Here is a 288,358-nt window from a genome sequence, read left to right as displayed (position 1 = left end):
TCAGAGGTCACTAGAAACTTTCTCGAATAAACAAGAAGGGATTACTCTCTTACAACCATATAACATGACAACATTGTTTCCCCAGAATGAAACTTATCTCTAGAGTCGCGGAAACAATAGACAGCTTTTTTACCAGAGTTGCTTAGAAATAGAGAGACAGGCGTTTTCAATAAAAGTATTTATTGAACAGTCTTATTTCTTAAGCATAAGAAATGCACTGCTACAATTGCAATGCTAGTTAAGAAGTACGAGGCATATAATACGAATAGTATTATAAAATAGTACTGTAAAAGCATGATATGGTTTCTTAGCCATAAACATAGAATACATAAAATGCATAAAATACATACATAATAGCTAAAAGTACTCAACTGGTGCTTCTATAATACGCCTACCTCGTTGTACCTAACCTAAGTCTAGTACGAGGGAGGAGTAAGTGTGCTGTAGCTTAAGTCTAGTAATTATTTGCCAAGAATCTGTTCCAAGAATTCTCTAAGGGTCTAATCAGCTCCGTACCTTGGTTTTAAAATGATAAAGGTCTTGTATTTCTCTCTCAGGACTCGATCTCCCAGCAACCCACAAAGGTAGCCTGGAAACACCGGAGCTGGATTTCTCGGCAACAGAAAAGACAGCATCTTCTCAGTGTGTCAGTTGGAGGGTCGGCTTCCTTCGGCACTTGCAGCAGCAGGGCGTCGGGCAAGTAGTTAGTCGATCTGCTCCTAAACCACCGTGTGTTTGACTGGGCAAATGTAGGCATATTTATACTTTGAAGGTGCCGAGTTTGACGTAAGATTGGACATAATATCTTCAATAGTGTCTCAGTTCCTTGAAAACTCCAGGGGCCTCATTTATGAAAAGTGACACATCGCTGCGTGAAAACAGCGATGCATCACTTTTCACTGCGCCCTCCTTGCACCACCAATGATGCGTCATATTTACAGTATGACGCATCATTGCGCAAGGAGTCACAGATACGTCAGTATTTCTGACGTGTCTGTATGTCGCAAAAGTGGCGCATTGCTGGAGTGTGTCACAAAAGTGACGCAACTCCAGCAATGTATCCTTTCACATGGGGCAAGCCCCATGTGAAAGGGCCTGCGTCAGTCTTATGCCTGCTGTGAGGCAGGCGTAAGAAATTGAGGCATATGTGTCCTAGAAGTGGCGCAGTGAAATCACATAGATTTCACTGCGTCACTTCTACGACCCTTTCTTGCGTCAATACGCCCACTTGCATACATTATGCCTGGTGCAGGTATAATGTGGCGCAGGGGTTTACAAAGTGACGCATCTACCTAGATGCGTCACTTTGTTAATATGGCACAACAAGGTGCATTTTTTACGCCACTGGTGCGTCACAAAAAGCGGCGTAAAAGTGACGCATAGCCTCATAAATGAGGCCCCAGGAGTTCTTGATTAAATTAGTATTCAAGCAAGGGGAGGTACCTGACTGCTGAAGGCTGGTTTTTCCAAGAAATCGTTGTGGATTCTCTGAGTTTAGTGGAAGTAGCCATGCCGTATTTGGGCTGCTCAGGCTAAGACTAAATAGAGGGATGAACGATGAAATCCCTTGGGGTTCTGTACTGAGAAGCTAACACATCCAAGCTATATTCAGCTGGAAGAAAACTCGGTCCTTTACAACACCAGTCTGCATATACTTTCCTATGTATGGAACACGGAGTAGTGTTTTCTTCCAATCAGCCAATTGTTTGTCTGCCAATGTACTGACATTATGCCAACCAGTGAACAATGTTTTCTAACAATCTACCCATAAGCACACCATTAGCCTGACAAACTCCAAATAATAATTCCTTCTATTAAGCTTAGTTTCTGTTAGAGTACAGCAAAAAAATCACAAAGTGAAAAATCATGTGTAGTAATTTTTACAAGGGATCATTTTTGGTCCATGCGGGTAACAGACTTCTGTACATAAAATAAGACTGTACTCTGATCGAAGTCCAAATTGAGTCTGGATTCCAATGTCAAACCAAGCTGAGGTATTTGTAGGCATACGATATCTTCAACATGGACTGCACAATATCAGCGCTGAATAAGGCTGTGCACTGACCGCTTTTTCCAGCTGAGGTTTTTTCCAAGGGGTTTTAATTTCTACCTGAAATGTAAAAATGTCAGCGCTGACTTAAACATGAATGCTAGAATAACTAGGGTTAAACACATTAAACATATGAGGGGATAGAGATTGCCCTTAGTATTGCTAATAAAGTTGGGCGCATTTGTTTTGATAGCAAAAGTACACGGCACCTTTAACAATAAGCGGAAGAAACATCGAACACGGAGTCATGTGTCCCTGTCACATGACCCTGATGTGACGCTATCTCCAACTACCGTGCCCAGGTTCAGCGTTCATTCGGGCCACGGTGGTGACAGGCTAGGTAGCCTGAGGGGAGCCGTCAGCGTATCAGTAAGTGGGAACCTAATCTAGCAGTATATTGGGTGGGTTAATAGACCGAGAAACCAAAGATTTTTCACGTTTGGGCATTCGTGAAAAAGATATTGACTTTGTCCTTATTTTCCAACAACTGCAGATAACGCGGCGTGAAGACAACCCCCTGCCGTGTCCGCCCATGTAGCGTGGTGACAAATGCCTCTTGTGAGTTAGTTGAGAAGCCTGTTTTATCTTCCATGTTTTTAAATACTTAACGGAGTCCAATGGAGGTTCCGGTTTTTATTAGTGCAATTGGCTTTAATACTCAATGTATTTTTTTTCTTCTTCCAGTTGGGTAATAGTTCGGTTTAAATAAAATAAACTGAACCCCATCCTATTCACCAGATAACCACTCTGGTGGAACATGATAATTGCGCCTGCTACATATCAGCCAAGTCAAGTCAAGTCAAGTCAAGTCAACATTTGTATAGCGCACTACTCACCCAGGGGGTCTTAAGGCACTTGAGGGAGGGGGGATTGCTACTTATCAAATATCCAAGTTTTGAGTTGTTTTCTGAAGGAAAGGTGGTTCTGTGTAAGGCGGAGGTGGGTGGGGAGAGAATTCCAGGTTTTGGCCGCTAAGTAGGAGAATGATCTTCCTCCCATGGTGGTTCTTCGGATGCATGGAATAGCGGCGAGGGCTTGATTGGACGAACGTAGTTGGTGGGTGGGGGTGTAAAAGGTCAGGCGCGTGTTGAGGTATCTGGGTCCTAGGTCGTAGAGGGCCATGTGTGCGTGGGTGAGAAGGCGGAATGCTATTCTCTTGTTGACGGGGAGCCAGTGAAGGTCTCTCAGGTGACCGGATATGTGATTGTGGCGGGGTATGTCTAGGATGAGTCGGGCGGAGGCGTTCTGAATGCGTTGTAGTTTTTTCTGTAATTTGGCTGTGGTTCCGGCATAGAGGGTGTTTCCGTAGTCCAGTCGGCTTGTGACAAGTGCATGGGTGACCGACTTTCTTGTTTCGGTGGGGATCCATCGGAAGATCTTTCGGAGCATGCGTAAGGTGTTAAAGTATGATGATGAGACAGCGTTGACTTGTCTGGTCATCGAGAGGGAGGAGTCTAGAATGAATCCCAGGTTGCGAGCATGGTCCGTTGGTTTTGGTGTGCTGCCTAGGGCCGGTGGCCACCATGAGTCGTCCCATGCAGAGGGGGATGATCCTAAGATGAGGACTTCCGTCTTGTCAGAATTCAGTTTTAAGCGGCTGTTCTTCATCCACTCGGCTACGTCTTTCATTCCTTCGTGTAGGTTGGTTTTGGCGGTGTTCGGGTCTTTGGTGAGGGAGAGGATCAGCTGTGTGTCGTCAGTGTAGGAGATGATGTTGAGGTTGTGCTGGCGTGCGATGGATGCGAGGGGGCTCATGTAGACGTTGAAGAGGGTGGGGCTGAGCGATAATCCTTGTGGTACGCCGCAGATGACTTCGATGGCCTCTGATCTGAAGGGGGGGAGGCGGACTCTCTGGGTTCTTCCGGCTAGGAACGAGATGATCCAATCCAATGCTTTTTCTTGTATCCCGACGGTGCTAAGGCGTTGTACAAGGGTGCTATGACAGACTGTGTCAAACACTGTGGAGAGGTCCAGGAGGATGAGGGCAGCTGTTTCCCCGTTGTCGAGTAGTGTTCGGATGTCGTCTGTGGCTGCGATGAGGGCGGTCTCGGTGCTGTGTTTGGCTCGGAAGCCGGACTGTGAGGGGTCGAGGGAGCCGTTAGACTCGAGGAAGGCAGCAAGTTGACTATTGACGGTCTTCTCTATGACTTTGGCAGGGAATGGGAGGAGCGAGATGGGGCGGTAGTTCTTAAGTTCAGTGGGGTCTGCTGTAGGTTTCTTCAGGAGGGTACTGAGTTTGGCATGTTTCCAGCTTTCTGGGAAGGTAGCGGTGTTGAAGGAGCAGTTGATGATATCCCGGAGCTGGGGTGCGATGATGGAGTCGGCCTTGTTGAAGATGTGGTGAGGGCATGGATCGGTTGGTGATCCGGAGTGGATGGAGTTCATCAAGCGGATGGTGTCTTCAGTGCTGATCGGGTTCCATGCGCAAAGGGTGGTGGTGGGCTTCAGTTCGGTGGTAAAGGGAGTGGGCTAGTCGCCGAAGCTGTTATGTATGTCAGCGATCTGGCTGTGGAAGAACGAGGCTAGAGAGTCACAGAGGTCTTGAGAGGGAGTGATGTCGTTGGTGTGGGCGCTGGGATTGGTAAGCTCTTTAACGATGCTGAAGAGTTCCTTGCTGTTGTGGGCATTGTTGTCAAGTCGATCCTTGAATGCTGATTTCTTGGTGGATCGGATCAGCTGGTGGTGTTTGCGAGTGGCGTTCTTGAGGGCGGTCATGTTGTCTGTGGTTGGGGTTCTTCGCCAGGCTTTCGCCAGGGTGCGGCAGCTCTTTTTGGAGTTCTTGAGGTCGTCATTGAACCAGGAGGCTTTTTTGCTTCCTGGCTTGTTGTGATGTTTTTCAAGGGTGCCAATTCGTCAGCGCAGTGGGTGATCCATTGTGCGAGATGGATGGCTGCTTCATTTGGGTCCGATGATCTGGCGGGAGGGTTTTGGTTTAGCGATGTGGTGAGCTGGTCGGTTGTAATTTTGTTCCAGTTTCTGCGGGGGACTTGTGTGTGGTGGTGGGTCGTGGTCTTTCTGAAGTTGAAGTGGACGCAGCTGTGGTCCGTCCAGTGGAATCCTGATGCGTGATTGAAGGAGATGTGCTTGCTGGAGGAGAAGATTGGGTCGAGAGAGTGTCCGGCGTAGTGGGTGGGGGTGTTTACCAGTTGTTTGAGTCCGAGATTGGCGAGGTTGTCCTGAAGGGTGGTGGTGTTGCTATCGTTGTTCTTTTCCAAGTGGAAGTTGAGGTCCCCTAGGAGAATGTAGTCCTCGGAGGGGAGGGCGTGTGGGCTGATAAAGTCAGTGATGTCGTCGCAGAATTGTGTGCGGGGTCCTGGTGGTCTGTAGATGAGGGTGCCTCTAAGTGTGGTCTTGGGGTTGGTGTGTATCTGGAAGTGAAGGTGTTCGGCGGCTGTGAGGGGGTCGTCGGAGCTGGCTTATGAGACAGATATTGCTACACGTTGCTTACAAATAGAAGCAGAATGTGCTTGACATGCATAGCACTACACACACCTGTTCCTTAATTTAGATCACTGGTACTGGTGTAACTTGGTGAAGGGGGTAATATGATATTGATTTGACTAATGGATCCCCAAGGGTGTAATCATTATCATAGAAATGATTTATCCTTGGCCTCTGTCTGATACATTTTCTCTTTACAGGTAACTGGCCCCAGCAAATAGCTGAGTGTGCCCAAACGGCGATAGCCGTGAGTATATGTAATAATTTTACTTTTTTCATACTAATATCCTCTCGGTCGGGTGCACCTTAGCGCGTGTATACCGCCGGAGGATCACACTACTGGCCCTGAAGAATGCTGAGCGACTCGAGCTCTCTAAGCAGAAACATGTCGACCAAATTTGATTAAATTTATTGAGGACTAGGGGTCTCTAATTAATGAGACCAATCCTATGAGTCCACTCATCACCTGTTTTTAACTAGTGCTGGTTGGACTAATAATAAAATAGTTGACAGTCACAACTATGCATTTTTTAACCCCCCCTTATTTTGCACTCACTTAGCACAATTGGGTTATTTTCACCACTTCATCACACACAAGAACCAGCTCCGCTGTAATCAGGCATTGTAGCACACTGGAAGGACGCTAGGTCCTTCCAGTGGGAACCCGATGATGAAGCACGTCACCACTAGGCTGGTGAGTGAGGGTTCTTAACCCCTTCCCTGCTGGCCCGTTTCCGCCCCCGTGCGGTAAACAAATGAACAGGGGCGGGCCATGACGAACCCCAGCCGTCATCAGCACACGAGCACCGTAGTGCATGACGGCTGGGGTTCGTCACCAGCATGGAAGGGGTTAAAACAACTATTTTGTGTGTTGTCTTCACAAATTTTAGTCTGTCCCTCACATGATCCTTTGAGGTGTCTTAGGGTTGTTTCACTCTTTTGTTGTTTATTAATACTAATATTAGGGGTTAGAGAGTAAACACTTATACCCTTACTCTCCTGTTGTTTGATTGTAAGACTAAATAAGGTAATGAATGATTCCTTATGCCTATATAAGGATTGGGTGAATTATACCTATATATGGGCATGAATCGGGAAAATTTCACTCGGGTCCTAGATTCCCACAAAACAGCGGCAGGTTAGGGGTAACTGGATCTCAGGTCAGGATTGCCAGTGAGACCTCCTCTTGGTGTTGGTCCACTCAAACTCAGGCCTTGGGAGTCGGTGCAGAGTGGTGCAGATTAGCGGATCCTCCAGAAGCTGGAGTCTGTTGGTGAACAAATCCAATGTTCACAGGAGACAGAGTCTTTTCTTTTGAAGGCTGGGCAGGTCCTCGGGGTTCTTGAGGATGCTGGCTGCAGGACACACTGGGGTTTTACTTCTGCAGGTTCGAGGTGGGCTTGTAGGGCTGGGGCCAAGTCAGTATCCGTCCTCCTCTTGTTAGCTTCGGAATGGCTGTTCAGTCCTTCTTCTTCTTTTGTTCTTCTGGTTTCTTGTCTCAGTAGCAAGGTTCAGGGGTGCCCCTAAACACTCGATTTAGGGACGTTACTGGTAGGTAAAAGGTTGGGACCAATGCATATCTTCCCTGGGGTGGGTACACCCCCTTTTATGCCACCCTCAAGTGGGAGGGGGCATAAGCCTCACCCTGGTTGGCTGGTTCCCCCTCTTCAAAATTGAGGGGACTGAGAGTTGTGCTTCACCTCGCCTCCCCACCTGAGAGATGGAGTTGGCTGAGGCGGGCACACCAATCTTCCACACATGTTTTTCCGCTGGTTCTCCCGCCCAAAGTGGGGGTCAGAACCAGTGGGGACCAGTTGCTTAAAGCAACAAGTGGCCTTGGGAAGCTCACAAAGGCGGCAAGCCTTTGAAGCTTCCCCTTGGTGGACCATGCCAATCCTGGGGGAGAAGGCTTGGCACCTCGTCCCAGGATGTGCATTGTTTCAGGCCCCCTAGAGCAGCAGGTTCTCGAACCAGGTGTCCATAAACGTGTCTGGTGGAGGTAGCTGAAAGCAGCAACTCAGCCTGGACACTAGTGGTAGGTAGTTTGTCAAGGGGCATCTCTGAGACCCTCTGTGTGCATTTTTCATTAAACCCTACTCTGGCATCATTGTGGGTTTCATGTGCTGAGAAGTTTGATACCAAACCTCTCAGTTTTCAGCATAGCCATTATGGTCCTGTGGAGTTCGTAATGATAAACTCCCAGCACCATATACTCTTAATGGCAGCACTGCACTTACAATGTCTAAGAATGGACTTAGACATGGTAGGGGTACAGGGCTCATGCACCTGCACCCTCACCACTGGTATAGGGCACCCAGCTAGAGGGGTGACTGATCTATGCCAAGGCAGTGGGATGTAGGCATGGCACACAGGGATATCTTAATTTAGACACCAAAGCAAACATGATCAGGTACATATAGCTGGAGTTATAGATTTTAGAAGAAAACATAAATCAGAGCAATTCAGTACTGCAGAACTTTTGTATTGCGGTCAATCGGAAAAAGTGGTAGTGACAATTGGTCACTTGCAGGTCGAGTTGTGTGGAACCCATGGAGGGTTAAGGTGATGCTGGTCCCTGGATCAAGCCACAACAGTCAGTTCAATTGTACCTGGTCCGTGGAGCCTGAGTGCAGAGTTGTCCTGCCTATCCCTGGTACTGAACGGTAGCTGAGAGCAAGCTGCTTTTTACCGCTTACTCAATGCTGCAGAGAATAAGATGGAAAAACACAACAACAGGGTGGGTGTTGATCTTGGTCGAAGGTCGGATGGTGTTCCCTCTAGGTGCAGCGACGAGTGCAGGGGTTAGTTGCCTGACTGGCGACCAACAAGCCTGGGCAGTGGTAAGCTTTGGAGAAAGGTACTTCGACGTCTGGTGGTAGCGGGGAACACAGTAGTTGCCTGTAACTTCTTAGAAGGCACAACTGCAGTTCCCACAATGTACTAGACCATCTGGATTTGATCGATAACCAGCGATTTTTCAAATCAAAGACATTGTTTTACCTTCATTTTGCAGGGCACTTGTGCCACTAGTCCAGGGGAGTCTGAGGGTGGTTCAGGCTCTCACAGTAGTCCCTCTGTCTGGTAGAACAGAGAGTTAGCCTGAGACGAGTCTTGATCAGGAGGTTCCAGGAGCATTGCCACAGGTGCACAGTATCTCTGTTTTGGTTTGTGCAAGTCCTGTTGTCGCAGATACATGTCTCTTCTTTGCCCTCTTTGATGCAGTTTGATTCCGATCTGAGGTTCTGGCATAAGGGGTGTCCCTTAAACCATAGATTTAGGAGATTTAGGGGTGTGATAGTGCGCAGCACAGCAGCATTCTAATAACCAAAGCAGAGCGTGTTACTATTTATACAACACACTATAATCAGTTTGCCTATTTGCCTGTATTTTCTCTCTCTAATTATAAAACTAGATTTTGGCCCCTGTTACTTCAGGAAAGGAGAATTTGACAGGGATTTGGCAAATGACATAGATTAAATATTCCCTTTATGAGGACCCAGAACAAAGAGAATATTTATATTTACACTCCTTTATATACATTTTTATACATCTCTTTATTATTATTATAATGAATAAAGACAAACTCAGTTTCTCTGTTAGTCTGCTTTTATCTATTTTCTTTTCATTCTTGTATGAATTGGTAAAACTGAAGTACAATATTAAATCTGAATATTCACTCAAGAACACATTACAGGAAATCACAGTAACATCTGAATTACAGAGCATGAGTTGAGTGGATAGTGTAAGAGACAAAAGAGCATGTTTCAATAAGATCAAATGCAAATACAGACTTTCATACGAACCTAGAAAGCTATAGCACAATGTGCTAGTAGCTGGAAATTCCAACCCACCGGCTGAGAGGGCACACTGGGGCTATCCTCATGAGGTATGAAAGCAATTACAGACAGCAGCAGCCAAATTCATCAAAGTACTAATGCCTCAGATAGATTTAACACCAATGTTCTCTTCACTCTCTCTGCCTTCATGTCTCTCCTACTCCTGCCTCCTCCCAAACTATCACTAATAATTATACCCTTATGACTATCAAATCTTATTCTTGTAACAAAATCCTTTTTTGGTTGGCTGTCAGGCATTGGGTGTTAAGTCACACCACTTCCATCACTCTTACCTCTCAAACGTCCATTGTTGAATTCTGTCATCATTGTCCTTCAGCAGAAGAAATCAAATCTTTCCCATACTCAGTGCACACATTTTCAGATGCATTTTCAGATGCATTTGGAAACATTTAGCAGTTCAGTTTAAGATAGGAAACACGCTTTTCTTTGCAATAGTAGGAAGCATCGCAGATACACTAGACACGTAGCAGCCACTCGAGAATAAAAACACAATACACTGCTTTGAAGAAATAAACTTGATCTCTGTATTTCTAATTTCTAAAGCTAAATAAACCCTAATGCAAATGCTGAGGCCTACTTGTAAAACTTGCAGTTTCTTGAAGAGAAATAAACAGGATTTTATTATTTATTCAGAAACAGAAGCTACATCATTTAATTTCATGTCAACCACCTTATTAGTATGATAGAGCCAAATCAATTTAGACTAATGTTTATAAATAATATTTGCTTAATTATGTTAACAAACAAAACACATCTTTTTGTATTCTTACTCATGGTATGGAAATTGTTTGTGGCATACTTAGTCACAGTGTCATTTTCCCATACCTTTCTAATTTCTTTCTCTCAATTGCGTGTTAATTATTTTGATTAATTTCAAACCTTGTTAATAACTCACACCATGCAAGGTTTAATTTGAGCAGGTTTTATTTACGCAGAACCCTGCTGCATCAATCCCCCTTTGATGGCTTCTTAAGCCATCAAAAATACAAAATCTGATTGCAATTTGATTGTATCAGAATATACTGGTTCTCATCAGTTTCAACCTAACCCCGTCTACATCTTTCATCACTTCATAATATTTTCTCTTTCTGTCCTCCATTTCTATTTCTTCTCTTTTCTTTTCTTTGCTCTTCTTTTAGTTTCTAACATTGTCCCTTTGAAATTGCAGCATTTATATATTAGGTACAGCATTAATATTCCACCAGCAATAGCAATAATAGGTATTAGTATCTATCCTAATAAGCTGTTACCAATTGTTAAAAAACAGTTTCCCACAGAAGAGAAACCCTTACCAAGTTTCTCCCAAGCACCATCAACCTTGATTTCGGTTAAATCTTCCCTCAAATGTGTAATGTTAGCACTATATCACTCTAGATTCTTACTTTTGTCAGGGATATATGTACAGCATTGTTGAATGTTCAACATACTACAGACGTCACCCTCTTTTTCCAATAATACATCAAGAGCAAGTCTATTTTGTAAAACTATAGATCTCATAGCCACCATTTCAGTGTCAATCATGAAAAATCCACTGGCATTATCAGTTGATAAACGATCAACCACCCTGGACAATTCTCAAATTTTACGCACATTTTAAATGACTCCAACTGTAGGTATCAATGCTCCCAAAATATCACCGACAATCTCAGCAGCACTAATTCCACTTTTATCAGGTATTAATCCATTCTTACTCTTTTCATTGGTTCCTGGATTCTTATCACTGTGGTAGACCTTTGGAAACACTCTCCCCATATACCAACGCCCACACCAACATACTGGTAACCTATAGTAGACATTCCTACCACACACATAATATATTCCAGGGTAAACAGGATCCGTACCACCTTTTAATCCCAAGCCCCAGTGATTAGGAAGGTATGATCACATTCATTAAAACCAATGAAATAATTATTATATTCTGTTTTCTGCCTTAACAAGCAAAGCTTCCCTTTACGATGCCACTCCAAGATCATTGCAGCATATGTTTCACACTTTTTGTAATTTCCCGCTCTATGAGCCCAAGGAGGAATATGGCTCTTTCCCTCTACAGATTTCTTTTGGAAATTCTATCTTCTATCTTCTACAATGTTAATAAATTCAATTTAATCTTTTCGTAAACTACAAGTTAAGTTATATCTATGGGCATGTACAGTATCTATTGTTTTAGTAGTATGAAAAAAATCCCCTATATACTCAGCATTCTTTGCACTGCTTGCTACATTCATATTCTTTCAAATAGGAAGTTCAGAAACACTAAATCTATATTTGAATATTAGATCTGAAGTTGCCTTTTTTCATAAAACAAACTAGTTAGTACACTACATGAAATAACATAGGATAAAGACAAGTAGTGATAAATCATCCCTTCTGACACAGAAGAAGGTAATTACATACACACATAACAATCTCTAGCGTCCATAGTGTCCACATACTCGTATTATAGCTTAGTAAAAACATATAACGAGAAATCATTAAAAGAGTTATCTTGGTGTAAATAATTTTCGGTTAATATCTTAATATTAGTATGTGAGTCTTCTGTAAGAGTTTGTCCCATATCCGTATTTATACTTACTAAACCATTAGTGGTATTATTTTTAGTATGAAACATAAAATAAGGCACCACAATACTTTTATTAACCAAACCATCATCATTAGTAAGCCACATATACAACAAACAGTAATACACCTATGCCTATTTGATCCTTGATTCTGATTACCAGTCTTTTGGATTCAAGCCATCTTCAGCAAAAATAAATAAATAAACGAAACCCTAAAACTTAACAAGAAAATATGTGTATCCGAGCACTTTTGAGCCTTAAGTTTTATAGATCTTTCTTTTTCTTCTTTCCTCACTTCTCGAAGACTCTTCTAAGACCTTCTCCAATCCCCTCTTTTTTATAGTCTTGTTTCAGTCTTTTAGCACAATTCCATCTTCAATTTCAACTTCTGTTTTTTTAGAATGATTTTTGACTTTCTGCATCCAATTTCAAACACAGTTCATTTATGGTGGCTTATAACAGTTCTTTGATTTAGCTCGACATTTTCTCCATTGTTGTCTTTTAGAACAACTGCTTCAGCAATCAGGTATGTCCACTCAGGTCCTGTGTATTTATTGTTTGGTACTCTTGCTCTTTTTTTTCAAAACTGTATCTTCTTCTGTATCACTTTGTTCAGAAATTTCAAGAATTGTGTTTCAACACTCTCATTCAAGGTATAATTCAGTTGTTCCACACCTCTTGGCCCTACATCTCATTTTCTTGATAATTTCTTTTGAACTTCTTCATTCAGTTCCATATTTGTTTCAATATTTCTTTTAATTGATTCATTTTTCCCTCTTGCACTGCTTTGTTCTGGAATAACGTTTTCTAATGTTTTGACATCTGCAGTTTCACAAGACCCAGTAGTTGGTACCCACTCTACTCGACTCACAGTCTGTTCTGGTTCTTTTTCGGCAACCTTCTTTATTGCCTTCAATTGATTCTTCACTTTCAAGTGGACTTGGGATTCTTCGTGTATGGCTGGCATTAATCCAATTCGGCAAGCCACCACACTTCACTGCTGTCCTTGTCACCAATGTCACTAATGTCACTGGATATGACCCATGCCTCATGTGTTTCTTGACAAGAACCGTCTCTCCAGGATTTAAATCATGTCCTTATTCTTGCTGTGTTGTGTTTGCAACTTCTCCAACCTGATGAGACACACAACGCACCACCTCAGCCAATACTGTGCAATAATCAAGTACCAAATCATCAGTTATATTCATTAGTCGATTTGCTGGAACTACTGGCTGTCTCATGGTTCTGCCCATGATTATGTCATGTGGAGACAATCCAGTCTTTCTGTCTGACTCACCAGATCTAGGGGTGATGCATCCGGCCATTTCAGTGCAGTGGACGCACACACCTTTGCAAGTCTTGTTTTTATTGTTCCGTTGACCTGTTCGACCATCACCTGAGGCTTCTTGTCGATAGGCACTCTGTAACTTTTGTTCAATTTGAAATGCATCCTGCCTTAATCTAAATCTCTTTTTCCTCTGAACTTGCCTCTTCTTGCAATTGTCTAAGCTACTCCCATGTTTCAAAAGATGAGAACATCAGATTGTATTTACTCTTATCAGATTTCTGTATGTTTTTTTATTGAAACAGAATTTTGCACACAAAAACACATGACGTTATCAACATACCTGTTTCCTGCAATGAAATAATCACTGCCAAATTTGTGTGCTGAACATTTCACCACTCCAGTTTCTATGGGCAATTGTAACACCAACAACACTATTTCAAATTGGTGAACCTGATGAGGTCAACCACTTACAAAGAAGGGGGCTCCTGAAACAAATAAAAGGCAGTTTGCCTGTCGTTCCAACTGAGATACCGCTGTGATTGCATCTGGAGCTATCATCCGATCCGAGGATTCACCGCCCATATTTTTAGTGCAAGTGTATTGGATTCTCTCACCACGCCTTGCATCGCTTAGAAAACTTTCTTGTGAGGAATCTCCCTCTATATTTGGAACAATAGACTGCTCCTACCACTTCTCTGGACTATAGATTTTTCCTACGTGTCGAGCCTTCATTCATCTTGAATCTCTTTATATTGTCCTTTCTTTCATTTTCTGGCCGCCATCCTGGCATCCTTATCCAGGCAATCTCTAACTCCTTTGCGTGCACACAAACTTGTCGCCCTGAGGAAGTTGTGACCCTAATGATGGTTTAACACCGAAACACGCGTTGGCGCAGGAGCCCCTGTGCTTCCTTTTGCTTGCAATTGTTTCTTGGAGTCAGAATCAGAATCAGAATTTGGACTGTATCAGTGTTATAGAATGTTAATTAATTCAATCTGGATCTTCCACAGCATCTGATATCACATTATGTCGTTGTATAATTCTATTTGTGTATTATAAGATTGTGTTTGGCACTATTTAATGTATTGTTTTCTGATGTAATGTATTGTTTTTAATGGAATGTCTGAGTATGTTTGAGTCAATGTTTGTTTCTTTGCAAGTGTGTGTGCAACTTAGGATGTGTGCAATAGTCTGTGAATCTCTTTTGTCAGTTATGTCTTTTTATCATGTTGATGACATTGTTTAAAATAAATATGATATCCCCAATCCATAAGCACCTTGTACTATTAATGTGAAAGGTACCCTTATCTCGGACTGTTTTGTATACATCTGTGAAGTACTACACTATATAAAAAAATCTTAGGCAGAGTATTTCCCTTGATTGCTCCCTGATGAGGTGTAGAAACCACTTTGGAACCACAATTGTCCAAAATCATGGACAACCCCCAAACCATATTGACTATCAGTAAATATGGTTTCTCTCCAATCTTTCAAGCATGAAGCTTCAATGACATTAACCACTGTACAGATTTCATAGGAAGCTTTCAATGTACCTGTTTCATCTCTTGACAAGACCCATCCACAAACATCACACAATCAGATTCAGACAGCAGAATGTCTTTTACGTCAAGTCTTGGTTTTATACAAAATTCAGTCACACCCAGACAATCATGATCTGCTTCATCCACCACTATTTTGCATTCTGGATTTGGCAACAAGGTAGCTGGTTTCAGATTTGTACATCTTGTCACTGTCACATTTTCATCCCCCAGTATCCCTCGCTCATATTTTGTTAACCGACTACTCGTAAGATGTTGTGTTCGAGTTTGTGTCAACAAAATCTCAACAGAATGTGGTACATACACTCTCAATGGATGTCCCATCACAATTGTTTCACTTTGTTCCATACTCACATAAGTAGCAGCAACTGCTTTTAAACAACCTGGTAAAGCTGCAGCTACACAATCCAGTGTCGTTGAAAAATATGCCACCGACGTCGTGGAGTTCCATGCATTTGCGTTAGAACTGAAAGTGGACAACCATCTTTTTCGTAACAGAACAATGCAAATTCTTTATTGAAATCTGGCATTCCTAGTGCTGGTGCATGACAAAGGCTGTCTCGCAACTCAACAAATGCCTTCATGCTTTCTTCATCAAACTGAATCGGATCTGACATATCTTTATGAGTCAGTTTCTGTAATGGCTTTGCTATCAATGAAAATCCATTAATCAACTGTCTGCAGTATCCAACAACACCCAAAAACATTAAAATTGCTTTCTGTGTTTTTGGAGGCTTCATTTGTAAGATTGCATTTATTCGATCTTGTGTCACTTTTCGGACTCCTTTTTCAATTTTATGCCCAAATAAATTACTTCTTTTTGTCTTTTTGACAAAATTGTAATTTGGCTGGTGACACTTTATGCCCACGTATTGCCAAATAGTTCAGTAGAGCAATAGTATCTGTCACACAAGCTTCTCTCATTTTTGATGCAACAAGTAAGTTATCTATATACTGAACTAGCACTGAGTTATAGGGCATTACTAGTGACTTCAAGCACCTTTTCAAAATTTGATTGAAAATTGAAGGGCTTTCAGTATACCCTTGAGGAAATCGGCCCCATGCCAAGGCATGGCCTCTCAACCGGAATGCAAATAAATATTGACTATCCGGATGTAAGGGTATTGAGAAAAATGCTTGACACAAATCGATCACTGTGAACCACTCTGCATTACATGGAATTTGACAAAGAATTACTGCTGGGTTTGGCACAATTGTACAACAAGGTACCACTATTTGATTTGTTTTTCCTAAATCTTGAAATTTTTTATATTTTCCGCTTGGTTTCTTAATACCCATATTAGGCGAATTACAAGGACTGCTTAGTATTTCTTTTGAAATAAATTTTCCAATCATCATTTCAATTACAGGCGTTACTCCTGCAATTGTTTCAGGACTCATTTTGTAAGGTGGCGTTTTTGGGAATTCTGCATCTTGTCTAACAGTAATTTGAATAGAGTCAACTCCTTTCATCAATCCAATGTCTTTCCCTGAGAAATCCCACACACCACTCAATACAACTTCTCTCAATTGAACAGGCAAATCCTTTGCTGTAAATAAAGGATACAAATCATTCACTTCTGTCCCTTGTCTTGCCATCTTAAAGACAACATCTTCCTCCTTAGTTTCAAAAACTATTCCATCTGGTGTGCAATAGATGGTACAATTCATCTTGCATAGTAAATCTATACCTAAAAGGTTAACGGGACTTGTATCACATACCACAAATCGGTGTAAATCTTTTAAGTGTCCTATCTGTACCGTAATTCATTTTGTATTACTGGTGTTTTGATCAATTGATTTGAAATGCCTACAAATTGAATATTTTCTCCTGAGAGTGGTAGGTTCGGAATTTCCACAGTTCTTACTGTGGAACGGGTAGCACCAGTGTCTAAAAGGAATGTAATCACATTACCTTCTACTTCTCCATCCACAAAAGGACCATACTGATCTAACTCTAGGGATGGAACGAAGACACACTCCTCCCCCATCAGGCACCATCATTGAGATGTATCTGAATCACTCTCTTGAGACTGCAACCAATATTGTGAAACCACTTGTACATTGTGTTCCATTGATTCATCTGTGTGAAAATCCATATTCGTACCTGACCTCTGTATGTGATCATTCATATTCTGATTTGGAATAGGAGCTTGAGGTATTTGATTTTGGGGTACTTGTAAACCCTGTCCTCTTCCATCTATTAGATTCTGATTTTGTATCTGACTCTGTATTTGATTAATCTGATTCTGATTCATATCATTAGCACCAGTACCACCACCTGTATTTGCCAACAAACTCCTACACTCGCGTTTCCAATGTCCAAATTTTCCACAAGCATGACAAGGATATTTCTTTTTCATTTCCTCTTTATTATTTTTTCCTCTTCCACTACCACTTCTCATAACAGCACCATTCTGATTTTCTTGGACACCCCGATCTTTACCTTGGAAATGTGATTGAGAAAAATCCACAAATCCACCTTTCTGTGCTGCCTTCATCTGAGCCCACATTAATTTTTCTTTCAACATTTTATATTGTGACTCATTATTCTCATCACAGTATTTGGCGTAACAAAATATTTTGTCTATTGACTTACTCTGCCAACAGATCAAATGCTGCTGAATCATCATGCTAATCTCCGGTCTCAATCCAAACACAAACCTATATATAAAATGACCCATGTCTTAGTCAGTGAAATTCTAATGCCACTATATTGTTTAAACACATGAAGAAGCCTTTCATAATAAGCATGCATCATTTCTTTTTTTTTCCTGTGTAGTTTTATCTATTTTCATCCAATCTGTTTCTTTTGGTGATAGTTTCCCTTTCAAATAAGTAATGACCTGAATGTATTTTTCATCACTTCATCTAGTGGTGCTCCTGTTTTTGCATCTCTTGGGTATTATTTTTTCGGCCAACCTACGGCAATCTTACACCTTCCCCGCAAATCAGCTGGCACCACAATATCAAACAAATCATCTAAGACTTTCTACAAAACTTTTAAAACTTTCACAATCCTCTCTACTAGTTTATACCACTCTACTGGTTTCTTTCGCAATCTGGGAAACTCATTCCAAAATGACAATACATCCTGTCTTGACAATGGAACATGAACATATCCACCTCCAGGTACCTCTCTCATGGGATATATCCTTTCAGGCATTTCTGGCTTTGCTTCTCCCAATGGATACATTGGTAAAACACTTGTATTTACAACTGTTTCTTCCTTCTTTTTAGCCCATTTTCCTTTTCAACGATCTAATTCACCCCATTGTCTCAATGTGCTGATCAACTCCTCAATTTGTAACTGTTTCCCTGAAGCATTCAAACTCTCTAAATCTTTGTCACTAAAATCCAACCTACACGTTTTCTGTAAAGCCTTTGACTTTTCTATGTCTACACCATACATCTGTGCAACTTTAGCAAATTTCTCATGAAGGTTTCTCGCTCTCATTGTTATATTTTTACACAAGAATAACAACTCTTCTTCCTGATATTTACTCAACCGTTCTGGACTAATCGTACATAATATCATTTCATTCAGATCCGCTTTTAATCTACCTACATCCATATCTACTTTATTAGAAGTCATCCCTCTAATACATTCCTCCAATTCTTCCGGTGTGGGTCCTAAAGACCCTCCTGATGTAGGTGTCACTGTCACTCCCTTTGTATTCTGTAACAATCTCCTTGGATTAATCTGCACACCTCGTCTTGGTGTTTCTACTGCTCCTTCTGAAAAATCAATCAAAGACTCTGACTCACTTGCACTATTACTAACTCTATCATTTCGAAATGTAGGAACTGTTAAGGCATGCACTTGTGAAACATTTTGTTCATTATTGTATAATGGAACTATAGGGCCAACTGTCACTGGAACTGACAAAGCATCTGCATTTAGATTTAATTCATTTATTCCTCTAGTGAAATCTCCCTTTGCTCTGTTGACTGCAGTTGCAGTTTTCTTTTGGGGATTTTCTATCTGAATTAATGGAGCACTTGGTGATGGTCTCTCTCTCTCTCTTTCTGATACTGGGAAGGTCTATTCATTAACAATTCATCAAAAAATTCATCATCTACCTCATTCGGATTTCATTCTGTCTCTGAAGTATTCTTTTTCTTTTCTTTAAATTTTCCTCTTTCATTATTCTCCTCTAATACAACTGGATACATTCCCTCACCTAATGCCACAACATCCCTTCTCCTATCTTTCTCTCTCTTGTAAGCCTCATGTTCCCACTCTTCAAGCCCTTCTTAATGCATAGGTTTCAGACTTGGTTTTAACTGATTCATTTGATATCACAAATTCTCTAAAATCCTAGTGTTGAAAGTACCGTGCTCTGGAAATGCCTAATCACCATTGCTCTCGGTATACTTCACCCAAATTTCTAACCATGTACATGTATGATAACCCCTTTCTAGCGACATAAAAGGAGCTACAGGAATTCCATCCCTGATAGGTATAGGTTCAACCTTTTTAAATAGAGGTTTCAAAAATGTTAACAATTTTATTTTCTCTCTTGATCGGTAAACCCCCTATTCAAGAACTTCTTCCATACTTCTATCAAATTCAATTGGCTCACACTGACCAGTACCAGTGTGATTCACAACAACCCACCAATAACAACACAATACTCCTGTGACAATGTACACTCATCAACCAATAGCAGCACAGCTTTCTGTGATTCACCCTAACTAACCAATTGCAGAGCAGCCTTCATGATGCCAGTATAACTCCTGCAACTGACCTTCCCTTTACATAATTTATCGGCAGCTATTTACAAACTTTTTAGACAAACAAGGTTAGAACACATAGACATTCCAGCTTGTCTGCTCCACTAAAAGAAGACAGATACACACTCTCCAATAATACTCTTTCTACTAGTAAAATCCTTGACCAGTGTGATTCAACTCTCATTCAAGTAAAACCTTTCGGGACTTCACAGATGTGCTTTCTAAAGGTACCCAAATAAGCTTCTACTATGCTAACTCCAAAGTTTCCTGTGCAATACTGACAATACGACTATTGCTCAATACTTGCATCAACAGCAGACAACACAATACTTAGTGTATGACACACCCTTGGGCTTATCCCGGAATCTTAGGCCTCTCTGAACCTGCCAACAAATTTCTTTTAAGGTCGAACTGGTGTGACCACTACATGTAACAAAAAGGTAGGTAAGGTTATTAACAAACTGTTATTCTCACCTTGATCAATTGGCAGTATAATCAATCTACACTAAAACCATCCTAGTCTGTCTACCAAAAACTGATAGCCCGCGGCACAGTGGAATTCTGATGACCAAAGCGGAGCATATAACTATTTATACCACGGGCTATAATCAGTTTGCCTATTTGCCTGTATTTTCTCTCTCTAATTATAAAACTAGATTTTGGCCCATATTACGTCAGGTCCACTGACGGACCAGAGAATTTGACAGGGATTTGGCAAATCACATAGATGAAATATTCCCTTCATGAGGACCCAGAACAAAGAGAATATTTATATTTACACTCCTTTATATACATCCTATATCATCATTTTAATGAATAAAGACACACTCAGTTTCTCTGTTAGTTTGCTTTTATCAATTTTCTTTTCATTAGAATATGTTTTGGTCAAACAGAAGTACAATATCAAATCTGAATATACACTCAAGAGTACATTACAGGAAATCACAGTAACAACTCAATTACAGAGCATTAGTTGAGTGGATAGTGTAAGAGACAAAAGAGCATTTTTCAATAAGTACAAATGAAAGTACAGAATTTCATACAAACCTAGAAAACTATAGCACAATGTGCTAATAGCTGGAAATGCCAACCCTTTGGGCGAGTGGGCAAGCTGGGGCTATCCTCATGAGATATGAGGAGCAAAGTTAGAAGTCAGCTTACAGGCAGCATCAGCCAAATTCATCAAAGTACAAACGCCTCAGATAGATAAAACACCAACGATCTCCTCACTCTGTTTGTCTTTGTCTCTCTCCTACTCCTTCCTCCGCCTAAACTACCACTAATAATTATACCCTACTGTTTATCAGTTCTGTCTTATTCTTGTAACAAAATCCAGGAAAATCCTTTTCTGGTTGGCTGTCAGGCATTGGATGTTAAGTCACACCACCTCAGTCGCTCTTACCTCTCAAGCGCCATTGCTTAATTCCATGCTGTCATCATCATCCTTCAGCAGACGAAATCAAATCTTTCCCTTTCTCAGCGCACACATTTTCAGATGCATTTGGAAACATTTGGTAAGTTCAGTGTATCATAGTAAACACGTTTTTCTCTGCAACAGTAGGAAGCATTGTAGATACACTGGACATGTAGCAGCCACTCGAGAATAAAAACACAATAGGCAGCTTTGAAGAAATAAACTCGATCTCTGTATTACTACATTCTAAAGCAAAATTAACCATAATGCCAATGCTGAGGCCTTCTTGTAAAACGTGCTGTTTCTCCAGGCAAAATAAACATGATTTTATTATTTATTCAAAACAGAAGCTTCATCATTTAATTTCATGTCAACCTCTTCATTAGTACGATAGAACTAATCCAATTTAATCTATTGTTCATAATTAATATTTGCTTAATTATGTTAACAAACAAAACACATCTTTTCATATTTTTACTCATGGTACAGAAATAGTTTATGGCCTACTTAGTCACAGTGTCATTTTCGTGCACCTTTCTAAATTTCTTTCTCTCAGCTGTATGTTAATTATGTTGATTAATTTCAAACCTTGTTAATAACTCACACCATGGAAGGTGTAATGCAAGCAAGTTTTATTTACACAAAGCTCTGCTCCGTCAGGTGTGTGAGCAAATAGCAATAGGCTGCTAGTCCCTGCAGCTAGTACTCCACTGAGGTGACCACATCCAGGGGTGTAGGTCATCTTTGCTACCACTTTTAAAAATGACAGAAGTCTTCCTTAGCTGTCCAGACCAGGCAGCCCACCCTAGAGGCGTTGCTAGCCTTCTGGGGGTGTACACCTCCTGCATGCCTAATTTCCTGCCTGCCCGTGCAATGGTGCTTGTGTCAGGGGGAGGGCTCTTTCCTCCTGTGAGAGTCGGCTCTGATGCATATCGGAGGCAATGTTGCCTCATAGCTGGAACACTATACTCGCAGACTTCCAGACAACTGCTCTGCTGCCAGATGATTCACAGTGATTTTTCCAACCAACACCTACAAACCCCAGGTTCCCTCCACACTGGCCTTTCACAGCATGCCCCCCTTGACTGAGCCACGACATTCCCAGGTATTTTCATTCCAATCCTCATACAACACATTTGGGGGTATATTTACAAGAACTGCAGTGTTGATGTTGCTTAGCACCAATTTTTTTACCGCTGTCGATCATCAAAATTCATCAGCATGTTTGCAATATATTTACAATATGTCATTACATGGAGCTAGGATCAGCTAGTGGTGGCAAAAATTGCCTCTAACTCAGCATCACAGGCATACAAATCTTAACGCTAAATAGAAAAAATGTGCCGGCCAGCCATTCAGTGGCAAAACAATTCATGTTGGTCAGCCCAAAGCCACTTTTCAGCCTCTAGACGCAAAAGAACTGACAAATACACCTATAAGGAAAAATTCAATAAAAACACCAGAATGCAGAATGGAGCAGTCAGGACCAAGTTCAGCACAGGTCACCAGCCCCCCAAACACCCCAACAGTCAGGATGACCAGCCAGAGTCCCAAGGGAAGAGGAAATGCAGAATCAGGGCCTCATTTATGGAAAGTGGTGCTGGGGAAAAACAAGGATGCAGCTCCTTTCATTGCACCATCCTTGCAACACCATGGCGGCTGATGCCTGGAAGCGCGGACAGTCCCCGGGACCTGGAGGCCTCGCTGGGTTTGCGTCTAAGACCCAAAGTAGGAGGCGCCAGTGCAGTTGAGATACTGCAGCCGGATGGTGGAGGCGGGTCGCTTTGGGCCTTAGCCTGTGGGCTGCAGCGGTATACATTGAGGCTTAGGGAATCGCCTTTACTTGGTGTCGAAGTCTGGCAGGTCACATGGAGACACATTGCTGACCTGTGTGGAGAAGATCTCCTGGTGCCCCTTGGAGCTGTGACCTTTATAGGTGCTCCTGTGCACCAATGAGGGATGGTCTGCACTGCATAACATGCACCACCACTACACCGGGGTGCACAGTGGAGATTGCCGATGGTGGGCCACGCCTCTCTGCATCACAGGCTGGAGGCGGTGACGGTGCCCGAATGCTGTGGAGGTTGAGGCCCCTGAGCTATGCCGAACATGTGTGGTGGGAGCTCCGCGACATCGAGCCTAAGAGGGCCCTGTTACATCTCCTGCATCAGGAGGTTCTCTAGCGGACTCGGTTGTGACTTCTGTACCACCGCTTGTAAAATCCAGCCTGGCTAAGGCTCCTTCTGGCTAAGTCACAAATGAATTCACAATAACAGATTAAAAAGACAATAAACACATTTGTGAGTGTTAAAAAAAGACACTTTTTTTAAGGGAAAGTTTTTAATTTTGTGAATTTTTATTAATAAATTGTCTTTACAAATTTGTAATTTATGTCCATGTGCTAGCACACAGATTTTTTGGTCAGAACAGTAATCCTCAAGATTGTATGTATGTTGCTTGGAGTCATTGAGTAGAGAAAATTAGTGGTCAAGTAATCTCCAAGGGACAATTCTTTGTTTTTCTCAACCTCAATGGTAGCCAAATGGGTTTATGCCACATCACCTGCAACACAAGACTCATATCAGGAGTGAGAAGGCACGTTGTTTGATACCAAACTCAACATATTTAGGTGGTACCATAAAGGAGCTGCCAACCTTGGATTTGCCTGGATGCCAGCCCATGTTATTTTATCAACCATCTATCCTTTAATGGTAAGATCCACTATGGGGACATATAAGCATTCACTTACATGCTCACACTTTTAATATAATGCAGCCTGCCCCCTGGGCTGTAGGAGGCCTTCATTAGGAGTGATTGGCATATATTAAAAGCAGTGCATTGGTTTTGCCACACATGGTGAGGTAAAGGTGATTCTCCAATTAAAATGAACAGATAATCAAGATTTAATTAAAGACACATAGGCTATCATTATGCATTAATCTTTTAATGGCAACTCCTGCAGCACTTTTAAAGAACTTTAGACCCACACAATACACTAGAACCAGAACCCATAGGCCATAAGTAGTCCATGCACATAACATTCCTCCTCTTTTAAATGCTGCTCCTGAGGAGATAAGTATTCTTTACTGAATAAATGTCTAGATTAATTTGGTTAAAAGCTTTGATTTGATATAGTTAGTATTTTTTTAATATATTGATGTAGGAAATGTTTATATCTATGTGTTAGTTAGTAGGTTTGAACAATCTTATCATTTACAGAACTGTATGTTCATTAACTAAATTAGTGGTTAAGTAGAAGAATATAGTTAAAAGTGGGATCAGTGGTATAGGTGATAGGTTATAGGCGCTACCGGGTATTTTCACTTAAAATTATTCATATGTACTCAAATATTAGTGACGGTGCTCTAGGGTTAGGGAGAACCACCTGCCTCCCTAGATCTCTGTGGTGACCAACAGACCAAAGCAAAACGAAACCGTAAATTCAAAAAAACATTATTTTCAGAGTTTAGTAAAAGCACAGAACGAAGTAGAACAATTGAGTGAACTTTTTTCTCTTTCTTTTTAATCAGTATTCCTGATGCTAGTTGTTCAGGTTTTCCAAGCCAACACGTGTTTCGTCGCCTCTTCAAATTTAGTACATGTGACTTGTTCACGGCTGCATGTATTCTCAGTAATACATTTTTTCATGTGGCGATAACATGGTCACGTGGCCTGAGGAGAAATCATCAAAATCCAATCACCAAAATATTTAAGTCTCCTCCGATGATCGGTATTCAAAATCTCTTCTGTGTCTTTCGGGCGCTTCCTCGCGTCTTGGCCCCTCATGCCGGTAACTCTTGTGCGAAGAAGAAGAATATAGGCAAGTTTGTTTTTAGTAGGGGCGTTTTGTATGTACTCGTTTTACTGAGATGTTATCTTGTTGTCCCTTGAATGTATCTCCTTTCTGCGCGTTCGCACGAGCTGGACGATCTTTGTGCGAGGCTCCCCCCTGGTCTTGAAATGAAATTGGAGCAGTTTACACTGTTCCTGTGGTCTGCAACGGCAGGCCGACTGTTAATAAATTATTTGGTCACGCAGAGTGGCACAACCAGTGCTGCAAGCCCTGGGGACCCCTTTACCACCTAGAGTACCACTGCTACCATATACTGTGGACTTATAAGGGGTTAAGTCCTTGTGAATTGGGGATACCAATTTACATATAGCAGTTTTAGAGTGACAGCACTGGCACTGAGGCCTGGGCAGCAGGCTACAGTGCACATTCAGAGTCATAGCCATCAACATTGGAGCAAAAAAGGGAGCAGTGACTATACAAAAAGGTCACTTTCCTTTACTCTTCAACCCCAGCATGGCAGGCATCGTACAAGAGTGGGTAGGTTTCTCAGTGAGAGCTTCCTCCAGAGGGCACTGCTCCTCTGAGAAGGGAAGAGGCAGCACAGAACAAACTGCGACAGAGGTAAGCAAGGTTGCTACCATTCCCAAGGAAAAATACTGGCCCTCTATTGGCCTGGCACATTTCTTAAGTAGAACTGTATATGAAATTGTCTGTATTTATTTTAACGTGGAATTTCTATCTATTTATGCATGTTTGATATTCTTGCATATTACTGATTTGTACAATAAACTTAGAGTATATGCCCCAAAAAAGTGTTAAATGATATATATATATATATATATATATATATATATATATATATATATATATATATATATATATATATATATATATATATGAATTCCCCTTTTTTGCACACTGTGTTATGCTCGGTGGTGATGGGGTAACTTAATTTCCCCTTTTTTATCCTTGATGTTAGGCTTATTGATAAAATTAGTTTCAGGCATCGGGTTGTGTTTTAATTGGCAGTGATGTTTTCCCCTGTTCCCCTGCCTTGGTATCTGTTCAGGGACCCCCTTCTGTGTGATTTTCTAATGTGAAGCGCCACCAGTGGCAGCACCTCTGCAATGGCATAGGAGCGTCACCCCATAGCCCGGCTCAGAGCCAGCAAGTAAAATATAAACTGATGTTCTATCATCATTTTATTTTTCATTTGCCGGCTCTGAGCCAGCATGTGCATGGAGGGGTGGGGCCCGGGCATGGGAGGGGGAGGAGGAGTGCTATATGCACTTATAACTGCTCATGTGTTTTTGGTTGGCCGTCTCAGACCGGCCAAACACACTTGGGAACTTAGGTTCCTCCACCCCAGCTACATCAAACAGCAAAGCTGGAGAAACCCCACAGACTCCCTCACCTGAGCGGAGCATCTTTTCACCCCACTCAGGCTAATCCCTGTGCTGCTCTCAGCGCAGGAGGTGCAACTTGATGGGGGCGGGCAACCGGCAGCTTACGGTAATTTCTTTAATTTCTATATTATTATTAACACTGCTTGCTTCCCCACGCACTCCCCCTCCTGCATTTCCCCCACCTGCCCCACTATCTTTGTTGTGGCGGTCACCAGTGACCGGCACTGCTCCCGCTGATCACCCACGAAGGCATGCGCTGACTGCTGCAAAGAAATCTGAACACAGATACAGAGATACTGTGCACACAGAGGGAAAGGGATCTGATTGATCAGAGCATGGGAGGGGGAAAGGGGAACACACATTGGCAATGTTTAAGGCTGAGCTAGCCCCACAGATACAGACTACCTAAGAATCCTCAGAGGTTATTTCAGATGAGTTACCTTCAGGCAGGCAGCGCCCATTGAGCTAAGAGGCCCTCTGGCCCCATCAGTATTCGTGGGCAGGGCTGGCTAGGTTGGAAGGTCAGCAAGTATTCTACATGTCCTGGTATGACATTCACATGCTTAATCAAGCCTGCAGCCATTTTTGTTTAAATGCTTTCTGTTAGACTTGGCATCTTTTGGCGTGTTTCCCCTGAGTTTTGCTTTCTGACCTCCCGGTTTTGACTCTGTTTTTTCTGGCATAGTGGTTCTGCACACTTTTCTTGCTGCTGATCAGTGGTAAAGTGCAAGTGCTCCTGTAGAAAAATGTGTTATGGTTTGGTGTTTGCATGATTGGCCTATTTGATTTATGTGGGCTGCAGCACTGGATTGTACCACCCACGCAAACAGCCCGTAAAGTGTAACTCTGGTCTGCCATTGCAGAGCCTGTGTGCAGTCTGGGACTGCCATGTCGACTTGGCAAGTGCACCCACATTCCAGTTTCTAAACCTCCCCTTTTCTACATGGTAGGCCCAAGGTACCCCTGTTGGCATGGTGTATTGTATGTGAAAGGTAGGACATGCCCTGGTATGCATACTCACATACAACCCAAAGGCAAACAGAGTAAAAAATATTATTTTAAATAACTGGAGGACGGTAAGCCATCTAGGATTTCTCAAACCACTCTTTGCATTCCGTAAGGGTAAGAACCTGAGGCAACAGCTTATGAGAGCTGGACAACAAGTCAAAAAAAGACACAATTTGAGAGGAATGCTTGGCCTCCTTCCGGTGGTGGGATACTTTAGGTGTCAAAACTGTGTGGCATATACACTAACAGTAGATTCAAAAGAAGTCACGATCAATGTACAACATGTTCAAAAAACGTTCTCTAATTGCAACACAAAGAATGTTATTTATTGTGTTGCATATCCATGCAATAAGCACTATATAGGTCAGACAACTCAACCGATAAAGAGTCAGATTCTCCAACACAAATCGCATATAAAATGTAAGATCATGGGGGCGCCACTTGTTAAGCACTATCATAGTCAAGGACATACCGAAAACAATATCCAATGGTCAGTGTTGATTACACTACAAAATGTTACCCACGCAAATATGCAGGCAAGACTGAACAGGCTCAAAGCAAGATTAATTGAGAAAAATCATACAGCAACGACAGGCCTAAGCGATAGGGATGAACTTTGGGCATTCATACACAAATAAATAATCATCCCTTGTACAATTAATTATTGATAAGAGTATCCCTTAGAAATACGAGTATTATTTCACTAATGTTTTAGCTTGGGATGGATGTCTGCATAAGAGAATCGTATATATACACTCCACCAAATAGTACTGACAGGGAGCCATTCCAGAGATGTCTAGACATGTTGCTATTGCTGTGTATGATACAATCTCTGTATATAATAGAATGCATTCTAGTATTTTTTGTTCCAATGTTTTTTCAACTTGGTGTTTGATATTTGAATTTCCGACAAATATTGTGAGGGACAACAGAGAGCTAACACATTATCGGTTGCTCATATAGCTTTGTCTTGGTGATGGGACTTTTATTTTCTTATTTTTAATTTTTTCAATTTTAATATATATATTTTTTAGTATGCTAAAGTGTTCATGTGATTACAAACACATAAAAAATAATATATTTGTTGATAAAGATTTTTTGTCCATGACAGTATAGTTATGCGTGTATGTTGGCTAGTCTCTATCAGTGAGTCTTGTTTATACACATGCATTGGGAACATACGCTTTAGCTTGCTTTCTCCTTTAAATATTACACGGAAGGACTCCATTCAAGAGAGCCGCCCGTAGTCTGTTCTTTATCTCTATTATGAGAGTCAGTTTATTACGCCGTGACGCCTCAAACCTGAAACATTCTGTTTGGCGCCATCAGTATACTCTCAGAGAGGACCCAGTAACTTAGAATCCGGACATTAGGTAAGCCCGCACTGCGCATATTATGATTTGTATGCAGAGAGAGGGCTTAGCAGTACAACTCCGGTTTTACATGCTGGCATATACCCATCTCTTTTTATAGATTCTCTCGAAACATTGACGGCCATGGATGAGGAGTATCAGATTATTTAGCCTAAGGACCACATAGAAAAAAAGGACTGAGGAGCCCTGCTATCTGACATCATGTATGTGCATTTCATTAATCAGTACACGCATAAAGACCATCTATATAGAGAGACACCCATATATTTATTCAAGTTGTTTGTATGTGTTCTTGCAGATTGTCAGCTTGTATACAGTTGAGGTGTAGTCCAGAGGTGTCTGTGCCCATATTAAAACACCGGTACCGGCGAGGTATGAATTCTTGGATTGATTGACTAAACACATGAGCGGTCGGTTAGACTAAGTCACGTGTGGTGGTGTTTTATAAATGTTCGATTTGACTCGAGCTACCTATTTTTTCGGTAGTTCCCATCATAATTAGAGGTTTAGAATTGATCAGCGACTACTTTTTTGTCTTTCTCCTATTGGTCACTTGTTTATTCACGCACTCTGTAAGACTGTAGGGACTTATTAAAATAGAGATAGGGTAGGTTTTCCCTCTTTCATTTTTACTTTCAGCTCTACTGTTGTCCACAGAGCACATTTATTTAAGATACCCACATCTTTGTGAGACTCTTTTTTGAGTAGCCAGGTAATTCCCCTATCTGTAAAAAGTTGTATATGTGTATATATGTGTATATATGTTCAATGTAAATAAGAGAGATCATATTTACTTGTGTTTCAGGTTTCCTTAAGTCCCTAGTCCTGCAGAGGCCCAGAATAAATGGGCTGAAACGTGTCAACTTCACATTGAAAAGGAGCCCATATCATTGTGATTTGTATTTATAAAGAAAACTTATAACACTAGCCTGTAATATAAATAGGGTTAATATATATGTGTCCCCTGGCAAGTGCTGATGAGAGGGTTATCTTTCTTGATTGGCTGCGATTTATAGTTGTTTGTGAAATAATCAGTCACCGGCAACCACACAAATATTTGGGCAGCAAGGACTCCATATTGTGAGATAGAAATGTATGGATTTTGTTTGTATCAATATTTGTGTTTGTATTAATGTATTTGATGTAAATGTTTGCAATTGATATGTTTCTAAAAACAAATATGTGTGTATATATATAAAAAACAGATGTAGAGCGATATGCATCTGATGTAAAAAAACAGTGTGAGTGCCATTACAAATAAAATGATTGCTTTCTCCAAAAAGTGTACTTTTTCCGATGGATTAATTTAGGCTTCCGTCAGGTTGAGAATTAAGTTTGTTGGATCTATTCCTCCGCATCATACCTTTTTGTCCTCAAGGTACCCCTGTGGGCAGGGTGCATTGTATGTGAAAGGTAGGACATGCCCTGGGGTGTGTGACATGTCTTGATAGTGAATTACATCCAATTTTGTTTCTCACTATTGCAAGGCTACCAGTTCCTAAAGGCCAGAATGGGTAGTTTGATTATAACATCTTATAATACTAACTGACCAAGGGAACATGGTAGAAAAACAAATTTAGTTGCCTGAACTCAGAATGATAAAATGCATCTTTTAGTGAAGTAGGCTTTAATATTCTGTGTTTGAAAATACCACTTTTAGAAAGTAGGTATTTACTTGCCTAACCATCCGGCCTGCCTCTGCTAGGTTGTGTATTGCATGTCTGGTTTGTGAGTGAGCGGGGCTGAGGTGAGTCAGCACCAGGCTGAATACACCTATCTGCATGGGAGTGATGGGAGGAGTAGCACCTGGACCTGAATTGGGCTGTGCCTGCCTTCCACAATGCCGGCTCCACCTCCTGTGGTGCATCTGATGACCCTGGCCCACACTGACAAAGGAAGAAGTTGTGCACTGGCAGCTTGCACCCAGAACTGGTTTGGACTAGGTACAGACACACTCTGCCCATCAGAGAACAAAGGATGTGGTGGTATAAATATTGGGGCCCAAACCCCAGAACGTTAGAACTCTTTTAGAACAAGAAGACCGCCAAGAAGAAGAGCTGAAGAAGCTGTGAGGAGGGACTACCACTTTGCTGTGTGCTTTGCTGTGTTGGCCTGCAGTGGCTGCTTCTGTCTTGGGAAATGAAAGGACTGGGCTGAACGTTCTGTAATCTACTTTTGTGAGTTTCTCCAAGGGCTTGAGGTAGAGCTTGCACCCTGTTCAAGAAGTCTCAGGAATAGCAAAGATTTCTGCTCTCAGCACTGGGGACTGTGTGTTTTGTGCTGCAACAGAAGAAAATCAACTCAACGACGTCTACGCTGCCGCTGCTGACTCTGATCAAGAATACCTAGACCACATGCTAGTTGGGTTGAAACACATTTTCATATACCTCACACTGTGTTTAAATGTCTGTCTTGAAAATATGTTTATTTGTTATGTATATATTGTGTTGTGTTATGTAAATATACTTCCTTTATATCATTAATCTGATAATAAGTGTGATTGTACATTATATATCTGTGTGTGCATTTGTATGCTTTTTCTCATTTTTTTCTCATTTATGAGTACATAACTTTCACTAATTTACTATAAAATCATATACTTATTCAGAAGTACATGAGTTTATTTTGCTTGGACTTGATTTGGACATTCTTCATCAAATGATAGTCTCATCTTAGTAGACGCTGTCATTCATGCTGAGACCCACCGGTCTGAAACATATACTGTCATCATACTTACCTTGTCTTGAGAAAGACCCGCCGCGACCACCCATTGGGGCGCATGAGGGTCGAAACATCGACGCACATCATAGGTCCAGAGCCACCAGGATCCTGATAGGAACACTTGGAAATCCTTGGTTGAATATCGCCATCTGCCGAATGAAACACTTGTATATATTTGTACATAGGAAATCTCTTTTCACTGTAAAAATTGTTTCACCCATTGAGCACAACTCACCAAAAAGTCACATTATTTCACTTTTGCTGACGGTCATATCATGCATTGTATGTTATCCTTTTATGAAACAATTCAGATACAAAAATGAATGAATTCTGTTATGAATTGCACAATCCAATCCCTTGATCGCACAACTTTGTATTTTGAGCATTTATTTCTCAATCTAGCTGTGTACCAGAGAGCACGTGTTGTTTGCATTAGTACGCATTGTCAAAGTAATGTGTCTTACCCAACAGAACCACTTTTTTTCTTAATCATTAAATACCCAGGTTCTGAGGGACACAGGGTTACCCCTTTTTTCTTGAATTCCAATGGAAAACAGAGCAGATAACTGCTCTTAAACAAAAGCCATATATAGTTAGTAGTACAATTCAAATCCCACAGATCAAGCTATCTAGTCACAATTGATTTTCCTGGAAGATCTTTAAACCTTTGGGATTCCACAAAGTTAGGAAATGTGTTAGCCACACTCTTCTTGCTTCGACTGACACATCTAGAAGGATCTGAGGTTCCCGATTCACAGAATGAACTTAAGACTCAATCCTAAACTTACTACTATTTTGGCATTCACAGAATGCACTTACTAATTTTGACATTCACAGAATGAACTTACTACTTTTGGTATTCACAGAAGTTAGGATTTTGTCTTAAGTTTGTCTTAAGACAAACTTAAGACAGACTTAAGTTAGGATTTTGGCTTACGTCCGTCTTAAGTCTGTCTTAAGTCTGTCTTAAGTCTGTCTTAAGTTTGTCTTAAGTCTGCCTTAAGTCTGTCTTAAGTCTGTCTTAAGACAAACTTAAGACAAAATCCTAACTTCTGTGAATACCAAAAGTAGTACGTTCATTCTGTGAATGCCAAAATAGTGGTAAGTTTAGGATTGAGTCTTAAATTCATTCTGTGAATCGGGCCCTGAGAAAATAGAATATTTCTCTATTTGGCAATATACCATTTTGGCATAGGAAATCTAGGGATTTGTAGCCCCTAGTCCAAGGAGAGGCAGCCCAGTATTTTCTCTTTGCTTAAAACAGCCTCAGGGTTTTTCCAGATCGACAGCCAAAGCAACGCCGGTCGTGCCTGGATCAAGATAAGTCAGCCCAAGTTCCTAGTGGCATATGGAATGGGCAGCAGGCATAGGCAGAGATAACACCCTCCTGAGAACTGCATTTTCTTCTTGTTGGATTGCCTTACAATGAGAAATTCCCCATATCTCGGTGCCATACATAGCAATGAGAAGGCACTCGGATTTGTAAATTTGTAGGAGGGAAATAAAAGATCCGCCACCCAGTGGTTGTGGAAAGCTTCATAGGGACCAATTAGCACTAGAAAATGTTAACGTGTGATATGCAATATTGGTGGGCCAAGTTCACTGGGTATTGAAAAGAATGCCTAAATAGGGAAAAGTGCTGGTGCTAGTGACATAATTTGGAGTAAATTGACAAGGTTGACATAGGTCTACACTTTGGGCCACAAGACTTGACATGAGACTTGGTGAAGTTAGTCCGGAGGTCAAGAAAAGCCATTGAGTTAAGAAAACATTTTTATAGCTCATGCAGTGCCCTGGGGGTATGTGCCATGAGTACTGCGTCATCTGCATACAAAAGGGCTGGAAGTGGTTTCCCCTTTATTAACGGCACATCTTGTGTAGCACATAAAAGTAAGGGGTGGAGTTCATTTACCTATAAAAGAAATAGAAGGGGGGCCAGTACACAGCCCTGCCTAACTCCACGGTGAATCCCTATGTCTCCTGATACCTCCCTGTTGTAATGAAGTAGATCCAGTCCAAGTAGTTACAAGTAGGTTTATTGAAGATGGATGTTACATCTTAAAGAGAGCCCCACCAGGAGCAGCCTCACTGCTGCTCAGCCCATCATCAACTGACACTCACACACATGAACATACCATTCACCAACATTCTCTCACACAGACACCCAGGCTGAGCAGCAGTATAACACATCTCCTTCCTTTAAGGGAATACAAAAACCCTCAGATAAATATCAGAACAAATGCGAGAAATAAATAACATGACATAGTTCTGAAAAGTAGCTCGAAAAATTAAAGGTGACAAATTCATGCAGAAAAAATAAAGAAGGTAGGAAGAGACACAGGATTATACCATCTCCCTTCTTATCACAACACAACCCACACTCCCACACCATAACTACCAACCAACCAAAGTACAAGAATCATGTAAGCTGGCCAGGCAAACACAAGAAAAGTACAAGGGTGCCAACAACAAACGTGCGAGAAGAGCCATCTTGTAAAGAAAAAAACAATATGTACGCGTGGAAGATATCCACACGGAACTTAATAGCATATCAACACCAAAGTAATTGCAAAACTTCACCCAACGACAAGTTAGGGTATGATATGTGAAAGGGACTCCACACAGAACCAAAAACAATCCCCACTTAAACCTTGACGTGCGAGAAATGTATGAAAAAATGGACTCCCACCAACAACAAATTGGGGTGTGATGTGTGGAAGGGACTCCACACAGAACTAAAAACACTCCCAATCCAAACCCTGATGTGTGAGGGAAAAACACACTACCAAAGTAAAACTTGACGTCCAAGGGAAAGCACTCCCAACACAAACCTTGATGTGTGAGGGATGTATGAAAAAAGGACCAAACAGAAGAAAGGCACTTCCCCCAACAATAAGTTGGGGTGTGATGTGTAGTAGACACTCTACACGGAATCTAAGCAGGCGCACAACACTTCACTTAACAAGGTAAAGAACTCCCCAAACACAAAGTGGGGTGTGATGTGTGTAAGGGACTCCACATGGAACAACAACACTCCTAACACACACCTTGCACATAAGGTAAGTACATGCACAACTGAATGTCAAGCAGCAACATAAATTAAATGGAAAAACCATTCACTCTAGGAAACCCATACTATAATGGATGGTAATACACCACCAACCCATAACCACATAATAGTGGGAGAAAACACTGCAACACTACAAACTTCACAAGCTGAAATACAGAAAACTGGCATTCTAATGGACATTCAGTAAAAAAAATGAACAGTAAATACATCCACAATATCCTCTATTTATATAAGCTAACAAAGATACTACCTATTAAGCTTCATTGACATGCAAAATTTGCGGATAAAACGTTAGAAATACTTTAAACAAAAATAGCAGCAGAAATGAACTTAAAATAAAGTATAAAGAAAATGCTCTACCCCGGTGAGAGATCTCTCACCCGAAGTACAAAACAGTCACATTGCTGACAAAAGTAACTCTGGCAAGAAGACTTGAATATTTGAGAGATGCACCCCCTCTGTAATGACTCCATGGTAACACTTGCTGAGGCAGAAGACAGGGAAGGTAAAAAAAACAGTACCTTCATTTTGAAGATTTACCTTTAAGAACTTGACAAAGTCCAGAGTCTCACAAGCAACTAGAAGCAGGATAAGAGTCTCAAGCAGAAGGTATGGAATCGCCAACTCCTCCATACGAGGATCAAAGAACTGGGAAACCAATCAGGGAACTGAAGAACTGGCAGACTGGTGAGGAAACTGTGCTTCACGTGCACTGTAAAAAACACCAAACTCGTGGCTTCTGCCACAGCAAATCTCTCGAGGTGGAGCAGGTGTCACCCTCTTGCGCCGAATCAAAACAAACTCAGAATGTGGTTGGCAAAATGAAAGCAGAGCAGCAAAATATTGAGTGAGCCACAGCCAACCTAAAGAAGGCAGCACGCTGTCAATGTGGATCCAGGGTGGCTTTCGGTGCGCTTGTGCACCAAAACGTCCCAGAGCAGGCTGAGAGATGAACAGGCGTCACAAAAATGTTCCACGGATCTGTGCACATCTTCATGCAGGTAGGACTGCACATGCTGTTGACAGCTCGTGCTTAGGATTTTGAACGGCAACACAGCAGTTAAGAAACACCCACTAACTTGAAGTCTCAGTGGACACCAGAAATAATAGTGAAAAAGTGTTTCATCTCTATTGACTCCCACGCGCTGCCAAATCAAACTGCCACTGCACTGTACCGCAGCCTGACGAAGGTGCATACACACAATTTTATCACAGACATGAACACACTCGTAGAAGCTGATTTCCATTCCACTTGGCAGTTGCAAATTGCAGTTCCCCATTTTGTAGCAACAACAACAACAATCCTTGTGTAAAGCTGTGCTGGTGCAGTTTGCAGTAGGTCTCTGGGTAACTTGGCAGTACCAAACACAAGGAGGCAGGAATCAGTTACTCCGCTGGGAAATTCCACTTATGGGAGGCACTCTCCCAATGTAGCAGGACAGGGAGAAGGACGGGAACTGGCACACAGGGTTGTGGGCCATAGCAGGTAGTCTCCAAAATATATGGAAATGAAGTAGATCCCTTCCCAGTAGTTTCTAGTAGGTTTATTGAAGTTGGATGTTACATCTTAAAGAGAGCCCCACCATGAGCAGCCTCACTGCTGCTCAACCCATTACCAACTGACACTCACACACATGAACATTCCATTCGCCATCATTCTCTCACATAGACACCCAGGCTGAGCAGCATTATAACACTCCCCTTGCTGGTTAATGCAGACTCTGGCCCTCATTCCCTCCTGCAAATGAGCAAGAAAGCGGACCAATACAATATCAAGACCACAGGTGATGAGAATACGCCGTAATTTGGCCCTATATATGCAATTGAATGCCAACGTGAGATCCATAAATGCTAAGTAAAGAGGAGATGGTTTGGCCACTGTGTACCATGCACTAGGGTAACATTAAGGCATTGTTCAGTAGTTCCTAATTTGTGTCAGAACCCATATTGGCATCCATAAAATATAGACTCAGCATTAACTCACTCCATAATCCTGTTGAAGATTAATTGGCCCAGTAGTATCTATAAGAGAAATAGGCCTGTAACAGTATGGTGCTGAGAGGTCCCTCTTTTTAAATATGGGAACTATGATTTATGAGCTCCATATACTGGGCAAGGATGAGTGAACAAAACCATTAAAAATGTTTGTAAGAAGAGGGGCCCAGAATTGTACACTGAATTTTATCATATCAATAGGAACCCCATCCTGGCCAGGTGCCTTGCAGCCAGTACTTTTGGTGATTGCAAGCTCGACTTCTAACAAAGTTGTGTGAAAGTGGCCATTAACCATGGATCAATTAGGAAGGTGTCTACGGAGGTTAGTGGAGCATAGATTTCCCCAACGTGCTCCTTCCACTTGCTGCTGATAATATGGCAGGAAATAGTTGTAGATACAATGTGGCAGGATTTAAGTTCTGAAACATTCGACCAAAATATCCTGCTATTACCCTGCTGCGATGTCTGTAACACTATTTTCCAGCAGGATATTACAACTTTCGGTATGTAGTAGTTATTTGTTTATATTGCACCAAACTGGGGTCCCTGGGTTTGCCCATTAGTGCTGTGCTAAGGGCCCTGTTTGCTACTGAACACTCAGGGACCGATTACAATCTAGTTAGGAAACTGTCCTGAATGCATTGGTTCCTGAATTGTTTCCAAACAAATTGGCTCCTGCGAGTCCTGCGAGTCCGGATGACCAATTACGATGCTTCCCAACATCTTTCAGTCGGACTCGCATTGACTTCAATCGGACTCGGTATTCCAAACGCGAACACAGACTCCCATTGAAAAAAGGGGTGTTGGGAAGAGGGGTCCCTTTGGAACCCCCACAGGCTACCTTTGTATGCCTCCGGGTGAAGGGGGCCCACAATGGTCCCCCCAAGGACCAATTCTGACAGCCATTTTGTCTCGGGCAAACCAAATCGGAACAGCTGTCCGAATCAGTCATCATAATTGGTCGTCCGGAAACTGTGTCCATAAAGCTGTACGATTCGGCTCCGAAAGACTAGGACTGTCCCTATCCCAATGCTTTTTGGAACCGATTCAGACTGCCCGTATGGTTTTGGGGCATCTTAATCGGTTGTTGGGAAATCTGTACGATTGGGTCGGAATCAAGGGTTCTGAATCGGATTCTGAAATACCAGCTCCCATCCGGAACCTTTCCTAACGACATCTTAATTGGCGCATCAGTATAAAACCACCTTGGTCTATTAAGTACAGGTTTAGCAGGTTAAAGTAGACCCTCCCTAGTAATATGGCACAGTTTTGTTAATGCTCCCACCACCAATGAGCCATAATATGGATATTAATAAAACTGAGTTGACAAAACTTGCCAATTACTGAATTTTGAAAGTGCAGATTTTATAGTGGCAAGTGCTCAGTCATATATTTGTTAACTGAATAATCCTCAAAGTTCAAGGTTAAAATGGCTATGGAATACAGCACCAAATAAAAGTCTAAAAAGTACAAAATCACATCAGTTTAAGTAATTTTACTACACAAATTAAATCAAAGCATTATAACTCTTCTTAAATATTGCAGAGCCACAGTGTACCAAGTAATACAGGGGCCGTATTACAAAAAGTTCCCTGGGTGTGCAAAGGGCATTTGTGCCCACTTTGCATTCCCTGGGGCACTTTGTTATTATGTAAGGGGCCACTGATGCTTGTGCTGCCACTTCTGTAATACAGACAGCGCTAAGGTGCATGTAGCGCCAGCGATATCAAGAGAGAGCGTCTCTCATTTAGATGGGGTCGTGGCCCCATGTAAATGTGTGAATCACTTTGCCTCTGCGCCGCCTCGTATTACCACAGTGGGCTCAGCGCAAACATGCCCTAAGGAGGCACACTGAAAGTGTGTCACAAAATGGTGGCACATTCAGTGTTCACCTAGAGGTGAGCCTTCTTGAGAGATGAAAGGGTTTCCCATGGAACCCCAAAACATCCCCTGAAGGTGTGTGCAGTCACTCACTGCCCCCGCCTGCAAGAACATCTCTAATCTCTTTTGAATGTGCAGGTGGGTTGCAGCCTGCCCAGAGAAAAACAGAGCTGCTTTTAAACAGCTGCTCTCTATTTCTCTTACTCCAGCTGTCCTAAAGGCAGTGCATTCTTCATAACAGGGCACACTTTCCCTGTTTGCACCCATCACACCTGCCTAAATGTGCGCTGTGGTGCAAATAGGGAAAGTGTGCCCTTTCAGTAAGACTGCCCCTGGTGGTCAATCAGAAATAAAGGTTTTGTATAGTAATAGAATGTAGTTTATTAAAAAGCACCTTAGCTGATGTACTGCAATACTTTTGTGAAATATTTTTTGTGTTATAGTCTACACCGAATGGGCTCTTAATACCTGTTCTATAGTGGGTAAAGCATCTGCAGCATCTACCTAAACCTATGGCATTTGATTCTCACCTGTAGCAGGAGCAACTGCTTCCACATGCCTACCAAGGATGCAGGACAATGTCATTGGGGACTGCATATATGATCTTTTGTGAGTTACTGACCTGATTTCAGGATTTTGTTTTTCACTTTCAGACACCATTCACGGAGCCACAGGACAGACAGAAGCGGGTTCAGGTGCAAATTGCATTTATCACAGGTTCAAATTCACAATCAATTTGCTTCGTTCTTAACCCTGTAATACCTGCAGGTGGAAATAGTGTTCTGTCCTTGCTCTCTTATCAGTATGTTGCAGTTCCTCTATCCTGATTGAAGGTGATAGCGCAGAAAGGGTCCAATATTTCAATTTCAAGTACCAGTTCAACCTGTTACGTACAAGAATGGGCTCCAACTCTGAGCCAAATTCTTCTTCTAGGCGACAGATCTTTTCCATCATTTTTTTATGGAAGCTAAATCAAACCATCAAATCATATCAATTGACATCAAAATTAATCAGTCAATAATGAGAGTTTTGGTTTAATTTGGTTTGGTTGTGAAAACCTTTATTCTCATAAAGAGATTAGAAAAATTCTTTGCTCTTTTTATACAATTAGTGAGTCAGATAATATCCGTTTACTTAAATTTATTAAGAGAAATATGGTTAAAGTAATTATTAATACAACAATGACAAGTGTGCTCCATAGAAGAATGTATCCCTATTCTAAATAAATGTCCAGAATTAAAAGCTAATAGAAACCATAAAGAGTTTGAGAAGAGTAAGTTCAAAGGAGCATGAAGTTCAAAATTAAATTATGTAGTTGAACTCCCCATAAAGAGCAGTTCTTAAAACTGAGCCGAGTCTCAACATCCAAAGAGTTTCAGCAAACAGTTGCAGTAGCAAGACATACAAATAAAACCTCTTCAAGGGAATATGGAACAATAGATGCAGCAGTAGTAAGAAGGATGGTTAGAAGTCTCCAAGAGAGTCTAGGAGCATCTCCTCAGAAAGGAATCTCGCAGCAAGCCTAAATCTCATCTCTAACTAGAAACACACACTAATTTAAAAGAAAAGAACACATGTAAAAGATAGATTCTACTCAATCTCAGTGCTGCCTTCGATACTGTGTTCTATGACATGCTCATAGGGAGACTGACACAATTGGGGATCCAGGGAAAGGCTTTGACTTGGCTATTCTCCTTCCTGAAGGGTCAATTCTTCCAGGTTTTCTCAAGCAGCACCTCGTCCAAGTGTCATGCTTTGACCTCTGGGGTCCCTCAGGGATCAGCACTAAGCCCAGCACCTTTTAATATATAAGTGCACCCCTGAGCTGGTAGAGTGCTGTGGCCTCACCCTTTTGTCCTATGCTGATGATACACAAATCATCTTCTTATTATCATCTGCTGAGCACACAGTTCCAGGTCTTTGAGCTCCTGTCTGGCTCAAGTAGCCTCATGGATGAATAGCAACTCGCTGCAACTGAATGGTGAAAAAATGGAGGTGTTGATCCTTGGAAAGAAACTGAGCCTCTGGGGACCACATCATTGGCTAGCGGTGCTGGGTGATATCCCTATACTTCTAAAACCAAAAACTTAGGCTTCTTGGTAGACAATAAGCTCTCCATGAAGCCACAGGTGTCAAAGGTATCTTGAACCTGCTTTGACACTTTGAAATGACTATGGAAATTCATCTGGTTTCTCCCCATATCTGCCCAAAGAATTGTCATCCATGCTCTCATTCTATCTTGCCTGGACTATGATAACATCCTCTACCTGGGGGCTGGCAAAGCCTCCTGGAGATGCATGCAGGTGGTACAGAATGTAGCCCGCAAGGCTGATCTATCGATTGGCATTATTTATTTATTATTCCTCGGTTACATCTCTCTGCCACAAGCTTCACTGGCCAGGGGTTGAAAAACATGTCCAATTTAAGAATTTGTGTTAAGTCTTTAAAGCAAGGGCAGGGATCACCTCCACCATAATAATGGTCTGATAAAACTGCACCAGCCCACTCACTATCTGCATTTCAGCAACCTTTCCTTGTGCACTATTCCTAAGAGTAAACTTACTTGCATGGAGGTACCTCTTTTACGTTCCTTGACCCTAAGCCTTGGAACGCTCTGCCACAACACCTGAGATCTTGCACTTCACTGCCTACGTTTTGCAGAAAACTAAAGATGTTGCTGATTTAAATCACCTGAGACAGGAGAAACTTTATCTGTTGCTAAAAGCGCAGGGAAACCCAGAGAGGGTAGCTATCTGTTCTATGTAAGCATTTTAACATAATATAACACTGTTGGGGTTTAGATCACTTCGGACCAATGAAAATACATCTTTTTATGATGAGCAGGCTTCATTCTTCCTTTCTCATGGAATACACATGAAGTCAATGGTCTACTATGAAATATGTAACAGACATCACTAAACATTTGTGTTTCTAGAAGTGTTAAACTTGGCTCCCAGGAAAGATTAATTCAGAGTATATTTTATAATGTATTCAATGTTTCACTACATGACAATGAACTTTATTAAAGACAAAAACATGTATTTTCAGATTTCTAGTTAGGTAATGCTTTTCTTATTTCATGTCAGTGAGAGTTATTGTTAAAATATGCAAATCTCAATTCAATATTACATGAAGATGAGCTACATAGTAAGTTCAAGCTTGGTGCCAATGAGAACATGCAGCTTAAGGAAGATAATATATATTTTTTTAAATTGGAACATTCTGCAGTTATGACAAATATTCTAAGCAAGTCACATTAAGGTCAAGCTATCAAGTACATTTGTGCATAGTTTAGCAATTTCTAAAGTTTCTATTTGTTAAAGAGAAATATAACAGCGGCCCACCAGTGAATAGGACTGCCTAATGTATTTTGCACATTTTGAGTACGTGTCACTTTACAGTGTGGTTGCACGTTAATATCCAAGTCAAATTGTCAGCTTTGTTAATTAATTGCCATTTAAAATTTGACCTTTCATTCAGGCAGTGCCACCGTAATTGCATGTTGCTCCTGAAGCCATTGCAGAGGAGGTTAGTCAAAGGTTGCTTCTTCAAAGTGTGTGGCCTCCTTGGAACAGACCAGTGGACCTTAATGGGGCCTTTTTGCAGTGATCTAGTTTCTTCAGCAGTCCTAGCCCACTTCTTGGCTGGTTCAGTGTGCTCCGATGACAAGGCAGCTGGAACCTACTTACAGGCTGGTGCAGGCGGGTCCCATTGCAAGGTAGTTACAGCACACTTCTGGGCCAATATAGACCAATCCCAGAGGCAAGGCAATTGCGGCTCATTGCAAGTGGGTCCCACAGCAAGGTAGTTGCAGCCCAGCTCCAGACAAGCGCAGAGCTATGTATGTTCCTGGCAGTTGCAACCTTCCTTGGCCTATCGGCTCTCCATCAGCAGCATAGCATCTTCTCATGCCATAGGTGATTGTACCTGATTGTGACCCACAGCAGCAGAGGAAGTGGAAACTTCAGTAGTCTTTTAGTGCAGTTCTTTATGGTGAGCACAGAGACAGACCAGGAGACTAATTGCAGAAAGGGTCGCTCCTGGCTTTTCTCTCTCAGGCAGTGCCCTTTCTCTGGGTGTTCCTCAGCCCAAGAAAATTCTGAGTTTCTTCTCCTGGACAGTGACTCCTCCATCAGGGCCAGGGATATTCCTTTACTTTTCTATCTCAGGAGGCAGGTAGGCTTCTAGGCACCAGGGAGCAGTAGCGGCCCGTGGAGGGAGTTTCGTGGGGTGGTGAGGCAGGGCGGGGAGGGGCAGAGTGGGCGGAAGTAAACACTGGAATATGGATGAATGAGGTAAGTATACATTTAAATAAATAAAACGAATTTCATTGCGCACGCTGCATCGCAAAATGCAATGCAGCACGTGCAAAGAAAACCGTTTTATTTATTTAAATGTTTACTTACCTCCGTTCATCCATATTCCAGTGTTTACTACCCCCACCCTGCCCTCCCCTACCCCGCCTCACTGCCCCATGGCACTCCCTCCACGGGCCGCTACTGCTAGGGAGACTACCAACACCTCCAGCAGAAAGGGCGGACATCTGGTAACATCCAGCACCTCAGGTAGATGGGCTGTCAGGCAGACACCAGACCTGGTCACACAGCAGTCCTTCAAGTAATCTGAAGTGCATTCCCTTCCTTCGTCATGAAGTGCTTGGAACTGGAGCAAGGTGGGGTGGTTTGGTTCCCACTTATATGCACATCTTCCAGACAGGAGATGTGGATCCACTGGCTCATCCTTCAGAACAGGTTTGGCTTGGCTCTCTTTGAAGGTTCCATTGTCTTGCTGCACTCTAGATACAGTGTTTGTGTAAAGTTATGTTTCCCAAACCAAGTGGTAATGGGGCTGGCTTCATGCAGAAGCACCCACAACATGAACACAGTGAGGTGTGAAGTTTCTCATTTGTCTGTCACCAGACTTTCTGACCACTAGTCAGGTGTAGACAAAAAAGCCGGTCTGAACTAGAACCTTCTTCATCTTGCACAATGGAAAATGCAATCCCTCCCTTCAATTCTACTATCAACCAAACACCAGTGCTCAAGGAGAACTGATCAGCAGTCCTTTGCTTATAAAGTGTTCACTGAATTTATATAAATAGCACCTTAACCATCCTCCTCACTTAAATGTCCAGATGCCCTTTATTAGAAATTGGTTACTGGTTGTTGGGGGTAAAACCCGACTCCAGCAGCAAGCAATTCTTTGGCAGAGTAAAGACTCAAGCAAACCCCAAAGTGCCTGAGCTCAACCCTCAGGTAGCTTGGCACAGAACAGTCAGGTTTAACTTATGTACAAAGTATTTGTGTAACAATTCAAACAGTAATAACGTGGAAACAAACCCCAAGAAGAATCCCACACCAAATTAGAAACATAGAGCGGAGCATAATAAATAAAACAAAAGCTAAAGGATTAAAATCCAATCAGCAGATTCAGAGATATATAGGTTTAAAGATTTCAGGGGAAAACTGTCTACAGGCACAACGCTCCAACTGTGAATATCTATTTGCCCCGGACCAGGACAAAGTCACAAATTCCGGTCAACCGCGAGGGAGCGTGGGCCAGCTACCAGGACCCAGTTAGGCCCATTGAACAAGAGTACCTTAAATCCTAGAAGTAGAGGTTTGTGAGGTCCTGTGTCAAGGATGGGTTGTGCAGCAGAGGCGATTTGAGGTCCAGGTCGGAGATGTGTCTCACAACTTTGGTTCTAGAGAGCTGCGAGGCTGTGATGCAAGGTCCTGCATCATCATTGAGGAGACTGTTGAGGAGGGAAGCTTGTGTTGCGAAGTCCTGCATTGAGCATGCATCACTTACTGGCTGGTTATGAAGGGGCTGTGAGGCTTGCAATACGAAGTCCCGCATCATTATTGAGGCGGCCGTCGACGAGAGGCTCGCGGTGCAAGGGCCTGTATTAGGTATGTGTTGCGCAGCAGTGGTTATGATGAGGCTGCAGGTTGTGAGGTCGATGCAGAGTCCTTGACCAGGAAGAATCCTCAAGAAAAAGGCCACACTTTGATTTTTGTTCAAAGTTGTGTCACGCTGCAGAGAAGAAGCGTCAGTTCTGTTGGATCCACAGATGTAGCTGCCTATCACCAACATAGGCCCTCTTGCACCATTGTGTAAGGGTGCCTGCGTTACAGGGAAAGATTGTTAATTTGCAGGAAGGTGTCCCTTCCTGCACATAAACAATCAGTAATGGTGATTTCTAACTTCTATGTGTGCTGCATTCTGAGGCACAGACAGAAGTTGCATCTCACCATTTTTCTAATGATTGTTTATGTGCAGGAAAAGCCACCTTCCTGCACATAAGCAATCATTAATGGCGCTTTGCTGTTTCTATGTGTGCTGCACAATGCAGCACAAATAGAAACAGCAAAAACGAGGAGAAACAAAGCATTTCTTCTCATTTTGCCATGTTAAGATCAGGTTTTCCCTGGTCTTAATTTTGCGCTACCCCATATTTACTCCACACTTATGAATATGGGGCAGCATCAAAATCAATTGGTGTTGCGGTGAAATGCCCACCGCAACACCCCTTGCCCACCCCTTTTATGCTAAGTGTAGCATGAAAGGGTACCTATTTACAAGGCAGCGTTAAGCCACGTTAAGTGGCTTAAGCGGCATTGTGAATAAGGCAAAGTCCCTATCGCCGTAGGAATGTCGGAAAAAGGGACATTCCCATGGTGATAGGGGCTTTAAATAAGCCCCTTAATTTGTGCAAGGGAGTAAGTTCTGTTTAAATTCAACTGGTTCATCACACCCATTTTCTGTTTCTCTGTGGATTTGAGCATCATTTCACTTGTCTTTGCTTTCTCTTTTTCTTAACTATGACATGTTATCTATCAATTCTGCACTACTTACTTATATACTGCCTTCATGCAATTTTGGGAAGTGATGTGGATAAAAGTGTTTTAGCAAATGTACTAAAATGATACATAAACAAATGCGCGAGGAGTTTGCTTAAATCTGCTGAAAACATTTTTGAAAATTGTGCTTTAATGAGTTCTACAAAGACATTCACATTATAGTAGTGCTCAAACACTGAATGAAAAGAACATATTTAAATTATGAAATCCTTCATCAATGTTTGCTAAACTTCACACCTGTATACAAGGACATTTTATTTTACAATGATTTTAGAAAATGCAACTATAATATTTACTTGTTTGCATACCTGTGTCTAACTGTTGTCTAATGCCAGTAGGGGTTCTGGAGGCCGGATCATCATCCTTGAGTTTTGCAATGTTACAAGGACATGAGATATTAAGACAGAACAGATAGCCCGATTGAGGCAGGAGACTGCCCAACTTCTCAATGAGCCTACTCTTAAAAGGGAAGGGGGGAAGAGGAGCTGGGATAATGGAAAGAGGCTGTAAGAGTTACAAAATGGCCGGGTTTTAGCAACGGTTTAAGGTGGAGTGAAACAAAGAGCTAGGTTAGCTGGAGGGGCATTTACCTGTTTTAGATTAATGGCTTCTTGTTCAGAAGAGACAATACTCTCAATACTCTACCAATGAAAATCAAACATGGTTGGTGTTAAGCCTGAAACACCTATCTATCAAAGCCAAGTTTAAGTTGCTTTAACACATTAGGCAGTTGTATGTCTACAACTCAGTCCTTTTATCACACTAGCCTAGTTTATCAAAAAAGTTTTTTTGTGTTCTGGTTTAGCCCATCATTCCTGTTAGAAACCAGTCAGTTTGAATGCATTTACCATTGTTTTTGGATGGTCTCTATTATGCTAATACTGAGCATTTCCCCAAGAAATTCTATTACATTATCCCTTTTCCTCAAACAAGAATTCCATTTAAACATACTCAAGAAGCCATCTATAAAAACATCAACAAAATAAGAGTTACAGAGCACAACCACTGTTAAATTAGTTTACTGACCTTGTTGTCAGTGGGTTTTAATAAACACAACACCATGTAATATATACAATACAACAAATATTCATAGAAGGTACAAAAGGCAAAAGGACCTCTCAACGTGTAGCGGGAAGCGTTCTTTCACATTTGACTGTTACAGCTATTACTGTTGATGCTGCATTACTAAATATACCAACACAAATTTGAGTGCCCGATCTACCACAATTCGGGCGCTCATGATCTTTATCTTTTCTCACTTATGAGAGCATTTAAACTAGAGATCTATGTACATACAGTACCCTACTATTATTCTTCTATGCGCCATCTACATAACCATTTATACATTTGGAAAGTACTTTTTAATGACTTATTTTGGACTTAAGAATTCAGATTCTGTATCGTCACTCTTGCTGCTGTGCATTCTGAAAAAATTTAGGGAAATACAGAACTTATTTACTATCTACTATTAAAGTCTTCAAGCCTTGAAAAAGTTGTATAAATGATGAAACACGTATCGGCTGTCGGCATCCATAATATACACCTTGTGTCAACATCATCAAAACTAAATGATTTTTTGCCTTTTGTACCTTCTATGAATATTTTTTGTATTTTATATATCACATGGTATTGTGTTTATGAAAACCTACTGAAAACAAGGTTGGTAAACTAACTTAACAGTGGTTGTGCTCTGCAACTCTTGTTTTGTTAATAAATGTATGGGGAAATATTCTCCATATAGGTAACACTGGGTAAGTGGCACAGTGTTGTACATTGAGCACACCTATATACATATATATTTCTGACATACTTTGGGAGATAATACGGAGGTGCTGACCTGAGCTTTTTACCACTGTCACTTGTCTTGTAATTATCATCTATGAAAACATATATGCAAATTTCAGACATAAGTGGTAGTAATTCTTCTTGCACAATTGCTACATATTTTCATGGATTAAATTCCTTTTGAACATTATTCTACTGCTAGTATTCATTGGCATAGTAGAAGTTTGAGTATCAGTTCTGTTCTGTCATGGATATCAATTCACTAAATTGCCAGGGCAGTGGTAATGATATCATCCACACTTTGCCCACCAATAGTTTTATATGGTTGAACTCTAGATTTACCCCTAGCTTCTAAAGACCTTCCTCATTACTACAAAGTTAATAGCTAAAGGCAAATAATGCTTAGAGCTATATTAATTTCTTATCAGGACTCTGCCTCCATGTCCCCGGAGTCCAGAGGACACAAGGGCAGTGGCAGGGATCCCAAATGTTAAGCCTGCTGTAGCAGCTGCCAACACTGTTTACTTCTAATTGTGGTCTGCCTCTCCTGCGGGGACACCATGGATAATCATTCATGTATTATCATTGCTACAGTTTTTTTTAAACTTGAGTGGCACTACAGACTACAGGCATTCTAAATCATATCAAAATTATGGATATTTATTGGTAGCAGAAACTCCAGCTCACCATGTAATACCATGTAAGCTTCAACATTCAATGTATTATAGAGCCTGAACATGATGCACCCTTCCCCCAGAAAGGAAGAAAGTTGTCCTGCTCTGCAAAGAATGTAACCATATTGTTTACCCTGAAATGCAGTAGCAACAGAATACTCACTTAAGAAATGTTCCTGATCTGTATTTTTTTCTATTAATATTCCTAAACATACACTGGGGAAGGAAGCCCAAATATAATGTAAATGTTGGGTGTAATACGTTGAGACTGATGCAATTTGCACACCGTGTTTATGACTGCACCCTGATACCTAACTTATTGGCCCAGTGTGCTTAAAAATGTACCACTGGACTGTGTCCAAAAAAGGCTCTACAGTGTATGTAGTTTACAATAAAACAAATGAAGCCCCCCCTCCACAAGTAAAGTTGACTCAGGTTTTCAAGATGCCTCTGCCATCAGTAGTAGCGCCCGCCCCCTCAAAGTTTGAGCCTAGATGCGCCCCTTATCACACTTGTTTTGGACAAAGAGTTCCAATGGGAACCATCCCAATTTTCAAATTTCTGAATGGCTCTGCCCTCCTTTTACTACTAGTACACCCCCTCCTCCTCTTTTGCTTTGGATGATTTATTTTTAAATCTTTAGAGAGGTGAGATACAGGTACCCACCTTGCTTTATAGTTTTATCTGTTTGCGTCCACTGTTTGTGGAATGGGTTAGAGTCCCCCATTCAACACGTGTTAGAATGAATTTAGCTTGGAACAGCCCTTAATGACAATAATATTACCATCTCTGTGAATATTGCAGGCTTGCACTTTAAATACCACACCAGAACATTACTTACAAACTATTTGGTTCGAGTATTTAACATGTAGCGGTACGCGACGGGTGGGTTGCTATGACAACACTCCGGAGGTACTACAGCTCCCTGCAGCCCCATACGCGATGACGCACTGACACGCACACGCTCCAGAGCGAGTACGCGGGGGCATATGTGGAAGAGACTCTCAGATATTGACTGTGCCGGTTCGTGTCCGTTATCCTACGCGGTGGTCCAGGATCAGGCATGACTAGTGTGGATGTCCTTCGGAACAGTAAGGAGTATTTGGGGGGCATAACTTGGATAACATGTTAAGTAAACTTTGAGAGTATAATACACGTTGATTGTTGGAAAGGAAAGTAGTCCTTGGCGTCCTTCGGCTACATAACTAGTGGGTTCCCTCTTTTCTTCTCCCGAACACAGGTTGTGTTCTTTGGAAACCTACCTGCCAGGTGCCCTTTTGAGTTTTATCCATTGATAAACTCAGTAAGTTCGCCGCAAGATATGGGTGCAGACAGTTTATACTCTCTTGTATAAACGTCACTTTTTTAAATCACAATAACAGCTGGTTGTGCTGTAGGAGAGTGTGGTGCCTCTTATGCAGCAGTATATTTTAATCTCTTTCTGTTGATACCGTAGTATGGCATGAAGGGCGGTGGGTGTATCTACGAGCCGCACAAATGGTCTGTTTAATGTAACAGTTCCAGATACTTTGAAGCTGATGGGGATATATTAAAATAAATCTAGACTTGAGTGGAGGATTGTAACAACATGCACAATATATTAAAGCATATGATTAGATTTGCTTTGTTTTCAGTATCTGTATCCTGTGATGGCGGGACTTTCCTCCACACGTTTTTGATCGATTACAATCCATTTGCCTGACTAAGGTAAGGTGGACAATTGGGCTGAGACAGATAGACGTCCTGAAGAAGACCTGGGTGACCAGCTTATTAAGGGCACAATAAGTCGGTCGAAACATGTTGGCACTAGCAGTTTAAGGAGGGGTGTTTTGGGAACTTAACATTCTCTTCAAACACTGCCCATCTTTCACTATTTTAATCCTGATCGTGGAACCTATGAATAAAGGTCCTGATGGTATCCATGAGCCAGTTTTAAAGCACTTTCTTATGCTGCACTTTGTTCTATCACGATACCCAGTCATAGGGTGATACTCACTGTGTTATCACTGTTCTGTCATGTTTGTGCTGTTTTGTGTATGTTTTTGTTTCCCTCCCCTATGCTCCATCCTGTGCGTGGCTATGCCAGGGCGTTTTGTAACCAGACCCAATGATGAAGCATGTCACACATATTTGTGTGTAAGTGAGGGCAGTTTTCAAAACATATCAGTTTTGTTACTTTACATTTATATTGTTTCTGCGTCGGGTGTTTTCTTTCTCTCTACCCCTCTATGTGTTTAAAACCATCCCAGTAGAACCACAGTTTATTTTCCCAAGAATCCCTGATAGTGGTCGCTATCTGATACCATGATCTGTGTGAATGAAGAAAAACTGCTACTTTCTCAAGGACCTCCTAGAGTCACAGGGTGCATTTTACGGATCACTGACACAATATCATTTCAAAAACATCGTTTACCACAATATCATGCTCCTATACATATAATGGTTAGTGCAAAAATATTGGAAAAAATATATATCTTTGACACTAAGATCGTCCAAAAATAGACAAAAATATAAATCATTTTTAATATGAATAGAGTTTAAAGTAGTAAATGTTAAATATTTTAATATATAAATAATATATAGTGTAAATTAAATATATTCCACTCAAAGATAATATTATATATAAATTACCAATGCTTCTGAAATTGTTTTATTGTGAATATTAATTTGTGCTTTTAATTAGTCATATTTGATGTGCTTTTATGGATATGGTCCTGTCCGAATAAAATATTTTTTAATTGAATTTGAATTGATATAAATGAATATTTATATAAACACACAAATATGTGTTTGTATTTATATATATATTACCTACTGGCGGTCGCCAGTAGGTAGTTATAGTTAGGATTATTTTCAATACAAAATCTCAACATTCTATTGTGAATAACTTTGGCGCCGGTTGAGGAATCTGCCTGAAAATTTCCTCAAATGTGCCTCGCGGCGCCCCGGTCCTTCCCTGAAAGTTTTGGGGGGGGATTTGTCAAGCGGGGGCCGAGATAAAAGGGGGGTTCTAAAACGTATTTTCCCCATGTTAATTTCCATAGGGCGGTCGACCTCACTTTTAGCCCGAACGGCTGAATGGATTTCCACCAAACTTCGCAAAATTGTGGGGACTGGTAGCCCGATGTGCCTTTGCTATGTCTCAAGATATGTGCTCCAGTGAATTTTTAGTAATTTAGGTTAAAAAAAAATATATATATCTATAAGCGCTCCCCGGTACGCGCACCGGGGCGCTAACCAGCGCGCTACGCGAGTTCGTGCGCGGAAAGCTGATTGGCTCTCGGGTGTCTGTCAACATTCCAAACAGTCCGGAGCGGCCGCCATCTTGTGTCTCGGTAGGATCGAGACACAAGAGGTGGCAAAAACAAAGGGGGAAATGACCATAAGGGGGCAGAGTAGACCCCCCCTGACCCCCTAGGTTTGATGTGGGGGCTATAAAAGGGCCCCGCGGGGCAAAAAATATATAAAAACATTTTTGATTTGCGCGGGGGGAGCGCCCAGTACGCGCACCGCGGAGCGTACCGGGAAACGTTCCATGGGAAAAAAGAATGATACAGTTTTTAAAAAATTTAGCCTTTTTTTAAAAAATTGGAGGTAGTTCTAAAAAGAACTGTTTTTTTCTTCTTTTTGTTGTTTTATATTTTTTTATGTTTTTTGAACATTTTGTACTTTTTTTGGCTTTTATGAACTATTTTATATATTTTTTGTTATTTTTATGGGGAGAAACAAAAAACAGGGAATTGAAAATGGCTCAACTGGAGCAAAAAAAAATCAGGAAAAAATTAGGTTTTTTTGGGGCAATTGTGTTTGTCACCAGCAAGGAGGATGAGCTTTATGCTCTGTTCACCATAGGAGATGGTCTTACCACAAAAAATACATGTAATTCTGAATTCCCCAAACCGTGGTTGTATGCAAGGGATCGTCTCCCTTGTCTCTGGTCCCGATGGAGTGGGTTGCTTTCTTTTGGAGGTTGTGGTTGAAGATTGGGGAGGGTTACTGGCCAGTTCTCTTACCTCTGCGGCAGAATAGTTGTTCGGATGCTTGCGCTGCATGTGTCTAATCATGGTATTATTACCAAAAGAATATTTTTTGTTAGGGTTCCCCCTTGAAAGTTCCATGCCACAGATTAGGCAAGTCACCTTGGGCACATTGACTTTCTTCTTGCCCTCTGGGATAGAAAAAACTCCCATACAATGTGCTGCCTTGGTTTGTATGGGGTATTGTCTTCTTGTAGCCACCTTCTCCCCTCCTCCTCCTCCTCCCCCTCCTCCTCCTCCTCTTCTTGACCACCAATGTAATGTTGTGGTGGTCCTCTTGGTGGTGGTGGTGGTGGTGATGCAGATGCTCCAGCTGCTGCTGCTACTGTAGCCATTTTAAAGTACAAAATATTTCTGATTGATTTCCAAACAGGTCTTCCTCAGTCAAAGGACAAAGTCAGAATAAGGAAAAAAGGCGGGGTCTTTCATCATTTGGAAAAAAAAACTGTCCTGAACCAATGAAAAGTGTTATTTTCAGGTCACATGACCCGGGCTTTCATTATTTAGAAACCAAAACTGTTCTGCACCAATAAAAAGTGTTATTTTTAGGTCACATGACCCGATGCGCTTACGCGACGCGGGCCACGGGGCGCGTCGCGTAAGCGCGTCAGATGATTACGTTGCGCGATCGTATTTGCTCGAGTATTTCCGGGTGCGCTTATGCCGTGCGTATCACGCGGACGCGGCTACGCGATACGTCATGATGTTTTCGTTAGCGGCAATAGCGCTAATGGGACGCTCAAAGGTGCGCGACCCGGGGCGTTCTGAAAAAATGCGCTTTCCAGTGCGCACACCGGGGAGCGCCACGGGAGCGCACCAGGGCAAAAAAAAAAAAGTATTATATAAATATACAATATAGGATTCATTATAAAAAATATTACATTTCATAGGTTTTAGGCCCTATATATAGTTAGGAATTAGCATTTAAAAAACCTTTGAAATTCACTGAAAAAACCATAAATTTCACACCAGTTATAGTTAGGAGTTAGCATTTAAAAAACCTATTAAATTCACTGAAAAAACCATAGGTTTCACACCAGTTATAGTTAGCTGGAAATTTTACTGACATAAAACCATAGAAATTCCAACGTTATAGTTAGTTGGACTCACTGCTGATGACGTCACATATTACATCACTCATGACATCGTCAGTGACATCACTCATAATATCACTTATGACACCATCCTTGTGACAGAGTGACAGACCTCCTTTTAGTGTAATGTAACCCTTGAAATAGATATTCGACAATAGAAACTAACATTTTCAAAAAAATGGAGATACCCATACCAGTTACAACAACCAATTCAGTAATTCCACCATCTATATACACATCCACTCATTTACAAACAGTTCTATATAGTCACTCATACATATACTCACTCATCATATGTAGTGATACATCTATACATCCTGTTATACACCAAAAGTCATCCAAAAGTTACTCACACACATACTCACACATGCAAATAAATTATTGAACATCCATTTATTTGCATATAAAACTATACACACACTACCTCTTTACTTCTAAGGAAACTTACACATACTTACTCTCTTAAACAATCACTTATATAAACATATACTTATTTAAACAGAAACTCTTACAATCTCTTACTCTCACATATACTCACTTATATACATCAAAACTCACATACACTAGATTAAAATATATGTTGTTACTAAAAAACACAATAGTGAGACAGTCATTCACTCACTAACACACACATATACACACTCATCCACCCATACAGTCCTGCACATATGCTGTCTTCAAAACACATACAAACAGTGAGTCAGTCACCAACCCATGCAGCTACTTATACACAAAGTGAAACACTGATACATATATTTCAATATTTAAAAGTTACTCGCCAATATATGTATTCAATAAAAAACACTTAATAAGGCAGTTAAACAATCATTTTTTTTAAAAAACAAACATCCATTTACACACTTATTTAACCATTTATTCTTCCATCAACCTTTACAAATACAAATATTAAACATATTAATTTTTAAGAAAGACACACATTCACTGGCTGGTGTCATCAGTGATGTCATGAGTGATGTCACTGACGATGTCATGAGTGATGTAATATGTGACATCATCAGCAGTGCATTGCAGGCGCGCTTGTTATAGTGAGTCCAACTAACTATAACGTTGGAATTTCTATGGTTTTATGTCAGTAAAATTTCCAGCTAACTATAACTGGTGTGAAACCTATTGTTTTTTTCAGTGAATTTAATAGGTTTTTTAAATGCTAATTCCTAACTATAACTAGTGTGAAACCTATGGTTTTTTCAGTGAATATATATATATGTTCGTATATATAGTGTAACATAATTAATAAAAACATTAATTTTACGGTATATTGTTTTTTATATATAAATCTATTACTATTGAAATATATATGTATAATATAATTAATAAAAAAAATTCTTTTAAATTATACATTTTTCAATAAGAGAAAATATTTTAATTATTGTAGACATTAAGGAAATATAAAAAATTGAAAAAAAACGTTTACAAAAGTACAATAAACATTAAAGTATATTTAAAAACAGAAAATAGACAAAATAAATCAATTTGTGCTATCACATCTATTTACCCATATTATGGAAACTATTGGAGTCTAAAAACATTAAATATACTATTTCCACTCTAGCCTATGCAACAGTAGGGAAAGCGTTGGACTTCAGAGGAGTTAGATTTATCATTCCAATTACAGACACCGCAATAATAGTGAAAGTGTTGGATATGGGTTGGAGGTCGAAGGGGTAAAATTTACTATTCCCACTCCAGTCCAATAAACAGTAGGGAAAGCAATATATTTTGACAGGGTAACAATTACTATTACCACATCCGTCTGTGCAAGACTAGGAAAAGTTTTGTGTAACATTTACTTTTCCCACTCCCTTCTCTGCAAAAGGAGAGAAAGCACTGGATTTCGGAGTGGTGACATTTATTATTCCCACTCCGAACAGCCCAACAGTAGGGAAAGTGTTGAACTGCAAAGAGGTGAATTTTACCAGGAACAGACAGTAAAGAACTTCAACTCCTGGATCACCAGTACTGCTAAACAGGTTGCTTTCACCAAACCAGTCAAATTGCAAAGAACCACAAAATGAGCCTGCTGGTACACTCCAGAACTCAGCATGACGAAGCACAGACACAAACAACAGGAAAGAATATAGCACACCAGCAGGAACCACACCGATTGAGCCACCTACAAATCATCCCTCAACGACTACCAACACAAGCTCAAAACCACAAAAAAAGGAGGCCCTGACTGACCAGATTAAGACCAGCACCAGCCAAACCATGGAACTCTTCACCATCGTCAGATAGTTCACCTGCCCGTTAACCACGGAGAACTCGATTCCCTCCTCACAGGCACTCTGTGACACCCTCGATGACCACTTCCACAACTAAATAGCAACTATCTATAGAAACTTCAATCCCCAAACCTCTGACCTCTTCAGCACCCCCATTGACCACCACCACCGACCACCCGCTCACAGAACACAACCACTCTTATGAATTCCATCCACTCAGGAGAACTCACTGACCCATGGAAGACCATGGAAGAAAAGAGATCAACCACCACCTCACCACCATCCTCAGTGCCTCCATAACCACAGCCACCTTTCCAGATGCATGGAAACACTTGGATGGCAGACCCTTCCTCAAGAAACTTTCGGTAGACCCCAGCAAGCTCTAGAACTATCACCCCATCTCCGTGCTCCCGTCCCCTGCCTTAGTCCTGGAGAAGGACATCAACCTCCACCTCACCTAACACCTAGGGAGAAACAACCTACTGGACCCTTCCCAATCAGGTTTCAGAGCCAACCACAGCACCAAGATAACCCTAATTGCAGCAACAGACAACATTCATACACTACTCGACAGAGGACATTCAGCCGCCCTGATCCTCCTGGACCTCTCCATAACTTTCAGCCCCATCCCCCCCTACACAGTTATCAATGTATTATGCCAGGTTGGAATCACAGACGTTGCGTTCAGATGGATGGCATCCTTCCTCACGGGACACACCCAGAGAGTCCACCTCCCTCCCTTTACCTTGTAACCCAAACACACCATCTGCGGCATCCCTCAAGGCTCATCCCTCAGTCCAACCCTCTTTAAAATCAACATGATCCCACTCACAGACATTGTCAGATCACTCAACATCATCTTCTACACTGAAGAAACTCAGCTCGTCCTCTCACTCTCAGCAGTTCACACCTCGACAAAGACCAACTTCCACAACTGTATGAGGAACGTCTTGGCCTGGATGAAGGACAGCTGCCTAAACTTCAACACGGACAAAACTGCAGTTCTGATCTTTGACAGACACACTGCCTGTTGGAACGACTCCTGGTGGTGCTCGGACCCACCCCCACACCGAAGGATCATGCCTGTAACCTCAGCATTATCCTGGACAGCCAACTCTCCATGAAACTTCAGGTCAACGCCATTTCCTCAGCTTGCTTGCACATGCTCCACATGCTTCACAAAGTCTTCACATGGCTCCCTATCAACACCAAGAATACAGTGACACTGCCCCTCATCACAGGCTGGCTAGAATATGGCAATGCAATCTATGCAGGCACCACCACCGAACTCATGCAAAGACTCCAGACGATCCAGAATGCAGCTGCCAGACTGATCCCACCCTACCCAAAAGGGCACTAATCACCCAGCCCATGAAGGACCTCTACTGGCTCCCCATCCAGAAGAGATTTCATTTCAAGCATCTAACCCACTCCTACAAAACCTTCCATGACCAAGGACCCGCGTACATGAACCACAACCTACATTTCCTCCAACCCACCAGGAATCACCTATCCGCACACTTCGCCATTGCACAGATACCACGTATCCGCCGCTGCAGCTCCAGCGGAGGCTACTTCTTCCCCCTCACCGCCAAAGCCAGGAATGCCCCCCCCCACTCTCGCTGTACAAGCACTAATTGATAAATGGATTGATTAATTTTACTATTCCTAATGAAGGCCAAGCAAGTACAGGGACAAAACTTCACTTCGAACACATTACTTCTATGAGTAACCCTGAATTTAGAATAAAAATTAAATTCAATAAAAATATGAATAATATGCATTCTACTGAGGAGACCCAGGAGAAGGAGTCAGCCAAAACGCGTCAATCTGAGAGATTGTAGGATACTGTGTATCACTCCTTGGACATGGATTAATGGAATAGAGATTGAATAGAGAACTCACAGTTTGAATGTTGTCTTCCCTGGATTGTGCAGCTGCATGAGGTGTTGGTGAGAGAGAACGCTGCATATATATTTTGCAAAAACGAATGCCCCTTCCATGACCCAGGGCCCATGAGAGGTGGCACGCTGCACCGGCGGGACAACACGCCGGACAATCAATCCACTAATTCCAATTCAATGAAGAGCATTCTCAGGAGAATTGCAGATGCAGCGAAAGTATAATCGGTTCTGTAATGCGTTTCAACTGTTTGAACAGTCTTGTTCACACACAGAATGGCTACTGAAGCAAGACATACATATCCGGATTTGACATCAAAAGGGGACTACACCACGTAGTATGTCCAAAGTAGAGTCATAGTGGTGGCTATTTTGTAATGTGCATACAAATGTGTATACATATGTAAACCATTGAACACAGTCGATGGTTACACACACCAATGAATTATTGATGCAAATGATTTGCTGTTGCATGTTGTGCTCCCTGACTTTGGGGACAATAACCTGGGTTTAATTGCAATTGTATATATTATGAATAAAGTATTCATTGCAAATTCTGAATCCCAGTCACGATATACATAAAAGAAAACTAATAGTAAAGACATGAAAGCATCATCATTATATATATATATATATATATATATATATATATATATAACTAAAACAATTAATCAATTTACATAATTAATTGCTAATCAATAAAAAATAATTATCATTTAATGAATAATTATTATTCAAATAATAATTAACTTCCCACCCTGCACCAATGCAAACCTGGTAAACTGCATCTAAAATATAATGTAAAAAATAACTATGCCATACCTTAAATGTTTTAAACAATTGAAATAATGATTTAACAATTAATCATTTACTGCTAATCAAATATTACTTTATAAACTTTTCATTCTACACAGCTAGAAACCTAGCATCCCGCAACTAAACTAAAATGGAAATCAATAATTATTCCTTTATCTACATAATAAACTTCAATTAAATATTTAATTTTGCAAATAATAATGCAAAGTGAATTAATTGTTACTTAATTAACTTCCTACCCTACACCCCTACACACCTATCATCCCACAGCTAAAATAAAAGTAAAATTAATCAGTATTACATACTTTTCATATTTAAAAATCAATGAAATAATGAATTCACAATTAATCATACATTTTAAAATAAATCTTACTTAATTAGCTTCCTACCCTACACATCTACAAACCTAGCAACCTGCAACTCAAATATACATAAATAAATGTGTATTCCACAAATTACATAATTAATTCCATTCACTAATTAATTACCAATTAATAATCAACTGTTAATTAATTATCACATAAACACCTACAAATCACATGGAACAAAATAAATCAGTATTTTATAAATTATCTAATACATTTCAATCATATAATTGAATAAACTCTATTAAATAATTCTTAAATAATTATTACCTAATTAACTTCCCACCCTATCCCCCTACAAACCCAACAACCAGCTACAACACTATAAATTACTAATAAATATTAATAAACAATTCAAGATCACTTTAAATTACAAACTATATTTTGAAAACAATAACAGTTATATAAAAAATAGTAACCCATAATATTGATATATCAACTAAAACACATTAAAATAACAGAAAAACAATATTCTTAACCACAATGTTAGTGAAAATGATATTAACAAATTCAATATTATTTACAATGATATTACTTACCTCAAAAATGGATATTCTTGTCAATGATATTTGTGCATTACAATAGTTGTGTGTCACAATATTTAAATTCTGATATTTCTGTCCCCCAATATATTTCATTTGATATTTTGTTCCATTTTTCTGAACACCTGGCACTAAGGATTCACTCAATGTGCCACCCTGAATCAGAAATCAAGTTAGACTACAACCAATACACAACGCACTGAGCAATGTTTGCGTAATAAGTTTTTCTGATAGTGATCAGTCCCATAAGATGGGTCAGGGACAATTAGAGCTCACCCAACCTCTCTTTCATAAAGGAATACCACACTCAAAAAGCACTAGGAAACAAAATAGTCATTTTAAATATTAATTTGAAATCCTAACCGCGTGTAACAACAGAAAAAAACAAACAGTAATGCAGCAAAGCAATTTATAGGTAAAGAGAACAGGAGGAAACATTCAAAGATGGTTATTCCACTTTTTAGTCATAACAACCTTTTTTCGCGATTTCTAGGTGCTAAGCTGGCTCTAGTAGATTAGTAAAATACACTGTCCAATTTTGAATTTCGAAGGTGGTTTACCTTCTATACCTGTCTTCAGTACAATATGCATATTGCTCTCTCTGAATAGCAAGCCTACTATATCGGTCAAAAGCCATGGATAAGCGCAACGTCCACATGTCGCCCTCCACAAGGCAACCTTTGTTTGAAGTCAGAGCTGGGGTTTTATGAGGTGTGGCTAGAGAACGTCTTGAAAACTGTTAAAATAAACATTAAACAATGGCTACACACATACCTTTGTGAGCCTTCCAACTTGCAAGTTAAATATTATCATTTGCTTTGGTGTAGTATAGGATTTGGTTTTAGGGATCATGTATGACATGGCTTCGGCTTTATGGGGCTTTCCATTTGGGTGCTCCAGTGAACAACTGGCATTTTGGTACTCTTTTGCTGCCTGGATGAAGAATGAACCTGGTGGGGGGCCTGCTCCCCGGCACTTCTCCTTTGAAGTGCTGTCTTAAGCATGTCCAGACAAGGCAAGCACAACCTTAGGGTTTTGTCCTCCCCCTCCCTGGTTATTAACAGCCTCCCGCCTTATTAGAATGGGATACCAAATCTATATTTCAGTCATTTTCTCTTGGATCTTTGAAGCCAATAGTGAGGCCATTCCCAAAAAACAGGTGGTGTGTCTTCTTGGTTTGACTGTTTGCTGCATTGGAAACTGTTGTTGAAGCAGCTAAAGACAAGTGGAGATCGAATTATGAGTCTTTGCACAAGCTTTAAACAGATGTCAACTCAGGTTGTGCAAGCCTGCACTTTGATTAGCATGTACCACTTTTTACTCAGAGTACAACTCGTCAACTTCTTATACACAAAAGGAATGTTTCACATGGCACACTAGTCATCGAGTCCAGCTGCTCTCACTGCCAGTATTTCACTCTAAATTCCACTGTGTTAAGTTTTCAGAGTTCCTTAGTAGTAAACTAATCTAAATCATAAAGTAAATCCAGTCATCTTCTTTCCCTTCTTGCTCACCACTTTCTATTCTTCGGATCTTGTCATTTCACCCTTATCTTAATTGGAATTTCCGGGTTGAATTTGGGCTCAGCCCTGGCTGATCGACCCAACAGGATCTGAAGGCCAGCTACTCTGCGGTGATATTGGTCCATTTTGTCTACTGACCTGACTTTTTCTGCTTTCAGGCTTAAAAATAATTTGTCACATCAATGAGTTGTGACATGTGCTGACAGCCTTTGCAGATCTTCTGGAGAATTTTGTGTCCATGCTGTGGTATATCTGGAATGAAGTATTGCTTGGGCAGCTTCCATGAAGGGCTCTATATCCATCTGATTAGGCTTCTGGCAACTCTGCTCAATGAGCCTGGGGCACCTATGTCATAGCCTTCTACCTAATTGATTTGCCTGTTTATATTTGTACTATAAATCACACTGTTTTAGTCAGCTGCCTCCAAGAGTTTAAATACACTCCACAACACTTGCTTGGTTCTGCTAACTTCATTTTCACATTTCCTAAGGTGCACTTTAGATGTTGCCATTCCATTTCTTTATTTTGAATGTTTATGTCAAGATACTGCCTCACCTCATACGGTCCCATTGTTGCCACTTTTATGAGTATGCTGACAACACCTTGAACCTTCATAAACTGCTTTAAGAAGCCTTATTCAATTTATGATAGCTCCCTGGAGAATGTTTCAAATAATGTACACAATTTTAAACATTCTGAGCTAGGGGAAATTCTGAATTCCTTTCTGCATTATTTTAAAGTATCATTCACAATTAATTTGTGGGAAAAATATACCCCAATCATGATACCCCGATATTTACAGGTAGGTGTTGTTCATCAGGTGTTGATTGCATCTGGTGTCAGCTTGTAACAGATGTTAAGATTCTACGGAATGTACATAATGATCAAAATCCACTAACTGTATCGCTTGCTTGGAGCTTTGAATCCAACACTATTACACATCCCTTGAAGAGAGTGGAGACTCATTACCATGCATGTTCTAGAGCACACTGAGAAATGATCAGGGTCTCAAAACATAAACCTAGAGATAGGTTGGAGGTAGCTGCCTTTTGTCAAACATATAAGCAAGTGGTTAAATTGAGAAAAACGACCCTTGCAACAAGAGGCTTGGGATTAATTAATATATGCCAGTGCTCTCCGGAATATCAGTGAGATTGTGTATCCATGTTATCACATATCTCACCGGATAGGTGGGTTAGTTATTTTGAAAGGATACCTGATTCCCCAATTCCTGCATTTTTTTTACGTCTGATCCCTGCATCAGAAGTATAGGAGTATAGGAAATGTGTATTTCTCCGGAGAAATTAGGGACACTATAATTGTGACCACAACAAATAAAGCCCTGGCCATGCTGATGGGGTACCTTCTGATTTCTACAAATCAGATGTCACACTGTGGGCATCATTACTTCCCTTGATTGTTAATGCTGCAGTTCGCCACAGCATTCCTAAGTCCAGGTCACAGTCAATAACTGTGCCTGTGTTCAAAAAGGGAAAGACAGATGATCCCTGTTAGGACAGGCACATCTCTTTAATTGACACAATGATCAAGGTCATAGGGCTTTTTGTATTAAACAGGTTGACTTTTGGGTCAAGGATAATAATTTAATTTCAGATTTACAACATGGGTGCAGGCCTTGTTTTGGGATGATTGTTCAATGTATGAATCTTGATTTGATCATCAACAAATACATAATGGCCAAGCAAGGTTCTCAATCTATGGCCATCATGGACCTCAGTTCGACCTTTCATAGGGAAAACCAAGACAAACTCTGGAGAAATGCTTTCCTAAGCAGAAGGTCCAAAATTGTTTATTTTTTATGTGATCTTCATTTGAATTTGCTGGCTTTTGTAAGTCACGGTTTAGGGGGGTAAATGCACAGAGCCTTTGAAATTATAATGAGGGATACAACAGGGGTGTATTCTTCCTCCTGTTTTATTCATGTTGTATATAAATCCTAAGGAAAGCACTTTCGTGCAGGAGGGACAAGACAGGCTTCGATTGGGAATTTGCCTAGTTCCGGCTTTATTTTATGCAGATGACCCTGTTTTACTTGGCAGAACGGCAGTAGGGCTGTGATGATTATTAGGCTGCTGTGTGATATTCATGGACACTCTAGATCTTAGTGCCAATTTAAAAAAAGTCCCAATTTATTCTACTAGGTCCTTGTTCTTTTAAATCCCAAGTGTTCTGAATAAAGGATGCTATTATAAGTAGAGTCAATTTTCTTTACTACCTAGGGTTAAGACTGTGACCATCATCAATCCGTTGTGTTATCATGATTATGTCGACACTGACATATTTACTAATAAATCTCTTTAGATTAATCCATCCAACGCGACCTACACAGCAAGGAGCGTTTGAATGAGTAATATCTAGGAGGACGTTCGTTGTCCCCAATAAGGTAATTTAAAGAAAGTGTTTTTCAATATCTCCCTAACTGATATGAAATGTGCACACTGAATACACGAATAATGCAGGCTGGAAGTGTACATGGGAGAAGATACAAACACAATGCTATATCCAAGATCTATTTTTAATAGGCGGAATGATGAAGTCCAACTTGGCTATACTATGTCCCAAGAACTGACTTGGTCAAGGCTAGTTGCCTGAATTATAAAATGGATAAATAAAGTGTATGAAAGGTTAATTTATAGAATGTTTAAATGTTAGAGCCTATAGAAGCATGTAGCCTGCAGGAGCATTGTACTGTAGCATGATGTAGATATTATTTCAATTGACTGTATGTGTATCTTATATTATATGTTTCTATTTGCAGACTTTCGTTATATGTGGGAAAATATATTTTAATCCTGAGGGGCTGGCTTTAAATGAAGTTGCCAAAACCGAAACGCGTCGATGCTTTGCTAGAATTGTGACACATAAAGTTATTGGACAAAACAACTTCTCCATCTAAGATATCTGTATAATTTGGAGCCTGTTTTCAATTATGTCTAACTATTGTGTCCTTTTCCCTTTTAATTAGAAACATTTTCTATATTTTGTTCCCACGATGCTTGAATTTTTAATGTGATTATTTTATTGTATTGGTTAGAAACACATAATTAATGTACTGTACTGGTTTTTTAACGGTTGTTGAAATAAATTGTATACATTTTTAATTTTAATCACCTGCATCATCTTTGCTCTTGCTGGACTGTATGAATCTAGTTAATCATGTATGTCGTTTTGAGTTTGTAATTAGAGTGTCCGATACATAAGTTTACCCAAAGGGGACACTTTATTTGAATAACAGTCTTTTTGGAACCCTACCCCTTTGGTTGCTGGGGTCCCTCTCTTTTATTAGAGGTATTTCATCAACAGCCAAGGCAACCAATTTATCCATTTATCATGTTGTTGTGTTTGCTATGTTCACCCTAAGTGGCCAAGGGTATGCCCAGGCATGGTTTCCTTGCAATGCTGTACCACTGGATTCAAGCTATCCTGGCTGATGAAGGGTGATAGCCCAACACCTTTCCCTTTATGCTTGTTTCCAGTCCAGGGAGGACATGGCCTGGCAGTTCGGACTGGACTAATCCCATGGGGAGAAGGATAAAGATTGATTTGCATATGGCTGGGTCCAAACTGGGGTGGCACGGTGCGCAAAAGAACAAGAGATATAACCCAGATCTCTTGACTGGGGGTGATTAGGAGAGTGTTTGAAAAGTTTCAGCACTCCATCCATCATCTTGTTGCCTTTTCAAAAATACATTGTCACATTATGTCCATTTTACAAACAACTACTGAAGGATTTTATAATTTCCGTACTTTTAGGAAAATATTTTACTTAAATAAGACCTACTTTAATGTATTTACAGTTATTACCTAATGCTTGTTTTTATGTTGCTTGTTTTTTAGCAGGGGCTGTTAAATGAAGGATGGTGTTTGATTTTTTAATGATGTAATGATTTTATATCCTTGTTTCTTTATAGTTTACATTGTAAAAACCAAATAAAGATTTTCATGATGATGATCTCCAATGTCTGGCAATTTCAACAAAGCCTGTTTAGAATCAGATTTGGCATCCATTGAAAATCATCTGACAATGATTATGGTTTTGGGAGGCAGTGCAGACCTGTAATCTCTCATCTCACAGACTGGATTAAATGGAATTTGGCTAGTGGATCTGAAGTCATGGCTCCAAGAATGAACTAATTGAAAAATCTTAGTTCGTAAAATTGATTGCAAACTCGAATTAGGGCCTAAGCTGATGGCTATTCCATCTATCTGCATTCTGCATCAGTTGGTGCTCAATAAAATAATGCGTTGTCTTTCTCTTGAAGTCTGCAAGTCTACAGTCTGTTGGCATTGGGTCTTTCTCTCTTTAGGTAAAGTTGTCCAAGTGGCTCTTACTCTGACTTCAAGTTGTCTAGATGGAAATTTCAAAGACCATATACAGAGATCATAACTTTAACTCGATCTCTGATGTGTTGAACATTTTCCACTGGCTCTGCCACGTGTATAAACTGTTCAAAGTCCATTCAATATATTATTGGTCACTAAAGATATTTCTTGTCTTAAAGGAGAAGCTAGTTCAGTAATTATGTAGCAACAAGTTGCAAGGTTTGCATTCCTCATTTTATGAGACCAGAGATGTGAGGCTGCTCTGTTTCTTTTATGGCTCCCCTGCTTTTGGACAGGCTACTTCCCTAACCATTTGACTAACAACCAGCCACTTTTCAGCTTAAAACCTGTTTTTCCTCAAGCTCAGAATGGTTTGTACTCCATATTCTTTGTCACAAATACACTTGTTGTTATTTGTGAGTCTAATGTATGCTCATCAACATTATGTGAACTGATTATGAGGAACCACTTGCCTACAGACTACTCCTTGAAGCCATATAAGATAATGGAGGACAATTGTGCTGAGGATAATGATATATTGACGGTTTGGATGAACTTTCAGAAGGGAATGCATGTATGTAGTGGTTATTGAATGATTTAGTGACCATACCGTAAAGCTGTGGTTAAAACCAAATTCACTCAAAAAAAGGTGGCTTAATGAGGTTATTATACTGCATGGAGTCTGTTGTCCAATCACAAGATTAAAAGCAACACAAAAGTTTGTCAAAAACTTTGGAAGAAACAGCAGTGACCACGAGTACTTCAAATAAAAAAAGAGAAAAGAAGTGTTACTAAAGTTCGATGATCACCAGTAAATTTGAGATGTACCCATGATTCTGCATTGTTTAAAAAGAGTTTGGTAGTGCCAGAGGAGGTATTAGAAGGTAAAGGTCACACAAGAATTGAGCTACCAATTAAATGCCATTGAAAGTAGCAGTCAAATAGACACTTTCCATTATGCCGTTGACCTGATGATTGCAGTTGGAATGTATATATATTTTTTCTTTTATTTTGAATTGGATGCAAAACAGAAAGAAATCCAGTAAGCATTATTAGCTTATTGAATCAATTCACTCTAAGACATTTATGTGTAAATATTCTGTCTAAGAGAAACACACACTTACAGGTGCCTCCTGAGACTTACTTCCAATTTTGTGTAATTATAGACCAAGCGCCACCAAAGTTGATATGGATATCAATTGCTCTTGGACTTGGCAAATCACAAGTCAAAATAATGATTCCCAACCTCACAATTACAAAATTCAAATTTTCAAAACTTTAAGATACTAATTTTCTAATTTCATAATTGTTTTATTCAAATTTCGAAATTTCAAATTCAGAGCCTCTGGGGAAGCTTCAAGCTTAATCACACAGAGCTGAAAATTACTAGCAATTTGCTCTGAAAGGTGGCACATATAGCTACATTTCCCTAACTTTGACAATCTTACATGGATGTTCTTGGATGGAAAAACTTGCTTTATGTTTGGCTTTTACTTTACGTTTAACTTTATGTCGAACAGTACCCTCCTTTAAGAGAAACAAGGTTGACCATAGATCAAATGGGGTGAACCCAACTCCTTTCTTTGGTACTTCCCTGTATGTATAAAGCAGGCATAGTAGCAATGCTTCTCCGTGGGATCAGGTAGACCCATAAATATGCCTTTCGGGATCTTGAGGGTGATAGGGTATGGAGGACCTTGCAGATTATCATACACTATCTCCGCATGGACTTTGTATAGACATTCATGAAGTTGGTGCCCTTGTCAGACACCACTTTCTTGGGGGACCCAGCTCAGGTCAAAATTACCATCAGGAACCTAGCCACTGCAGGAGCAGTCACACATCTCAGAAGTATGGCCTCTGGGTCCGTAGTGGCATGGTCCACCAAAACCAGGATAACCCTGTTGCCTAAGGCCCAACAATGTTGATGCCGACCCTTTCAAAGGAGGTTCAAATGACAGGTGGCCAAGTATAGGAACCAGTTCAACCTTGAGCTTTTTCCCTCTTTTCCCATTTGCCTGGCAGGTGGGACATAACCTAAAGAATACATCTGAGGATTTCTTCCTCCGGCACCAATAAAAGTGTGTGACAAGCTTGGCCAAGGTCTTGTACCGCCCCAGATGACCTGTCAAAGGTATGTCAAGAGCCAGGCCCAGTAGGAAGGCCTTGTAGACCTGGGTGACCACCAACATGTTGTAATTTGGCAGCGATTGGGTTAGCATTAGCAGAAGCCATCCTGTATTTAGAGGCTATCTTGTCCGTTTTGTGGAATCCATCTTGTATTTCTGGCAGCCATTTTGTTTGCCATGTGCTAACACATGCATGCCATGTGCTCTCTCCTACCTTGCTGTTATCTGCTCTTGAAATCTGCCTTGAGACAGGTTATATTTAGCCTCTTCCACTTTGCACATGCCCAGTTGAGCTTGCAGCTGTCCATGCAGCTGCTGTTAGTCTGTAAATGTCAGGATGTGTTCAACGGAATTAGCAACTGTTAGCTCCTCCCACTAGTTGACTGTGCATTTTCTGTATGACCTTATATGTGACTAAAACCTACTTCTTGTACTTGTACCGCCTTCTTTTGAGCCCCTGTGTGCTACTTCATACATTGCCGAAGGGTGTTGTGTGAATGTAGTTCCACCTCATGAGGTTAATAAACTTTGTATTATCTATTCCAGTTTCTGTGCCAACTTCTATCCTATTGGTCTGAGGACTTGTGCAGAGAAGGGCGAACCACTTGCTCTGGTAGGCCTTGCTTAGGCTCACCACCACAAATTGGCACCCCACACGTGGGGCTCATCGGCGACTCAGATGCCCGAAGGAGTGGTCAAAATGAAAGATTGGAATCTCGCTTTGGACGGTCATTGCCCAAGGAGACCCGCGTCTTGGCAACCACTGCATTTTTCCTCTCTTTCTGATCTGACCCTCCAGGTGGTGCCGGTCCTCGACTGGAATCTCTTCTGTTGATTCACTGTGCAGTGACCATTTGGTCGATTTGAGAACTTGGCAGTTGGAACCTGGACACTAAGTGATTGGTAAGAGTCGTTATGTGGCACTTGCTGTTGGTTTTTGATGCCTGGGATTGGTAAGGTAGTTTAGTAACGCTTACTGTGGCTTTGGAAATTTGGAATTTGTGTTGGCCAACTTTGGATTTGTGTGGGATTGATATATGATTTGCAATTTATATAGGCAGGTAATGAGGAGACTTTTCCCTATTTGAATTGATTTGAACGGCACAACGTACTACAGTACCTTAAGTGCTACTTTGGTTATAATACTGCATATTCTGCACTATTTCTGGCATGCCTGTTTCTAGCACACTTCGTGGGATGTGTTGCTTTTGTAGTGGTACCAATTTGAGACTCGATGAAGCACAACCGGCTCCCCCGGAGGGGACGCCTACTAGGGACATGTATATTAAATATGGTATTTCTTTTATAATGTACAGCACATTATGGAATAAATATGCTCGTAAGGATACTGAGTTGCGTTGGCCTATGCATGGGTCATTTGGTTTGCAAAAGATTCAGTATGTGGAACAACGAATGTTTAAGCAAAAGGCTAGGCAAGACTTGTTTGACTGTGTACGAATGTGGGAGAAAAAAGTGCGTGAGCAAGCCTTGATTGAAAAAGAACAGCGTAAGACCATTCATGCGAAAGTATTGGAAATGAAAAATAAAGAAATGAAAGAACTTAAAGAGAGAGAAGATAGGGAGCGTTATTTACAGGTAAATGGCCAATACGCTGTTCGTAGACCTCTCAACCCTATCCTTAATAAACCGCAATATGATTTCTTGTTATTAGATTGTTTTCCGCCTCCATATATTTTTCCTTCTGCTCCTCATGAGTCAGATGAGAATTCTCGCACAGACCAGGACAAAGCACGAGACACTCGTTCTATGTTGTTCGCTGAGCGTGCGTCTGAGATTAGAGCTGCTGCTCGTAAAACCGTTTGTAGTGTTGCTACTGCTTCTGACCTATTAGATAGCATAAAGGATTGGCTTGAAAGGGAGCAAATATATTTTACTGGGGTTTTTTCTGCAGAAGTCTTGAGCGGTTTAGAAAATATTCAGAAGAATTTGAGCCCGTTGATATAGCAAATGATTATAAGCAACTGCGTGATGGTCTTTTTGTTTTCTCTCAGGTGGCTGATACAATCAGACGTTTGGTTAAACTGCGTGCTGATGCAGTCCGTTTGCGAGAGGAGAAAAAGGCAGCAGAAGCAGCTGCACAAACATCCCGGATTAACATGGCAAAAGCTTCTCCTCCCGAAACAGATAAGAATGTTGTAGTTCATGGGAGACCTATGCGGGAGGCCGCACCTTTGTATGTTCCTCCTAGTGGTACAGGAACTAGCGACGATAAAAATTGTACTGATGCAAAGGGTTATTTTGTTTATAATTTGGTGTATACTCCTTGGAATAGAGCGGATGGTATGGCTCTTAAAACTACATTACCTGATCCGCTGAAAAATCCAGCAGCTTTTTATGAGGAAGCTGAGGGTGCTATTAGCTCTTGTACTATGACTCTGCCTGATATTGACCTGTTTTTCCGATTGATATTACCCCCAATATGTGGAGAACTGTGCATGAAGTTGATGATGTTGCAACTTTTGGGGCATTATGGAAAGATTTAGAACAATTAGATGAAGAAAGAGAACCTGCGCAGAAACTGTTTCAGTTAATTCTAGATCGTCCCGCAGCTATAATAGTAAAGTTAAAAACGGTTAATCACCCTAAAAAATAGATTTGACTGTATTAGCTTCTTGTAAGCAAAAGGCAGATGAATCGGTTTCCTACTTCTTTACGTGCTTTGAAGAGGCAATCCACAATTTTAGTGGCCAGTCATTGACCGATGACACGGGCAGGCATCTGTTTGTTGATAAATATGTCGCAAACCTGTTGCCAGGAATAGCTAGTCAATCAATCAATCAATCAATCATATCATTTGTAAAGCGCACTACTCACCCGTGAGGGTCTCAAAGCGCTGGGGTGGGGAATTCTGCTACTGCTCAAAAAGCCAGGTCTTGAGGAGTTTTCTGAAGGTCAGCAGGTCTTGGGTCTGCCGTAGGTGGATGGGGAGGGTGTTCCAGGTCTTTGCGGCGAGGTGGGAGAACGATCTGCCGCCTGAAGTCGCTCTTAGGCAGTGGGGGACTGTAGCGAGGGTGAGGGCGAGGTCAGCGGAGCGGAGCTGGCGGGTGGGGGTGTAGTCGTCTGTTGAGATACGTTGGTCCGGTGTTGTGAAGTGCCTTGTGTGCGTGGGTGAGGAGCTTCAAGGTTAAACTCTTGTTGACCGGGAGCCAGTGCAGGTCTCTCAGGTGGGGTGTGATGTGGCTGAGGCAAAGGATGTCGAGGATCAGGCATGCAGAGGCGTTCTGGATGCGTTGGAGCCATCTCATGAGTTTGGCCGAGGCTCCTGCGCAGAGGGCGTTTCCATAGTCCAACCTACTGCTGACAAGGGCCTGGGTGACTGTTCTTCTCGTTTCAGTGGGGATCCACTTGTAGATCCTACGGAGCATGCGGAGGGTGTTGAAGCAGGTGGAGGAGACGGCGTTGACCAGTTTAGTCATGAAGAGGGTGGAGTCGAGGATGACCCCTAGGTTGCGTGCATGGTCGGTGGGTGTTGGAGCGGTTCCCAATGCGGTCTGCCACCAGGAGTCGTCCCAGGCCGAAGGGTTGGATCCGAGGATGAGGACCTCCGTCTTGTCCGAGTTCAGCTTCAGTCGGCTGTTCCTCATCCATTCAGCAATGGCCTTCATTCCTTTGTGAAGGTTGGTTTTGGCGGTGTGGGGGTCCTTGGTGAGGGAGCTTATCAGCTGGGTGTCATCGGCGTAGGAGAGGATGTTGAGGTTGTGCCTATGGGCGACGTGGGCGAGCGGTGCCATGTAGATGTTAAACAGAGTTGGGCTGAGGGATGAGCCCTGTGGCACGCCGCAGATAATCTCGGTGGCTTCGGAGCAGAAGGGGAGAAGGCGGACGTTCTGTGTTCTGCCGGAGAGGAAGGAGGTGGTCCAGTCCAGGGCCTTCCCTTGGATCCCAGTGTTGTGGAGGCGTGTTCGTAGTGTGTGGTGACAGACCGTGTCAAAGGCGGATGACAGGGACAGGTCCTGGAGGATGAGGGCCGCCATTTCTCCGTTGTCCAGCAGGGACTTGATGTCATCGGTGGCGGCGATGAGGGCAGTCTTGGTGCTGTGGTTGCTGCGGAACCCGGACTGGGAAAGGTCCAGGATGTTGTCCTCCTCGAGGTAGCGGGTCAGTTGTTCGTTAACGGTCTTCTCGATGACCTTTGCCCGGAACGGGAGCAGGGAGATGGGACGGAAGTTCTTGAGGTCCTTGGGGTCCGCCTTGGGTTTCGTGAGTAAGGCGTTGATCTCGGCGTGCTTCCAGCTCTCCGGGAAGGTTGCTGTCTCGAAGGAGGTGTTGATGACTTTCCGGAGATGGGGTGCAATGGATGTGCTGGCTTTCTTGAAGATGTGGTGTGGGCATGGATCTGATGGAGATCCGGAGTGGATGGTGTTCATGATTTTGATGGTGTCATCGTCGTTGATGCTGGTCCAGTAGAGCAGGGGGTTGGTGCAGATGGTGGTCGTGGGGGCGGAGGTCTCAGTGGTTGTCGGGGCGATCGTGGCGTTGAAACTGTCGTGGATGTCTGTGGTCTTGCGGTGGAAGAAGGTGGCCTGGGAGTCGCACAGGTCTTGCGAGGGTGGGACATCGTTGGTGTTGGAGCTGGGGTTGGAGAGTTCCTTCACGATGTTGAAGAGCTGTTGTGCGCATTGTTGTCTAGGCGGTCTTTGAAGGAGGCCCTTTTGATGGATCTGATGAAGTGATGGTGTCTGCGGGTGGCATTCTTGTGGGCGGCGTGGCTGTCCGGTGTTCGTTCACAGAGCCAGATCTTCTCCAGCTTTCGGCAGGTTTGCTTGGAGGCCCGGAGGTCTTCAGTGAACCAGCTGGCTTTCTTGTTGGTATGATTGTTGGAGGGTTACTTGATCGGGCGAGGGTGTTGGTGCAGTTGTTGATCCACTGTCTGAGGTTGCGGGCGGCAGTGTCAGGGTCGGGATGGTCGGCGGGTGGGCTCGGGGCAAGGGTGGTGGTTAGCTGGTCTTCGGTGACTTTGCTCCAGCAGCGGTGAGGCATCTGTTGGGTGCGGTGGTGCGTGATGGGTTTCTTGAAGGTGAAGTGGATGCAGCGGTGGTCGGTCCAGTGGAGTTCGGTGGAATGGTTGAAGGAGACGTGTGGGCTTGCGGAGAAGATGGGGGTCAAGCATGTGACCAGCGGAGTGGGTGGGTGTTGTGATGAGTTGTCTGAGCCAAGGTTGGCTAGGTTGTCGATCAGGGTGGTGGAGTTGGTGTCATCATTGTTCTCGAGGTGGAAGTTCAGGTCCCCTGAGGAGGATATAGTCCGTGGAGGCAAGGGCGTGTGTCCTGACGAAGTCGGCGATAGAGTCGCTGAACTTTGGTCGGGGTTGAGGCGGTCTGTAGATGAGGGTTCCTGTGAGGGTGGTGTTGGGGTCGGTGTGGATCTAGAAGTGCAGGTGTTCGGCGGTGCTGAGGGTGTCGTCGGTGTTGGTCGAGACTCTCAGAGTGTTCCTGTGGACGATGGCAATTCCTCCTCCCGCTCTGTTGGTGCGGTCCTTGTAGCCTTCCGGGACGGCTATGGCTATGTCAGGTGGTGAGGCGGGGTTAAGCCAGGTCTCCGTCAGGAAGACGACGTCTGGGGAGGTTGAGTTGAGTAGGTCCCAGAGTTCAACAGCATTTTTTCAGGCGGAGCGGGTGTTGAGAAGGATGCATCTGAGGTGGTTGGGTTCTTTCCTGGTCGGCAGCGTGGTGGGATGGATTCTTGTGAAGCTTAAGTTCCGGCAGGTGAAAGCTCAGTGGGTGCGCTTCGGGCGGCTGGGAAGCAGGTGTGTGATTGTCCGGTTTGAGTGCGTGGAGGGTTCTGGCATCGTCGCGGTGTCAGGCGTCATGGCATTCATGGTGTCCAGGGGTCCCCTGGCGCTGGGAGCGGTCCAGGCACGGACGGGCACAGACTGGCTTGCCTTAGGTGCGCCAGCGGTGCACCAGCGGCGCGCCCGCTGAGCACGGCCACTGTGTGGACGCGTAGCGGCTTCCATTTGAGGGGATGTGGGAGGGAGGAGCATCTGGGAGGCGGGAGCGGGGCAGCGAATGGGATTGCAGGTGGGCGGGTTCACAGGGACGCAGCGGTGGGAAAAATGGGCGGGCCGCGGGAGAACTGGGCACAGGAAGGAAAAACAAGTTTAGGCAAGAAAATAAGTACAGGCACAGAGGAATAAAAACAAGTCTGGGCAAGAAAGCAAGTCAGGCACAGGGGAATAAAAACAAGTCTGGGCAAGAAAGCAAGTACAGGGGAATAATAACAAGTCTGGGCAAGAAAGCAAGTACAGGCACAGGGGAATAAAAACAAGTCTGGGCAAGAAAGCAAGTACAGGCACAAGGGAATAAAAACAAGTCTGGGCAAGAAAGAAAGTTAGGCTCAGGGGAAAAATACAAGATTAGGCAAAAACAATGCAGGCAGAGCCGTGCAGCAGCGTGGGGAGCGATCTGCTTGCGAGCAGGGTCATAGGTCTCACCTAAAGGCCAGTGAGAGTTCATGGACTACCTTTTCTCCGGTTTCTCTTTTAGCTATAACTCAGTATTACGAACGACAGGAATTAGAAGCGAAAGATAATGAGGATAAAAAGACTAAAGAATTAAAAATGAAGGTTATGTTGGCTCAGGCTTATGGTCCACCTTCTAGAGGCAATGATAGAGGTGGACTTGGATCTTATGCTTTTCCTCTTATACTCGTTCGAATTTGACTGTTGATCAGTGTGCGTATTGCAAGAAATTTGGACATTGGGCTTCTGATTGTCCGGCACTACGTGCTCAGCAATATCCACGTGGTCGGGGACAAATGCAAAATCGTTCAGGATATTCAGGGCCTAGAGGAAGCACGGATGATCGTGCTAGGTTTGATGCTAATATACGTGTACAGGGTGGGTTTAACACTTTTGATGGACAAAATCAATATCAAATGTCTGATTGTGTGCAGTCTGATTTGAAAGATTCTGTTTATGCATAGGATTGCCTAGGATGGGGTAAGGAATCAGATGAAGTTCCAGTAGATCAGAATGGTCCCTATGTTACAGCACATGTTTTGGGTTCTACTGATCAGTTTCTGGTTGATACAGGAGCTACTTGTAGCACCTTATCTAAACACTTGGTTCACTATTGCTCCCCAGTTTGAGTTTATCATTACATCGATAGGTTTCGATGGAACACCTTCCCTTAGCCCGTTAACACAACCACTTGCATTCCATGTTAAGTTTACCGCTCCATGTCCGTTCTTGCTTTCTCCGAATACACCAGACAATATTGTGGGACTTGATATGCTCAAGCATTTCAGGGCTACGATACGATGTTCTCCAGAAGGAGTACGGGTTATTTTGAATGACAACTACCCTGTGATGGAGAGATCCTGTATTGTTAAAGAGAACATTGCATTGGCTTCACTCCCTAGTACTCTGTGGGCTACTTCGAACACTGATGTAGGGCAAATGGTTATTCCGCCAGTGCATATTAATGTCAAGGAGGGTGCTTCATTGCCATGATTACCTCAATATAACATTTCTCAAGAAGGAGAAGAAACACTTATACGTATTGTTCATGATTTGATTAAAATGGGGGTTGTAGAAGAAGTTCCCTATAATGTCTGTAACAGTCCATCCTTCCCATTTTGAAAAAAGATACTGACACTAGGATTTACAGATTCATCATTGATTTGCGAGAAGTCAACAAGATTGTAGTACCGCAGTACCCTGTGGTTTCGGACATAACAACACTGCTTACCTTAGTTCCTCCAACAGCAACTACATTTTCTGTGATTGACTTGAAGAATGCTTTCTTCTCGATTCCTATTCATCCTGCTAACTGATAATTGTTTGGTTTCACTTTGAATAATAGATCAAACAAATTTTGTAGAATTCCTCAAGGGTACACTGAGAGTCCGAGCATTTATAGTCAAGCGTTGAAATGACAACTTGATTCCTTGACTTTGTCTGAAGGAGTGGCTCTCATACAATAAGTCGATGGCATCTTGTTGGCCATTACATGTAATGGGGTAACCCTATAACCCTCAGAACCTGGGCGGGTAATGAACTTAATAATGATGGTTCTGTCGGACAGAAATACCTATTGATTTAGTATTTCAATATTGTTATTTGTTTACTTCGTCCCTAATCAGGATACAAAGTTGGCACTATTTATGGCACAAACAATTAAATACACTGACCATATGATAAGAATGAACGCAAATTTTTACTCAAATACTTTAATATTTTAAATTTGAAACATAAATGACTACAGTAGCTGTCCCTAAAACATACTTAAAACATAATTAACACATACATTTTGTGCAAATAATTGATACACAATTAAAACAACAACTAAAATTGTTAGTTCATGTACTCATTGACGAAGACAACTATATACACAATAATCTGATAGGTGCAATAATTCGATGTTGGTTCCTAAGAGATTTTGAATAGTTGGTTCAAACAAAGAAAGGGATTGCGTTGACGTTTCGACCCTGAGGACAATGCGGTGATTTAACGCATCAAGGGCGGGTCTTCATCAGGACTGTATATATGTAGGACAGCCTCTTGTGAACCTGCTCCACATGGAGTCCTGGTCACTTTCTGAAACGTACTGCCGGTCAGCCAACTCAGATGCTCCTCTTACCTCTGTAGTGATTTATTTGTACAGGAGGCAGAGCGAGGCGAATATTCTCTGTTTAGCTTGTGATACACGCCGATCGTGTGTGTAACCCGAGGCAAATATTCTCTGTTTAGCTTGTGATACACGCCGATCGTGTGTGTAACCTAACAATCGGAAGGTTACACACACGATCAGCGTGTATCACAAGCTAAACAGAGAATATTCACCTCGCTCTGCCTCCTGTACAAATAAAGATAAGGTAAGAGGAGCATCTACGCTGTCTGAGTCGGCTGACCGGCATTACGTTTTAGAAAGTGACCAGGACTCCATGTGGAGCAGGTTCACAAGAGGCTGTCCTACATTTATACAGTCCTGATGAAGACCTCCCCTTGATGCGTTAAATCACCGCATGGTGCTCAGGGTTGAAACGTCGACGCAATCCCTTTCTTTGTTTGAACCAACTATTCAAAATCTCTTAGGACCCAACATCGAATTATTGCACCTATCAGATCATTGTGTTTATAGTTGTCTTCGTCAATGAGTACATGAACTAACAATTTTACTTGTTGTTTTAATTGTGTATCAATTATTTGCACAAAATGTATGTGTTAATTATGTTTTAAGTATGTTTTAGGGACAGTTACTGTAGTCATTTATGTTTCAAATTTAAAATATGAAAGTATTTGAGTAAAAATTTGCTTTCTTTCTTATCATATGGTCAGTGTATTTAATTGTTTGTGCCATAAATAGGGCCAACTTTGTATCCTGATTAGGGACGAAGTAAACAAATAACAATATTGAAATACTAATAGACCGAAGGTAACCTATTTAGGTCACCTTCTGTCTAAGGATGGTCGTGCACTTACACCAGATCGCATACAAGCAATTTTCGACCCACCAGTACCTTCTACTCAGAAAGATGTCAGTGTATTCATTGGTTTGACTTCGTTTTGCAGGCAATGGATATTAGGATTTTCACACATTGTTAAACCCCTGCTAGTGCTTTTGACTAAAGACACTCCAATGCCCCTTCCATGGATAGATGAATGTAGGAATCCTTTTCATCAGTTACATCAAGCACTTTGTTCTGCACCAGTAATAGGTACTCCAGATTACACAAAGCCTTTTACACTCTATATACATGAGAAAGATGGGTGTGCATTCTCAGTTTTAGTGAAGGCACACGGTGACAAGCAGCGTCCCTGTGCATATTTTTCAGCGGTTCTTGATCCTGTTGCTCGAGTATTGCCTGGGTGCTTCCCTTCAGTTGCAGCAACAGCTGTGTCCATATGTCAGAGTGAAGGGATAGTTTTGTCACATAAACTGTTGGTGCTAGTACCCCATGCAGTAGATGCGCTTTTGAATCAGACCAAGACGCAACACTTGACTAGTGCTCGGTTAACAGGATACAAGTTGACACTGTTGGCCACTCACATTACTTTGAAGAGATGAGCGACACTGAACCCAGCTACTTCGTTGCATTATCCAGCTACTCAGGCTCAGTTACAGGAATCTCACGATTGTATCTTCCTTACTGAGGAACAGACAAAGGGTCACGTCGACGGGCAAGATACGCCCCTTTCAGATGTAGATGGGGAACTGTGGGTTAATGGGTCCGGTTTGAAGTTACCAGATGGTACGACCTCAGCTGCGTATGCAATTACGACACTTAAGACAGTAGTGGAGGAGGAGCTTTGCGCGGATCCAAGATGGACGCGTGAGCACAGGGCTCCTGAGACCCTCTTCGCCTCCCGCATCTATCCTGCCACAAATCCTGATTTGATCGATGGGTACTAGTTGACTATGCCCTGCTGATTCTGAGGACTTTTTCGGAACTTAAATCGGACGCCGCAAACCGGACTTGCTGCATCCTGAAATTTGTGGCCTACATCGTAGACCATCCCAGGCCTTGAGTCCCCGAGGTACCCAGGTGGCAACTCAACAACAACGGCCAGTTGGGCACGCCCACAGCCCCTGTGGTACTTTCAGTTTCGTTTTGGGCCATTGTTGACGACGCTCTACGGCTGCTCCATTCGTCTTCTCGTCCCAGCTACGGATCCTGAGTCTGCTCTAGTTCTTAGCCCTCTTGCCCTTGAGGTCCATCGAGAGCGTGATCATTTTGACCAGATCACAACGACTCCGTGGGAGTTCAAAGCCCACTATGGCGGGCAAGGCGGATGCCGAGAAGCGGAACACCAAGGGCACGCATCGTGGGGTTTCATCCAAACCCAGACTATAGAGTGCTACACTCTCCCGAAAGGGTCCCCATGTGGAGCGAGCAAGGCTCTTGAAGGGACTGTAGATGATACTCCCTCATCGGAGGAGCCGACACTAAAGGACATCATGGGCGCCATTACTAGTGTTCGGACGGACATGGGCCAACAATATGAGACTCTTGCTGCAAAGATCGACACGGTGGCGATCGAGGTTAATCTTATCAGGGCGGACCTGGGTAAGACAAATGAACGGGTCAAGTCTCTGGACATTAAAACTGCGAGCTTGATCACTGATGTCTCGGACCTTCAGGCTGAGGTTCGCACTCTCCGTACCTCCAACGACCAGTTTGCCCGCCGGCTTGGAGGATTTCGAGAGCCGGGCCAGGCGCAACAACGTCCGCATCGTGGGGGTTCCGGAGAACTCATCGGACGTCTCCACGGACCTTCTGGTGGAGGATCTGGTCCTTAAACATCCTGCACCTAAGGGCCTCAGTAACTTTTTTACCGTGGAACGAGCACATAGAGTTCCCGGCGGGAAGCCGAAGCTGGGGCCACACCGAGACCCATCATCTCCAGGATTTTTAATTTCCGGGACCGGGACGCTATCCTGCAAGCTTCACGAACCACGGGTCCCACTAAATTTGACAATGCCTCGGTCAGTTTCTATCCAGACTTCACCCAGGCGGTGCAGAAACAGCGCATGGGTTTCACCGGGGTGAAGAGACGGCTCAGAGATATTTGTCTGAAATATGCCATGCTTTTTCCTTCCCGACTGAGGATCGAGTATGAGGAACGGGCGTTTTTCTTTGATCGCCCCGACGTGGCCAGTGACTGGTTGGACACATTGCCATCAAATCGTATGAGCGGCGAGAGCTCGAGAGGTGATGAGGGTGGCCTGGCTGAACAGGAGTAGTGAGTCTGCAGCGGCGAACTGGTTACTTTGGACTTCTAGCAGTGGCTTTTTCATAGACTCGCTTATACTGTGGGTACCCAGGGGTGGGGAGAATCGGGCCTACTCTTCCTCCTCTGGGGGCTTTCTCTCTCTTCTTGTAGGTTAGTTTCATGGGGCGACAGGCACACTGCAAGTTGTGGTGGCTTTCTGGTCTAATGCAGGGCGTGCAGGGTAGGGGGGGTTGTTTTTCAGGGTTCCTTGGGGGTGGTGGGGGGGTCTTTTCCTTTTTGTTTTGTTCGAGGCTGCTTCATTTCCTGTTGTCTGTTCTGTGTGCTTATTCCTGGGCGAGGGGGGCTGGGTGCTCATTGCCAGGATGGGGGGGAGCTTAGGATGCTGAGTTGGAACGTTAACGGTCTTGGAGATAGAATAAAGCGGGGTATTGTATTGCAATATTTGAAACATTGTACCCCAGATGTGATTTTGCTTCAAGAGACGCACTTGGTTGGAAATGCATGCCGTGCACTAAACAGACGTGGCTACCGTATTGTGGCACACTCGGGGTTCACTTCTGGTTCGAGAGGGGTGGGGGTCATGGTACGTACTTCCCTCCCCTTGGAGATAGATGATGTAGTGTTGGACGACAGGGGCCGCTATGTGGCTATTACGGGTCGGTGGGAAGGGAAAACGGTCTCCTTCTTGTCTGTGTATGTCCCCCCTGGCCTACAGTCTACCACATTTGCTGATCTGGGTGATGTGATCCTGGGGCTTCCTGACGGCGTGTTGGTAGTGGGTGGCGATTTTAACTCTGTAGTTAGTGGGGATGAGGATCGTAGCCCCCCCAGGACTCTGCCTGCGGCACAGCTCTGGCTCGGGAAGCTCCTGGACACGCTTGGGTTGGCTGACTGTTGGAGGCAGCTACACCCTGGTCAGCTCCAATATACTTTCTACTCAGGTGCACACAGGAGTCTATCGAGATTAGATTATATTCTTATGCCAGCAGCACAGATGGTCTCTGTGCGGGATGTTAGCGATTTGGCCAGGGGGATCTCTGATCACTCTCCGCTTTGGCTTACAGCATGCAATTGGGTGCCGAGGGCCGTGTCGCTCCGATCAACCCGTGGCACCTTCGTAACCCTAAGATCAGGTCGGAGATAGTGAAATGTATGGACTATTATTTCGCTGAGAATGAGGGATCGGTTCCCTCCCCGGTTACATTGTGGGAGGCCTATAAACCAGTGATTCGTGGTCAAGTCTTGTCCCTCATTGCCAGCGAAAGGAGGCGTAAGAATGCCGCGGTGGTGGATCTGGAAAATGAGATCACTGCCTTGGAGGGGCAGATGGAGTCCGGGGTCACTCCGGAGGTTCTGCATTCTCTGGCCCTGAAACAATTTGATTATAAGGCGCTGGTCACTGATGCAGCCAAGGCGATGCACCGTGAGCAACAGGGGCGCTTGCATGATGTTGGTGATAAGGCGGGAAAGTTGATTGCATGGCTGGACAAAAGGGATAGATTGAACCGAGTGGTGCCTGTTGTTGAGCGTGTGGATGGTGAGCGAGTCGTGGACCCGATTGACATAGTCCAAACATTTGCCCGTCACTTTCAGGCGGTTTATGCACCGGTCTCTGATAGACCGGAAGAGGACTCGCATCTTTTGCTTCGAGATATCGCCCTGCCTGGCCTGTTGGATTCGGACACGGAGCTTATGGAGGCGGATTTCTCCCCAGATGAAGTAGCGCTCGCTATCTGTTCACTTCGATCCGGGAAGGCCTCGGGCCCCAACGGTATACCGGTGGAACTGTATAAACTATGCCCAGACAAAATGGCACAGTATCTTTGTAAGATGTTTCTGTCATCGCGAGATCTCGGCTCTCTTCCTCGGGATCAGAGACTGGCGTCCATTGTTGTCATCCATAAAGATGGCAAGCCCCGTGATCATTGCTCATCATTTCGGCCGATTTCGCTCTTGAATGTTGAGCCCAAAATTCTCGCTAAACTTCTGGCGAATCGGCTGGTTACGGTGATCGCAGACTTGATCCATCCAGACCAATCTGGATTTATACCCCACCGAAACACCGCCCTTAATTTACGTCGCCTCCATGGCATCTTAGCAAGGGCGGGGTCTCTCCGAGAACCGGCCATTTTGGTTTCTCTTGATGCCTCGATGGCCTTCGACACAGTTGAGTGGCCGTATTTGTGGGCTGTCCTCGCTAAGTTTGGGTTCGGCCCTAAATTCATTGGGTGGATCAGGCTTTTGTATGAGCAGCCGCTGGCACAGGTGGTGGTTAATGGTAGGGCTTCGGAGCCCTTCACCCTCGGGCGGGGAACAAGACAGGGGTGCCCCTTGTCGCCGCTCCTCTTTGCGCTTGCCCTTGAGCCCCTGGCTGCTTGGTTGCAGTGGGAACCATCGCTTAAGGGCATCCGGTGGTCGCCTGATTTCGAGGACCGTATATCACTCTATGCCGATGATATATTGTTGTACCTTACCTCTCCTCGTAAGTCGTTGGGCGTCCTGTTTGATGTGCTACGCTCCTTTGGGAGGAATTCCGGTCTGGTCATTAATTGAGCCAAGTCCTGTATTTATCCACTCACGGACGATGAGCCCCTTCTTCCCCGCCATTGTCCGATACCGGTTTCCAGAGATGGTTTTAAATACTTGGGGATCTACATTTCACTGGACCCCAAAGCCCGCTATGAGCGGAATTTGTTGCCTCCGCTCTCCTGGCTTCGTTCGGATGTTGCGGCGTGGTGCGGCTTGCCACTATCACCTTTGGGAAGGGCGGCACTGTTCAAAATGATGTCTCTCCCCCGCTTTTTATATGCCATTCAAAACACACTTGATTTGGTACCTGCCAGCTATTTCCGAGAGATCGAGGGCTTGCAGAGGCGGTTGGTATGGGGTGGGCGACCACGTATCGCACTGGCGAAATTGACTTTACCTTGGTACGATGGAGGTATCGCGTTGCCTGACATCAAGCTCTACTATTGGGCCTCCCAGTTGAGTGCTGTGAACCATGCTATGTACGGCCCTGTCCCAAACCCCGCGTTTGAGATGGACAGAGGGCAACTCCCCGGGGGAAATTACAATCGAGCGCTCTATTCCAGAGCCGACCGGAAGCACCTCACAGGCCCTACTGCAGTGGCGGTGCGAGTTTGGGGAAGCGCGACCGCCGCCATGGGCTGGACGGATAAATTGACGAAATCTACCCCATTGTATGCTGCGGAAGCGCTAGGTGGCCTGTGGACGTCGAAGGGTTTTGACAGATGGGATCTCATCGGTATCAGCAGGGTGGGCGACCTCTGGGCCAAGGGCACAGTTAAGACCGTCGAGGCATTCCAGCGAGAATATAAACTGAGTGACAGGGAATATTTCCGGTACCTCCAAGTCAGCCATGCTATTAACTCGGTTTTCCCGGCTGACACTTCTATCCCGGAGGCCTCCCCTCTTGAGGATAGAGTGCTTGATGGATACGTCCCTGACAGCACTATATCTCTCATTTATAAGAAACTTATCAACGATCGCTCGGATCTCCTTCTGCAACTGCGGACTGTTTGGACCAGTGACGGATTAGAACTGGACGATGAAGACTGGCAGGCGGCAATATCCTCCCCTAAGGAGGTTGCGATTCCGGCACATCTTAGGCTGGTGCAACTCAAAATACTGCATCGGGTATATGTCACGGGCCTACGACTGATACATATGGGTTTCTCTGTGGATGGATTGTGTAGGCGCGGATGTGGTATTCTGGCTACTTTTTTGCATATCCTCTGGGAATGTCCGGAGGTGGCGACGTTTTGGCGCAGAGTGCATGCGGTTATGGGTGAAGTGATGGGGTTTGTGTTGTTGCCAGACGCTGTCTATTGAATGTCTGGGAACCAAATGACTGTACTGTTGCTCAAACTCAATGGGTAATATGGTTGTTAAATGGGACATAGCCCAGTTATGGGGTTCCCCAAGGCCACCGACGCTCCTAAAGTGGAAAGAAAATATGGACTGGTCCATGTTCAGAGAGAAAGTTGTGTATGTTTCCAGCGGCAGACCCAAGAAATGGGGTAGGATCTGGGGTCAATGGAACGCATACCGTGGAGAGATTTGCACCCCCCATTCACCGACCTTCCGTATCCGCTTCTTCTCCCTTGACCGTGCGTTCCCTGTACTCAGTTCTTGTTGACTACACTGTATTGGTTTGCTACCGGGTTTCCCCCCCCTACCTTCCCAGATATTTCTCCTCCTTTCTATTGAAATACGTCTTTCACCCGTCTCCCACTGCCATAAGGGACAGCCAGTTTATACACAGCAATGCCTCGATCTCTTTTTTGTATTTTTGTTTGTGGTTTTATTTTAATAAAAGATAAAATGTGAAACCTTTCACTGATCCTAGCTATACCACCTGCTTCTACATAATCACGAAACATCGCTGCCGTACCCCCGGGTTGTCGGCTGATGAGCTATGTATTTTGATGTTGATGTTGTTGTGTTTGACTGACCAGCCTCCGTGGTTGTAGGTCTGTAACTGTCTTTTTCTTTACATAATAAGACAGTAGTGGAGACAGCTCGCATACCACAGAAGTCGTCTCAATCAATCAATCAATCAATCAATCAGAGTACTTTTAAAGCACGCTACTTATACGTGAGGGTTCCAAGACGCTGAGGGGGGGGGGGGTGCTGCTACTGCTCGAAGAGCCAGGTCTTGAGGAGTCTTCTGAAGGCGAGTAGGTCTTGGATTTGCCGTATGTGGGTAGGGAGGGTGTTCCAGGTCTTGGCAGCGAGGTATGAGAAAGATCTGCATCCGGAGGTCATTCGTTGGGTGCGGGGGACAGCGGCAAGGGTGAGGCTGGCGGTGCGTAGCTGGCGGGTGGGGGTATGGAAGTTGAGTCTGCTGTTCAGGTAGGCTAGTCTGGTGTTGTGGAGTGCTTTGTGTGCATGGGTGAGGAGCTTGAAGGTGATCCTCTTGTCAACGGGGAGTCAATGTAGGTCTCTCAAATGGGGGTTGATTTGGCTGCGGCGGGGGACGTTGACGATCAGTCGGGTGGAGGCGTTTTGGATGCGTTGTAGTCGTCGTAGGTGTTTGGCTGGGATTCCTGCGTAGAGTACGTTGCCGTAGTCCAGTCTGCTGCTGAAGAGGGCCTGTGTCACCGTTCTTCTTGTTTAGGTCGGGATCCACTTGTAGATACTGCGGAGCATGCGGAGGGTGTTGTAGCAGAAGGAGGAGACGGCGTTGACCTGCTTAGACATGGAGAGGGAGGAGTCGAGGATGAATCCTAGATTGCGTGCATGGTTGGTGGGTGTTGGTGCTGTTCCCAGTGTGGTCGGCCACCAGGAGTAGTCCCAGGCTGAGAGGGTGGGTCCGAGGATGAGGACTTCCGTCTTGTCTGAGTTCAGCTTCAGACGGCTGCTCCTCATCCAATCGGTGATGGCCTTCATTCCTTTGTGGAGGTTGGTTTTGGAGGTGTGTGGGTCCTTGGTGAGGAAGAGGATGAGCTGGGTGTCGTCAGCGTAGGAGATGATATTGAGGTTGTGGTGGCGGGCCACTTGTGCGAGGGGGGCCATGTAGACATTGGGCTGAGCGATGAGCCCTTGGGGACACCGCAGATGATGTCGGTGGCTTTGGATCGGAAGGGTGGGAGACAGACGCTCTGGGTTCTGCCGGAGAGGAAGGAGGTGGTCCAGTCAAGAGCCTTCTCTTGGATTTCGGCTTCTAGGAGGCATGTCTTTAGAGTGCGATGGCAGATCGTGTCGAAGGCGGCTGACAGGTCCAGGAGGATGAGGGCTGATGTTTTGCCGTTGTCTAGTTGGAGCCTGATGTCGTCTGCGGCGGCGATGAGAGCTGTCTCAGTGCTGTGGATTTGTCTGAATCCGGACTGGGACGGGTCCAAGATGTTGTTGTCTTCGAAGTGGCAGGCCAGTTGCATGTTGACAATTTTCTCGATGATCTTTTCCGGGAACGGGAACAGGGAGATGGGCAGGAAGTTCTTGAGGTCCTTGGGGTCCGCTTTGGGCTTCCTGAGGAGGGCGTTGATTTCGGCATGCTCCCAGCTTTCCGGGAATGTCACTGTTTCGAAGGAGATGTTGATGACCTTCCGTAGTTGGGGTGCAATGGCTGCGTCTGCTTTGTTGAATACGTGGTGTGCTGAGTTGAGCTAATAGCTTTAACACGAGCGTGTGACCTTAGCACTGACTTGCGTGTGAACATCTATACAGACAGCCACTATGCTTTTGGAGTGGCCCATGATTTTGGCCTACTTTGGAAGGAAAGAGGCTTCCTTACGTCCCACGGGATGCAGATAATGCACAGAGAATTAGTGCATAATCTCTTGACTGCACTAATATATCCAAAGAAGATAGCTATTGTGAACTGTAGCGATCACAAGAAAGTCATTGATAAGATAGAACAAGGCAACGCCTTTGCAGATCGCGTAGCTCGTGAGACTGCATTCCAACGAAGCACTACTTCCATGTACGTAGTGAAGTCACAAGCTGAGCAATGGCATGATGCTAGACAGGAAGTGCTAGATGTACAGAGATCTGCTTCGGTAGCAGAACTTGAGCAATGGGCCAAAAATTGAATATTGGACGATGAGGGTTATTGGCGCAACAAAGACATGGATAAGTGGGAACTACCTGCAGCCTATTTACAACCTATGGTTCAAATGGCACATGGGCTGGCACATGTTGGAGCTCTAGCAATAACAAAATTGCTTACGCAAGTTTGGGAGCATCCTGAAATTGCTAGCACAGCTAAGAGAGTAGTACCATCCTGTTTGATCTGTTGGCAGTATAATCCTGGTCAAGGGACACGAACTCCTACAGGAGGGTTTGCTACTTCGACTGCACCTTTTGAAGTTTTGCAGATGGATTACATCCAACTTGAATACTGCAATAACTTAAAGTATGTCCTAGTGGTGGTATGTGCCTTCAGTAAATGGATAGAGGCATACCCTACAAAGGATAATACAGCTCTCACTACATTGAAGGTGCTTCTAAATGAGTTTTTGCCTAGATATGATGTTAGTAAACTTTTGTGGAGTGACAACGGACCTCATTTTATTGGGCAAGTTGTTGAGCATGTCCTGAAAGGATTAGGAATCAAACAGAAATTCCATACAGTCTTCCACCCGCAATCAGCAGGATTAGTGGAGAGGTGCAACACTACACTGAATCTGAAATTAGCGAAAATACTGGCTTCCACATCTTTGAAGTGGGCAGATGCACTACCTTTGGCATTGCTGTCCATAAGATCGGTGTCACATTCCCGATCTGGCCTTACACCATATGAAGTGGTATTTGGGAGACCGATGAACATTTGGGGAGTTCCTAAGCCACGCCCTGTACATGATGTACCATGTGTTCTGATGAATGATTATTTGGCACAGTTAACCAACAGTTTGATTTCTATTGGGGCGGGTCTCGCTTCCCGCTCCACTCCGCTGGTTCGAGGCAGCCGTGGAGCTGCGAAAAAGTCGAAGGGCGGCTGCTCGCAGCGCATTCTCAAGGACTGGGACTGGGAGCTCTTTGAAATGGTGCAGTAAGGGGGTTTCTCAGGAGGATGGCATGTCAGTAACACTTGATACAGGAAAAATCAAAAAAGTAAATGTAAATGTAAATTCCAAAGCAGCAGCTGATAGCACTGATAGCACTAAATGTAACCTTAATTACACAGCATTAGAGATAGATGCAGACAAGAGTACTCTGACACGTCCAGATCAAGAAATAAATGGTGGGCCTGCAAAAGATCCCTGTCCCATAACAGCTCCAGCCCCGAATTTGAGTAATATTAAGAATAAATTACATGCCCTTTCTACTGTAGTCTTAAGTCAGAATAAAACACTGACTAAACAACGGATTAAGAGGAGGGATTCTGAAGGGAAGAAGGGATCCATCAACGACAATCTGGGGAAACGAAAGGGAAAGGGGAAGAGCAAAAAGAAGGTCACAGCTCCAGGGTGTAAAACTGCGGAGCCGGACTCTGAGCGGGAACTTTTGACGGAAAAGACCCCTGGGAAAGGCTCTGATACAGAAACTGAGACGGAGTTAGAGTCAATACAAATAGCGCAAGATAGAGCATCTATCAAGGCAGGAGCTCATTTGCCATTTAACACTACTAAACTAGGGGTTGACGGTCGGGGTAATAGCGCGAAAGAGTCGCCTCAAAGCAAACCTAGAAAGGGTAAAGCTACGCTGATTACGCCTTCTTTGAGGTCGTACTTCAAGACCCTACCTCAGATCTTAAATATTAATCAAGAATCTCTGGGCCCTCAAAACTTGACGTCCGAACAAAGTATATCTACCCCAGATGAACCCTCCTGTATACTAAGCCCGTCAGTTATATTTAACCACACCAAGCTTCCAGAAGTGGGTGAAATGGAACAGGCTAACAAGACAGACATGGCTGTTGCTACAAGAGATCTGAGCACTGACTTGAACACAGTCACAGAGATCCTATTAGACCCCTTCAGGTTAACGTAGAAAGCCCAGAAGCCTCAAGTGGAGCAGGAGACACGATTCTACTTCCCGGGGCCAACAACGGAGATGGTGAGAGCACTCTCCAACACTTCTTAACATGAGAGAAGAGATCAAAACTGGTTTTGCAGAAGCCAAGAAGAGCTTTGCCGAATCTAGGCACAATCAATCAGAGATTCGTGCTATGTGCGAAAACCTACAGACGAAAGTAGATGGGCTTTCTGAGAGGACCGGGAGTTTAGAGAGCACCGTATGCGAACTCAAAGCCAAACTAGACCATGCAGAAACCAGAATTCAGTCTCTACGCAGAGAAGGAGACGCTGTAAAAGACCGAGTCGAGTCCTTGGAAAATTATTCTAGTAGGAACAATATCAGACTACTAAAAATTCCGGAAGGAAAAGAAGGAAGTGAAATAAAGAAATACGTTGTCTCTTTGTTAAAGGAGACTCTCAATCTAGAGGAGTCAGCTGAAGAATTGGAATCAAACATACAAAGGATCCATCAAGACCCCTTCCGATTGAATTCTGGGAGGAGCAAACCCAGAAAGATCCTTGTCAATTTTCTAACATATGCGATAAAAGAAAAGATACTCAATTTAGCACTAAAAGCCAAGTCACTGAAGACTTCTGACTTCTCCTTCGATGTGAGATCAGATTTATCTAAGACCACATTGGAAAGGCAGTGGGAACTAGGACAACGAATGGAAAAGTTCAGAGCTTTAGGAGCCACTGTACAGATGCGATTCCCAGCATTTCTGAAGATCATGTATAACAACAAAATGTACAATATTAAGACTCCTCTAGAGGCAGATGAACTACTGGTAACCATCAGCGAGTTTTCTCGAACCAACTGAGATAGTATGCCAATTCAACCAAGCCTCAGATTAAAAAAAAAGAAAAACATAAACAAGGGAGAGTAAAAAATAAATTACAAAAAATGCGTTCAATTAATAAAATATATCCCCCCCCCCAAAAAGCAAAAAAAAAAAAAAAAAGGGGGAACAATGACTCAACTTTGCATGAAAACAGAAAGAGTAGAAACAAAGGGAGTTATCAATAATCAACTTGAGAGGGAAAAAAAACAGATAAATAAAGAAATAAATAAAATAAAATGGGAAAAATATATACAACAAAATAAAAGAGGTATAATATTAAATAGTACAGGGTCACGGGATACATTTTTTTAAAGGTTTCTCCCTTCTTTTTCCCCTACCACCTCTCTTTCCCTTTCTATTTTCCGTTAAGAGATTGGGTTCATCTCCCAAAGAACAACAACTATGACATTTACCTAAATAAATTGTGTCGATCATTTAACGAATAAGAGCATCAGAGAGGGCTATGTCGGTGACATCAACCTGGCAAGTCAACAGGCCAGAGTAAGTAGGGGGGGGGTTTCTAAGGGAGGGAGGGGGGTGAAAGCACAAAAAAATCCTCATAAGCAAAAGACCAATTCACTAAATTTTATCGAGTCCGGGGAGAGACACAGAGTTAAGCTGGCTGACACAAATCATAATAGACAGATAGCAGCAGAGATAATATCATGGGAGAGGCAGAACAGCCAAATGATAAAGCAAAATGAGGAACATTACATTTTTATCATGGAATGTTAATGGCCTGCGTGTGCGAGGAAGGAGACATCAAATTATGCAATATCTTAGAGACTCCCCCGCGCAGGTCATAACATTACAGGAGACTCACCTAAACAAACAAGAGTTTACGGACATAATGAAAAAACTAAAATGGGCGGATAAATTTATAAGTACGGATCACAACGCTAATATCCGTGGAATAGCTGTTATTTTCAAAAAGGGAGTTAGGGATCAGATAGCGGATTGGAGGACGGATTCGAGTGGAAGATGGCTGATAGCCAATGTTCAGCTTGATGAGAGGCGATTTACCCTGGTGGGATATTATGGTCCTAACCAAGACGATCCTTCCTACTTAAACACACTACAAAACCATTTGATCACAGTTACAGATCCAATAATATGGATGGGCGATTTTAATTTAGTGTTAGATCCTAAATTAGATAAATCCTCTAGTTCGAGAGCTGTAGTAAACAATAAAATGAGAGATACTCTTTTACATTCTATGTTTAACATGGGGATGGTTGATTTGTGGAGACAAAGAGCCGAGAAAACTTTGGGTGTTTCTTTCCACAATCATAAATATAAACATAAATCATGCATCGACTATGCCTTATTTAGCTTCTCCATAAAAGACTCCATAGAAAACTCAACATATTTACCCCAGCACATTTCTGAACATTCCGCATTACGTTTTCTATAACGTTAGATAAGTGGCCCATCCATGCTTCTTGGTCTTTTGACCGCTCCATTCTATTGGAAGAAGAAGAAAGAGAACTTCTTATATCTGAAGCCATCTCCTTTTTGGAGTGGAATATAGAGTTCGCCTCCCTGGTTAATGTGTGGGAGTCTTGGAAAGCATATATAAGGGGACATATCACCAACCGGGCATCCTATAGAAAAAAGAAATATAAAGAGGGGATATCAAAAATAGAGCAAGACTTGACCCTCTTAGAGTCAGCAGACCCAGAACCACCGGGGAACCTAGAAAAGAAAAGGGAGCTAAGAGACAAACTAAATATATTATTGCAGGAGAGACTGAGTAAACGATGGCAGGCCAGTAAGCTCTCTCATTTTGAATACGGCGAATCGGCAAGGAAGCTCCTGGCCTGGAAAATAAAAGCCGACCAGTCTAGGAACCATATTAAAGAAGTGAGGCTAGTAGGGGTGGTCAATAGCAGAAAAACAGATCTTGAAATAGGCGAAGCCTTCAGCGTCTTCTTTCAAAATATATATACAGACGCGACCAACGTCAATATTAGGGAAAGAACGGAGTGGCTGGATAAGGTGAATCTTCCTAAGCTGTCTATGGCACAGAGTGAAAACCTAGAGAAAGAAATTACTGAGGCGGAGGTTGAAAAAGTCATTAAACATCTAAAATTGGGAAAGGCTGCAGGACCAGATGGTATTCCGGGCGAGGTATATCGAGTGCTTAATCGAACTCTTACCCCGACACTAACTAACCTCTTTAATAACATCTTACTTAGGGGGGAGGCACCACCCAGTTCCTGGGGAGAGGCAAATATCACCTTAATCCTAAAAACAGGTAAAGACCCTGCTGACTGTGGATCATACCGTCCAATCTCGCTTCCCAATAATGAGTATAAGATCTTTTCAACTGTTTTGGCTGCACGTTTGGGAAGCGAGATTGGTACAATTATCCACCAGGATCAAAAGGGGTTTATCAGAGGTCGACAACTGGCGGATTTAACCTACGATCTAGTCGGAGCGATAGATATCGCGCCAACCTTTGCTTTGCCTCTCGCCACGATGACACTGGATGCAACAAAAGCATTCAACAGGGTCAATTGGTCCTACCTAACTGCAGTTATGGAGAAGTTCCAATTTGGTCCTAAATTTTGCAGAGCAGTAGGACTACTTTACAAAAACCCGAGAGCCAGCCTACTAATAAATGGCACGCGTACAAACTCATTTGAAATAAGTAGAGGGACAAAACAGGGGTGTCCTCTCTCCCCTCTTCTATTCAACATTTATGTTGAACCATTCGCCCAGACTATCAGAGAGGACACCAATATCCGGCCTTTTGCCTTCTCCGGATGGGAGAAGAAAATCGGATTATATGCCGATGATATTCTCATCTATACAACGAACCCGGCCCAGGCATTCCCCATAGTAATCAAAAAAGCTGAGGAATTTGGAAAATTTTCCGGCTATGAAATAAATGCCGGAAAAACAGATATAATGGCCTGGAACATCATAAATCTTCAGCTTCCGGTCAGACCTTCAATCCGCTATCTGGGTATAACAATCACACATGACATAAATCTCCTGTCCCAGTCTAATCTGGACAGGATCTCCAGTGAATCTAAAGCACTTATGAAGTCCTGGTCTTTCCTCCCTCTCTCCATCTACGGGAGAACCAGTCTGGTGAAAATGACCATCCTCCCTAAATACTCATTTATTTTTAACTGTATTCCACTAACATTCGATACCAAATCACTTTTCAAATGCCAACAAAATATTAATTTATTCATCTGGTGCTTTAAGTCAACTAGGCTGGCTTGGAAGAAGTTAAGAAGGAGGAGAGAAAAGGGAGGTCTTGCTTTACCAGACCTTGAATATTATGCATGGGCGTTCCATCTGACCTACTCTAGAATGCTATTAAAGACCCCGTTAGATAACCCAAACGGCCGCATGTTCAAAGCAATGATTTCGGGTTCCACTCTCCCATTGGACGGTTTTTTATTTAAGTTTGGCCATCAGAGATTCTTCAAGAAAGTTAGGTTAAAGACTTTACATAGTTCTCTGAAGGAATGGATGCAAATTAGGTCTAGAGCAGGGATAGCGTATTTTTCCAATTGCGCACCAATCTGGGACTTTTCAGGATTCTCCACGCAATACACTGACACGGTCAAAGCCGCACTGTCGGAAGCAGGAATAATACGTTGGGGAGACTTAGTGGCAGAAGGATCCTTATTGGATTGGGAATTTTTCTCAGAAAAGGTAACCTCACCATTATTCTGGTATGTATATCTACAATTGACCAGCTGGTTGCGTACCCAAGTAAAGAAAAAGGCCAAATTCGGCGGAGCTAGTATATTAGAAAAAAACCTAGTTGAGAAACCCTATGGAGGGAAAGAAGTAGCTTTTTTCTACTGGAACATTATGGAAGAAGCAGACGGAGAATTTAGCCTCCCGTTAAAACTGTGGGCTGGAGAGGGAGAATCTCAGGCAGAAGAGAAATGGATAGAATCTTTTAGCCTTCTCTATAAAATCATTAAACCCGCCTGGTTGAGGCGTAACCAACTATTTACACTACATCGAGCGTATTATTCCCCTAAAAAGCTTTCCAAGTTTCAACCAGGGAAGTGCTGCAGCAAATGCTCCCTCCCAGCTGCCTCAGACTTACATATGTTCTGGGAGTGCCCGAATGTCACGACATTCTGCCAAGAAATTAAGACTTCACTTGATTCAATGCTTCAAATTCCTATTCCTCTCTCCTGGTCGTTAGTCATTTTTGGGCTAACCAGTAACATCAAGGGGTTAAAAAGAGAATTTTTATATTATGCTATCCTAATAGCAAGAAGAGACCTATGCAAAAACTGGGTTAATGTAAATCCGCCAACCAATGCAGAGTGGCTGTCGTCACTTTACGAAATATCGAAAGTAGATCTAGCTAGAGCTTGCAGCCCCCGAACTCTGAGATTTTGGAACTTTTTAATAGATTGGAGACGGGATAACTGAAACGCCCGGGTCTTTTAAATGTTTTTTACATTTTTTTTCTTTTTTTTCCCCGGGTCCGATGATTAAGCCTAAGTTTCCATGTCCAATGGGAGGCACCCCATGCCATAAGGCTACTGGACTATCGGCCAATAATGGGTTTGAATGGAGATAGTTCGTGCGGGGCTCTTCCTCACCAAGACATCAGATCTGCTCTGTAGGATGTCGTGAAGCCAATTTCGGGTTTCGTGATGGCACAGTAGCGATCGTCTTCCTGCAGCTAGAGTATCCCTGAAACGATATAGTGGCTAATGAGGACAAAAAAAAACAAACAGTTTGATTTCTATTCATCAACAGGTTCGAGAAGCTCTTCCAGACAGATCTACAGGTGAGGCCCACGAACTCCCTCCTGGAGACCATGTGATGGTTAAGGTCTTCGAGCGGTCGAACAGTTTGGAGCAGAGGTGGCGAGGTGGCGAGGACCAGAGCAAGTGGTCCTTGCGATGAGGACAGCAGTTCGAGTGACGAACAGGAAGAACTGGGTCCATACACTGACTGTAAGCGAGTGTCACCTGCCTTGGTGGAACCTGTTGTGCTGACGGATCATTGAGAGATCTTGGAAACGGAGAAGGGCCACGCTATCTCACCTGACGAATCTGAGGGAGTCTTCCCGGACCACACGATTTCTGGAGCATCGCGATACCAACTGAGACCAAGGAAAGAACCTGCATTGTCGAAAAGGATTGGTTGAGCTACCGCCCTTGGTTGGTGAAACAGAGTGCCGATGTGGCAAGGGGGGAGGATTTGTCCTGCGAAGTGACACCTGTCTTGATCCACAGTGAAGAAATCAACGGCTGTCCAGGGATAAGAGCTCCAACAAATGTTTTTTTTGACGATGAAATAATCATGTCTGCTGAAAGATCAAAAGTTGCTAAGATCTGCAATAAGAAAATCATTTGTGCTGTAGGGTTTGTTGGTGCTATGTTGGTTATGGCAGCAATTACATGGGATGTTGAGAAAGTGGCTCCTGTTTGAGAGCTTTTGATCGCCACTACTCCAGTACCAGTTGAGCACCACTACTTTACGCTTCCCTACCATGAGCAGAAGCATTGACAATCCTACCTAAACAATACGTTCATCCAGATGTTGCATCATACTCATAATGCCACGAATACTACCAACTGTTGGGGGTGTGGGATGATACCTGCGCACCAAAAGAAAGGAGGAACACCTTTAATCCTCTTCCGTTCTCTCATAACGGTTCTTGACAAGCCTGGTTTGCGCTTTGGTTTGCCTCTGAAAGGGCCAACATTACAGAGATGACAGTGGGACAAATCAATTATCACCTTAATAAAGAATGTTATCCTGATGAGAATGGTTACCCTCAAGCTAGAGGAACAAAATGGGAATGGGAGGAGTACCAACCTGACAATATTTCTATGCTGCATGTCTTCACAAATACAAGGACTATGAAGAACAATGGACCGTTTGTGATTACTGTGACAAGAACTAAAGCAGACTTATGTATTAGTAGTGTTGGGAGAATTCCAGTGGGGAGAAGTGGTTGTACTGTAATTCTGACAATTGAAGGTACCAATAACAGCAGTTTTACGTCTTCGCATAATACATACTTTGTTTGTGGTAATAAGGGATACTACCAACTACCTGTGGGGTGGTCTGGGGTCTGCTACGTGTCCTTTCTGTTGCCCCCCTGTGTTTCTGGTAACTGCATCGTATCATCTCAGGGGCCGATACCGCTCCAAAATCTCTTTTCCTGGTACTGCGCTGCCAGACCTTTAAGATCCTCCTCCGCGTTTCTAGTGATGGTCCCTAGGATCAATAGAGTGAGGATGGGTGGCCGTGCTTTTAGTTTCACGGCCGCTACTCTTTGGAACACCCTCCGGTTGACGCTGAGGTGTAGACAAGAATTCACCTCATTTAAAAAGGACCTCAAGATCTTTTTGTTCCCCAGAGCAATGTAATGGTAGTCTGCCTGCAGGATAAACACAGTCTCAGCGCCAGGATACCCTTTGGGTGGCAGTCGCGCTTAAGAAGTAAATAAATAATAATAATATTCTCAACTTCAAGCTATACAATGACATTTCCAAGAACAGAAATAGGAGGACAATAAGTATGGATGAAGTTGACCAAATGGACACTGCTTTGCAACAGTATGTAGACTTTAACTTGGGTTTATTCTTTTTTGTGGCTGCTGCATTGAACAGGAGAAAGATAAGGCAATTGACTCGTGTTGTGAAAGCTGTTACTAATCAGACAACAATGGCACTTGGGAACATTACAGAAGAGCTAAAAGTTGCGAGGATTGTAGCACTCCAGAATGGTATGGTACTTGATGTGATTTTGGCTGATTGAGGTGGTGCATGTCGTATCATCGGCAGCAGCTGCTGTGTTTTCATTTCGGATCACTCGTCTTCAGTATATGATGCAATCTCTAAACTACATAAGATTGCTGCGGAGATTCACCCAGAGACGGGTACATGGACTTTTTCGAACTGGTTGTGGACACTCTTTATTACTTGGGGCTGGAAGCTTCTGACTATGCAATGTATACTATTGGTGATACTTTTACATGCTGTATATGTATGCATTGTGGTCCCATGCTTTGCTCTATTTGCATCACTGCTTGTACACCTGCTAAAAGAAATGTTGCAGAAATGAAAGTACATCAAATGCTAAATAAAGAGGTCACTGAACTGATGGACATCGATGTACAGGATGCATATCTAGAGTACCCCAGATGAATGAATGTCTTCAGCTAATGCTAAAAGGGTCTTCTGTTGTAATTTGGCAGTGATTGGGTTAGCATTAGAAGAAGCCATCCTGTATTTAGAGGCTATCTTGTCCGTTTTGTGGAATCCATCTTGTATTTCTGGCAGCCTTTTTGTTTGCCATGTGCTACCACGTGCATGCCATGTGCTCTGTCCTACCTTGCTGTTGTCTGCTCTTGAAATCTACCTAGAGGCAGGTTATATTTAGCCTCTTCCACTTTGCACATGCCCAGTTGAGCTTGCAGCTGTCCATGCAGCTTCTGTTAGTCTGTAAATGTCAGGATGTGTTCACCAGAATCAGCAACTGTTAGCTCCTCCCAAGTGTTGACTGTGCATTTTCTGTATGACCTTATATGTGCCTAAAACCTACTTCTTGTACTTGTACCGCCATCTTTTGAGCCCCTGTGTGGGAATAAAATGACCAAGCTCCTTCCATTCAGTGTGCTACTTCATACATTGCCGAAGGGTGTTGTGTGAATCTAGTTCCAGCTCATGAGGTTAATAAACTTTGTATTTTCTATTCCAGTTTCTGTGCCAACTTCTATCCTATTGGTCTGAGGACTTGTGCAGAGAAGGGCAAACCCCTTGCACTGGTAGGACTTGCTGAGGCTCACCACCACAAATACACTGGTAACCCTGGACTCAAGAACCTTAGGCTGAATATATAGGAGGTCATTCTTCTAGAGGTGCCACCAGTTGCCTGGTCCTAAGCTTGCTGCCTCAAGCTCTCCAGGGTTGGGCATAATTTTTGTGCTTTGTAGAATATTTCCCTGGTGGACCCATTCTCAACTTGCCATCCAGCAACCTCAGGCAGGTCTCCTGGGGTGGCAATGCCCTCCCTAGTAGGTTCCAGGGCATCCTCTTCCTCTGGTGCCCCATTTACCCTGGACCATGGGAGTTTAAGGCCTGGGTTTCCATGACCCCTATCCTTCCCTTTCTTGGCAACTGCCTGGCCCATTTTTCCAGGCTCCATGCTTCCTTGACTCCCCTTCTGGACAGCCATGGGCCATGTCATCAAGTACACGTATTCAGTCAACCCTAACATCACCAAATGAGGGTTAAGCTCCAGTTCTTTCCAGATAGTGAGCACCAGATCATTGTCTAACAGACAGCATACAGGCATGGCCGGGCTCACAGCTACCGTTACAGACCTGAGATATCTCCACTCAAAGAGAACCAGAGCTACTGGGTAGTGGCTCTCCTGATTTCCTGCCACTACAACCCAGTAGAATGCAATGCATACCTGCTCTGAGGACACAAGATGACACCTTACGCTAGTAATACTGGCTCCAGCGTTCCTCAGAGACTCCGTTCTCTACCCATTAATGGCGATTCACTGCCTATACTTGGAAGTATTGGAAGACATGTGGGCTCTGAGCACCATCTCTTTGTCACCAAGGGACACTAGGGTAACCCCTGTTCTTTTATCGACACTAACCGGTGCAATCTACTTCCCAGTCTCAATATTGGCCAACACTGCATTAGTAGGGGCTGTGCCCTCTTGGGACACTTGGAATTCCCTTTCACATGCCCATATTGGTAGAACTCCTGGCACTAGGGGACACACTTACCTGTCTTTTTATCAAAGAAGCAATTGTTATTTTGTCATATTGGGTCTGGGTTCCCTCCTTATGTGAATTATTCTGGGGTCTTGAAAGGCACATCGTTCTTATTTTTCTCTCTTTTTCTTTCTTCTGGTGGGGACTCTGACAACCCTTTTAGGTATCCCCACCAGAGGCCTTTTCGACACCGTGATGTTGATCCAGATGCCCGCCACCTTCACAAGCTCTTTGAGATCAGTGAGCTTTCTATCAACGAGGTGTTGGCTCAGCTCTATAAAACAGATATTGGGTATGTGATCTCTCAAAATCAGATTGTGTAGCCAGTAAAATCATTGCCTTTGCTGCCCCTCACCCAACCACTCAGTATCTTTCTGGAGTAGTCCAAGAAATCTACCCAAGACTGGTTTATGACTGTCCCTTAATCTGAGGTGGTACCTCTCATGTGGCAGCAAAAACATGGCAATTAAAATAGCTTTCATAGAGCATTCTTCATCTGAATCTCCACCTCTAGTGTCAAAAGGATGTCCTGACACACTGTGGGTATCTGTTTTCACAAGCTGCCTCTTGATCTCCATTGCAGCAAAAAGAATGCAGCGTAACCTATATTTGGAAAAAGGAAAAAAAAGTCAAATCAAAAACTAAGGAGAATTTCAAAAGAGATCAAATCAGATGTCAATGTAGTTATCTGGGATTTTAGTGTGAAGCAAATATGGTACTACAGAAACAGAATTAGTGAATCTTCCAATGAGCACCAATGTGAGAAATTAGGTTGTTGGTTGAGGGAGGTGTGAGCCGTTCTCAAGCAGCAGACACATTGTCAGGGTGAACTAGAAAGAGTCGCTAAATTTACATATGCCTAACCCTCTGGTAGCTGGTACAAAAGCAGTCAGACTCAACTTAGAGAAAATGTGTAAAGTATTTATGCAGCACTTAAACAGTAATAATGTGAAAACACAACAAAAGATGATTCCCACTCCAAATTAGAAAAATCGAGTAACATTAAAAAAAATTATTTAACACCAAAACAAAAATCTAATCAGTAGAACCGGACTTATGCATGTTTAAAGTTTAAAATGAAAAAAAGCGCCAAAAATATCAAAGCACCATCTGCGGACATCTAGTCCTGCAAGACTTTGGCAATGTCGAAAGCTTTGCCAACCTGCTTCAACTCTCTGAGATCTGCCTGCTGCTTGTGCTATAGCTACTAGGGATTGAGCAGTGATTTTCTCAGGACAGTGTTTTGACCTAACCGAGTGGGTTTATTTATTTGGCAGGAGTTCCCCCTCCAAAATAAATAACCCCACTTATGACATGTGCTGAGATATGCCGTGTTTCATTTCCAGGTCAGCTAACAAGTAGTAAGTGGGTGCCTTGAGTACTTGTGTGAGGCTGTCTGCATTACTGCTACATAGCTGTGCATCACGAGATATACATCCTGGGGAAAGAAAATAATTTCCCCAGTCCTTGCATGCTGAATCTGCTGATTTCCTATGCCCAAGAAAGAGAGAAACAAAATTAGGTAACATCTTCAGATCTTGTCCATACTCAGGGGCGCAACTTAGGCAGTAAGATTTGAGTGGGGGGTGAATCTTACATCTCTTAAATACAATTGAGAATAGGTGAGATGACCAACGTCCATTCTGGACTATTCCTATGAGGAGCAGGGTCAGTATTGGTTTGCTTTAGGTGTGCTTCAGGGGACGATTTAGAGTTAGGCGTACTGATACTGCAGTGCATCGGTGACGAGGCACCCTGTCCGAGAGACTCCAGGTCTGCCCACCCAATTTTGAGCTAAGTGGACAGTAAGTTTTATTCCAATGTAGTAGAGTTTCCTGCCTCATCATAAAACTTCCTCTGAAGGCTCAAATGAGTAGGCACCATCGAAGGTAAGCCATCTGACCTTCCACCCTATTTATAGGGGATGATCAAGTGGTCTTTGTTTACTGTCCATCACTACTCTAGGTAATTTCCCAAATAAAAATAAAAATGGGTGAGATTACCAAGGTTCATTATGGACTATTCCTATGAGGAGCAGGGTCAGTATTGATTTGCTTAAGGTGAGCCTCTGGAGATGATTAAGAGTTAGGAGGACTGATTCTCCACTACATCAGTGACAAGGTTCCCTGTCCGTAAAACTCCAGGTCTGCCCACCCAATTTTGTGTTAGGCAGCCTACAAGTTTTATGCCAATGTATTAGAATTTACTGCATCATCATAAAACTCTGATGTCCTGCATGAGTAGTCACCATCAGAGGTAAGCCATCTGATCATCCGCCCTATTTAAAGGGGATGGTCAGATGGCCTTTCTTTACTGTCCATCACTGTCAGGTATATCATGGATGTGAGGGACAGTAAAAAAACAAAAATGACCCCAAAATTCCCATGGTGTGGAGGTTGTTATTTTTGTTATTTTTCAAAAACAAACTACCAATTTGGGAAAGTTTGATAGTCAGCTATTATGTTTTTTGTTTTGTTTTTTGTTTCTATTATTTTATTCTGTATCTCCCTCTTGCTGCAGTGCATGGACAAGATTTTTCCAGTCTGAAAGCAGGCAATTTTTGTATTGTTTTTATTTTCTTTATTCGTTTTTCAGTTAACACAACATAAACACAATTATACATTCACAATGTACCAGTACTATTCAGACTGTTATTACCAAGTGCATCATATCTGTTGTTTTTAGATCACATTGAGGTAGGATTATCCATACATATTGCTACAATAAACTTCGTAAGGTTACACATGTCCACGCGGTGTACAGTAATTACACTCTCCCAATCATTCTGGGGTTGCCCCCCCATTCCCGCTTCCGGCTTGATTTGACAGCCCTTCCCTATCTCCTACTCCCTCAGTTCTCCGGTTTCTTTACTCACCAGGTATTGCTGAAATATACTCCAGTACGCCTTTGGCCTAGCTTGCGGAGGTAGAAAATCACTGACTGAGTATTTCTAATAAATCATGTCTCTTGTCCATTCCTCGATAGTTGGGAATGAGCCTCTGCCTCATCGTATTGCAACCCGCCTTTTAGCCAGCAACAACCCCAACACTACTAACTGTCAGACCTCTTTTATTAATTTCCTTGTCATACTCCAGCAGTATGAGGAAAGGATCCAGGGCAAGGGGCAGACCAGTTATTTAATTTACCCTGTGAAATATTTTCCTCCAGAATTCTAATATTACTGGGCAGCTCCAGACTACATGCATACAATTGACCTCTGTCTCTGTGCAGCAACAACAGGATTCTGATTCTCGTGGACCATATCTGAACAATCGTTCTGGAGTGTAGTACGCTCTATTGATATATTTAAAATGTAGAAGGCGGTGCCTGCCATTCAGTGATATATGTCTGGTCACCTTGCAGCAATATTACAATTGCTTGTCTCCAATTATGTGACCCAAGTCCCTCTGCCAGTCCTGACTTGCTTTCAAATGTGTTGACCTTCTGTTTTCTTGTGTGATATTATAGATCCTAGAGACTAACTTAGCGGGGAGGAGGATCAAATTATGTGAGTGAGGGCTACATCTCAGATTGTTCCTGGAGAGTGTCCCTTCATAGCGGCCTCAAAGCGTGCTGTACTCTGAAGTGCTGGTAGCGTACTAGAGGAGAAGGAGTATGCCCCTAGGTAATATATGCTACCATTTATGGAATTCACCCTCCTTGAACATGTCACCTACTTCGGTAATGTTTACCCTGTGCAAAGCTTTGGATACTTCCATCTCTTTACCAATTGGAAGCCAGGTACACCATTCTAGGGGAATCAAGGGTGAGTACAACAACGCCCCCGCCTGACAATCAAGTTGGTTATGCCAGGCGTGCGTGGATGAGTTAAGGGAAACCAGTAGGCTGTGTTTTCTAGTCGGCGTCTTAAAAAGCACCTGTGGGACAGTGTCTGAGTCAGCTGCTATTTTCTCTATATTAAAGTGCGGAAGGAACTCTGAGCCGTGTATTCATGCATAAGCATATGAACACTGAGCTGCTCTATAATATAAATCTAGATCTGGGACGTTAAGACTCCCCATGGAATATGACAAGATGAGAGTTTACCGTTTGACACAAGGTTGTTTACCCACCCAGGCTAGCTTAATTAGGAGGGATCTCATCTTGGAAATATGTGCGTTGGGAGCACCATGGGGATGTTTTGAAATTAGAATAACAATCTCGGCAAGACGACCATCTTCATTAGTGAGATCCGCCTCAACAGCAAGATGGGTAATCGTATCAATCTCGCCACATTGTCCTCAAGCTTCCCCAAAGCTTTCCTATAGTTATCAATGAAGACTACCTCAGAGTCTGTGTGCGCCTGTATACCTAGATAACGGACCGACTCTGTAGTCCATTGCAGTGGGAATTCTATATGAATTGGCTGTGTAGATGAGGTCAGTGACAAAATTTGAGACTTGGTCCAGTTAATATTTAAGTCGGACAGCTGTCTGAAGCGGAGCACCTCAGTCAGCACTGGGGTAAGGGGGTTGCAGGTTCTCTTACATATAAAAGCATGTCATCTGCATATGCTGAGGCTATCAATTAGTATCTTGGGAAGTGCACCCCCTGTGGCTATGGTACTCCATAAGAGCACAAAGTAGTGGTTCAGCAACTAGTCAATACAATAGGGGGGGATAGGGGGCACCCTTGTCGTGTGCGTCAAGAGATAAGTATAGGCAACATCACCCTGTTCCCCAGTCTGACTCTGGCCACCGGGACCTCATACAGCACCTTTGCTAGCTGGAGAAAGACTTCCCATCTCCAATCCATCTCAGCATCGCTTCCATAAAGGGCCATTCTACAGTCAAACACTTCCTCAGCGTCTAAGAAGACTGCAGCTGCGCTGATTTTTGGGTTTATATGCTGAATCGGAGCAAAGACTGTTCTGAGATTGGATGTTAAATTACGCCCAGGAACAAAGCCCGCATGCTCTGCCCACACCAGTCCAAAGATCAGAGGAGATATTCGGTTGGCCAGTATTTTAGCAAAATGTTTTATATCTACATTGAGCAGGGACAGGGGTGTGTATGATGAACACTCATTAGGGGGTTTACCTGGCTTGAGAAGGGTGACTATTGTAGCCTCTCTCATCATGGTGGGCATCAGTTTACTCTCTGCCATTTCCTCAATTGGAGAGATGAGGTGCAGGAAAAGCACGTCCTGAAAAGCTTTATAAGAAGCGACAGTCAGCCCATCCTATCCCGGAGCCGTTCCACTATCCATAGACGATAATGCTACCCTTACCTCCCTGGGGTCCAGGGGTACCATGAGATACTCTCTGTGGGAGTCTGTGAGCCACACCATCTGTATATGCGCTAAGTATTCCTCTGTGGCTTTACCATCCTGGGTTATGCAGGATCTATAGCGCTCTGCATAATATCTACGGACTCTGTCTGCAATCCCTGATGAATGGTATATAGCATTCTACCATCTTCCCCCAGAATCTCTGCTATGGTCTTTGTGTCCCTAGGAGGATGTTGCAGGTTGGCCAGAAGCCCCCAGGGCACTCACCTTCCCCATAAACACTCCCTGCTGCATATTTGCCCAGATGCTTAACTTTGCTTTCTGCTATATCTTAATATTCTTCTAGAGTTTTTTTATGCTATCTAACCATTTAGTGTCTCCAGTACTTTGGTGCTCCCGCTCCAGACATGCAATTTCTGCCTCCAATCTAGTAAGGCTATTCTGGATAGAGCACAACACACCTGCATGTTTTCATATTGCCCCCCCTGATGAAAACATTGAAGGCTTCCCAGACCGTTGAGAAGGAGGATTACAAACCAATGTTTTTGCTAAAAATGATTTCAATGGCTGTAGCAATTTTCGCATGGAACACCTGCTCAAGTAAAGAATAAGGGGGGAACCTCCATGCAAACGGTGCATAGCGTTCCACTGGAACTTCCAATTCCAGCTGAACCGTTGAGTCATCTGAATAGGACCTGGTAAGGAGCTCTCAATTCGTGACCTGGGGAAAAAGACTTCTAGATACTAGCCAATAGTCAATACTTTTGTGATTATCATGTGAAGCTGAGTAGTGTGTATACCCCTGGGATGCGGTCGGGCACTGCCTCCAGACATCTGCCAGGCCCAGTTGTTCCATCAACTCCTTAATAGCGCTTGCAGAGGCTGCCGGTCTCCTAGTTGGACCCCTCGACCCATCACTGCTGGGATCTAGTATACAATTAAAATCCCCCCCACACATTTGCAGGAGGTCATCTGCTTTAAGCAGACGCGCCACCATTGCATGGAAGAATTGCAGTCTTCCTAATTTGGGCCATATATGTTCACGAGTATGGCCCCAAATCCCTCCGCTTGGCACCTGACCACCACAAACCTGCCCTTGGGGTCGACCTCATCCTCATGTAAGGTTAGGCCTTATCTAGGGTTAGCCCAGGTGAGTACACCTCTTGCATGTAATGTGAAGCCTGCAGCATGGAATTGGCCCTGTAGCATATTCGGGGACAACATCTTATTTTGGGGTGCTAAATGTGTCTCCTGTATCATAGCAACATCCACATAGTGCCTCTTCAGGGGGGCTACTACCCTAAATAAGTTCTCATAGTCATAGTGGAGAAGCGTGGCTCAGTGGTTAGAGGCGGCAGACCCAGAAGATGAGATCGGCCGTGGACCGGGGTTCGATTCCCCGCCTCGGCGGGTCTCGGGCTCAAAAATTCCACGGAGTCGACAATTCTCGCTCTGGTGCCTACTCGACTCACGGGGTCACACTCTGCGACTCTGGGCAATAGCTTGCATAATCTCCACTACGGCCCCTCGCGGCGGGATGCCTGGCTTTCACCTTGTGGATACCCGGCCGGGGTATCTCACAGGGGAATACCAGGACGGGTTCCCTAAGCAAGCGCCTTGAGGCCCCTGGGTTAAAGTGCGCTATATAAATTGAAACACATTTACATTTACACATTTACATTCAAGCCTCGGACGTTACATACTCACAGCTTAATTTTCCTCGTCATCTTATGTGAGTCTTCAATGCAAAATCATATACAAATACATTCGGAATGCTATACTCAGGAATGTTGTGTCTTGCCAACTTGGTTTTCCAAGAACATACCCCCTGCAGATGAATAAGATTCTTAAACTTAGACCCTACCCCTCCCACGCTATGCCAACCTAGACTGTGCATAGTCGACCCCATAATCACCACCCACCCAAACTTGCATCATTACAAATACCTTAAAACAATCACTAACAAATACAAACCAAAATGCTTCGAGTGGGTAACACAGTGGGGCAGATGTTGCCTGCATAGCGTCTAGAACTGAGTTTTTTGAGCCCACTTCACTTGTTGCTTCTCTAGATCTACGTCAACCGTGATGCTCCAATAGCCCCCGTAATTGTAAAACTGCCCACAACCTTTTGTTACCCCATTATGGGATTGGTGCCAGAACTGGGGCATCAAACCCCGAGAGTAGCAACACCAATTAGGTCTCTGGCCCCAGTCAAAGTTCTTGAAAGGTATAGTTCATTGTTCCAGCAATCATGTTTTTATGGTGCTATCTTTCAAACTTTCTCCACATTTACAGGAACCGCCATGACAACATTTCCTGCCGATGTAAAGAGGAATTCGTAGGGCAGGCAGACAGCTCTAAATTTGGTGGCTGCATTATAGGCAGGGTGGCTGAAACAAAGTCCTCTGCCACCCTGTCTGCCAATCCCTAGTAAGCAAAAAACAGTGTTTTGGAATACTAAAGTGAGTGATTGCAAATTTTAGAATATTTGCAAATATTTGTCCCATCACCTTTTGGGTATCTGATTGCTAGTAGTATGTCTGGAAACCTTAGACTGGTGCAGCTTTCCGAGCCAACTACTGTCAATATCTGTGTGTTTGGACAAAATATAGGATTAAAAATTCCAGGAAATTGAAATATCGGGAAATAAATATCGTGACACACAAATATCATGATGCACAGACATTGTTGGCAAGAATATCATTTTTTATGGTAAGTAATATCAATGTTTTTAATATCATTTAATTAAGTGTAAAAAATAATATTTTTTAATTATTTGAATGTGTTTTAGTTGTTATACTAATTGTAAGTGTTTCTATTAGTTACGTAAAGGTTATTATTTTTAAAAACGAATATAGTTTGTTATTTTAAGTGAATAAGACATTTTTATTAAATTTTTATAGCAATTTCTAGTTTTGCAGCAAGTTGTTCAGTTTGTAGGGGGATAGTGTGAGAAGTAAATTAAGTACAAATTAATTAACATTTAATTATTCTTTGTGAAATATTTCTGTAATTGATTTCAATTATTTGATTTATGTAAAATGTATTTATTGTGCTTATATTTTACTTGCGGGCTGTTAGGTTTGTAGGGGTCCAGGGTGGGAAGTTAATTTAGTAATAATTAACAATGAATCCTTAATTGATAATGTATTACTTAATTAATTTTAAATATGCACATAATGGTATAATTATTGTTTTCAGTTATATTTTAGATGTCAATGATTAACTTCATACTCATTTTTGTTTAATTAGTTAATTAATGTTCAATTATGTAAAATATGGAATAGTGGATTTTTGTACTAATATTCAGTTGCAGGATGATAGGGGTTTAGGATAGAACGTTATTTAATTAATAATTAATGTATTACTTTTTTTAAATTGATTTTAAAGACATTTAAATTATGGAATATTTAATTATTTAACCATATTTAATTGCTTTTAAAATGTTTCACAAAGTGATGGGGCTTTTACACTTTGAGAAAGGCTGCAGGTAGCCGAAATGAGTCAGGGTTTGGACCAGTTGCTGTAAATAATGGAATTATGGGCACAACATGCCATCTGGAGTACCCTCTTTGTCTTGCTTCGGCAAGAAGGATTACATATATTTATGTATGTATATATATATATATATATATATATATATATATATATATATATATATATATATATATATATATATATATATATATATATATATATATATATATATATATATATATATTACCTACTGGCTATCGCCAGTAGGTATATATAGTTAGGATTAATTCTCTATGGAACTTTTGAAAATTCTATGTCTAATAAGTTTGGCGTTTGTGGACGGAATCGGCTGAAATTTTCAGGAAAATGGCACATTTTGTTTCTGAGCAGCCCTTGAAAATTGGGGGGGGTTTTGTCAAGGGGGGGCCGAGAAAAAAGGGGGGTCCCAAAACGCGTTTTTCCCATGTTAATTTCCATAGGGCGGTTGGCCTCACTTTTAGCTCGAACGGCTGAATGGATTTGCACGAAACTTGGCAAAATTGTAGGGACTGTTAGCCCGATGTGCCTTTGCTAGGTCTCAATATATGTGCTCCAGTAGTTTTTGAGAAATTAACGTTCAAAACAAGATATATATCTGTAACAGCGCTCCGGGCTGCGCTCCGGTCCGCTTACTTTTCGCGAAACGGAACTTTGCGCGCAGAAAGCTGATTGGCTCTCCGGTGTCTGTCAACATTCTAAACAGTCCGGAGCGGCCGCCATCTTATCTCTCGGTAGGATCGAGAGAGAAGAAGAGGTGAAAAACGAAGGGGGAATTTAATGAAAGGGGGCAAGGTATACCTCTCTTGACCCCCTAGGAATGATGTTGGGGTTATTAAAGGGTCTCGTGGGGAAAATAAAAAAATATATATTTTTCACGGTCGAAGCGCTTCCCGAGCCGCGAACTGGGCCGCAAACTGGTAGCGAAATGGGAATTCGCCATTTTGTGTTTCGTTTTAATTAAATTACTAGGTATAAGGGGGTGCTAGAGACGTATCCTGACCCCTTATGTTTTCTGAGGGTGGCTGAGGAGGCTCATATATGTTGATACATGTCTTCCAGCGGCTGTGCGTGAGCTTTTTTTTTTTTTTTGCTGTGTGACGTCTGTTAACGTTCGATTCGATGGAAATCAGGAAGTGTTGACCACCATTTTGTCACTGCGAGTAAATATTTTGTTATAAATGAATCCTTATTGATAAACATTGTCTGCGCCATCTTGCCTTTTTGTCCAATGCCACAATTTTGTCGTGCACGGCAGCCATTTTAGATGCCTTGACCAGACCCACTCTCTGCACGCCGTCGATTCTCAGCACGGCTCCCCACCCTCGCAAGCATCTCCCCCACGCACTGGTCACCCCCGCTCTCTCTCTCATGCATGGGCCATATACTTCCCCCCATCTGCGCTGCTGTTCCCTGAGAATCACACCCTGTGCCCGCCCGACAGCTCCCTTTCACCCTATTCACTACCGCACCCTCTGACACTCCTCTTCCTCTGTGTCCGATTGTCCAGGCCGGACCCAGGCTATCACCTAGCCCTGCGGATGTAGTTTATGGCCCCAGCTGTAGAGAATCCAGACATACCAATCCTCCCGATTCAGGCGTGAGACTACTGATTTCAGTGCTAGTCTTCCGCCTCCCGATTCCTGCAAGGAAAAACCCGGGGGCATATTACCAACAACTAGCGATAATTTTTGTCTCTAACTTGTTTAGAGACAAAAATTATCGCCGCACATCGGCGAATTTTATCGCAGATAAACCTTGCTATTAGCAAGGTTTATCGCAAATGCGATAAAAAACGGCCGGAATGCATGAATATCGCTGAAAAGTCAGCGATATTCATGCATTATCCAGCAAATGCTCTTAGCCATGTTATCCACCTTCCATTGGATAACATGGCTAAAAACTGCTCTGTGCGTGAGCTTTTTTTTTTTTTTTTTGCTGCGTGACGTCTGTTAACGTTCGATTCGATGGAAATCAGGAAGTGTTGACCACCATTTTGTCACTGCGAGTAAATATTTTGTTATAAATGAATCCTTATTGATAAACATTGTCTGCGCCATCTTCCCTTTTTGTCCAATGCCACAATTTTGTCGTGCACGGCAGCCATTTTAGATGCCTTGACCAGACCCACTCTCTGCACGCCGTCGATTCTCAGCACGGCTCCCCACCCTCGCAAGCATCTACCCCACGCACTGGTCACCCCCGCTCTCTCTCTCATGCATCGGCCATATACTTCCCCCCATCTGCACTGCTCTTCCCTGAGAATCACACTCTGTGCCCGCCCGACACCTCCCTTTCACCCTATTCACTACCGCACCCTCTGACACTCCTCTTCCTCTGTGTCCGATTGTCCAGGCCGGACCCAGGCTATCACCTAGCCCTGCGGATGTAGTTTATGGCCCCAGCTGTAGAGAATCCAGACATGCCAACCCTCCCGATTCAGGCGTGAGACTACTGATTTCAGTGCTAGTCTTCCGCCTCCCGATTCCTGCAAGGAAAAATCCGGGGGCATATTACCAACAACTAGCGATAATTTTTGTCTCTAACTTGTTTAGAGACAAAAATTATCGCCGCACATCGGCGAATTTTATCGCAGATAAACCTTGCTATTAGCAAGGTTTATCGCAAATGCGATAAAAAGAGGCCGCAATGCATGAATATCGCTGAAAAGTCAGCGATATTCATGCATTATCCAGCAAATGCTCTTAGCCATGTTATCCACCTTCCATTGGATAACATGGCTAAAAACTGCTCAGGGCAGGTGTTAGCTTTTGGAGATATTCGCGCTTAGCGCGAATATCTCCAAAAGTTGGTAATAGGAGCTAGCGATGGTTAGGGACTGTTTCCAGTCGCTAACATCTTGGCACGCCCACTTTGCATGTCATTAGTGATAAATATCACTGACATGCAAAGCGGGGCCCAAGATGGTCGCTATCTCCTTTTAGCTGTCACTAACTGGTGTTAGCGACAGCTTGGTAATAGGGAGATAATTTTATCTCCTTTTTTTTGGCTTTTAAAGCCAAAAAAGCGGAAATAAACCCCCTTGATAATATGCCCCACGATTCCTCGGGGGTTTCAGCTGACAGGGTTTGGTATTGTGTTACGTGCTAATTCTTCCAGGAAACGTCAGAGGGTCGATGCAGGGGTTCTAGAAGGGGTGATAAACCATTTAAGCCTCATGAACAAGCGCATGGTCTTTTAAAGATTTGTGAAGTACTCGGGGCGGCGGTGTGTGTGTGCCCTCTTTCAGGAGCGGGCGGGGGGGCACTGCCAGCAACTTGCCAGGCCAGGCAGTGTTCAACACGTGCATCACCCTTTCTCTGCCTGCTATTGCGCTCCATGCTTCGGAAAGGTAAGAAAAAGAACGTGCATTTGAGTTTGAAATGTCCGATCCTGTAGCAGTACACTTGCAAAGCCCACACATGACAATAACCCGATTCAAGGCCCCATTCACCCGATTTTAAAAAAAAATATAGTACTCCAAGAAAGTTGGATTATAAAACTTTATTAACTTTTAAATATAACGAACGCAACAAAAACTGTAAATATATTTAAACATTTTTTGATAAAAAAAACAACAATGGTCAGAAGCTGTCTTTTGTGCGAATAGTCCCAAGGCAGCACAACGTGCTGAGTTGTGGAAGGCACCCAGGTGAAGAACCATCCCTTCTTTAAACCCCATGGTGACCAACTATAGTTTCAATGAGTGCTATGTCCCAGGTTTTACATAAAGTAGTGTTTACCTAGAGTGGTGCTGTGTAGGACACTCTGAATGGAAATTAACTAGAACTATAACGATAACAACAACAACAACAATAATATAACTTTTATGCCTAAATTACGCAAACATTTAGCTAATCTGCTAAAGGGGGGAGTCGCCATTTCTTTACAATAATCAATAATGAAAAATCAACATCAATAGGGTTGTCCGTATTCCCGATGCAGCACTATAGTGCAACATACACAGCACCTGGGGTGTCAAGAGTGAACAGGTCCTAGCTGCTTAACCAATGACTGACAAATGCTATATTAAACACTTACTATGTATAAAACTTGCGTTCACAATAGTTTTACTTTACAAAACAGAACAAAAGATGTCCCCTGTAAGTAAACTCATATTAGCTGTTTCAGTTATTGAACATCCTAAGGTTTTATGACATGGGGAACAGTGGTGATATCCTGGGCGGGTGATGGAACTGGGATTGTTAATGGGAAAACATCTACAAAGAAAACTATTGGTGAATTATACTTCTCCGGAAACTATAACGATAACAACAACAACAACAACAACAATAATATAACTTTTATGCCCAAATTACGCAAAGATTTAGCTAATCTGCTAAAGGGGGGAGTAGCCATTTCTTTTGATAATTTATTTATCCATCCGTAGCCTCTCTAATCTCCATTACAATATGTTTCTTGCTGTCGCTAGCTGATGAAAAAACTAAAGTGATAACTTCCTCATCCTTATTTTGTCTTTCTTTGTTCCTTAAGATGTTATCTGTGTCAACCTCTTCTGAGAATGCTGATGCGTTAGGGATTTCCTTGTGTTTCTTAATAGCATTGGTGTCTGCACACTTCTTTGTCAATTCTGTGAACATGATAACTGCTTCATAAACAGACGATATCTTTGTTTAGTCATTAGTGTTAAGTGTGTCTGAAACTACAGTGCCCTTTTGTTTTTCTTTCTTCAGGCTCTATAGAGTTTTGTGTGTTGTTCTTTTGAGCGACAATTATTCCAGAGGTTTCAGGTTCACTTGTTTTGTCCTGCAGTGAGTTAACAGCTTTAGAGACTTCATGTTTATTTGCTATGTCCTGCTGTGCGTCAACTGCTTCAGAGACGTCAGCCTCATTTGTTATGTTTGACTAGATCCTGGACCTGCCCGGCCGCGCCCAAAATGGCGCCGGTGTAAATGGGACTCGTAACTGCTTGTTGTGTACTGATTGCCCAACCTTGATATCACGAGATACGTATGCAGTTTTGAAGCACATGGCGGAGGCTCGTCTGCTGTAGTGGGGCGCCCCTTTATCGTTTCAGTCGCCATTCCGCCCGCTATTGCTACACTGTGCCTTTTACGCCATTCAGTTGTTTACCGCCCGCTTTTACGGCTACAGCGTCTCGCTCACCATGTAGTTGAGTTGCTCCCACTCTTGCGGTGCAGCGATAGGCGGCTGCCACAGGACTCTTAAAATGGCGGCCGGCTCTTCGGATTTGGGCCTGGTCCAGTAAAATGGCCCTGGGACACCTTGGAACTCGGACGCTTGTCTGCCAGGGCTTGGGTCCCATTCTCGAAAGCGTCCCCTCAGCCTTGAAGATTGTACAAAAGTCTTGGGGGCCCTCGACTCCCGCAGGCTTCCGGTGGGGAGCGGCTGCCATGATTGCTTGCGGAATGGCCACGACGGAGCTACGAGATGGTGGTGCTCTCATGGTGACGCCAGCTTCAGTCTGAAACATCCAGAAACAAGGTGGGGCTTTCATCGTTTGGGAAAAAAAATGTTTTAATCCAATGAAAAGTGTTATTTTTAGGTCACATGACCTAGTCTTACATCATTAGGAAAACAAAAGTAAAATGAACCAATGAAAAGTTTTATTAACAAGTCACATGACCTGTTATGCTTACGTTACGCGCTGCGCGGCGCGCTCTGGATCGTTTCCGGGAAGCTGTGCCTTGCGCACCGGAGCACTTCCGGGTGCGCTAACGCGGCGCGTCATATGACGCATTACGCGAGAACGCAGGTCCAGAATATAGTCAAAATGTCTCCACCAACCAGCGGTCGGAATACAACCGCTTTCAGCAGTCCAAAAAGTTCGGTTAAATTTTAAGAGCGGGAGCAACTCAACTACATGGTGAGCGAGACGCTGTAGTCGCAAGAGCGGGCGGTAAACAGCTGAATGGCGGAAGAGGCACAGAGTACCAAAAGCGGGCGGAATGGCAACTAAAACGGTAAAGGGGCGCCCCACTACAGCGTGTCTTCAGGTCAAACGGATTGTGGGACAAGGTCCAGAATGGAAGAGTCATCAAAAGGGAAAAAATTCCGCCGGACCCCGGGAGCCGGCCGCCTATGTCGGGGGCGATCTCAGGCCACACCAGGGCAACACGACTTGGGGAGGGGGCAGGAGCCAAGCGCCCCCTCTCAGTCCGCGCCATCTCACCGCCCCTCGGGGGCCTCCGTCAAGCGGTTTAGGGAGGCACCGTATCACATTGTTTTCCAATGCAGTCAGGTCCACAAACGGACCCCACTTACTTTGAATAGTGAAGCTGCAGCAGGTGCAAATAAGGTTTAAACAGTGTTACAAGCGCTGCTTAGAACTCTGAAGTATGGCACTCAACATCCAGGACTTATGCCATTTGTGTAAGGCAGTGACATCGAAGCAACTCAGGGACAAAAAGCATGAACGAACATTCACGTATGAAAATCTTATTTGGGGAAGGGGCAGGATCCAAACGCCCCCTCCCAGTTCGCGCTACTACACCGTATGTGGAAAATCTGAAGCCATCGTTCTACAAACTCTCAACGCTTGCTATCAGTGCATGAGTTTCATGCTCGATCGATTGAGCTAGCCGGATCGGGCAATAAAAAGTATAAAATAGTTATGTAAATAGTTATTTAATAAAATGTTTTACCCTGTTTCTTTGCTGGTGTGTTGTCTATATTTATAATATTTGCATAGGGTTTGTCGTTATTTTGGGCGGGGTGGGTGGCGGAGTCGAGCTGTCTTGCAGCCCTCATGGTGTGGAGCTCAGTTCATTTCACTATTTTCGTATTTCTCATGAAGGGTTGTTCCTAATGTTTGTATTTTACCGAGGTCAAAAAGAGATCGAATTAGTGGTCTACTGATTTTGCTCGATTACTTTTATTTTTTTACACGATTTTTCACTATCTGCAAAGACTAAACAGAGTATTGCGACTTTGTGCTTGTTTGTAAATAGAGAATGATCCAAAGAGAACCAATATTAAAACAGTAAATGCTTGGATAACAATCAATCAAATGGAGAGACAAGCAGGTACGACGGATTACAACGGGGGTAAAGGTCTGCGTTAACTACCGTTCACTATCTGCAAAGAGAGAGTACTACTAAGAGAAAAGAAGGGAGGGGGGGGCAGCGTTCAAAGCACATCAGCGTGCATAAACACAAAAACGTTTTTACCTATCACGTACTTCACATTTGACAGCTTTTGATATTTGCTATTAAAAAACCATTGAAATTCACAGAAAAAAACATAGGTTATAGTCCATATATAGTTAGGAATTTGCATTTACAAAACCTTGAAAATTCAATGAAAAAACCATTGGTTATAGAACATATATAGTTAGGAATTTGCATTTACAAAACCTTATTTTACTCGCATAAAACCATTGAAATTCCATATATAGTTAGATGCGCTAACTATATATCGCGCACCCGCAATCCACTGCTGATGATGTCACATATTACATCATTCATGACATGGTCAGTGACATCACTGATGACATCACTGATGACATCTCAAATGACATCACTGATGACATCACTGATGACATATCAAATGACATCACTGATGACATCACTGATGACATCTCAAATGACATCACTGGTGACATCACTCATGATATCATTCATGTGATAATACAATGAACCTCTTCAGACTCTAATATAACCTTAGATACAATCAGTGTAAACAGACACTCACAGACTGTCACTCATCCATGGAGTTACTCACACAACTAGTCAGTCATGCAAACAATCAATCACACCTCCATTTCCTGAACTATACAGTTATACAAACTTTACTTATTCAAATATATACTAACACATATTTTCTCTCTTATACAATCCCTGATACAAGTTCACAATGATCCATACAGCCACTCACACATTCACTGGCTCTTATGCACAGTTATTTATATATGTCAACTCTCACATGTACTGTCTTTTACATATGTACTTACTTTGACATGTAGCACTGAGATATCCATTCACTCACCAATACACTCATACACACAGTCAACCACCCATACAGTTGTTTCCACATGCAGTTTTGAACCCATACATCTAGTGAATCAGCTGTTCACACATCTATGCACAGAGTCACACACCTCCCAGCCACTCACACACATACTCAGTCTCCCATACAAATACTCGGGCAACCAATCAATAACCCATATAGTTACTCATATAGCTACTGATCAACACATGCAGCAGTTTACAGAACAACAGATATAATGATGCACAAATTAATACAGTTTAATCACTAACCCATGCACTCAGTGAGACACATTTAATCACTCCCTCATACAATCAGTCATGCACCTACTAAATCCTTCATCCAGACATTTATACATCCACTCATTCTTCAATATGTGAGACATATTTTAACTTTACAGAAACATACAGTCACTGGGTGTTGTCATCAGTGATGTCATCAGTGATGTCATTTGAGATGTCATCAGTGATGTCATCAGTGATGTCACTGACCATGTCATGAATGATGTAATATGTGACATCATCAGCAGTGGATTGCGGGTGCGCGATATATAGTTAGCGCATCTAACTATATATGGAATTTCAATGGTTTTATGCGAGTAAAATAAGGTTTTGTAAATGCAAATTCCTAACTATATATGTTCTATAACCAATGGTTTTTTCATTGAATATATATATATATATATATATATATATATATATATATATATATATATATATATATATATATATATATATATATATATATATATATATATATATATATATTACCTACTGGCGGTCGCCAGTAGGTATATATAGTTAGGATTTTTTCCCTATGGGATTTCTGAAAATTCTATGCCTAATAACTTTTGCGTTTGTGGACGGAATTGGCTGAAATTTTCAGGAAAATGGCACATTTTGTTTCTGAGCAGACCTTGAAAATTTGGGGGGGTTTTGTGGAGGGGGGGCCGAGAAAAAAGGGGGGTCCCAAAACGCCTTTTTCCCATGTTAATTTCCATAGGGCGGTTGGACTCACTTTTAGCCCGAACGGCTGAATGGATTTTCACGAAACTTGGCAAAATTGTAGGGACTGTTAGCCTGATGTGCCTTTGCTAGGTCTCAATATATGTGCTTCAGTGGATTTTGAGAAATTAACGTTTAAATCAAGATATATATCTGTAACAGCGCTCCGGGCAGCTATCCGGTTAGCGAACCTTTCGCGTAACGGAACTTTGCGATGAGAAGCTGATTGGCCCTCCGGTGTCTGTCAACATTCTAAACAGTCCGGAGCGGCCGCCATCTTGTCTCTCGGTAGGATCGAGAGACAAGAGGAGGCCAAAACAAAGGGGGAAATTACCATAAGGGGGCATAGTAGATCCTCGTTGACCCCCTAGGTTTTATGTGGAGGTTTTAAAAGGGCCTAGGAGGGTCCAAAAAAAAAAATTTTTTTTTGCGTGGTAAGCGCCAAGTTCGCGAACCGGATAGCTTTCTGGGCAGCGAACTTTATGGATAAAAGAATGAAAGACTTTTCTAATACTGTATGTTAATTGTTTGTTGTTTTTCTTGTTTTTTTTTGTTTTCTTTATTTATTTATTTTTTTTATTATGATTGTGTTTCATACTTTATTAAATTTTCTAACATTTCATTGTCAGAAATGTCATAATTTATTATAGGGTGTAATTGTTTTTCATTTTGAAGCAAGTTGTCTACTGCTTCAACACATTGTAGAAGTTCGTGGTCTCTACTGTCATCCATAAAGTCATCAAGTTTGTCTTGGCTGCTCTCCTTCAGTTCAATCGAAAATGAAACTTGCTGCTCGCCTTCCATTTTGCCTGAAATTTGGATTAAAAAAATATATATTAGTAGAGATAGGGCACTGTTGGGATTAATTTTAGATAAGCAGTTTTTATCAGTGAATTTATCTTTTGGCAGTGTATAGTATGAGAGTGGAAATAGGACTAAAAAAAAGTGTATGTGATTTAACCAAGACAAGCCTTACTCCATTGATAACTATAACAGAGAAGTCTATCTAAATACATTACTACTACAGAGGGATAGTGTATATGTAGCAGAAAAAGTCTACTATATTAAGTCATAGTGCACAATATATTAAATTATAACTTACCTTCACAAAGAAGTTGAAGTTTTTTGAAGCTATTGAAATAGGAGGTACAACAAGAAGTAGTAGTCAAAATGGCTGTGTTTCCTTCTCACCCTTTATATATATACAGGTATATAACCAATTAAATGTCAGGTAATAAAAGTAGAAAATGAAAGTAACATTTTCATTGGTTGTCAATTCCAACAATTCAGATGTGTTTTGTGAAGTAATTTACCTCACGGTACTTGGAGAGGTCTACAGGCTAAATGGCTAAATGGAATTTCAATGAAATTTGTGAGAATGGAAGGGATTGTTATGTAGTATGAGCTAATCTATATTTGGTGAGAGTGTCTCTAGTCGTTTTTCTGTAAATTACTTTCCCGCCTTTTTTTAGGACCGCTTTCCGGGAAGCTGCCCGGTTAGCGAACCTTAAGCGTCACGGGAGTCCACCATTTTGTGTTTCGTTCGCATTAAGATACAAGATGGAGGGCAAATAATGTTTAGAATGGGTAGAAGGGGTCATGGTAGACTTATCTTGACCCCCTAGGTTTTCTGAGCGTGGCTGAGGAGGCTTATATGTGCGGAAAATTATTTTTTTTTTTTAAAAATTCCGCGAGGTTAGCTTTCGGTTAGCGAACCGGGTAGCGCTCCGGGGAGCGAATTTTGTGGAAAATTAGTGAAAAAAGTTAGAGAAAAATAATAATTGTGAGTGATCAGATGTAGGGTAGCTCTGAGAAGAGCTTTTGGGTTTATGGTACATTTAGGTACTTATAAGTAGGTACCAATGCACAGTCTTAAATTCAGAATGAAAATTCTGTTGCCCTCATCTGAGAAGTGAACTCCATCTCCTCTGTAGATATCTTGCATGTAGTAACGCAAGTTATTGTTGTACAGAGAGCCCATTCCATGGTCTCTCATGTAAGCTGAAACAGATTTGTTTACATGCTTCCTCGCTTTCTCAATTTGTGGACAAAATTGGTTGGACCACCTCCATTTCTGTCTTTGGCATATATTGGAATATACCAAGGCAGTTTGAGGAAAAAGTGCCATTAATTGCTCCAAGGTGTCTTTTAAAAGCATTTCCAGACCTACCCCTGTCAAAGTGCCCAAATCATTACCTCCACAGTGCACTATTAACAGGTCAGGTTTTGGCAAATGCATAAAGGTTTTCACCAATGGTATCAATTGGTGACATTTTAATCCTCTTTGGCCCAACCACTTAATTTCCACATCTTGTAAATTGAGGTTGTGTAAATTTCTGCTCTCAGCATACCTTTGAGCCCAGTGGATGTAACTATGTCCAACAATCCAGACGTTAAACATGGTGGAAGAAGGTTGTTCTGCAGTCAGATGAAGTGTGGTAATGAAAGGGCAGTTGAAACAGTAGGAGTTTCTAAAGAAAAAAAACTGTGGATTTACAATGCTAATGATTCATTAGCAGTGATTGGTGCATTTCCATTTCTGAAAACAGAAAGTTAGGGTGCATGGATGTGTTCTTTGAAAGATGTAATTTGAATGGTCAAGGAAGAAACATTTAATGAAAGATTGCACTGGATACGCAGGTGCACTGAGAGTTCAGAGTTCAATTGAAACATTGTTGTGTGAATTTGCAAACATGAGAGGTCTTCCAGGAGGTGGTTGCTATGGAAACAAGGCAGACAGGGCAGAGGGGGGAAGGGTTTTGATTTGAAAAAAGTGAGGGAAGAGGTATGATTGGCTAATATGAGAGATATGTGAAAAGAATATCTGTATTTCTGTGCTTTCAATAGCTGCAGCCTTTGGAGTGCATCCTTTTTCTTCTGCTGAAGACAATTTGGTGTATTTCTGAGACTGTTTTCAAAACTCAAAAAATATTTGCTAAGGTGAGAAAAGATTTATTTAATTTAGATAGAGAATAGTATGATTTAAGGAGAAAATGATGAAGAAAGCTGTGTTTTTAAAATGTGGTTTTGTCTCTAGTGATATACTAATAGAATTAGTTTCAAAGAGAAATTATAATTGCATATTTGGTGTAACATTCTGGCATGCAGTTACACAAGATATTGTAATACATGGAGGCCATTTCATGGTCTGTTATGTAAGCTGAAACAGATATGTTGCTTTTAAAAACGATTTAAGAAATCAATTACATTTCTGGATATGTACTGCTAGAGCTTCATAGGTTGTTTTGGGCCATATTTATAAGGTATTTGAGTGTCTAAGATGTTGTGTTCGCCTTTTAAAATGTAAAGTGTTCCTCATGGGACAAGTGTCTTGTAAATACGCTCCCACTTGTGCTTGGCAAATTTAGATTTTGATTATGGGAGTTACCTAGCCATGTTAATAGTGTCCCAAAAATGGTGCTAGGGCATTCCAGAAAACACTTTCATGTGTCTCAAGGACATTTTTAGTCATTTCTTCATGAATGCAGGTATACAATTGATTTATATGCTGTGTTTAAAAACGAATTTTGAAATGAATTAAATTTCAGGATATGTACTGTTAGAGCTTCATAGGTTGTTTGGGGTCATATTTAGAAGGCATTTTAGTGTCTTTGAAGTTATTTTTCCCTTTTTAAATGGAAAGCGTTCCTCATGGGGCCCTGAGCAGTTCTTAGCCATGTTATTTAATAGGAAGTGGATAACATGGCTAAGAGCATTTGCTGGAAAATGCATGAATATCGCTGATTTTTCTGCTATATTCATGCATTGTGGCCGTTTTTTTTCACATTGCTTCATAGGTTGTTTGGGTTCATATTTAGAAGGCATTTTAGTGTCTTTGATGTTATTTTTCCCTTTTTAAATGGAAAGCGTTCATCATGGGGCCCTGAGCAGTTCTTAGCCATGTTATTTAATAGGAAGTGGATAACATGGTTAAGAGCATTTGCTGGGAAATGCATGAATATCGCTGATTTTTTTGCTATATTCATGCATTGTGGCCGTTTTTTTTCACATTGTTTCATAGGTTGTTTGGGTTCATATTTAGAAGGCATTTTAGTGTCTTCGATGTTATTTTTCCCTTTTTAAATGGAAAGCGTTCCTCATGGGGCCCTGAGCAGTTCTTAGCCATGTTATTTAATAGGAAGTGGATCACATGGCTAAGAGCATTTGCTGGAAAATGCATGAATATCGCTGATTTTTCTGCTATATTCATGCATTGTGGCCGTTTTTTTTCACATTGCTTCATAGGTTGTTTGGGTTCATATTTAGAAGGCATTTTAGTGTCTTTGATGTTATTTTTCCCTTTTTAAATGGAAAGCGTTCCTCATGGGGCCCTGAGCAGTTCTTAGCCATGTTATTTAATTGGAAGTGGATAACATGGCTAAGAGCATTTGCTGGAAAATGCATGAATATCGCTGATTTTTCTGCTATATTCATGCATTGCGGCAGTTTTTTCCACATTGCTTCATAGGTTGTTTGGGTTCATATTTAGAAGGCATTTTAGTGTCTTTGATGTTATTTTTCCCTTTTTAAATGGAAAGCGTTCCTCATGGTGCCCTGAGCAGTTCTTAGCCATGTTATTTAATAGGAAGTGGATAACATGGCTAAGAGCATTTGTTGGAAAATGCATGAATATCGCTGATTTTTCTGCGTTATTCATGCATTGCAGGCCTTTTTTTATCACATTTGCAAGCACTTCTTAGCCATGTTATCCAATGGGAGGTGGATAACATGGCTAAGAGCATTTGCTTCAAAGGTTGTTTGGGGTTATATACCATTTTTGGGAAATTATTAACATGCCTATCTAACTCCCATAATCAAAATCTAAATTTGCCAACCGCAGGTGGGAGCGTATTTACAATAAATTTGCACCATGAAGAATGTAAAATAGCATACTAGATACTCAAATAACTTATAAATATGATCCAAAACATCTTATGAAGCACTAGTAGTGCATATTTCCAGAAATGTATTGGGTTTCATTTAATGATTTACTTCATTGGTAGGCCTTCACATGTTTTTTTACCTTGGTTTTTTTTCAGTGAAAATCTTATCTGCAACCATGTGTTGGCCTCACCTCAAATAAACAAAACAGGTGATGGACTGAATGTGGATCAATGACACACATTCACCCCAGTCCAAAGATCTGGGCCTAAACAAACCTTTAGATAGGCTACATCTTATCGTCATCCTGAATTAATGATTTAAAATATTAGGGAGTGATTTATGAGTGTTGTATGCCTGTTTTGTACCATTGAGTGTCATTTTTGTGATGCAGTGCTGGTGGAAAATATTTGCTATGTTAAATAATTAGTACGGCATTAAGTTTTAGATGACTGTTATTTATTTACTGTTTGGTAATAGTGGTTAATAACATTTTATATTATATTTTTTCACAGATTCAACTGCAGATTCTTTCATAGTTTGGAAAATGCCTTCCAGAAGTCGAATACGAAAGGCTAGAAAACGTCAAAGACAGCAGGATGATGTTTTATTGCAGCAGTCCTCTTCCCCAAATACTTGTCAAAACACCAAGAAAGGTCCGGGTAAGAGCACGAAATCATTCTTAAGAAATATTTGTAGTAAAAAAAATTTTGCTCAAAAAAATGTGTCTGTTCACAAAAAGAGAAGTAATTTAAATGGAAAGGAGAGACCCATCACAAATGTTACTGGTAGAGGAAGAGATAACTCTGTGCATGATAGTAGAAGGAAACAACAGTTTAGGGACATTCGACAACGAATGTTCCGTAATAGGATATTAGTTAATTTATTGAAAAATATTAAAAAGAAAGGCCAACAGAAAGCGGCATTTTATAGGAAGAAGAAAAATGTAGAGAAAATTATTGATCATGCTTTTGAAATCAAGCGAAAGTTGTTTATTTTGGTAATCAATAGAATTAGGAAACTAAGCAAGGTAATTTCTGATTTCAAAACAAAAAGTAGATGGAAGAGAGTAGTAAATCGTACTAACTTTTGTGAAGTTTTTTCTGGAGAATGGATGCATAGTTCAAGTTCTGAGGCATTTTTTAATGAGGAGACTTATTTTCAGGATAATGATTTGGTGCATGCAGTTGACATCAGTGGTCGAGCTTATGAAGTGAAGGATGGTTGTCCAGTTGAAAAAGAACAACTTGTGACAACAGAGACAGAAGAGGCGCTAAGTGATGAGGTTTTAGGAAGACGTCCTAAGGGTCCTGTGTACATTTGGAAGTGTAGTTCTATTTGCAGTGTGCGACAGGTTTCCATCAATTTGCTTTGTGACTTTATACGGACATTTAATAAGAAAAGTTTGAAGCAGAAAATGAAGTTGTTGCAAGATTTAGATCCTTGCAGAGTGAGACAAATGACAGGTTTGCGTGGTCATTCACTGGCTTGTCTTTCCAGGAGAGTATGACAGAGTGTTTTTCATCATTTCAGGATGCTAGCAGTGCATCATAATAAAGTGAGAAAATTAGTGAGAATGTTGTATTATGCTAAGAGTCCAGCAATTATGCTTAAACAGTTATGTGCTGCTCTTTTGCATGGTTCTGAAATAGATGTGAAGAATCTTTGTGAAGAAATTGAGTTTTGTTACTTTGGTAGTAAAGATGAGAATGTTCAAATTGACCCTGAAGTAGAGGGTAATGTGGAAGATAATGTACAGGTTTCCAGTACAGATAATTTTCAGAAGGAAATTGCCACGTTTCAGATGAAATCAAGTGAGAGGCCTAATTTCACTTGTGTATGTTGTCGACGCACTTATTATAAGAATCAGACTAAGGTAGTGGATTTATATGCAAAAAGTGAAAGGGAAAATAATAGTGAATGGAAGGATTTAGCCACATACTTGATGGTAGAAAATTATTTTGATTTGGGATCGGATCAACGTGTGTGTACTTATTGTTGTAATAAATTAAACCAAAACCAGATGCCTGCTAGGGCAGTTCATAATAATCTGGAATTGGTTGAGATTCCTTCTGAATTGAAGGATTTAAATACTTATGAATCTATTTTGATTCAAAGTATCCATCCCTTTCAGGCTATTGTAAGAATGGAGCCAAAGACAGGGAAGTTGCCTCCAGCAGATTTACAGAGAGGATTAAAGGGAAGAGTTGTTTATTTGCCTCTAGATTTGAACAAAAACATTAACACAATTGGAATAGAAAAAGTGGAAGAGGAACCTCTGGTTATCTTGGTTAATGGGGTTCCGACAAAGAATAAGAAAATATGGCAAGATTTAGTGGATGTTAGGAAAGTCAAAAAGGCAACAGTGTATTTGAAGAAAAATAATAAGTACTATAAGAATGTATATGTTGCAGAAGAGGAAGTAAGTGATGAAGAGGATAGCGATTTGTGTGCTGGCCAAATTGAGAAAGTAGAGGCCTCTAAAAGTGAAGAAATATATGAACATTATAGTGTTCATCCTTTGCATTCCAAGGAAGTGATGGGGAATGCTATTGAGTTGTTTCAAATGAAACAAGCCAAAGGGAGTCCCATTAGTGTTTGGGAGGAAAGTTTGGAAGCTCGGTGTTTCCCACAGCTATTTCCCACAGGTCAAGGAGGAAGATATGATGAGCGACCTCGTGAAATTCCTGCGTCTGAATACCGGACTTTACGATTGTATGCAGAAGATCCTAGGTTTCGGCAATGCATTCCCTATTTGTTTCATCTCCTGTTTGAAAGCGATCTGTCTGGACTGTCATATGCAGTGAACCACATCTTAAAAAGTGGTATACAGATGCGAAACAGCTCGGCAAGTGACTTTATGCATAAAGTCAATGTCCAAGACAGTATTTTGGATTCTCACTTAATTAATCTCATGGCGTGTCAGCGTGGTACTAATGAGTACTGGTACCGTCGTCATGGTGACTTAAAATGTATGCTGAGGAACTTAGGAACTCCGACATGGTTCCTCACTCTGAGCTGTGCCGAGTATGGCTGGGATGACTTACTTGAATTTCTACGAGAGGCAAATGGAAATATTGAAAACATTGAATTCAAGACACCTGGAGAACTGTGTTCTTTGGATCCTGTGAATGTATGCAGGTACTTCAATCATAGATTTGAAGCTATGATGTCTTTCATCACAAATAAAAAGAATCCACCTCTTGGAGAGGTGTTGGATTTCTTCTGGAGAAAGGAGTACCAAGCAAGAGGTGCCCCTCATATACATATGTTGCTGTGGATCAAGGATGCACCTAAATTTGGAACAGATCCGCATGACTTAGTGATGAATTTCATCGAACAGTATTCTACGTGTGCTGTTCCAAACGCAACGGAGAAGAAAAGTCTAAGAGAACAAGTTCTACGTTTCCAAAGCCATCGTTGTGGAAAGTACTGTCGTCGTAAATTCAGAAACAAGGACAAGTTCTACACCAAATGTCGTTTCAACTTTCCACGACCGGTGATTTCTAAAGGAAGAGTGAACAGTTTGATGTCTTCGCTGCGACATAATGTGACGAAGAAATCACCCAAGAATACATACAATTTGAAAAGGAACGAAGAGTCCAAGTACATCAATGACTACAACCCAGTGATTTTGTCCATGTGGAATGCCAACATGGATATACAGTTTGTGGCTGACAACTGTATGGCTGTGGCTCGGTATGTGACATCTTACATCACCAAAAAAGAAAAGACCGAACTGAAGGATATGTGGGAGGACATTTCCCATGAAAAGAGCCTCAGCAAGAAGTTGTACAGTTTCAGTCTGAAGATGTTGTCGCATCGAGAAATCGGAGCTTACGAATGTTCTGATCGATTGTCTTCAGCAAGTCTCTATGCCAAATCCAGGAGTCTCGTTTGGGCGAGTCTTGGTCTTGCTGCAACGCGAAATCGAGTTCTAAAACCTGTTCGGGAAATTGAGTATTTGGCAGAAAAGGAACCAAACAGTACCGACATTTTGAAGACCAACATGTTGGATACATATTATCCAAATCGAAGCAGTCACCTTGAGAATGTTTGTCTATATGAGGTTCTCCAAAATTATATATTCAAGAGGAACATCAAAGAAGATATTGAGAAAGGAGTGTATGCTGTAATTGGAAGTGAGGGATGCCTGGTCAAGCAAAGAAAATGCCAATTAGTAAACCATCGAAAATTAAGTGGCGAATCTCCAGAAAAAAAGGAGTTTTTCTATTTAGCACTTTTGCAACTTTTCAAGCCTTGGCGTGCAGAAGAGGAACTGCTTGGAGATTTCCTCTGTTACGAAGACTCTTTCAATGCAGCCAAGGAGTCCATAGAATGTCCTGCTTTTTCTAAATATCAAGAAATGCTAACTTTGGAAATTGAGCAGGAAGAAACGATTGCAGCCGAGATTGCCAGAGACAGTTCTCAGGACAGTCAGAGTTCTGTTTCATTGAGTCAAGATCCACTTGGAGGACCTATTATCGAAAATGAAGCTGCCACTGCTATGAATGAAGTAGAAAGAGCCATGGCACATGCTCAGGAGGATTCAGTTAACTTACAAGACTTGGAAAAACAACTCAACGTTGAGCAGAGGAAAATATATGATGAAGTTACCAAGGAAATTGAGCACGGATTAAGTCATGAGAAGAAAGAGTGCTCGTGTACGTCGTTGAAGCCTGTCCGACTGTACGTGAGTGGAGAAGCGGGAACTGGAAAAAGTTTCCTCATTAAAGCAATCTCTTGTTATTTGCAGGAAAGGACTGAGTCATCGCTGTCTTGTGTTGTCACCGCTCCTACTGGACTGGCAGCACATAATATTAAAGGTATTACTTTGCATCGTCTATTGATGCTGCCGGTGGAGCATGACAACAAATTACAATACAACAAGTTATCTGGAGATGCTTGCTGTGAAGTTTCAAGAGTTTTGAGGAAAATGAAACTACTTATCATTGACGAAGTAAGCATGGTTTCCAATGTCATGCTTGCCTTTGTGCATTTGAGAATGCAAGAAGTACTTAAAACTGAATATGATGTCTTATTTGGTGGGAAACACATTATTGTTTTCGGAGATCTTCTACAGCTGACACCAGTAAAAGGTCAACCTGTGTTCAAAATACTCACGCATGAAGATACCAGGAAGTGCCTAGGGAGCATTGGCAACGTCAATATATGGTTAAACTTCAATTATGCAGAACTGCATCAAAATATGCGTCAGGCAAAGGATGAAGATTATAAGAATATTCTACAAGATATTAGAATTGGAAAAGTGACCGAGCATGGGAAAGAAGCTTTAAATGCACGGTTACTGTCAAATTTGTATCCCAAACAAGATATTGTGCCTGAGAATATTTTTCAGAAAATTACTGAGAAGAAATCCGGGATATGTCTCATGCCAACTCTTGCAGAATGTGCCATCTTCAACAACAAAATGTTGAATTTAGAAAAGCAAGAGATTGTGAAACTTGAAGCTATCGACAAATTAGAGCATATGGGATCAACAATTATTTTGTCAGACAATTTGAAATCAAAATTGGATTCATTAGAGAAGACTATATCTAAAACAGCGGGTTTTGAAAAGACTTTGAATGTGTGTTTAAATTGCCGAATTATTTTGAGAAGGAATTTACATGTAGAAAGAGGTCTGGTAAATGGATCAATGGGTAATGTTGTTGATTTTGAGAAATACAGAAATAGAGATGGAATAGAATTTTTAAAAATTAAATTTGATGGCATTGAGGAAGTACAGCAAATTGGTCGTTGTTCTGCTAGGTTTTTGCTTGTTAAAGATTTATATGTTCGCCGTAAACAGTTTCCTGTTTGCTTGGCATATGCGGTGACAATCCATAAATCGCAAGGTTTAAGTGTAGACTGTGCATTGGTGAATATTGGCAGTTCTGTGTTCAAGGAGGGTATGGCATATGTGGCATTGTCACGAGTTAGAACTTTATCGGGATTGTACTTGATTGACTGTGATGTCACAAACATTTGTGCGGATCTAGATTGTGTTAAGGAATACAATAGGTTAAGAAGAGAGTATGCGCCACATTTGCCTCAATATCCTTTGTTTGAGAAACGTGTGGTAGGCCGCAAACGTAGAAATAGCAGTAATAGTAGGGAGGTTGTTGCAAAAAGACTAAAAGTCAATGAACCGAAAATTGTTAGCAGAAAGAAAGTGGATTCTGTTGAAGATGTTGTCGGTTTTCAATTTGAAAACAGTTCTGGTGTCAACTGCTATGCAAATGTAGTGGTTAATGTTCTCTTTTCACTAGAGAGTTTAAAAGAACAGATTCTGTTGAATTCTGAACAAATTTTATGCTGTTTGTTGAATTCTGTTTTCGAGAAATGTAGCACTGATCGAACAAAAGTAGAAAGTGTGTCTGAAGTTCGTTATCTGTTAGATGAATGTTCAGGTCAAACAGACTTCTCTGAAAATAATCAGCAAGATTGTCAGGAGTTTTTAATGTATATGCTTGATATATTGCAAGTTGAGGGTGTAGATGTAGATCACCTGTTTGGGCTTTCTTATCAATGGCAGCATGACTGCGAGAACTGTATGGTATCAAGTACTACTAGTGTAGACTCAGAAAGATTTATATATTTAACTTTGCCAGACAGTAAATCAGTCTCCTTTAATAAGCTAGTAAATGCAGCGGATCACAACATGGAGTGTAGCCAATGTAAATGTGATATGATGTCAACATTATTTATACGTAGATATGGCCAGTATGTCATTTTAATGATGCAACGATGTAGGCCTGATGGAACAAAATTGTCAACTTTAATAAAAAATTTTGTGGCTTCTCAGCTGTCAATATCAGGGAGGACTTTTGTTACTGTAGCAATTATCTATCACGATGGTCCATCAACAACATCAGGACATTATACAGCTTACTTAAAGTCTGGAAACGGCTGGTCATTCTGTAATGATTCTGTTGTAACGTTCAAAAAAAAATTGCCGTTTGACCTTAAAAATTCTTACCTGGTGTTTTTAAAACCAAAATTTTAAGTAGAGGGAATGTAAGTCTGCAATGCTGTCTCGATTAAAAATTCAACTATATAAACCTAATGCAAGTAAGTCTGCTTCATAGTAAGCAGTATCAGTGTCATAGGAAAAGGAGAACATGAGTGACAAAGAAGAGTAAGATATTAGTAGTCCAGGATTGTGAAAATAATCTCAAATATTTTATTTTTGAAAGTTGCGAAAATAGAAAATGTCGGGATTTGATTGGAAGAATTACAAGATTTGCGAATCGCGGCAACATGATTTGGCCTAGTGGAAACATGTGATATAATGAGAGAAGTTTTTTTTCTATGTAACATATTTCACGTATCGATGGAGGTTTTCTTTCAGAAAGTGGCGGGCTGAAAATATTTAAAGCACAACAGAGTGGATGCTGTTTATAGGAGATCCTTCGACGTCATTGAAAGTAAGATAATTTTAAGAAGTTTTGAAATCAGATTTCTTAGGTTGTATGGGTTTTTTAAACACAGTCATTTTGATTGTGTTTTTTTTCCCCGCTGTTACATGATGAATACCTTCAAGTCACTGATTTAAGTGAAATTTGATACATTCTGAGAACAGCAAAAATAAACCATTTAACATGTATAATTAATGTTATGCTTTTTGTCCTTATGATATACATTTAGAAATGTGTGGTACATATGGGTAAGGTGAGTTCTGTAAATATCAATTTTAATGCTTAGAGTGCTGTACTTCTGGGTAGTGTTTTTTTTTTTAAAAAAAAAAGAGGCCTCACCTCAAAGAAAGCTCTTGAAAGCACACATCTTATTTGCATCCTAAAACAATCATTTACAATGTTAGACACAATTTTATTATGGCTTTACATCTTTTTTGCGCTGCTATTGCATCACTATTGTGAGACATTAGCAGTGCAAGAAAAACATCATGTTCCAAAATAGGCCTCAGTTCAGCAATATCAAGATACAGTTTCTTTCGAATATATATCTTTAGGATTGTGTAGGGGACGTAGAGAAGCAGAGACTTCTGTAAATGTCAAAGTTGTTGAAAAACTGTTTGTTTTTGAACCTTTTCCCTTGTCTTTTCTAATTTTTAAATACATGTTTTAATATTTTTTGAAATGTTTGTTCTTTGTTTTACAGATTGAAAGTATGAAAAAATATTTAAAAAAGGTAACAAGAATTATAAGGTAAATGTTTTCCACTCTTTTTACCCGCAATGCACTGCTGATGATGTCATTGACACTATCTCTCATTTACTCTCTCTAGCTGTCTTTCTTTTTACATTATTCTCTGTTTACTTCCCTTATATTAACTCTTCTTTTTTTTAAAAAAATATTTTTTTAGTTCGCTTAAAGTTCGCGAACCGGTCAGCGAACTTGAAGCGAACCAAAAGAAATAGAGCTTGCCAGAGTGATAAACATTCTAGCAATTTTGTTTGAAAGGGGAGGTAGTTCTGAAAAGAACTGTTTTTTTTTGTTTTTGTTGTTTTATATTTTTTTTTTATTTTTTGAACATTTTTTGATTTTTTTGTATTTTTAGAACTGTTTTATGTTTTTTTTGTGTTTTTTAAGGAGGGGAGACAACAAAAAACAGGCTTTCAAAACGGCTCAACTGGAGCAAAAAAAAGAAAATTACTTTTTGGGTGCATTAGGGCATTTATGATTTTCATATGCAATGTTCATGAGGTTGACACTCATGTTGCCATATGACAGCATAGCACCACAGTAAATACAAGACAACTTCATGTGCTGGAAGTTAGGTTGGATGTTTGGCACAGTCTCTTGTGCCTCTCTTCCCGTCAAAGACAATGTGGATGTAGATCTTGCCACAGGAGTTGCCGTCGGATTGTCTTCAAGATCCCTCAACTCAGCCCGGCTGTAGTTCAAGGGATGCCACCTGCTCATGTGACAATGCATTGTATAGTTCCCCATACTGTACTTCTTTTCTGTGCCTCTCGGCAATCTGTAGTCACAGATGAGGCAGGTGGCATATTTTGCATTCACTTTCTTGGTTCCAGGAGGGATGGTGAAAAACTGCCAGATGAAACTGGTTTTTCGTTTAGAAACCCGGGGCAACTCATCAACAAATTGTTGTCCCTCTCTCTCCTCTTCTTCCTCATCTTCCTCCTCTCTGTTAGTCATAATTTGACTGGGTGGTCCTCTCTTCTTATGGGGAGGTGGAGGTGGTGGTGGGGGTGCACCAGCTGCAGCAAGAATGGAAGCCATTGTGGAACTTCTGAAAAATGGTCTTTCTCTCACCAAGATGAAAGTCAGAGTGAGGAAATAAGGAGGAGTTTACTTGATTTGGGGAAAACAAAAGTTCTGAGCCAATGAAAAGTGTTATTGTTAGGTCACATGACCTAGTCATACATCATTTGGAAACCAAAAGTGAAATGAACCAATGAGAAGTTTGATAAACAAGTCACATGACCTGTTCCGCTTACGTTACGCGGCGCGCGCCGCGTCCCAGATCGCTTCCGGTTCGCTGTCCGGAGCACTTCCGGGAGCGCTAACGCGACGCGTCATTAGACGCATTACGCGATAACGTGATACGTTGCGCTTCCGCGGCGCGTCACTGTTCCGCTAACGTAACGTTGACCGGTTCGCGTACTAGATCGCGGCATCAAGATGAGCTAACGGAAAGCTTCCCGGTTCGCGAACTAGAAGCGAAGAAAAAAATATTAAAAAAAAATTATCAATAAATATCTATATATATTTTGGGATTTAAAGAATAATACATTTTACAGCTACAGATGTTAGCTTTTAAAAAACCAATGAAATTCACTGAAAAAACCATAGGTTATAGACCATATATAGTTAGAAATTTGCATTTAAAAAACCATTGATATTCAATGAAAAAACCATAGGTTATAGACCATATATAGTTAGGAATTTGCATTTACAAAACCTTATTTTACTCGCATAAAACCATTGAAATTCCATATATAGTTAGTTGCGCTAACTATATATCGCGCACCCGCAATCCACTGCTGATGATGTCACATATTACATCATTCATGACATGGTCAGTGACATCACTGATGACATCACTGATGACATCTCAAATGACATCACTGATGACATCACTGATGACAACATCCAGTGACTGTATGTTTCTGTAAAGTTAAAATATGTCTTACATTTTGAAGAATGAGTGGATGTATAAGTGTCTGGATGAAGGATTTAGTAGGTGCATGACTGACTGTATGAGTGAGTGATTAAATGTGTCTCACTAAGTGCATGGGTTAGTGACTGGGTTTTAATTTGTGCATCATTATATCTGTTGTTCTACAAACTGCTGCATATGTTGATCAGTAGCTATATGAGTAACTGTATGGGTTATTCATTGGTTGTCCAAGTATTTGTATGGGAAACTGACTGTGTGTGTATGGGTGGCTGGGAGGTGTGTGACTCTGTACATAGATGTGTGAGTAGTTGATTCACTATATGTATGGGTTCAAAAGTGCATGTGGAAACAGCTGTATGGGCGGTTGACTGTGCATGAGAGTATTAGTGAGTGAATGGATATCTCAGTGCTACATGTCAAAGTAAGTACATATGTAAAACACAGTACATGTGAGAGTTGACATATATAAATAACTGTACATAAGAGCCAGTGAATGTGTGAGTGGCTGTATGGATCATTGTGAATAAGTATCAGGGATTGTATAAGAGAGTAAATATGTGTTATTATATGTTTGAATTAGTAAGGTGTGTATAACTGTATAGTTGAGAAAATGGAGGTGTGATTGATTTTTTGCATAACTGACTAGGTGTGTGAGTAACTCCATGGATGAGTGACAGTCTGTGACTGTCTGTTTACACTGATTGTATCTAAGGTTATATTAGAGTCTGAAGAGGTTCGTGGTATTATCACATGAATGATATCATCAGAGATATGATCAGTCATGTCAAACGAGATGAGTGATGTCATCAGTGATGTCACTGACCATGTCATGAATGATGTAATATGTGACATCATCAGCAGTGGATTGCGGGTGCGCGATATATAGTTAGCGCAACTAACTATATATGGAATTTCAATGGTTTTATGCGAGTAAAATAAGGTTTTGTAAATGCAAATTCCTAACTATATATGGTCTATAACCTATGGTTTTTTCATTGAATATATATATATATATATTCACTGAAAAAACCATAGGTTTCACACCAGTTATAGTTAGGAATTAGCATTTAAAAAACCTATTAAATCCACTGAAAAAACCATAGGTTTCACACCAGTTATAGTTACCTGGAAATTTTACTGACATAAAACCATTGAAATTCCCACGTTATAGTTAGTTGGACTCACTATAACTTGCGCGTGTAATGCACTGCTGATGACATCACATATTACATCACTCATGACATGGTCAGTGACATCACTCATGACATCACTGATGACACCATCCAGTGAATGTGTGTCTTTCTGAAAAATAAACATGTTTTATATATGTATATGTAAAGGTCGATGGAAGAATAAATGTTTCAATAAGTGTCTTAATGGATGTTTTAAAAAAAAATTGATTGGTTAACTGGCTTATTAAGTGTATCATAGTGAATACATATATTAGCGAGTATTGTTTAAATATTTAAATGTTTGTATCAGTGTTTCACTTTGTGTATAAGTGGCTGCATGGGTTGGTGAGTAGCTACATGTGTGTGTATATGGGTCATTAGATGTTTTTTTTAGTATCAGTATAAGTGTCTGTATGATTTGGTGGGGGTGTTACTTAGCACACAGATGCATCAATGACTGACTCACTGTTTGTATGTGTTTTGAAGACAGCATATGTGCCGGACTGTATGGGTGAATGAGTGTGTATATGTATGTGTTAGTAAGTGAATGACTGTCTTACTAGTGTCTTTATCAGTAACTACATATGTTTTAATCTAGTATATGCGAGTATTGATGTATATAAGTGAGTATATGTGAGAGTGAGAGATTGAAAGAGTTCTTGTTTTAATAAGTATGTGTTTCTATAAGTGATTGTTTAAGAGAGTAAGTATGTGTAAGTTTCCTTAGAAGTAAGGTGGTAGTGTGTGTATAGCTGTATATGCAAAAAAATGGATGTTCAATAGTTTATTTGCATGTGTGAGTATGTGTGTGAGCAACTTTTGGAAGACTGTCGGTGTGTTAACGGATGTATAGGTGTCTCACTACATATGATGAGTGAGTATATGTATGACTGACTATATAGAACTGTTGGTGAATGAGTGGATGTGTATATAAATGGTGGAATTACTGAATTGATTGTTGTAACTGGTATAGGTATCTCCACTTTTTTGAAAATGTTAGTTTCTATTTTTGAATATGTGTTTCAAGGGTTACTTTACAGTGAAAGGAGGTCAGTCACTCTGTCACAAGGATGGTGTCATCAGTGATGTCATGAGTGATGTCACTGACCATGTCATGAGTGATGTAATATGTGATGTCATCAGCAGTGCATTACATGCGCAAGTTATAGTGAGTCCAACTAACTATAATGTGGGAATGTCAATGGTTTTATGTCAGTAAAATTTCCAGGTAACTATAACTGGGGTGAAATCTATGTTTTTTTCAGTGAATTTAATAGGTTTTTTAAATGCTAATTCCTAACTATAATTGGTGTGAAACCTATGGTTTTTTCAGTGAATTTCATAGGTTTTTTAAATGCTAATTCCTAACTATAACTGCTGTGAAACCTATGGTTTTTCTGGGAATTTCATAGGTTTTTTAACTGCTAATTCCTAACTTTTTATAGGGCCTCATACCTATGTGTTTTTTAGTGAATTTCTAAGGTTATTTTTTCGCAAATGCCTATAGCTTAGAAAGGTATGTTTTTCTAAAAATGAATCCTATATTGTATAATAATATAATATATATTTTTTTAAGTGAATTCACTTTTTTTTTAATATTTCCCTCTGGTGCGCTCCCGGTGCGCGTACCGGTGAGCGCCCCGGTGCGTGTACCGGGGAGCGTCCCGTCAGCGCACCAAAAAAAAAAAGAAAAGAGTGGTGTAAAGAGAAAGAGAGCTAGAGGGAGAAACACAGAGGGACTGTGTAATAGATAGTAAAACAGAGAAAAGGTATAAGAGGAAGTAACTGAGAAAAGGAAAATGAATAAGGGAGCAAAAGAAGAGAAGAAAGAGGAAGAAGACTAAAGCAGAGGTTCTGGGAGAATGTGAATGGGTGATGAAAGTGAAAGGAAGGGGAGTAAAGGATGGGAAATGACAGGTAGTGACGGAACCAGAGAAAAGGAACAGTGGTGACGGAGGGAAAGAAAATAGCAGTGAGTGTAAGTAAAGAGGAGTGAAAAAGGGTGGATAAAAGTGAATAAGGGTAAGACATGGGGAGTGACAGAGAGAAAGAACAGAGAGAGTAAAGGAAGGGGTGTCAGAAAGGGACTAAGTGAACCAGAAAAAAAGGTAAGTGAGGGAGTGTGGATGAGCAGGGGCACTGAAAGAAGTTGAATGTGGTAGGAAAGTAAGGAAAAGAGAAGTAAACATGGAGGATAAGAATAAGTGAGGGAAGCAGAGTAAGGAAACAGGGGTGAGGTAGGGTGAGAGAAAAGTAGTGAGGTTAAAGCAAAGGGTGATGATAAACTACATTTTGTAGTCACACTTACCATATAATTAATGAAAACTTACTTGCATGTTTAAACTACACTTTGTATCTGTGAAAGACAAAAGAAAAAACAAGTTATAATTAGTAAAATATATATTTTAAAATAAAAGAAACAGGTCAAGAGGTAAAAAATCAAAAAAAGTGTACTAAGAAATAAAGCAAGAGTGAAGGATACAAAAACAGAAATAAAGTAATGTAGAAAGACAAAAAAGAGGGAAAAAGAAATAGAAGGAGAACAAATTACTGAAGATAAGTAATATACTAAAAGAATGTGAGATACCAAAACGAAATCAGGAAAGAGAAGAAAGTAAAAGGAAAATGAGTGAAAAGGAAAGGAGTCTAAATGAGGATCCATTAATAAGAAAGAGGAATGGAAGATGACTGAGAGTGAGTGAAGGGGAGTCACAGAGTGAAGGGATGAAAGGAATGAGGTTAATATAGAACGATAGGGGAAAAAGGAGTGAGAAAGTAAGTACACAGAAAGACAAAGGGAAGGACTGAGTGAACTGCAGTACAATGAGTGAAGAAAGGAAAAAGAGTAAAGGAGCAAAAGAAGGAAAGAGAGGGGAAGAGAACTAAAGCAGTGGTACTGAGAGAATGTGAGAAAGCTGAAAAGTGGTGCAAGGGAGATAGGAAATGCAGACAGTTGAAATTAGATTGAGGAGTTGTGAAAGAAGTGGAGTAAAGGAACAGCGATGAAACAAAGTGAAAGAAATGCAGTGTAAGTGAGTAAAGAAAGCTAAATAAGGGTGGAAAAAGGAAAATGAGTTTGAGACAATGGGAATACAATATAAATTACGCAATGCAAACTATAGAATGACTTATACAATATGTTACATTGTTTATTTTTGCTGTTCTCAGAATATATTGAATTTCACTTAAATTAGTGAGTTCAAACTCTTCATCATATAACAGCGGGAAAAAAAACACAATCTAAAAAATTGTGTTTAAAAAAACCCATAAAAACTTACAAATCATATATGCACACTAATCTTATACATAGCAAGCATTATCAAAAAGCAAGACAGAAACAGCAAAGAAACTCAGGGCCTTATTTATGAAGGCCTTGCACCACCGGTGCGTCACTTTTTTCCCATGTTAAAAGTGACGCACCGGCGCCACAAGGCAATCATAAATAACACCCAAATGTAAATACCATTGATTTGCCCCCAAAATCGTTTTTTTGAATAACATTTTACAAACACAGCACAGGTCCTATGTACAAGCATTTCATTTCACTACTGAAACCTCACTGTTTCACAAAAGACAATTCCTCTATCTTGCATATTTTAATATCAAGCATTTCCAAAAAACATGCCACAAACCAACAAGAAAAAATCTCAATCTGCTTCCTAATTTGAGGTAACGCAGGTGACATAATTCTAAAACATTCAAATATATTTCTTTACAGAGGCAGACACTATTAATTGCTTCTCAAAAAAATAAAAGCCATTCTTTTACCCCCAAATCGTTTTTTAAATAACTTTTTACAAACACAGCACAAGTCCTATGCACAAGCATTTAATTTTACTACTGAAACTTCACTATCTGCTTCCAAATCTTCTCCATAGAGCAAATAAGTCTCTATCTAAATTAAATGAATCATTACTTACCATTACAAATGATTTGGGAGATTAAGAACAGTGTCAGACACACACACCAATTTTTCTTTAGCAGAGCAAAAGGTGTGCACTCAATACACTGAAACTAAGACTGGCAGAGAAAACCTCTAATTCTACACACATATGCCTCATTTCAACCAATCAAAACTCTTCCCTCACTTTTTTCAAACCAACACCCTTCCCCCTCTCAGACCTTTCTATCTGTTACCATAGCAACTCCCTCCTCACTGAACTCTTAGGTTCAAAAGTTTATTCTACAATGTTGCAAATTAAGTCAGCAAGGATGTTTGACCTCTCAATACACCAGCTTATCCAGGGCATTATTACTTTTAGTGACTTTTTCTTAACATTTCAAATTGCTTCTTTGAAACAAGACAACCATGCACCCTAACTTTTAGTTTTCAACTATCTGAATCCACCAATCATTGCTTGTGATTCAAGAGCAGAGAAACTCCACAATTATTTTTTGTAAACTCCTACTGTTCCAACTGCCATTTCATTCCCACACTTCATCTGACTGCACCAGAACCTTCTCTCATCATGTATTCTGTGTGGATTATTGGACATAGCTACATCCACTGGGCTCAAAGGTATGCAGCTAGCACACATTTTCACAACCTTGATTTATCAAATATGGAAATCAAGTGGATTGGCCAGAGAGGATTGAGATGTCACCAATTGATACCATTGGTGAAAACCTTTTTGCATCTGCCAAACCCTGACCTCTTACTAGTGCACTGTGGTGGAAATGACTTGGGCACTATGACTGGGATTGGTCTGGAACTGCTTTTAAAGGACACCTTTGATTAATTGATGACACTTTTTCCACAAACTGCCTTGGTATATTCCAATATATGCCAAAGACAGAAATGGAACTGGTCCAACCAATTTTGTCCACAATTTGAGAAAGCACGGAAACATGTGAATAAATCTGTTTCTGCTTACATGAGAGACTATGGAATGGGTTCAATATACAACAATAACTTGCGTTACAACGTGCAAGACATCTACAGAAGAGATGGTGTGCACTTCTCAGATGGGGGGAATAGAATATTCCTCCTGAATTTAAGACTGTGCATTGGAACCTACTTGTAGGTACTTAAATCAGCCACAGAACCCAAAAGCTCTTTTCAGGGCTACCCTACCTCTGATCACTCATAATGATTTTCTTTTTCTAACTTTTTTCACTATTTTTCACCAAAGTACGCTCCCCGGTACGCTCCCCGGTACGCTTCCCGGTGCGCGTACCGGGCGCTCCCCCCGTGAAAAATTAAAAAATGTTTTTTTGGGGGGGACATAAATGGGCCTTCTAAACCCCCCTCAGAAAACCTAGAGGGTCAGGAAGTGTCTACCGTGCCCCCTTCTACCCATTCCCAACGTTGTTTGTCCTCCATCTTGTGTCTCAATTCTACCGAAACACAAAATGGAGGACTCCCGTAACGCTGCCGGTGCGCGTACAGGGGAGCGCACCGGTAAGCGCTCCCAAAAAAAATGTGGAAAAGTAATTTACATAAAAACCACTGGAGACACTTACACCAAATATAGAATAGGCCCTACTACATAGCAGTCCCTACCATTTACCCAAATTTGGTGGTATTCCATTGAGCCATTTGGGCTGTAGCCCTGTCTAAATATCCTGAGGTAAATTACATGACAAAAACACATATGAAACTGTTTGAATTTTCAACCAATTAAAATGTTACTTACATTTTGTACTTTTATGTGCTGACATTGGATTGGTTAAGTACATGAATATATATGAAAAATGAGAGGGAAACACAGCCATTTTGACTAACACTACCTAAGGTACATTTGGAAAGAATTTTGACAGAAAACTTCAACTACTTTCAAATAGGTAAGTTGTTAATTTGAAAGGAGAACTATGTTATGCACTTTAAATTTATTTTTGAGAACGTTTTCAGATAGTTATATACTGTCCCTCTGTAAGAGTTAGAGATTGAGATAGGCTTCTCTGTTATAATTATGGATTGAGTTAGGCTTCTCTGGTGTGATTATGAATTTACTTAGGCTTCATCACAGGCACTTTTTAATAGTTCTACTTCCTGCCTGAAACCATACACTGCCCAAAGATAACTTCACTGTTAAAAACTCACAAGTACCTGTCTAAACTTAAACCCAACAGTGCCCTATCTCTACTGATATATTTATTTTTATGCAATTTACAGCAACAAAATAGAAGGAGAACAGAATATTTCTTTCGAAATTGTTTTGGACAACAACCCTGAAGAAAAAATTGCTGAGAATGATAACTTTGATTTTATGGATGAGTCTCTGGACCATCAATTATTTCAGTGTGTAGAATCAATAGAATCACAGAATGAAAATGAGGACATTCCAGACAATATATTGTTAGAAGTTTTATTAAATTTTGAAAAAGAATCAGAAAAATAAATTTATATTTAATAATCAAAACTTGTACGAGACATTATTCATTTTTATATGTAATTCATCAAGTAGTTCCAAATGTTTATAATATTAAGTGAGACTTATAGTATACTGTGCAACTTTCATTGTGTTACATAGTAAGTTTGCTCATAGTTACTTCCTTTCACCCACTATATTATCTCCAATGTGTATTTAACATCTCTTTATCATCTCCTGCCTCCATGTTGTTTCTGCTTTCCTGACAGACTATGGTATGAATTCCATATACCACAATAACTTCTGTAACAACATGCAAGATAGCTACAAAGGAGACGGTGTATATTAAACTTTAGACTCTGCATTGGTACCTACATACTGGTACTTAATACAAAAAAATAACAACATTAAGAACAATTAATAAACATACAATTTTTGAAAAGTCTGTCATTCTTTTTCCCCCATGGTACGCTCCCCGGTACGCTCCCCAGTCCGCTCCCCGGTGCGCGTACCGGGCGCTCCCCCCGCGCAAAACGAAAAAAAAAACCAACAAGAAAAAATCTCAATCTGCTTCCTAATTTGAGGTAACGCAGGTGACATAATTCTAAAACATTCAAATATAATTCTTTACAGATGCAGACACTATTAATTGCTTCTCAAAAAAATAAAAGCCGTTCTTTTACCCCAAAATCGTTTTTTAAATAACTTTTTACAAACACAGCACAAGTCCTATGTACAAGCATTCAATTTTACTACTGAAACTTCACTATCTGCTTCCAAATCTTCTCCATAGATCAAATAAGTCTCTATCTAAATTAAATGAATCATTACTTACCTTTACAAATGCTTTGGGAGATTAAGAACAGTGTCAGACACACACACCAATTTTTCTTTAGCAGAGCAAAAGGTGTGCACTCAATACACTGAAACCAAGACTGGCAGAGAAAACCTCTAATTCTACACACATATGCCTCATTTCAACCAATCAAAACTCTTCCCTCACTTTTTTCAAACCAACACCCTTCCCCCTCTCAGACCTTTCTATCTGTTACCATAGCAACTCCCTCCTCACTGAACTCTTAGGTTCAAAAGTTTATTCTACAATGTTGCAAATTAAGTCAGCAAGGATGTTTGACCTCTCAATACACCAGCTTATCCAGGGCATTATTGCTTTTAGTGACTTTTTTTAACCTTTCAAATTGCTTCTTTCACACAACACAACCATGCACCCTAACGTTTAGTTTTCAACTATCTGAATCCACCAATCATTGCTTGTGATTCAAGAGCAGAGAAACTCCACAATTATTTTTTTGTAAACTCCTACTGTTCCAACTGCCATTTCATTCCCACACTTCATCTGACTGCACCAGAACCTTCTCTCATCATGTATTCTGTGTGGATTATTGGACATAGCTACATCCACTGGGCTCAAAGGTATGCAGCTAGCACAAATTTTCATAACCTTGATTTATCAAATGTGGAAATCAAGTGGATTGGCCAGAGAGGATTGAGATGTCACCAATTGATACCATTGGTGAAAACCTTTTTGCATCTGCCAAACCCTGACCTCTTACTAGTGCACTGTGGTGGAAATGACTTGGGCACTATGACTGGGATTGGTCTGGAAATGCTTTTAAAGGACACCTTTGATTAATTGATGACACTTTTTCCACAAACTGCCTTGGTATATTCCAATATATGCCAAAGACAGAAATGGAACTGGTCCAACCAATTTTGTCCACAATTTGAGAAAGCACGGAAACATGTGAATAAATCTGTTTCTGCTTACATGAGAGACTATGGAATGGGTTCAATATACAACAATAACTTGCGTTACAACATGCAAGACATCTACAGAAGAGATGGTGTGCACTTCTCAGATGGGGGGAATAGAATATTCCTCCTGAATTTAAGACTGTGCATTGGAACCTACTTGTAGGTACTTAAATCAGCCACAGAACCCAAAAGCTCTTTTCAGGGCTACCCTACCTCTGATCACTCATAATGATTTTATTTTTCTAACTTTTTTCACTATTTTTCACCAAAGTACGCTCCCCGGTACGCTCCCCGGTACGCTTCCCGGTGCGCGGGGGGACATAAATGGGCCTTCTAAACCCCCCTCAGAAAACCTAGAGGGTCAGGAAGTGTCTACCGTGCCCCCTTCTACCCATTCCCAACGTTGTTTGTCCTCCATCTTGTGTCTCAATTCTACCGAAACACAAAATGGAGGACTCCCGTAACGCTGCCGGTGCGCGTACCGGGGAGCGCACCGGTAAGCGCTCCCAAAAAAACATGTGGAAAAGTAATTTACATAAAAACCACTGGAGACACTTACACCAAATATAGAATAGGCCCTACTACATAGCAGTCCCTACCATTTACCCAAATTTGGTGGTATTCCATTGAGCCATTTGGGCTGTAGCCCTGTCTAAATATCCTGAGGTAAATTACACGACAAAAACACATATGAAACTGTTTGAATTTTCAACCAATTAAAATGTTACTTAAATTTTGTACTTTTATGTGCTGACATTTGATTGGTTAAGTACATGAATATATATGAAAAATGAGAGGGAAACACAGCCATTTTGACTAACACTACCTAAGGTACATTTGGAAAGAATTTTGACAGAAAACTTCAACTACTTCCAAATAGGTAAGTTGTTCATTTGAAAGGAGAACTATGTTATGCACTTTAAATTAATTTTTGAAAACGTTTTCAGATAGTTATATACTGTCCCTCTGTAAGAGTTAGAGATTGAGATAGGCTTCTCTGTTATAATTATGGATTGAGTTCGGCTTCTCTGGTGGAATTATGAATTTACTTAGGCTTCATCACAGGCACTTTTTAATAGTTCTACTTCCTGCCTGAAACCATACACTGCCCAAAGATAACTTCACTGTTAAAAACTCACAAGTACCTGTCTAAACTTAAACCCAACAGTGCCCTATCTCTACTGATATATTTATTTTTATGCAATTTACAGCAAGAAAATAGAAGGAGAACAGAATATTTCTTTCGAAATTGTTTTGGACAACAACCCTGAAGAAATAATTGCTGAGAATGATAACTTTGATTTTATGGATGAGTCTCTGGACCATCAATTAGTTCAGTGTGTGGAATCAATAGAATCACAGAATGAAAATGAGGACATTCCAGACAATATATTGTTAGAAGTTTTATTAAATTTTGAAAAAGAATCAGAAAAATACATTTATATTTAATAATCAAAACTTGTACGAGACATTATTCATTTTTATATGTAATTCATCAAGTAGATCCAAATGTTTATAATATTAAGTGAGACTTATAGTATACTGTGCAACTTTCATTGTGTTACATAGTAAGATTGCTCATAGTTACTTCCTTTCACCCACTATATTATTTCCAATGTGTATTTAACATCTCTTTATCATCTCCTGCCTCCATGTTGTTTCTGCTTTCCTGACAGACTTTGGTATGAATTCCATATACCACAATAACTTCTGTAACAACATGCAAGATAGCTACAAAGGAGACGGTGTATATTAAATTTTAGACTCTGCATTGGTACCTACATGTTGGTACGTAATAAAAAAAAAAAAAACAACAAAAAGAACAATTAATAAACATACAATTTTTGAAAAGTCTGTCATTCTTTTTCCCCAATGGCACGCTCCCCGGTACGCTCCCCAGTCCGCTCCCCGGTGCGCGTACCGGGCGCTCCCCCCGCGCAAAACGAAAAAAAAATAATAATTTTGCCCCGCGGGCCCTTTTATAGCCCCCACATCAAACCTAGGGGGTCAGGGGGGTTCTACCCTGCCCCCTTATGGTCATTTCCCCCTTTGTTTTGGCCACCTCTTGTGTCTCGATCCTACCGAGACACAAGATGGCGGCCGCTCCGGACTGTTTCGAATGTTTACAGACACCCAAGAGCCAATCAGCTTTCCGTGCGCAAGTCGCGTGGCGCGCCCGGTGCGCTCCCCGGTGCGCGTACCGGGGCGCTGCCATAGATATATATATTTTTTTGAACCTAAATTACTCAAAATCCACTGGAGCCCATATCTTGAGACATAGCAAAGGCACATCGGGCTACCAGTCCCTACAATTTTGCCAAGTTTGGTGGAAATCCATTCAGCCGTTCGGGCTAAAAGTGAGTTCACCGCCCTATGGAAATTGACATGGGGAAAGCACGTTTTGGGACCCCCCTTTTATCTTGGACCCCGCTTGACGAATCCCCCCCAAACTTTCAGGGAAGGACCAGAGCTTGACGAGGCAAATTTGAGGAAATTTTCAGGCAGATTCGTCAACCGGCGCCAAAGCTTGAGTTGGCATTTTACCATTTCAAAGCTGTAATACTGTGCCTGGAGTGATACATGGATTTTGTCATTTTGCAGCTCGGCAAGGACAGCACTGTGTTAGTCCTATGCTTAAAGACTTTGCTGTAGAAATGACAAAAGACTTTGTCCTTTTCTATCTCGGCAGGGATGGCACTTTGCTAAAACTATGCTTAAAGACTTTGATAGAAAAACAGACATTTGAGGTGAGCAGATCTAGAGTGTCGCTGGTGTTGAGAATGCTCTAACAGGGGCCGCTTTCCACCTAAACTTGAGGACTACCCAGAGATCTCGCCTTCTTTTTTGCATAATGTATGCGTCACTCTATGCCTGAAAGGGTTTTGTTTTGACTTATAGTGGGTGCTCCCTTGTGTCTGGACAAAGCTATACCTCTCTGAAGAGCTCTAATTAGAGCAAAACACTGTGTCAGGGGTTGCTTTTATTCGTTTCAGGTTGGCTTGAGTTGGTATTTTACCATTTCAAATCTGTAATACTGTGCCTGGAGTGATGAATGGGTTTTGTCATTTTACAGCTCGGCAAGGACAGCACTGTGCTAGTCCTATGCTTAAAGACTATGCTCTAGAAATGGCAAAAGACTTTGTCCTTTCCTATCTCGGCGTGGATGGCACTTTGCTAATCCTATTCTTAAAGACTTTTATAGAAAAACAGACATTTGAGGTGAGCAGATCTAGAATGTCGCTGGTGTTGAGAGTGCTCTAACAGGAGCTGATTTTCACCTAAACTTGAGAACTACCCAGAGTTCTCTCCTTCATTTTTGCATAATGTATGCGTCACTCTATGTCTGAAAGGGTTTTGTTTTGACTTATACTGGGTGCTCCCTTTTGTCTGGACAAAGCTATACCTCTCTGAAAGCTGTAATTAGAGTGAAACACTGTGTCAGGGGTTGCTTTTATTCATTTCAGCTTGGCTTGAGTTGGTATTTTACCATTTCAAATCTGTAATACAGTGCCTGGAGTGATAAATGGCTTTTGTCATTTTACAGCTCGGCAAGGACAGCTTTGTGCTAGTCCTATGCTTAAAGACTTTGCTCTAGAAATGGCAAAAGACTTTGTCCTTTTCTATCTCGGCGTGGATGGCACTTTTCTAATCCTATGCTTAAAGACTTTGAAGGAAAAACAGACATTTGAGGTGAGCAGATCAAGATTGTCGCTGGTGTTGAGAGTGCTCTAACAGGAGCTGCTTTCCACCTAAACTTGAGAATTACCCAGAGTTCTCTCCTTCTTTTTTGCATAATTTATGCATCACTTTATGCCTGAAAGGGTTTTGTTTTGATCTGTATATGTATGCATATGTATATATATATATATATATATATATATTCACTGAAAAAACCATAGGTTATAGACCATATATAGTTAGGAATTCGCATTTACAAAACCTTATTTTACTCACACAAAACCATTGAAATTCCATATATAGTTAGTTGCACTAACTATATATCGCGCACCCGCAATCCACTGCTGATGATGTCACATATTACATCATTCATGACATGGTCAGTGACATCACTGATGACATCACTGATGACATCTCAAATGACATCACTGATGACATCACTGATGACATCTCATTTGACATTACTGATCACATCACTGATGATATCATTCATGTGATAATACGATGAACCTCTTCAGACTCTAATATAACCTTAGATACAATCAGTGTAAACAGACACTCACAGACTGTCACTCATCCATGGAGTTACTCACACACCTAGTCAGTCATGCAAAGAATCAATCACACCTCCATTTCCTCAACTATACAGTTATACAAACTTTACTTATTCAAACATATACTAACACATATTTACTCTCTTATACAATCCCTGATACAAGTTCACAATGATCCATACAGCCACTCACACATTCACTGGCTCTTATGCACAGTTATTTATATATGTCAACTCTCACATGTACTGTGTTTTACATATGTACTTACTTTGACATGTAGCACTGAGATATCCATTCACTCACTAATACACTCATGCACACAGTCAACCGCCCATACAGCTGTTTCCACATGCACTTTTGAAACCATACATCTAGTGAATCAACTGCTCACACATCTATGCACAGAGTCATACACCTCCCAGCCACCCACACACACACTCAGTCTCCTATACAAATACTTGGGCAACCAATCAATAACCCATATAGTTACTCATATAGCTACTTATCAACACATGCAACAGTTTACAGAACAACAGACATAATGATGCACAAATTAAGACAGTTTAGTCACTAACCCATGCACTCAGTGAGACACATTTAATCACTCACTCATACAGTCAGTCATGCACCTACTAAATCCTTCATCCAGACACTTATACATCCACTCATTCTTCAATATGTAAGACATATTTTAACTTTACAGAAACATACAGTCACTGGATGTTGTCATCTGTGATGTCATCAGTGATGTCATTTGAGATGTCATCAGTGATGTCATCAGTGATGTCACTGACCATGTCATGAATGATGTAATATGTGACATCATCAGCAGTGGATTGCGGGTGCGCGATATATAGTTAGTGCAACTAACTATATATGGAATTTCAATGGTTTTGTGTGAGTAAAATAAGGTTTTGTAAATGCGAATTCCTAACTATATATGGTCTATAACCTATGGTTTTTCAGTGAATTTTCAAGGTTTTGTAAATGCTAATTCCTAACTATATATGGTCTATAACCTATGGTTTTTTCTGTGAATTTTCAAGGTTTTGTAAATGCTAATTCCTAACTATATATGGTCTATAGCCTATGGTTTTTTCAGTGAATATATATATATACATACATATATAAACATATATCATTTGTATATCTATATAAATACAAACATAAATGCATGCATACATATACTTATATGCATACAGATGCATGTTATTTACATGAAAGTTGAAAAAACACTAATAAAAGCAAAGCTAAAAAGCCACCTCATTACAAACAGAATGGCTTTAACTTAAACGAGGGCGAGATCTATTGCATTTTCAATGCTTGTTTACTTTGGTTCCATCAAGAAGGCATTCAGATGTGTCACACATTTGCCATAAATTCTGAATGTTAGCACTCTAGTTGCACATTAGATCACTGTAGTAAAGCTACTGCTCACCAGGGACGTCTGCTGCTGGTATTCAAAGTGCATGTTTCAGTCTGCATGTCAGAATTTTTTTAATGAAATAGAAGAGGATTTGAGAAGTCACTCAAAATGATCCCTAATTTTTCTTTCTGAAGCACTAATCATACTTTCTATGGCAAAATTAACCCCCTCATGTTGTTCCTTTTTAAATTGAGTGTTTTCAGACTTACCACTTCATTCCAATCAAGATGGCTTCTGGTGTGCCATACTTTTGTCATAAGTAAGACTGTTAGCGCTCTAGTTGTTCTTTAGAACACTCTGGGACATTCTGTCATTGGGCTATACTTGGGGTACATCTGGGTGATATTTGGGCTACATTTAGGCTCTTTTGTCTCTGGTGGCCATCTTGGGAGACTGTATGTCAGAATTTTTTAATGAAATTGAAGAGGGTTTGAGAAGTCACTCAAAATGTGCCCTAATTTTTCTTTCTGCAGCACTAATCATAATTCATATGGCAAAATATACCCCCTCATTTTGTTCCTTTTTAAATTAAATGTTTTAAGAGTTACCACTTTATTCCAATCAAGATGGCTTCAGGTGTGCCATACCTTTGTAATAAGTAGGACTGTTAGCGCTCTAGTTGTTCTTTAGAACACTCTGGGACATTCTGTCATTGGGCTATACTTGGGCTACATCTGGGTGATATTTGGGCTACATTTGGGCTCTTTTGTCTCTGGTGGCCATTTTGGGAGACTGCATGTCAGAATTTTTTAATGAAATAGAAGAGGATTTGAAAAGTCACTCAAAATGTGCCCTAATTTTTCTTCCTGCAGCACTAATAATACCTTCTATTGCATAATATACCCCCTCATTTTGTTCCTTTTTAAATTAAATGTTTTAAGAGTTACCACTTTATTCCCATCACGATGGCTCCAGGTGTGCTATACCTTTGTAATAAGTAGGACTGTTAGCGCTCTAGTTGTTCTTTAGAACACTCTGGGACATTCTGTCATTGGGCTATACTTGGGCTACATCTGGGTGATATTTGGGCTACATTTGGGCTCTTTTGTCTCTGGTGGCCATTTTGGGAGACTGCATGTCAGAATGTTTTAATGAAATAGAAAAGGATTTGAGAAGTCACTCAAAATGTGCCCTAATTTTTCATTCTGCAGCACTAATCATACTTTCTATGGCAAAATATACCCCCTCATGTTGTTTCTTTTTAAATTAAATGTTTTAAGAGTTACCACTTTATTCCAATCAAGATGGCTTCAGGTGTGCCATACCTTTGTAATAAGTAGGACTGTTAGCGCTCTAGTTGTTCTTTAGAACACTCTGGGACATTCTGTCATTGGGCTATACTTGGGCTACATCTGGGTGATATTTGGGCTACATTTGGGCTCTTTTGTCTCTGGTGGCCATTTTGGGAGACTGCATGTCAGAATGTTTTAATGAAATAGAAAAGGATTTGAGAAGTCACTCAAAATGTGCCCTAATTTTTCATTATGCAGCACTAATCATACTTTCTATGGCAAAATATACCCCCTCATGTTGTTTCTTTTTAAATTAAATGTTTTAAGAGTTACCACTTTATTCCAATCAAGATGGCTTCAGGTGTGCCATACCTTTGTAATAAGTAGGACTGTTAGCGCTCTAGTTGTTCTTTAGAACACTCTAGGAGGCGGCAGTAGAACACAAAGGAATCAACTGACAGTCTCTGTCCTTGTTGGATGTACATGTTTTACTGAGAATGTCAGACTTCATTTTCACATGACTGAGAAAGATAATGTGAATTTACAGAAAATATGCTTTCAGTTTAGCTTATAGATCCCCTTCCAAACCACTGTGGGAAAATCATGAGATATTAGTTTTCTTTCAAACAATATTCATGATATCACAGCAGAAGGTTTTTTCACATGGTAAAATCACCTTAGAACCCACCACAATTCCTAAAACGAGTATGGTACCATCAACAAATGATTTATAATGTAACTAAAGTCCTAAAACCCTCTATTAACTACAATGCTTTTTAATGAGGTGCTATCATGTATATTGGTCCCAAGATGGCTGCCAACACTTCTTGGATGAAGTGCTGACAGCCAATCAGATCAGATGTGTGGTTAGGCTCCGCCCAGATATATATCTTTTTTTGAACCTAAATTACTCAAAATCCACTAGAGCACATATATTGAGACCTAGCAAAGGCACATCGGGCTAACAGTCCCTACAATTTTGCCAAGTTTCGTGCAAATCCATTCAGCCGTTCGAGCTAAAAGTGAGGCCAACCGCCCTATGGAAATTAACATGGGAAAAACGCGTTTTGGGACCCCCCTTTTTTCTCGGACCCCCCTTGATGAAACCCCCCCAAATTGTCAGGGGATGCTCAGAAACAAAATGTTCCATTTTCCTGAAAATTTCAGCCAATTCCGTCCACAAACGCCAAAGTTATTAGACATAGAATTTTCAAAAATCCCATAGAGAAAAAATCCTAACTATATATACCTACTGGCGACCGCCAGTAGGTAATATATATATATATATATATATATATATATATATATATATATATATATATATATATATATATATATATATATATATATATATATATATATATATATATATATATATATATATATATATATATATATATATATATATATATATATATATATTCACTGAAAAAACCATAGGTTATAGACCATATATAGTTAGGAATTCGCATTTACAAAACCTTATTTTACTCACACAAAACCATTGAAATTCCATATATAGTTAGTTGCACTAACTATATATTGCGCACCCGCAATCCACTGCTGATGATGTCACATATTACATCTTTCATGACATGGTCAGTGACATCACTGATGACATCACTGATGACATCTCAAATGACATCACTGATGACATCACTGATGACAACATCCAGTGACTGTATGTTTCTGTAAAGTTAAAATATGTCTTACATATTGAAGAATGAGTGGATGTATAAGTGTCTGGATGAAGGATTTAGTAGGTGCATGACTGACTGTATGAGTGAGTGATTAAATGTGTCTCACTGAGTGCATGGGTTAGTGACTAAACTGTCTTAATTTGTGCATCATTATGTCTGTTGTTCTGTAAACTGTTGCATGTGTTGATAAGTAGCTATATGAGTAACTATATGGGTTATTGATTGGTTGCCCAAGTATTTGTATGGGAGACTGAGTGTGTGTGTGGGTGGCTGGGAGGTGTATGACTCTGTGCATAGATGTGTGAGCAGTTGATTCACTAGATGTATGGTTTAAAAAGTGCATGTGGAAACAGCTGTATGGGCGGTTTACTGTGTGCATGAGTGTATTGGTGAGTGAATGGATATCTCAGTGCTACATGTCAAAGTAAGTACATATGTAAAACACAGTACATGTGAGAGTTGACATATATAAATAACTGTGCATAAGAGCCAGTGAATGTGTGAGTGGCTGTATGGATCATTGTGAACTTGTATCAGGGATTGTATAAGAGAGTAAATATGTGTTAGTATATGTTTGAATAAGTAAAGTTTGTATAACTGTATAGTTGAGGAAATGGAGGTGTGATTGATTCTTTGCATGACTGACTAGGTGTGTGAGTAACTCCATGGATGAGTGACAGTCTGTGAGTGTCTGTTTACACTGATTGTATCTAAGGTTATATTAGAGTCTGAAGAGGTTCATCGTATTATCACATGAATGATATCATCAGTGATGTGATCAGTAATGTCAAATGAGATGTCATCAGTGATGTCATTTGAGATGTCATCAGTGATGTCATTTGAGATGTCATCAGTGATGTCATTTGAGATGTCATCAGTGATGTCATCAGTGATGTCACTGACCATGTCATGAATGATGTAATATGTGACATCATCATATACATATATACATATATATGTATACATATATATACATATATATGTATGTATACATTATATATATATTCACTTTAAAAAACCATAGGTTTCAGGCCTTATAACCTTGCAAATTCACTGAAATAACCATAGGTTACAGGCCATATATAGTTAGGAATTAGCTTTTAAAAAACCTTTGAAATTCACTCAAAAAACTATAAGTTTTAGGGGTGTTATAGTTAGCTGGACATTTCACTCATACACAACCATTGAAATTGCTCCTATATAGTGAGTTGTACTAACTATATTTCGCGCACCCGCAATCCACTGCGGATGATGTCACATATTAGATCATTCATGACATGGTCAGTGACATCACTGATGACATCTCAAATGACACCACTTTACCAATACACGGAAGGCTAAGATACATCGATGATTTATTTTTGATTTGGGACGGCAGTGTAGAACTGGCAGAGTCATTTGTAAAGATCTTAAATAATAATGACTGGAATTTAAAGTTTGAAGGTACAATGAGCAGAACCAATGCCAAATTTCTAGATCTGGAGGTAACAGTATCAGGTGACAAATTAGTGACTACCTTGTTTAGGAAAGTAACTGCAGGTAACACACTCCTGCACGCAGAAAGCAGCCACCCCCCAATGCTTATTCGCAGTATCCCGTACGGGGAGTTACTTCGGGCTCGAAGGAACTGCAAAACACAGGTAGACTTTGAAAAAGAATGTGATCTTATGACCAACAGATTTATTGAGAGAGGCTATAGCAAAGATGTTGTGATACTCTCTAGATAAAAGGCAAGTAAATTTACCCAGAGTGAACTGCTGGACTCTTCTAGCGCAAAACAAGATACCACCAATATCAGGTATATTTCCACCTACAATTCTGGGTCTATCAGGGTCAGACAATGCTTAGCTAAGCACTGGAAAGTATTAAAAACAGAAGTAACCCTTGATGAAGTTGTACAAAATTTTCCAAGCATCACATTCAGAAAGGGACAGTCCCTTAAAGATAAGTTATGCAGCAATGACATTGTTAGAAAGAAGGAATCCTCATTGGACATTAAGGGATTCTATACCTGCATGGCCTGTAAGGCCTGTAAATTTAGCTGCAATATCAAGAAAGTGTTTTACCCTGTTGAAAATGTGGAAAATTTGATCGATAAACATCTGACCTGCCTCTCAGACCATTGCATTTATGTACTAACATGTCCGTGTTCCAAGAAATATGTGGGCAGTACGATGTTTGCTGACAAGAAACGGGTGTTAGAACATATGAGAGCGATCCAAAACAAAGACAAACAATCACCCCTTGCACGCCATTTCGAAGAATTTCACCACAGCAATCGGGATATGTTACGCTTCTTTGTTGTTGACAGGATACCACCCAGCAATAGAGGAGGCGATAGAATTTGCAAACTACGGCATTTGGAATCACAATATATCCTTAATTTAGATTCCAAGATCCCTAAAGGGTTGAATTCTGAGGAAGAGATGGCATGGTTTCTGGGAGAATAATTGTATATCAGTGAGGTCCTAACTACAACTTTCTTTAGATAATCTGGGATATATGCCAATCTCATCCCATTATGACAAATGTTACTATTCTTTTTTTATGGGCTCACAACTGTGATCCTTGGCTGTTTTCGTTTGCTCTGCTCTGTTTTGAGATGATTATGAATTACACTGAGTCTAAAATGTCTTCTGTAATGTTTTTAACGTTCACTTTGATACACTTGTTTTTAATGTAACAAAAAATGGAGTCGCATCTATTTACAGGGTTTGAGGTGTAATCTTTGTCTGGTTAATAATGAGCCATGGGTATTTTCTTTTTAGATTGGGATATTACACATCAAGTGGATTTGGAAATTGAAAAAGGATCATACTCAAATGAATAAGAAATTTGGAAGAATGAACTGTACGAACAGTAAACACAATTAACCGGGTTGGACTATAGGAACCATGGGACTTGAGAAGAACCACTACTTAACCCACTTGGGTATTGATTGTCTAGCTTTATGATGAATTCCTTATTTGTGATTAGACATGTTGCATCACCTTCAATTTGCTTTAGGTTGGGCTTCTTCCCTTTTGAAATGCCACTGGGCAGTTGCACAAATAACCATGGCACTTCCGTGTATTGGTAAAGTGGGTTTCCTTATACGTACAGTTCTGGATTACATAGGGTTAATGTGGATTAGATATTGTCTAGTCTCCCTAATTATTGTTTACATAACTTTGATGTCCTTCCAATTGTTAAGTTCTGCCACTAGGCACAATGTACTAAGTGTTAAAGTCCCATCCTCTTGATGACCTACTTTGAGCTCTTTTATATGTCAGACCCATAGGCTCAGAACAGGGAGGCTTACCATTAATTTCTGGCAATTTTTGTATGTCCAACGACAGAACGATACAGCAATTATATAACATTTGCTTGGGTGGCCAATAGACACAATGTATCATGAACGCCATACACGTAAAAAGTAAATGCCTGAATCATAAAGTTTAATATAATTTTTATTCTTTCAGTCGATGGGCAGGTTGATTAATTATCACAATAATCATGCATCAATCTGTCTATAAGGAGAATGGGATGCTTCACGCTAGACGCACAATGTGTACTGGTTTAATTTGCAGTAATCGATATGTTTTCATTGTGTAGTTGATGCAATGAACCTTGACTAAAAATGTGTACTAACTGTTAATAATGAGATGCCACCCAACAATCTAATTCAGATTTTGGTCTGTTTGTCTCCCATGTTATAATCTTGAAATGATTTAAGACACCATGTACCATCGATAAAACAGCTACTCTAACCCTTTGTAAGATGGCCGACTCAGAAAACTGTGAAAGTCAGCTTACTTTGGTGTTTGTTTATGTCTGGGATCACGTGCACAAAATATAAGCAATGGCCGTTTAGAAACACTTTACCCGTGAACAAGGCGGTTGTCCGCCGAAACGCGTAGGGTTTTTGAAGGCTTAGGTTTAGAAATAAACCGTGATTTTGACCACACAGACGGAGTACTAATCTTTATTTCCTGTGCGGAGTGCGTGGTACTTTGGAAGTACGTGAAACTGTATTGATATTGGGAACCTCCGGCCCGAGTCGCACCGCCGGCTAAGTGTCCCGGTCCTTTTGGAGGAAGGAGGATTCAGCATATATATATATATAAAAAAAAATATATATATATATATATATATATATATATATATATATATATATATATATATATATATATATATATATATATATTCACTGAAAAAAACGTAGGATTTAGGCACGTTATAGTTAGGAATTAGTGTTTACAAACCTTGTAAATTCACTGAAAAAACCATAGGTTTTAGCCACGTTATAGTTTGGAATTAGCATTTAAAAAACCTTAGGAATTCAGTGAAAAAACCATAGGTTTCACACATGTTATAGTTAGCTGGATGTTTCTCTCATACAAAACCATTGAAATTCCTCCGTTTTAGTTAGTTCAGCTAACTGTAACTCGCGCACCCGCAATGCACTGCTGATAATATCACATATTACATCACTCATGACATGGTCAGTGACATCACTGATGACATCACTGATGACATCTCAAATGAAATCACTGATGACATCACCAATTACATCATCCTTGTGAAAGAGTGGCAGACCTCCTCTCAGTGTAATATAACCTTTGATACACACCTTCAAAAATAGAAACTAAAATTTACAAAACAATTGAGATACGAATACCAGTTAGAAGAACATATTCAGTAATTCCAAAATCTACATACACATCCACTCATTCACCAACAGTTCTTTTTAGTCACTCATACATGTACTCACTCATCATATGTACTCATACACCTGTACATCCTGTTACACACCAACACTCATCTATAGAGTTACTCACACACATACTCACACATGCAAATAAACAATCAAGCATCCATTTATTTGCATAGACAGCTATACACATACCACTACAGTTACTTTTACAGAAACGTACACATTCTTACTCTCTTAAACAATCACTTATAGAAACACATACTTATTTATACAGGAGCTCTTCTAATCTCTCACTCTCACATATCACCTATATACATCAATACTCACATATACTAGATTAAAACATATGTAGTTACTCAAAAAGATACTATTGAGACAGTCATTCACTCACTAACACACCCATACACACACTCATCCAACCATACAGTCCTACATATATGGTGTCTTGAAAACACATACAGTGAGTCACTCATTCATGCATCTATCCACTAAGTAATACCCCCCATCGAACCATACAGACACTGATACTGATACTCAAAAAAACAACTAATAACCCATATACACACTCATGTAGCTACTCACCAACCCATGCAGCCACTTATACACAAAGTGAGACACTGATACAAATATTTAAATATTTAAACATTACTCGCTAATACATGTATTCACTAAGATATACTTAATAAGTCAGTTATACAATCGATTTTACTAAAATAAACATTTAGACACTTATTTACCCATTTATTCTTCCATCAACCTTTAGATATACATATATTTTTCACTGAATGTATATATATATTCACTGAAAAAACCACAGGTTTCACACCAGTTATAGTTAGGAATTAGCATTTAAAAAACCTTTGAAATTCACTGAAAAAACCATAGGTTTCACACCAGTTATAGTTAGGAATTAGCATTTAAAAAACCTATTAAATTCACTGACAAAACCAGTTATAGTTAGCTGGAAATTTTACTGACATAAAACCATTGAAATTCACACGTTATAGTTAGTTGGACTCACTATAACTTGCGCGCCTGCAATGCACTGCTGATGACGTCACATATTACATCACTCATGACATGGTCAGTGACATCACTCATGACATCACTGATGACACCATCCAGTGAATGTGTGTCTTTCTGAAAAATACATTTGTTTTATATATGTATTTGTAAAGGTCGATGGAAGAATAAATGTTTAAATAGGTGTGTAAATGGATGTTTTTTAAAAAAAAAATTGGTTGGTTAACTGGCTTATTAAGTGTATCTTAGTGAATACATATATTAGCGAGTATTGTTTAAATATTTAAATGTTTGTATCAGTGTTTCTCTTTGTGTATAAGTGGCTGCAGGGGTTGGTGACTGACTCACTGTTTGTATGTGTTTTGAAGACAGCATATGTGCAGGACTGTATGGGTGGACGAGTGTGTATATGTGTGTGTTAGTGAGTGAATGACTGTCTCACTAGTGTCTTCATTAGTAACGACATATGTTTTAATCTAGTATATGTGAGTATTGATGTATATAAGTGAGTATAGTATATATAGTGAGAGATTGTAGGAGTTCCTGTTTAAATAAGTATGTGTTTCTATAAGTGATTGTTTAAGAGAGTAAGTATGTGTAAGTTTCCTTAGAAGTAAGGTGGTAGTGTGTGTATAAATGTATATGCAAATAAATGGATGTTCAATAGTTTATGTGCATGTGTGAGTATGTGTGTGAGTAACTTTTGGATGACTGCTGATGTGTAACAGGATGTATAGGTGTATCACTACATATGATGAGAGAGTATATATATGAGTGACTATATAGAACTGTTGGTGAATGAGTGGATGAGTATATAGATGGTGGAATTACTGAATTGGTTGTTGTTACTGGTTTGGGTATCTCCATTTTTTTGAAAATGTTTGTTTCTATTTTTGAATATGTGTTTCAAGCGTTACATTACACTGAAATTAGGTCTGTCACTCTGTCACAAGGATGGTGTCATCAGTGATGTCATGAGTGATGTCACTGACCATGTCATGAGTGATGTAATATGTGCCGTCATCAGCAGTGCATTGCAGGCGCGCAAGTTATAGTGAGTCCAACTAACTATAACGTGTGAATTTCAATGGTTTTATGTCAGTAAAATTTCCAGCTAACTATAACTGGTTTTGTCAGTGAATTTAATAGGTTTTTTAAATGCTAATTCCTAACTATAACTGGTGTGAAACCTATGGTTTTTTCAGTGAATTTCAAAGGTTTTTTAAATGCTAATTCCTAACTATAACTGGTGTGAAACCTGTGGTTTTTTCAGTGAATTTCAAAGGTTTTTTTAATGCTAATTCCTAACTATATAAGACCTGAAAGCCCACCAGGAATCTCCAGTATGCGCCAGGGGACTGCATTGCAGAGAGGTGTAATGAAGCCACAACCCTTTTTACACCTCTCTGCAACGCAGCCCCCGTGCATGTTTGAAGAGGGGAAACTAATTCCCCTTGCATACTGGGGGCCCCTGGGGGCCAATTAGCCCACCTGGAACCTCCAGTATGCGCCTGGGGCTGCATTGCAGAGGTGTAATGAGACTATTCCCCTTGTTACACCTCTCTGCAACGCAGCCCACTGCCGCGTTTGCAGAGGGGGAACTAATTCCCCTTGCATACTGGGGGTCCCTGGGGTCAACTAGTCCACCAGGAGCCTCCAGTATGCACGAGGGAGCTGCATTGCAGAGAAGTGTAATGAGGCCACACCCTTGTTACACCTCTCTGCAATGCAGGCCACTGGCGCCTTTGCAGAGGGGGGACTAATTCCCCTTGCATACTGGGGGTCCCTGGATCATATCTGCCCAAACACCGATATTCCGAACGATTGTAAATGACTTTTCTTGAGAAACATTTGGATTTGGATTATCATGTCCTATACTTTGGAATTTTTGAAAGACTGACTTTGAGGATGCTATAAATTACTCAAGTCTGCCCGAATTGTGTGGGTAAAATTGATACCTAGTCACTTTTAATAAGAATATACTTATGTCTCGTCTAACATTTGAAAGAAATATCTAGTTATATGACAACGGGATACCGACATAACTTGAAGGAAATAAGAACGCCCTGAAGAAGTTCTGTTGTACAGAACGAAACGTTTCGGCTGGCTGTGGTACATAAACTTAAGGAAAATAAAAGCATTTGAATATACACCAAGATTCAGCGCTTCAATAAGTACTCTAAGTGATATGATTTGATTGGACTCATTGTGAAAGTGGTGCTGTGCCAAACTATGGAATATTCTCCACTACTCTCTACTACTTACTCTCTCCTACTCTCTACTACTCACTCTCTACTGCTCTCTACTACTCACTCTACTACTTACTCTCTACTACTCTCTACTATTCACTCTCTACTACTCACTCTCTACTACTCTCTACTACTCACTCTACTATTCACTCTACTACTCTCTACTACTCACTCTGCTACTCTCTCTACTGCTCTCTACTATTCTCTACTACTCACTCTCTACTCTCTATTACTCACTCTCTACTCTCTACCTCTCTACCTCTCTCTTCTCTCTCTACTAATCTCTACCTCTCCACCGCTACCTCTCTACCTCTCTACCTCTACACCTCTACCTCTCTACCTCTCTCTACACGCACACATATAGACATATATGCATATATATATGTGCATATGCATTTATATATATGTATGTGTATGTATAAAAAAAAACAACTAAACATTTTTTTTTCTAATCAGCTACTTTTAAAACTGTCATTCTTTTTCCCCAAGGTACGCTCCCCGGTACGCTCCCCGGTGCGCGTACCGGGCGCTCCCCCCGCGAAAATCAAAAAAATAATAATTTTTTTTTTGCCCCGTGGGGCCCTTTTATGGCCCCCACATCAAACCTAGGGGGTCAAGGGGGGGTCTACTCTGCCCCCTTATGGTCATTTCCCCCTTTGTTTTGGCCACCTCTTGTGTCTCGATCCTACCGAGACACAAGATGGCGGCCGCTCCGGACTGTTTAGAATGTTTACAGACACCCCAGAGCCAATCAGCTTTCTGCGCGCATGTCGCGTGGCGCGCCTGGAGCGCTCACCGGTGCGCGTACCGGGCGCTCCCCCCCGCGAAAAACGCAAAAAAAAAAATTTTTTGAGGCCCCGCGGGGCCCTTTAATGGCCCCCATATCAAACCTAGGGGGTCAGGGGGGGTCTACCCTGCCCCCTTATGGTCAATTCCCCCCTTTGTTTTTGCCACCTCTTATGACTAGATTTTACCGATAGACAAGATGGCGGCCGCTCCGGACTGTTTAGAATGTTTACAGACAACTGAGAGCCAATCAGCTTTCTGCGCGCAAGTCGCGTGGCGCGCCCGGTGCGCGTACCGGTGCGCTTACCGGAGCGCTGCTATAGATATATATATATTTTTTGAACCTTAATTACTCAAAATCCACTGGAGCACATATCTTGAGACATAGCAAAGGCACATCGGGCTACCAGTCCCTACAATTTTGCCAAGTTTGGTGGAAATCCATTCAGCCGTTCGGGCTAAAAGTGAAATCGACCGCCCTATGGAAATTAACATGGGGAAAATGCGTTTTGGGACCCCCCTTTTATCTCGGCCCCCGCTTGACGAATCCCCCCCCAAACTTTCAGGGAAGGACCGGAACGCCGCGAGGCCATTTTGAGGAAATTTTCAGGCAGATTCGTCAACCGGCGCCAAAGTTATTCCAAATAGAATTTTGAGATTTAACATTGAAAAAAATCCTAACTATAACTACCTACTGGCGACCGCCAGTAGGTAATATATATATATATATATATATATATATATATATATATATATATATATATATATATATATATATATATATATATATATATATATATATATATATATATATATATATATATATATTACCTACTGGCGGTCGCCAGTAGGTAGTTATAGTTAGGACCTAGTTTCCATAGGAAATCCTCAACATTCTATTTGGAATAACTTTGGCCCTGGTTGAAGAATCTTAGCGAATTTCTCAAAGAAGATGGCTCGGTCCGCTGCGCTTCTTCCCTGAAAGTTTGGGGGGGATTGGTCAAGTGGGGGCTGAGATAAAAGGGGGGTCCCAAAACGTGTTTTCTCCATGTTATTTTCCATAGGACCTTTAGACTCGGCTACAGGTCGAACGGCTGAATGGATTTATAAGAAATTTGGCAAAACTGTACAGTCCGGCTCGCAGATTACGCTTTTTTTGGAATGGTGTAAATCCGTTCAGTAGTTGCTGAGGAAATTAAAGTTAAAGTCAATTATATATCTATAGGCGCGCACACGTGCGTGCACTCAAGCGGCTGCGCGCGCGAGCGGAATTTTGCTGCGTGACGTCTGTTAACGTTCGATTCGAAGGAAATCAGGAAGTGTTGACCGCCATTTTGTCATTGCGAGTAAATATATTGTTGATTTCAAAGCGTTGGAACATGGAAAGGGGAGAAGGTAGAGATTGTTTTGCTGCGTAGGTTTTCTCAGGGTGTGCAGTAAGGCCCTTAAAGGCGAAAATATATATATATTTTTTTTTTTAAAGTTGCGTGGTGCGCTCACTCGGTCGCGCACACCTATTTACAAGAGTGTGAAAATGGAGATAAATCAGAAGTTTGAGTGCTTTGATATAAGGTGGCTCTGAAAAGAGCCCTTGTGTTAATTGAGTTTTTTCTGCATTTATAAGTAAGTACCGATGCAGAGCCTGATGTTGCAGAGGAAGATTCTGTTTCCCTCATCCTTGAAATGAACACCATCTCTCCTATAGATGTCTTGCATGTGGTAACGCAAGTCGTTGTGGTAAATAGAACCCATGCTATAATCTCTGAGGAATGCAGAAACAGATTTATTTACATGTCTCCTTGCTTTCTCAATTTGTGCACAATGTTGATTGGACCAATTCCATTTCTGTCTTTAGCATATATTGGAATATACCAAGGCAGTTCGAGGAAAAAGTGTCATCAATTGTTGAAAGGTGTCTTTTAGAAGCATTTCCAGACCTACCCCTGTCAATGTGCCTAGATCGTTCCCACCACAGTGCACAATTATAAGGTCTGGTTCTGGGAGATGCATAAAAGTTTTCACCAATGGGATTAATTGGTGACATCTCAATCCTCTTTGGCCAATCCACGTTATTTGCACATTTGGTAAATCAAGGTTGGAAATTCGTGTGCTTGTTGCATATTTTCCAGTCCAGTGAATATAGCTGTGTCCTAAAAGCCAAAGCTTCATTTTCAAGGCAGATGCACTCGTACTCCGATGGGTTCTGGAAGTGGAATGGCAGTTAGAAGCTGAAAGTCAGGATAAAAAAATGGATGAGGCTTGGTGTGGTTGAAAAACAAAAAATGATTGGTTGATTCTAATACGTGAAGATTGAAGACTACGTTGCATGTTAATGTTATGTAAAACTAAAAGTACTATTGGGTGTGAAAAAAATGACATGTAACAGAGCTGTGGATAGGCAGGTGTTTCTGGAGGGAAAACAGTGTTGTTACTTTGCTGTAGGACGTTGAGATATGAACTTTTGACCTGTGCCTTCAGCTAGGTGCAGAATGAGGTGTTACCATGGAAACAGCCAGAGATGGCAGTGGGTGATGGGTGACTTTTATGTGACATTGAAAATATTGTGAGGGAGAACCAACTGAAATGTAAATGCTTACGTTACACGCTCCGCGCCGCGCCCCGGATTGCTTCCGGGAAGCTGCGCTTCGCGCCTCGCGCACCGGAGCACTTCCGGGTGCGCTAACGCGGCGCGTCATATGACGCATTACGCAACAACGCGATACGTCGTTGGGGCTCCACCGGAACTGATCGAATTGGTAGTCTACAGTGTTTCTGGATGTTTCAGACTGAAGCTGGCGTCAGCATGAGAGCACCCCGTGGCTACGTCGTGGCCATTCCGCGAGCAATCATGGCAGTCACTCCCCACCGGAAGTCTGCAGGAGTCGGGGGCCTCAGTGACTCTTGTAGAATCTTCAAGGCTGAGGGGACGCTTTTGGGAATGGGGCCCATGCCCTAGCAGTCAAGCGTCCGAGTTCCAGGGTTGCCCAGAGCCATCCTTGCAGGCCAGGCCCAAGTCTGTGGAGCCGACCGCCATTTCCTGAGCTCCGTGGCAGCCGCCTGTCGCTGTATCGGAAGAGTGGGTGCAATTCAGCCGGATGGCGTGTGAGACGCTGTAATAGCAAGAGCAGGCATAATTCAGCTGGCCGAGCGAGGCAATGTGCTGCAGGAGCGGGCGCAACTCAGCTTGTCGAGTGAAGCGCTGGGGTGTAGCTGAGAAACCTCCACCTTGGGAGGTGGGGAGGCTCGTTCGCGCCGCCTCTCCCTTCCAGTGCACCCCACGCCGTCTCCTGGCGCAGGTATATGTGATGGTTGGACCAGGGCACCGCAGGACGTGTCTTTAGGTCAAACGGATTGTGGGACAAGGTCCAGAATGGAAGAGGCATCAAAAGGCAACAAGTTCCGCCTGACCCCGGGAGCCGGCCGCCTATGTCGTGGGCGATCTCAGGCCATACCAGGGCAACAAGACTTGGGGAGGGGGCAGGAGCCAAGCGCCCCCTCCGAGTCCGTGCCACCACACCGCCCCTCGGGGGCCTCCGTCAAGCGGCTCAGGGAGGCACCGCAGGCAGCCGTTCTTCAGATCAGTTGTTCTCACCGGCAAGCAAGAGTGGGTGCAATTCAGCTGGCCGAGCGAGGCAATGTGCTGCAGGAGCGGGCGCAACTCAGCTTGTCGAGTGAAGCGCTGGGGTGTAGCTAAGAAACCTCCACCTGGGGAGGTGGGAGAGGCTCGTTCGCGCTGCCTCTCCTTTCTAGTGCACCCCACGCCGTTTCTTGGACCCTGAAGTATGGCACTCAACATCCAGAACTTATGACATTTGTGCAAGGCAGGGACATCGAAGCCTCTCAGGGACCAATCATATCCAGAGTCCTTCCTACAGAAGGTGGTGGGGGTGGCGGCATTAGCAAGGCATCCCCCCACACAACTTGTCGGACATCTCCTCTGGATGTACTGGGTGTTCAATTCCAGAATTGAAACTACTAAGAAGCAATTAGAAGTGTTGTTTTCATGTTGCAGCAGGCTGCCATGTAAATAGTTATTTAATAAATCGTTTTACCCTGTTACTTTGCTGGTGTGTTGTATATATTTATAATATTTGCATAGTGTTTGTCGTTATTTTGGGCGGGGTGGGCGGCGGAGCCGAGCTGTCTTGCAGCCATCATGGCGTCGAGCTCGGTTCCTCTCACTAGTTTCATGTTTTTTCGAACGATTTATATGTTATAGTTTGCTAGCACGATACAGCGGATAGTCCGCATTTTATATATATGTCCTTTTTATTAGGGGGGTCCTCCGGTGGAGTCGGACGATCTACCTCTAATAAACGGTCCGGGTTGAACCAACTACCAACAAACGGGGCAGAGATAGGCATGACGGGTTACAAAGGGGACAAAAGTGTGCACTACCTATCCTTCACTATCTGCAAAAACTAAACAGAGTATTGCGACTCTGTGCTTATTTGTGAACAGAGAATGACCCAAAGAGAACCAATTTCGAACAATCATAGGCTATTGGCAGTAGGCAGAGAGGCCATGACACAGAAAATGGCTGTTACTTATGTGCATGATGGGGCCTAAAAGGGACTAGATGGCGTGGCCACTGTTTCGCGACTTTCACTTTACTTTTAACAGTGGCTGTGGTGAACATAAATGAACGCCGCTTATGTATACCTAATTTTAGTCATTTTCCACAAAAACACTTTTGATATTTGCTATTAAAAAACCAAAGAAATTCACTGAAAAAACCATAGGTTATAGACCATATATAGTTAGGAATTAGCATTTACAAAACCTTGAAAAATCACTGAAAAAACCATAGGTTATAGACCATATATAGTTAAATATCTCAAGTCCATCTCTGCACTCGATGGAGATACAGGTCGTCGATCAGAAGATGTGCTGGCCACCTCTAATGGTAATAGCGTGGCCAGGGCTCTTGTCGTTGCGTCTGCAAATTGCACAGGGTGCAGTTGTTTGACATGCCGCACCATGGTATGTATGGAAAAGGAATATTTTTTTGCTGGATTTCTTCTTGAGAGAACCAAGTCACATATCGTGCAGGTTACTTTTGGTGCATTCACTTTCTTTTGATCTTCAGGATAAGTGAAAAATTGCCAGATGAAAGATTTATTTTTTCTTATTAAAGGTAGTCGATCATTTTGGTCAGATTCGGAAGATGAATGAGATACGGTAGCCATTTCACCAAAGTCTTCCGAAAGACTCTTGAAAGTAGAAAAGATAGTGAGGGAAGTGGGTGGAGTGCTGCGTGTAAATTCCAGAATTGAAACTATTAAGAACCAATTGAAAGTGTTGTTTTCATGTTGCAGCAGGCTGCCATGTAAATAGTTATTTAATAAAACGTTTTACCCTGTTACTTTGCTGGTGTGTTGTATATATTTATAATATTTGCATAGTGTTTGTCGTTATTTTGGGTGGGGTGGGCGGCGGAGCCGAGCTGTCTTGCAGCCATCATGGCGTCGAGCTCGGTTCTTCTCACTAGTTTCATATTTCTCATGAGGGGTTGTTCCTAATTTTTCTATTTTAGCGAGGTCAAAAAGAGATCCCATCAGTGGCCTACTGATTTTGCTCGATTCCTTTTGTTTTTTCTAACGATTTATATGTTATAGTTTGCTAGCACGATACAGCGGCTAGTCCTTATTTTATATATATGTCCTTTTTATTAGGGGTGTCCTCCGGTGGAGTCGGACGATCTACCTTTAATAAACGGTCCCGGTTGAACCAACTACCATCCTGATTTTGTATATCTTCTGAGCTGGATTTAAGCACACAATTGTTAAAGTATGAAACGTTTTATATTTCTAAAAAAAATACCAAGGTGTGTACATCCGGTAACGCACGAAAGTTTAAAAAGACATTCGGCTCCATTTACTGAAAAGTTTCATAAGAATAAAAAAGAAGTCTAGGTACAGTCTCTTTGACGTACTATAAGTTCTTTGAGGGGTGTATGAAGAAATTCAATAAGTTCAAATTGCAAAGTTTTCACGAAATATATAGGCAGGTGCGCGCACTGGGTCGCGCACGAAAGCCTGGAAATGCGATATCCATTTTATTGACAACTGTTGCCTAGAGTTCGCACACCGGGTCGCGCACGAAAGTTTAGTAAGGCTATTTTTATTTACAGACAAATTTTAATGCGTTCAAAAAAAGGCAAGGTACAGACTTTCAAATTCTGTATCGCTTTACAAGGAGTCTCTATGCAACTTGAACAGTGAAGAAAACGGCTTGTTTTCGAAAAAAATATTGCCAGAACTTTATTGACAAAAGTATAGGTTGCATACACGACATATTTCTGAATTAGCATTTTAAAAACCAATGAAATTCACAGAAAAAACCATAGGTTTTACACACATTATAGTTAGGAAGTAGCATTTAAAAAACCTATGAAATTCACTGAAAAAACCATAGGTTTGACACATGTTATAGTTAGCTGGAAAGTTTACTGATATAAAACCAATGAAATTCCACGTTATAGTTAGTTGGACTCACTATAACTTGCGCGTGCAATGCACTGCTGATGACGTCACATATTACATCACTCATGACATGGTCAGTGACATCACTCATGACATCACTGATGACACCATCCTTGTGACATAGTGACAGACCTCCTTTCACTGTAATGTAACCCTTGAAACATATGTTCAAAAATAGAAACTGAAATTTAAAAAAAATGGAGATACCCATATCAGTTACAACAAGCAATTCAGTAATTCCACCATCTATATACACATCCAGTCATTCACCAACAGTTCTATATAGTCACTCATACATATACTCACTCATCATATGAAGTGATACACCTATACATCCTGTTACACACCGACAGTCATCCAAAAGTTACTCACACACATACTCACACGTGCAAATAAACTATTGAACATCCATTTATTTGAATATAGAGTTATACACACACTTCCACCTTACTTCTATTGAAAATTACACATATTAATTCTCTTAAACAATCACTTATAGAAACATATACTTATTTAAACAAGAACTCTTACAATCTCTTACTCTCACATATACTCACTTATATACATCAATATTCACATATACTAGATTAAAACATATGTAGTTACTGATAAAGACACTAGTGAGACAGTCATTCACTCACTAACAAACACATATACACACTCATCCACCCATACAGTCCTGCACATATGCTGTCTTCAAAACACATACAAACAGAGAGTCAGTCACTCATGCATCTATGTGCTAAGTAATACCCCCACCAAACCATATAGACACTCATACTGATACTAAGAGAAACATCTAATAACCCATATACATACGCATGTAGCTACTTACCAACACATGTAGCCACTTATACACAAAGTGAAACACTAATATATATATTTAAATATTTAAACATTACTCACTAATATTTATTTTTCAAAAAGACACATATTCACTGGATGGTGTCATCAGTGATGTCATGAGTGATGTCACTGACCATGTCATGAGTGATGTAATATGTGACGTTATCAGCAGTGCATTGCACGCGCAAGTTATAGTGAGTCCAACTAACTATAATGTGGAATTTCATTGGTTTTATATCAGTAAAATTTCCAGCTAACTATAACATGTGTCAAACCTATGGTTTTTTCAGTGAATTTCATAGGTTTTTTAAATCCTACTTCCTAACTATAACGTGTGTAAAACCTATGGTTTTTTCTGTGAATATATATATATATATTACCTATTGGCGGTCGCCAGTAGGTATATATAGTTAGGACCTATTTACCATAGGAAATCCCCAACATTCTATTGGGAATAACTTTCGCGCCGATTGAGGAATCTGTGTGTAATATTCCTTAAAGTTGCTCATCTACGCTCCGCTCCTTCCCTGAAAGTTTCGGGGGGATTCGTCAAGCGGGGGCCGGGAAAAAAGGGGGGTTCCAAAACGTGTTTTCCCCATGTTAATTTCCATAGGGACCTTTAGACACGGCTACAGCCCGAACGGCTGAATGTAATTACACCAAACTTGGCAAAATGGTAGGGCCTGGTATGCAGATGTGCCTTTGCTATGTTTTGTGAAAATCCCTCCAGTAGTTCTTGAGAAAATTGAATTTGAAATTTTTGAAATGGCATTTTCTATGGGACATTTAGACACGGCTACAGCCCGAACGGCTGAACGGAATTACACCAAACTTGGCAAAATGGTAGGGACAGGTATACAGTAGTGCCTTTTCTTTATTTGGTGAAAATCCCTCCAGTAGTTGTTGAGAAAATTGAATTTGAGCAAATTATATATCTATATGCGCTCAACATTCTATTGGGAATAACTTTGATGCCGATTGAGGAATCTGTGTGTAATTTTCTAGAATTTTGGCCAGCTCCACTCTGCTCTTTCCCTGAAAGTTTTGGGGGGGATTTGTCAAGCGGGGGCCGAAAGGGGGGTTCCAAAACGTGTTTTCCCATGTTAATTTCCATAGGGACCTTTAGACACGGCTACAGCCCGAACGGCTGAATGGAATTACACCAAACTTGGCAATATTATATATCTATATGCGCTCACCATACGCTCACCATACGTGCACCGTAGGCATACCGTACGCGTACATGCGCGTACCCTTACGTGCACGAGCGAGTATCTGATTGGCTGGAAGTCGACTGTCAACATTCCAAACTGTCCAAACCAGGAAGTGTTGGCCACCATCTTGTTTTTCAGGAGAACTGAGGCACAAGAGAGCCCAAAACAAGAGTGGAAAACACAAAAAGAGGGCAGGGTAGAGACCCCCCAACCCTCTAGCCCTTCTAAGGGGGTCGCAAAAGGACCCCCAAGGGCAACAAAAAAAAGAAAATTAAAAAAATTCACGGGGTACGCATACCGTGCGCGTACCCCGCGATTTAAAAATAATAATAAATATTTTTTGCACTTGGTGGTCCTTCTGGGACCCCCTGAGAAGGGTTAAGGGTTATATGCACTCATACACCTATACAGACACTCACACACTGTCACTCATCCATGGAGTTACTCAGACGCCTAGTCAGTCATGCAAAGAATCAATCACACTTCCATTTCCTCAACTATACAGTTATACACACAACACCTTACTTATTCAAACATATACTAACACATACTTACTCTCTTATACAATCGCTGATACAAGTACACAATGATCCATACAGCCACTCGCACATTCACTGGCTCTCATGTATAGTCATTTATATATGCCAACTCTCACATGCACTGTGTTTTACATATGTACTTACTTGGACATGTAGCACTGAGATATCCATTCACTCACCAACACACCCAAGCACACAGTCAACCGCCCATATAGCTGTTTCCACATGCACTCTTGAACTCATACACCTAGTGAATCAACTGCTCACACATCTATGCACAGAGTCACACACCTCCCAGCCACCCACACACACACTCAGTCTCCCATTCAAATACTTGGGCAACCAATCAATAACCCATATAGCCACTCATATAGCTACTGATCTACACATGCAGCAGTTTACACAACAACAGACATACTGATGCACACATTCAGACAGTTTAGTCACTAACCCATGCATTTAGTAAGACACATTTAATCACTCACTCATACTGTCAGTCACGCACCTACTAAATCCTTCATCCAGACACTTATACATCCACTCATTCTTCAATATGTAAAACATATTTAAACTTTACAGAAATACACAGTTACTGCATGATGTCATCAGTGATGTCATCAGTGATGTCAAATGAGATGTCATCAGTGATATCATTAGTGATGTCATTTGAGATGTCATCAGTGATGGCATCAGTGATGTCTCTGACCATGTCATGAATGATGTAATATGTGACATCATCAGCAGTGGATTGCGGGTGCGCGAAATATAGTTAGTACAACTAACTATATGGGAGCAATTTTAATGGTTTTTTAAATGCTAATTCCTAACTATATAAGGCCTGAAACCTATGGTTTTTCAGTGAATTTGCAAGGTTTTTTAAATGCTAATTCCTGACTATAGAAGGCCTGAAACTTATTGTTTTTAATAGAATTTTCAAGCTTTTTTAAATGCTAATTCCTAACTATATAAGGCCTGAAACCAATGTTTTTTTTATTGAATTTCGACGGTTTTTTAAATGACAATTTTTAAATGTATTAATTTTTTTATATACTGATTTACTACATTTTTGCAGGCAGGTGTTCAGAGGGCATGCCCCCTTTTTACAACACTCTGCAGCGCAACCCCTGGCACGTTTGCAGAGGAGGAACTAATTCCCCTTGCATACTGGGGGTCCCTGTGGGGCAACTTGCCCACCAGGTGCCTCCAGTATAAGCCAGGGGGCTGCATTGCAGAGAGGTGTAATGAGGCCACACCCTTTTTTACACCTCTCTACAGCGCAACCCTTGGCGTGTTTGCAGAGTAGGAACTAATTCCCCTTCATTACTGGGGGTCCCTGGGGGCCAACTAGCCCACCAGGAGCCTCCAGTATGCGCCAAGGGGCTGCGTTGCTTTGCCCTGGGGGCAGCAGTCCCCGGGAAAGTGTGGGGGGGATTGTGGACCCCCCCACACTTCTTTTTCATTATGCCCCCACAGTTTGGTCCCCCGGGGGGTAATTTTTTTAAAAACAGACCAGGTTTTTTTAATAAAAAATTTGGGCCTTCTTTGTCCTTGTGGGACCACCTGGGCAGGCCTAGGGGGTCAGGGTGTATCTACCCTGCCCCCTTTTTGTGTTCTCCACATTTGTTTTTCTGCTTTCTTGTGCCTCGGTCTATGTAGCACAAGATGGATGCCAACACTTCCTGGTTAGAAGTGTTGACAGCCAATGAGCTGCAGCTTTATCGGGGAGGCATGCTGATTGGCTGCCACTGTCTGTCAACACTAGTACAAGATGGATGCCAACACTTCCTGGTTAGAAGTGTTGACAGCCAATGAGCATGCAGCTTTCTCGGGAAGGCATGCTGATTGACTGCCACTGTCAGTCAACACTCCAAACCAGGAAGTGTTGGCAGCCATCTTGTGCCTCGGTAGAACCAAGGCACAAGGAAGCAGTGAAACAAAGGTGCAAAACATGCAAAGGGAGCAGGGTAGAAGCACCCTGACCCCCTAGGCCTGCTCAGGGGGTCCCACAAGGACCCCCAGGCCCCCCAAATTCTTATTTTTTTTTTAAATCGCGGGGTACGCGCACGGTACGCGTACATACGCGCACGGTACATGTATGGTACGCGTACAGTGCGCGTACCACGTGATTTTTAATATAAAAAAAGAATTGGGGGCCTGGGGGGGTCCTTGTGGGACCCCCTGAGCAGGCCCAGTGGGTCTGAGTGCTTCTACCCTGCTCCCTTTTTGAGTTCTACATGTTTGTTTTTCTGCTTTCCTGTGCCTCAGTCTACCGAGGCACAAGATGGCTGCCAACACTTTCTGGTTTGGACCTAGTTACCATAGGAAAATAGCAACATTCTATTCCCAATAACTTTAGTGCCGATTGACGAATCTTCGCGAAAATGTATAAATGTACAGCCCGCTTCGGTCCGCTCCTATTTTAAAAGTTTTGGGGTGATTCGGCAAGCGGGGGCCAAGAAAAAAGAGGGGTCCCAAAACGTGTATTCTCCATGCAATTTTCCATAGGAAACTTTAGAAACAGCTACAGCCCGAACTGCTGAACGGAATTACACCAAATTTGGCAGAAAGGTAGCTCTTGGTTCAGAAAGAGCCCTTTTTGTTAAATGGTGTAAATCCGTTCAGTAGTTTTTAAAATATCAATGGAAAAAGAAATATATATATCTGGGCGAAGTCTAACCACACATCTCTTTTTAAAAAAAAATATTTTTATTGGATTTTATGTTATAGCACAGCAAGAATCCAATTACCATACATTGAAATACATAAATGATCCCCCATCTGGGATGTACACAGGTAGCATAAAAATGACACCTTATATAACAATGAGATTCCAAAGAAGGAAAAAAGAGGAACAAGTATAAGGTAAGAAAGAGAGAGAAAAAAAAAGGGACAAGAAAAACAAGAAGAACCCGTTAGAGATTCTCCCTCCACCTTTGGATGGGTTCCCAGATTCAATTCCCGAGAGATCTGCCCTTTCTACCCTTCCTTGTGTAGATCCCCTTCTCAAGATTATACACAGAGAGCAGCCTGGCGAACCACTGACGCAGTGTTGGAGGCACCTATCTATCCACGCTTTCGCAATACATATTCATAGGGCCGACTTAGGCATAATTAGGAAATGATATGAGGGACAATGTTCAGGTTCACTGCTTATCCGAAGTATGATCCAAATCGGCGTAAGGGAAATCTTAATCCCCAAGGATCTATCAATGAAGGGTTCGATGGCTCTATTGAACGTGTGTAACTGAGGGCAAGATGCAAAGATATGGATTATATCTGCCTCTAAACTATCACATGGTGGACAAGTAACACCTACGGTCCCCCCCCACTGAGCTATCCTTCCGGGTGTGCAATTCAGGGAGTATATCGTCTTCTACTGCTGGGCCTGTAGCCCTGCAGAACATAGAGTAGTCTGCCCTAATTCCCAGGTCATCACCCTTAATTCAAGATAGCTCTGAGTAAAACCTACGGATAGTGCAATCTACCCCTCCCTCTATGACATCCAAAATCTTATTTTTACTAAACACAGCAGTTCCTCCCTGCTTATTGGCAAAGAAACTCAGAACTTGTAAATATTTAAAGAAGCTCCTTCTGTCAATACCATACCCAGCCTGCAATTCTGAGAACTGGAAAACCCCATTGGTCCCTATCTAATCCCCTAATTTCTGAATTCCCCGCCTTCCCCATTCAGCCATGACTGCGTCCACAAATATTTCCCCTGGTAGAGACACGTTCCTAGCCATATGGGTGTACGCGTTGAACCTGCCAAATCCACATTTCTTACAGAAGGATGCCCATATCTTATAGGCTACCAGCAGCGTTCCTTTGAAGTAGCTGGGATCAGTGTACTTAAGAAAGCAATTCTCCGCTTCCTTGCCCATGAGTATCTCATATATATCAGTAGACCCAGATTTAACCTGTGGATCCTCTGCCTCCCCACCTAGCAATCCCTGCATATATTGGAGGGCTGCTGCCCAATAATAAATGTTAAAATCTGGAACCGTCCAGCCGCCCCTAACCCTAGGAAGCTTCATATAGCGAAGCGCCCTCCTCGTTTTACCATGTGCCCATAGGAATCTATTAATTAAATGCTCCAATGCCAAAAACCATTTGGCCACAAAATAAGTGGAATTGCCCTGAATAAATAAAGGAACTTGGGTAAAATAATAATTTTTACCACATTCATACGCCCAACTAACGACAGCTGGAGGTTGTGAATCCTTTCATGATCTCTTTTGACTTTAGTAATCACAGGCTCAACATTTCAGTCTACAGTATTATCAAGATCTGCCGAGATACTAATTCCTAAATATACAGCAGAATCAGTCACTTGCCCATCATTGCAAACTGCCCTACTGTTCTTAATTTTCTGGCTTTAGACCCATAAGCGCGTAGCCTGATGCCTGCCCAAATGCCTAAGCTTCTAACTCCACCTCTACTATAGCAATGGCAGGCATTAGAGTCATGATAGCTACGTCGTATGCATATGCCAAAGTTTTAAAATCTCGACCTTGAACTTTCAGTGGCGGAATCCTGCCATTCGATTCTAAATTACGGATCAATGGGTCAATGTACAAGGCAAAGAGAAGTGGCGAGCATGGGCACCCTTGATGTGTCCCCTGCTTAATCTGAAGAGACGCAATATAACCTCTATTGATTCTGAGTCGGGCTGTGGGAGCTCCATAGAGAGCCTGGATTGCTCTAATATACCCCTCCCCAATACCTCCCAGCCTCATAACCATCCAGAGATAGTCCCAGGAGACCCTATTGAACGCTTTCTCTGCAACCAGGAGCAAGACAGCCATAGGGTCACCTGAGACTTCCACTGCATCAAAGAGGGTAATAACTTTACATATGTGTTGGGTTGTACCCCTCCCTTGGATAAAGCCATGCTGGGTAGGGCTAACCAATTCCCCTATAACTCTACAGAGTTTTAAAGCTATTGCCTTAGAGAATATGTTTGCGTCTGCATTCATAAGGGTTATAGGTCTGTAAGACCCCAGCTCTAAAGGTGATTTACCCTTTTTCAATATTATCATTATGTCTGCTCCTGCCCAAGAATTCGGTATGGAGACTCCACCTTGTGCCTGGAGCATCGTATCCAGCAGGTCCAGGCAGATCACCTCATGAAAAACCTTGTAGAACTCAATAGGGATCTGGTCAGGACCTGCCGCTTTACCCGATGGAAGGCTGTTTAATGCTGTAGTAATCTCATCAAAGGTCAGAGAAACTTCGAGTGCCGCACTATCCTCCTCAGAAAGTCAGGAGCTGATATACCCCTGGGATACTCCTGAATGACTGTTAAGTCCCCTGGCACATCCTCATTCTATAACCCTGCATAAAACTGTCTAAAAACCTCACAGATTTCTCCAGTATCCATTACTGTAGCTCCTCTGCCGTCTGAGATTTCTCTTATTTTCCCTGAGGCTGTCTCTGCCTTGTACGTATTGCCAGAGTGTGCCCCACACACTCACTTAATTTGTGTCATTGCTCTTTCTTAATTAAGAAGGTAGCTGCCGCCTTACTGGCAATACTCTCAATTGCCTCTGCTTTTGTAAGAACAATTTTGAGGAGTGCTTGATCTATAGGGTTCCCCAGCAGAATTGCTACGTTCAACTCCACCTCTACATCCACCACAGCTTTAATACGTTTCTTTGATCTTGTTTCTTCCTGTTTTTGCTTATATAGACTAAAGCTCAATGTCTTCCCACGAATGCCTGCCTTAAAGGCATGCCAAGAGACACCAGAAGAGGTACTTCCTCTATTAATCTCCCAGAAAGTTGGAATCCAGTCATTCATATGTTTTATATAACTTCCATCTTTGAGCAATTCTCTTTCAAAAGTCTAAGTACTTTCCCGTCTAACTGCTTTTGTAAGTTTGGGAGTTAATACCAATGGATTGTGGTCTGAGATTATCAGGGGCTGTTTCTCGATCTGGGTTCTTGACAGAATTAGAGATAAAAAAATAATCCAATCTCACACAGACCTTGTGCGAGGCTGAATAATATGTACTACCAGTATCTACAGGATTCAGACGTGCCCACAAATCAGTTAAAGAATTATGCCGATCCAAGTTCACTATTGCACGACATGTCTTCTTTTTGCGGCCAAGATAGCAATGCCCAGCTTCTGTACCCAGCCCACCTAGCCCATTATTATTAAAATCACCACACAGGATGATCGGCTCTGGCCATAAGGCTAGTTCTAGATCCAAAAATTCAAATATATACAGATCATCCTCCGTAGAACCATACACCGACCCTATAGTCAAGGTTTCCCCATTTATTATGCATTCGAGGAGTACCCATCTACCCCATGATCTTCATTCTTTATTTTAACTAAAACCTCATTTCTTTTAGCTAATATGGCAACCCCCCTTTTCTTGGCGCCCTATTTTGAGTGGGCAAGCAGGTAAAACCCAAGTTGTTCCAGCAAATAGCCCCTTTTACCCCTCTATATGCATCTTCTGTAAACATACAAGATCTAATCGCATTGATTTCAATACAGCCATAACTCGTTGCCTTTTAAGGTGATCATTGAGCCCACATATATTAAACAAAGAAATCCGTGCGCTCATTAAAATGCATCAAATACCTGTCCCAACTTTTTAACCAATTTTATTTATTTATTTTATTTAGGCTATTTGTTAAGCGCTCAATTACCCGTAGGTGTCTCGGCGCTGAGTGAAACGAACTAGCTCATAAGGAGATTATTGCTTAAACAGCCAGGTTTTTATCTGTCTGCGAAAGGAGAGCAGAGAAGTGGAGGTTTTGATATAGGACGGTAGACTATTCCAAAGTTTAGTGGTAGTTACTATGAAGGATCTGTCTCCCCAGGAAACTCTTTTTGTCCTCGGGACTTGGAGTAGTCCAGTGGTTGATGATCGTAGGGATCTGGTAGGTTCGTAAGGACAAAAGGAGTCTTTCAGATACGTTGGTCCTTGATCATGAATTGCCTTGTAGGCAATACAGGCAATGAATCAGAGAACCTTGGATGTCGTGCTGCGCTATCCTGTGTGTGCTCCCCTCCGCCCCCCCACCCAAGAGACCCTCCCCCTGGATCCCCCTACCCCTTTACATGCAAATAGGTCAAGCTTGACCTATATGTGACTGCTTGTCACGCAGCAATCGCAGCCTCCACACTCTCCGTTATTCTAATCGGTTGTGTCCCTAAATCATACAATGACAACCAGGTCTTCAGACATCTAATTAAGTAGAAGATAAAGTGAACCCCAGGAACCCGTGAAGTGAACAACAACAGACAGAGAAACCACCTTTGGACCCGCTACCTCATCCCCCCTTCTGTCCTTTCAATTCATCCATATACTGTTGGGCCTTGACCTCGAAGAAAAACATTCTGACTTGCCCTTTAGTGATCACTTTAATCTTTGCAGGATACAATAGATAAGCCTCAGACCTGAGTCCCTGAAAAGGAGCTATCAGCTGCCTTAACCTCCACCTTCTTTCTACGGTAGTGTGGCAGAAATCAGGTCATGCAAAGAATGTAGGGGGTGGTGCAGGGAGAGGTGAGAAGTGAGTCACCCCGAACAGACCAGTCGGAATCCCCGCAGCATCGGCATAATTAAAGGGGGCCCAGTGTTGCAGAGAACTGGAGTGCAGCCCCGTTTGGTAGTGAGGGCTACGCATGGGAGAACCCGGGGGGAGTTCAACGGAGTCTGAGCAAGCTGCTCTGGAACACTACCCAGGACACGACAGGGACAAGTCCATTGCAGGGAGAAGTCCAGTGCAGCAAGCTACACCAGACAGAGCACAGCAAGAGGAGTGGGGGTCACGTTGAGACTGGGCACAAGTGAACGCGCTCCAGAGCTGGTCAAATTGGCAGTTGTTAGTGTTACATCCCTGGAAAGGCTCTTACCTGCAGATGGAGAGACAGTGACTTCCTTGCAGTTGGGGTTATCACTCGCTATCGAGGTGCGGACTACAAATCCCAGCAGCCTTTGCTTTGCCCGACGCTCTTCGCAGGCATTTTTTGTAGAGTGTTGCAGTGAGATTGGTCGTTTACTTATTGCTGGGGGCTCTATGCAGCTTGGGTTGCAGAAATTTACCTGGATACTCTCTTGTTGCTCTCCTGGCCACAGAACTTTGGAAGCATCTTTTGGGCACTACTGAGGCGCAAGGACACACAACGTCGGTCTCCCCAGCTGCCGCTGCCTTATCTGTCCTAGTGCGTGGCTGCCGAGGGGGGAGACTACATCTCCCAGGGGTCCTTGCGGCTGGACGCCGCCCACACACCCATTTCACACTGGGTGGAGCCTAAAAGAACGTCGGAGCTCCTGCAGGACGTGCGCAGGCAGCACTGGGCTAAGCCCGGGCAAAGGGCGGGCCATCTGTGGCCGTCAGTGGGCTGGGCCACCCCCCTTTTCAGCGCAGGACTGGACACATTTGGACCTGGTTAGTCTAATTGCTATGCAGCTATTTTGGCTATTGTTGTAATAAGTGTACGAATAAGTGTACGAACTAGTTTATAATTGCATTTCAATTGGGTTGTTCATTCCACCATGAGTAGGGGTACTCGCAAGGGGGCAGGGGGTCCAGGGGTTGAAGGTACTCTGGATGCCTTTCTATTACGGGCTGAGTCTGTCTTAAACCATGAAATTCAGCTTATACAAAGGAGATTATCCATGGAACCTTGTTTTGCCCTTATAGCAGATCCCCCTTCCAATCCCCCATTACCAATTGATTGAACCCTCAACAGTAGTATGCACGATTATGAAAGGTCATTACCGATTGTTGTCGAAGTGGCAGTCCACAACGATTCTAACCCCCATCCTTCCACCCTTCCACCCCTTCTTCCCCTAGACAGGTCTGCACCCGTAAGCAATTGCAGGTGCAGGCGAAGGAAAGGGTTCGTACTATTGCAAGTAAAAAGAGGAAAGGGGCCACTTTACCAACAGCGACTTCCCAAGCTACAAAATAGCCAAAACGAGGGGGTCTTCAAGGGCAATGAAAAATAAGACCTCATTGCCAACTACAGGTGATACTTCATGCCACTTGGGCAAAAATCCCCAGGCCCCTCTTATCCCAACAGTGGATGATCAAGTGGTTCATATCCTTGGTAAATTGGAGGAGAGGCTAGCGATCTTGCTTGAGCCCGTATTAAACAAGCTTTCAGATATAGATGCAAGGCTTAAGTTAATTGAGCAAAACACTTTTTGACCCAACTACTTACCCAGCATTGAGAGTGGCAACGTTCCCAATGAGATAAGACCAGCTGTAGTGCGTCTCAAGTCCAAAAACCCCAAACCTGCAGCCCATTCAGTAGATAGAGCTAGCAGTATCAAAACAGTGTGTCCACCCATAGCCATTTCTACAAATGTTCAAACTTTAGCAGTGAAGGCAGGGATTACGACAGAGCACACAGAGGGTTGTGATCCGGTCAACACGGGGTGGGATTGCCACATAGGAGGGAATCCTTAAAGTTACCACCCGAATACACACTGTACACAGTAATTCTTAACGACCACAGCACCAGCACCCTGCTCGACAACCTCGCCAACCTGGGACTCAAGCAACTGGTGTCCACCCCCACCCACCTCGCCGGACACACACTCGACGCCGTCTTCTCATCCAGCACAGACATCGACTTCAGCCACGCCACAGAGCTTCAATGGACGGACCACAGCTGCGTCCACTTCACCTTCAAGAGAACGACGACCCACCAACACCAGCAACACACCGCCCGCAGAAGCTGGAACAAGATCACAGCAGACCAGCTCGCCACCTCCCTGAGCCAACACCCTCCTGCCAGCTCAGCGAACCCCAGCCAGGCCGCCGAGAACATCACGAAGTGGATCAGCAACTGCGCGGACGAACTCGCCCCGCTGAGGACCCCGCCTAGCAGACCCGGCAGCAAGAAGGCCCCATGGTTCACCGACGAACTCAAGAGCTCCAAGAAGAACTGCCGAGCCCTCGAGAAAGTCTGGAAAAGGGAACCGACACCGGACAACAGGACCTCCTACAAACTTGCCACCCGGAAACACCACCAGCTGATCCGCGCCGCCAAGAGAACAGCATACAAGGACCGGTTGGACAACAACGCACACAACAGCAAGGAACTCTTCAACATCGTGAAAGAGCTCTCCAACCCCAGCGCAGGAAACAACGACATCACCCCATCGCAAGACCTCTGCAACTCCCTCGCCTCATACTTCCACAACAAGATCACGGACATACACAGCAGTTTCAACAACCAACCAACGCACACCACGACCGACCAGCCACCCCCCCCCACCACCACCCTCCACGCCTGGACCCCGATCAGCACCGAAGACACCATCCGCACGATGAACTCCATCCACTCCGGATCACCGACCGACCCCTGCCCTCACCACGTCTTCAACAAGGCCGACACTGTCATCGCACCCCACCTGCGAGAAATCATCAACACATCCTTCGACACCGCCATCTTCCCCGAAAGCTGGAAACACGCCGAACTCAGCGCTCTACTCAAGAAACCAACAGCGGACCCCACCGACCTCAAGAATTACCGCCCCATCTCGCTTCTCCCGTTTCCAGCCAAAGTCATCGAGAAGACCGTCAACAAGCAGATGGCCGCCTTCCTCGAGACGAACGGATCCCTCGACCCCTCACAGTCCGGCTTCCGAGCCAAACACAGCACCGAGACCGCCCTCATCGCCGCCACCGATGACATCCGAGCCCTGATGGACAAGGGAGAAACAGCGGCCCTCATCCTCCTAGACCTCTCCGCGGCATTCGACACGGTCTGCCACCGCACCCTAATACAGCGCCTCAGCAACATCGGAATCCAGGACAAGGCGCTGGAATGGATCATCTCCTTCCTCGACGGAAGAACACAGCGAGTCCGCCTACCACCGTACAAGTCAGAGGCCTCCGAAGTCATCTGCGGCGTCCCCCAAGGATCATCCCTGAGCCCAACCCTCTTCAACGTCTACATGAGCCCCCTCGCGGCCATCGTACGCAAACACCACCTCAGCATCATCTCCTACGCCGACGACACCCAGCTGATCCTCTCCCTGACCAACGACCCCGCCGCCGCCAGAGCCAACCTGCACGAAGGGATGAGAGAGGTAGCCGAGTGGATGACGACCAGCCGCCTGAAACTGAACTCGGACAAGACGGAGGTCCTCATCCTGGGCTCCTCACCCTCCGCCTGGGACGACTCCTGGTGGCCTCCCGCCCTGGGCACCGCACCCAAACCGACAGACCATGCACGAAACCTGGGCTTCATCCTGGACTCCTCCCTCTCCATGACCAGGCAAGTCAACAGCGTCTCCTCGGCGTGCTTCAACATCCTACGCATGCTACGAAAGATCTTCTGGTGGATCCCCACAGAGACCAGGAAGACCGTCACCCAGGCCCTCGTCACCAGCCGACTGGACTACGGCAACGCCCTCTACGCCGGGACCACCGCCAAGCTCCAGAAGAGACTCCAGCGGATCCAAAACGCCTCAGCCAGACTCATCCTCGACATCCCACGATCCAGCCACATCTCCGGACATCTGAGAGACCTTCACTGGCTCCCTATCAACAAGAGAATCACCTTCCGCCTCCTCACCCACGCACACAAAGCCCTACACGACCAAGGCCCGAGCTACCTCAACAGCCGAGTCAACTTCTATGCTCCCAAACGCCACCTCCGATCAGCCAACCACGCCCTCGCCGCCGTCCCCCGCATCCGAAGAGCGACTACAGGAGGAAGGTCCTTCTCCTACCTGGCCGCCAAGACCTGGAACTCCCTCCCGTCCGACCTGCGCCTGACCCAAGACCACCTCTCCTTCAGGAAGAAGCTGAAGACCTGGCTGTTCGAGCAGTAGCGGCACCCCCCCCCCCAAGCGCCTTGAGACCCTACGGGTATGTAGCGCGCTTTACAAGTGTCACTGATTGATTGATTGATTGATTACTAATGTCCCTACACTTAATACAAACACTGTGGAACACTGGTCCTCCCTCAAAAACAAGACTCTTCACTTACTACACAACAGAACTGGCTTAGACAGGCACCTCTTTCAAGACTTTAAAATGATACGAAGAACCCCATGGGTTGGGTTGTCACCCAAAGGATGCAGTGGTGATTGTGTGGTTCTCAATATTGGGTCCACAAACCTTGTAAGAACGATCCTAGAGAGGGCAGGGGCAAGGCACTAGAGATGGTATATCTATCATGCCACTCGGGTTTTCTACCGTAAATCGTTTGCACCCATTTCTAAATCAGGCAGCCAATTGAGTGGTCAGCAGGTCCAGAACCACTACGACTATATTGTGCCCGTATGTAATAGATTTGACCCCTTTTCTAGTCTAGAGGAAATTGACTGACTAAATCATTCACCAGCATATTTCCCACACCGAATCCGAGTTGGGAAAAGGTGGAGTAGGGCAAGTCCTAACACCAGTAGTTGCTTCCCCCCTGTGTACTCTCGAAATGTCTATCATTCATAGCCATTTGCCTGTTTAGGGTTTCACAAGATCTTTGCTTAACCCTGGTGACTCAGTGGAGCTTGGCTAAAATAATGTTGGAAACCTTCATTTATCAGGGTGTGGTCCAAACTCTATAATAAGAGTGGACCCTTGCGTTAAACTTATCTCCTGGAACATAGCGGACTAGTGAGTAAAACGGGCTCTACTGAATGGTCTGCATTTATTGAAACACAGGACATTGTTTTTATGCAGGAGACCTGGGCTACTGACTAAGTTTTTCGCACAGGTTATTTAAATTTTTCTAAATCTGCTGAGCAGGGACAGCGAGGTCGGCCCAAAGGAGGACTGACCATATGGGTAAGACAGTCCCTCCAACTCAGGCTGGAGGAGATCCATATTGAATCAAGGGATATCCTTATTATAAAGATGTCCAAGGGATGTCTCCCAGGCATGCTACTAATCAATGTGTATTCCAGAGGAAATCAGGGGGGCAAAGATTCTGAAACAGATGCCATTCTAGACTCTTTTTTGACTAAGAACCAGGGGAAAGACCCAGTCCTCATAGCGGGAGATTTCAATTGCACTTTTGAACCTCTCGATATCTATGACATGTACTTTTGCACTGAAGAGGATGATTTGTGGTCTATTCCCACACTCGATCTTCCTCCTATAAGAAAATGGTCCAGCGCAGAATTACAATTGAATATTTTTCGAATGGAACAAGGGGTGAGAGCAGCTAATGAACGTACTAACTCTGATAAATCAGGGATGACAATCTTCGTAAGTGGGCAAGGTGCAAGTCGGGTAGACTTTTTTTTGCTCACCAAAGAACTCTGGCCGTGTTTAATGGACATGGAGGTAATTGTCTGTGATGAAAGTGATCGCAATCCCTTGCTCCTTTCATTACTCCGCAATGACTCCATGCATGTAGAGGGTTTGGTAGGTAGCCCAGCCCATGTAGAGGCTCACGTGACCAATGATACACGTCGCCTCAAATGGTCGAAGGTGGTGTTAGATGCTAAGACTCTGACCCATATGAATACATTGGTTTCCAGTGCTGTAGCAACCCTTAAGTCAGAGGCAGCGCATGTTGTACAAAGTGATAGAGCAGTGGACGTCCACGAGCACCTTTTTAATGATCTTAAAATGTTTTTTATCGCTAAAATCAAAATATCGAATAAACTGCCACGTTCCAAAGCAGCAGAATGGTACAATTCATCCTGTCGGACAGCTTACAGATCGTTAGCTGCGGCAATAAGATCAAAAGATAGGGCTTTAATAAACAAAAGTAGGGCTTTATATAAGGTAGCGCAAGTAGCAGCCAAAAGGGACTGGGATGAGGAGCATTGGGCAGCCCTGTTGGAGGCAAATACAAGGTGAGACATGACCGCATTTTGGCACTTGGTGAAATGGGGCAATGGCGCTTCGGCCAATGTACCATCTAACCACGTGGAGCCGCAGCAGTGGGTCTCCTACTTTGGAGGTCAATTTACCTGTGACTCCGTTATCAGTGTCAACACGGGTATGCCCCCAGATAGCCCAGTTCTTGAGATAACCAAGTTGGAAGTTGAAAATGCCCTGCTCAGGGTCCCCAAGGGCAGGGCGCCAGGGCTCGAGTGTATACCCGCAGACTTGTTTCTCCAAGATACAGGACTATGGGCTGAATACATCCGGCTCATAGCAAATGCTTTTGCCAAAGGAGCCCGCTTACCATGTACCTGGGCGGGAGCAGTGATCTTGCCCATCTACAAAAAAGGGGATAGATCCCTACCTGCTAACTACAAGCCCATCAGCCTAATAGATTGTATCCAAAAAGTTGTTGCCAGGGTTGTGCTGTGCAGAATCCAGGCCTGGCTGGATGATTCTGCCATTCTTTCGAATCTCCAGGCAGGATTCCGGCAATGCACAAGCACTGTGGGCCAGGTTATGAGGTACATTTTGTTATACTGGCGCACTGTGACTGTAGGGAAGGGTACTATCTATGCAGCGTTCGTGGACCTTAAGTCTGCGTTCGACCTGGTCCCACGCAATAAGATGTAGAGCACACTACAACGACTGGGCATGTTGCCGACCTGTTTGCATTTGTGGTGAAACTATACTCTAATACTTTTGCTCAGGTTAGATGGGATGAGAGGGGCAATACCACGCAAAAATTCCCGGTTGATAGAGGGGTGAGACAATGGTGTGTCCTAGCTCCCACCCTCTTTTCTATATATATAAACGGGGTGGTAAATTACTTCAAGGATTTCCCCACTGATGCACCCTCATTAGCGGGGAACAAGATACCACTATTAATGTTCGCGGACGACACCCTCATACTTTCTAAGACCAGACAGGGCCTTCAGCGTGCCCTGGCCAGATTCGAGGAGTTCTGTCTGGAACATGAACTTGTTGTCAATGTTGACAAGACCAAGTACATGGAACTGATGAACTCCCCCAAAGCTGTTGGTGCCGTCCGCATGAATGAGGGAACCCTTGAACAAACTGAGATCTTCTCCTACCTGGGCATCTTAGTAGATAGAAAGGTCACCTGGAAACCACAGGTCACTCAACAAGCGGTTAGACATGCTCAACTCGCGGGAGCCCTACTGAAGGAACACAGACAGTCCCACACGAAACCCATTGCACCGGTGCTCCAGCTGTACAAATCCAAAATCGGTGCTTCGATACTTTACGGAGCTGAGTTGTGGGGCTATGCCAATGCTGACAGTCTAGTCGTGGGTCAGAATACATTTCTACGCTCTATAACTGGTCTTCCACAATCAACCCCCTTAGTCCCCCTGTTTTTGGACCTAGGATGTAACTCCTGTAGAAAAGTGGCAAACTACAGGTTGGTGGCTTATTGGAGAAGATAATGGGTTACCCCAGAACTTATCCACTATGCCAAAGCATTGCAGGAAGTCAAGGACTTGGATGTCAAAAAGAAACTGGGGTGGTTTAGGACAGTTCACAACATACTATCAGATATGGGTTTGGTCCACTTGTAAACTTCCCCAGCTGATAGTATATTTCCTTCAAAATCCAAGTTCAAAGCTGTCTACTGGGCCATGGTTAATACGAAACATATCCAGTCCTCCTCTGGCACCTCTCTTTCTAGTGCCTTTTTGGATGTCAAGCAGGAGCCCAAACTAGAGGAGTATTGGGATATCATTTCGTCGACCCGCGATAGGAAGCTGTTCCACCAGCTCAGAGTGGGGACGCTCCCTACCAATACGTTTACGAACAAGTGGGCCAATACACAATCTAGCAACTGCCCGTTCTGTGTTGACACTGTAGAAACTATAGGTCATATTTTCTTTGCTTGTCCTTCTTATAGCAAACCAAGGAGGAGGTGGCTGAAACCAACCTGTGCTAATATGGGTATTAGGTCCAGTATGGAGGTCCTTCAAATTTTCAAAACTTCTGTGGTGGTTCCAGTTGTGGTAGCCGTAGCAAAGTATCTAGGGTGGGTATGGGTGCTTCGCTGGAAAGAGAAAAATGTAGAAGCCAAGGCTCACTTCCAGTGAGGTCCCTTTAAACCTGTATTATTTTCCGGTGTTCATTTCCCAGTCTAATTGTACCATTCATTACAGCTTTGAGCTAAATTTAAGCAATGAACTATGGCTTTTTTAGTTGTTTTTTTAAAAATGTGTCAATGTTTTTAAATAATTTATTTACACTCAGTTTTTTTTTATTAGATGCTAGACTGCATATACTGCATTATTTTTATATAACTATTTGAGCTGCCCAGTCACTGTTTTCAATATGTATTTGGTACATGTCTTTTAACTTTTGTGATTTTGTAAAAATCGAAATAAAGTTATAAATGAAAAATGAAAAATGCAAAGAATGAAACTCCATTAAATGTGCGTCTAGACACAGGCTTTGCCTTTTCCTTGACTTCTTGTCTAAGAAGATAATTACCCACGTAGACCAAGATTGCCCTAGGTCTTTCAACTTGAGATTCCCAATAGCTTTTCTTTTGAGTCAGAGGGAACCGGTGAGCTCTCTGTACCTTGTTCTCCCAGTTCCAAGAGGCCATCTCAGGAAAAGTGCCCTTCAGGAGATTAACTACAAACAGCCTGATGTCCTGCCCTTCAAGCCCTTCGGCCACCCCCAGCAACCTTATGTTATTCCGCCGCTGGCGGTTTTTATAATCCTGCAGCTTCCACTGGACGTCCTCAACTGCTTTCTCTTGTGCTTGTTTGAAAGTTTGCCATCTGCTAACTTCATTCTCCAATCTTTCTGTTCTTTCCTCCACGTGGGCAACCCTATCTGCCATGTCTTCATACAGTTTGTTCATTTTCCTCAGGGAGCTTTGTATCTTTTTAGTTGCCTGCTTGGCACTCCGACTCTCTGTCCTGGCTTCTCCCTGCATTCGCTTTAGCGTAGTGTAGAGAAGATCCAGTGAGGTGGGCTGAGGAGGACTATTTGATGCCTTCTGCCCGCCTTTTTATTTATACTATAATTGTCTAGGTACAGCAGTGATGTAGCTGAATAGTCCCAGACAAGCTTCCTGGCTGTCCCGGTGTCAGAGGGACTATCAGGCATTTTTATTTTTGATTTGGTCCTTCTTTTCTGCTGGGCACCCCTATGGGGTGCCTTCTATACAGATGAGCTGTCTGCAGAGTCCGAATTTTCAGAAAAGCTCCCTTCACTTAAGAGCAGAGAGTCTGAGTCGTCATTTAAATAAAAAGAACAGGCTCCATCAGGTGAGCCCTTAGCCCCTCTATCCTGTGTGAGCCCTTGAAATTGCAAGATATTTGTGAAATCAGCGGGCCCTGAGGGATTTAGTAGGGGTGCAAGCTCCTGATTACTCACGTCATCCTCCGGTAGGACCAACTCTCCTCCCACTGAAGATCCAGCTCTCACCACCGCACTGATGCCAGTTTCTATTGCAGTGGAGTCTCCTGCCTTCCTGGAGTGATCTTCTCAGACTGAGCCTGCTAGCTCTGCGCTTGGCTTCCCTTGACTCGCGTCTGACCCAGGGGGTACCTGCAACACTGTATGCGTTGCCTAGATACCGGAATTCCAGAGTTCTCGAGGCTGGCTTCATCAGTTCTCGCTTCCGTGCTCTCCAGTGGCTTTGCGGCAAAGGACTCGGCTAAGGTAGGCTGGTGAAGCAAGGTTTCCTTAGGTTTAATCGTGTCCTTCACAGATTTTGCTGCTAATGCAACTTTCGGTCCAGCATCAGGGGGTTTTTTACAACCTGCAGCTGCGATGTTGCCGCTATTACCCTGCTGATCATTCAGTTTCTTTGTGAGTGTCCTGTGTACCGTCCCAGTAGTACGCTGCCCTGGATTCACAGCCGGGGTGTCCTTGCTTGGTTCTTTAACGGCTCCTGGGTCCTTCTGATCCTTTAGCTGCTTCGGGCCCCTTGGCGCCATCCTGAACCCAGCTCTCTGTTGCTGTAGCAGCCCTGCTATTCGTGCGAGGCTGTGCCGGACCAGCACCACGAACGAGGCTACAGGGTACAATAACCACTGCCCCGAGACACAATCCTGTCACCACACTGCCGAGGGGAAATTCTGTAGAGTAGGGAGGACCAACATTCTCTTTAACTCACCATCGTAAATCAGAGAGGAGGGAGAGAAATCTGCTACTGAGTGCTACAGCTTGTCAGCAGCCATCTTGCCCCTCCGAAAGCTACTTGTCTCCTATCCCTAACCACACATCTCATCGTGAGATCTGATTGGCTGTCAGCACTTCATCCAAGAAGTGTTGGCAGCCATCTTGGGACCAATATACATGATGGCACCTTATTACAAAGCATTGCAGTTAATAGAAGGTTTTAAGACTTTAGTTATATTATAAATCATTTGTTGATAGTACCATACTCATTTTAGGAATTGTGTTGTGTTCTAAGATGATTTTATCATGTGAAAAATCCTTCTGCTGGGATATTATGAATCATGTTTGAGAGAAAACTATTTTCTCATGCTTTTCCCACAGTGGTTTGGAAGGTGATCTATAAGCTAAACTGAGAGCATATTTTCTGTAAATTCACATTATCTTTCTCATGTGAGAATGAATTCTGATATTCTCAGTAAAAACATGTACATCCATCACGGGCAGAGACTGTCAGCTGATTCCTTTGTGTTCTACTGCAGCTCCCAGAGTGTTTGTTCTAAAGAACAACTAGCGCGCTAACAGTCCTACTTATAATAAACATATTGCACACCTGAAGCCATCTTGATTGAAATAAAGTGGTAACTCTTAAAACATTTAAATTAAAAACGAACAACATGAGGCGGTTCATTTTGCCATAGATGATTAGTGCTGCAGAAAGAAACATTAGGGCACATTTTGAGTGACTTCTCAAATCCTCTTCTATTTCATTAAAAAATTCTGACATGCAGACTGAAACATGCACTTTCAAACCCAGCACCAGACTTACCTGGTGAGCAGTAGCTTTACTACAGGGAACTAATAAGCAACTAGAGTGCTAACATTCTAAATTTATAGCAAATGTGTGACACATCTGAATGCCTTCTTGATGGAGTCAAAGTAAAAAACTGAAAGTATTTCCCACTGAGGAGAATGTAGTAAATGAGGAAATTAGGAAACTTCATAACAAATAAGTCTCCCAAGATGGCCACTAGAGACAAAAGAGCCCAAATGTAGCACAAATATCATCCAGATGTAGCCCACGTATAGCTCAATGACAGAATGTCCCAGAGTGTTCTTAAGAACAACTAGAGCGCTTATTGTCTTACTTACAACAAAAGTATGGCACACCTGAAGCCATCTTGATTGGAAAAAACTGGTAACACTTGTGCTGAAGAAAGAAAAATTAGGGCACATCTTGAGTGACTTCTCAAATCCTCTTCTATCTTATTAAAAAATTCTGACATGCAGACTGAAACATGCACTTTCAATACCAGCACCAGACTTCCCTGGTGAGCAGTAGCTTTACTAGAGTGATCTAATAAGCAACTAGAGTGCTAACATTCTAAATGTATGGCAAATGTGTGACACATCTGAATGCCTTCTTGATGGAATCAAAGTAAAAAACTGAAAGTATTTCCCACTGAGGAGACTGTAGTAAATGAGGAAATTAGGAAACTTCATAACAAATAAGTTTCTCAAGATGGCCACCAGAGACAAAAGAGCCCAAATGTAGCACAAATATCACCCAGATGTAGCCCAATGACAGAATGTCCCAGAGTGTTCTAAAGAACAACCAGAGCGCTAACAGTCTTACTTATGACAAAAGTATGGCACACCTGAAGCCATCTTGATTGAAATAAAGCACTTAAAACATTTAATTTGCAAAGGAACAAAATGAGGGGGCCTCATTTTGCCATAGAAATTATGATTGGTGCTGCAGAAAGAAAAAATGGAGGACAACAATAGGAGAGACACAGAGATTCAGGAACACTCTCTTAGTCCCCGTTTATAGTACATAAACAAAAGAAGAGAGGTTAAATGTGTCTCAGAAGCCACAGAGACGGAGCGATGCAAGGAAGGAATTACACACCCAATTTGGGTAGATAAGAAAGCCCTCACACACCGACCTTGTCAGTGTCACGGGGTCCGGTCCAGAGGTTAAGCTAGGTGCTTAGCGGGTGGCGAGCGTTGAGGGCGGTGTGCCAGGTACGCTCCTACCCCCCTCCCGAGACCCATGGTGCAGCTAGCCCCATAACCCAAAGTGCAGAAACACTCCTAAATCAGGAGTTTTTTAGGAACGGGCTATTTTGCTCTCCCCCCCCCCCTTTTTTTGCACTTTACTACACTTTTTACTTTTTCACTTTCATGTCCCCAGGTTAGGGTGGACGATTAGAGAGTCCATACCGCCGGGGTTCACACTAGTCCTGATGAATGCCTAGGTAAATTAACACCACTGTAAAAGGCTGAAACATGTTGACTGACTTTATGCAATTTCTGAATTAAACCAAACCATTACCTTTGGCTGTAAATTCAGACACATAAGAACTTTTTAATTGTGTCTTTCTTAGGGATCTATCAATAAAAGTTTTTTTTGAGATACTCTTTAGGCACTTTTATCTATATACCTCACTGCACGCCCACTAACACAACCAGCTCCGCAGTCTTCTGGCGTCGTAGCACACCAAAGAGGCACTCTGCCTCTTTGATGGGGCCCTATGATGAAGCATGACACTGACTAGGTCGGTGTGTGAGGGCTTTCTTATCTACCCAAATTGGGTGTGTAATTCCTTCCTTGCATCGCTCCGTCTCTGTGGCTTCTGAAAGAAAAAATAGGGCACATTTTGACTTCTCAAATCCTCTTCTATTTCATTAAAGAATTCTGACATGCAGACTGAAACATGCAGTTTCAATACCAGCAGCAAACTTCCCTGGTGAGCAGTAGCTTTACTACAGTGATCTAATGAGCAACTAGAGTGCTAACATTCAGAATTTATGGCAAATGTGTGACACATCTGAATGCCATCTTGATGGAACCAAAGTAAAAAACTGAAAGTATTTCCTACTGAGGAGACTGCAGTAAATGAGGAAATTAGGAAACTTCATAACAAATAAATCTCCCAAGATGGCCACTAGAGACAAAAGAGCCCAAAATGTAGCACAAATATCATCCAGATGTAGCCCACGTATAGCTCAATGACAGAAAGTCCCAGAGTGTTCATAAGAACAACTAGAGCGCTTATTGTCTTACTTACAACAAAAGTATGGCACACCTGAAGCCATCTTGATTGGAAAAAACTGGTAACACTTAAAACATTTAATTTAAAAAGGAACACAATGAGGGGGGTCATTTTGCCATAGAAATTATGATTAGTGCTGAAGAAAGAAAAAATATGGCACATTTTGAGTGACTTCTCAAATCCTCTTCTAATTCATTACAAAATTCTGACATGCAGACTGAAACATGCACTTTTAATACAAGCAGCAGACTTCCTGTGGTGAGCAGTAGCTTTACTACAGTGATCTAATGAGCAACTAGAGTGCTAACATTCAGAATTTATGGCAAATGTGTGACATATCTGAATACCTTCTTGATGGAATCAAAGTAAAAAACTGAAAGCATTTCCTACTGAGACTGCAGCAAATGAGGAAATCAGGAAACTTCATAACAAATAAATCTCCCAAGATGGCCACCAGAGTCAAAAGAGCCCAAATGTAGCACAAATATCACCCAGATGTAGCCCACATATAGCCCAATGACAGAAGTGTGCAAAACACTTTTTATTTTTTGTGTTTTTGCAGTTTTATATAGTGCAGACTTGTCAGTTATTGGAGTGCTTTACATCAGCATTGGTTACATCACACAAGAACAAATTCATTTTGGTTTTAGACATGGGGAGATTAAGTGATTTGACCAGAATCACAGAATGTCGAGCTGAAGCAGAAACCCCAACCTGGTTCCCGAGTTGCAAAGTCTTCAGCTCTGGAAGTAACACCACATCCTCTCCCCTAAGTGCAACATTTAATCAAGTGTTCAACTGTTTAAAAAGATAACAAATAATTTAAAAGTACTTTGTCGCTATTTGAAAACTCAGAAAAATATCATTATTTTAGTTTTTTAGAGCACTAACCATAATTTTGATGCAAATAAGATCCTCTCATATATGTAATTTCTAAAGGAAATGCTCTAGGTATTACAGTTTTGATTACATCAAGATGACGTCTTGCATTCCACACTTATGTAATAAATATAGACTATTAGCAATCTATTTGTTCATTAGGATACTGTTCAGAGGCAGAGGCCAGGGGCACAGACTCTGAAAATTGAAGGCCGGTAGGATGGTGCAGAGGCAATAATTTGACCTCACTGGGCAGGCAGGAAGGGCAGTGGCAGCACAACAGACAATGGAGGGCAGTGGAAAGGGGGGCAGGGGCAACAAACCAACAATACAGTACTGGCAAGAGAGGCTGTGGCAATATAATAGACCATTGTGTTCAGAAGGAAGAGGCAGTGGTAGTACAACCATACATGCCAATAGACCCGATTCAGCCAGGAAACGTCCAATGTTTTTAAGCCCAAATGGGCTTTACTTGGTCTGTCTCCTGTCTACAATCTCCTCTTTTTCAATGTAAATCAAAGGTGAAAATTAATACCCCAGTTGTTTTTCAAAATATCCCTCTTGCCAAGTTCAAAATAGTAGCAAGTATGATAAATTGGATCATGGAAGGCAGGAGGAATTTGGTAGGGACCTGGACTCGGATAACAGAGGACAGGAGGGACATGGAGAGGTGCACCACACTGACCCTACAGGGCAGGCATCAGGGTTTGCAGCAGCACAATACACCACACAGGGCATGCGAGACGGGAGTGCAGCACATCAATCCATAGAAAGCAATAGGGAGGGGACAGGACCATGCACATGGACAACAGAGAACAGAGGGGAAAGAGGCAATGGTAGCTAGCTGACCATAATGGACAGACAGGAGAGAAAGCTGCAGCATAATGGACCATGAAGGGCAGGAGGGACGGATCAGGGGCATTACAATGGAATGGACAAGCCAGGAGGGAGGGAATAGGAGTCGGCACATGGAAACAGAGGGCTGGGGCAAGGGGGCAGGTCAGGAGCAGCAAGATGACCATAGAGGTCAGGCATGATGGGCACTAGAAGCAAGACAAACCATGGAGAGCAACAGTGAGACTTTGATGGCATACAAACAGACAATGGAGGGAAGGTGAGAGGGGGGCAGGGGCAGCTAGCTGACCACACAGGGAAGATGGGAGGGGCTGTGGCAGCACAGAAGACCAAGCATGGCAAGGCAAGCAGGAGGGTTAGTGGCAGCACAATGGCTATGATGGGCAAGAAGGAGGGTGCAGAGGCATGCACAAAGGACCATGGAGGATAGAAGGGAGGGTCAGGACCTGGGCACAGACAAGAGAGTTCAGGGGAAGGGGCCGCACAACAGACCATGCGGGGCAGGCAGGAGGAGCAGTTGCATCACAACAGGCCAGGGAAGGCAGAAGGGTGTGGCAGTAAAATGGACCATGGAGGACAGGATGAAGGGGATAGGGGCATGGAATGTGGACAGGCAGGGTTGAGGAGGCAGGGACAGGTTACAGTCATCTGCTAGGCAGGTGGGAGGGGAGTGGCAGCTCAACAGAACACTCTGAGTAGATAGGAGTGGCAGGTCCATGGAAAATGGTGGGCAAAAAGGATGGAGCAGGGGCATGCACACAGACATCGGAGGGCAGAGGGAAGGAGAATAGGGGCAGCAAGCTAAGTACCGAGGCTAAGAAGGAGGCCAATGATGGGGCATAGTATTGGGCAATGGAGGACAGGGGGAGTGGACTGGTACATCAAATGGAGGGCAGTGCCAGCACATCAGACCATGAATGGCAGGAGGGAGGTGGCTTGTCCATGAATTCAGACAACAGAGGATAGGGAGGAGGTGGATGGGGCAGCAAGCTAACTGTTCAGAGAAGGCGGGAAGGCCAGTGGCAGAACAACGGCCCCAGAGGGCTGTAATAAGGGAGCAGGGACTTGGACTTGGAAAATGGATGGCTAGGAGGAGGGAAGGCAGGAGCAGCAAGCTTGGGGAGGGGCAGCACAATGCCAGACCCTGCTTCCAACCCCCCACCATCCATTGTGATATGCTTCTTACTTAACGTTAAAAAAACCTAGAAATTTGCAGAAAAAAACAAAGATGACAGGGACGGTATAGTTAGACTCGGGTTTCACTCATACACAACCAGTGAAATTCAGTAGTTATAGTTACCTGAGCTAACTATAACATACGCCCCCGCAATGTGCTGCTAATGACCTCAGACATTACATCATTCATGACATGGTCAGTTACATCACTCATGACATCACTCATGACATCTCAAATGAGTTGTAAATGGAATGGAACTATAATCGCTAGAACTTGATTTAGGGATAGTGTGCGTATATTAACAACCCTTTTGTTTCTTTTATATTGTGTAAGAACCATTATAATACGCAACGTGCCCAGATTAATAAGGCCGATAGCCTTTCACTTGAAAGTAATATGTAGTCCAATGTTTATGTTGATGTTTGCAATCCTAAGTATGTTTATTATGAAAAAGTCACGTTGACGAACATACAGGTATGGCGCCCACGGGGCAATATATGCTGAAATGACATTGTGTGCATATTAACACTTGTTTTCTTTTCTTTATTGTATCTATTCCTGAATTTTCGCATTGTGACCAGGCCAATATGGCCACTAGCTTCTTGGATTAAAGTAATATGTAGTCCTTTGTTAATGTTGGCAACTTTAGGCATTTGTACATTTAAATAAGGATGCTACAATGACGTCTTGTACCGTTATCAAGGTTAGGACGCGCCAAAACGGGTGGATCATGTCCTTTGCAGATTAAATACTTCCAAACTACAACCTGAGTGCTGATTCCTTCCTTGTAAGAGTGAGAGGAGATTAAATGCATATATATAAAATTCACTGAAAAAGCCACAAGTTTCAGGTACATTATAGTTAGAAGTTAGCATTTAAAAAACCTCAGAAATGTACTGAAAAAACCACAGGTTTCATGGACGTCATAGTTAGTTGGACATTTCACACGTGCAAAACAAGAGAAGTTTGACCGTTATAGTTAGTTGTGCTAACTATAACTTGCGCCCTCGCAATGCACTGCTGATGACGTCACATATTACATCATTCATGATATGGTCAGTGACATCACTGATGACATCGCAAATGACATCACTGATGACATCATCCACGTGATCATCTGATGAACCTCCTCACACCCTAAAATATAGACTACCATTTTTGAAACCATAGACACACCAATACTAGTACAGCTACAATATTCTGTGCACTATGCATGCAGACCTCTAACCAGCTACATACTATTGATACGCTCTTCTAAATACCCAGTTAGTACCTATGCAGTCTATGAATCCTTCTGTCTGTTCCATGCACTTCTCCATTCACCCATCCAGCACTATCTACGTATCCTATCACTCCACCAATACCTAAGCACTTATAAATTCACCACACACTTTTTTTGCAACACTGAAATTACTCCAGTTATTAGTCGTATACTTAAGGAATGGCGTAGTCACTAACACAAGTGCAGGTACAATATTTTGTACACTATGCATGCACACCTCTAACCAGCTACAAACTATTGATACACACTATCTAGCACTATCTACTTATCCTATTACTTCACTAATACCTAAGCACTTATAAATGTACTATACACCCTGTTTGTAATGCTGTAATTATTCTAGTTACTAGTCATGTACTTATGGAATGGCCTAGCTACTAACACAAGTACAGCTATAATATTTTGTACACTATCCAAGCAGACCTCTAACTAGCTACATACTTTGGATACACTCTTCTAAATACCCAGTTAGTACTCATGCAGTATAGGAATCTTCCAGAATGTCCCATGCACTTCTTTAATCACTTATTTACCAAAATCTACTTATCCTTTCACTCCACCAACACGTAAGCACTTATAATTAAGTGTTCACTATGTTTGCAGAACTGTCATCATTCCAGTTACTAGTGTTATTCTTATAAAATGACCTAGGAACCAACACAAGTACACATAAAATATTCTGTGCATAATTCCTACAAATCTCTAAGCAGATGCATACTATTGTTCCACTCCATTACATACTGAAGTAGTACCCATCCAGCGTAGGATAACTCCTGTCAGTTTCATGCAATTCTTCAATCAACCATCCAGCACTATGTTCGTATTGTATCAGTCTGCTAATACCTAAGCACCTATGGGGCAGATTTACAAGCACCCTGCGCCACCAGTACGTCACTTCTTGTAATGTAGTGATGGCGCCAGGCTCTCAATCATATTTACAAGAAGAGGAAAAGCCACCTTGCATGGTTTTTCCTCTTCTTGTAAATACGACCCCTTCATACACAGAACTTTGCGTTGAAGGGGCATTCCATAGGTGTTGCTGTGGGTGTTCCCACGCAACACCCATAGAACAAGAAACATCTCCAGATTCATGAGAAATCGTAAATCTGGAGATGTGTGTGAATGCTGCGCCATCCAAGAGTTGGTGTAACAAGGCGCATAGAGGAGAATTGTTTTCAGTTCTCCTCAGTTTTTCCACTTTCAATGCATGCTGCATTCCACAGCATACATTGAAAGAGGAAAATGCTTTACCGATTGTTTTTGTGCAGGAAGGTCTCCCTTCCTGCACAAAAACAATCTCAGCATGACACAGACATCCTTACACCATGATGCAAGGGAGCCTGTGTCACCGCATGGCTGCAGTTTGTGCAGCAGTGCAGAGGGAAGCACAGAGTTGCAACATATTCATGTACATATGTCACATCCCAGTGCTTCAGAAGTGCCACAGTGCAGTGCAGCTGAAGAGCTTGCAGTGTCACGCTGCAGTGCTTCCTCATAAATCTTCACCTAAAAATTGTTATTTTGGAGGGGGGTTGCCTTGCCCCCCTCCTGTGGCCATTTCTGGCCCTGGGAACCCCATCCCCCCAGGCCAATTCTTAAAAAAAAAAATTGCGAGGGGGGGCTGCCTTGCCCCCCTCCGGGGCCACTACTAGCCCCGGGGACCCCATCCCCCGGGGCTGGCTCTCCTTGTTGGGGACTGTGGGGGTCCCCAATCCCCCCACGATCCCAGCGGCTCCCCGCGTCCTGAGGGAGCCGGCATTGCTTTTCCACATGGGGAGCAGCTAACATGCTGCTCCACCTGTGGAAAAGCAATCTGCTTTCCTATTTGGAAGAGAGAGCATGTTTCCTGCTCTCTCTTCCAAATAGGAAAGCAGTTTACAATGTCAGGGCCCCGTAACCCTCCCGCATATATTAAATTAGAGCCTTGGGGGTGGCGGTCCTCGTGGCAGTGTGGGGGGGATTTGGCCCCCCCACACTATTTTTTTGATGATGCCCCTGGGATTTAGCCCCCCCGGGGCAAATTAGCATATTTAGTGCGGGAGACAGAGATTTTTTTTATTTTTAATCAGCAGGATGCACGTATCCTGCACGCATCCTCCCGTTAAAAAAAAAACGTTTTTGGGCCTCGGGGTCCTTGTGGGACCCCCTGAGCTGACCTAGGGGGTCAGGGTGTTTCTGCCCTGCCCCCTATTTGCGTTTTGTGACTTTTTTCGGGTTTCTTGCGCCTCTGTTCTACCGAGGCACAAGATCAATCAATCAATCAATCAGTCATTTGTTAAGTGCACTACATACCCGCGAGGGTCTCGAGGCGCTGGGGGGAGGAGGGGGCCACTACTGTTCAAACAGCCAGGTCTTTAGTTCCTCCTGAAGTTCAGCAGGTCTGTCGTAGGCTCAGTGAGAGGGTGTTCCATGTTTTGGCGGCGAGTTGGGAGAAGGATCTCCCACCGGTGGTTGTTCTTCAGATGCGTCGGACGGTGGCGAGTGAGAGGTCGGCAGAGCGTAGCTGGCTGTTGGGGGTGTAGAAGGAAAACCGTCTGTTGAGGTAGGCTGGGCCGGTCTTGTGGAGTGCCTTGTGTGCATGGATGAGGAGCTTGAAGGATATCCTCTTGTTGATGGGGAGCCAGTACAGGTTTCTCAGGTAGGGGGTGATGTGGCTGTGTCGTGGTGCATCGAGGATCAGTCATTTTTTTATTTTTTTTAAACAAATTTAATTGGTTTCAAATATTCATCATGCACATACATAATAATCGTTGCACATCAATGTATCAAAATAATCAGTCCCTTCAGTAATCTTCTCTGTGCTACCCGTCTTGTACTATTCAACACGGCTATGGTAATACACTCTGGCGACAATTTATCAATAACTTAATACTGCTAATCCTGCTTACTACAAAATGCCATCAACTGTCAATAATCTCCCCTCCCCCTCCCACCCCACCGGTGCGTGTATCAACTACTACAACTTTCATCTTGTGCCGGAGATCAGTTACTACTACCATTATCTCTCTAGATACCTGTCATTGCTCGGGCGCCCCCCATTACTTCACTTGTCTGTTTCCTACTCTTCATCCATCTGATAGTCCCGGAGTGTCTGTACTAGTGCTTCCCACGCCGTTGCTGTCTCTAGTTATCGAGCCATCTCACCTGCTGGTATCTAATCATGCTCTCGCTCCCCACCCAGTTTAAAACCTCAGCCTTCCATCTCTTACTACTAGGTCCCTCCTTCTCCTTCCAATGCCTTGTTATTTCCCTTTTTGCCAGTATTAGTCCCATGTCTACAAACTTACTTGTTACCTTGGTTTTAGGTGTGTGAGGGAACCAGTGCAAAACGCTTGTGGCCATGTCAAAGGTCAGCTGCCGCTCCGTAGTGGTGTTTAGAGCGTCTCCCACTTACTCCAAATAATTCCTAATCCTAGGGCAGGACCAAATCATGTGCTCCAATTCTACCCCTGTCTTCTCACACCGAGGGCATGCTGCCTCCTCTACCTTAAAATATTTCCTGACTTTACCTGCCGTCAAATATGCCCTATGGAGTATATAGAAATGCACCAGCTGGAACCTCGCATTCTTTGTGCTCTTCCAAGCTCTACGCACTATCTGTGCCCAGGCCGTCTCAGGAATAGGTTTCCCTATATCTGCTTCCCATTTTCCTCTCAGGGATCCAAGGGTGCTAGCCCTTCATTTATCATCCTGGAATAAAGGCAGGTGACCGCCTTAAAGGTCCCAGCTGCCATCATGGTGTATTGGCATGCCATTGTTGTCTTAGGTTCTGCCATCCCTTTTCGCCAGTACGTTTCTATCGCCCTTGTCAGTGCTGCGTGTATGAGAAATCCTCCCCTAGTTAGGTCACATCTCTCCTGTAACACCTGGAAGTGTAGCATTACTCCATCCTCGTACAAATCACCAATGACTTGGAGCCCCGCATTTCCCAGTCTTGTAATGGCGTCCAATCGCCGCTGTGCGGCAGCGCTGTTGCCATCCCCAGTGGGATTTCAGGCGCATAGGGGTGCAAAACTCCCGCCCTGCGCTGGGATCGATTCCAGCATAGTTTTAATGTTTTTCCTCCATAGAAAGATCCCTAAGGTCCAACTTTTGTTGCATAACTATGAAAGATAGGACGTGGCGTAAGAATCCCTACCTCTTTGGTGTTCGGGCCCTCTAAATTCCTTAGCTACCGCCTGAGTTAGTATTTGTAATTGGGCCGCAAGATAGTGCAGCTCTAAATCTGGGACCGCTAGCCCCCCTCTGCTTTAGGTCTAGTTAACGTTGCCTGCGCCACTCTCCATCTGCCAGAGCCCCACAGAAACCCCACTATGAGTGATTTCAGTGATTTAAACACCGAACACGGGATCCATATCGGCAACGTTCTAAAATAGTGCTGTAACCTAGGAAGCGCTATCATTTTCAAAAGGGCTATACGAACCGTCACCGACAGCGGGAGAGCAGCCCAGAAGGCCATACTGCCCTTAAGAGCTCTCACACATCGTCCTACATTGCCCTCCAGTATATCAGTGGCACTGTGATTGACATGCACCCCTAGGTATGCCAAACAAGTCAGTTCCCACCACACCTCTCTATGTGTAATGGGTTGGAGCTCTCCTTGCTTCATCGAAAATAGGCATGTTTTTGACCAATTCACTCGCAGCCCTGAAACGTCTCCGAACTCCGAAAGCAAATTCGCAGCACCCTCCAGCGCTCTCCCTGCTTCATCGAGAAGCATCAGCAAATCATCAGCGTACAATGAAATGTACTGCCGATCCCCCCTGTACCATAATCCGTCATAAATCTCGCCCAATCTGGCCCTTGCCGCCAGCGGCTCTATTGCTAAGGCGAACAACAAGGGGGAGAGCGAGCACCCATGTCTCGTTCCTTGGGCTACTGGGTATTGAGGCGAGATCAACGACCCAACTCGCACCCTTGCTACTGCAGATGTGTACAATACATTTGTCTACCCCACAAAGTCAGTTCCCAAGCCAAAGCGTTCTTTCGTCTTATATAAATATAGCCATTCTAAGCTGTCAAAGGCTTTCTCGATGTCAACAGATAACACTATTGGTTGTTGCGCTCTCGGTTGTACTTCCACAAGTATCCGTACCAATCTCCTAACATTAGCGGATGTGTTCCTAGTCAGGATAAACCCGGCTTGGTCTTCATGGATTAGCGCAGTCATATGCTTTAAGAGGCGGGTCGCTAAAATTCTGCTCAAGATCTTGTAATCGGTGGTCAACATTTATAACGGTCTGTAGGAGGCCGTGTTTTTCCTGTCTTGACCAGGTTTCAAAAGCAGGATCACCAAAGCCTCTCGCATGGAGGAAGGCACTTGACCCAATTCTTTTGCTTCCTTGTACACCTCCAGGAGCCTTGGTGCTAACAAATCCACATATTTCCCATGGAACTCTATCGGTAAGCCATCTACTCCTGGTGTTTTATTTCGGGCCACGTGCTTGATAGCACTCCTAACTTCCCATATCTCTATGTCCTGGCCTAAACATTTTGCCTGCTCTTCCTCCAAGTGTGGGAGCGTCACTCCTTCCAGAAAGGAGTCGATTTCAAGGTCTCCCGCCACTAACAAGCTTTCGTACAGGTCCTCATAACATTGCAAGAAGCAGTGTAGAATCTTGTTTTGGGTGTAAACCTCCTCACCGTCTCTATCCTCTAGGGCCACAATGGGTGATCCTCTCTTTGCTGGGGTGGCCAGCCAAGCCAGTAGTGTTCTCCCTCTGCGTGCGTTCTCGCAGTATAGGTTTTGTAATCAAAACATCGCAGTCCCTCCACCTCCGCTGCCACCTCTTCTTTCGCTGCCATAACCTCTGTTTGGGTTTCAGGATGACCAGGCCTTGCTAGTTCCGCCCTGCGCAGTCTGCCTGTGGCCCGGGTCACATCTTGCAGCAGCACCCTCCGCACCCCTGCATGTTTCCTGATGCAGATCCCCCTGATGACTACCTTAAAGGCGTCCCATTCCATCGCCCTTGTGGAGGCCGATCCAGCATTCTCATCGAAATAGTGGGTTATCCCTTCACTCACTTCCCTCTGAAAGACCGGGTCTTCTAGCGACTCAGGCCGTAGCTTCCAAGTGGGGAATGCCGACACTCCCGTCATCCAGTGCATAGTGAATAACAGAGGATTATGATCCGAGACTGTCCTCGTGAGATATTCAGTATGCACTATAGAGCAGTGTTTCCCAAACTGTGGTCCGCGGACCCCCAGGGGTCGGTGACACATTCCCAGGGGGTCCGTAGGCAACAGTTTTAAAAGCACAGAAACATTTCTTGTGTAATTAGCAGCTTTCCAGCAACAATAAAAGTGTCAAGAGAATGCCAGTGGTTAATGTACCTGCTGGAGCGTGAGGAGAGTTTTGTTCAGTGGCAGCTTTGATTTAACTAATGTAGCACAGAGGGTTAATGTGCCTACTGCAAAGAACGTGTAACATGCATCTTAAAAAGCAGCATTTTATGTGCCTAGGTTCCTGGTTACTGCTTTTGTCACAGAGATTCTTTTGCTACTGTGCACTTCATAAGTGACAATCGTAATTAAGCAGAGGGACCTATAAACTGTCTTCAAAGAGCTGCTTGCAAACTGTATGGTACCAGTTAGTAACTTATATTTTGTCCCAGTTATTCATTATCCTGATGCTGCTAAAAAGATATATTTGGGTGGAAATTAAGCATGAGCGGATTTTGCGGATTGGCAATCCGCGAATTTGCGGATTTGCAAACTCGCAATCCGCAAAATCCGCGAATTCCCGCGAATTTGCGGATTTTTTTTTTTTTTGTGTTCGCCCGTGTTTCTGCCAGTTCGCGAGGGGTTTTTACAATTTCGCAATTTGCGAACTTACCTGTCGGGTCGCAAGTTTTGCGAACTTGTTGTTTCTACGTGTCCAACCTGTTTGGGACACTCTTCTTCATCACTGCCACTCTCTGTCACCACTGCCACTCTCTGACTACTCATGCCACCCTCTGGCCCACCCATGCCACCCTCTGTTTCATCACCACACCCTCTGGTTGTCCAGTGTACATTATTTTTGGCAAAGCAAAGCACACCTTCCCTGCCTCAAGTGACCTGAATTAATTTGGGGCTGATTAATGTGTCACAGAATATTTTTTTAGCTGGCACCTGCTTCCTTAGTGCGCCCTGATTAGTGATCTTTTGCACTTGCTAAGTGCTTTCATTGTTGCAAAATTAGTTACAACACCTGCCCTGCCCCAACTGACAATAATGAATTAGGGGCTGATTAATGGATTTTAACTTCCAGCCTGGCTCCTGCTTGTCTCCCTTAGCTGTAATTCAGGACCTTTGTGGCATATGTGTAACTATTCTGAGGTTCAGAGCAGGGTCACATAATAGTTGCAACTGGCAACTGAACTCTGGAGGGGCCCCTCAGGAAGCACTACAGGAAATGGCTACTAATGATGAGCCTGAACTTTTGAACCTGGTAAGTAGTTACTTTCAGTTTTGCTAAAATCGTATTTCTGCAATTTCGCACTTATTCGCGGGGCGCGAACTCACGCGAACAGTGCGAGCAGTGCGAGCAAAATCCGCTGCTCGCGGATTTGCGGATTTTTCAGGAAATTCGCAAATCTCGCGGATTGCGGATTTCCCGAAAATCCGCAAAATCCGCGAGCGGAACGGATTTTCCGCCCATGCCTAGTGGAAATACATTTTTAATGTTAAAGTCAATGCTAGCCAATATGTTATGCTCTGAATCCTGAGTTTGTGCTTTTCCAGACCAAGCACTCCTTAAACATTTTATATACACACTGATTTACATGTATGATTCAAAGTCTCTATATGTGTGTGATGTAAAGTGCTCCGACATCCTACAATAGTATGAGAGATGCTACAAAACAAATGAAATACATGAGACAGAGGGGCTATTACTTCAATATAAAATACTAAGGGCCAGATGTACGATCTGTTTTTATATGCGCGAACGGGTTCGCAAACTCGTTTGCGCATGCAAAAACCTATTGGGCCATGTACATAGCCTATTTCGCGAGTTTGTTTGCGACTCTCTAAATAGGTTTTGCAACTTGCTATTTGGAAGGGGCATTCCCACTTTCCCACTTTCTGAAAGATAAACTCCATTGTTTTAAGAAAACTGAGACATGCAAAGCAATTTAAAACAGCACACTAAGTTACAGCAACACCTAGAACCATTATAGTCCAATTACCTACCCTAAATTCTGACTTCAAAAATCAAGTCAAAGGGCAACATTGCTTCGTACTCAATTAGTAATGTTTGCTGAAAGACTAGCCATTTTTTAAATTTCAAATAAGCTGTGTAATATCCAGATGTTGTCAAAGGACCAGCATATTATATAATAGCTGCAGTTGCAAATGTTCTTTCTGAAATCGATGACTGTGTAGCCCAAAATTTTTTAATTAGACTTAACAATTTTTTTTCATCCAGTTTATGTAGTTCAAATTGTAAACTTACATTTCACCCATAAGTTTCTATAAAAAATATGGACAGCATTGCAGACTTACGTTTCCTCTACTCTTTATTTTGATCTGCTGCTTGACTTAGCTTATAAAAACAAACAGTTTTCGCTCTGTACTACAATTATCCACAAGGCCAAATAGAGTAGGAGCCATTAGAACCTCTGTAAATTCCTCTAAACAAATCCCAAGCTTCCTTTCCTAAAATTTTGGTTGTAAGAACACCAGGTAAGAATTTTGAAGGTGGAAAGGCAATCTTTTTTTGAAAGTTAAAACAGAATCATTGCAGAATGACCAACCGTTTCCAGATTTCAAATAAGCTGTATAATGTCCTGAATTAGTTGAAGGACCGTTATGATATATAATTGCAGTAGTTATAAAAGTCCTTCCTGATATTGACAACTGCGAAGCCACAAAATTATTAATTAAAGTTGTCAATTTAGTTCCATCAGGCCTACATCGTTGGAACATTAAAATGACATACTGGCCATAACTTCATAAAATTAACGTGGACAGCATTCCAGACTTACATTGGCTGCACTCCATGTTTTGATCGGCTGCCTTTACTAGCTTATTGAAGGATACTGATTTACTGTCAGGCAAAGTTAAATATATAAATCTTTCTGAGTCTACACTAGTAGTACTTGATAGCCTACAGTTCTCGCAGTCATGCTGCCATTGATAAGAAATGCCAAATAGATAATCTACATCCCTCATCTTGCAATACATCAAGCATATACATTAAAAACTCCTGACAATCCTGCTGAATATTTTCAGAGAATTCTGTTTGACCTGAACATTCGTCTAACAGAAAACGAATTTCAGACACACTTTCTACTCTCGTTCTATCAGCACTACATTTCTCTAACACAGAATTCAACAAACAGCATAAACTTTGTTCCGAATTGATCACAATCTGTTCTTTCAAAGTCTCTAGTGAAAAAAGAACATTAACAACTACATTAGCATAGCAGTTGACACCAGAACTATTTTCAAATTTAAAACCAACAACATTTTCAACAGAATTCATTTTATTCCTGCTTACAATTTTTGAATCATCGACTTTTGGTCTTTTTGCTTCAACCTCCCTACTATTACTGATATTTCTTCGTTTCCGGCCTACCACACGTTTCTCAAACAAAGGATATTGAGGCAAATGTGGCGCATACTCTCTTCTTAACCTATTGTATTCCTTAACACAATCTAGATCCGCACAAATGTTTGTGACATCACAGTCAATCAAGTACAATCCCGATAAAGTTCTGACTCGTGACAATGCTACATAAGCCATACCCTCTTTGAATACAGAACTGCCAATATTCACTAAAGCAGTGTCTACACTTAAACCTTGCGATTTATGAACTGTCACAGCATATGCCAAGCAAACAGGAAACTGCTTACGGCGAACATATAAGTCTTTAACAAGCAAAAGCCTAGCAGAGCAACAACCAATTAGCTGTACTTCTTCAATGCCATCAAATTTAATTTTTAAAAATTCAATTCCATCTCTACTTCTGTATTTCTCAAAATCAACAACATTACCCATTGATCCATTTACCAGACCTCTTTCAACATGTAAATTCCTTCTTAAAATGATTCGACAATTTAAGCACGCATTCAAAGTCTTTTCAAAACCCGCAGATTTATATATAGTCTTCTCTAATGAATCCAATTTAGATTTCAAATTCTCAGACAAAATAATTGTTGCTCCCATATGCTCTATTTTGTCAATAGCTTCCAGTTTCACAATCTCTTGTTTTTCTAAATTCAACATTTTGTTGTTGAAGATGGAACATTCTGCAAGAGTTGGCATCAAACATATTCCATATTTCTCCACAGAAATTTTCTGAAAAATATCCTCTGGCAAAACGTCTTCTTCTGGATATAAATTTGACAGTAAGCGTGCATGTAAAGCTTCTTTACCACGCTCAGTCACTTTCCCGATTCTTACATCTTGCAGAATATTCTTGTAATCTTGGTCCTTCGCCTGACGCATATTTTCACGCAGCTCAGCATAACTGAAGTTTAACCAAATGTTAACGTTGCCAATGCTCCCTAGGCACTTCTTGGTATCTTCATGTGTAAGCAGTTTAAACACTGGTTGTCCTTTCACTGGTGTCAACTGCAGAAGATCACCAAAAACAATGATGTGTTTGCCACCGAATAACACATCATACTCTGTCTCAAATGCACAAAGGCAAGCATGACATTGGAAACCATGCTTACTTCGTCAATGATAAGAAGTTTCATCTTCTTCAACACTCTAGATACTTCACAACAAGCATCCCCAGATAATTTGTGATATTGTAATTTGTTATCATGCTCCACAGGCAGCATCAGTAACCGATGCAAAGTAATCCCTTTAATGTTATGAGCTGCCAGTCCAGTTGGAGCGGTCACAACACAAGACAGCGATGACTCAGTCCTTTTCTGCAGATAACATGAAATTGCTTTAATAAGGAAACTTTTTCCAGTTCCTGCTTCTCCACTCACGTATAGTCGGACAGGCTTCAACGAGGTACATGAGCAATCTTTCTTCTCATGACTTAATCCATGCTCAATTTGGTTGGTAACTTCGTCATATATTTTCCTCTGCTCAACGATAAGTTGTCTTTCCAAATCTTCTAAGTTAACTGCATCCTTCTGAGCATGTGCCATGGCTCTTTCCACTTCAATCATGGCAGTGGCAGCTTCATTTTCGATAACTGGTTCTCCTAGTGGATCCTGACTCAATGAAACAGAACTCTGACTGTCCTGAGAACTGTCTCTAGCAATCTCGGCTGCAATTGTTGCTTCCTGCTCAATTTCTGCATTCAACATTTGTAGATATTTTGGAAAAACAGGACATTCTATGGACTCCTTGGCTGCATTGAAAGAGTCTTCATAACAGAGGAAATCCCCAAGCAGTTCCTCTTCTGCACGCCAAGGCTTGAAAAGTTGCAAAAGAGCTAAATAGAAAAACTCTTTTCTTTCTGGAGATTCGCAATCCAATGTTCGATGATTTATCAATTGACATTTTTTTTGCTTGACCAGACATCCCTCACTTCCAATTACAGCATACACTCCTTTATCAATATCTTCTTTGATATGCCTCTTGAAAACGTAATTTTGAAGAACATCATACAGACAAGCATTCTCCAGGTGACTGCTTCTATTTGGATAATATGTATCCAACATGTTGGTCTTCAAAATATCTGTACTGTTTGGCTCCTTCTCCGCCAAATACTCAATTTCCCGTACAGGTTTCAGAACTCGATTACGTGTTGCAGCAAGACCAAGACTCGCCCAAATGATACTCCTAGATTTGGCATAGAGACTTGCTGAAGATAACCGGTCAGAACATTCGTAAGCTCCGATTTCTCGATATGACAACATCTTCAGACTGAAACTGTACAACTTCTTACTGAGGCTCTTTTCATGGGAAATATCCTCCCACATATCCTTCAATTCTGTCTTTTCTTTTTTGGTGATGTAAGACGTCACATACCGAGCCACAGCCATACAGTTGTCAGCCACAAACTGTATATCCATGTTAGCATTCCACATGGACAAAATCACTGGGTTGTAGTCGTTGATGTACTTGGACTCTTCGTTTCTTTTCAAATTGTATGTGTTTTTGGGTGATTTCCTCGTCAAATTATGTCGCAGCGAAGACATCAAAATTGTTAACTCTTCCTTTTGATATCACCGACCGTGGAAATGCAAAACGACATTTGGTGTAGTACTTGTCCTTGTTTCGGAATTTACGACGACAGTACTTTCCACAACGATGGCTTTGAAACCGTAAAACTTGTTCTCTTAGACTTTTGTCTTCGTTTGTCTTTGGAACAGCACATGTAGCATACTGTTCTATGAAACTCATCACTAAGTCATCCGGATCTGTTCCAAATTTGGGTGCATCTTTGATCCATAGCAGCATATGTATATGAGGAGCACCTCTTGCTTGATACTCCTTTCTCCAGAAGAAATCCAACACCTCTCCAAGAGGTGGATTTTTCTTGTTCGTGATGAAAGACATCATAGCTTCAAATCTATGATTAAAGTACCTGCATATATTCACTGGATCCAAAGAGCACAGTTCTCCGGGTGTCTTGAATTCAATATTTTCAATGTTTCCATTTACCTCTCGTAGAAATTCAAGTAAGTCTTCCCAGCCATACTCAGCACAGCTGAGAGTGAGGAACCATGTGGGAGTTCCTAAATTCCTCAGCATACATTTTAAGTCACCATGACGGCGGTACCAATACTCATTAGTACCACGCTGACAAGCCATGAGATTAATCAGGTGAGAATCCAAAATACTGTCTTGCACATTGACTTTATCCATAAAGTCCCTTGCCGAGATATTTCGCAGTTGTACACCACTTTTCAAGATGTGGTTCACTGAATAAGACAATCTAGAGAGATCACTTTCAAACAGTAGATGAAATAAATAGGGAATGCATTGTCGAAACCTAGGATCTTCTGTATACAATCGTAAAGTCCGGTATTCTGAAGCAGGAATTTGAACAGGTCGCTCATCATATCGTCCTCCTCGACCTGTGAGAAATAACTGTGGGAAACATCGAGCTTCCAAACTTTCCTCCCAAACACTAATGGGACTCCCTTTGGCTTGTTTCATTTGAAACAACTCAATAGCATTCCCCATGACTTCCTTGGAATGCAAAGGATGAACACTATAATGTTCATATATTTCTTCCTTTTTAGAGGCTTCTACTTTCTCAATTTGTCCAGGACACAAATCGCTGTCCTCTTCTTCACTTACTTCCTCTTCTGCAACACATACATTCTTGTAGTACTTATTATTTTTTATCAAATACAATGTTGCCTTTTTGACTTTCCTAACATCCACTAAATCTTGCCAGATTTTCTTACTCTTTGTCGGAACACCATTAACTATGATAACCAGAGGTTCCTCTTCCACTTTCTCTACTCCAATTGTATTAATGTTTTTCTTCAAATCCAAAGGCAATTAAACAACCCTTCCCTTTAATCCTCTCTGTAAATCTGATGGAGGCAACTTCCCTGTCTTTGGCTCCATTCGTACAATAGCCTGGAAGGGATGGACACTTTGAATCAAAATAGATTCATAAGTATTTAAATCCTTCAATTGAGAAGGAATGTCATCTAATTCCAGATTATTATAAACCGCTCTAGCAGGCATCTCGTTTTGGTTTAATTTGTTATAGCAATAAGTACACATACGCTGGTCCGCTCCCAAATCAAAACAATTTTCTACCATCAAGTATGTGGCAAAATCGTTCCATTCACTATTGTTTTCCATATCACTTTTTGCATATATATCCACTAACTTAGCCTGATTCTTATAATAAGTCAGTCGACAACACACACAAGTGAAATTAGGCCTCTCACTTGATTTCACCATAAACGTGGAAATTTCCTTGTGAAACTTATCTCTACTGAAAATCTGTACACTGTCTTCCACATTACCTTCTTCTAGTGGTTCAATATCAACATTGTTCTCTTTACCAGCAAAGTAACAGAACTCAATTTCTTGACAAATATTCTTTACATCTACTTCAGAACCATGCAAAAGAGCTCTGCTTAATTTTTTAAGCATAATTGCTGGATTCTTAGCATAATACAACATTCTAACTAATTTCCTCACTTTATTATGATGCACTGCTAGCATCCTGAAATGATGAAATACACTCTGGCATACTCTCCTAGAAACACAAGCCAGTGAATGACCACGCAAACCTGTCACTTGTCTCACTCTGCAAGGATCTAATTCTTGCAACAACTTTATTTTTTGCTTTACACTTTTCTTATGAAATGTACGTATAAAATCACAAAGCAAATTGATGGAATCCTGTTGCACACTGCAAATAGAACTACACTTCCAGGTGTACACTGGTCCCTTAGGACGTCTCCCTAAAACCTCATCACTTAACGCCTCTTCTGCATCTGCAGACACAAGTATTTCTTTTTCAACCGGACGACCATCTTTTACCTCATATGCTCGACCACTGCTGTCAACTGCATGCACCAAATCATTGTCCTGAAAATAACTCTCCTCATTAAAAAATGCCTCACTATTTGAACTATGCATCCATTCTCCTAAGAAAACTTCACAAAAGTTACTTCGATTAACTTCTCTCTTCCATCTACTATTAGATTTGAAAACATAGATTACCTTGTTTAGTTTCCTAATTCTATTAATTACCAAAATAAATAACTTTCGCTTAATTTCGAAAGCCTGATCAATAATTTTCTCTACATATTTCATTTTCTTATAAAATTACACTTTCCTTTGACCTTTTTTAAATTGTTTTAGCAAATTGACAATTACCCTGTTGCGGAACATTCGCTTACGAATGTCCCTGAATATATTTGCCCTTCTACTGCCATGCACAGAGTTATCTCCTCCTCTAGCACAAACTTTTTTGACCGGCCTTTCCTTTCCATTTAAATTGGCTCTCTTTTTCTGGACTAAAACTTGTTCTGTAGTTATACTTTTGTTTCTACAAATGTTTCTAAGGAATGATTTCGTTCTCTTACCCGGTGTTCTCTTCGTTCGTTGAGGTAATTCTAATGTAGAGGACTGCTGCAAAGTTTTAGTCAACTGCTGTCTTTGACGTTTCGTAGCCTTTCGAATTCTATCCTTAGATGGCATTGTCTAATTTCCAAATAATTTGCAGTTGAATCTGTGGTAAAATATAATAAAAAATGTTATTAACCACTATTACCAAACAGTAAATCAATAACAGTAAGAATTAGATTCAACAATGCTATAAAAATGATTCAAAAAAATATTTTTAATTTTACTGTGATAGTGATAATATTACAGGGCTTTCATGCAAATGACTGCCCACCCTGCAACAAAAAGCCCACATGATTCGGTAAAATAAAACATCGGTAAATATACTGATTTGAAGCCACCCATATGTAGGTGGGACTCTTCAGAGTGCCAGGAGCCTTTACGAATCGGTATAAAAACAATTTCACAGATTCTGTAAATGTAGATTTACCTACATGTGGCCTTGGATTTAGGCCCCTACATACCGATTCGCCATTTACCGGTCGGAAACGGCCGAAATCGGCCGTAACCGGTCGGTAAATGGACTAAAACGACCACCTACATCGAGCCCTAAGTGTGCATGCATTTGATTTCAAACAAAGTTTTAAAACCTTTTATGTAAAACAATTATACACCTACATTCATGGGGAACTGACTTAAAATGACCTAATACACATCAAAACGTTTTTTTAAAATACTTGCACCTTTTTTTCAATAACTTTTAACATGGCAATGTAACTCAAACAATCATAATGAAAATTTTACAGGCACACATAGGGGCGTATTTACAAGGGCCTTGCAGCACGGGGAAAGTGACTTCAAATGACCAGACACACATGGGGACGTATTTACAAGGCCCTTGTACCCGGGGGAAGTGACTTGAAATTGCTAAGCACACATAGGAGGGTATTTACAATGCCCGTGCAACACTTATGCATCATTTTCTTTTAACATAGCTATGTAACTCAAACAATTAATCATTCCTATGGGCTTTGAAGCCCATAGGAATGATTAGGCATTACCGATTCGGTATTTACCGAATCGGTAATTAAAGAATTCACAAGGGTGCAGGGGGTATCACTTTGACACCCTCTGGCACCCTCAAAACAGGCACAGGTGCCATGTGGCAGGCATACCTGCCCTAAGGGCAGGTCTGCCTTTCACATGACATAGGTGTGCATGCACACATGTGCATGCACACCGGAATCGGTATTTTACCATGAAGTTTGATTTCATGCTAAAATACCGATTCGTTAAGGCCTTTGAGACTCAGAAGAGTCCCCCCTACATAGCAAATTTACAGAATCGGTAAAATTACCGATTCGGTATTTTACCGAACCAATAATTTTTCCGATTCTGTAAATGTACATTTACCTACATGTGGCCTTGGATTTAGGCCCCTACATACCGATTGGCCATTTACCGGTCGGAAACGGCCGAAATCGGCCGTAACCGGTCGGTAAATGGCCTGAAACGACCACCTACATCGGGCCCGAAGTGTGCATGCATTTGATTTCCAAAAAAGTTTTTAAACCTTTTATGTAAAACAATAATACACCTACATTCATGGGGAACAGACTTAAAATGCCCTAATACACATGAAAACGTTTTTTTAAGGAACTTGCACCTTTTTTCAATAACTTTTAACATGGCTATGTAACTCAAACAATCAAAATGAAAATTTTCCAGGCACACATGGGGGCGTATTTACAAGGGCCATGCACTACGAAGAAAGTGACTTCAAATGACCAGACACACATGGGGACGTATTTACAAGGCCCTTGTACCCGGGGGAAGTGACTTGAAATTGCTAACCACACATAGGAGAGTATCTACAATGCCCGTGCAACACTTATGCATCATTTTTTACATATACACCATAACAATAACAACACAAATGCATCATATATCTGTTCCGCAAAAGCGACGCATTGCAGGAGTCACATAATTTTACCATCAAAAACAATTTCACCGATTCTGTAAATGTAGATTTACCTACATGTGGCCTAGGATTTAGGCCCCTACATACCGATTCGCCATTTACCGGTCGGAAACGGCCGAAATCGGCCGTAACCGGTCGGTAAATTGCCTAAAACGACCACCTACATCGAGCCCTAAGTGTGCATGCATTTGATTTCAAACAAAGTTTTAAAACCTTTTATGTAAAACAATTATACACCTATATTCATGGGGAACTGACTTAAAATGCACTAATACACATCAAAACGTTTTTTTAAGAAACTTGCACCTTTTTTTCAATAACTTTTAACATGCACAGCTCCTATGTACATACACACCTTGTCAGTACTAATACTTTACATTATCTACAATTACAATTGGTAAAAGAATCCAAAATCGCCTTTGAAAGCAGAATGCAAACACTTGACGCAAAACATCATTTTAAATACACAGTTGACTTTCTTATTTACGCAAAAAAGCATACTACTCTTTATCTAAAATATATAAACGATAACTCACCTTTACAAATTCTTTTTGAAATTCAAAACAGACTCAGAAACACACCAATTATTCTTTAGCAGAATTAAAGGTATGCACTCCAGAGGCTGGAACCAACAAAGGCACTGAAACGCTGATATTCATCACACATATCTCTCATGTCAGCCAATCAAAACTCTTCCCTCACTTTTTTCAAATCAACACCCTTCCCCCCTCTGCCCTTTCTACCTCTTTTCCATAGCAACTACCGCCTGCCAGACCTCTCATGTTCACAAGTTCACACAACAATGTTTCAAATGAACTCTGAACTCTCAGTACACCTGCTAATCCACTGCAATCTTTCATAACAACATTTTTAAATAACCATTCAAAATACATCTTTCAAAGAACACATCCATGCACCCTAACTTTCTGTTTTCAGCAATGGAAATACACCAATCCCTGCTAATGAATCATTTGCACTTAAACTCCACAGTTTTTTTCATTACAAACTTCACTATTTCAACTGCCATTTCATTCCCACACTTCATCTGACTGCAGCAAAAACTCCTCTATCCATGTTTTCAGTCTGGATTCTTGGACATAGCTACATCCACTGGGCTCACAGGTATGCTGATAACAGAAATTTACACAACCTCAATTTACAAAATGTGGAAATCAAATGGATTGGTCAAAGAGGATTGAAATGTCACCAATTGATACCATTGGTGAAAACCTTTTTACATTTGCCAAACCCTGACCTCATAATAGTGAACTGTGGAGGAAACGATTTGGGCACTTTGACTGGGGTAGGTCTGGAAATGCTCCTAAAAGACACCTTTGAGCAATTGATGACACTTTTTCCTCAAACTGCCTTGGTATATTCCAATATATGCCAAAGACAAAAATGGAGGTGGTCCAATCAATTTTGTCCACAAATTGAGAAATCGAGGAAGCATGTAAATAAGTCTGTTTCAGCTTACATGAGGGACCATGGAATGGGCTGCATCTACAACAATAACTTGCGTTACTACATGCAAGATATCTACAGAGGAGATGGCGTGCATTTCTCAGATGAGGGGAACAGAGTTTTCATACTAAATTTAAGAATGTGTATTGGTTCCTACTTATAAGTTTCTAGAACTTACACAGAACCCAAAAGCTCTTTTCACAGCTACCTTAACTTAGTTTACTCTTTTGAAATTTCGAATGTACCTTTTTTCTCTTATTTTCACTTATATTCGCTTACCGGTTTGCTACCCAGTTCGCGTACCGGCAGCTAACCACGCGAAAAAATCAATTTTTTTTTCTGGACATATATGAGCCTCCTCAGCCACCCTCAGAAAACTTAGGGAGACAGGATACGTCTAAAGTACCCCAATCTACCCATTCTGAACATTATTTACCCTCCATCTTGTATCTCAATTCTACCGAAACACAAAATGGAGGACTCCCGTAACGCTGCAAGTTCGCGTACCGGGAAACGCACTGACAAGCACTCGCTCAAAAAAGGTGGGAAAGTAATTTACAGAAAAACCACTGGAGACACTTTCACCAGTTAAACATTAGCTCATACTACATACCAATCCCTATCATTTTCACAAATTTCGTTGGAATACCATTTAGCCATTTAGCATGTAGAACTCTCTAAAATCACTGAGGTAAATTACTTCACAAAACATATTGGAAGTGTTGGAAATGACAACCAATTAAAATATTACTTTCAATTTCTACTATTATATCATAACATTTGATTGGTTATGTACCTGAATATATATAAACAAAGAGAGAGAAACACAGCCATTTTGACTATTACTTCGTGAAGTGCATAACAGCTAAAAATCAACTGATAACTTCAAGTTATATTTAAAAGGTAAGATATTATTTTTAAAACTGAAGTATGTTCTGTACTGAAAGCTAATTAGAAAAACATTTTCTGACAGTTATATTCTATCACTCTATAATACTTATAGAATAAAATAGACTTCTCTGTTTTAGTTATGGCAGGGCCAGTCCAAGGATTTGCGAGGCCCTGGGCTAAAAGGGAACGAGCGCAAGGCCCCCTCCAATTTACATAAGTGGCCCCTTGCAAGGAGAACATTCACAGACACTGTGGGGGCCCCATTGTCCAGCATTTTGACGCCCCCACAGTTTTAACTTTTACTCCACACGCATTTCTCACACCTTCATAGGTGTGAGAATTGATTGTGGTCTAAAAGTTAAAACTGTGGGTGCGCCAAAATGCAGGACAATGGGCCCCCCACAGTGTCTGTGAATGGTCTCCTTGCAATTGAGGGAGCGTCTCCTTCTCCCTCCCCTATACCTCCTGACACCATCCATGACAGGCCCAAGGAGGAGGCCCCTCCAATGGACCTTAATTGCAGGCGACACCTTTCTTTGTGATAGATCTCCTGGAAAACAAAAGGACACATCACCAGTGCGTGGCCCCATGCTGGTGGGCTGAGTGCGAGGTCCTGAACGGCAGCCCACGTTGCCCATGCCTAGCGCCGGCCCTGAATTAGGGATAGAGTAAGACTTCTCTAGTATAATTCAGAATTGACTAAGAGTTTATTTGATAATTTTCTTCATATTTCTACTTCCAATTTGATACCATACACTGCCCAAAGAAAAAAACACTGTTTAAATAACCAAACTGCCTGTCTGTACTGAAACCCAACAGTGCCCTATCTGTACTGATATATTTTTTAAAAATTCATTTTTAAGAATTCAAAATGGAAGGACAAGAAAATAACTTGAAAATTGAAACAGAAACACAAAAGGAGACGGAAGTTGACCAGGATTTCTACGACGATACAATAAACAATGAACTTGTGCAATGTGTAGATGCAGTAGATTTTCTACTGGAAAATGAAGAAAAAAATGATCATGATTTTTTAGAATTTCTTTTAAATTTTGAGAAACAATCTGAATAATAAATATTTATTTCTTAATTCAAAAATTGTTTGACACATTATTTATTTTTATATGTATATTGTAAACTAGTAGCAAATTGATTATAACGTGAAGTCAGACTTTAAATATACTGAGCAACTTTTTGGTGTTGCATACTAACTTTGTTCATAGTTACTTCCTTTCTCCCACTATATAATCTCCAATGTGTATTTAACATCTCTTTATCATCTCCTGCCTCCATGTAGTTTCGGCTTTCCAGACAGACTATGGTATGAATTCCATATACCACAATAACTTCTTTAACAACAGGCAAGATATCTACAAAGGAGACGGCGTTTATTAATTTATAGACTCTGCATTGGTACCTACATGTTGCTACGTAAATAAAAAGAAACAAAAAAAAGAAACAACAAAACGAACAATTGATAAACATACAATAAGTTAAAAGTCAATCATTCTTGTTTCCTTATAGTACGCTCCCCAGACCGCTTTCCGGTACGCGTACCGAGCGCACCCCACGAAAAAAGCATTTTTTTTTTTTTGCACGGCGGGGCCCTTTTAAAGCCTCCACATCAAACCTAGGGGGTCAAGGAAGATCTACTATGCCCCCTTATGGGCATTTGCGCCTTTGTTCTGGCCTCCTCTTGTCTCTCGATCCTACCGAGAGACAAGATGGCGGCCGCTCCGGGCTGTTTAGAATGTTGACAGACACCGGAGAGCCAATCAGCTTCGCTTCGCAAAGCTCCGTTACACGAAAAGTACGCAAACTGGTGCGCTATCCGGTACGCTGTCACAGATATATCTGTTTTTTTAAACGTTAATTTCTCAAAATCCACTGGAGCACATATATTGAGACCCAGCAAAGGCACATCGGGCTAACAGTCCCTACAATTTTGCCAAGTTTCGTGCAAATCCATTCAGCCGTTCGAGCTAAAAGTGAGGCCAAACGCCCTATGGAAAAATGAATGGGAAAAACGCGTTTTGGGACCCCCCTTTTTTCTCGGCCCCCCCTTGACGAAACGCCCCCAAATTTTCAGGGGCTGATCAGAAACAAAATGTGCCTTTTTCCTGAAACTTTCAGCAGATTCCGTCCACAAACGCCAAAGTTATTAGACATAGAATTTTCAAAAGTTCCATAGAGAAAAAATCCTAACTATATATACCTACTGGCGACCGCCAGTAGGTAATATATATATATATATATATATATATTATCTGTTTCACCAAACGCTCCAAACGTAGCGTAAATGCACTCTAGTCCAGCATTAATCACCACTCCATTAAACCAAATGATCGTTGTTCATAAGTTTTCAATTTATTTCCAGCATGACAAACCGTGCATGGAACCAACCCAACGCGTTTCACCGAATGCTCGGCTTGATCACGGGTGACTTGTGTTCCCAAAAACAATTGTTAAATAAAGTTTCACATACCACTTCCTCGTGTTAACATAAACAAAGGACTAGAGTACGAATCAAAAACAGTGCGGCCATATTGGAACGGTGTCCTGATAGTGAATAACAATCTATGACATGGGTTATACCATTGTTGAATATGCTGTGGATATTTATGACGAAAATCACATGTGGAAAGATATTATAACAATGCGCTTCTAGGCATCTGTCATCTTAACAATCAAAACCAATTATAATTGTGAAATGTCCCAGTGGAATGGTCTTCTCAATAAATCACAAACAATAATGACAATGTCCTTGTACGTTAGGCATTTGTTAATCCCAAGTGGAAATACATCTTGTCTTGCACATTCATTCTTCTTCAACAGATATTACCTGTATGAAAAAGAAATAAATCAATAAGTCTTGATGTTCGCTAGAAGTGGCGTGGCCTTAATGAATCGAATCAGAAAGTGCATAACACGGACATTAATAAAATTATAAAGTGATAAACAAATAATGTGATGTTAAAAACATGAGAAGCACAAAGAGGAGACTGAGAGAACAGCTATACATTCCTGTAAAGTTAAAATCTTATTTATACCAAGTGGTTTACTCTCCCAGATGCCATTTTAATTCCTCTTTAGAATTTAGACCACCCGGAATGCGGGTGTCTAAATCAAGAATGTATTTACTTTCTAGCTCTCGTAACCTTCGTATTCTGTCTCCCCCTCTTTTCATGGGGGGTATTTTGTCAATCACAAAAAGATTCAAAAGATTGCGATTGCTTCGGTGTAGTTCTTCAAAGTGTCGGGCTACCAGTGAGTTTTGGTCTTTATTCTCAATTGCCTGCATGTGTTTCAGAATACGTTTCTTAGCAGGAAACTTTGTGCTCCCTACGTATTTCTTGGAACACGGGCAAACAAGGATATACAATAACATAATCGGAAAGACAGGTTAGGTGTTGTTTGATCGTTTTTTCTCTATCTTCTATTGGATAGTAGACTGATTTGACATTTTGGCTAAATTTGCATGCCTTACATGTCATGCATGTAAAAAAGCCCTGTATGTCAGATGTTTTTCTTTGCTTGGTGTTGATTTCATTTTTACTCAGTCTATCTTTTAGAGAGTCTGCTTTCCGATGTGTGATGCTGGGATTACAGCCAACTACATCGGTTTATGTAGGTTCAGTTTTCAATACACTCCAGTGGTTTTTTTGGCTGCTCTATACCTGCCAAGATTTTGCATGGTAGGTTGAGATGAACCTGACCACCTCCTGTACCTCACTTTTCTCATTTTCTTTGTGGACCAATAACGTTTCATGGCTGATTTTACTTGCCTTCACAAAGGCTTCTTCAACTACCTGTGGATGATACCCACGTTCCTTGAAGCGCTCTTTCATACAGCCCCCTTCCAGAATAAAGTCTTCATCTTTACTGCAGTTCCTGCGGGCCTGGAGTAATTCACCAAACGGAATACTGCGTATTTGGGATTTGGGGTGGCTACTCTCTGCGTGAAGCAGTGTGTTGCCTGCAGTGCTTTTGCGGAATATTTTCATCACTAGTCGGTTACCAGCAACCTCAACTTTTAAATCCAGAAATTCCATATATTGATTGCTGATTTTCCCTTCTAGACATAGGTTTAAATCATTCTTGTTTAGATCTTGGATGAAACTTTCTGCCATTGCTTGGGGACCATCCCAGATGATTCATTGGTCATCAATATACCGCAGCCAGGTTTTCACATGGCTGCGGTATAATGCATGGGTCTCTGCCACCTGTTACTTCCAGCCTGCCATGAACAGATTGGCAAAGCTGGGAGCAAAACAAGTTCCCATCGCAGTCCCTTGTCGCTGTCTATAATAGACCTCATTAAAGATGAAGAAGTTGTTTTCAAGACAAAACAACATCATGCTTAGAATCATTTCAGTGTGGTCCCTAAAGGAGATGGATCGTTTCTTGAGGAATTGACGACATGCATCTATTCCGTCCTTGTGCCGAATAGAGGTGTAAAGGCTGCACACATCAAGGGAAATGAGTAAATAGCTATCCTGCCACACAAAATTCCTGATCTTATTGATGAAATCCCTACTGTCCTTTAAATAGGAAGGTATAGCTTCCAAAAAAGGACGTAGGAAAAAGTCGATGTATTTAGACGTGTTCTCTAACAGAGAACCCATGGAGGAGACAATAGGCCTGCCAGGTGGTTTGTCTGTGTTTTTGTGGAGCTTCGGCAGGAGATATAGTACTGCCACTTTGGGATTGCGATTAAGTAAGAAGGAATACTCATTCCACTCTAGAAGACCTTTCAGTTGCCAATCCTTCAACATCCCATAGTAAGTGGTATTATTTTTTTCAACAGCCTGAATAGAAGTGATCTCATAAAAATCTATACAGTGCAACTGTCGCATCCCCTCATCAATATAGTTACTCACATCCATCACAACAACATTTCCTCCTTTATCCGACTGGCGGATAACAATGGAGGAATCACTTTCCAATGATTTGATAGCAAGACGTTCGCTTTTACTCATATTATCCTTGGTCCAACCCTTCTTTCTGGTCAACTTTTTCAAATCACTGATAACTAGAGTCTCAAAAATGTCAATTCCACAGGTTGGTAACATGGGATTAAAGTTCGACTTGGGTTTGAACATATTTGGGCAGTTTAGATTGGTGCTGAAGCCCAATGATTCAGCATCAATCGGTCTCTCCAATGGTGTATTCTGTTCCAGTTCTTTAGCAGCAATAAGAGCCTCTACCTCACCAATAGACTCTGGGGCAGGGGGAACAGCATCAGTGATTTTACCAATGTTTTTTACCTTCAATTTGTTTCACTTGTGTAGACGTAATTTGCGGGTAAATTTAAATAAGTAAATGTGCTCCTGAGAGTAAGTGAAATTCGAAGTTGGGCAGAAAGAAAGGCCATACTGTAAAACTTCATGTTCAGTTTTAGAAAGTAAACGAGAAGACAGATTTACCACATTTTTCTGGTTCATTTTCCTCTCTTGTTTTTTTGACCCCGTGTTTCCACTCCCATTGGGGTGACGTTCACTTTTCCACCTGCCGCCCCTCCTTGTTTCACATTGGATGTGGTGGCTTCTTCTCCAGCTTTGCCTCTTCCTCTGCCTCGTCCTCGAAATCCCCTTCCTTTTCCCCTGCCACGATCTATTTGCCAGTTTTGTTGTTGTGATGCCTGGTTCATTAAGCGAAACTCCTCCCAAAAATTTGATGGTTTGTTTGGGTTCCCTCGTACAGGCGTATTGCCATCTTCAGAAACATCCAGTTCAAACTGAAGGGGCATCTGAAGAAGAAATCGTTGAGAGCGATGTTTCTGAAGATGGCAATACGCCTGTACGAGCGAACCCAATCAAAACATCAAATCTTTGGGAGGAGTTTCGCTTAATGAACCAGGCATCACAACAACAAAACTGGCAAAAAGATCGTGGCAGGGGAAAAGGAAGGGGATTTCGAGGACGAGGCAGAGGAAGAGGCAAAGCTGGAGAAGAAGCCACCACATCCAATGTGAAACAAGGAGGGGCGGCAGGTGGAAAAGTGAACGTCACCCCAATGGGAGTGGAAACACGGGGTCAAAAAAACAAGAGAGGAAAATGAACCAGACAAACGTGGTAAATCTGTCTTCTCGTTTACTTTCTAAAACTGAACATGAAGTTTTACAGTATGGCCTTTCTTTCTGCCCAACTTCGAATTTCACTTACTCTCAGGAGCGCATTGACTTATTTAAATTTACCCGCAAATTACTTCTACACAAGTGGAACAAATTGAAGGTAAAAAACGTTGGTATAATCACTGATGCTGTTCCCCTGCCCCAGAGTCTATTGGTGAGGTAGAGGCTCTTATTGCTGCTAAAGAACTGGAACCGAATACACCATTGGAGAGACCGATTGATGCTGAATCATTGGGCTTCAGCACCAATCAACTGCCCAAATACGTTCAAACACAAATCAAACTTTAATCCCATGTTACCAACCTGTGGAATTGACATTTTTGAGACTCTAGTTATCAGTGATTTGAAAAAGTTGGCCAGAAAGAAGGGTTGGATCAAGGATAATTTGAGTAAAAGCGAACTTCTTGCTATCAAATCATTAGAAAGTGGTTCCTCCATTGTTATCCGCCAATCAGATAAAGGAGGAAATGTCGTTGTGAAGGATGTGAGTAACTATATTGATGAGGGGATGCAACAGTTGAACTGTATAGATTGTTATGAGATCTCTTCTAGTCAGGCTGTTGAAAAAACTAATACCACTTACTATGGGATGTTGAAGGATTGGCAACTGAAAGGTCTTCTAGAGTGGAATGAGTATTCCTTCTTACTTAATCGCAATCCCAAAGTGGCAGTACTATATCTCCTTCCGAAGCTCCACAAAAACGCAGACAAACCCCATGGCAGGCCTATTGTCTCCTCCATGGGTTCTCTGTTAGAGAACACGTCTAAATACATCGATTTTTTCCTACGTCCTTTTGTGGAAGCTATACCTTCCTATTTAAAGAACAGTAGGGATTTCATCAAAAGGATCAGGAATTTTGTGTGGCAGGTTAGCTATTTACTCATTTCCCTTGATGTGTGCAGCCTTTACACCTCTATTCGGCACAAGGACGGAATAGATGCATGTCGTCAATTCCTCAAGAAACGATCCATCTCCTTCAGGGACCACACTGAAATGATTCTAAGCATGAGTTTTTGTTTTGTCTTGAAAACAACTTCTTCATCTTTAATGAGGTCTATTATAGACAGCGACAAGGGACTGCGATGGGAACTTGTTTTGCTCCCAGCTTTGCCAATCTGTTCATGGCAGGCTGGGAGCAACTGGTGGCAGAGTCCCATGCATTGTACCGCAGCCATGTGAAAACCTGGCTGCGGTATATTGATGACCTATTCATCATCTGGGATGGTCCCCAAGCAATGGCAGAAAGTTTCATCCAAGATCTAAACAAGAATGATTTAAACTTATGTCTAGAAGGGAAAATCAGCAATCAATATATGGAATTTCTGGATTTAAAAGTTGAGGTTGCTGGTAGCCGACTAGTGATGAAAATATTCCGCAAAAGCACTGCAGGCAACACACTGCTTCACGCAGAGAGTAGCCACCCCAAATCCCAAATACGCAGTATTCCGTTTGGTGAATTACTCCAGGCCCGCAGGAACTGCAGTAAAGATGAAGACTTTATTCTGGAAGGGGGCTGTATGAAAGCGCGCTTCAAGGAACGTGGGTATCATCCACAAGTAGTTGAAGAAGCCTTTGTGAAGGCAAGTAAAATCAGCCATGAAACGTTATTGGTCCCCAAAGAAAATGAGAAAAGTGTGGTACAGGAGGTGATCAGGTTCATCTCAACCTACCATGCAAAATCTTGGCAGGTACAGAGCAGTCTAAAAAAACACTGGAGTGTATTGAAAACTGAACCTACATTACCCGATGTAGTTGGCTGTAATCCCAGCATCACATATCAGAAAGCAGACTCTCTAAAAGATAGACTGAGTAAAAATGAAATCAACACCAAGCAAAGAAAAACATCTGACATACAGGGCTTTTTTACATGCATGACATGTAAGGCATGCAAATTTAGCCAAAATGTCAAATCAGTCTACTATCCAATAGAAGATAGAGAAAAAACGATCAAACAACATCTAACCTGTCTTTCCGATTATGTGGTGTATATTCTTGTTTGCCCGTGTTCCAAGAAATACATAGGGAGCACAATGTTTCCTGCTAAGAAACGTATTCTGGAACACTTGCGGGCAATTGAGAATAAAGACCAAAACTCACCGGTAGCCCGACACTTTGAAGAACTACACCGAAGCAATCACAATCTTTTGAAGTTTTTTGTGATTGACAAAATCCCCCCCATGAAAAGAGGGGGAGGCAGAATACGAAGGTTACGACAGCTAGAAAGTAAATACATTCTTGATTTAGACACCTGTAATCCGAGTGGTCTAAATTCTGAAGAGGAATTAAAATGGCATCTGGGAGAGTAAACCACTTGGTATAAATAAGATTTTAACTTTACAGGAATGTATAGCTGTTCTTTCAGTCTCCTGTTTGTGCTTCTCATGTTTTTAACATCACATTATTTGTTTATCACTTTATAATTTTATTAATGTCTGTATTATGCACTTTGTGATTCGAATCATTAAGGCCACGCCACTTCTAGCGAATATCAAGACTTATTGATTTATGTCTTTTTCATACAGGTAATATCTGTTGAAGAATAATGAATGTGCAAGACAAGATGTATTCCCACTTGGGATTAACGAATGCCTAAAGTACAAGGACATTGTCATTATTGTTTGTGATTTATTGCGAAGGCCATTCCACTGGGACATTTCACAATTATTCTTGGTTTTGATTGTTAAGATGACAGATGCCTAAAAGCGCATTGTTATAATATCTTTCCACATGTGATTTTCGTCATAAATATCCACAGCATATTCAACAATGGTATAACCCATGTCATAGATTGTTATTCACTATCAGGACACCGTTCCAATATGGCTGCGCTGTTTTTGATTCGTACTCTAGTCCTTTGTTTATGTTAACACGAGGAAGTGGTATGTGAAACTTTATTTAACAATTGTTTTGGGAACACAAGTCACCCGTGATCAAGCCGAGCATTCGGTGAAACGCGTTGGGTTGGTTCCATGCACTGTTTGTCATGCTGGAAATAAATTGAAAACTTATGAACTACGATCGTTTGGTTTAATGGAGTGGTGATTAATGCTGGACTAGAGTGCATTTACGCTACGTTTGAAGCTTTTGGTGAAACGGATTGTACTTGGCAGGGAACCCTCTGACCCTGCATTGCACCGCAGTCTAGGTGTCCCGGTCCCATCGGAGGAAGTGAAACTTATATTATATATATATCTACAACTGATTTAGCCATTTCTCTTGCCACTTCTGACGGCGAGCCCTCAGCAGTGTGGCTAACCCCTATATTATTTACCACGATCTTGACCTCATCAATGCTGTTGACATCAACCAAGAAAGACAGCCAGGGCTCATTCCATTTCTGAGTGTTTAATTATTCAAGCAGCAATTTACGTGAATGCGTTTTGAAGCCTTCACTTCTTGTTGACAGGTACATATATATATATATATATATATATATATATATATTCACTGAAAAAAACATAGGTTTTACCCACGTTATAGTTGAGAATTAGCATTTTAAAAACCTTAGAAATTCACAGAAAAAAACATAGGTTTCACACATATTATAGTTAGCTGGACATTTCACTCATACAAAACCATTGAAATTCCCCTGTTATGTTAGTATAGCTGTTAGTAAAGCTAATTATAACTCATGCTCCCACAATCCACTGCTGATGACGTCACATATTACATCACTCATGACATGGTCAGTGACATCACTCATGACATCACTCATGACATTTCAAATGACATCACTGATGACATCATCCAGTGAATGTGTGTCTTTCTGAAAAATAAATATTTGTTTCATATGTATATCTAAAGGTGGATGGAAGAATGAATGGGTAAATAAGTGTCTAAATGGATTTTTTTTGTAAAATTGATTGTATAACTGACTTATTTAGTATATCTTAGTGAATAGATGTATTAGCGAGTAATGTTTAAATATTTAAATATCAGTGTCTCACTTTGTATATAAGTGGCTGCAAGGGTTGGTGAGTAGCTACATGTGTGTGTATATGGGTTAATAGTTGTTTTTTTTAGTATCAGTATGAGTGTCTGTCTGGTTCGGTGGCAGATATTACTTAGCGCATAGATGCATGAATGAGTGACTCACTGTATGTGTTTTGAAGACAGCATGTGTGCAGGACTGTATGAGTGGATGAGTGTGTATGGGTGTGTTAGTGAGTGAATGACTATCTCAATAATGTTTTTAATAGTAAGTACATATGTTTTAAACTAGTATATGTGAGTATTGATGTATATAAGTGAGTATATATGAGAGTGAGAGATTGAAGGAGTTCCTGTATAAATAAGCATGTGTTTCTATAAGTGATTGTTTAAGAGAGTAAGTATGTGTACGTTTCTGTAGAAGTAAGTGTAGTGGTGTGTGTATAGCTGTATATGCAAGTAAATGGATGTTTGATAGTTTATTTGTATGTGTGAGAATGCGAAATGAAATGAAATGAAAAGAAGATTTATAAAGCGCGATAGTTGCCCTGAGGCGTCCAAGCGCTAAAGAAAAACAGTGCTACCTAAAGAGAACGGTCGCCAGTAAGGAGTCTAGTCAGATTTGTTAAAGAGAAGAGTTTTTAACTGTTTACGGAATGAAGACAGATTAGGGTTGGATCTAAGATGAATGGGCAATGATTTCCACATTTTGGCCGCGTTGTAAGAAAACGACCGGCCTCCTGATCTTGATCTCTTGATCTTGGAGACGGTGACAAGAAAAGCATGAGTGGAACGGAGCTGTTTTTTGGGAAGATATGGAGTGATTAGATTGTTGTTAATCATCGGACCAGTCCTCCAGAATGCCTGGTGAGAAATGCACAAGGACTTAAAATTGATCCTCTCCCTGGCAGGGAGCCAGTGTAGACTCCGCAGCCCGGGTTTAGCTGAGAACCTACGGGGGAGCTGAAGCAGCATTCGCGCGGCACAGTTCTGGATTAGCTGGAGTTTCCGTAGGGTGTATTCAGGGGCTCCTGTGTTTGAGTAACTCTATGTATGAGTGTAGGTGTGTCACAGGATGTATAGGTGTATGAGTACATATGATGAGTGAATGCCTGTATGAGTGACTATATAGAGCTGTTGGTCAATGAGTGGATGTGTATGTAGATTTTGGAATTACTAAATAGGTTGTTCTAACTGGTATTGGTATCTTCATTGTTTTGAGACTGTTTAGTTTCTATTTTTCATTGTGTGTATTAAAGGTTATATTAGTATGTGAGGAGGTCTGCCACTCTTTCACAAGGATGATGTCATCAGTGATGTCATTTGAGATGTCATCAGTGATGTCATGAGTGATTTCACCGACCATGTCATGAGTGATGTAATATGCGACGTCATCAGCAGTGGATTGTGGGTGCGCGAGTTATAGTTAGCTTTATTAACTATAACGGGGGAATTTCAATGGTTTAGTATGAGTGAAATGTCCAGCTAACTATATCATGTGTGAAACCTATGTTTTTTTCAGTGAATTTCTAAGGTTTTTTAAATGCTAATTCCTAACTATAACGTGGCTGAAACCTATGGTTTTTTCAGTGAATTTGCAAGGTTTATTAAATGCTAATTCCTAACTATAACGAGGGTAAAACCTATGGTTTTTTCAGTGAATTTCATAGGTTTTGTAACTGCCAATTTTTAAATGTATTAATTGCTATATTTTTTAATACTAATTTACTAAATTTTTTATCATAATTATTTTTAGTTATTTTATTTTATAAATTACATTACATATTTTGTATGTAAAATAATAAAAAACAACATTAAAAAATAATTTAAAATTGTCTTTTTGTCAATATATTAAAATTTATTTTTATATATATATTTTTTGCATTTTTTTGTTGTAAACGTACCGTACGCGTACGGTCCTTGCACCATCCTTTGTATCTGTAATAGTACTGTACGCGTACCCGCACATACATTGCGAATACATTTGACATTCCGCGTCGCATCGGCGCTTCCGCGTGACGCATGTACGTTTGTACGGCGCACCGTACAAGTACTCCACAAAAGTTTCTTAATGTTTAAAAAGATATATCTATGTATTTAATGTAAATATTAATGCAATACATTTTCTGAGATAATCATGAAAATAGTATTTATTTACTTTTAATAAGCGTATATTGCTTTTAAAAGCAACTACGCAAATCGCAGGGTACGTCGTACGTACGCGCATCGTAAGCGCACCCTACATGACTTCAAAACAAGAGATTTGATTGGTTCATAATACTTCCTATTCTAACTGTTGAAGGACCCCACCCATTTTAATCACTCTTCTTTGACTTTCACTGAAGAACCATCTCTGTTCTGAAACTCTTGTGTTTTTTAAGACATCTTTAATATGGCGGCACCCTAGGAGGAAGATATATCTGAACACTCTTCAGAAGAAGAATTTCTTGCTGAGGATGCAAAGCCAAAAAGGAAGGAAGCTCTGATCTGGAATTTATTTACAATTCCAGACGGAGAAAAGAAAGTGAATGCAGCCAAGGTCACCTGCAAGGTGTGTGGGACCATACTTTCTAGAGGTGATCCGAATAAAAAATATTCATTTGGCACCGCCTGCATGGTACGATATGTGAAGAATCTTCATCCCCGCAATAATGCGAGAGCTGCATGTGACAGGCTGCGGGAAGACCCTCCACCAGCTGTGCCCAGCACTTCAACAGCACCATCTAGACCGCATCCGGATATCCATCCTACAACTGTCTGGCGCAAGAGTCCACTATGGGCAGGGCAAAAGGTGGGCTCGTGATCCTACTGTCTGTTAACTTTCCAGTACGCGTGAAGTCTCATTCTACCGTAGGGTCAGATTCGCAAATATTATGGCTGGAACAAAGAGGGGATTGTGATATTTTGTTAATTAATCACTATAACAACATGTTTGATCCCACGAGCACTTGTGTTGTTAATGGACTTGAGACAGCTGTTATGAAAACTGGTAGGGATATCCATAATCCTTATGATATCAATTGGGGAGGGGATTTTAATATTCGTACTTGTCCACACTTTTTTACAAATGTATGTGGTTTTGACGGGGCTAATGGGGGGGACCGGGCTCATTTTATCCATACCACTTATGGTGACTCCCTTAATACTTTTATGCTCAATTTTGATTTGTTAATTCATCAGCCTGCTGAAGATAGAGAAGGTAATATTGTACCGACTTTTGTAGGGAGGAACTCAGCCTCTGTTATTGATTATTTGTTGGTTTCAGTCTACATTGCCCCTTATTGTGCTGTTCCCGAAATTGTTGATTTAGGCCTCAGTGACCATAATGCCATTACCATGTCGAAATCCATTTGGGGGACTAAGTCTACATCTAAGCGTAGGATTGTTGATGAAATTATCCCTTGCATGCAGAATGGTATTAGGATCAAATGGTGCGGGGAAAACTCTGATAAGTTGCTGCGAAAAATAGTGGTAGCTGGCTCTGACGAGCTGCTTCGCTGTCTCAATGACGATGCAGCTCCATCGTGCACTATCGCTGAATTTGAAAAACTCTGCGATATTATTAAAAGGACCCTCACCATTTCTAATGCTAACACTAAGAGTGCAACTGTAGAATGGTTTGATAGAGCCTGCACGAACTCTTTACAAGAACTAAAGAGGGCACTCTCAAACCATCCTAGAGATAGGGAAGCCGTAAAACTTCTTAGGGCAACTTACAAACTCCATCTGACCCGTTGAAAACAGGAGCTTAGGGAACAAGCGTGGGACAATTTGACTAAAGCGGCGAAGCTACGAGATAGTAAGTTATTCTGGAGTACTGTTAACAGCCCATTCCTCCAAAAGGAGGAATTCCCAGTTTTAACAGCTCAGGTCAGCGAGGATAGCTGGGTCCAATATTTTACCGGAATCTTTGACCCGGCCGGGGAGGACAATGTTAGTTTAAATGCCGACATTTATGGGTCTAAGTTACCCCTGGAGATTACATTACTAGAAGTTGATAATGCTATCTGTAACAGCAAGGGAGGGAAGGCCCGAGGACCGGACAGAGTTCCGGTCGACCTGTATAAAACTGGTTTATCATTATGGAGCCCCCTCCTGACCCAGGTCTTTAATGCCTCCGTCAAAAAAGTACACCCTCTACATGGGGTGAATCCATAATTTTGCCGATTTACAAGAAGGGAGACGGAGGAGAGGCCAAGAACTACCGCCCTATCTCCCTCCTAGATTCTTTGTTGAAAATTATGAGTAGGGTCCTATTACTACGTCTGGAGGAATGGGCGGAAGATAACAGTATCCTTGCGGATTCCCAATTTGGTTTCCGCAAGGGTCTTGGCACTATTGAGCAGTGTATCAATTTAAATCTAATCCTCGGGAAATACAGTAAAGCCAAACAGGTCTCTATATTTCTCTGCTTCGCAGATCTTACCAGTGCCTTTGACCTGGTGGATCACGCTCTTTTGTGGTCCACATTACTCGAAATGGGAGCCCCGCTGCAATTATTTATTTTCTGGCCAGATTATATAACAAGTTGTCAGCGCAGATTCGCTTTGGCTAAGCGGGGGAATGCACAAAGAAGATCAAGGTCAAATCTGGTATCAGGCAAGGTTGTGTTTTAGCCCCGTTACTTTTCTCCCTTTTTATAAATGCCATGGACTCTGATTTGAAGAAGGTCCAAGCAGATGCTCCCCAAGTAGAGGGTCAAGCAATTCCGGTACTGCTGTACGCAGACGACACTGTCCTACTCTCGAGAACCCCTATTGGTCTGCAAAGATTAATAAACCATTTTTATGATTTTATAAAGGGGAGGAAATTAAAAATTAATAATTCTAAAGCGTTTATCATAGCTTGCAGGAAAAAGGTGAAACAGCTTAAACTGTTCCAGTTTAAGGATCACAGAATTGAAGTGGTGGACAAATTCTGCTATTTAGGAATTACCTTCAGCAACAGTGGCTCGTGGGCCCCAGAGTTACTTAACATTAAGGCCAAGATGGGCAAGGGGTCCTCAGGAGTTTTTCGATTTGCCTCAAAATTAGGCAGTCATCGCATACCTGATATGCTAAAGGGTACCGGCATAGATGCGCTTCAGTTGCCCTTTATGGTTCGGGTGTATGGGGACACTGCCAACAAGGGAAATTGCAAGTTGCTGAAAATACTTTTTTAAAGAGGCTCCTTTGTCTTCCAACATCGGTATCTACCGAACTGATTCATAATGAGTTGGGGTTGGAATACCTGACTGATTTAACTGGTTTGAGGCCCCTCATGGCCTGGAGGTCACTTCTTTAAAATGAAGTGGATGAACACTGTAATGTTCATAGATTTCTTCAGTTCTGCACATATCCATTTTTTCAATTTGTCCAGTTGACAAGTCAGTATCTTCTTCTAAAGTTTCATCTTCTTCTCCCACATACACATTTTATAGTACTGATTATTTTTTACCAGATACAACATTGCCTTTTTCACTTTCCTAACATCCACTAATTCTTGCCAGATGTTCTTACTCTTAGTAGGAACGCCATTAACTAAAATAACTAGTATTTCATTTTCTACATTTTCTACACCAATTGTTTCAATGTTTTACTTTACATCTAGAGGTAAATATACAACTCTTCCCTTTAATCCTCTGTAAATCTGAAGAAGGCAATTTCCCTGTCTTAGGCTCCATACGAACAATAGCCTGAAATGGATGTACACATTGAATAAGACTAGACTTATGGGTATTTAAATCCATCAGTTCAGAAGGAATCTTTACCAACTCAAAATTATTATGCACAGCTCTGTCAGGCATTTTGTTCTCATCTAATTTGTTATAACAATATTCACAAATATGTTGATCAGAACCCAAATCAAAACAATTCTCTACCAACAAATAAGTTGCAAATTCCTTCCACTCATTATTATTTTCTCTTTCACTTTTTAAATACAGATCAACAGTCCTAGTCTGATTTTTATATTGAGTTTGTCGACAACAGATACCAGAATAATTTGGCCTTTCACCTGAAATCACCTTAAACTTTGTAATTTCTTGCTCAAATATTTTTGTACTAGAATGTTGTACATTCTCTTCCACATTTCCTTCTATTAATGTATCAGTTTCTGCACTGTCTTGCTCACCACCAAAGTAACTAAACTCAATTTCTTCACAAACGTTCTTACATCTGATACTGATCTACGCAAAAGAGCACTGTTCAACTTTTTTAACATTAGTGCTGAACTTTTTGCATAATACAATGTCCTGACTAATTTCCTCATTTGAGTATGATGTACTGCTAACATCCTGAAATGATGAAAAACACTTCGACATACATTTTTAGAAAGACATGTCAGAGAATGACCTTGCAAACCAGTATTTTCTCTTACTCTGCAAGGGTCTACTCCTTGCATTATCTTAATCTTTTGTTTAACACTTTTCTTAGTATAGTTACGTAAGAAATTGCATAAAAAATCAATAGATTCCTGTCGTACACTACAAATACTACTGCAATTCCAAGTGTACACTGGAGCTTTAGGACGTCTCCCTAAAACGTCATCAGCTAACACCTCTTCTGAATTTCTGGGAACAATTTTCTATTTCTCAATAGGACAACCATTTCTAACCTTATAAGCTCGGCCACTGGTGTCATCTGCATGCAACAAATCATTACTCTGAAGATAACTCTCTTCATTAAAAAAAGGTTCAGAACTTGAACTATGTTTCCATTCACCCAAACAAAATCAGAAAAATTAGTTCTGTTAATTAGTCTTCTCCACTTATTTTTGGTCTTCATTAAATGGATTAGTTTATCTAGTGATCGAATTCTATTGATTACTGAAATGAATATTGTTTTTTTTATTCAAAAGCCTTCTCAACTTTACTTTCAATATGTTTCTTCTTCTTGTAAAATGCTGGTTTTCTTTTACATTTATTCACATCCTTTAATAAGTTTAAGACAACTCTATTGTAAAACATTCTTTTTCTTATTTCCTGAAATTGATTCTTCCTCCTTTTACTAGACATTGTTTCTTTAGAACATGATTTCCCATCAAACGCCCATTTTGCGCCAGCTGGCGCACAAAAGACCACCAAAACTCCTGCATTGCAGGACGCGCGCGGGTGGCGCCGGGCTAAGCCCGGGCAAAGGGCAGGTCGTCTGTGGCCGTCCGGAGCAGAACAGGGCAGGGCTGGGCCACCCCTCTAACATCACCAACAGGCGGATATAACTACAGAAAGGTACTGTCTTGTGCTACTCATTTTGCATATTCCCCCATCTAATCTATATTCACCTTTGTGAACATTAATCTGTAATCTTGGGTCCTCGAGCTGCGGACAATCTGCTGGTAAAACCCGAAAATTCAAAGATGGTTAGAAAAAGGGGAAACAAAAATTTGTTGGACAATACATGTAATACCTTGGACACATATTTAGTAAAAGCAGTAAATGTTTTGTCACTAGAAATTGACCGTACGTAGAGACGACTATCCATGGGTACAAATGTAGGGTCTGGCAATAAATATAGGGATGACTCTAACTTGGCGATTATAGAAGATGTTACCGATACTGGGTCACCCCTTATCATGGAAGATGTAATTAGACACGTTGATGATGTAGATAACATCATTGAAGACCCCCTCGTATCTCGAATACTCCCACTTTATCTATAGCGGTCACCTCACCCAATGCATCTCCCACACCCCCACGAAAGGTTACAGGCACCAGGAAAAAAACAATTGGTCATACAAATTCCAAGAAAACAAAAGTCAAGAAGTATGCTACTTGCGCCAGCGTAGCATGAATTAGCACTGATTGAGATTCCAATGTTGTTTATAAACCTATGAACATGGAAAACATTTTAGATAAGATAACAGTTTTGCTTAGGCCGCTGCATGACAGACTAGATAATATAGCTAAAGAGGTTCACAAACTTAGCGGGAGCCTTGAGAAAATGTATGGTAGAATCGAGAAAGGCAATGTGGGGGTACATGTAAATGGAGAGGGCCCTAAAATAAACACCGCAATTAGCACAACCATACAATCTAAGGGAAAGTTACTTAAAGGGAATTCCATTCACACGAAAGTATCCAAAGCAAACCCTCAGCAGATAAAAGATCAGTGAGCTACTATAACTCTAGGAGAAAAGGACCAAAGGGAGGTACCAGATGTAGGGAACGAAAACCCCCTGAGATAGATACGCCTGAATTAGGTAATACAAGGATTATACCCCCTAATACAAATACAGCACCCCCATTCATTAATCTACCCCCTGAGTGTGGGGCTTATGCATCAGTTCTGGTGAACGTGCCTAAATTGGGAAAAGAACAACTGGAAAATCACATAGCACTTAAAAATAAACCTTTATTCTGGTTATCCAAGAACTGTGGCTTCCCGTTGAAGGGTGCAAATCAAATATTACTAACACAGCGGGTAGGATGGATTGGTCCCCTCAAGAAGAAATTTGATGGAGACTGCATTATTATTAATTTTAAATCCCCAGTATGGGCGAAGAACACCTTAGTAACCGTTCCTCCACCCCCTGAATGGAAATATAATACAACGCTTTTGCCACTAGGATACTTATATAGACATCTTAGGATAAAGCCAGATCAGGGTGACACTATTTATAATCCCTGTCACAAACACCAGACACATTTTCCTGTACCATTACTAATGTGCCCAAGCATCCCCCTATTCAACAGATTTCAGTTACTAAGTCCTATGGAGGACAACGATTGACCCAAGATAGAAGGGGGTATACCATTAAATTAGATCCAATAGGGACAGGGCTTACCATAGTTCAAAAAGGAGCACAAAAGGATAGTTTGCCATCTTCTTCATCCAACGGTCATCTGGATTTTAATGAACCTAAGCACAACTATGTTGTAACTCCCGGAAATACTTCATCCTTGTTAAACGCAGGGGAGTCAATGGAAAATCAGATATCATCCTGTGCTGTAACATTAACACCCGCAAATAATGAGAGCCCTATTACCCTATACTCAACTGACTTGACTAATCAACAATCACGAAGGCTATACATTTATGACATGGAACATAGCAGGTCTCAGCAGTAAACTAAATACACCGTTTTGGAAAGATCTTATTACATCAAATTATGATATAATCTGTTTACAGGAGACCTGGTATAGAGACCCAATTTTTGTAGAGGGTTACACCTCTAATTGGATAAAAGCAGTTGATTCAATTTCAGGAAGGGCAAAAGGCAGCCTCTTGATACTTGTTTCAAATAAATTAGTCGAATGTAAAATCATTAGTTGTATAGCCTTAGGCTCTAACTGTCAGTTAATGAGACTTAGATTTAATAGGGGCAAATATTTACTCTTAATTAATTTTTATAATAACAATTTTAGTACAAATAGAGGAGGTGTTATATATGATATAGAAAGGGAAATAGATAGGGCACTGACAGTGCCAAATAGGCAAGTGACTATTCTCTGGATGGGAGACTTTAATGTCCAAATGTGTCCATTAGTTCACACTAAAATTTGTGGTTTTACAAAGGGCCACACCTTAGAGGAAGATGTTGAATATATGCACTTCCCCCACGGCAAATACGGCATTGCACTAAATTCCATGTTAGCGAAATATGATCTTGAACTCTTAAGCTGCAACAAGAATGGGAATAATATTATATGCCCAACTTTCACTGGCAGGGGTGCATCCACAATTATAGATAACGCCTTGCTATCATGCAACAGTGATTATATTAATTTATGGATCACTGAACACGTGGTCAGCGACCATAATAGTATTTTGTTAGCTATGTTATGCTGGGGGAATAGACAATCTGATAACCAGCGACCAACGACCCAGCCACCGCCAGAACCAACCTTCGCGAAGGGATGAAAGACGTAGCCGAGTGGATGATGAACAGCCGCCTGAAACTGAACTCGGACAAGACGGAAGTCCTCATCCTTGGATCATCACCCTCTGCCTGGGACGACTCCTGGTGGCCCCCTGCCCTGGGCAGCGCACCCAAACCAATGGACCACGCACGCAACCAGGGCTTCATCCTGGACTCCTCCCTCTCGATGACCAGACAAGTCAACGCCGTCTCATCATCGTGTTTCAACATCCTACGTATGCTCCGAAAGATCTTCCGATGGATCCCCACCGAAACCAGGAAGACGGTCACCCAGGCTCTCGTCACCAGCCGACTGAACTACGGAAATACCCTCTACACCGGAACCACAGCCAAACTGCAGAAAAGACTATAACGCATCCAGAACACCTCCGCATGCCTCATCCTGTACATCCCTCGAGACAGCCACATCTCCGGACACCTGAGAGACCTGCACTGGCTCCCCGTCAGCAAGAGAATCACGTTCCGACTCCTCACCCACACACACAAGGCCGTCCACGACCTGGGCCCCAGGTACCTCATCAACCGCCTGACCTTCTACACTTCCACCCGCCAGCTACGATCGACCAGCCACGCCCTCGACGCCGTTCCAAGCATTCAAAGAGCCACCATGGGAGGAAGATCCTTCTCCTACCTCGCAGCCAAGACTTGGAACTCCCTCCCCACCCACCTCCGTCGTACCCAAGACCATCTCTCCTTCAGGAAGCAACTCAAGACCTGGCTGTTCGAGCAGTAGCGGACCCCTCCCCCCCAAGCGCCTTGAGACTCTCCGGTAGAAACACCTAACTCAGCACACAGGTCAAAAGTTCATCACACAATGTTACTAATCAAAACAGCAAGTATGACTTTTCAACATATCACCTTATCTTATGTAATGTACCTTTCAATCAATTTTTGTTAACCAATAAGAAACATGCTTTTAAAAAACAGAAACATGCACCCTCATTTTCAGTGTACAATGTTCTCAAACAACCAATCATTTCTTATCTTTTTTCAAAACTGTATCTTATCGACCATTTTAGAAAAATCTTAATTTTCAAACTGCCATTTCATTTTCAGAGGCCATCTGAGTGCATCTATACCTCTCTTCAACATGCTTAGAGTGTGGATTGTGGGACACAGCTATATTTTCTGAGTCAGAAGGTACGTAGAACAGAACGGAATTCACAAAGACCTTGGTTTACCAAATGTAGACATTAAATGGATTGGACAGAGAGGGTTAAAATGGCAACAAATGATACCATTGGTTAAATCCTTTTTACATCTCCAACACCCTGACCTCATAATTGTGCACTGTGGTGGCAATGACCTAGGCATTTTGACTGGGGTAGATCTGGAAATGCTTATGAAGGACTCCTTTGGAGAATTGATGGCACTTTTCCCCCAAACTGCCTTTGTCTATTCTAATATATGCCAAAGGCAGAAGTGGAACTGGTCTAACCAATATTGTCGACAGATTGAGAAAGCTAGGAAACATGTGAATAAATCTGTTTCTGCTTTTCTCTGAGACTATAGAATGGGGTCCATTTACCACAACAATCTGTGTTTCAATATGCATGGCATCCATAGGAGAGATTGTGTACATTTTACAAATGACGGGAACAGAGTCTTCCTCTTGAACTTTAGACTCTGCATCGGTACTTACTTGTAGGTACAAAAATCTCCCAATAAACACAAGGGCTCTTTTTAGAGCCACTCAATATCTAAACACATAAGCTTAATAAATATCTGAAAAATATTTTTCTATTTATTGCTTGCATACGCGTACGGGATGCCTTATAAACCAGGTAGCATACGGGGTACGGTACGCGTACCTAACGCGTGCACACCAGAGGTCCCCAGGGCCACCACAAACCTCCAGCAGGGGGCCACGCGGCCCCCTCTCAACATTTAAAAGCCCCGGGGGGGTGGTCCCCGGGGATGAGGGGTCCGTCATGGACTCCCTGATTTAAAAATGTAGTGCCCCGGGGAGTTGGTGGTCCCCGGAGCGTGGGGGGGGGCTTGAGCCCCCCTACACAGGTATTTCTTTTTTTTAAAAAGAAGCCCTGGGAGTGGTGGTCCCCGGGGCTGCGGGGGGGCCGTGAGCCCCCCGCATACATAATGTCAAATCCCCGGGGGGTGACGGTCCCCGGGGCAGCAGGGCCCCTCTGGGCCCCTCATTATAAATGAGTACATTGCCCCCGGGATTTGGCCCCCGTGGGCTAATTAACAATAAAGCGGGTTCGGCTTTGGATTTTTTTTCTTTTTCACGGGGTACACATACATTATGTGATTACTCTACAATAACAGAATGTGCATGCAACTCCAACACTCGAACATTGATTTCCAGCGGATGTTTGTCGTTCCAACGCATACTTTTACAACGCATACCTTTACAACGCATTTTTTACACCGCAACATCCATTACGACGCATTCCATTACAACGCATGCCATTACAACGAATTCTTTGAAACTACCTTTACAACGCATTCCACTACAATGCATACTACAGTTACACTGCATACCATTACAATGCATACCATTACATTGCATGTATGGTAAGTATTGGATAGTGTAGGGGTAAAAATTACTATTCTAACTCCAGGGGGTGCAGCAGTAGGGTAAGTGTTGGATAGTGTAGGGGTAAAAATTATTATTCTAACTCCAGGGGGTGCAACACTAGGGTAAGTATTGGATAGTGTAGGGGTAAAAATTACTATTCTAACTCTAGGGTGTGCAACAGTAGGGTAAGTGTTGGATAGTGTAGGTATGCATTGTTATGGTATGCGTTGTAATGACTCCGTTGTAATGACATGCATTGTAGTGGTATGCGTTGTAGTGACATGCGTTGTAATGGTGCGTTGTAATGGTATGCGTTGTAATGGATGTTGCATTGTAAAAGTTTAGTTGTAAAGGTAGTGCGTTGTAAAAGTTGCGCTGTAAGTTTTGTTTCCCATTTCCAGCATCAAGTTGTACAGTGTACCTGAATGAGAACATACGTATATGAATTAGCTGCCCTTCATGTGCCAAAAACTACAACTTAAACATTTCACAGCCCTATATTACTACAACTACAACACTCCACTGAATGTACAATAAACATTCATAATCGCAGAAATACATCAGGTCCACCATATTTTATGTGTGCAACTATAAATGAATAAACAGTCAGTGATACCCCGTTCCTTCCATGTTGGCCAAGTTGTAGAACTTTACAGATATAATGACACATTTACTTTTGAGACCCGGGTGACATCAGCACTTCAAAACGGATACCCGAATCACATGATTTTTCATATAGCTCACGACGGGACCATGTCCATATCTCCAGAATCATGCTTCAGAGCCTTACGCAGCACTAGTGTACGTCAGGCCAGCCCACTCCGCTTACGCTACCAGGAAAACACAACAACACTACATGGCCCAGATTTCCATTCACACCACACCCATCCAGCACATGCGTCACAGCACACGTGACCCTACCTATAAAAAAGATGGGGCGCACGTGCTCTACGCCATTTTAGAGTTGCTCCCATCCGCACCGCTGTGATGGTCCGTCCTTGTGGTTCGGACGCCTCATGTAGGCCCGAACTACCGAACAAAGGGGCCCACTACCACATGCCTGGCCTCTTTGGTCACAGAGTTAGTAGTACCCAAAGCACTGAACGGCTGAAGAACCTGCGAAGATGATGATGAGAGCACGAGCATGTCATTAGCCATACCGATATCAAGACTCTGCACCATACATCACATTTCTTGGTGGAAGAGCAGAACTGCATGATGTAGAAGGAGTCCTGTCCACGAAAAGGTGAGCAGTGAGGCCTGGGTGCGCATCAGAGTGAGTCGAAGAGCTGTAGCAGACTAGATACAAACAAGCGACGCAGCGATTTAGACGAACACAGTCCTATATAGTGTATCAATTTACATATATATTTTTTTTCCAATAGCAGGAACGTTTTTATAATCGCTCTAAACTCCAGAATATAAACTATACAAATAGTTATTTTAAATATGACAAGGAACTTATGCGAAAGGGCGATGTTATTCAACTCCACATTAAGATAGTAACAATTACTAATCATAACATTTTTCTTTTACTATCTTTTAGATGTAGAGCTTCAGGGTGCATTATGTCCCGGCACGTAGTGAAAAACACACTGGTGACAGAAAGTTGAGGTGCAAATATTCTTTGCAGTTACTCTCTCACTTCCTATCTCCTTTGATAAAAAAATTACACACAATGTTAACTTCCTTTTTATCTTACAGGCTGTGTTTCACAAATTGGCGTTACCCCCCCAAAAAAACCTACAAAGCTCTACGTTTGAGTATTCTGCGATGATGCGAGGCCACTGTAACAACGACTGAGAAGGCTGCTTCGACAAGTGGTGCACCCTCTTTGAATCACGCCAATGGCACAAGGTGAGCAAAGAAGCTTGTTCCAGAAAGAACGACAAGTTATCTGTGAAAGGAGAGAGTGGGTAGTGTGTAGAAGGCGCACAACACCCATTGGCATCACGGGGCTTCAGCCCCCCGTCGTGTGTCAGCCCGGGCGGAGACAGCTTCAGGGACTGGCGAGCATCTAATTGCAGCCGCACCCGAGTACTTAACAGGTCTTTAAAAGACAATTTACTTGTAAATGAGGCTTTTGTTGTGTGTTCACCCCTTCTTACAGCCACTCTGTCTATGGTTGGAAGAATTAGCCCCCCCAAAATATTTTTCAGCCCCCACCCCAAAATTTGGCTCTAGTTGCCCGCCTGCTGTGCAGCAGCTTCACTGCGTAGAAATATACAATTACGTCAGGGCAGTGAGAATAGATAGGTTACAACAATCTGAAGAATAGATCTACAAGCTTCATGAGACACTTTTGTGTCACTTTTAACATGGGAACAGTGGCACAAGGAGCTTGTAAATCTGCCTCTAACATCTAAAAAAAAACACTCACCTCCAGACTCTGGGAGTCAATGGGGTGCAACTGTCTAGGTACGCAATATTGAAAACTTACCGCTATGCAGTGGGAGTGCATGGGATATATTACTTTGGAAGAAAAACAGCACACAGACACCTCCTTACAGTGGAAGTTGATAAAATATATTTACCCTAGTGTAAAAAAAAAAGAAGCAAAAATATACGTGTGCAGTTGTATGGACTATGCTATTACTAACTCTTTATACTATCTTTCAGATCACTAAACTGGAGGGTGCACTCTGAAGCAGCACTTACTTGGACACACAACAGAGTCAAAAGGTGAGCTATGCGTATTTTCTCCAGTATTAACTGCTCCATCTATAACTTTCTCTCACAGTTTTAATCTCTTTGAATCACGCCAATGGCACTAGGTGAGCAAATAAACTTGTTTCCGAAACAACAGCAAGTCATCTGTGAAAGGAGAGAGTGGGTAGTGTGCCGCAGCTTGACTGGGTAGAAATATACAATTACCTCCAAGCAGTGAGAATAGATAGGTTACAACAATCTGAGGAAATATTAAAATATTAGAGTATTTTCTCCAGTATTAACTGCTGCATCTATAACTTTCTCTAAAAGTTTTAAAATCTTTTTCTCTCTTTATCTCTCTCACTCTCTCTCACATCATTTCTCTTCAACTTTTAAAGTTATGGACGCTGCTGTCTACTCTGACGTGTAGAACCAAATCTGAGTTGAAGTTGTGAACTCTGCTGGTCACAGTGTTTACACAAGTTAAGCAAAGCAGCCTAGATATACATTGCCTCCAATTAAATGCATTAGAAATAAAAGCTCTTATTTACAATCCCGTTGCACTACTTTTGCGTCACTAACACAGTAGGCACTTCCATACAGACACCGCTTCAATGCGGGCCTATAACACAAGTGAAATGTACCAGGCACACTGCACACGTAAAATCCTTGTAATGTTTGACCTCATTTAGTCACATCGATCTAATTTTAAACAGTAATTTTCTTTTTTGTTTTGCAGATTACCTACTGTACGTGTATTGGAATCCACATCACATTTTGTTTATTATATTGTTTTATTAAAGGTATGTTTCTAGTTCCTTATTGTATTGTTATCTTTAAGTTACATTTCCAGTTATTTATTGTTGTTTTAATATAAAAAATTATATATGTCTTTTTTTTGAGGGGGTAGCGGTCCCCAATACAAATAATATTTATAATTTGAAGTACTATGGTAACAGGCAGAAAGCCGTTTGGAGGTAGGGTTAAAAGGTACTTGCTGTACAAAAACCGTTACATTTACCCTGGATCCTCTACAACACAGAAAGGATAGCAAAGTAAAACAAAACACTGTGTACCAGATTTACAACCCCCTTACGCCATTTTCGCGTGCAAGGCCCCCCCCCTAGAAAATTAAAAGTGTGTGGTCCTCAATGACGCCCCTCAAACCCAGGGAACAACCACCCCCGGAGATTTCTGTATTGTGTGAGGGGGGCTGCTTTGCCCTCCGCCTGGACCCCTCGAGAACTCTGGAGATTGCCACGCCCACAGCTGGCTCCTGCAGTGTCCTGGGGTGCCTACCCCTGGGACACTGCTGTTTGCTATGAGAAGGCGAAAGTCTTGCGGCTCCCGCCCTCCCATAGCAAACTTTGTTTGCATTTTGAAAGACAGAGCAGTGAAATCTGTTCTCACTTTCAAAATCCAAACAAGATTGCATTTCCACATGCAAGTTAGCATCTCCCCATGAGCAAAAGCAATGCCGGCTCCCAAAGAACGCGGGAAGCCGGCCGGACCGTGGGGCCATTGTGCCTCCCCTCACGGTCCCCAACATTTTTTATAAGACCCGGGGGGATACGATCCCAAGGAATATTAGAAAGTCTGATTGGGGCTATTTTTCAACGGAAAAAGTAAAAGTTGCGCACCAGCTCAGTGCGGACCCCTGCTGTGCATGCCCTGGATGCACAACTCAGAATCCCATGGTTTAAAAAAAATAAATTGGGGGGGACTTGGGGGTCCTTTTGGGACCACCTGAGCAGGCCTAGGGGGTCAGAGTGTTTGTACCCTACCCCCTTTGCGTCTTTTGCGCATTTTGTTTTTCAGCTTTCTTGTGGCTTGATTAAACCGAGACACAAGATGGCTGCCAACACTTCCTGGTTTGGAGTGTTGACAGACAGTTGACAGCCAATTAGCATGCAGCTTGTGCTCGTAAAGATATGCGTATAATCCTCAGATGGTACTTCGTCTATAGCTATATCTAGGAATTTACTTTTGATTTTCTCAGGAACTACTGCACGGATTTACACCATTTAACAAAAAGCGTCATCTGCGAACCAAACTCTAACCTTTTGCCAAATTTGGTGTAATTCCGTTCAGCAGTTCAAACTGTAGCCCGTCTTAAAGGTCCCTATGGAAAAATTGCATGGGGAAAACATGTTTTGGGACCCCCTTTTTTCTCAGCTCCCGCTTCACCAATCACCCCCAAACTTTTAGGGAAGGACCAGAGGGGAGCAGGCCATCTTATTGGAGAATTTCGTGAAAATTCGCCAACCGGCGCAAAGGTTTTTCCAAATAGAATGTTGCGGATTTCATATGGAAACTAGGTCCTAACTATAACTACCTACTGGCGACCGTATATATATATATATATATATATATATATATATATATATATATATATATATATATATATATATATATATATATATATATATATATATATATTCACTGAAAAAACCATAGGTTTCACACCAGTTATAGTTAGGAATTAGCATTTACAAAACCTATCAAATTCACTGAAAAAACCATAGGTTTAACACCAGTTATAGTTAGCTGGAAATTTTACTGATATAAAACCATTGAAATTCCCACGTTATAGTTAGTTGGACTCACTATAACTTGCACGTGTAATGCACTGATGACACCATCCAGTGAATGTGTGTCTTTCAGATAAATAAATATGTTTTATATATGTATGTTAAGGTCGATGGAAGAATATTTGTTTAAATTATTGTCTTAATGGATGTTTTTTAAAAAAAAATAATTGGATATCTGCCTTATTAAGTGTATCTTAGTGAATACATATATTAGCGAGTGAAAGTAGGTCAGTCTCTCTGTCATCAGTGATGTCATGAGTGATGTCACTGACCATGTCATGAGTGATGTAATATGTGATGTCATCAGCAGTGCATTACACGTGCAAGTTATAGTGAGTCCAACTAACTATAACGTGGGAATTTCAATGGTTTTATATCAGTAAAATTTCCAGCTAACTATAACTGGTGTTAAACCTATGGTTTTTTCAGTGAATTTGATAAGTTTTTTAAATGCTAATTCCTAACTATAACTGGTGTGAAACCTATGGTTTTTTCAGTGAATTTCATAGGTTTTTTAAATGCTAATTCCTTTGTATATCGAGTTTCTAACCTTTTTTTTTTTTTACAATTTGCTGTTTTTTTTTAAGTATTCATTTTTTTATATAATTTTTTTCTTTTGCGCTCTGGGTGCGCGCTCCGGGAAGCTTTCAGCTAAGCTCTCCGGTAAGCTTTTCCGTGAGCTCACCTGAAAGCGCACCCAGAGCGCTACTGTCGTTCGTGAAAAAAATATGAATGAAAAGTTAATAATAATGCAAAACATTTCGTACCATACAAATAAAATTAGTTTTTTTTTATAAGGAAAATGATTATGCATTTCTGTAAAAGTTTGATGACGTCACTTCAGCGCGCAACGTAAGTGCCCTCGGAAGCGCCTATGTTCGCGCCGCGTAAACGCATGCAAAAGCGCCTACGATCGCGCCACGTTTGCGCCCCAGAAGCGCCTACGATCGCGCTGCGTAAACGCACCTGGAAGTGCTCCGGAGCGCGCAGCGTAAACGCGTCGGGTCATGTGACCCTAAAATAACACTTTTCATTGGTTGCTAACAGTTTTTTTTACAATGAATGAAATCCCCACCCATTTCCTTCACTTCTTCTTTCACTTTTGTGACTGAAAGACCTGTTTTTTGCACCTGGATCTTTTGTGAATTACCATGGCTGCCAGAGAATCCAGCAGTGAGGATGAACCTGAGTTCATCAATGAAGAGCCTCCTACCCCAAAGGTGAAGGAACATTTCATATGGAAATTTTTTAAGATTCCAGCTGACCAGAAGAAGGTGAATGCACCAAAAGTGGAGTGCAGGATCTGCAAACAGGTCCTGTCACGGGGTGACCCCCCAAAAAAGTACTCTTTTGGGAACTTTACGATGATCCGACATGTGGAGAGGAGGCACCCCCAGAATTTTGCCCGGGAAAGTGTCAGGGCTCTGGCACAAGAGGTTCCCAGAGATGGGGCCTCTACATCAACCGGAGGAGCAACTTCTTCTGGGAGAGAGCACTCGCAGGAGCAGGTGCCAAACATACAACCTGCATTTAACCATGGGGTCGTCAGATGCAGATACTGCAATCAACTCCTCACCTATGGGGAGCAAAGTGTCCAGCTCATGGTTCGAGCATTGGAGAACCATCGCTGCCCTTCCCACCCCTAATTTTTTTGTTGTCTTTTTGCTCCTGTTGAGCAGTTTCCATTCCCTGTTTTTGTTCCTGTTCAGTTAAAAGAAGAAAACCAAAAGTTCTTTTCAGAACTACCTCCAATTCTCATCAAAGAGCTATATTCTTAAAAAAATGAAGAGTAAGTGAAATATAGTGCATTGATAATTGAAAGGAGAATGAGTAAGAAAGAACAGAAAGGTATGAGAGGTGAAAGGAAGTGAAGTAGGAGGAATGAAAGAAGGTGAGTGTTAGAAAAGAAAGTTATGACACAGTGAATAAACTGGAGGCCTCATTTCTGAAAAGTGACGTATCGCTACGTGAAAACAGCGATGCGTCACTTTTCTGGACGCACTCCTTATGACATTCCAGATATGTCATATTTAATATATGACTAATCAATTCGCAAGGAGTTACAGATATGTCAGTATTTCTGACGTATCTGTAAACACAAAAGTAACGCATTGCTGGAGTGCGTCACAAAAGTGACGCAACTCCAGTAATGTGTCCTTTCACATGGAAAAAGCACCATGTGAAAGGTCTGCTGTGAAGCAGGCGCAAGATTTTGACGCAACAGCATCCTAAAAGTGACGCACTGCGTCGTTATTACCAAGCTTTTTGCGGGGGAACACCCCCTCTGCATGCATTATACCTGACGCTATTTTTAAAAAGTGACGCATCTAGGTACATGGGTCACTTTTTAAAACTCTGCGCCACATTATATCTGCATCAGGTATAATGTATGCAGAGGGGGCAATCCCTCGCAAAAAGCTTGGTAATAACGACGTACTGAAATCTATGAGATTTCTCTGCGTCACTTTTAGGATGCTGTTGCGTCAAAATCTTGCGCCTGCCTCGCGTCACTTTCATGTTTACAGATATGTCAGAAATACTGACGTATCTGTAACTCCTTGCAACATGATTCGTCATACATTAAATATGACACATCTGGAATGTCATAAGGAGTGCGCACAGAAAAGTGACGCATCGCACCAACAGTGTTAAAAAAATGTGCCTCGTTGCACTATATTTAAAGGACGCAACAGCATCCTAAAAGTGACGCAGTGAAATCTCAAAGATTTCACTGCATCGCTATTACAAAGCTTTTTGCGGGGGAACACCCCCTCTGCATGCATTATACCTCACGCAGATATAATGTGGCGATTGATTTTAAAAAGTGACCCATCTACCTAGATACGTCACTTTTTAAATATAGCGCAACGAGGCGCATTTTTTTACACCACTGGTGCGATGCGTCACTTTTCTGTGCGCACTCCTTATGACATTCCAAGTAACGCATTGCTGGAGTGCGTCACAAAAGTGACGCAACTCCAGTAATGTGTCCTTTCACATGGAAAAAGCACCATGTGAAAGGTCTGCCGTGAAGCAGGCGCAAGATTTTGACGCAACAGCATCCTAAAAGTGACGCACTGCGTCGTTATTACCAAGCTTTTTGCGGGGGAACACCCCCTCTGCATGCATTATACCTGACGCTATTTTTAAAAAGTGACGCATCTAGGTACATGGGTCACTTTTTAAAACTCTGCGCCACATTATATCTGCGTCAGGTATAATGTATGCAGAGGGGGCAATCCCCCGCAAAAAGCTTGGTAATAACGACGTACTGAAATCTATGAGATTTCTCTGCGTCACTTTTAGGATGCTGTTGCGTCAAAATCTTGCGCCTGCCTCGCGTCACTTTCATGTTTACAGATATGTCAGAAATACTGACGTATCTGTAACTCCTTGCAACATGATTCGTCATACATTAAATATGACACATCTGGAATGTCATAAGGAGTGCGCACAGAAAAGTGACGCATCGCACCAGCAGTGTAAAAAAATGTGCCTCGTTGCACTATTTTTAAAGGACGCAACAGCATCCTAAAAGTGACGCAGTGAAATCTCAAAGATTTCACTGCGTCGCTATTACAAAGCTTTTTGCGGGGGAACACCCCCTCTGCATGCATTATACCTCACGCAGATATAATGTGGCGCTTGATTTTAAAAAGTGACCCATCTACCTAGATACGTCACTTTTTAAATATAACGCAACAAGGCGCATTTTTTTACACCACTGGTGCGATGCGTCACTTTTCTGTGCGCACTCCTTATGACATTCAAAGTAACGCATTGCTGGAGTGCGTCACAAAAGTGACGCAACTCCAGTAATGTGTCCTTTCACATGGAAAAAGCACCATGTGAAAGGTCTTGCGTCAGTCTAACACCTGCTGTAAAGCAGGCGCAAGATTTTGACGCAACAGCATCCTAAAAGTGACGCAGTGAAATCTCAAAGATTTCACTGCGTCGCTATTACAAAGCTTTTTGCGGGAGAACACCCCCTCTGCATGCATTATACCTGACACTATTTTTAAAAAGTGATGCATCTAGGTACATGGGTCACTTTTTAAAACTCTGCGCCACATTATATCTGCGTCAGGTATAATGTATGCAGAGGGGGCATTCCCCCGCAAAAAGCTTGGTAATAACGACGTACTGAAATCTATGAGATTTCTCTGCGTCACTTTTAGGATGCTGTTGCGTCAAAATCTTGCGCCTGCCTCGCGTCACTTTTATGTTTACAGATATGTCAGAAATACTGATGTATCTGTAACTCCTTGCAACATGATTCGTCATACATTAAATATGACACATCTGGAATGTCATAAGGAGTGCGCACAGAAAAGTGACGCATCGCACCAGCAGTGTAAAAAAATGTGCCTCGTTGCACTATATTTAAAAAGTGACGCATCTAGATAGATGCGTCACTTTTTAAATATTGCGTAACAATGCGCATTTTTTTACACCGCTGGTGCGTCACAAAAATTGACGCACAGGCGGCGCAAAACTGGCAGCGCAAGGACTTCATAAATATGGTCCTGGATTTTCCCCGTGCTTCGCTTCCCGGTGCGCGTACCATGCGCTTCCCCCGCGCAAAACGAAAAAAAAAAAAAAAATTTAATGCCCCGCAGGACCCTATTTTAGCCCCCACATCAAACCTAGGGGGTCAGAGGGGGTCTACTCTTTCCCCTTATGGTCATTTGCCCCTTTTTTTTTCAAACCCCTTGTGTCTCGATTTTACCGAGACACAAGATGGCGGCCGCTCCAGACTGTTTAGAATGTTTACAGACACCCAAGAGCCAATCAGCTTTCTGCGCACAAGTCACGTGTCGCGCCAGGAGCGCACTCCGGTGCGCGCACCGGAGAGCGCCTATAGATATATATATTTTTTTGAACCTAAATTACTCAAAATCCACTGCAGCACACATCTTGAGACATAGCAAAGGCACATCGGGCTACCAGTCCCTTCAATTTTGCCAAGTTTGCTGGAAATCCATTCAGCCGTTCGGGCTAAAAGTGAAATCGACCGCCCTATGGAAATTAACATGGGGAAAATGCGTTTTGGGACCCCCCTTTTATCTCGGCCCCCGCTTGACGTATCCCCCCCAAACTTTCAAGGAAGGACCGGAGCTCGACGAGGCCATTTTCAGGAAATTTTCAGGCAGATTCATCAACCGGTGCCAAAGTAATTCCAAATAGAATTTTGAGATTTAACATTGAAAAAAATCCTAACTATAACTACCTACTGGCGACCGCCAGTAGGTAATATATATATATATTTATATATATATATATATATATATATATATATATATATATATATATATATATATATATATATATATATATATACATATATTACCTAATGGCGGTAGAGTTTGGTTCGCCGATTACGCTTTTTGTTAAATGGTGTAAATTTGTTCAGTAGTTTCTGAGAAAATCAAAAGTAAAATCATAGGTATATCTATAGACGAAGTACCATACACCTACTGACCGAGGATAGTATGTGTACCATTACGAGCACGAGCTGCATGCTAATTGGCTGTAGACAGTCTGTCAACACTCCAAACCAGGAAGTGTTGGCAGCCATCTTGTACCTCGGTAGAACCGAGGCACAAGAAAGCAGCGAGAGAAACGTGAAAAACACGCAAAAGGGGCAGAGGGTAGAAACACCCTGAGCCCCTAGACCTGCTCAGGGGGTCCCACAAGGACCCCCAAGGCAAAAAAAAATTTAATTTTTTTTTAAAAGTCACAGTATACTCGCAGGGTACGTGTCCGCCGTGAAAAAGACAAAAAAAACAAAGCCCGTTTTATTGTTAATTAGTCCCCGGGGGGCTAAATCCCGGGGGAATGTTTTTATTTATAATGGGGGCCCAGAGGTGGGCCCACTCTTCTGATCAGGCCTTCTCCGAAATCCTCTGTATTCACAAAACCAGACAAGATGCATACTGTTCTCGTACATGATGGCCAAGACCTGGAAAGAACTCCCCCTCAGTATCAGATGAACCCCCGCACTGAAAGCATTTAGGAAGAGTCATAGCACCCGCCTTTTCGAATGACTGAAGCTGCACAAATCCCCAACCAACATACTCCTCCAGCTCCTGGAAACCCTCACAGTTGAATAGTGAGCTCTATACATCCCTAATTGATTAATTCATACGCCACCACAGTTTGTTTGTGATTGTTATGAACAGGCCCTGTCATTGCTTTGGCTGTCTGTAACTCTTAAAGGTAGTGAAATGAGTAGTACTAAGGGCCATATTATCAGGAAAGGGTGAAACATTATTGCCGCTTTTATCGGCAGGAAACTGCTGTTAAAGCGGCGATAATGGGCTTGATAATATGCCCTTGTGAATTCCCATAGAAGCTCAGGTTCTGGTGTTAACCTGGGTTCTATGGGAATTCACAAGGGATATTAGCAAGCCCATTATCGCCGCTTTAGCGGCAGTTTCCTGCCGATAAAAGCGGCGATAATGTATCGCCCTTTCTTGATAATATGGCCTTAAATTCTTTAACATACACAGAATCTCTGAGGGCCATATTATCAAGTAAGGGCGATACATTATTGCCACTTTTATCGGCAGGAAACTGCCGCTAAAGCGGCGATAATAGGCTTGATAATATGCCCTTGTGAATTTCCATAGAAGCAAAGACAGACTCGGCTGTTCCTAAAGGATAGAAGGAGGGAGAAGTACGGTCACAGGGAAGGTAAAGGTAGTGCTCACAATATTCATAGTAGTCCTAGATCGTGACGTGGAATCCTAATTTCCTACGATCATAGGCTACCCACTGTTTTTAAGTAGTGCTTTTTACAATTTTCAATCGTGAAGAAAAGGAGGATTATCTCCGCAAGTACTTTTTTGAAAAAAAGTAATATAATTGTGATTTAAAATGTTGTGATTGTTAAATGTAATTATGACATGAAATGTACATACAAAAAGAAAGATGAAGTAGTGAGGGAGTGTTTGTCGTAGCAATTCTATTCTACTTTATCTGAAAGTAAAAAAAGCCCAAACATTTATAAAAAGATGATGGGGCAACACTTATATAATGTAAACATAAGGAATGCCTATGATAAAATAAAATAAATGTGGCCCAAAACGTGATACCAATTAATCATGGCCGAATTTTGCGAATTCGCGAATTTGCTTATTCACGAATTCGCAATCCGGAAAATCCGCAAACTATCGCAAATTTGCAGATTTTTTCTTTTTTTTTATGTTCGCAAGGGTTTCTGCCAGTTCGGGAGGGTTTTGTACCAGTTCGCAAACGAGAACTTACTTGTCGGGTCGCAACGGTCGCGACCATGTTGTTTCTACGTTTGGTTCATCACAGCACCCTCTGTTTCACCACTGCCACCCTCTGGTTCACCCATGCCACCATCTGGTACATCACTGCCACCCTCTGGTTCATCACTGTAGATTATGGGGGGGAAAAGCACACCTGCCCTGCTTCAACTGACATGAATTAATTTAGGGCTGATTAATGTGTCACCGAATTTGAGCTGGCACCTGCTTCCTTAGCTGTAATTGCTTCCTGATTAATGATGAGCTTGAACTTTTGCACCTGCTAAGTGCTTTCAGCTTTGCAAAATTCGTCAGCACACCTGCCCTGCCTCAACTGACATGAATGAATTAGGGGTTGATTAATGTGTTACTGAATTTGAACTTCCAGTCTGGCACCTGCTTCCTTATCTGTAATTGCTTTCTGTTGCAGGACCTTTGTGGCATACTTGTAGCTATTCTCTGAGCCTGCTGTGAGGGTCAGAGCAGGGTTATAGAATTGATTCCTTAAACTCCCACTAATGTTAGAGCAAGGATGAAGAAGTGGTAGGTTAGATAGATACTGGCCACAATAGTTATGTACTGCGCTTGCAAGTTGCTAGTTCTACTGCGACACAACTTTCTGCTGAATCATTTTGTGTTAATCTTAAAGAGCATTGGTTACAGACTATGTCTTTCTTTCTTCATATAGATGTTCCTTCCAAACCAGCACGGAAGGAGCTGGCTAAAAGGGCCCGGCAACGGAGGCTGGAGGCAACTGTTACCGAATATCGGCGGCTGGTGGCCCAGGAGGAGGGGGACACGCAGTCGACCACAACATCTACCGGTACAGCTGCATCCTCCTCCGCGCTCTCTGGGTCAGCCAGTCAGCGTAGCAGGTCTCCAGCGGTACAGAGCCGGGGTACCGCAGCCACCCGCCACCGCCGAGCAGCAAACAAATCAGCTGCCCCCCACTGCAGTACCAAAAAAAGGTTGCACCGCCTTTCACTTAGGGTGTCCTACCTCGAGCAGGAGCTGTTAAACACCAAAACCCTGCTCGAGACCCTCCGCAAGGAGCATACCGACCTGGCCCAAAAAGTGAACAGCAGCCAGCAGTAGGAGGAGACTGTCCCTTGCCCCTTTTTTAAAGACTTCTGGGGGTGGGAATTGGGAGTTGGGTTTTTTGGACTTTTCACGGACATTCGTTGGGGTTAGGGATGGGGGGTGGGTTGGGTCTTGCAGGAGAATATTTATGTTAGGGATATAAATATACTTTAAACTTTATCTTAGCATATGTGTTTTTTACTGCTTTTGAGGCTGGTGGGTGGGGGTTTAACAGTAAGTTTGTTTTCCTGAAACGTAAGTGGCATCTTGATTCAAGTTGTGTAAGTAATTACTAATTGCCCAAATGTTTTCAAAACTAAGTGCCTCTCACAGAGTAAGTGAATTCAATAGTCCTAGGACTTTACTAGTACTACCGTCAGTCTCTCATCTCTCCTAATACTCCATTATACTACCTCCCCCCAACGCTTATCTTACCTGTAATTTGTGTTTGGAAATAGGGCTAGGCAAAGGGCTGGCTGCACGGGAAATGGCGATTAAGGTTGGCAATCCTGGGCGGATGAAATGTCATCATTGCGGTGGTACTAGTGGTGTTACACAGTGGCAGTTGCAGCATATGAAAAAAAAGAAAATGAAACCTTGTTTGTCCTTAACTTAGCATTAGAACGGTACGATAGAGAATATAGCAGGTGACAGTACACTAGAACAGTGCCACAATGTAGCCTAACAAATGGTAAAGTATTGAAAGTATAACTAGTACTTCCGTTGAATTTCTTTGACATTGGCTACTACTACAAGAAATAGTACTGAAGGTGAAGGACACAGCAGCGTAATAATTTGCCACGTCTAGGAGGAGGATGTTCTTGATGACCAATCAAGTTGATGGCGCACATGAAAATCTGCTTGCATTTGCCAATAGTGACTCTGTGTCAAGCTGAGTAAGAATATATCCTCGGATTCCTTCACCAGCCTGTTGCTATGACCTTATCCTCCCCAGCAAGTGTGTGGAATTATTGCTGTCATTTAGTCACACATCAATCAAAACCACACAGCCCGGGGGAAGAGGGTTAGGGTTTGGAAAATGGATGGGAATGGGGTTTTTTGGGAAAGTTTTGTTGAGAGAAGAAAAAAAAGCACAGCATGGACAAACAATAATTGAAGATAAACAAATCTTTGGGTACAAAGCTATCCATAAATCTTTTAAGTGACATAAAGGAAGTGCATGCACTACTGCATGCATGGTTACTGAAAAGTAAGTAGTACTTTCGACAACCGTGAATGAAAGAATGCAACAGTACAGGGCTGCAGTAATAATTATGCGTTTTCACTTGCCTATCTCTGCACTCTGAGAAACACTTCGTACATTAAATTAGGTTTGAAAAATAGCAGAAGTAAAACCTATACAATGGCTGTAGGGATGAATTTAGAAGCAGAGATCAAAGAAATGCAGAGTGACACTCATAGAAGTTCACAGCAATAACATTACTTAAAAGATAATTAGAAAAGAACGGATACTGTATCTGTATGTTGTTGTAGTTGTCCTGTTAAATTTGGTAAGTTGCATGCATCCAACTATTCCTCTTATTAGCGGGACTCCTCCATTCCATCTGACGCTCCGTCCATCAATGTTGGTGACCAGAAGACACCCTGTCCACTGCCTGCCTGGCGGATGCTGAATTGCGGCTCGCTAATGTGAAGCCTGACTTCATCCTTTTTTTCCCATTGCACAGGCTGAAACCCGGCCTGTAATTATTGATGGAAAAACAGGAAGTGATATTAGAACACCATTGGCAAATGTATATAAGGTATGTACGCTGTGTAGTGCAAAAAGTCACACTTTGAGTTTCCTAATAGACAGTACAATATTTTTGAAAGTGCGTACTCTGTCTAAGTCTCCTTTTGAAGGATAAATAAGTATGGGCGAATTAATTTAACGGATCTTTCCCCTCAAGCTAGGTGTACTCTGTAAACTGTCTTTTAGAACAAAATTAGACCTTCCCAGCAGTGCTCGAAGACCCTTACTAAACCCAGTCGCAAAAATGTAGAAGACCCCCAATCAGATCTCTAAAAACGATGCCTAGTAGAAAATGGTGACAAAACCTAATTTGAAAGTAAAATAGGCCCAAATCCCCCCTAACCCACCATGGATTGTATTCAAACCACTTGCAACCAAGGAAAAGTATCCATACCCAGCAATGCTCCAAGACTCGCAAACCCCCCACAAACACCAGGAATCCCCACAAACAGCCCCCCAAAAACGGTAGAGTAAGCGAAATCTCAGAAAATGCAAAAACCTTTCCCCCAGGGATTGTCTCCAAAACACTTTCTTTCGGGTATTAGACCTTCCCAGCAATGGCCCCAGAACTGTCAACCCGGGCAAAAACAAGTTTAACACCCCCAACAAGCCAAAAGTCAAAACACGGGAAAAGCCACACTTAGAAAACTTTGGGCCTACGTGGAATTCAGTCCAAATGCGCTCTGCAGCTAGGTCCCAACTCCCCTTTTCCAGCATGGATTTCCTATAAAACAAATGCAATCAACATTAGACTGTGCCAGCAGTGCTCCCAGACCCCAAAACCCACCCACAAAAACCTGGAAGCCCCCCAAAGACAGACAAGTAAGCAAAAATGCAAAAACTTTTTCACCATGGATTTGGTCCAAACACTTGATTCCGATATTAGACCTTCCGAGCTATGTCCCCAGACCCCTGCAGCCACCCGCAAAAAAGCAGAACACCCCCAAACAGGCAAAAAGCAAAAATGGGCCTACCTTCAATTCAGTCCAAATACGCTGTGCAGCTAGGCCCTAACTCCCCTTTTCCACCATGGATTTCCTGAAAAACAAATGCAATCAACATTAGACTGTGCCAGCAGTGCTCCCAGACCCCAAAACCCACCCACAAAAACCTGGAAGCCCCCCAAACAGCACCCCGAAGACAGACAAGTGAGCAAAAACGCAAACACTTTTTCACCATGGATTTGGTCCAAAACACTTGATTCCGATATTAGACCTTCTGAGCTATGCCCCCAGACCCCTCCAGCCACCCTCAAAAAAGCAGAACACCCCCAAACAGGCAAAAAGCAAAAATGGGATTACCTTCAATTCAGTCCAAATACGCTGTGCAGCTAGGCCCTAACTCCCCTTTTTCACCATGGATTTCCTGAAAAACAAATGCAATCAACATTAGACTGTGCCAGCAGTGCTCCCAGACCCCCAAATCCACCCACAAAAACCTGGAAGCCCCCCAAACAGCACCCCGAAGACAGAAAAGTGAGCAAAAACGCAAAACCTTTTTCACCATGGATTTGGTCCAAAACACTTGATTCCGATATTAGACCTTCCGAGCTATGCCCCCAGACCCCTGCAGCCACCCGCAAAAAAGCAGAACAGCCCCAAACAGGCAAAAAGCAAAAATGGGCCTACCTTCAATTCAGTCCAAATACGCTGTGCAGCTAGGCCCTAACTCCCCCTTTCCACCATGGATTTCCTGAAAAACAAATGCAATCAACATTAGACTGTGCCAGCAGTGCTCCCAGACCCCAAAACCCACCCACAAAAACCTGGAAGCCCCCCAAACAGCACCCCAAAGACAGACAAGTGAGCAACAACGCAAAAACTTTTTCACCATGGATTATTTCCAAAACACTTGATTCCGATATTAGACCTTCCGAGCTATGCCCCCAGCCCCTGCAGCCACCCGCAAAAAAGCAGAACACCCCCAAACAGGCAAAAAGCAAAAATGGGCCTACCTTCAATTCAGTCAATACGCTGTGCAGCTAGGCCCTAACTCCCCTTTTCCACCATGGATTTCCTGAAAAACAAATGCAATCAACAATAGAATATGCCAGCAGTGCTCCCAGACCCCAAAACCCACCCACAAAAACATGGAAGCCCCCCAAACAGCACCCCAAAGACAGGCAAGTGATCAAACGCGCAAAAACTTTTTCTGCTCCGATTTTCTCCAAACCACTTTTATCCGGTATTAGACCTTCACAGCAATGCCCCAGAACTGTCAACTCACCCGCAAAGAAGTAGAACACCCCCACAAGTGCAGAGTCTTTCTTCATTGGGCGTAATCCAGCCATCTGCTTTGAGGGAAATAGGAGTCTGGAGGAGGAGGATAGAGGAGCATGTTCTTGTGAACTTGTGAACCTGAGGAATGCAGACTGCGGCACCTTCAAATCAATAAGCAAATAAGTGAAGACAGTTCTGCTGATTGGCTTGTTTTTGTGATTAGGTGATTAAAGTTTTTTTATATAGATTTTGCAAAACAAAGAAAGACAGACACACAGGAATAAAAGTGAATAAGGACGAAAAAGAAAGTTAGTGATTCATTGACTCATTTTCAGCGCTCGGTGTCAGGGAAGAAGAGCTCATCCTCAAACTCTGCGAATTCAGACTGGAGTAGGTCAGTTAAGAGAGAAGAACTTCCCTCATCTAAGTTGGAGTCCTCCTCGTCTTCTTCCTGCGAGCATTCTCGTATTTTGTAATCTGGTGCTATGAGGTGCTGGTTCATCTTGATCATTGTTAACCTCTCCACATTTTTGGGCGAGAGGCGGGTCCTTTTGGAAGTTACAATACCACCAGCAGCACTGAAAACACATTCAGAAGACACGCTTGTGAGTGGGCAAGACAAGTAATTTATAGCCAGGTTGGTGATCTCTGGCCACACATCTATTTTCCCATGCCAATACGCCAATGGTTCATCATGAACATAGACCTCTGTTGAGTCATTCAGATAGTCCTGCACTATCGACTCAAGGTTCTCCAGGGTTCCTCCACTTTGCTTACTTTTTTCTGGAACCTTTTGAGAAGCAAACCCATGCTGAGTTAGCCAATCCTCTTCTTCACACAATGTTACTGTTGTGTCTGGTGCAGATGATACGGTTGCTGGTGTCGTTAACGGCTGAGAGGGAAAATCACTCACTTCTGCCACAGATGCAGAAGTGGATTTTTTTGACGGATGGCTTGCTGATGCTGATGTACTGCCTTTTCCTTCAATTTCCTGCCGTTCTCTTTCAAACCGACTGGCTGACACAGCTAGCCAATGTTTGTACTTTGTATCATCTGCGTCATCAAAAGGAAAGAATACTCTGCCTGCCACTGCCTTTTTGTACCATGGATCCAGAATAGTAGCAGAAATGTAATGCTGTTCTGTGTGGATCTTTTGAAGACGTTCATCGCAAAGTAGGCGCTGTAATAACTTCTCCGCCAACTCAAATGCTTCTTGCTTTCCATCTTTTTGAAACATAGAAGACACCGCCTTCAGTTGGTGCTCTTGCATGCGCAACAATGGGATAGCTTTTCCCAAATTACAGTCCTCCCTGCTGACTGCACGTGTGAACACCTCAAAAGGACGAATCATGTCTGTCAGGCTTTTAACTAGCTGCCATTGCTCCACCTGTATCCTCAGGTCAATCATAGGTGTACCCAGTGTAAAGAAATACTGATCGACTACCGGATACTGCTCATACAGACGCTCAAGCATGTAGAAGGTTGAGTTCCAACGTGTTACCACCTCCTGGATGAGTGCTTTCACTGGCACTTTACGTTCATATTGCAGACACCTCAGCTGCTTCCGGGCCTTAAAAGAATGGTTGAAATGTGTGCACATTCTTCGGCCGGTGGTCAGTAACTGGCATACTGGACTTTCTTCACTCAAGAATTTTTTAACAACCAGGTTTATGCAGTGCGCCAAAAACGGCACTCTGAAATAGTTACCCTTATCCATGGCCTTAACTACATTGGCGCTATTATCCGTGGAAACATAGCCAATCATGCGTTTTCTTGGGGACAGCCATTGAAAGACCTTTGTGTTAAACTCATGCAAAATGTTTTCTTCTGTATGATTTTTCTCCATGGCAAACATGGCTAGTGTTGCATGTTTCCGAGCAGCTTTATAAACTTTGTCTGTGTCAACACCTGCGTTTACCTTTGCCTTAACCCCTGAAAAAGATACCCAGTGTGCAGTGATGCACATGTAATCAACGGCTTGGCAACTGGTCCACATGTCTGTTGTCAGATGTATAGTGTGAACAGCACTCTTCTGCAAAGCTGCCCCAATCACCTCCAGCACATCTTCATGTAGTGCTGGAACCGCAACTCTGGCAAAATAGAACCGGCTAGGAACCTTCCATTTAGGGCAGAGAGTTGCCACTAATTCAAGAAAACCCATCCCTTCCACAAAAGAAAAAGGGAGAAGGTCCAGCGCTAGCATTATAGCCAGCTTAGGGTTATACAGACGCGCCGTTGGGTGGTTGCGTTCAAATGGCGAATCTAAAAACAACATGCTTCTAATGGTGGGCTGGACCATTTTACGGGATGATGATGACTTCTTTGACCCAGTTACGCTCGGTGATGATGAACTTTTTCGCATTGGTGTCTCACTCTCCCACACTCTTAGTGTGGCTCATATATCTTGCAGGGGGTGTGCTGCTGACAGGGGTACTGGGTGTAAGTGAAGAAATGTTTGACACTTCTTCCTCCTCTTCATCATCAGATGAACCATCGACGGATACAATTTGTTGACTTGCAATTCGGGCTGCCTTGATCTCCTTTAGGTGCGCATGCCATTTGACAGTGTGCTGTCTCTCAAGATGACCTCTCGGGCCTCCGGTACCATAGTTGGTACCAAGCTTACCATGACTAACTCGAACCTTACAAATGATATAAATGGCTATGTTTTCCCTTGTTGGGCTAACACTAAAGAAATCCCAAACTGCAGACTTCAAATGTCTGTGGGGGGCGGAGGAGGCGATACTGGGAATGCTAATGCCAGATGAAGTGGAGGATGTGTGTTGCAGAAATTTACTACGTTGTGCACTTACAGCACCACTATTTGAGGAAATGGAGGTCGAGGTGGATGGAGGTCCCTTCTGGCGAGAAAATATGGAAGCTGTAGGTGGTGGTGTACTAGTTAACTGCATTGGTGTTGGTCCAATTGACACGTCACCAATATCACGCTCAGCAGCATTTCGGGATAGTGTAAAAATGTCTGTTTGCTGCATGCCCGCTGAGGCTGGAGTGACGTCTATGATGACTGCGTCGTCGTCGTGAGAGTCTTCATCAGCAGGAGTATACGCCACTTCTTGCTCAGCGTCATCATCACACTCCATGACTATGAGACTTTCGGGGACCTTCCTTTTATGCTTAGCTACCTTTGTCAGATCATGGTGTGCCTCTCTCGCAGACAGCAGTGGTGGTTCCCAATTTTGATCCATATCATCAGAAGGAAGGGGGCTTGAAGAAGATGTAGACACCATCCTTGATCTTTTCCTTGCTGGGGATCTGGAAGACAATGAATCATCAGGAGGAGTGGCTCCCTCAGATGATACCTCGGCTTGAATTTCGATTTCCTGATGTGCCCCTACTTCGGGAGGAACAACTATTGTGGGCACTTGTGCCGCTCCATGCACCTCTGCTTGTGCCTCTCCTTGCGCCGCCTCTCCTTCCACATATACTTGGGCTTGTACTTGCAGCACTTGTGGTTGTTGTTGGGCTGTGGTTGTTGAACACTCGTCAGATGAGTTACAACAACCTGTGTTGATTGAGGGATGCTGCTACTTTCTTGCGATGAGCCAACATCACTGGTCAATGGTGATTGAACAACTATACTGGCTGCCTCTGCAGTACTCAAGGGCTTGGGCCTAAGTTGGCGTGGTGGTGGTGGCACTGAGCCCAATGGAGCGGAGGTGCTGCTCCCAGCTTGGTCCCCAGCAGACCTCGCTGCTGCTGCAGGCGTACTTTTTTTTCCCAAAAAATGCGGCGGTCGGCACACCAGTCTCCTTGGTAAGTGGCGCCACTTGCTTCTTCTGCTCCTTACTGGCATCTTTCTTGGTAGAGGAGCTACGGGCAACTTTTTTTGGGGCCATCTTCTTCAGATGTCAGAACAGCAGGCCACAGTTGCACAAGTTGCAGAGTTGTCAGTGGCCACACGTGACGTTGTGCTGCACACACCGCAGCAGGACTTGTTCCTGGCACTGATGAGGAACGATGAGGCTGATGATTCGTCTTTCTGCACCTAAAAGCAAACAAAGCCAGAGGAACATCAGTTAAATAAATGTTGCATCTGTAGCGCTTCAATTAATAGTTTGCAAGAAAGCATTTTTATTATACCTACCCCCCAAAATGGAAATATCCAATAAAATGCACCACTGACAGAGTACCCCTGGGTATAATGGATAAAAGCATGGCAGACTGGGTGCAGGCCTATGGCACAACAAAGCACACTGCCTGGCTTCAAAATGGCCCCTAGTCCCCCACCCACATGGCCAGGCCCCAACACCACCCCAAAAAAATCAAAAAACACATAGAAATCACCACAATCCAATGCCATTCATGCCCTCCATGATGTTTACATTCAAGAGACCCCAGAGAAAGACGCAGTCCATGCACCACTGAGTACCCCTGGGCAAAAGGCCCCAACAACAGCCAAAAAATTGAAAAACACACAAAAATCACCAAAATCCAATGCCATCCATTCCCTCAATCATGTTGAAATTCAAGACACCCCACAGAAAGACTCCGTCCATGCACCACTGAGTACCCCTGGGCATAAGGATGAAAGCATGGCAGACTGGGTGCAGGCCTGTGGCACAATAAAGCACACTGCCTGGCTTCAAAATGGCCCCTAGACCAGCACCCACTTGGCCAGGCCCTGCCTGGACCAGCCCTCAAAATGGCCCCCACCCACATGGACAGGCCACAACAACAGCCAAAAAAACAAAAAGCACACGAAAATCACCACAATCCAATGCCATCCATGCCCTCCATGAAGTTTACATTAAATAGACCCCACAGAAAGACTCAGTCCATGCACCACTGAGTACCCCTGGGCAAAAGGACCCAACAACAGCCAAAAAATCGAAAAACACACACAAATCACCAAAATCCAATGCCATCCAAGCCCTCGATGATGTTTACATTAAAGAGACCCCACAGAAAGACTCAGTCCATGCACCACTGAGTACCCCTGGCCAAAAAGCCCCTACAACAGCCAAAAAATCGAAAAACACACAAAAATCACCACAATCCAATGCCATCCATGCCCTCCATGATGTTTACATTAAAGAGACCCCACAGAAAGACTCAGTCCATGCACCACTGAGTACCCCTGGGCAAAAGGCCCCAACAACAGCCAAAAAATCGAAAAACACACACAAATCACCACAATCCAATGCCATCCATGCCCTCAATCATGTTGAAATTCAAGACACCCCACAGAAAGACACAGTTCATGCACCATTGAGTACCCCTGGGCAAAAGGCCCCAACAACAGCCAATAAATCGAAAAACACACAAAAATCACCCCAATCCAATGCCATCCATGCCCTCCATGAAGTTTACATTAAATAGACCCCACAGAAAGACTCAGTCCATGCACCACTGAGTACCCCTGGGCAAAAGGACCCAACAACAGCCAAAAAATCGAAAAACACACACAAATCACCACAATCCAATGCCATCCAAGCCCTCGATGATGTTTATATTAAAGAGACCCCACAGAAAGACTCAGTCCATGCACCACTGAGTACCCCTGGCCAAAAAGCCCCTACAACAGCCAAAAAATCGAAAAACACACAAAAATCACCACAATCCAATGCCATCCATGCCCTCCATGATGTTTACATTAAAGAGACCCCACAGAAAGACTCAGTCCATGCACCACTGAGTACCCCTGGGCAAAAGGCCCCAACAACAGCCAAAGAATCGAAAAACACACACAAATCATCACAATCCAATGCCATCCATGCCCTCAATCCTGTAGAAATTCAAGACACCCCACAGAAAGACACAGTCCATGCACCACTGAGTACCCAAGGGAAAAGGCCCCAACAACAGCCAAGAAATTGGAAAACACACACAAATCACCACAATCCAATGCCATCCATGCCCTCAATCATGTTGAAATTCAAGACACCCCACAGAAAGATACAGTTCATGCATCACTGAGTACCCCTGGGCAAAAGGCCCCAACAACAGCCAATAAATCGAAAAACACACAAAAATCACCCCAATCCAATGCCATCCATGCCCTCAATCATGTTGAAATTCAAGACACCCCACAGAAAGACTCGGTCCATGCACCACTGAGTACCCCTGGGCATAAGGATGAAAGCATGGCAGACTGGGTGCAGGCCTATGGCACAACAAAGCACACTGCCTGGCTTCAAAATTGCCCCTAGACCAGCACCCACATGGCCAGGCCCTGCCTGGACCAGGCCTCAAAATGGCCCCCACCAACATGGACAGGCCCCAACAACAGCCAAAAAATCGAAAAACACACAAAAATCACCACAATCCAATGCCATCCATGCCCTCCATGATGTTTACATTAAAGAGACCCCACAGAAAGATTCAGTCCATGCACCACTGAGTACCCCTGGGCAAAAGGACCCAACAACAGCCAAAAAATCGAAAAACACACACAAATCACCACAATCCAATGCCATCCAAGCCCTCGATGATGTTTACATTAAAGAGACCCCACAGAAAGACTCAGTCCATGCACCACTGAGTACCCCTGGGCAAAAGGCCCCTACAACAGCCCAAAAATCGAAAAACACACAAAAATCACTACTATCCAATGCCATCCATGCCCTCCATGATGTTTACATTAAAGAGACCCCACAGAAAGACTCAGTCCATGCACCACTGAGTACCCCTGGGCAAAAGGCCCCAACAACAGCCAAAAAATCGAAAAACACACACAAATCATCACAATCCAATGCCATCCATGCCCTCAATCCTGTAGAAATTCAAGACACCCCACAGAAAGACACAGTCCATGCACCACTGAGTACCCAAGGGAAAAGGCCCCAACAACAGCCAAGAAATTGGAAAACACACAAAAATCACCCCAATCCAATGCCATCCATGCCCCAAACAAACAACATCAACTTACTTGTGAAATTTCTAATCCAAAAGTGATCTAAAGAAAGTCAAAAAGGCCTCAAATCCAAATATCCAGCAGCATCCACAAAAAGTAATCCTTACAGGTCAAGATCCAAATCAAAGTGGCCAGGACATGAACAAAGCACTGGGAGGAGCCTGCTGGAGAGGAACAGGAAGTTGGAGACTGTGGGGCACTTCCTTCCTCCCACTCCCCCCCCCCCTAAAATGGACTCCTTGCAAAAAAAAGTGCAGGAAAATGTCAACCTGAGGAGTTATTCTGATAAAAATCATCATTTTCAGAAGTCTTATGCTACCTGCTGGTGGATTTCTTGTGCAAAATTGCTAATTTTTCAATTTCGCGAGTGCGAGATTGTTGCTGCCCGCCGCATCTATGAGTTCGCAATTGTTTACTCACACGATACGTGATCACGAGCCTTTATGACGTACTCGCAATGACAAACTCTCGCTGTGCAAGGTGGCGAGCCGCGATAACGTAATCGCGGTCGACAAACTCCCGCGGGATCACGCAGCAAGATCCAAAATGGCGCAGCACACACAAACATGGAGAAAAACAACTCTTCAAACGCTGAATGACGGTAAGTGAACGCCGCGCGCCGCACTATTGTATTTGTCAAGAGCGACCAAGCAAAAATATCCGCTGCGCGCAAATTTGCAAATTGTCGGCAAATTCGCGAGAATATGCGGATTGCGAATTTGCCGAAAATCCGCAAATTCCGCGAGCGGAACGGATTTTATGCCCATGCTTAATACCAATGAATGTAAAATAATTTTTGCATTTCACCTATATGATGAATATAAAAGACTCAATAAAAATATTTTGAAAACATGAGCATTTTTCTTTTAAGGATGGTTTGAAGAATTATACATTTTATAAAAGAACATAGTACTCCACGCTAAAGGAGAAAAGTCAGCACAATTATGATAGAATAGAAAATAGAATAATATTTGTAAATACTTTTACAGTCAAAAAACTCGTAAGTAGAGTACACAGTTTAAGTTAAAACACTCTACCACAACTAGTTTTTGAAACGCATAGTAAAATAAAGTGCGTCACAAAATGGGCTACATACATGGTGAGTGTATCGTAACGTCACATACTATAAAGAAAGCCAATCAAAATTTGCATCAGGAAGGTAGACGTAAGTACACAAAAGCCAATGAAATGTTTTTCAAAATCTGCGCAAGGAAAGGGATTAGTCGCTAATACGTCTTTTTAAAAGGCTTCACAACAAATCAAAGAGAGGTGTTGAAAGTTTCTGTTTTTAACATACGAGCAAAACAGATATTTTAGAAGACCCTAAAAGACTTCTTCCAGAATAAGTACGCACTTCACTGCAAAACCCCATTTAATGATTATCCAGGCTGTGATGCTTAAACACGTCAGAAATCCTCTCTCAGCAATTTCTCTTCTTTTTTAGTGTATTGTGTGAGGCAGACTGCTTGACCTCATGCCCAGAGCCCTCGAAGGCCCTGGAGACTGCCATACCCCAGGACCAGCTCCTGCAGTGTCCCGGAGCCACGTGGTCCCCCTCCCAACATTTAAAAGCCCCGGGGGAGGCAGTAAATTATTCGAGACTGAATACGTTAGTACAGCCCACTCCGCTTACGCTACTAGGAAAACACAACAACACTACATGGCCCAGATTTCCATTGTAGTGATTTCTTAGTTCCAGGTCTAGTTGTCAGAACACCCACACCCATCCAGTGCATACGTCACAACACAAGTGACCCTACCAATAAAAAAGATGGAGCATACAATGCCCCCACAGTCCCGCCGACTCCTAGTGTCCTTCTGGAGCCGGCATTGCTTTTACACATGGGGGATGCTAAGTTGCATGTGGAAATGCAATCTTGCTTTGATTTTGAAAGTGACAACAGATTTCACTGCTGTGTCTTTCAAAGTTCAAACTAAGTCTGCTATGGGAGGGCGGGAGCCGCAAGACTTCCTCCCTCTCATAGCAAATTTCAATGTCCCGGGGGTAGGCAGCCCGGGACACTGCAGGTTACCGGCTCTGGGCGTGGCGGTCTCCAGGGCTCTCGACGGCAACCGGGCGGAGGTCGACCGAGCCCCAGTCACACAATACAGAAATCTCCAGGGGAGGTTGTTCCCAGGGGTTGAGGGGCATCATTGAGGTCCACACACTTTTAATTTTGTGGGGGGGGGGGCAGTGGATGCAAAAGTGGTGCAAGGGGTTGTAAATCTGGTACACAGTGTTTTGCTTTACTTTGCTTGTTTTACTTTGCTTTCCTTTCTGTCTTGTAGAGGATCCAGGGTAAATATAACGGTTTTTGTACAGCAAGTACCTTTCAGCACAACTCCCAAACGGCTTTCTGCCTGTACCATAGTAACAGTTCATGGAAACACTTATGTGAGCACAGAGGTTAGAAGTTCACCACAATATGTTGCTAATTGAAATACTTACTGTGCTGGAGACTTATATTTTTTTAATAGGAACCGTTTGTCGTAGAAGAAGTTAGTGGAAAAGTGTTGTTAGTGATTCCTTTCTGTTTGGGGAGTATTAGGGTAACGTGCTCCAAGCGGGACTTTACGAAGCTTAATGTTAATTGGCTGTGAAGTATTAAAAGTATACGTTTTGGCAGTCATTCCTTCCTCCTGTGCGGAACAACATGGACATTTAATTGGCTAAAGTTATCCGAGCACAAGTTTCCTCGTTATTGGGTGGGAATGGTTGACTGTTGTCAGTGATATTATGACGCACTTCCAAAGGAGTATGGGAAAAGAAAGTAGTAGAGGGCAGGTTAGCAACACTATTAAATCTGTACAGTGCCCCTAAGGTGGTGGAGAGGGATTATGAGGGAAACAAATGTTTTTATATGTTTCAAGGGCCATCTATATGATTGACGTGTGGTGTAAATCACGGCGGAAAAATGACAGTGTCTTGCGCTGTTTTTTTTACTCAAGTTTGCGGGTGACATATTTCTTAGGAGTACTATTTACTTATAATGTGGTGTTTACTTTTCTGATGGGGAGATGTGGTTGCGCAGCAAAAAACTTCAGTCTAGGTTTGAAACTGTTTTTCTTAAGCAAATACAAATAAACTTTCTTCAGAAACTGTCGCTGTATATATGAAAGGGTGACAATTAAAAATGGAATTTCATAAAATATCAGTTAAGCGTGGCTATATCCTTCTTTTTTCTGCTACAGTTTGTAAAAGTGTTGCCCCACATTCTTGATAATGTAAGAGGGCATCAGTTACTTTCAGATAAAGTAGAATAGAAGTGCTACAACAAACACTCCTGCACTACATTAACTGAGATCAAGAGAACAAGTAAAAAACAGTTAAATACAAGAGACTTCATATTACATAAAAATGTATGCATTATTATTTTTCAAATTTGTATTCTGTAGAATTCAGGAAAGTTCTGTCATGGTGCTTAGAGGTTGCACACTGTTCCGCTAACAAATCACATACTCACTAAAGAATATATAGGATGATACTCTTATAATATATATAGTACTGGTCTATGTATTCTTTAGGTAGAAGGTGAATAGGAACCGCAAATAAGAATAGAAATTAGAAAATAACATTCAGAAATGTAGACTTTATTAAATATTTAAAGTAACAAAGTATGCATGATAGCTATATTTTTTATTCTGCAGTTTCGTAAAATATGTTTCTTGAAAATAATATCTGATCAAGTACGTTTTAATATTTGAAAGCTATATTACAGATGGAGCGGAAAAATCTCCTATTCCTCTTCTGTAACAATAGGACAATCTATTACAATATAAGGATTTATATCATTGTTACAGTAAGAAGAAAAGGAAAATAAAGTTATGTATTTAACAGAACATCCATAGTGAAATACTTTCGAGCTGTAATTATTTACTGAACTTCTTTTCTCCGGGAGGTGAAAAAGTTTGATCTTCGTCGCGACGGGTTATAAACTCCTCTGAGATCATGACGGTGAGAATTATAATATGTATATATTTTCACAGTACATGATCACAAGGGGGAAACAGACTGAAAACTGGAAGCCGGTAACGTTGCTTACATAACGTTACTCTTTGTGACGACGGATCATGAACTCCACTGAGATCACCATAACTGTTAATGTTATAATATACATATTAACAATATATTATCTCTAGGGGAAAACACGATAACAACTGGAAGATGGTGACGTTGATTGTAAATGTTTAGGGTTTGCGTCGACGGGTCGCCAACACCTCTCAAGCGAAGTACAGTGTCAATATTATAATATAAAAAGTCACAATATATAAGCTGAAAGGAGCCAGAAAAGGAGCAATGTTTGTTGTAATCTATCTGTTTCTAAAAACAAGCTGCTGACGTTACAGAGAAAAAGCAAAAAACATGCAATACATTTTTTTTCTAGATATAACTGTTAAAATATTGACAAATAGCCACAAATTATAACTAAGTACTAAGCCATATTGAAACAACTTACAACTCCGTAATATGTTTGTTGACGCAAAAAAAGAATCCGATGCTAGAAAACGGAACCTGCATCACAGATTGGCGACTCAGAAATAACTAGCAAAATTGAAACTAATTGCACAATATGTGTGGTTTATATAGTTTTTGGTTGTTTAGTAGTCTCCGGAAGGAAGATGTGGCTCCGCCTATTTAGATGTCACGTTTTACAGTTTACACGTGCTCACATTTTAACTGTTTTACTTCTGCACGTGTTGGGAAAAGTTACAAACTGTGAAGCTGTAAAGGTTTCGATTTCCATAGTAACACGTATAAGGTATTATTATCTACATACGTTAGAGAGTTTATAAAGTGTTACTTAGTAAACTGTGTTATTTGTATTCTTCATGATTAAAAACATCTAAATAGAAGACATAAAAAAAATACCGTTAACATTAGAAGAAAATAAAAACGAAACTGGAGTCAAGCTATCCTGGTTGAAGACGGCTGATAGCCAGAAACCGGTCCTAGGATGCTTGATTCCGGTCCAAGGAAGACATGGCTTGGCAGTTCGGTCTGGACTGTTCCCATGAGACACAGGGTCAAGACTGATTTGCATATGGCCATGTCTGAACTGGGGTGGCTAGGTGAGCAAAATAACAATGGATTAAACCCAGATCTGTGACTGGGGGTGAATGTTTTGCCATTGTGCAACATTCCGCCCATCATCTTGTGTGTTTTGCTGTTCACCCTATGTGGGAAGGGTATGCCCAGACTTGGGTCCCGTGCTCACCACGCCACTGGAGTCAAGCTATCCTGGCTGAAGATGGCTGATAGCCAGAAACTGGTCCTAGGATGCTTGATTCCGGTCCAGGGAAGACATGGTTTGGCAGTTTGGTCTGGACTGTTCCCATGTGGCACAGGGTCAAGACTGATTTGCATATGGCCATGTCTGAACTGGGGTGGCTAGGTGATCAAAATTGTCAAGGATCCCCCTCGGTAGAGGAGGCTGTTCATCCACAGGAGCAAAGACGAATGTCCCCCACACTTCCAGACAACAACTACCCAAGCGAGAAGGTATAACTTCGCTACAAGGCAGCTGCTACCAAAAAGTGTGGGGGGAATTTTCCCAGGGAGTATACCACTCTCCCCCAGCAAGGTGAAGTAGCTGTAGTCTTGATGGCAGGAGACTGGAAAACAAATGTACAACAATACTAACCTCACTAGTACTTTACAGGGCTGATATACAAGTGTTCAACATAACATTCCACTTACCTCACAGGTGAGTGTCAGGGCTTTAAGCTAGAAGTCCAGGCAAGAACCAGGAGGTACAGCAGATAACCTGGGGGACAACTAGCAAGGATATCTCCAAGGTAGAATGCACCCAAATCCAGTCCTACTCATAAACTGTAGACAGAGCAGGACTGGGGCCACAAACGCAGCTGATGACACTAGTATCACATATAAAGCTAAAGACAATGTGATACAGAAAGTCCCACTTCCAGCGCCTAAACTTAAGACAGAGTGGAGTGAGTAACACACATATATCACAGACAATCCCCACTTCCGGCTCATAAGCTAAAGACAAAGCGGAGTGAGGTAACAAACAACATTAAACACGGACAATACACACACCCCGTCTGACTTGTAACAGTAGAGCAGAACGGAGTGGACGTATATAACAAGACGCGATAGACCAGACGCACTCCACTCGTAAACTCAAGACGGAGTGGAGTGCAAACAACAAACATACACAAAACCCCTCCGATCACAAGAGTGACCGCGGAGAAAATACACAGAGCGGAATCGCCAGCAAGGAACTGACAACAAAGATGAGAGAAGGGCAGACACGGAATCAAGGCGGAAGGGGAAGCTAGGCACAGGGGAAGGGCATGCTGAGAATTGGAAAGGTAGCGGAGCAGGGCGGGAGGAAAAAACAACAGGCTGAACCCAGATCAGGAACAGAAAATACTGTGACCCAAGAGCGGAAATCTCAGGAGCAGGAAAAGAGCACAAACGGGATCGATAGAGCAAAGCAGGATCTCGGAACACTACGGGAACCTCACGGAGCAGAACGCTGAGTAGAGGGGGCGTGGTCACTAACCAAACAGTAAGCCAAGCAACGATTCGCGGGTGAGCTTCCCTTTTCAGCTACTTAGGGAGCGTCTCAAAATATCATGAAATTACCCAGTAAGAGGTTTAGGGAAAGTCACAAAAGTCCCACAGGGGCACTAGAAGGTTTGCAGACATGAGCATTTCACGCAGCCCTGAGGAAGCTATATTGAACACTTATGAAAGGGGTCAAATCCGACCACCCCTAACACAAAATAACGATGGATTAAACCCAGATCTGTGACTGGGGGTGAATGATTTGCCATTGTGCAACATTCCGTCCATCATCTTGTGTGTTTTGCTCTATATATACATATATATACATACACTACACCTCCCAGCACTTCCTTTTGGCGAGCTTGAAGAAAACGGACCACCAGTGCAATCCAATGGCAAGTGTTTCTTTATTCCTTATTTCTCACTCCTCATCTCATGACGCGTTTCGGGCATCCAGTGCCCTTGATCACATAATCGGAATGCAGTATGCCATGTTTTTTTGTGTACTTTTCATCATGCAACACCACGTGATAATGAACAGTGAAGAAACACTATAATTTGTTAGTCCTTTCCTGTTAATACATGCATTTGTCTCATGAAGGTAGCCTATTGCATATCTTACACACACTGTTTTAGAAATTCCTAATATGACACATATATTAAAATAATTCAAAATATATATGTAAACATTGCATTTTAAATACTGTGTGTATCAAAAAAGTACAATAAATATATTGATTATTATAATTACTTAAAACACAATTAATATGTATAAATAATTTAAAATATACACATTATCACATCTTAATAAATATAGATATAAATATCAAACCAATTGTGTGCAAAATACGCAATGAACAACTTTCCGCATAAATGCCTGAATAGCCAACATGTTCTTGGGTAATGATCTTGGCCAAATGCAAACAAATGCTACATTTGAATTTTTAAATCTTTAAATTCATAACATGACTGCCTAAATGCTGTTATAATTCAAATTCAAAAAATGATATCCGTTTTTATTAAATGCATGGATTTATAACAAGCATAAAAATTACATAAGTGTTTCTTTAATTACCGTGCAACTAATTAAATATGGTATTTATGATCTAAAGTGACTAGTGCAAATATTATGAATTGATAAATAACTTAAAATCAAAAATCTAAACCTAGTTCCTAAGAATTATATAAACAGTGTTGTAAACAATGTTTTTAAAAAGAAAAGTTCTTTAAAAAGAGAGGCAAGCTGGAAAATACCCATATATTTTTCAGTTAGCAGCTGACGAGTTTAAACATATGAAAGTGCTAATATACCCCACAAGCCTGTAGGGTATGTTGACTTATGGAAGAATAAGACGGGCACGGATATGATCTAGATTTATAAAAATGTGTGCATATCCTCTGTGTTGTTAAGTCCATTTGGGAATTTATGATCCAGTTCTGAAATACATTTTGTCTCCCGTTGTCTTAACATTCTCTCCCAATTACTCTCTCTACGTGGGGCTGGAATGGAGTCAATGACAAAATATGATAAGCACTTAATGTCTTTATAGTGGTCTTCTTTAAAATGTCGTGCGACCGGATAAGCTGGATCGCTGTTGACGATTGTGCGTAGATGTTGAAGTATTCTCACGTGCACCTGCAGCTTGGTACTTCCAACATACCTTAGCCCACAGGTGCATGTGAAAACATAAATCGACTAATCAGTAAGGCAGTTATAATTGCCCTTAATGTAAGCTTCATTTTCTCTAAATAGAGTCCTATATTTAGTTGTATTAACTCCAAATTTGCATGCCCTGCATGATGTACATCTGAAAAAGCCCTGTCTTGGTTTCAACCAAGTTTCCATGTTTCCTAGCTCTGGACTATTTCTTGATAGCTTGGCTCCCATAGATTGAGTCTTTCTAACCGTTATAGTGGATTTGGTTGGGAGTCTACTGTTGAGGACACCATCAGTCAAGATTATCGGCCAGTTTTTATTAATTATTGACCTAATTTTTCTCTCTTGACAACTATATGTAATGTCTAGGTACTTCTACAAAGTGTGGCTGCCGGCTCTAGCTCACCAACATCATCTTGTGGAAGCAATGATGCTCTTGATCTGTTGTTAGCTTTAGTCACTGCGTCCACCAATTCCTTGTTAGTGTAACCTCCTTTCCTCAATCTGATGAGGGCTTCTATTTTGAAGCTTTCAAAATCATCTAGTGTGCTACAAATAAGTTTTAATCTCAAGATTTCCCCATACGAGATGCTGCAAATTAAGTGCTTGGGGTGTGCACTAGTTGCATGGAGTGTTGCATTCCCTGCTGCTGGTTTTTTGTTCGCAGTGGTGGCTAATTTTCCTTCATTGGTATAGATACCTACATCTAGAAATTCTACTTTGGTTGGACTGATATGAGATGTAAAACGCAAATTTAAACAATTATTGTTAATGGTTTTAACAAATTCCTCAGCACTTTCAATATCTCCATTCCAAATAATAAAAACATCATCAATGTAGCGTAACCAATGCACAATCTTATTTCTGATGAATTCCTTATGCTGCACCTTGAGGACCTGCTCCTCCCAATAGCCCACGTGCAAACACGTGTAGCTAGGGGAGAAGCAGGACCCCATCGCAACACCCTGTATCTGTCTGTAAACATCCTTCCCAAATGAGAAATAATTGTTATTCAGACACCACATGATCAGGGCAACTAACATTTTGTTGTGCATATGGTACTCGCAGGGCCTAGAATCCAAGAAATGCTTAACAGCAACTATACCCAAAGAATTTTGTATACTGGTATAGAGTGACTCTATATCCAGGGTCATAAGGATCAGGTTATCCACCCAAACAATGTGCGGGAGTTTATTTTAAAAAATCACCAGTGTCCTTGACATATGAGGGTAATGTTTTTACTAAATCCTGTAGATAAAAGTCTACATATTCACCCACATGTTCAGTCATGCTTTTAATTGCTGAGATTATTGGGCGTACCGGAATTGGAATAGTATTCTTGTGGACTTTTGGTAACAAATAAAGGAAAGGAAGGTCTGGGTGTTCATTGAACATGTAATGATATTCATATGCAGAAATCAAGCCTTCTCGTTTCCAATGTTGCAATTCCTTTTTCAAAGAGTCTTTTGCTTTGTTATATTCCCTCATGGTAGTCTTTTCATAACAACACTCATTGTTTAGCTGGAGCGTAGCTTCTTGTAGATATTCTTTTCTAGGCCAAAGCACTATGTTCCCGCCCTTGTCTGATTTTATCACAATGATTTTCAAATCTTTGCCCAATTTGTTCATTAATTTTTGATATTGTATCTTGTTGTATTCCAGCTTGCTTTTTTATAGTTGACTTGACAATGTCATTTTTTTATGTCTTCCGTGACGCAGTCATGGAAGATGTCAACTGCATCTTTGGGCATTATCTGTAGAAATTTTGATTTAGGCTTATAAGGACTTTCACCAGCACCTTTCTGAAGTAAATCTATTTTGCGTATTCTTTACTGAGTAGAGTCTACAGATTATACCTGCTCACCAGATTCATTCGACTCATTACTCAGATAATGTATAGTCAACAGTGTATGTACATTCTCATGATTAAAAACATCGAAATAGAAGACATAAAAAAAAATATCGGTAATCAAGTAGGGTCATTAGATATTATTCAGAGGACCATACAATGTTGTCCTTTGGGTGTAGAGCATAAATATCGATGGAGAAATATTGTGGGACAATAACATCACCACAAAAATATCGTGGGGAAGAAATATCAACAACAAAAATATAGTTGACAAGAAATTCGACTGAGAGGTAAGTAATATCGATTATAAAAATATTGTTGTATTAAATATCGTTTACAAAAATATAGTTGACAAAAATATCGATTTATTAATAATGTTATGTATTTTAGTGTTTTTAATGAGAATTGTTTGTCATTTTATTATATGTTTTAGAATTTTACTAGTTATTAATTTATTTTAAGTTTAATTCTGCGTTTTTAGTTCCAAAGCAGGTTGTGGGTTTATAGGGGAATTAGGTGGGAAGTAATCTAATTATATAAACTGTATTGACTAATTAATGTGTTAATTGATTAAATAATAATAGTTTAATAATTAGTTGATAATTAATTTCAATGAATCAATTAATAATTCATTATGTTAATTGTTTAATTATTTTTAGGGGAGACTTACTTGCCTGAGCACCAGTTCCTAATCAGACACCAGCGTCACCAGCATTTCCAGCGTCCCTGCTTTCAGCCCACATCTCGCAGCACCCGCTCCGCGGGTGCCGCTTCGAGGGAGCGGTGGACACAGCAACTTTGGGGCTAATCTGTGGAGGTAAGGCGGGAGTGGGCGCGAGGTGCTAGCGGGGCTGCCAGTGTGCGGGGACTTCGATATCCAGAAGTCCCTGCAAGACCACGGAAGAGCTTCCGGTCCGCTCTCCCTGCTGGCACGCCCCCCGCCCCCCACACGAGCCTATTTAGCGCTGGCTTGCCCTGTAACGGGTGGGAGACTTACTTGCCTGAGCACCAGTTCCTAATCAGACACCAGCGTCACCAGCATTTCCAGCGTCCCTGCTTTCAGCCCACATCTCGCAGCACCCGCTCCGCGGGTGCCGCTTCGAGGGAGCGGTGGACACAGCAACTTTGGGGCTAATCTGTGGAGGTAAGGCGGGAGTGGGCGCGAGGTGCTAGCGGGGCTGCCAGTGTGCGGGGACTTCGATATCCAGAAGTCCCTGCAAGACCACGGAAGAGCTTCCGGTCCGCTCTCCCTGCTGGCACGCCCCCCGCCCCCCACACGAGCCTATTTAGCGCTGGCTTGCCCTGTAACGGGTGGGAGACTTACTTGCCTGAGCACCAGTTCCTAATCAGACACCAGCGTCACCAGCATTTCCAGCATCCCTGCTTTCAGCCCACATCTCGCAGCACCCGCTCCGCGGGTGCCGCTTCGAGGGAGCGGTGGACACAGCAACTTTGGGGCTAATCTGTGGAGGTAAGGCGGGAGTGGGCGCGAGGTGCTAGCGGGGCTGCGAGTGTGCGGGGACTTCGATATCCAGAAGTCCCTGCAAGACCACGGAAGAGCTTCCGGTCCGCTCTCCCTGCTGGCACGCCCCCCGCCCCCTATATCCTAACTTCCGCCTCCCGCAGCGCGGGACGCAGCCCGGGCGAAGACAGGGCAAAGACTGGGCCGTTTGAGGCCGTTCGAGGTCTGAGCGGTCTGGTCTGGGCCCCTTCTCTTATACCCTCGTCTTGTATCCTGGGTCCTGTGTTTGCCTATTCTTGTTGCCCGGGTTGCTAGCCACAGTTAGTCCACATGTGTACCCGCGTTACACGCAATAGGGCGGCCAAGGGAGGGTTGGTCCATAACGGGCCTATGGACGACTTCATTACGCGAACAAGCAAGGCGATAGATCATGAAATCAATAAATTGCAAACTAGAGTGTCCCTTGACTTGGAAGCGGCCAGGAAGCTGTCACTTGAATTTGCTTCCCATAAGAAATCCTCCCTTGGACACATAGCTTCTGTTACTTCCCCTAATCGCATTTGCATTCGGGAGGGCGCTATAACGTTGGCTGATGTTCACGATACGCCTGTTTTGCCCATCCCCTCTCCACCTCAAGGTCCATCTGCTCTGCCTGACGGCCTGCCCATTGCTGAGGGTAGCCCTCTTGTTCCCCCCATCTCTTCCCCACAATCCCTTGATACATCTCGGGCCTCCACCTTATATGGCGGCCTCGATAACATCCCGGTGAATTCCAATAAGAGAAAACGTTCCCCCAGTCCAACCTCCCCACGGAAAAAAATGCCAATGCAGGGGGCCAACCTGTCCACCATTGATAATACAATAGCTGTTGCCAGTCCGGTTACAGCTTTCTCCTCCCCATTGGTTCCTTGTGGCGATAATATCGTGGGGCAAGTCCCTTTAGATCCTGGAAGCACCCTACCACCTGAAAGATCAGACCTGGGTTGGACTAATCAAGAAGGGAGGGAGAGGGAATTTATAGGAGTGGTTTGGGAGTCTCTAAAAAATCTTCTATCTCCCCTGGATTTAAGGCTTTCTCGCATAGAGAACAATCTCCTTGAGATGGAGAAAAGTATTATCGCCTTGGCCACTCTTGGCCTGAGAGGCCTTGAACGCCAGGGTCTGATTGACAGTAACATGGTCACACAGGTTCCTACCCCACCTCCCACAGCTATCCCTGGTTTGCCCCCTAATCCCACTGTGCCCTGCCCTACCTACCCTATTCCCAAACCCCGTACCAGGAGTCTTATTACTGCAAATCTGCCCCCCCAGCCCAGGGCTAACACCTCAAATGCTCCAACAACACAATCTCATATTGGCACTACATCAGCTGCACCTAGAGTTCAGAACTCAGTTAGCTCTAGTTCCCGCCCTGCCCAGGCCACTCGGAACAACACTACAACAGCTGCACCGAGAGTTCAGAACTCAGCTAGCTCTAGTTCCCGTCCTGCCCAGGCCCCTCGGAACAAACCCCCTACTCATTCCGCTGGGGGTCCTCATACCAGGAGTAATTTCCGAGGAGGTTACATCGATCTTCCTCCTGAAGCAAATGATTATATGGTGGTTTTGACGGGTGTCCCGGAATTAGAGAATGGCCAATACGAAGACCAGCATTCCCTACGCAATAAAGTTATGCATTGGCTTAACACCTATAGACCTATCCCCAATGGTAGGAGGAGTAGAGTCTTAACGACACGAAGAGTTCCGTGGGTGGGAACCACGAGGAAATCGACCCCCGGTGACTGCATAGTCGTAACCTTCGATGATGTCTATACGGCCAATCATATCTGTTCTCCTGGGAATCAAGACTGGGGTTCCTCTATTGCTCCAAGGCCTTTGTCATTCTTCTATCCCCCCCGTGCTGTATGCCCGCAGGGGGGCTTTTGGCCTACAGTCCCCCAACAGCCTAGTTGGGGATACCCTCCCAATGTGTATAATCCAAACAGTGGCTGGCTCGGAACTGTATCTTCAAATAGGCCTGGCAGCCTGGAGGATGTCGACTGACTCCTAACGCCCCCAGCAACAGCACTACCAGGTAACCCCAATGGTCTTACACTGGAGGCGGGGAGATCGACTTTGGCGACTACCGTGGGTGTGATTAGTACTGCCCCTCCGACCCAGTCTTCAACTCAGGTCCCCTCTATGCAGGATCTGGTGCATCTTCCCCCAGCTGTGTGTTCTCCTATTACTCCCTTAGCCTTAAGCATGATTGCCCCCAATACCTCGTCACCTGCAGCTTCTCTCCAATCTTCCAGGGTTGATGATATCCATGTCACCTTTCCAGTTTCTGAGCCACAGTCTGGTAAGACCTTGGCAGGTGTTCCCCAGCTTAAAATCCTAAGCTGGAATGTGGCAGGGCTTGCCCGGAACTTTGACAAACCTGACTGGATTTCTTTCATGGAGCCTTTTGGGATCTGCCTCCTACAAGAAACTTGGTGCCTGGAGCCCGTGCACAGGGTCGGCTTCACGACCTACTCTGTGCCGGCCTCCAGGTCCAAAGGCAGTAAGGGCCGTCCTTCTGGTGGCCTTCTCATCTGGGTTAGTGTATCGTTGGGGCTCACAGTAAAACATATAAATTCCCCATCCCCAGATCTTTTGAGACTCACTATCCAATGCCCGGGGGGCAAGTCTCTGGAGCTTTTTAACCTGTATTTCAGGGGGGCCAGGGCGGGGAACTCGAGCCCCTTGTCTTTAACTGGAGTTGAAGAGGAGCTAACTGGCTGCAACATTGACTCCTTTATTATCCTGGCCGGGGATTTCAATTGTTGTTTCGAGCCTCTGGCCAGTGATGACATTTTGGACACATGGGAGGACGATGCCAAGAGAGGCATTCCCTTGCTTGCTCTTGACCCCATTAAGAAATGGACACAGAACGCCATTGATATTAACGCACTTTGCTTGGAATACGCCCTCAGAGCCACTAATGGCCGTTGTAAGTCAGATACTGGGGGTGCGCACACATTTAACAGGATTGGACACACCTCCAGAATTGATTACGTGCTGCTAAACTACAACCTGTGGGAATATGTCCTTGATATGGTTGTCCAACAATCCACGGATAGTGACCACAATCCCTTGGTCCTCACGCTTGCTCTCCCGTGGGACACAGGGGCCACAGCATTATCCCGGCTAACTTGGAAATCATCCCATGAAGTTGTTCCATCTAACTGCGGGAGGCGACTGAAATGGGCTAAGGTTGCTTCTGATGCTACAAGAATGGCCCAAGCAAAGTCCATAATGATGGAAGCTAAGTGTATCGTAGGCACGTTGGACTCCGACACCCCTATCCTCGTGCCATTTGTAGAGACCATTGTATCACTTAGTAATCTTTTCTTGGTTCCTGAGGGGAGGGGGGGTCCAAGCGGAGAAACGAGACTAGGGGTAGAGATCAATGGTACTCCCACGCTTGCCGCCAAGCAAAAAGTGAGCTAATCCTGGCGATTAGTGCTAAAGACCCGGCTTTGATTTCACTAGCTAGGAAAAACTACAAGAAGACCCAAGCTGTGGCAAAGGTCACGCACGAAACTAACTTTTGGAGTGATTTAATGGAGGCTGGCTCTAGAAAGGACTCAAGGGCTTTCTGGGCTCTGATTAGAGGCAGGGACAGGCCTGTTGACTCCCTGTTAACATGTAACATCACAGGGGAAGTTTGGTTGGCCCACTTTTCTAAACTCTACTCTAACTCCTTGGGGGTTTTGGGTCCAAGCAGGGGTACTAGTTATATAGTGCCAGATAATAGCTCTCATCCTGGCCCCACCTTTTCATCTAGGGAGGTGGAAATAGCAATCAGGTGTATTGTCCCCAATAAGGCGGCAGGCCCAGATGGAGTCCCGGGTGACCTGCTTCGTAGCAACGTAGAGGTCTGGAGCCTATATATTGCTAAACTCCTGAATGAGGCACTGGTGGGTGGCGGTTTCCCGGATTCTTGGAGGGGTGCGGAAGTCGTCCCCATTTTTAAAAAGGGCTGCAGGGACGACCCTGCTAACTACCGACCCATAAGTCTGCTTGATTCCACTCAGAAGGTAGCAGGGAAGGTAGTTTTGGGTAGGATCTTGCAGTGGGCCGAGGAAATGCAGGTTTTGTCTGACTTTCAGGCCGGTTTCAGATCCGGAACCGGTACGATTGAGCAGACATTCCGTTTCCTAATGCTTTATTGGAAAGTGGTCAAACTGGGCAAGGGCAGTCTGTATCTCGCCTTCATCGATTTACGGACTGCCTTTGACCTAGTTCCACGTAACCAACTGTGGGCTGTACTTGAGGGTATGGGTATGCCCGCGTACTTGTTGGCCTTAACCATCAAATTCCATGAAAGCAACTTTGCCCAAATTAGATGGGGTCAGCAGGGCCAAAAAACATCTCGGATTCCTGTTGACAGGGGCGTCCGCCAGGGGTGTGTGCTAGCTCCCACTCTGTTTTCTCTATATCTTAACGGAGTGGTAGAGCACCTTCTCCAACTACCAGCAGATGCTCCCTCCCTGGCGGGCAGAAAGATACCAACGCTCCTGTTCGCAGACGATACCCTGCTGATCTCGAAATCCCCGAAGGGCCTCCAAACCCTGTTATCGAGGTTCCAGGGCTTTTGCGACGCAAGGGGCTTGGCTATTAACATCAGTAAAACCAAGTTCCTTGTGCTGAATCCCCCCAGGAAGACAGTCTACCCGCCATCTATAGACTCAGTACCTTTAGAAAGGGTCAGGGAATTCGATTACTTAGGAATCAGACTCTGCGATTCCATGTGTTGGAAGGCGCATCACCAAAAAACCATTTTGACACATAGGAGGGTTACGGGCGCCCTCCTAAAAGAACATCGCGCCTCACCCCTTAAACCCATTGGGGTGATACTCGATATCTACAAGGCAAAAGCTGTGAGTGCGGCATTGTATGGGGCTGAGTTGTGGGGTACCCAGAAATTTGATACCCTATCCCATCTGGAGAACAAGTTTCACAAAGACCTAATGCGGCTCCCCCACAGCTCTCCCACTCTTCCCCTTCTACTTGATACAGGAACACGATCCATAGCCGACCAGGCCAAGTTACGTCCCCTCCTTCTGTGGGCCCGTATTTGGAATGTCCCTGAACTTTCAAGTTATGCGGATGCACTAAGCGACCTTCTTTCAACCCCGGGTTGGTATAAGATCGCTTGGCTCCTTGGAGTAAAGCGCCTCCTTTGTGATTTAGGTCTGGATGACGCTTGGGCCAATAGATCTTCACCACCTAAACAGTTGTTAAAGAAAATATTCTGGTCGTGGGTGGATAACGAGAGAGTGTCCCATCCGAATCTGTGCAGATCAGCTGAGGAGTTTTTGGCTATCAAATGCCGTCCCTTCAGAGAACCCTACCTTGATGCGATTTCGAATCCAGCAGATAGGGCGTTGTATTTCAAATTTAGGGCTGGGGTTTTGCCCTTAGGCACAAGGACAGCTAAATGGAAACCACCATGGCAAACCATAGAAACTTGCCCTTTTTGCACGTCCAGGGATGAATCCATTCCCCATTTGTTGTTCGAATGCCCAGCCTACGCTGCTCCCCGTCGCAGATGGTTGAAACCGCTCTGCGCGAGGCTGGGCACTCGGTCTCACTTGGAGGCCCTACAGCTGTTAAGATCAGACCCTCACCCACTGTTAGCTTGTGGCCTGGCAAAATTCCTGGGGTGGGCTTGGAGGATAAGAACTGCGAGGAGAAAGATCCTCCAGTAAGGATGCCAACCTTCATTCCAGTGGCCCGGTTGTTTTTTGTATGTGTCCCTTCCCCATTATTCCTTCTCGAAGATGATAATTATGTACTTGCACAAATGCTTTTAGAATGGATGTTATCTACTATGTTGTATATTTGTAGCGTCCTTTTTGAGATTTTGTCAGTTTTGATGTACAACTGTTTTTATGCTCACATTGATTTTTACTGTAATGCTTTTATGAAATGAAACATTTCGAAATAAAGCTATTCACTCACAATTATTTTAGGTGTGTGTAGTGGTGTTTATATGTGTAAATGGTGAAAAGGGTGATAAGTAAAAAAAATGTATTGATTCATTATTAAACAGTTTTAAATGAATTACCATTAAGTAATTATTAATTGTAATTGTGTAATTAATTTTAGGTGTGTGTTGTGGTGCTTATATGTGTAAATGATGTGAAAGGCGGTAAGTAATTAATTTGTTATTGATTAATTAATACATAATAATACATTAATTCTCATTAATTAATTAGTAATTAATAAATGTAATTGTGTAATTAATTTTAGGTGTGTGTTGTGGATATTATAGTGTTAAATAATGTGTAATTAATTATTTTGTATTATCTTTGTTAATAATAATATATTTAAATGTATATAATAAGAATGTTAATATTGGAAATAAAATGTAATAAAAATGTTGATGGTTTTGTTTTTCATTGTTTTGGGATCCAGCGCTTTCCCTACTGTTGCACTCACTGGAGTGGGAATAGGTATTTTTATGCCTCCGCTATCCAACGCTTTTCCTAGGGTTGCACTCACTGGAGTGGGAATAGTGATTTTTACCCCTATGCTATCCAACGCTTTCCCTACTGTTGCACTCACTGGAGTGGGAATAGTAATTTTTATCCCTACGCTATCCAGCGCTTTCCATACTGTTGCACTCATTGGAGTGGGAATAGTAATTTTTACCCCTACATTATCCAGCGCTTTCCCTACTGTTGCCCTCACTGGAGTGGGAATAGTAAATGTTATCCCTCCGTTATCCAGTGCTTTCCCTACTGTTGCACTCACTGGAGTGTGAATAGTAATTTTTACCCCTACGCTATCCAGCACTTTCCCCACTGTTGCACTCACTGGAGTGAGAATAGTACATTTTAACCCTCTGCTATCCAGCGCTTTCCCTACTGTTGCACTCACTGGAGTGGGAATTGTACTTTTTTATCCCTACGCTATCCAGGGCTTACCCTACTGTTGCACTCTCTGGAGTGGGAATAGTACAGTTTACCCCTCCGCTATCCAGCGCTTTCCATACTGTTGTACTCACTGGAGTGGGAATAGTAATTTTTACCCCTACGCTAACCAGCGTTTTAACTACTAATGTTTTTATTTTGTTATTAAATGTATGTATTATTCTTTTTTAAATAGTGTAATGTGTTAATTACATATAGAATATTTAATTTTATTTTGAATTATTGATATATGTATTTATTTCATTTTTATATAACTAAAAACGTTTATAAACTAAATAAAGATAATAGTTAATAACATCTATTTAAGTAAATGTATGTATTTCTACACTTTTTTGTGTTTATAATTATTAAATTAAGTTTATTTGTTATAATTAGTTAAAATATATTACATTTAATTTATTTTGTTAATAAAATAATATTATTTAATTAATTTTATTTAAGTTATGTTATTTTTTAAAGTCAATATGTTTTACATATATATTTTATTTACATCGATATTTTTGAGTCGATATTATTGTACTTACCTGTTTAAGTATAGGGAGTCAATATTTTTGTTATCGATATTTTTACATTGATATTTTTTTCATCGATATTTGTTACTTCAATATTTAAACATGGAACCCTCCTTTGTCGCCCTTATTATTTACCTTTTTTATAGAGCCCTTAGCTACCAAAATACGACCAAATATGAACATTCAAGCCCTGATTTTAGGTATGGCAAAACTAAAATTTTTGCCGACTAAACCATTCTATATCTGAGTCCTGAAAAGCAGAACATAGACCGGACCCTGGCCGAATTTAGCCAATTTGAACTAAATGGGGAATACAGAATTAATCAAGACAAAACGGAGATTATAGCATTGAATACTGGTGTCGAGTTTTTGTCAGATAAACTGAAACTGCAGGCTCTTAATACTAACCTACAGGCCAATATGGCCAGCTATTTAAATTGAATTGCGAAGCCACTAGCAATAAAATTTAGAGATTATTAGAAAAATGGTCAAGTCTTCCATTAACCCTAATAGGTCACGTTGCGCTTATCAAGATGTCCATACTTCCTCTTTTAATTTTTTTAATTACCAATATAGCTATCAAGATTAATGCTAGCTATTTTAAAGGGCTCGATTCCATGATTAGATCATTCATTTGGAACAAGAAGGCTTCTAGAATTAAACTTCCAGTATTACAATTAGACACAAATTCAGGTGGGCTTGCACTACCTCATATTTGAACATACTACGAGTCAGCACTTCTTGATTTGGCAGCATGCTTATTGTCTAGTACAGGACGATTATATAATTTCTTTCTCAATAGGATGATTCAAGAAGCCGGTTCGCAGACCCCAACATTTCTCAAAAGTTCAAAACTCCCCAAACAAACTATGTACAAAACGCTTCTGGATTTGTCAAGCAGACTTCAGTTTTTTTTAAACAAAGTGGCTTCTCTGGGTTTTATACTCTAAAACTAAGTGAGTGTAAAGGCCTGGGCCTCCATATCCACTCCACTCATTTTAAAATCTGGCAGGATTGTGGCTTAGGGGTATTGAACCAATTTTTTATTCAGGAAAGGGTGATTACTTGGGAAGAAGTACAGACTAGATGTTACTAGATGTTACGACTGGAATAGGCCACTCTTTTTCGATTATCTACAAATCGTACATTTTTTAAATAAATATAATTTACTATTTAGTCGTGCCCCTTCTAAGGCAGCTTATTCTTCGCTAAGGTTAGAGGGGTGGGTAACTGGTATTGGTTGCTGGGCTCCCAAAACGAGTCGCCATTGGCTGAAACATTTTTGGATAAAGTAACTTTAGAAACTCAATGCTCTTTTTCCAGTCAAGAAGGGCAAATTTTATCTACAACCGTCAATAGGGCCTTAAAAGCTGCCAACTGTAAAAGAATGGTGTTTCTGTCTCGTTGGCTGGCTTATTACACTCCAAAGGCCCTGAATAAAATGTATCCCGAAATGGAAAATAGGTGTTTCCGCTGTTTAACCTCAACTGAAGGAGGATGGAGACATATATTTTTTAGTTGTCCAAAACTGGGATTGTTTTGGGAAAACATTTTTGGGGATAAAAGCTGGGCAATCCAGAAACCGTACACTCCGACAGAGGAGGCCGCTCTTTTTGGTATAATCGTTGGGGGTTAAGTTGTCCAAATCGGAGGGGACTTTTTTAGCTATATTAACTTTGGTGGCTCACTCCCTAATTCTACAAAATTGGAGATTGGTAGAAGCACCTCTATATGAGAAATGGCTAAATAAAATGAGGCGTACGAAGAGGTTTGAAGTAAGCGTGTGGGGGCAATTAAAAAGTTTTCCTCAACTTGGAAATATTTAGCCTGTAGTGAAACCTAAGCTTTGGTTGTGGGGCCTTTTTCTTCCTTAAGTCTGTGCTAAATGTAAATATGTGGTGTAAGTAATGTTGACTGGTCAAAGAATAGAATCCAGGTTTATAAACTTTTTTTGTATTATGCTAAATCTAGTTGAACATTCGATATATCAAAGTAGGATTTGTTTTTAGTTGCATTTAAAGAGAACGATTATCTAAGTATATGGTAATATATTTCTATGAATTGTCTTCCCTGAAGCTCTGCTCGATAAAAAAAATATTACATACATCTTCGCCGTTTGGTGGCCTGCTGAGTTGAGAAGCTGCAGGTATTTGATGATTCCCGGCTCTCCTCCGCATAGGTTGGCTTTTGTTATTGCTGTCCTGATCTTTAGGAAGTTATAGAACTCTCGGTTCGGGAGGGCATGCAGCAGCTGTAGGTTCTGAAACGTCAGTGGTCTTTGCCTGGTCTCTGTTTGGCTGGGGGTGCTGATGCCTTCCCCGATCCAAATGTCATTATGCAACGTCGCCCCCTGGTAGGTCACTTTAGTGTTGAACCAGATCGATTCCCATGCTGTGCCTTTCATCTTCTGCGCCATGTGCCTGTCCATTTTCAGCAGGGCCTCTCTCGTGTGTTTTAGTATGGCGTTGGCTTTTAGTGGGTGCCGGTTCGCTGTTAGGAGTGCTATCGGCTTGAGCCCTCCCAGGATGTCCCTGGATAAGCTCCTGAGCCCATCCAAGCTGGCGCAGAACAGAAAAGCCACTAATACATGGGAGACGCTCCTGGGCAGGCAACTGAGTGAAACAGAACGAGCGAAAATGTGGAGCTCAGCAACGACAAACAAAATCACCCCACAGCTAGCGCAAACAAAATTTTGGCTACTCCACAAGGCCTACTGGACGCCATCCAAACTCCATAAGGTCGGCATCGCGGACTCGGACAAATGCTGGAACTGCCTGAAAGAGGAAGGCACCCTCGAGCACCTCATCTTCACCTGCGTGAAAGTCAAGAGGTTCTGGGCACAAATCAATACTTTCTTGAACGACATGCTCAAAACCGATCTGAAAATCAGCTTCGTGAGCCTGGCGACTGAACACCTAACAGCTAATCTAAAAAGTAGAGAAGAGAGAGAACTCCTCGACCTACTCCTCACAGCAGCCCTTAAAATAATCCTAACGAACTGGAAAAACACAGCCAAAGCAAATTTCAAAACATGGGTCAACTGGGTCACCTTCCTGAGGGGGGCCGACAACATCACAGGCACCTTCTCAAAAGAACATAAAGCCAAGCTACACATGTGGGACCCGCTGGACGAGCACCTGAGGAAGACCCAGTAAAAGACAACAACGAGTGTGCCCACTCACTCGACCCCCCACCCCCTCTTTCTTTCTCTCTTCTTTCTTTTCGCTCCCAGTGGAGGGAGAACGAGCCCACGAATGGACTGTTTATAGACAAGACCGCCATCATTGTACGCACATCTGTATATATATATTTTTGTACGGCCTTCTTTTGTATGCCAATAAAAATTTTCTAAATAAAAAAAAAATATATATATATTACATAAAAAATATTTAAGTAAATCGGGATGATGAGAAACACCAACACAGTCATAGCAGACCTGACTCAGGGGTCCAAGACCCAATTATCTAGCTAAGAATGCATTTGGAGATGTCACATCTCAAACAACCCCCTTTGAAGTTACTCCCCTGCCCATACATAGAATTCTTGAATGTCTAGCAGGAGCCAGCACAGGATCCGGCCAATGATCAGGCAAAATCCTGCCATGAGCAACACCATAAATGGTATTTATACAGAAAAAAATGGGCACGGCAAAACAAGTGAAAATAAAACTAGTAAACAGCTTCTACAGAAAGTAAGAACCTACTTATAAAATAAAACAAGAAACACAGGAATGGTTATCGGAAGTGGTTTGAAGTTGCACTGATTTTTTCCGCCATAAGCTTGAAGTTTTCTTCAAACCTTGGGAATGTTTGCAAATTTCTAAAGATTAGAAAGGTGCTGATTTTGAAACGAAAGGTGGGCTAGAGAAGATCATGTGAAACAATTTTGCAAAAAAGAATGTTAGGAGGTGATTTCTCTGCCTGAAAAGAAGTTTCAAAATTTTTCAGCAAATCTTTTTTTTGCTCTATTTATAAAATATTTAAAACACCTAGCAACCTTCACTCAAAGCTTGCAAACATTGCAAAATAAAAAATGTACCCACCCCTAATTCTCGAAATTGGTTCTGCTTGTATAACCCTGAAGAGGTAACTTCAAAACCTGGAAAGCAGAAGCGTGTGAGTAGTAGAGCGAGTTGCCGATCTCTGTCTGCAGACAGACGGCAAAACACATAAGAATTCGGCCAGTGAGGCTAATGCAGATTTACAATTTAGATTCATTTTGTTGACAGCGTTATTGAAAACAAAGCTTTGTCCTAATATACAGTACAGTGCCAACTGTCTTCTTAAATAAAGTATGAATTATTTCACCGATACATATCCTTTAATTTGAAATCATGATAACTTAAAAAAATCAAGATGGAAGACATTTATTTTAGAGATAAAAATTTGCAGACACACAGAACACTTTCTAAACTGATTAATTTTGGGCATCTCGAATGAAAGATTTCCATTTCCAAACTGTGTTTGCATTTTATGAATCATTCTGTTGGTATTAAACCTGGTGTCGGGTTTGCAAGCCCTTCTATAAGCTTGGTTGTTAATTTTGTTAATTTGTACATGACGTTTCTCTCATTTATAAACTTCTAAGGGCCACATTGGCGCCTGCTTTTGTATGATTTCTTTTCGAATTCTCTCCTGTCTGTAATACCTTAAAAGGGCTCTTTGTCAATAGGCGCTGCCGTACTTACATCATCATCCCCTGCCTTTGAGGCCCCAATTTCAGTGGCATTTGAGGACTTATGGCGATGATTGCGATACAACTTCGTAACAGGCTTCCATTTGGAGAGAATGGGAGAGCAAATCAATTAATGGTTATTAAAATGGAGTAACGAAGAAGTTTAAAGGTAGAGAGGGCCAGGAAGGCGTAAGCTGCTTGACTAGCCATTTCATCAAATTAAATACCGTGCTGACGAGGTTCCCAGCTCCAGATTTATATAACAGACTCACTTATTGTAAGGAGCTTCAAAGATTAAGGGGCTCTGCATCTGTGTGTCTGGAGACTGTGTTTCCCACTAATAAACACATAGATTGCTTGCCAATTAGAACCATCCTTTTGATCACGATTCCTAATTTTGTGCAACCTATATTGTCTTAAACTAGATTGCCGACACTCCAGAAAATCCACAGGTCTAGAGCTATATGCAAATATGATAAATGTCGTTTTTTTCTTCGCACAGGAAACGATCTACATGCATCCACAGCACCCTTATTAAAAAATACAATTTTAAGGTAATTTCCCTCTCTTTCAGCAGCTTTTACAACTCGACCAACAGAGGTAACCTTAGAAGTAAAAGTAAGTGGCAGAATGGCATATATATTTATGTTTGTGTGTGTGTGTATATATATATATATATATATATTACCTACTGGCGGTCGCCAGTAGGTAGTTATAGTTAGGATTATTTTCAATGCAAAATCTCAACATTCTATTGTGAATAACTTTGGCGCTGGTTGAGGAATCTGCTTGAAAATTTCCTCAAATTTGCCTTGTGGCGCCCCGGTCCTTCCCTGGAAGTTTGGGTGGGATTTATCAAGCGGGGCCGAGATAAAAGGGGGGTCCCAAAACATGTTTTCCCCATGTTATTTCCATAGGGCGGTCGACCTCACTTTTAGCCCGAACGGCTGAATGGATTTCCACCAAACTTGGCAAAATTGTAGGGACTGGTAGCCCGATGTGCCTTTGCTATGTCTCAAGATATGTGCTCCAGTGAATTTTAAGTAATTTAGGTTCAAAAAAATATATATATCTATAAGCGCGCCCCGGTACGCGCACCGGGGAGCGCACAGGGCGCACTACGCGAGTTCGCGCGCGGAAAGCTGATTGGCTCTCGGGTGTTTGTATGGCTGAGATACCCGCCACCCCCTCTCAACACAATCCCCAAAAGGAGGGAAACCGGAAACAGTTCTTAAAGTTTTTGGATGTGGGATGGAGTGACCATCCCGGCCGTATTTATTAAAACAAAAAATTAAAACATTAAACGTTTTCATGTTATGTACAATTTCATTATCACATTACGATGTTTGGCTAACCTTAACATAATCTCTAATACAGAGGTTCTCCTAGCCGAACTAGCATCCTACAAAACATTCTCTAAGAACACTGAAATTGTACATCCTAACGTTTAAGGGCCAACGGCAAGGTCATAACCGGTGTCAAGATCCCTAACCAGAATTACCCCTCCCACTTGGGAGGGGCGACAGCACAGAGGCTTACCTCAAGTGCAACTACTAACAATTTCCCTTGACTTGACGGGGGCCCTTAAGACTCGACGCCATTTAAAGGTCGTTCGAACACTTGTGTGTGGTATCTAGAAGGTATCGTTGACCTCTCCCCACCCCACACAACTTACCGCATCTGCCGTCGCAGATGACCCTGGCCCCGGGAAATTCCCCAGGAGGGGGCTGTAACCCCTCCTACAAAGGAAGGGGCCTTGACCGCCTTTCCTTTACTTCCGGCGACCCGCCCTTAGACGGGACCGCCTCCCCACTGAGGGGCCAATGGCCACCTCTCCCGAGCGCTCCCATCCGTGTTGGGTGACGCCCACTCATAGGGATCTACCAATTAGTGCTCACCGATCATGACCTTACCGCCTACCAAAAATAAATACGACAATTCTGAAACCTATGAAAACATTGGTCACTACGACCGAAAGCATGCTAGAAATGCAACACTACATCAACTCATTTTAATCGTAACAACCTAGACTGTATTCACCATACTTTATTATGATTAACCACAAACTGATACTGTCACAGCCTGTAAACGAAATGGAAAAACCAACTTATAACTTCACTTTATTGCACAACAACTTGCTGTCCTCAGGGGCTGGTGGGTGGGTCAAAATTGGCTCTTCGTTCCGTCCCGAGCTCACGTGTAGCGAGGAGGTGCAGCTTCGGAGCACAAGAACAAGAGGACGTCTTCTGATCTTGCGCCTTCTTTTATCCGTCTTCAGGGTGGGCGAAAACCCGCCCCTGCCCGCCCCGAGGGCGTGGCTGGCTGCGTCGGTGTCTAGGCCAGCCCACTCTAGGGCGGGAAAAAGCGCGCCCCGGCTACGCCGCTTCGGGCATACCAGCCGAGACGCGCCTCCCGCCCAAAAATGGCTTCCCGGGGGGATCGAGGCACTCAGCCATACGTTCGGGGGGACCGAGTGGTCGCCCCTTTCCATATGGCTGAGATACCCGCCACCCCCTCTCAACACAATCCCCAAAAGGAGGGAAACCGGAAACAGTTCTTAAAGTTTTTGGATGTGGGATGGAGTGACCATCCCGGCCGTATTTATTAAAACAAAAAATTAAAACATTAAACGTTTTCATGTTATGTACAATTTCATTATCACATTACGATGTTTGGCTAACCTTAACATAATCTCTAATACAGAGGTTCTCCTAGCCGAACTAGCATCCTACAAAACATTCTCTAAGAACACTGAAATTGTACATCCTAACGTTTAAGGGCCAACGGCAAGGTCATAACCGGTGTCAAGATCCCTAACCAGACTTACCCCTCCCACTTGGGAGGGGCGACAGCACAGAGGCTTACCTCAAGTGCAACTACTAACAATTTCCCTTGACTTGACGGGGGCCCTTAAGACTCGACGCCATTTAAAGGTCGTTCGAACACTTGTGTGTGGTATCTAGAAGGTATCGTTGACCTCTCCCCACCCCACACAACTTACCGCATCTGCCGTCGCAGATGACCCTGGCCCCGGGAAATTCCCCAGGAGGGGGCTGTAACCCCTCCTACAAAGGAAGGGGCCTTGACCGCCTTTCCTTTACTTCCGGCGACCCGCCCTTAGACGGGACCGCCTCCCCACTGAGGGGCCAATGGCCACCTCTCCCGAGCGCTCCCATCCGTGTTGGGTGACGCCCACTCATAGGGATCTACCAATTAGTGCTCACCGATCATGACCTTACCGCCACAGGTCCGGATAGTTGACCGGCTATCCGGACCCCCCACCAAACTCCTACCTAAAGGTCATGTTCCAAAGATTTTAACCAGGCTAGGAAGTCTCCTATGAGTAACTCATTCCCCGCCCTCGACAAATGCACACCATCCCCCAGATACATACTGTCATCATTAATACAATTATGCGAGATCGAATGCAATGCCTTGGAACGGAACAACCTACTCACTTTGTTATTCAATTTTCTAACAGAATGATTCAAAGCAGGGATCGAGATAGCCCCCCGCCACACTTTTCTTGGGATCATATGAGACCATGCGATTAGGCACCCCGGAACTCTCCTCGCTAACCAACTTACCGTGGAAAGCATAGCCTCCAGGAGAAGTCGTCTACCGGTGGTGACCAAATCATTGCCCCCCAAATGCACTATGACTATGGACGGCGGTGACCTCATCCGCTCTAACAAGCCCTCAAAAAATTCCTGAAACTGGTCAATACAGAGACCGCCCCTTCCGTAGAAGGACACTCTGAACCCGTATTCCTCAGGTACGTGAACCATGTCACCTGCTTTGAATACGTCTGCAGCCCGTCTCACGTATGAGTGGCCCACGACCCAAACCTCCTTCCTCACAGCCGGTGACGTGCGACCGCTGACCTGGTGTTGGGTCGACTGCTCAGTCTGCCCTGCCGCGTAGGCTTGCGCAACTGAAAACAAACAAAAACAAGAGGCGTGAGTACATGATTACAGCTTCACAACATGTGCAATCGCACGTACCTCTTATAACAATTGGAGGACCAGCGCCCCACACGTTTCACTTGTTCTATATTAAGACCTCTGGCTGTAGCTTCAGTGGCAGCCCCTATACGAAAGGAGTGGGTCCCAAATTCGCCCGGGTCCAAGCCCGCTGCGGCAATGGCCATTGCAAGCACCCGTTGAAACTGAAACCTCGTCAGCGGGGTGGCGTCTGCATGCCTCAACAATGTCCCTCCCCATGATGCCACCCTTCGTGCTAGGTAATCTTCTAAGCACTGTACCGGACACATGGATGAGTCGGGGTTCCTGCGGATGATCGTGCAGTCCCCTCTCCCATCTTGGTCAGTCTTGGACCTGAGAAAGGAGACAATCATCGCATCACCCCTGATCTGGACATGCTCCCTGCACAAGCCCCCCGTCACGTCCCGTTTGTTCCTTGCAACCAGCTCACTAACTCTCATAGCCCCATGAAATGCCAGCGTAAATGCAGTCCGGAACAAACAGGTCTCGAACGGGGACGAGCATGTGTTCGGGAGCGTGACCAGTAACTGGGACAACCTGTCTAGACCTATCGGTCGTCGTACATCTACTCTGCGACCCTCTAGACGTTGCCACCCACGTAGCGCTTTCTGTACCGTGAAGGACGCTGTTGGGTCCAGGATGCCATGGGCCCTGGCAACAAAGGAAATGGCGGCACGATGCCTTTGGGCCGTAGCCACCGATTTTCCGGCCCTACGTAAGGACATCAGAAAAAGTACTACCAACTCCTCCTGACCCCAAAGTCCTCCTCTCTCTGCCCCCAAAAAGGCTAAATAGGCCTGGAACGCCCCTTCATATGCCTTCCTTGTCCTGGGTGCTAGACTCTCTCCCACGAGGTGACGAAGTTCGGGGCACCGAGAGACCAGAGAGCTTCGGGGAAGGGTGCCGGCTCCGGGTCCGCTGAAGGAAGGAAACCCGAGAAAGCCTGCATGTGAAAACGAGACAGTGCATCAGCAGCCTGATTCATCACCCCTGGGACATGTTTTGCTCTGAATACTACGTTCAGTTGCATACACAGTAAGACAATTTCTTTGAGGAGCCTCAAAATCAACCTACAACGGGCTGCCTGACTATTGATGCATTCTACCACGGTCATATTGTCGGACCAGAACACAACAGAATGATCTCTGAACCCTTCTGGCCAGGTTCTCAGGGCCACCAAAATGGGAAATAGTTCAAGGAAAGCGATGTTACTTGTCAGCCCCTTCTCGTGCCACCATAGGGGCCACTTTTGTGCCGACCATTTTGTGTCGAAGATGGCGCCAAAACCTACGCTTCCTGCTGAATCTGTCCATAGCCCAAGCTCTTCAGAGGAGACGGCTGGCTTGTTCCAGACGACCCGGCCATTGAAGTCCGCCAAGAATGCTAACCAAATCCGCATGTCCTGGCGGACCTCGGCCGATAACCTTCTGCGATGGTGACCCTCCTTTAAGCCAACCATCGCTTGGGCAATTGAGCGGGAAAAGGGGCGAGCCATTGGTATCACCCTCAAGGCAAAGTTCAATTTTCCCACTAACTGTTGCAACTGATGCAGTGTAACTTTGGATGCCTTTAAACATACTTGGAGGGCTGCCCTGAATTTCGACACTTTGCTAGCTGGTAAACGGAAGCACCCCTCCCTTGAGTCCAACTCGATCCCCAAAAACTCGAGGCAAGTCGTGGGACCCATAGTTTTACCTGGTGCCAATGGCACGCCAAGATGATCCATTAACACACAGAATTCAGCTAAGGCCCGGGCACATTCGGGATTACCGGCGGGGCCAAGGAACAGAAAATCGTCAAGGTAGTGCATTACATTTCGGAAACCCGTTTTCTTAGTGAACACCCATTGCAGGAAAGTACTGAATTGCTCAAAGTAAGCACATGATATAGAGCATCCCATTGGCATACACCTATCCATGTAAAATGACCCCTGGAACCCGAATCCCAGAAGACGCTGATCGTCTGGGTGTACCGGAAGCAACCGGAACGCTGACTCGATATCAGATTTCGCCATCAACGTCCCGTGCCCCAGGCGATTCAAGATGGCTACCGCCTCATCAAAAGATGCGTATCGCACCGAACAAACTTCTGGCTCAATTGCGTCGTTCACCGAAAGACCATATGGAGCAGATAGATTATGGATCAAACGAAACTCACCCGGGTCCTTCTTGGGGACCACCCCTAACGGAGAACAAACGAAATCCGGTACCGGGGGCTCACTAAACGGGCCGGCGACCCGTCCCCGGCTAACCTCTTTCTGAATTTTTTCTTGCACTACAGATGCATGTTGTAAAACGGAAAGTTGATTTTTGCACATCCCTACACCCTGAAAGTCCCCTACCGGGATGCGGAAACCATGTGTAAAACCGTTCCGCAGCACCCCGGCAGAAGTACGATCCGGGTATTCGCTGAGCCAGGGAATCATTGCCAAGGTATCAATCGGGGTTGGTAAAGGCGCCCCTCGGCCTAGCTTAGACCTGTTTGGCGCCTCCCTTACCCCCATTCTCACTCGTTCTGGCTCTGCACGATGACTCAGGATGGGACGACCCACACGTACTACACTCATGTTTGAATTTACACGATCCCGGAGGCCTGGTACACTTCCCCTTGTTGAAATTAAAACAGAAACCCTTTCTCCCTGTATTGCCTGCGGGCCTCGACTGGTCGTCGGTGCTCGTACTTGGTCGAAAGGGCGTCCCCACATTTTGGCGGGAGTAATCAACAACAGTGTTCCCGACCAATGGCATTCTTAACATTCCCGATTCTTTCATTTTATCCCATGTTAAAGAATCGTAACAATCCCAAGTCAAACTCTTGTTATGTTCCTTTTCTTTCCTGAACAAATTGTCATAACAAAACCAATGGTTACCTTGATATGCTGTCGAGTAACCCATAATTCGTGATTGATAAACGGGGAACTCTGGAAGCAACTCGGGCCTACGTTCCCCCAAAATAGATGTGAAAATACCCCATGCATTGCCCCAGTTGCCAATGTTCTCATTTACCTTAAAGGCGGCCATCTTTGCGCGCCAAACACTCGGATGCATTAAGTCTTTCTGACTTTTCACATGCTCCACATCATAATGATCAACAAGCAGGGAAAAAATATTCACGTACTCCCCCGCCCAGATTTTTTCCTTTATAGCTAAAGGCACATGTTGTCCTAATCTCTCTCTACGAGAGGGTGCTGACTCGTCCCTTGCAATAGGCAATGGCCGCTTACCTGCACCGGACGCAGCTTCTGCCGCTTGCGGCTTGTCTATCCCCGCCAACGGCGTAGCCACTCTAGCTGCCTCTTTCTTCTCACGAAGCCCTTTTATCAGCGCCTGTGCCTCGGCAGCCGTGGTGCCATCACTACTATCCCCCAACCATGCTGCTAGCTGCGCTGCCAGCTCGGGGGGCATGTCTTCCTTGGATGTCGGGGTGACGACAACGGGGATTGGATTCCCCTCCATTGGTACTGGGGTCGGCGCCTCGAGCGGGGCAGAGGGAACCGGGACGGCCCCACCGGCTGGAACCTTTCTCGGCCTCTTAGGTCTCCCTCCAGCCGGCGGGGTGCCCGAACCCTCCTCCCCATCTCGCTCCGCCAACCGTTTCTTTATGTCGGACACTTCTTTGCAAAGGGCCCGCACCATCTGTTCGGTCGTCATTCTCTTTGCGCCTTTCTTGGGCATCTCTCCGAGGAAGTATCTAGAAGACAAAGAAAAAAGATCAAAACGCTCAAAATTGGCTCTTCGTTCCGTCCCGAGCTCACGTGTAGCGAGGAGGTGCAGCTTCGGAGCACAAGAACAAGAGGACGTCTTCTGATCTTGCGCCTTCTTTTATCCGTCTTCAGGGTGGGCGAAAACCCGCCCCTGCCCGCCCCGAGGGCGTGGCTGGCTGCGTCGGTGTCTAGGCCAGCCCACTCTAGGGCGGGAAAAAGCGCGCCCCGGCTACGCCGCTTCGGGCATACCAGCCGAGACGCGCCTCCCGCCCAAAAATGGCTTCCCGGGGGGATCGAGGCACTCAGCCATACGTTCGGGGGGACCGAGTGGTCGCCCCTTTCCATAAACATTCCAAACAGTCCGGAGGGGCCGCCATCTTGTGTCTCGGTAGGATCGAGACACAAGAGGGGGCAAAAACATAGGGGGAAAAGACCATAAGGGGGCAGAGTAGACCCCCCTGACCCCCTAGGTTTGATGTGGGGGCTATAAAAGGGCCCCGCGGGGCAAAAAAAATATATACATATTTTTTCGATTTACGCGGGGGGAACACCCGGTACGCGCACCGGGGAGCGTACCATGGGGAAAAAAAATGACAGATTTTTTTCTAAAATTTAGCCTTTTTTTATAAATTTGAGGTAGTTCTAAAAAGAACTGTTTTTCTTCTTCTTTTTGTTGTTTTATATTTTTTTATTGTTTTTATGAACATTTTTAACTTTTTTTGGCTTTTCCGAACAGTTTTATATTTTTTTTGTATTTTCTTTGGGGAGAAACAAAAAACAGGGAATTGAAAATGGCTCAACTGGTGCACAAAAAAAATCAGGAAAAATTATGGTTTCCTCTGACATTTGTGGTTTTCAATAGCAACATTAATTAGTGTGATGCTTTGCTGACCATAACTAATTGTTTTGTTGCAATATATACAAACAATTTTGTAATCCTTGAACTTTGTTTGTATATTTGGGACTATCTCCCTTGCCTCTGGACCCGAT

This window comes from Lissotriton vulgaris, chromosome 2_1 (genome assembly GCF_964263255.1).
Source record: "Lissotriton vulgaris chromosome 2_1, aLisVul1.2, whole genome shotgun sequence".
Classification (NCBI taxonomy): domain Eukaryota; kingdom Metazoa; phylum Chordata; class Amphibia; order Caudata; family Salamandridae; genus Lissotriton; species Lissotriton vulgaris.
The sequence above is the reverse complement of the archived record's forward strand: the minus strand, read 5'-3'. Positions refer to the sequence as shown.